The 235,899-nt window shown below is 41.5% G+C and overlaps 1 protein-coding gene across 5 annotated transcripts; it reads right to left on the reverse strand.

Annotated features, from left to right (window-relative positions):
- Positions 1 to 22,117: 22,117 nt before the first annotated feature.
- Positions 22,118 to 212,678, reverse strand: LOC137339956 (metal transporter CNNM2-like). Of its 5 annotated transcripts, XM_068002061.1 has the most exons (9): positions 210,985 to 212,676; positions 94,984 to 95,118; positions 68,312 to 68,455; positions 60,779 to 60,916; positions 57,227 to 57,396; positions 47,190 to 47,283; positions 41,133 to 41,195; positions 29,690 to 29,868; positions 22,118 to 23,713 (listed from the first exon to the last, which is right to left on the reverse strand). In XM_068002061.1, the coding sequence occupies exons 1-9, from the start codon at positions 212,402 to 212,404 to the stop codon at positions 23,507 to 23,509; spliced, it is 2,550 nt and encodes an 849-aa protein (XP_067858162.1). In that variant the 5' UTR covers positions 212,405 to 212,676; the 3' UTR covers positions 22,118 to 23,506. The 5 variants fall into 5 exon arrangements, with proteins under 5 accessions (XP_067858162.1, XP_067858163.1, XP_067858164.1 ...); XM_068002062.1 differs by lacking the exon at positions 41,133 to 41,195; XM_068002063.1 differs by lacking the exon at positions 94,984 to 95,118 and having other exon boundaries at positions 210,985 to 212,675.
- Positions 212,679 to 235,899: the final 23,221 nt, after the last annotated feature.

Consider the following 235,899-nt stretch of genomic DNA (forward strand, 5'->3'; position numbering starts at 1 on the left):
CTGCAGCCACAGTGCGCCGGTGGTGAAGGGAGTGAATGTTTAGGGTGGTGGATGGGGTGCCAATCAAGTGGGCTACTTTATCTTGGATGGTGTCGAGCTTCTTGAGTGTTGTTGGAGCTGCACTCATCCAGGCAAGTGGAGAGTATTCCATCACACTCCTGACTTGTGCCTTGTAGATGGTGGAAAGGCTTTGGGGAGTCAGGAGGTGAGTCACTCGCCGCAGAATACCCAGCCTCTGACCTGCTCTCGTAGCCACAGTATTTATATGGCTGGTCCAGTTAAGTTTCTGGTCAATGGTGACCCCCAGGATGTTGATGGTGGGGGATTCGGCGATGGTAATGCCGTTGAATGTCAAGGGGAGGTGGTTAGACTCTCTCTTGTTGGAGATGGTCATTGCCTGGCACTTGTCTGGCGCGAATGTTACTTGCCACTTATCAGCCCAAGCCTGGATGTTGTCCAGGTCTTGCTGCATGCGGGCTCGGGCTGCTTCATTATCTGAGGGGTTGCGAATGGAACTGAACACTGTGCAGTCATCAGCGAACATCCCCATTTCTGACGTTATGATGGAGGGAAGGTCATTGATGAAGCAGCTGAAGATGGTTGGGCCTAGGACACTGCCCTGAGGAACTCCTGCAGCAATGCCCTGGGGCTGAGATGCTTGGCCTCCAACAACCACTACCATCTTCCTTTGTGCTAGGTATGACTCCAGCCACTGGAGAGTTTTCCCCCTGATTCCCATTGACTTCAATTTTACTAGGGCTCCTTGGTGCCACACTCGGTCAAATGCTGCCTTGATGTCAAGGGCAGTCACTCTCACCTCACCTCTGGAATTCAGCTCTTTTGTCCATGTTTGGACCAAGGCTGTAATGAGGTCTGGAGCCGAGTGGTCCTGGCGGAACCCAAACTGAGCATCGGTGAGCAGGTTATTGGTGAGTAAGTGCCGCTTGATAGCACTGTCGACGACACCTTCCATCACTTTGCTGATGATTGAGAGTAGACTGATGGGGCGGTAATTGGCCGGATTGGATTTGTCCTGCTTTTTGTGGACAGGACATACCTGGGCAATTTTCCACATTGTCGGGTGGATGCCAGTGTTGTAGCTGTACTGGAACAGCTTGGCTAGAGGCGCAGCTAGTTCTGGAGCACAAGTCTTCAGCACTACAGCTGGGATGTTGTCGGGGCCCATAGCCTTTGCTGTATCCAGTGCACTCAGCCATTTCTTGATATCATGTGGAGTGAATCGAATTGGCCGAAGACTGGCTTCCGTGATGGTGGGGATATCGGGAGGAGGCTGAGATGGATTATCCACTCGGCACTTCTGGCTGAAGATGGTTGCAAACGCTTCAGCCTTGTCTTTTGCACTCACGTGCTGGACTCCGCCATCATTGAGAATGGGGATGTTTGCAGAGCCTCCTCCTCCCGTTAGTTGTTTAATTGTCCACCACCATTCACGACTGGATGTGGCAGGACTGCAGAGCTTTGATCTGATCCGTTGGTTGTGGAATCGCTTAGCTCTGTCTATAGCATGTTGCTTCCGCTGTTTAGCATGCACGTAGTCCTGAGTTGTAGCTTCACCAGGTTGGCACCTCATTTTTAGGTATGCCTGGTGCTGCTCCTGGCATGCTCTTCTACACTCCTCATTGAACCAGGGTTGATCCCCTGGCTTGTTGGTAATGGTAGAGTGAGGAATATGCCGGGCCATGAGGTTACAGATTGTGCTGGAATACAGTTCTGCTGCTGCTGATGGCCCACAGCGCCTCATGGATGCCCAGTTTTGAGCTGCTAGATCTGTTCTGAATCTATCCCATTTAGCATGGTGGTAGTGCCACACAACACGTTGGATGGTGTCCTCAGTGCGAAGACGGGATTTCATCTCCACGAGGACTGTGCGGTGGTCACTCCTACCAATACTGTCATGGACAGATGCATTTGCGACAGGTAGATTGGTGAGGACGAGGTCAAGTAAGTTTTTCCCTCGTTTTGGTTCGCTCACCACCTGCCGCAGGCCCAGTCTAGCAGCTATGTCCTTCAGGACTCAGGCCAGCTCGGTCAGTAGTGGTGCTACCGAGCCACTCTTGGTGATGGACATTGAAGTCCCCCACCCAGAGTACATTTTGTGCCCTTGCTACCCTCAGTGCTTCCTCCAAGTGGTGTTCAACATGGAGGAGGACTGATTCATCAGCTGAGGGAGGACGGTAGGTGGTAATCAGCAGGAGGTTTCCTTGCCCATGTTTGACCTGATGCCATGAGATTTCATGGGGTCCAGAGTCAATGTTGAGGACTCCCAGGGCCACTCCCTCCTGACTGTATATCACTGTACCGCCACCTCTGGTGGGTCTGTCCTGCCGGTGGGACAGGACATACCCAGGGATGGTGATGGAAGAGTCTGGGACGTTGGCTGAAAGATATGATTCTGTGAGTATGGCTATGTCAGGCTGTTGCTTGACTAGTCTGTGGGACAGCTCTCCCAATTTTGGCACAAGTCCCCAGATGTTAGTGAGGAGGACCTTGCAGGGTCGACTGGGCTTGGTGTTTTGCCGTTGTCGTGTCCGGTGCCTAGTGGTCCGATGCCGGGTGGTCCGTCCGGTTTTATTCTTATTATGACTTTTCGTAGCAAGATTTTACAACTGAGTGGCTTGCTAGGCCATTTCAGAGGGCAATTAAGAATTGCTGAAGGACATTAGTGAACCAGATGGGTTTTTACGACAATCCGGTAGTTTCATGGCCATCATTACTGATACTAGTATTTTAATTCCAGATTTTTATTTAATTAATTGAATTTAATTAATTGAATTTAAATTCGCCAGCTGCCGTGGCGGGATTTGAACTCATGACTCTGGATTTTAGTCCAGGCCTCTGGATTACTAGCCCAGTAACATAACCACTATGCTACCGTACCCGGTTCAAATCAAAACTGGATAAATATCTAGTTATGAAACAGCTATAGGGCAATTATGCCAGAAATAATCAAATATTCCATGGAACACAATGGCCTGGGACTCTGGAAATGTATCTATGGAAAATATTCAGCCAAGGTTACACTGGCTGGATATTACACTCTCAGCTACGCCATCTATCAATGAAAGCATTGATCACGGAGAAGAGAGAGTCATGTACAAGGCAGATAAACTACAACACATCAGACAAACTTGTCTAAAATGTACATTCTGATTTTCCTATGCTAAGGTTAGGAACCACTACCCCCCCACCCCACTCTCCTCCACTCCACCCCACCTCCCCCCCTACCCCAAGAGGTAGGTTTTAAGGAGCGTCTTAAAGGAGGAGAGAGAGTTAGAGAGATGGAAAGGTTTAGGGAGGGAATTCCAGAACTCAGGGCCTAGGCAGCTTAAGGCATGGCCGCCAATGGTGGAGTGATTAAAATCGGGCTTGCACAAGAGGCAAGAATTGGAGGAGAGCAGAGATCTCGGAGGGTTGTAGAGCTGGATCAGTGTTGATATTTAGAAAGTGACTAGTAGCTTATGAAATAAAGTCATTTTAAGATTAAAAGACAGGCGAAGGGATTAGTTTGCAAACTCAGGATGAGGGATTAATTGTCTTTCACTGCTGTAATTATGCTCTTCCTGCATGTTTTGATATAATAATTGTTGGCAGGCTTGACAGTCTTAAAGAACATAAAATTATAGGTTTTGCATATAAACCAATGGATTAGTGACAGGATTTTTTATATGACAAAAAGCACAGGCACATCAGAATTTAGCATCGTCACCTATATTTCAAAAAATTAGAATAATGATCCACATAGATTAAAAAATCTAAATGTAATAGACTGGTGATCTCCATCAATCAATCTGCAGGCCACATGAAGTTCACAACAGGTTTTTCCTGTGACTTGCCTCAACGTTTTCTGTCTTTGGAGAGAAATAAAGCAAATCCCCTTTGAAGATCTGTAACGCACCCAGTTATCAACAACTAATGAGAACTGCTAAGACTGGGCCAATCAATTATGCAAATAAATCATGTTCTTGATTACCATAACACTACAGGATATTCAACAGGGATGAAAGAAAATGATATAGGTGACATTATATTCAGGTGAAGGATTTCATAGAATCATACAGCACAGAAGGAGGCCATTCAGCCCATCATGCATGTGCCGGTATGTTTAATATGTTTCATTAAATTTTCAAAACTGATTTAATAGAACTTGTATCTCATTTGTTAACCAGATCTTACCCAGGTATAATGTCTTCATCTTATCAATGCAAAAGTGAGTTCCATTTACACCATAAATGTACATTTAGTTTGGGGGGAAAAGGTCAAAGAGGCGTACCCCAAGGGTTGGTGGGATTCGTTTTTGGATTGTTGTAGCTGGCACAGACATAATGGGCCGAATGGCCTCTTCTTGCCCTGTGAGCCTCCATGGCTCCAACCTTTCTTCATGATAGGTGGCGGTACAATGAGCAGCCCCATCAAATCCCAGTTACCACAGGTGCAAGTAACATCACTTCCTCTTTGCAATCGCAGAAAGGTCAAAAATCCCATTTCTTAATAAAATACAGTAACAATTTTAGTTTTAAAACAAGCTCCCCTTATAAATAAACTAGTTGCAAGAAATATCAAACTGGTCTCCTATAAAATGAAAAGTGCAATTGAAGGGGAAAAATTCGCAGGGCTATGGGGAAAGAGCGGGGGAATGAGATTAATTCCTCGAGCTTGTTCCGCCATTCAATTAGATCACGTCTGATCTGTGTCTTAACTCCATCTACCCACCTCGATTCCGTAACCCTTAGTACCCTTTGCCGAACAAAAGTCTACCAATCTCAGTTTTGAAATTTTCAATTGACCCCTAGCCTCAACAGTTCTTTCACCGCGGGCCGAATGGCCTCATTCTGTGCTGTAGCAGCCTAAGGTGCCAGTGTCTTCTATCGGAGACTCTATTTTGTTTTTTACTCCATCTTTACATTACACTTTTCTTTTATTTTTAAAAAAGTACCAACTTCAAAATGTTTATTCTGTGTTCAGAAATGAAAACCATAAAAATTACACAAATTCCTGGTTATCTGTGGATTTAATGTATTGACAATTCATGTTATTCTTACATTGAATTGGAATGAACAATGAACTCAGTCCAATTGCATTTCTAAGGCTAGCATGTACTCGCTGCCCAGTTAACAAGTGAAAGCTTGTACTGCAACAGCATCACTGGTCTTCCAGCAGGAAAATGACTGGCTGGCTCATCGGAAGATGGGAAGGAACATAGGAGAAGGCCATTCAGCCCCATGAGAAGTGCTTTCTGACATCCCCCCTGAATGGCCTAGTTCTAGTTTTAAGGTTATGCAACTTTTAAGGTTATGCCCCCTTGTTCCAGGCTCTCCCACCAGAGGAAATAGTTTCTCTCTACCTACCCCACCCAACTCCTCGAATCATCTTAAGCGCTTCAATTAGCTTCTATACTCAAGGGAATACAAGCCTAGTCCATGCAACCTGTCCTCGTAATTTATGCCTTTTAGCCCCGAGTGTCAGAGTGTCAAGATCTAGTGTCACGCCCTGCCAACATTGATAAATAAAATTAATTTTGTATTAACTATTTCTTTGCACAACCTGATTTTACGAGAGCAGTTGTCTGAATGTGTGCTCCAGACCTAAAGAACAGCTTCCAACCTGAGACTCTGTTGAAGAGTTGACAAAAAGCTGTTGGAAGCAGTCATGTGCCACCTATGCATACTGTTAATCTTATGGAGTTTCTTTAAAATTACCAGGCTACCAAGAAGGATTAGCCCAGTTTGAAGGGGCCATCAAGGCACCTGTAAATCTCTTTCCAAGGGGGCTGCAAAGAAGGCATTTTGTTGCATGCAACAAATCTTTGGTACTGCCTTGAATTGGAACCAGATCTTGCTTTAATTGATCCAGAAGTAGTGTACTCAACAAACTCCACTTTTCAAACAAAAAGCAAAATACTGCAGATGTTGGAAATCTGAAACAAAAGCAAGAAAATACTGGAAACACCCACTATGTCAGTCAGCATCTGTGAAGAGAGAACACAAGTCAACATTTGAGGTATTGAACCCTTCCTGAGAACTGGGAGATATTACAGATACAGAGAGCAATTAAAAAGGAACAGAACAAAGGAAAGGGGGAAGCAAGGGTGGGGGGAAGAAAAACACACAACAAACACGGAAAGAAGTAGAATGATCTATAAAATGCTTAGGTGACAAAGAGGGGATGGTTAAATAGCAGAAGCAACATGCACGAGACGAAGAAGGCAGAATGAAAAAAATCAAAGACACAGAGAGTGTGCGCGAGTAGCTAACGGGGATAGGCAAGCAGAATGGGAAGCATGTAAAACTGACAAAGTGGAGTAATCTCCAGTGGCCCAGGAGTCTGGTGGAAGAAAAGAACATGGCGACACCAAGTGTCCAGACCAACTTGCTTTGGGGGTTGGGGGGTGAACTCTCAACCCAAGCACCAATCTGGTCCCCAATTCCTGGAAACTCTACTTTTCACTAGTCACCTTCTGAATATAGGAACCCAGAAAGCAGTTAGACATGACGTCAATGATTTGTATCCATACTTGGCCAAGATCTTTCACTGCAAGTCACGCTGTTGGATGTCAGCTAGGGGATACGGTTTTCACTGTTGCCGAACATGGATTACAAGGCCTCAAACTACAGGGTTTGAGCAAGATGACGCAGATCATAAACTAAATGAATTCTCTTTTAATTTTTTTTTTATGTGCTTGTCAACGAGAGAAGACATGGGGTGTGATTTGCACCTCCTAGTGCATAACAGACTTCGATTCAGCATCTTCTTTTGTAGAATGTCACTGGACTCCCCATTCATTTAACCTCCCCTGTAAGTAGCAGGAGAAGTTGTAGCCCCAAGTCATAATTTAGTAGGAGGCAACACACATGACATTCGGGCCAGGGAACCGTTTCCTGCTGCTGGACTAGAATTTGAAGTCAGGAGTTGGCGCAGAGAATTAAAAAAACCTCTAAATTAAGAGATAGATTGGATAGCCTTTTTACAAAACAACCATATAGGAAGCAAGTTGGCAAACTGACTTTCTTGGACTGGGATCTGCACTCAGTATGACTCATAGCAACAGCAGGAGAAAATTATGGGCTAATCATGTGGGTTTCAGTAGAAACCTGAAAAAGAAATCAAAAAGGTCCTTCTAAATCTCCCAGTGGCATGATTTACCTTACCTACAGCAAATGTAGCACATTTAGTTTTATTTGGACTAAAGCAGGTGAAATGTATGTTAACATTTTAAGCCCCCTCTCTTGAACGGAAAAGAAAAAATTCCAACAACCGCCTAACAGAGCTCACAGACAAGAGGAAGAAAAAATATATTTTATTCTCATGATGTGGGCGACATGGACGAGACTGCCCTTTGAGGGCACTGAGTCTTGGGACTGGAGTCAGGTATTGGCCAGACTGGGTAAGGGGTAGCAGGTTCCCTTACCCGAAGGCCATTAGCCAACAAGTTCAGGTTTTTAACAACAATTTGCTGTTGTCTGATGCAAATGACCAGATTTATTTTAATTTCACAACTTTGGGATTTGAGGTCGTGGCCTCTGGTTTGCTAGTCCAGTACCATAACCACTATTGTATCCCACCGGAGCAGTTTTCAATTCGGCTTTAAATATCCACAAAGATTCTCACTGTATCAGGCAAACAGTAATACTGCAATAGGCACATGAAGACAAACAAAAGGATTAATTCCTGTCCGATTGATTATGCGTGAACATTGATACAACTCAATGGTACCATCTGATCAAATGTAACTATACAGGCAGGTTTCTCGATTACCATTTTGGTTAATGCTCACCGCCTCAGGCTGCAGCACCTAGTTTCCTTTCCCTTTAACTTTAGGTCTGCTGTTGGTAAGAATGTATATGGGATGTAAGAGAGTAAAATCAGAATCACTGGTATACAAGAAACCACCAGCTTAAAAGAGGTAATCGGAATGGTTGATCCTATCAATTATTTTGTCAAGTGTATGACTCTGTGTCTTATTATTCAAGTTCAGTATTATATCAATGTTCTCAAGTTATCTCGTGCTGTACGAAATTTATGTATTGTACTGCATAGTGCCATCTAGCACAGCAAGACAGTTATTGATTTAATTGGTTAGTAATTAAACATTTGCAATATATCATGAGTTATTGCGCAAGCTCTCCATAATAGCTGAAATAAAAATTTATTATGCAGTTAACTTGGTGATTTAACAACAAAAGGAAATGCAAAGCATTTAGGCAGGAACCCAATAAAAAGAATAAAAATCCCATAAATTAAGTTCACCAGCATTCCAGGAATGAGGTACAAAATCAGGGCCAGAACAGAACAGGTCTAACAAACAAAAACAAGATGAGATTAGAATACGGTCTACAGTTTGGACTAAAATGACCAAGTGCTCACAAACTGCAACCACAAACACTTTACACAAATGAAATCTTCACCCCTTTCTGTGATAAGTGACTTGGTTCTGAGGCAAATTTAAAAGAGACTAATTTAAGAACTTGTCCTCTTTACAAGTCCCACAACCTTAGTTTTAATGAAATACATCAGCTCCCCCTATTTATAAAGACTCCCACGTGGAGGCCCGCTGCCTGCATTTCAGTATAGCAGATGCTCTCTGTTGACGCCAGACATGGGGATCCTTTTATTAAGTACCATACACATGTGGTATTTTTATTATTGAAAAATCCCAGGGAAGGGCCATGGTACATTGTGCAGGACATCACCTAGGTTTGAATTGTGGTAGAATTAAAGAGAATGTAAATCAAGTAGCACTGATTATAAGGGAGTCAGCTAACATTGGGGGCAACGGTTGATTGGGAATGGACTAAAGTGGTTCCCATATTCAAAAAGATTGACAAAGCAGACACAGACCCACTAGTCTTACTTCCATTCCTTGTAAAATAATGGAATTGATTACCAGTAGTGAACTTGAAAATCATCTTATTTGTGCTTGGGCTGTAGGTGAAACTGGCAATGCAGTACTTACTTCACATCCCTAGGTTCCCTAAGGACATTAGGCGTCACCCGTGTAGAATGGAACTGGAGTCGCATGTAGGCCAGACTGGGTAAGGGTGGAAAGTTCCCTTCTCTGAAGAATTGGGTTTTTACAATAATCTACAGCTTTCTAGATGCTAGCCCACAAATTACCAAATTATTTTTGAATTCATATTAAGATTTGAACCCATGACCTCAGGATCGCTATTCCAGTATTATAACCACTAGGGCTAACATACCCTATCTGTACAAGAATAATCTAGCTAATAGCACTCAGCGTGGATTCAGGAGGGGAAGATCCTGCCTGATCAACCGCCTCAATCTTTCTGAGGCAGTGATAAGCCAAGTGAACTGTGGTAAGTCCCATAACTTGGAAGTCAAGTTACACCATGTAGCTTTTGATTTAAGTTCCATGTAAAAGGCAATTAATTAAACTCAAAGCAGTGGGGATTCAGGGTAAACCCTGGGGATGGATAAGAAATTGGTTGAATAACAGGAAACAATGAGTACTCATAAGAGGGGTTATGCCAGAGGTAGGGGGAGTACTCCGTGGGTTGCCTTGAGCTCAGTGATGGGAACACTATTGTTTTGAATTTATATAATATGACCTGAGTTCAGAAACTCAATACAAAGTGGTTATGTTTTCAGATACCAAACTGGACGGGGCAATGAAATCCGAAAAGGCAGCTCAGAAATTACAGAAAGAGTTGGACAAGATATGTCAGTGGGCAGAACAGTGGCAGATGGAAATTAATGCAAACAAATGTAAAGTGCTACACATAGGAAGAAAAGATTGACAACATGCAGATTCCATGGATGGTGCTGAAATAGCCAAGGATGAAGCTGAAAGTGATCTAGGAGTCTTAGTGGACTCAATATTAAACGTGTGCAACTAATATAGCCAAAGCAGTAAAATATAAGTCAGAGGAGGTAATGATCAAATGTTACAGTGCTCTAATCAGACCCCACCTTGAATACTGCAGCCAGTTCTGGTCACCAAGAGAGAGAGATATTCCAGCATTGGAGGCAGTGCAGGAAAGAGCCACGAGGCTGATCCATAGTATCAGGGGTCTGAGTTATGAAGACTGGAGAAACGTGGGCTTTTCAGCCTTGAAAGTGATCTTATAGAGGTGTGTAAGATTGTTAAGGGTATAGAAAAAGTTGACCTGGAATATTTCTTCTAATTAAACTGCAGGAGTAGAACGAGGGCACCCAGGGCTAATATCAGGAAATTCTTCGTCACAAGAAGAGTGATCAATGTGTGGAACAAACCTCCAGATAGGGTAGTGGAGACAAAAAACCCTGGAGTCATTTAAAAAACAACTGTACGCTACGACGGAGATACTTTAGGATCTCTCTGGATGGATGACTAAATTAAGATGGAATGGCCTTCCTCATCTGTTATTATTATTGTGTTGTTAGGTGATGCCAAGTATGGGTTTTAAAAACCCGTAGATTGTATAAGGAAGACAGGTATGTTGTGCGCATGACTTTTGAGAGCAATCTTTAATGAATCTCCCCACCAAGATTTTATGTTATTTAGCTCAGAAACAGCAAATATACATCTATATAGTATTCAATGACGCATCTAGCACAGACACGATGGGTCAAATGGCCTCCTTCTGTGTTGTAAACTTCTATGGACACTACAGTACAAGCATGCTGACAAGTATTCCTACACTGGACGCCAGTGAAGCCTGTTCCCTCTCACTTCCTTCAGTGACATGATTTCCACACAGGGATTCCTTTAAAAGGTTTGTTCTGGTCAGGTGAACATTTTAGTTTTGCTTCTGTCACTGTTACCAACCCTTATTTATTATTATTATTATTATATATCTTTTTTAAAGAGACTGAAAATCTAACCCATCTCATGAAACTATCAAAATGTAGCTCAACAAGAATTTTGATTTTCTTTGTCTTGTGGAAAAATTGTTCATGTCTCACACACTATGCAGAACATTCATTAATAAATGTTGTGATTTAACTAGATTATTTATCATGTTCATTACAAGACCCTAATGTGCTATTACAAAGTCAACTTTCTTATTTTGTCATTGTTAAATAGTGCAGGGGATTATGCATTCAACTGCAAGATTATCACCATGCACCCTCTGCTGTTCAGTCAATGTGGTTACCTTCCTTGTCAGTTACTAGGTTTTAAGGGAAAGCTGCCACTTAATTGATGGGCAGGCTCCCGGTCACATTTAACTCAAGAAAGTGCAGCTTTGTTATGACAGAGGTGCGTGCACTCATTCAGGTACATCTGCGCACTTCAACCACTGACTGTAGGAAGGGGCTTTCAGGGTCGATTGTTATTTCTTAAAAGGGTTATTGCCAGGAAATGAGTATTGATAGCTACTTTGTCACTGAAGACCATTTATGCTCTCCATTGGCAACACAGAGGTCAGGAACATGCCTCTGCAACACAACTCACAAAGCATGTCAACTTCATAAGAAGTTCATAAGAGAGTATGAAAAGAAACTTGCAAGGGATATCAAAACCAATACGAAGAACTTTTATAGTTATAGTAGGAAAAAGAGGGTGGTCAGGAGCAGTGTTGGCCCCTTAAAAACTGAAAGTGGGGATATTGTCATTGACAATGGGGAAATGGCGGACATGTTGAATAATTACTTTGCATCAGTATTTACAGTAGAAAAAGAGGATAGCATGCAGGAAATCCCAAGAAAACTAATATTGAATCGGGGACAGGGACTCGATAAAATTAACATAAGTAAAACAACAGTAATGAAGAAAATAATAGCACTAAAGAGTGACAAATCTCCAGGACCAGATGGTTTCCATCCCAGGGTTTTAAAGGAAGTAGGTGAGCAGATTGTAGATGCCCTAACTATAATCTTTCAAAGTTCTCTAGATTCAGGAACCGTCCCTCTAGATTGGAAAATTGCACGTCACTCCGCTTTTTAAGAAAGGAGAGAGTGGGAAACCGGGGAATTATAGACCAGTTAGCCTAACATCTGTTGTGGGGAAATTGCTGGAGTCTATAATTAAGGATAGGATGACTGAACACCTCGAGAATTTTCAGTTAATCAGAGAGAGCCAGCATGGATTTGCGAAAGGTAGGTCGTGCCTGACAAACCTGATTGAAATCTTTTGAAGAGGTGACTAAAGTAGTGGACAGGGGAATGTCAATGGATGTTATTTATATGGACTTCCAGAAGGCATTTGATAAGGTCCCACATAAGAGACTGTTAGCTAAGATAGAAGCCCATGGAATCGAGGGGAAAGTACGGACTTGATTAGGAAGTTGGCTGAGCGAAAGGTGACAGAGAGTAGGGATAATGGGTAGGTACTCACATTGGCAGGATGTGACTAGTGAAGTCCCGCAGGGATCTGTCTCGGGGCCTCAACTATTCACAATATTTATTAACGACTTAGATGAAGACATAGAAAGTCTCATATATAAGTTTGCCGATGACACAAAGATTGGTGGCATTGTAAGCAGTGTAGATGAAAACATAAAATTACAAAGGGATATTGATAGATTAGGTGAATGGGCAAAACTGTGGCAAATGGAATTCAATGTAGACAAATGTGAGTTCATCCACTTTGGATCAAAAAAGGATAGAACAGGGTACTTTCTAAATGGTAAAAAGTTAAAAACAGTGGATGTCCAAAGGGACTTAGGGGCTCAGGTACATAGATCATTGAAGTGTCATGAACAGGAGCAGAAAATAATCAATAAGGTTAATGGAATGCTGGCCTTTATATCTAGAGGACTGGAGTACAAGGGGGCAGAAGTTATGCTGCAGCTATACAAAACCCTGGTTAGAACACACCTGGAGAACTGTGAACAGTTCTGGGCACCGCACCTTCGGAAGGACATATTGGCCTTGGAGAGAGTACAGCGTAGGTTTACTAGAATGATACCTGGACTTCAAGGGTTAAGTTACGAGGAGAGATTACACAAATTGGGGTTGTATTCTCTGGAGTTTTGAAGGTTAAGGGGTGATCTGATCGAAATTTATAAGATATTAAGGGGAACAGATAGGGTGGATAGAGAGAAACTATTTCCGATAGGTTGGGGATTCTAGGAGTAGGGGGCACAGTCTAAAAATTAGAGCCAGACCTTTCAGGAGCGAGATTAGAAAACATTTCTACACACAAAGGGTGGTAGAAGTTTGGAACTCTCTTCCGCAAACGGCATTTGATACGAGCTCAATTGCTAAATTTAAATGTGAGATAGATAGCTTTTTGGCAACCAAAGGTATTAAGGGATATGGGCCAAAGGCAGGTATATGGAGCTCGATCACAGATCAGCCATGATCTTATCAAATGGCGGAGCAGGCACGAGGGGCTGAATGGCCTACTCCTGTTCCTATGTTCCTAAGTCAGTGAGTAATTTTACAAATAGCTTAGAAATTAGGCTGCAAACACAAAATTGAAAGTGCATCTTAATTGATACACTAAAATTGATATAGGCCAATAAGATAATTATACTGTAACTGGCTTTTATGAGTACTGAACTTGAGAAAAGTAGATTATAGGATCACAACCAATTTTTTTCCTCCAAAAGAAGTTCAGTTATAAGTATTTTATCGGCACTAACTTGTATCTCAAACGTACTTATTCAGACACTTAGAAACATGAATACTGATTTCCTGCCTAAGGGACTTTCAGTAATTCAAGACCATTTATACTAGAAAATAAGAGGTATTAGAGGTCACAATGCTATCTTCAGTTTGCCAAAGTAAATTATTTGTTTTTTTACACATTCAGCTGCCAAAGAGATTCTTACCTTACTATGACCTGCCAAAGGCACTATCACTGCATCTTAGTGGTTTTCAACGTTATCTGTGAGATGTGAAAATATCTACATACTCCCAGGGACCCCTCTCCTAACTTCCAAAAACTGTGCCAGCTACCCAGAAAACAGTGCTATTAATGCAGAAAACATTCCATTATATAGAATTACATTGAATATACAGCACAGAAACAATCCCAACTGGACTATGATTGTGTTTATGCTACACATGAGCCTCCTCCCACCCCTCTTCATCTAACCCTATCAGCAAAACCCTCTATTCCTTTCTCCCTCATGTTTATCTAGTTTCCCCTTAAATGCATCAATGCTAGTCACCTCAACTACTCCATGTGGTAGCGAGTTCCACATTCTTACCACTCTTTGGGTTAAAAAAGTTTTTCCTGAATTCCCTACTGGATATATTAGTGACCACCTTATATTTATGGTCCCTAGTTTTGGTCTCCACCACAAGTGGAAACATTTTCTCTACAAACCCCTTCATAATTTTAAAGATGTTTATCAGGAGAAAAGAGCCCCAGCCTGTTCAGCCTTTCCTGATAGGTGTAGCCTCTTGGTTCTGTTATCATCCTTGTGAATCTTTTTTGGAGCTTCTCCAGTGCCTCTATATCCTTTTTATAATATGGAGACCAGAACTGTTCACAGTACTCCCAAGTGTGGTCTAACCGAGATTCTACACAAGTTTAACTTAACTTCTCCGCTTTTCAATTCTATCCCACTAGAAACAAACCCGAGTACTTGGTTTGCTTTTTTATGACCTTATTATCTGCGTCGCTACTTTTAGTGGTGTATCTGTACCCCGAGATCCCTTTGCTCCTTTACCCCATTTTGACTCTTATTATCCAAGCAGCATGTTGGTCCCTTATTCTTCCTACCAAAATGTAACACCTCACACTTGTCTATATTGAAATTCAGATGTATTCATACTAATACGTGTATTAGTATACAGCAGTAGAAATAGCGCACTTGTAAATCAACAAAAAAATAAATACAGAGCAAAATACAAATTCTTGTATGCTCCCTCCCAGACAGAAACTTGATGACCTTGGAGATTCACCTTGGTTTGAAAATCCGTCTTGTATCGGAATACAAATACAAATATGTGGGCCACATTTATTTACCTTTATCCCCAGTTTCATTTGTTGGTTTACTTTCCACTATGCATTTCTCATTTTTATATAGTTCATTTTATTCTTTTCTGTAATCATACAGGGAGACAGATAGAGGGAGAGACAGATAGAAGCAGAGAGGGAGAAATCTTGTATTCTCCTGGGAGAGTTGAAAACAGGTAAAAACCCTTAGCCAGTTTGGGGGAAAAAATCTGGTAAATTCTTCTCCAATCCCCTTATGGGATCGAAACTAGTCCAGACCATCACTCAGAGGCTGAGAGTGAAGTTAAGAGGAGAATAAACACAACGATTGAGACATGGTCAGGCAGGGGCCGAAGGATGCAGGGGGGTCCGCGGGGTGCAAGAGCCGGGCAGGGGTCGCGGTCCCATGGGGTGCAGGAGCCGGGGTCCCGCGGGGTGCAGGAGCCGGGCAGGGGTCGCGGTCCCGCGGGGTGCAGGAGCCGGGGTCCCGCGGCCGGATCCGGGCAGAGGCCGGGGTCCCCCGGGGTGCAGGAGCCGGAGTCCCGCGGGGTGCAGGGGCCGGATCCGGGCAGAGGCCGGGGTCCCGCGGGGTGCAGGGGCCGGGGCCAGAGCCGGGGCCCCGCGGGGCGCAGGGGCCGGGGCCGGGCAGAGGCCGGAGTCCCGCGGGGTACAGGGGCCGGAGCCGGGCAGAGGCCGGGGTCCTGCGGGGTACCGGGGCCGGGCAGAGGCCGGGGTCCCGCGGGGTGCCGGGGCCGGGCAGAGGCCGGGGTCCCGCGGGGTGCCGGGGCCGGGCAGAGGCCGGGGTCCCGCGGGGTGCCGGGGCCGGGCAGAGGCCGGGGTGCAGGGGCCGGGGCCGGGCACAGGCCGGAGTCCCGCGGGGTGCAGGGGCCGGAGCCGGGGTCCCGCGGGGTGCAGGGGCCGGAGCCGGGGTCCCGCGGGGTGCAGGGGCCGGAGCCGGGGTCCCGCGGGGTGCAGGGGCCGGAGCCGGGGTCCCGCGGGGTGCAGGGGCCGGAGCCGGGGTCCCGCGGGGTGCAGGGGCCGGAGCCGGGGTCCCGCGGGGTGCAGGGGCCGGAGCCGGGGTCCCGCGGGGTGCAGGGGCCGGAGCCGGGGTCCCGCGGGGTGCAGGGGCCGGAGCCGGGGTCCCGCGGGGTGCAGGGGCCGGAGCCGGGGTCCCGCGGGGTGCAGGGGCCGGGGTCCCGCGGGGTGCAGGGGCCGGAGCCGGGGTCCCGCGGGGTGCAGGGGCCGGAGCCGGGGTCCCGCGGGGTGCAGGGGCCGGAGCCGGGGTCCCGCGGGGTGCAGGGGCCGGGGTCCCGCGGGGTGCAGGAGCGATTTGATTCGGATCGCAATGATTGACGGGGCCTCGATCGAAGAGGCGGGCTTTCCATGACGACCGATTGACAGTGCTACTGTCCAATAGGAGGTCGGTTGAGGGGCGCGGCACGGAGCCCGCCCTCCGTTTCTATTCGACAGAACCTCGTTCCTATTGGACCGTGGGCCATAGTCCACCCACCAATAGGGATGTGAAGAAACCCGATTGATAGCTACACGGTCCAATCGGAACGAGGTATTGTCGGAGCCAGCTAGCGCATGCGTGGCAGCGCAGGAGTGATGATTGACAGCTCTGCTCCAGGTGGAGGCTGCCACTGTGTGTTAATGGGCAAGCTGCTTAACATCAAGCATTCTTTTCTAGAATAATCCAATACAAAAGTGATCCCCTTTCAACCTAATAAGGAACTTAACCACAAAACCGAAGGAAACAGATAAACTTACATATATCCACTATGCACTTCAGCCCCGTGGTGCCCAGTGGTCGCAGAAGGCCTCAAGCGTACCGGCGGACACCCTTTGTGGGGCCACCCGGGCACGGATGAGACCGCGCAAGAGAGGCAGGCAGCCAGAGCGACCAGCCCCATGGGCCGGGTCCAACCTGGGGGTCACCTTGGCCAGGCCCAGGAGCAGACCCACAAGGAAGTCCTTCGACTTGCTTGCGCCCCTGCGCACCGTGTGGCCAAGGATCAGGAGCATGGAACTGAAGTGGAGCCAGAGGCTGAGGAACAGCTCCCTCAAATAGTGGAAGAGGAGCTTGAACGAAAACGTGGAACACTGATTCATCCAGGCTGCAAAAGTTATAAGTGGCCTGAGAGTCCGTAAAATAGCTTAATTACTTATTGGACGATACTACTTTGTGCAACACATGACAGCCAGTTGTGGATGAGCAGAAATCTCCTCCAATTAAATATCAGAAAGACCAAAGCCAATGTCTTCAGTCCCTGCCACCAACTCTATCCCTCTCCCCGTCGCAATGGACCGTTCGCAACCATGGCGTCCTATTTGACCCTGAGATGGACTTCCGACCCCATATCCGCTCCATTACCAAGACCGCCTATTTCTACCTCTGTAACATTGCCTGTCTCCACCCCATCTCAGCTCATCTGCTGCTGAAACTCTCATCCATGCCTTTGTTACCTCTAGACTTGACTATTCTAATGCTCTCCTGACTGGCCTCCCATCTCCCACCCTCCATTAACTGGAGCTCATCCAAAACTCTGCTGCATGTATGCTAACGTGCACCAAGTCCCGTTCACCCATTACTGCTGTGCTCGCTGACCTTGTCTCCCAGTCCGGGAACATCTAGATTTTAAAATTTTCATCCTCATGTTCAAATCCCTCCATGACCTCATCCCTCCCTAACTCCGTAACCTCCTCCAGCCCTACAACCCTCCATGATCTCTGCACTCCTCCTCCAATTCTGGCCACCTGCGCTTCCCCAATTTTCATTACTCCACCATTGACGGCTATGCCTTCAGCTGCCTAGGCCCCAAGCTCTGGCATTCCTTCCCTAAACCTCTCTGCCTCTCCTCCTTTAAGACGCTCCTTAAAACCTACTTCTTTGACCAAGCTTTTATTCACATGTCCTATGGGTCCAGAATTTGCTGTAGCCAGTCATGACTGGTACCCATCATTAGTTAATTAGACTTGGCCTTGCCCATTTAAATTTCCATGAGACTTTGCAGTGAAAGTTGCTGGAAGTGGGAGATGGAAACGGCGCAGCGCCCTCTATAGGGCATCTGGGACCAGTGTGAACAGGGCAAGTAACTGGGTATCTCCTTAATCAGATTGAAGGAATGTGAAACAAACAGCGCAGTCTGAACCAGGAAGTGTAAGTTCGAGTGGGTGAATTCAATGTCAAATCAAGTTTGGAAAGCAAAATAAAGAGGGAAAGATTGGATTAAGACAGAGAGATAAAGAAAAAGTAAAAATATGTAATTACATTTTTTTTAAAAATCTCCAACAACAATTAAAACCTGAAGGAATGAGACTCCACACTTGTAATAGTTTATTTTCAGTGCAATAGAGGTTGTTTGGCAGTAATTAACACTTATCACACCATTAAAAAGGTGGAAATGGACAAGCCCTAACTTTCAGTGGCAAGTTTAGTTCGTATCTACCATGCAAGTACAGGAACTTCACACCGTTCAATGCAAGTGATTGGTGAGTCAGTGAGATGCTGTTTTCGCGAAGCTGAGAGCAACTTCCGTATTTTCGTGTTTAACCGCACATCTGCCCTCACTTGAAGTTGCTGTGCCATTTGTGCATAAATAACGGTGAGCGCAGTTAACCTCTCATATTGACAGCAAAACCTAGGTCAAAATCGTGTTAATGAGATAATCAGTGCCGGGCGCGAGTCGGCAGCATGCGGCGGAACCGGGGCCCGAGCCGGCAGCGTGCGGCAGTAGCTGTTAACTCAGCCGCTTCTACTGCTCCAGGGCCATTCAAGCTGGTGACAAAAAGAACGTGAAGTGCTGCACCCACCCGACTCGGACAACTGAGGCATGAGAAGGCCATGGCTGAAGTTGTCAGCCCGTCTGCCGTAGCTGTAGCCTCAAGGATGTGTGAGAAAGCCACTTTTTCCCTAGGACTGAGCGGGCGGTGCTTGTGGCGTCGAACAGGGGCTTGACCATGTTGAGGGGTTGGGGGGGGGGGGGGGAGGACACATTCTCCCCGTCGACCCCCTAGGGTAATCCACTGCCACCCTCTGACCGTGGATGCTGGGGGTGGGATCCAAGTAGAGGTAGGGTCAGCTGGCACGGCCGCTCCGCTCACTGCACTCGATATGGTGGGGAGGTTGGTCATCGACAGCGATGACCTGGAGGAGAATGGTCACTTGGTGACGGGCACCAGGGATAACTGAGTCCATCGCCAGTAAGGCGTGGGTTCCCTGGTGCTCCCTTCCAAGTTGCTCCTGATCCCTGTTGTGGAGCTCTGGGGATTTGCTGCAGGACACTTGCATGCCACAATAAGGTCCAGCTGGCCCTTCACTGTTCGTGATACAAATGAATGGCTTGCTAGGCCACTGGGTTGGGACTCCCACACTGATTTCTCTTGCAGTTAGCAGTCAGAGAAGATTTGCAACCCGTGTGAATCTAACTTAGATCCTAGAGGTGATAACAGATTCCTAACCTAATTACCCTCTTTAAAAATCTAATCATCAGTACTGTTACCTGGTTTGAGAAGTGACTTTTCTTGCAAATCTTAATTTTCATCAGCTTAGTACTCACTACCAAACAATTGATTTCAATGAAGGATTCTGACTACAATTAGATCAAATCACATTTAAACAGCTTCCTCTTCACTTTGCTATTTATCTATCAACCTTTCTTTGCATCACTTTCTCAATTTTTTTTTAACCTCCCAAAGGCATTGGTTTAAAATAGGAACCAGTGCAATCCCTACCGCATTGCAAAACAGGACAACACAGCGAAGTCCATCTACCAATTTCATGTCAATTGACCCAAAGTAATCAATAGGCTCCCTGCAGAGCACTCAGTGAAACTTTTTATGTCACCCATGCTCGCTGTATTGGAAAAAAAGAAAAAGGGAATGAACAGAAAAAGGAAACGACAGAAAGAGAAAACTTCTATTCATAATAGTGCCTCAACAGGTCTGTCAGAAACTTTTCAAACAAAGGATTACTTTGAAGTACAGTGATTGCAGTATAAATATCGGTGGTACTTTGTTTCCATAGTTAAGTACAAGATGTTCCCTATAACCTGAAATGTCTGCATGAATGAAATTGCATGCAGTTTACTGAAATGACTAACGAATACATAGCACATGTTTTGAAGCTCTGAAGTTTTTTCTAGTTTGTTACTAACTGAACTTAACAGTAAATACTATAATTGCCATGTAGGCTAACTTAACAGCTATTTGGCACACAGATGAATAACCAGTTTCATCTGTTTATTTGGCTGTTGGTTGAGAGGGGAACATTGGTCATGACACTGGTAGAACTTGTCTTCAATTAGTGCCACTACAACATGCAAATTAACATATCACCCAAACATCAGCATCTCAGACAATGCACCCTCAGTACTGTACTGAGATGTCAGCCTAGATTATATGCTCAAATCTTGGGGTGCTGGCTGAACCCACAATCTTACAATTCAGAAGTGGAAGTGCTACAAACTAAGCCAAACTGACAATTAAACATTTTAAATAGAGATGGTGACTGTGAAAGGGGCAGCTCATTTTGGAGGGAAGAATGGGAATTTAAAGAGGTTACTTTTGACTTTAAAAGTAAAATCAACAAATATAATTCAATGTAACCTTGTGCTTGGGTTTCTTGCTTAGTTTCATTATTTTTTGGTAACCTGGAGGTTGTGTGTTAAATACTGGTTTTAATACCCAATATGGATTGGAGGAACCAATACTGTGAATTGGATACTGAAAATTAATTGTAAAATAACAGGATTATTGCTAAATCTGAATCTTTTGTGACATAATAATTCATTTTTATGCCAAATTCTAAACTTACTATAATCCAGCTATAAATCACTAAACAGAATAGAATGAAATGGTCAATTTTATTTACAGCTTTGCAGACACACCAACTACACTGGTAAAGTACTATGCTGCTTTGACTCGTGCCAAAACCAAATCTCAAACATGAAGGAAATAATTGTGCAGGGACCTAATTTTCACACCTCATCCTTTCAAATTATTCAGCTATGACTTCAGTAAACTACAGTAAAGCAACACTCAGTTAGTGAAGTACTTAAATATTCATTTCTTTTAATAAAAAGCTACAATTAAGTTGTTTAACTGGAAAGATTTTGCAGTTTGCCTAATAGTTTAAAAAAAATTATCAGCTTAATGAATAAATTTTTATTAGAACTGGCACTTTTGAGTTACATAATATGTCAAACTCTGTGTTAACCTCCCAGAGGTTAACACACCAGCCTCTTAAAGAGCATACACTGTTTCTATGAATTGTCAGTGTTAATTTGCATTTTAGTAGAATATAATACAATTATAATTAAATATTGCTTAAGTGCATTGTACTAGTATACAATACAATTATAATTAAATATAGTTCAAATGCATTGTACTCGCATATAATACAATTATAATTAAATATTGCTCAAGTGCATTGTACTAGCATATAATACAATTATAATTAAATATTGGTCAAGTGCATTGTAATAGTATTTAATACAGTTATAATTAAATATTGCTCAAGTGCATTGTACTAGCATACAATACAACTATAATTAAATATTGCTCAAGTTAGGAAGAACACCATCTCGGAGGGCCCAGGGTTTAAATTCAGTACAGAATGATTAGATGAATCTCCCTTTCTGCAGTACCTAGAATGGTCCCAAGTGAAATGAGTTGGGGCAATTCATGCCCCTAGTGAGCAGGAATGGACAACACAAGGGGCCAATAATTTATATTAGTACTCTGAGGTGCATACAGTGGGCCAGTGTGGGAAATAGATCCCACGCTGGTTCAAAATGGAGCGTACTCTTCTAAAGTTGAAAATAAGGCACGATACCTAATCTATGCTATACTTGACATAGGGTGAAAAAGTGGAAAGAACGTTCCGTTCCCTACCAACAACATCCCTTGCATCGACTGTAAACAGATAAAGTATCTATATGAAACAGTGTTTCATAGAACATGCAGAAAGGTTTCTTTTAGACATATGGAAATTTCCCATTAGAAGATGTTAATGAAAGCCATTGGTACGGAGTTAAATTCCTGGTACAATGTTACTAGACAGGTTAAATCCCTTTCTACAGCATTCCTGTAACCCCACTGTAAGTAACACAGAGAAGATTTAAGGTAAATGTATGTGTGAATCTTTGAAGAGGTCTACTGTTGTTACTGGATTTACGGAGGAAGTGTCAATGTTCCCCTCTGTTTATTTTCTGTTCTAGATGCAAAACTGCTCATTTTCAAGCATGTCCTGATAATAAATCAGTGTCCATTTAATTATGAATCATTTCTTTATTAAAGTTATTCACTTTTGAAGTATAAAATGAAAAGTTCCATTAACCAACTCCAGGCCACAAGTTAGTCTTTTAACATTTCCATAATTAGCCCCATTAATGATTTTACCAGTTTATAACTGCCTAAAGGAAACAAAGATAGGAAGAGTGAAGAGGCACTCAATACCAAGAATATAACCGAAATTCATACCAAGGAAATAATACAATGGAAAAAAATGGAATGAAATGCCATTTAGAATAAAACCATTTTAACCAAAAATGGAATGATAGAATAAGAATAAACAAAACACTCAATTAAATCACAAAATATACAAATAAATCATATACAAAATAAATAGAAGTGTCTGTAAATCTACAAAGTCTTTACCATTGTTAATTATAAATGTCATTTAACTGACAATCTTATGAAACTTACACTTCATCCATAGATTTTTTGTGCTTAATATATACACAGTTATGAATACTGTATTCAGAATACTTCACCTTAGAGTCAGTTTTGTACAATATAATACAAACTGCAATTTACTTGCAAAGTTGGTTGATTAAACAATATGTAGTGATAGTCAGTTCTGCCATAAGAACACTTTTACAATTACAGCTGTGTTTCTCAATTGCGAAAAACCCTTTTTTACATTCTTCCATTTGTGGATTTGGCATACTTAACTGCTATGTAAATGTAACTATTTCTTCCAAAGGAGTTCTATAGTCCCTATATATAGGAGTGTTATTCACAGTTTGCATACAAGTGTTGAAATCAATTATGTCAATGATGTTTTGTGCAAATGTTGAATCGAGTTTCCATATTCAAGTTACAATTTAAATGCCCAGCAACCCCAACTCTTTTGGGATAAAATATGCAACTACATCCCAAATGCAACGGGAGTTTAAAATGTCAAACACCTACTAAGTTAAGCTGGAGAAATGGACGCATTTTCAAAATTTAGAAAATTCACCTTCAATGACCATCTTAAATCACATACCATAATTTAAAAAAAAAGTTTTACAGTCTCACAGTTAATTTCAGTAGGTCTTCATTAAAAAAATACACATTTCTCTTCTCAGCCATAATGTAGCTATATACTTTTTTCCAACATTTTACCATTCTCCTTTTGTGCAAGGAAAACAAAAAAACACACAAAAATAAAGGATAACAAGCCACTAGTGTACAGAGGATCTGTCTGAATCTTGGCAGTTGTTTCATGTTCAACTCACCCACCTCTGTCATTCTTCCTTCATCTTCTTGTGCCAAGGCACATCTCTTTGGTCTCATGACAGTGGACATATGTGCTTGCATGTGTGCATGCGTACAGAATACAGGAGTAGTTCTCTGAAAAATGAGCGAGGGAGTAGTCCTGCAGGTATTCTATATTGTGCCTTCATTGTGCATGCTATGATTCGACTTATGAGTCACGCAGTTCTGTTCATTTAGTAGGTTTGCTGTTTCATCGGGTAGGTGATCATGCAGCTCATTTAAAGTCAATTCAATCTTAGTGTTTTCACTATCTGATGACTGTGGTGTTTTATCCATTATGGATGCCATCAGGGCGTTCTGATAATGCTGTCTTGTAATCTACAAAGTGAAAAAAAACGTCAAATCAGTCTGAATATATTTCTAAATATATACAATTCATTTAGATTTTTAAGGATACACAACTTGCTACTTCGGATATTTCACTAGTTAACAGAGAAAAATATTATTCCTGTCCATCAAGACTAGATTTAAAACAAAATACACGAGATGAAAAGACAAGCGTTCATTGCTGCACTATCTTATCCTTCATTTAAAATAAAAACATTCTATATCTAATGAAAGTTAGATACTGTATGTGGGAGTATTATTTATGTTACTTTTATAAAAATGTAACCAATTTCAACATTCCTAAAGTCATCAAGTGAATCCTTTGAGAAAGTTGCATGTGCGTAAACAGACAGTAACAATTTCATTTATAAACAGTGAATTAGGGAAAAATCACATGCACATTTAAATAACACAGTGAACCATTATAATGTAGCTAGAGTTGAGGCATTTATTCCTTGCATAGGGATATTACCATTTTTTTTCAAACACACAAAGGAATATTAAAAAAGGTGATCGCAAGCTGCATTCTGGTTAGATATTTTAAGCGGAGGTAAAAGTACTGATTTTCAAAACACATTTCTGGTTTTGACCAAAATTACAACCAGTACAAGTGCCATCACTTCATAAATCTATCTTGGCAACTAAAAGTTTAACCATAAAACTGTTCAAATTTAGTTGCAACATTCTTGATTTCCTATTTAAAAGTTGCTTAAGTCATAATTTAGAAAAAAACTACTAATGGGTGTTGAAAAAAAGATATTAATCAAACCAGCCATTTAGTCCTCAAACTGTCTGAAAAGAATTTTAAAAAACCATTTGCCATGGCACTTTATTTTCTGCGAAACCAAATCCCCCAAAATTGTGTTGTCCTGCTCAGAGTTCAGAATAAATCTAAAACGTGTAAGCTGTAATTCGTTAAAAATAAATTACATACATATATGCTGAAGGCACTAACATGGACAATGTGACACTGCTGATGAAGTGCATTTTTGACTGAATAGGTTAGGTTAGGAAAAAGACAGATTTGCAGGCCCATGCCTCCAAGCTACTCAATTTCTTCCCCTTTCTTTTCTGTTCTTTGTAACTCCTCTGGTGTTTCAAAACCATGCTCATGATTTTCCTTATTCTGAATAGAAAAAAAAGGATAGAATGTGGGCATGGTTCAGTTCTTTAAAATGCATGAATAGCATGAAGTTAAGCAGGCTATTTAATCTAAACTCTGATCACAGGACTGGAGGACATGATCAAAAAAAATAATATGCCTCAAACTAGACTAAGGAAATATAAATGTCAAAAATAGTAAGTTTGTGCAAGAGACTTCAGATTCAGTGGCATGTCAATTAATTCCTGTAAAAGATGATATATAAATAGGATTATGAAAGGATTTGAGTGGTACAAGAACTATAGACAAAAATTATCAAATATTCTTGTTCTGATCATAGGACTATCATCTGTGGAATACAACAGGCCATGCTGAATAATATATTCATGTTCTGATTTTTGTTTTCTCGATGGCCTGCACCATCAGGTTGGGCATCAGAGTCTTTTTTACTTGCACGTGTTACCTCCCTGAGAAGATTAAAAGAGGGGTCACTACAATACAAACTGTACATGGTCCAGCTGGAAGCAATGGATTGATTGGCTAAATGATGGTTTCTCAATCATACTTGCTCATATTGGGTTGTTTTGGACTCGGTTCTTCTAGATCTGATTCTCTTAGTTGCGCCATTTCCTATTATTTGATTGTATTTTTTGCTCTTTGATCCTTTCAGACTCTAATCCCCTGCCTCAGTAACTTTTACACTTCCCATTTTGATCTACATCTGTTCTGATTCCTGTAAAGAGATACAGCCTCTTTTCTACCTAATTGGTTGAGAATTTCAACTTCATGCAACTAAATACTGAAGGCACAGAGGCACTCAGAACAAGTTCCGTACATTGGAAAACTGCACGCAAAATGGTATCTACAACTTCATCCTGGAGGAATGGCATCTATCCTTTTAGCTCTGCATGAAATATGTAAATAATAGGCCAGTCAAGACAGTACAGAGGATTATTAACAGACACATGTGTCTGGATAAATAGGCATGAAGCACACCTAGTTGCTAGAAACAATTAATACCCATCACCAGGCTATTAATCAATTACATAATCTAAATCACAATAGCCCTAACATAAACAGCACTTGTTAAAGACTACAAGTGACAATCAGCAAGCTTTTGTGTATGTGTCATGGAGCTTGCTGTCCATTGATTTGACAAGGCTGTCCTCTCTCCTCTGTCTTGTTCGTGTGTTACATTGAACCCTTTGCCGAGTCTCTCAGAAAGGATGCGGGCATAAGAAGGGTGACGATCCCAGGCACAGGAGGCACTCAAGTCAAGGCCTCCCTGTATATGGATGACGTCGCAGTCTTCTGCTCGGATCAGCTGTCAGTCCGCAGGTTGATGAGCATCTGCGATCAGTTTGAACTAGCCTTGGGGGCCAGAGTAAATTGCAGAAAAGCGAGGCCATGTTCTTAGGGAATCGGACTGACTGATCCTATGTCCCCCTTCACCATCAGGTCAAGTTACCTGAAGGTGCCAGGCATCTGGTTCAGAGGGGCTGGGGCCTGCGTCAAGAACTGGGAAGGGCGTATTGCTAAAATGAAGCAGAAACTGGAACTGTGGGATCAACGATCCCTCTCGATCGTGGGTAAGAACCTGGTCATCAGGTGCGAGTGTTGGTGTACGTGGCGCAGGTCTGGCCCATACCTCGCTCCTGTTCTGCAACAGTCACCCGAGCCATTTTCCACTTCGTCTGGAGATCAAAAATGGACATTGTCCACAGGGACACGATGTACAAATCTCCAGAGAAAGGGGGGAAAAAACGTACCAAACATTTCCCTCATTCTGATGGCCACCTTTGTGTGCGGCTGCATCAAGCTGTGCATAGACCCTCGGTACGCAAACACCAAGCGTCACTATGTGCTGAGGTTCTATCCGTCCCTGGTGTTGCGAAGGATGGGTTGGGCCACAATGCCGTGGAACATTCCATCCAGTTGGACTGTTCTGCCCTACCTATCTCTCAAAGAAAAGTTTGTGCGGGAAAACACCTATGACCACAAGTCGATCGGGCAGTGGTCCACACGTAACGTCCTTGAGACCCTGCGGGAAAAGGAGATGGTGGATCCTTTCTGATGGTTCCCCGGGCAGACTGTCAAAGTCATTTGGCAGAATGCCTCATCGCCAGAACTTTCAAACAAGACGTAGTTTGGCTGGTGGTGAGAAGGGCCCTTCCCGTCAGATCCTTCATGCACACTGGACATCTCAGTGCCACCGCACACTATCCCCGAGGAGGCTGCAGTGGGGATGAGATCATCACCCATCTCCTTCTGGAATGTGCCTTTGCAAAGAAGGTCTGGAGAGAGATGCAGTGGTATTTGTCCAGGTTCGTCCCGAGCAGCTCCATAAAACAGGACTCTGTGCTCTACGGACTGTTCCCTGGGACGCACACCGAGACAAACATCAACTGCTGCTGGAAAACCATCAATTCGGTGAAAGATGCCCTTTGGTCTGCACAAAACTTGCTGATCTTCCAGTGCAAGGAGCTGTCCACGACCGAGTGTTGCAGACTGGCACATTCCAAGGTCCAGGGCTATGTGCTGAGGGACACACTGAAGCTTGGTGCAGCTGCCACACAGGCCTAATGGGAAAAGGCCACAGTTTAGGGCCCTCCCACCATTGTACACCGAGGGAGTTGAATCAGAGTAAAACCTCCTCGGGATGAATGTGTAATGACAATAATAAATGTAATGTAACTGTAATCTTTACTGACTGTAAGTGCAATGAGGCCACCTTAGAGTGTCATGAACTGTATTTATCATGTATGATTTGTAATGGTATTGTTTGAATCATGATATTTGAATTGAACTGTATGTACCTTGCACATTGTATGACCTCTACTGTATTGTTTTGAATTGTGATATTTGGATTGTACTGTAAGTACCATTACAAATTTTATGAATAAAGTGTATTTTTGAAATTTTTAAAAAAAGCTCTTCTCAGAGACTGACTTCTCAAAAGGCATGATATATTTCAAAGGATTTTGTGCATACAAGAATGTGGAAACTTTTGATGTAGCAGTTAATTACTTAACCACAAGCATGGAGGCAAGATGCAACTCCACAGGCATGAAAGTCTACCTAATTTAGATAAAGACTGTATTCGGTCGGGATCAGGCAGCTACTCCTCTTCCATTTTTTTTCAGAAAGCTCTGCAAAGAATGACAATCAAAGGAATAATTGACAGGCTCATCTGTTTAACCTTCTCATGAACTGGCTCAAAGCTGCTTTGTTATTTGAACTGACTTCAGCAACTCACTGTTACTGTTTTGTAAATCATTGGGCTGGATTTTGCTGTAAAAATAACGATGAGGCTAACAGCGCTCACCGTTATTTATATCCAAATCGGTCAGCAACTGCCGGCGACTGCAAGTGCGCAGTTAAAACGCGGAAATCTGAGACACCCTGCTCCTCCAAAAGCTGCGTGAAAATGGCATCTCACTGTCTGATTCACCATTCAAATGTATTGAACGGCGTGAAGTTCCTGTACTTACCTCATAGAAACGGACTAAATTCGCCAAAAAAGTGGGATGTCTTCATTACTGCCAAACAACCTCTCAGGCACTGAAAATTAACTTTTACAAGGGTGGAGTCTCATTCCTTCAGCTTTTAATTATTGTCGGACATTTTTTTTAAAATTAAATAATTTTTAAAAAAACTTTTTGTCTCTTTTATCTCTGTCTCTTAATCCACTCTTTCTTTCCCTCTCTTTATTTAGCTTTCTGTTCCTGATTTGACATTGAATTTACTATTCTAACTTACACTTCCTGGTTCAGGCTCGGCACTGCTCATTAATGATTCTTCAATCTGTTTGGTTAAGGAGATACACAGCTGCTTGCCCTGTTCAAACAGGTCCCAGGTTGCCTGTAGAGGGCGCCGCGCCATTTGGCTGTCCCGTTGACTGCAACTTTCCGTGCAAAAACCCATAGAAAGACTATGGGCAAGTGCAAGTCTAACGAACAGCTGGCGCCGTTTGTTCGCTCACCGCTCACAGTAAAATCCAACCCATTACCTGTGAATAAACCTGTAGTTTAATTTGCTTCTGGTGTGACTGCTATCAATCTTCCTCTGAAGTGACGTGGGTGTATAATCCAGATATAATGAATGGGTCTGATTTTCACCCAAATCTATAGGAAATGTGGACTTGACAACGGGAGCAAGTTTTCGTGTTGGGCATGAAAAAAATTATATGGGAAAACCTGAATCCTAACAAATGGTACAAATTAACACCCATTTTTAAGCTTGCCACAAGAACAGCTTTTCAACATTCTGTTCAAACTGCATCATTAAATCTAGGGTAAGACACAAACCACTATTCAGACCCCATTACATTCTTCCAACTTCTACGTAATCTAAAAATAACTGATTTCAATTAAATTAATTTCTCAAGTTTCCAAAATTGCATTTTCATTGGCTAACAATTTTAAAGCTTCTGGGCTATTTCTTCTGCATGTCCTGCAGGCTTATTTAATTAAAAATAAGCCTGCAGGACATCTAATTTAAGATTATAACAAAGATACGGCTTCATAGGTCCAGACACAACATTGGTATCTAAAAAAGGATGTTGGTTCTGATCAACTAAAGGAGACATCAAGCTTGACAGACTGGAATGTGACACTCTCAGAAACAAATCAGCTAAAGCTTCAAATTCAATTTAGTAAGCAACCACTTTATTATCATAACATCATGTTATGATTTTAACTGAAGCTACTTATTTGGGGAAGGTACTATATATTTCTGCAAAAACAGAACGAGAACAGTGGGATCATCTACCTTTAGACTGTTTTCTGTTACTGTGTATCTCACATATATTCATATTCCATAAGAGAAAACAGGATTTTAAAAGGCATAATCGCATATAACCGTACCTTTACAAACTGTAAGTCAGTCAGAGCACGCACTGAATAGTCTGGAACATACACTTGAAGCAAAGAATTTAGCTGACTGTTGTTGCTCCCCATCTGCGATGCTATTGAATCAATCCGATCACCCCGATTCAAAGAATCTGAATGATTTAAGCCACACGTTCGAGGTGGAGATCGATTATCTAAGCAGAGAGAAAAAAAAATGCTGGAAAGTTGAAACAGGCTATCATTTGGACATGTACAATTATTCAATTTCTGTTCTGTATGCACAAGCAATCATTTTCTATCACTATTAATTCATAATAAGAAAGTGTTTGATTAATCTTCCTCCAAAGCGAAGTCCTCTCCACCTCCCTCTCCTCCTTTAAGACACTCCTTAAAACCTCTCTCTTTGACCAAGCTTTTGGTCACCTGTCCTAACATCTCCTCTTTGGCTCCGTCTCAAATTTTGTCTGATTACACTCCTGTGAAGTGCCTTGGAGCGTTTTACTACTTTAAAGGTGTTATATAAATGCAAGTTGTTGTTGTCAAGAAGAAAGTTTTCCAATGAATTAGAAAGTTATGATGGGCCCTTTTGCTCAAGTTTGAGCAGGGTTCACTTTCTGAAAATTGTACATTTGCAGACAACGCAAGTGTTATACGTGCCACTGGAGAAGGTCGGTGTTGTACAATTCAGATCTCAAAACCAGGTCAAAGCCGAATTAACTAAAGATCTCCCCAAGCCGGATTTCAGTCACCAGTAGTGAAAACAGAACATCTTTGACTGCATTTAAGTATTAATCACTGTGCAAGATCTGAACCCCCGCTTTAAAAAGGCAGGTTACACAAATTGCAAAAACTTATACAATGTCTGCAAAATGAAAACCCAGTAAAAATACACTTTTTTTTGCATAAAAACAATTATACAGACAAAACCAATCATAACTACTGTTTATGGCATGAGAAAAATTATGGGATAGCTCAAAAACAGGTCTCATACAAAGATGCAGTAAGGCCACCTGACCAATTCAGCCGCACATGGTTTGATGCTCTGAAAGGCACAGTGCTCCCATACGCTTCTCCCACAATGGAGGATTGTGTATTTATTAGTAAATGCAGGTTGAAAAAACAAGGAAGATTGCTGAATTAACTATTGCCTGCTAAAGAAAGCTCTTTAAAGAGTTTTAAAGGGTTAGGTTTTCAGAGACATCTATCCGCACTATAAGTGCCTCTATTACATCATTAAATAAAAGTCCTGTTCGCAGAGCATTATTTTATGGAAGAACTGATTTACATTTAATTCAGTTTCTGCTTCCTTCCCATTGTATAAGTCTGGTTCACAAAACAGAACTTTCCGGCCATTCACTAATGATGCTTAATGCTACTCCATAGTGGACAAAGGAGCAATTTTCTCCTGCCTATTTTGTCCTCCCCGCCCCCAACATGACCTGCATTATAAATGCAAAGCACTTCTTCTAGGTGTGTTAGGACCAATGAAACTCACCAATTTGGGTAATAGATGAAATATCATAGTATTCAAAGCCAGGCCCCTCAATAGGGACACAGTGGTCTATTGTATTATCTAATGGGCTGCTTTTGTTCACTGAACTTCAAAGACTCATCACCAGCAGAGTGGGGAACGTTTGGGTAGGCTTAGTTCCTGAAGCCTGCTCCCAAAAATTTAGCAAACCTTTTGAACAGCATCTTTTTGAATTTCTTTAAATACCAGAATAAAAATTTCTAGAGGCAGCTGCATGTCACCAAGTCAGTGTATATTCCTGATATAGGCCTAACAATTCCACAAGAACATGACCAGTACTTGTGTAACATTTTCTATTCCAAAATAGAAGTATTAAACAGTTGCATAATCTGGAGGCAAGTAGGCAAAGTGGAAGAGCCCAACAGCACAAACAAGTGAGCATTAGACATATGAAAAGGCTTGACAGTCAGGTCGTTCACACTTACGTGCTTTAGCAAGATAGCTTTTTAAAAAAAAAATCAGAACCCAGCTGCATTAGAAGACAAAGCACTATTGTGGAAAACTGGTGGAAATTAAACTCTTCCTAACTCTCACTCATAAGCTTTGACCAGAGGAAGAATTTATACCTCAATAGCAGTTTATTCCTGCCACTTAGTGGCACTATGCACAAACTACATCATTCTGTAAAATAATTTTACCACATAAATTTGAAAGGGATAAGGTAGCAAAGAAAAAAAACTTTGTAAAGAAATAAAAGGTAATAAAATAAAAGGAGGAACAGAGATGAGACAGGGAATAAAGGTTTTAAGACTACGAGCAAGTCAGAAGGAAAATGAAATCATATAGACCAAGATCGAATGTTGGTCACGCAGCCTCGATTCCTCATATTGCTGATCTCAATCTTAAGACACATAATTGTGGGGGGGAAGAAAACAGAGAAGGTTAGTTATCCCAGGTCGTTACCATGCACTTCTAAGCAACCAGGTCGTAGGAACACTGGCAGAGCCGTGAGTTCCACCCCCTCTCCGCTCCTTTAAAATCCTTGTTACCTACCATCCTCCCAAGCCTCACCCCAAGTTTCTCACCAAAATATCCTCCCTCAGCCTTTGCACTGAGTGATTCCTCACCTTCTGTGATTTCAATCTCCATCTCAACTCACCTTGCCGTCTCACCTCTTGTCCTCCTGTCATCCCTCAACCTTTCCTCCCATAATAACTCCTCCACATACTCATGGCCACCCTGTCGACCTTGCCTCTCTACTCCCATCGTCTCGATCACAGACAAGGCTATCTCTAATCACTTCCTTGTATCCCTCACTACTCGCATCCCCCTACCCCTTTCCAATTCCACTTATCTGCATCTGCTCACTTCCTCACCTCCACCATTGATCCCCTTGTCCCTAGTAAAACCCTTACTCTCTCCAATCCTAATTGTTCCCCCTCGTATGGACGCCATCTTTGCTTCAAGTCCAAGGAGCGCAGATTTTAGCATCTCTAGTGCACAACTGCTTTGCCATTCATCGTCAGATCTGGCTCACCCACATCAAGCATAGTGGGTCTTCCATTCCTCTGCCAAAATCCTCAATACTCCAGGATCATCCGAGAGAGTAAAGATAACCCCCGGCTTCTTTTCTCCATTATTAATAGCACAAAACAGGGAAGGAAGCTGTCATCTTCTATGCTTTTTATGGGTTAGTGCCACATTTTGTGGTACATTCACCACTGAGCCAGAGAAACCCATCCATAATGTTCATAGAAAATCTTCAATAGAATTTATTTAATTTTACACACCAGTTTAAAGATGTCCTTTTCTCCAAATATCCTAGATATCTACAGGCAGTTTCTGGAGAAGGACGTTTTAAAAACATTTTTTAAAAAATCTTCTGGAGATGTTATGAACCAGTTGTATTTTCATTAAATAACTACAGTAGCCAGAACAGACACAATGGGTCAAATGCTTCCTCTGTGCTGTAAAATGTTATTTTAGGGTTTTAGATTGAGATGTCACAATGACAACTAAACATAAAAAGGTTTCCAAATCTGTTGTAAACAAAAGGAAAAGGTGTCCTGTTGTTTCTGAATCAACTGTTAACACTGTTAAGTCACAGCAATTTGCACAACTGGATCATACTATGACAACAGGGAAAGTTTTTTTTATGCTTCGGGTGCTGTATTTAAGCTCTGAATTCTTGCAGGATGAAGTATGAAGTGCTTGCTGACGCCGCATGAGATTTTGTTTAGTGTCACATGACATTTTTCACATGACATTATATGACCTCACACACAAATGACCATAGAATCTTCATTCTTTATCCATTCATCAAGTCCCAGTTTGTCATGATTACATTCACTAAATTACTTGGGGAAGTGGGGTGACCTTTATCCCATTACATTGTTCGCCCATTAGAAAACAATCAGTAATGATTTTCAAATAACTGTTTTCAATCCTTATATGGGCCATTGTGAAATATGTTCAATGCTTAAACCCTAACAGTCACTTCCTTTTCACTGTGTGCTAACTGATCAATTAAAATGATCCCTATAGCCAAATCCACAACAAGGATTGAACCAATGATTTAACTTATTGATTTGATAATATATCACATCTTCTGATGTCACCAAACATTGCACATTATATCTTTTAATGTAACTACACATTTCACATTACATCTGTTTGAGTTAAGAACACACTATGGATTGAGTTGTTAATAGCGTGAGTTGGGAACAAGTGTAAGAATAGTCATTCCAAATCTGAAATTTGGCTAGAGTGGGAATTTAGAGCAGGGCGACAGGAGGAGCAGAGTAGTTTAACTGAAATTCAAGTAGATAAAGAATATAAACTTAAAATTTAATTAACATTCATAGTAAGAACAACAGCATAGGCAAGGACATCTATGTGTGGGTCATGTACGATGTAGAAGTTTCAAGAAGCAGATGCTGACTCGGACAAACACATCTGCAAGAAGTGTCTCCAACTCAAATTACTTTAGCTCAATATTTCAGAACTTGAGGCAGAGTTGGAGACAATCTGAAACATCAGGGAGTGGGGAGGTTTCTGGAGCAAGAGTTTCAGAGGGTAGTTACCCTGTTGAGTTGACAGTTGTAGAGGAAGGAGTGGTGAATATCCACTACAAGATGATAATCTTGGGGACGTTGGTTGGGAAGTAGGAGACAGAGGGTAGAGATAAAGGGAACATACTCTGATTGCCACGACGTGACAAGTGGTGTTTCCCAGGGATCTGTACTGGGATCGCAGCTTTTTACCATATATATTAATGACCTGGATGTAGGAATAGAGTTGTATATCCAAGTTTGCAGATAACACCATGTTAGGAGAAACAGTAAGTTGTGTAGATGCGAGCAGGAAGTTACAAAAAAAAAGACAGACTAGGTGAATGGGCAAAACCAAGGCAGATGGAGTTCAATGTGGGGAAGTATGAGGTCATTCAGTTTGGATCCCAGAAAAACAAATCGAAATATTTTCTTAAAGGTGAGAGACTAGGAGCAGTGGAGGATATAGGTGTCTATGTACACAAATCACTAAAAACTAGTGCATAAATACAAAAAGTGATCAAAAAGATAAAAGGCCTTTATCTCAAGTGGGTTGGAATACAAAAAATGAGGAAATGATGCTTCCGTTAAAGCCTTGGTCAGACCCCATCTGAGTACTGCGTTTAGTTTTGGGCACCGAACTTCAGGAACGATATATTGGAGGGGGCATACTGCAAATTCACCTGAATGATACCAGGGCTTAAAGGGTTAAATTATGAGGACAGGTTGCATAAACTTGATTTGTATTCCCTTGAGTTTAGATAGTCGAGGTCTTTAAAATCATAAAGGTATTCGATAGGGTCGATACAGAAAAACTATTTCCTCAGATGGGGGAATGAAGAACAAGGGAAGGACGTGAATTTATAAAGCACATTTCACGATTCAGTACGCCCAAAGCGCTTTACAACTAATGAAGCTTTAGAAGTGTAATCACTGTTGTAATGTAGGGAAACTCAGCAGCCAATTTGCACACAGCACCCATAAACACCAGATCATGTGTTTTTTAGTGATGTCGGTTGAGAGATGGATATTGGCCAGGACACCGGGAGACAATCCCTGCTCTTCTTTAAATAGTACCATGGGATCTTTTACGCCCACTTGAGAGAGCTAAAGTCTTATATGAAGGGTGGCACCCGCGACAGTGCAGTGCTCCCTTAGTACTGCACTGAGGTGTCAGCCCGGATTATGCACTCGAGTCTCTGGGGGGGATAATCTTAAAATTAAAGCTAGGCCATTTAGGAGTGAAATCAGGAAACACTTTCATATAAAGGGTCGTGGAAATCTGGATCTCTCGCCCCCAAAAGACTCTGGATGCTAAATTAGCTGAAATTGTCAAGACTGAGATCGATAAATTTTTATTAGGTAAAGGTATCATGGGGCATGGAGCAAAGGCATGGAGCTGAGGTGCAGATCAGCCATGATCCGATTGAATGGCAGAATAGGCTCGAGGGGCTGAATGGCCTAGTCCTGTTCCTATATTCCACAGGTCAAAAAACACAGGGAAGGACAGGCTATAGCAGGAATGTCCAGAGCAAATTATGCTCTCTGACAAGACTGAAGCATTGGCTTCCTGAGGGGAGGATAATGATGCTGGGCAGAACAATCAAATGAATTACAATGGCACCAAAAAAGATGAGTTGGCTCAGGGGCAGGGAAGGAGCTTAAAAATGCAGTTAGGAATGCAGTAATAATTAGAAATTGGAAACTTGACAGTTAGAGGGGTGGACATTATCTTTTTTAGTTCAGACCAACAGTCCTGGATGTTAGATGCTTACCAGGGACAAGGTGAAGGACATTTCAGAAAGACTGGAAAAGGTTAATGGAAGGGGAGGACAGCAGGGAGTCATTGTGGTCCACATGGGAGCCAACAATGTAGGAAAGCAAAAGGAGTTTTAGTGAAAGGAGTTTAGGAAGGATGACTTCTAGGGTGGTACTCTTTGGATTACTGCCTGAGCCACGTATCAGAATAGGGAAGGATAGACGTTAGGGAGCTCAATACATGGCTAAAGGGGCAACAATTTATCATTGGTGAGAAGCATTTAACTGTCAGTGTAAATGTGGAGTCAAGACCTGGCCTGGCCTGACCTGACCTGACTCCAGAGCAGGGTGTGACTTCCTGGAAAGGGTAGTCTGACATTGCTTTTGTTTGTCACCACATGGAAGAGGGTTTTTGTTTTATGAGGGTTTTTGTTTTATGAGGAATTGGCATCAGTTCTGGGGAAGATGGGAGCCATTCTATAAGGGACGAGAGAGAGAACGAATGAAAGTGAGAGCGTGCAAGAAATAAAAGGAAAGAGAAGAAAAAAACATAGGAGAGTGTGAGGGAGAGATAGAGATAGAGAAAATAAGCAAGAAAGAGAAACCGAGAGAAGGAAAGCGATTAAGAGAGACAGAAAGAGCACGCATGAGTGCGCAACACACATATACACAGAAAAAGAGAGAATAAGTGTGAAGCAGGGGTGAGAGCAAGGTCGAACGTATACCAGTACAAGGCAGAGACAATGGAGGAATGTTATTTTAATTCTGAAATGTATATTTTATTAATATTGAAATATTACAATATTAAATCTTTTCCACATTATTAGTTTTTAACATTTTTTAAATGAGTCAGCTGAAGTCTTACAGTAGCCAACTGGAGTTACACAGAATTTCCTCAAGCTGCCGGCACTGTAAGAGTTAACACCATGAAAAATGTGAATCTTGTGATGTGAGCACAAATGTTATTATGGGATTGGAAAGCAAATAGTGTTTCCATCCCATATATGGAGCAACCTCTCCACATGTCATCCTGTGTCAAATTCCAGTCACAATCATCTGAAATACCCTAAAAATGCACAAGTTAATTTTCCATGAATAAAATTAGCATGTATACATCATGTATAAATTCTCAGAGCCAGAGGACTTGATCCTAACAATTTCAGGGATTCCCACTATTTGCAATAGAAAGAGACTGGTTGGTTTTATCCTATTTCAGCACTGTAGGAGGGAAGAGAAAAAGGAAGATTAAGGGCAAAGGTTAAGGGCATGGGGAACAAATAACTCGCCAATAGCAGTGTTTGGCCATTGTTCCAGTAAAGATTACTGAGATTAGTTATCTATAAAGTTGATGACTCAATGCAGTTCCCATAACACACTGTATAATTGTGGAAAAGGTGACCATCATTAGACTTTTCCTTTTCAATGTACTCAAGGTTTAAGAGGTCAAGTAATCACCTCCTTCTCCTGGATAGAACAAAATTGTGTGAATAAAGCCTGCCGTAATTTCTCAAGATACCTCATCGATCGAAGAAACTTTATTATAGTAATACTTTGCTCTGGGTTGCTTATTAACACAACCGATAGCAATATTGTTTGGAAATGCAGGCCAAATCCTTTGAAGCAAAAGGTGGATTCCATTGGCATGTTCCATGATCAAGGCATTATTTTGTGACGTCCTGATACAAGAAGAAAATCTGGTGAGCTAGCCCTCGGCTAAACAGACTGATCTAGAGGAATAAATATGGCAGTCTAGCATCCATTGTGCAACTGGGGCAACGGAACTGCTCAGTTCTTCCTTATGGGGTCATGACAACCAGTGGGATGATCAAACCCTAAATGTCAAAGGTAGCTCTCTTCTGAATTGTGTCCTTCTTCAGAAATACTTATTAATTTTGACACATGGATGAATTTGGAGATTATGGCAGAAGTGGGCTTCATGGCCTGCTGGTTTACCGTGAACTCTGTGAAGGACTCTTAAACCCAGTTTCCAAAAAGATAATAGCCATGGTGTATCTTGAGAAATATAGTTGTTTCAACTATGTTGAAAGCACCAGGTTGTACATACCCCAAATGGGAAGATTTGCCAATGCAAACATTTGAACTTCAACGAACAAATGAAAGCATTGCAATTTCTTGCACTGCTGCATTTTTTTTGCACAACGTATTACAAAGTGAAATCAAAATTGATGGGAAAGCACAGAGTGCAAATATAGCCACCAGCCATAGAGAAGAGAATATAAGTCAGAACATATGCCAGGTTTCAAATTCTGTACGGAATGTAGAAAACTAATCTCTGGAAAAACATGTTGCCTTAAACACAGTGTAATACTGATTGAGAAAGTACTTTCACGCAAGACAGCAGATATGGATGCATATGGTAGAAACTCGATGGAGATGATTTATGGTTGCAGTTCAGGGCATCAGCCACACAGAACTGCAGTCTTTACAGCAGTCTAGGCCATGAGGAAGTTGTGCACATGCCTGGATAGAATCATGGGCAGGACTATTGCAAAACAACTAAAAATATGGAAGGAAAATCCCCATTCTCTCAACATTTCCATTAAGGTTAGGTAGGTTTACAAAGTGCCTGGGGTTCCAATGCTAAATTGTCAGTGTAAACACATCCTTATATGAGAAGGGAAAGCTGTGATTCCAATGTAAAGGTATCTAAAACAGTTGGGCAAGAGATCCTTCCCTGTTGTATTGGTTAACTTATTCCAGGTATATGAAGTACAACAAAATGGTTACAGTTAAACACATCTAATCTGTAAAGTATAATGAAACCAACAACTTGCATATATATAGCCCCTTTAAACATAGTAAAACGTTGCAAGGCCCTTCACGTGAGCGTTATCAAACAAAATATGATACCGAGCCACATAAGAAGATTATAGGACAGGTGACCAAAAGCTTGGTTGAAGAAGTAAGTTTTAAGGAGCTTCTTAAAGGAGGAGAGAGAAGTAGAAAGACAGAGAGGTTTAGTGAGGGAATTCCAGAGCTTAGGGTCTTCGCAGCTGAAGGCACATCACAAATGGTGGAGCGCAGAGATCTCAGAAGGTTGTAGAAACTTCTATTATAGCTATATCATGGTTTGGTATATGAAAACAATTTACAGAGCAAATATTCTCAACATAATCTTACTCTATAAGTCATGATGCTGCTGTGTTGACATCATAGGAACAGGAGTAGGCCATTCAGCCCTTCAATGAGATCATGGCTGATCTGTCTCTTAACTCCATTTACCACCGTGGCTCCATATCCCTTAATACACTTGGCTAGCAAAAATCTACCGATTTCAGATTTAAAATTATTAATTGAACTAGGATCGACTGCTTTTTGAGAGAGAGCATTCCATACTTCTATCATCCTTTCTGTGAAGAAGTGTTTCCTAACTTCTCTTCTGAATGGCCAGCCTCTGATTTTAACGTTATGTCCCCCGCCAGTGAAAAAAGTTTCTCTCTATCTACCCTAACAATTCCTTTCAAAATCCTAAAAGCCTCAATCAAATCACCCCTTAACCTTCTATATTTCAGAGAATAAAAACCTAGTTTATGTAATTTCTCCTCATAATTTAGCCCTTGGAGCCCTGTTAACATTCTGGCGAGCTGCAATCCTTCCAAGGCCAATATATCCTTTCTAAGATGTGGTGCCCAGAACTGTACACAGCACTCCAGATATGGTCTAACCTGGGCTTTCTATAGACGTAGAAGAACTTCCACCCCTTTATATTCTAGCCCTCTAGATATAAAGATTAACATTCCATTAACTTTTTTGATTATTTTTTGTACCTGACTACTACATTTTAGTGATCTGTGTACATGGACCCCTAAATCTCTTTGGACCTTCACTGTTACTAGCTTTTCACCATTTAAAAAATACTTGGATCTATCCTTTTTTGGTCCAAAATGGATGACCTCACATTTACCTGCACTGAAACCCATCTGCCACAGTTTTGCCCACTCATTTAATCTATCAATATTTCTTTGTAATTTTATGCTCCCGTCTACATTACTTACTATACCACCTATCTTTGTGTCATCAGCAAACTTGGATATATAGCTCTCTATCATGTTATCTAAGTCGTTAATAAATATAGTGAATAGCTAAGGCTCCAGCACAGATCCTTGTGGGACATCACTTGTCACTTCCTTCCAATTCAAGTACATATCCATTATTCTTACTCTGTCTTCCACCTCCTAGCCAATCTCCTAAACAGGTCAATAATTTGCCTTCAATTCCATGAACTTTAATTTTAACTGACAATCTCTTATGTGGAACCTTATCGAATGCTTTCTGGAGGTGCATATAAACTACATCCATAGCATTTCTGACGAAGGCTCATTGACCTGAAACGTTAACTCTGTTTCTTTGTCCACAGATGCTGCCTGACTTGCTGAGTTTTTATTCCGTAGACATTCCCCTGTCTTTAGTTACTTCCTCAAAAAATTAAATTAGGTTCGTTAGACATGACCTATCCTTTACAAATCCATGTTGGCTCTCTCTAATCAGCTCAAATTTATCTAATTGCTCAGTCACTTTGTCCTTAATTATAGATTATAGATTCCAATAATTTCTCCACAACAGATGTTAGTCTAACAGGTGTATAATTTCCTGGCTTTTCTCTCTCACCTTTCTTAAATAATGGAGTTACATCACAATCATGTACTATACTCAGTCATATTCTGTCTAACTGTTATTAATGTTATCACATTAGTAGTGCAGTTACAACTGTAAATCTGCTTTTAAAATAATACTTTGCTATATATTATGATATAATTCAAATCACTGGGTTTTGCTGGTTTTCCTTAATCCCATGAGCCACATCCACAAACATGGTTTAGCATGCCATTAGTTATCCCTCAGTTTCATTGCAGCTATTTCTCTCCACAGTACCCATTATTCTAAATGTACAGCACATGTTTTGATCAAAGTAAAATACAGACAAATTGTGCACTGGTACAATTATAAAAACTGAAGGATTGACCTATGCCCGAGAACTCTGTACATGATTGAACTGTAGGTTTAGGTGTCTTTATACCACACGTGCTCCAACAGGATTTACCCTCTCAATAATTGTATTTTGCACATATTGAAAAGATTTCATTTTGGTATTGGAATGAATCTTTGTGCAAATTGCAGCTTTAACAAGCAAAGTATTAACATATTTGTGCAAATTTACCTGGTGAACCAGCCAGTGATTCAGTTCTGCTGACAGCAAAAGTACGAGACAGAGACAAAGGAACTACAGAGGAATTAAAGAATAAAAACAGAAACAGGTAAGTAAAAATTAATAGTGGAAAAATATTTGACACCTCACACATTTTATGCATATTAATTAAGGCAAGAGAACAATGGTAAACAGAACTCTGACTTTGTACATAAAGATAGCATCAATAAATCAGAGATTAAATATAACATAGGACATATTGCCTTAACAAACCTCAATCACAAACCCATGTAATATTACCTACCATTCAATCCCACACTTTTCTGGAAAGTTTTAGGATAAGTATTAAATTACCTATCTCAATTTTGCCCAACTACCTAATTCAAGGGTTTAAAAAAGTGATTTTTAAAAAAAAAATTCTAACTTTCTCCACTCCTGTCCTGAAAAACTAAACTCTTTGGTAGGGTACGATTTCACAGGCACCCTCAAGTGCTTTAGCCAACTGGCAATCTTCATGTATGAGCCCGGGCAGTGAGTATCGACAGGCTACTCTACCATGGAGGGCATCACAACCAAAGCCATCCGATGTCCATACATGCAAATTTCAGAACCACAACTACTGCCGATCTGAGTTCAGCTGGGCAAGCGCACACACTAGGAATCAACCCAAGGATCTTTCTGGTCTATACGGCTCAATACTACCCAGGTGGTGCCTCAGGTTGGATCTGTACCTTCCACCTCATCAAGGTTTGGCCCTAATGAATTTCCTCTTAATATCCTTCAGAGACTGGGATAGTTTGGGTTAGTTTCTTTTTAATTATTAAGAAGTCTAGGTAAAGGGCCATGTCCATAGTGCAGGACATTACCAATATTATGAGTAGGAGAGAAGACTAGGTAAATCAATAATATTGAAATAAGAAAATCATAACTTATATCATAGAATTTTATAAATTTTTAATTGTAATGTTGAGTTTCTATAAAACACAGATTGCATACAATGGGGTACAATGAATGCAAGTCCTGTCCCCTGACATCACGGCACATACAGGTACTATTATTTAATCAGATCAGTGTCCCTTTTAATTTCACTGATAGCTGTGTCAGTGTGACAATGAAGTAATTGCAGCAGTAGAGTTACAAATGCAACTGAAAACTTCGGGGACATGAGTTGCATTGAGTATTGATTTGATGACTGTATTTGTGATGCTATTGTTGAATATAGAGCGAGTATAGAACGGTATCGCAAGTATTGTTGTCAAGTATCCTGAGTAAATTTCACTGGGAAGATCCCCATTTGACTCAACATGTTTTCTCAATGTATGGCAAGCCTTGCATTCAGTAAAAATTCCGAGTGAAGTCCACTTCTCTATTGCTGCAATCACACTCTTTTTGTAAGTTAACTACTGTGCTTAACCAAAGTAGGTAATTCGGTATAGCAATTTAGTTAAATAAAAGTACTTAATCTCACCCAACATTCATTAGATGAATGGTAGCGGGCTTTAAACATAAATCCCTTCGAAAAACTCAGATGTTCAAATTTTCTGTGGTTTTCAAACAAATTATACCCTACAGGACATTTCAATTCCATAAGTTTACTCTTCATTATTATAGCCAATAGGATTCAAAGGAAGCGTTTTCAAAAAATCTCAAATTACAATTTTTGGCAAGTGAAAACCCAATATCGTCACTGGGCCTTTTGTTTCTAGACAGTGCTTCATTTTTTCCTTGTTATTTTCTTTGTCCTTAGTCACAAGATGTGGCAAATAGCAAGACCCCAATCAGGTCCACCATTTTTCCCAAGCCTACTGCCATTATTAAATATACGGGTGCTCCTTTGTTAAATGCAGGCAATAATTCATAAGCTGTAAATTGCTTTCAAATATCCTTTGGTCGTGAAAAGTGCCATTAAAATGCAAGTTCTTTTTTAAAAAACATATAGCATAGGAATATTACACCAAAAATGATCAGGAATTGCACTAGAGTATTTTGAGACCTTGAATACCTGTAACATGACTCGACTTCATCATTTACATCTGTCCAATCCTTGAAGTAACAGTGAAGTGCAGCAAAATCCAATCTTTTGTAATCAGTGCTTAAATATTTGAATAAAACTGAAAACTATCTGTCAAATTTCAAAAGGAACCTGAGGCAGAGTTTTATTTTAAATAATTGTACTTTGCAGGCTTTTTGAAATTGCTCTATTTCTAAAAATGACTTCATATTTGTAACCACTTAAAAGCTGTGGCAACTCATGTTCAATAAATATTGCCCGAGCATAGGTCGTCATTTTTAAATTTGGACTTAATTGTTTTCTTAGCATTTCCAAGATGAATTTTTTTTAAAAACGGGAATGAACATGAAGTTTATAAAGTATCAGCATTTTAACATGTCTTTTAATCAATTTCCTTTAATCTAAAGCAGCACAGTAAAGTAGAGCTGAGAACTCCTATTAAAAAGTGGGGTTCAATGTTGAGTCCATTGGTTCTAACTTATATCAATGATTTGGATTCTGAAGCATAATGCAAATTGGTCAAATTTGCAGCTGATACCAAACTAGGAGGGGCAGTGGAATTGGAACAGACATCTCAGAATGAGCTAAACAATATATTTGAGTGGGTCAAACAATGGCAGAGGAAATTTATTACGTGCAAGTATAAGGTATTGCACATAGGAAAGAAAAATCGGCAACATACATACTTCATAAGTAGTGTTGAAATAGCCAAGAATGAAGTTGTAAGGGACCCAAGAGGTTTAGATGATTCAACATACGTGTCCAACTAATGCAGAGCAGCAATCAACAAAGCCAATAAAACGTTGAATTACATAGCCAAAATAATAGAATGCAAGGCACAGGGAGTTGTGATCAAACTGTACAGTCCTCTGGTCAGACCACACCTTGAGTACTGTGTCCAGTTCCTGTTGCCAAGAAACAAGGGAGACATTCAAGCACTGGAGGCAGTGCAAAGAAGAGACAAGAGGCTGATCTCCAGTGTCAGGGATCTGAATTCAGGAAACAATGGAGAGACTTAGGCTTTTCATGCTGGAAAGGAGACATTTGAGAGGTGATCTTATAGACGGATATAAAGAAAGACAGACTTGCATTAATACAGCACCTTTCAAAACCTCAAGATGCCCCAAAATGCTGCACAGCCAATGAAGTACTTTTGAAGTGTAATCACTGTTGTAATGTAGGAAATGCGGCAAGCCAATTTGCGCACAGTAAGCTCCCACAAACAGCAATGAAATAAATGACTAGATCATATGTTTTACGTGTTGGTTGAGGGATAAATATTGGCCAGGACACGGGAGAACTCCCCTGCTCTCCTTCAAATAGTGCCATGGGATGTTTTATGTCCATCATAGAGGGCAGTCAGGGCTTCAGTTTAATGCCTCATCCAAAAGACAGCATCTCCAACAGTGCAGCACTCCCTCAGTATTACACAGAAGTGCCAACCTAGATTATGTGCTCAAGTCTCTGGAGTGGGGCTTGGACCCACAACCTTCTAACTCAGAGGCGACAGTGGTACCACTGAGCCAAGGCTGACACATGTAAAATAGTAAATGGCATGGGAAAGGTTAATCTGGACTACTATTTTAATTTGTGGAAGTAGGAAAAGGGGACACAGGTTCAAACTAGTAAAAGATAACTTTAAAGCTGTTGTCAGGAGGTTATTCTTCACACTGAGAGTGATCAACACTTGGAATGGTCCTTCAGGCAGTGGTGGAGATGAAAACCATGGAATCCTTTAAAGAACAACTAAATGAAGCAAGGGAGGTGGGGAAAAAAAAGCGTAGGATTGTTCTGGATGGGTGAATTAAAATGAGCCAAATTACTTTCCTCATCCATAAGGACCTTGTGATTATATTACTAAAGACTCAAAGGGAGCAAAAGAGCCACTGCATTTCTATCCTCAAAATATCCACTAGAGGGCTGTCAAGTTCAATGTTCAAAAGAGCATAAACTCCTCATTCAGTATCTTGAAACAAATATTAAATGCAATGCATTGTAAAGCTCAGACAGAAAAACACTAAAAATCTCTTAAGAACATCTCAATTTCACATTTTAGATATTAAAACAGGGTTGGATTATCCCCTTGGCTCAGCAGTGCCAATAGTATCAGCACCAATATAGTGCAGTCTTAAGAGTCCAATTTGCTTTCATACGAGGTTTCACTTTCAGCCCCATTTTGTGCCAGCAGTAAACCTTAAATCTTCCTGTGCCATTAAGAGTCAGTTCCCCCCACTCCAATTGAAATGAGAAATTTGATGAGTGAAGACTGGTTTATGGCAATTAATGCTTTAACAAGGTAAGAATAATTAAGACCATCACTGAAAAGGCATGGAATTCTTCATTTCCTAATACTATTACGTCTTTTGTACCAGAAGATGATTGGGAGGAAAATAAATTGGATGGGTATTTTTTTAAAAAAAATTGACATTCATTGCGCCAAATGGGAAATCTAACCATAATTTGTAATATTAAATCTGAGTTCAAATCAATGCAGTACCATAAAAATAAATATATCATGATGGTAGAGCACCAGCTTACCTTCAACCTGAATTAACCATTTCATTTTTCAATTTATCATCACTTTTTTAAAAATTGTAATATTAATTCCTTCTCTGATTTTTAAAATTTTCATTGATCAATTTTTGTTTAATTTCACATAATTTTGCACTTTGAAAAATTAGCTTACAAGCAAGCAGGGGTAGTTGTGTGTTTTTTTCATGAGGACATTGAGGCGATCTGACCACTGAGTTGGATGGTCCACATAACCTAAAACTGCAGCTTTTGTGGAGTTTAGCTTGCTGACCTGTAGTCAGGCAGTATTTAAGTAGAGTTCTCACTCAGATTAAATGGGTGGCATTGAGTCCATAATAGGATAGATTGCACATGGTCTACAGACAGAGAAGGTTAAGATGGGCCAAACAGTTTTAATCGTTCCATGCTTTATTTGATCCATTATATTTCAATTATTTTCCCTTTGACCTGACCCTCCTCAGCCCCTCACGTGATCAAGTTCAGTTCCTATTTCTAGCCTAATCACCACACATGACCCTTCAGTCTGCACTTTTCTCAACAGCTAACTCCATTCATCTCGAGTAAGCTGCAAATGAACCGAGTGCGTCTATACTTGACATTACTGTTGAAGTAAAATTCAATTATTTCAACAGGTTTTATTTTGAAAAGCATTTTTTAAGCTACATTTCATAAATGCAGCTTAACTAAGATTTTTGAACTGAGGAAATTGCTGGTATAGTTGCCATTAGCATGTTCCAGCAATTTTAGAGCCATTTAAAAAAAAAATATATTGTAATACTATTGTAACTGCATGGTGGGATACCCGAGGTGATGAGAGTCTAATTCCAACTTTGGTCTGGGCAAAGAAAGAAAATAGATAACCCAAGTAAAATAGGCTGCTCAGATTCGGAACATCAAATTACCGAGGTTTAGTTATTTTTAATTAAGGTATATATCTTAAGAAATGCAAACTTGGTCACTATCACAGAATTTATATCTGGACACGCACACACACACGTACACACACACAGGTGGATTTCGTGTAGACATTTAGGACAAAGCAAAATTCTCTCAGTGCATTAGTGATGCTGTGTTTATAGGTATGGCAATCTGCAGCTTCTAGAGCTTAAGAAGCTTCAACTATTGGTAGAAGTGTGTAGCTGCAGGAGTGATGCCCAAATCTGGAGTACGCAACATACATTTTAAATTTACTATCTTATAGATTAGCAATGTGGAGTGTGCAATCAATGAGTGTGGCAGTGCTACAGGAACTAATTGTAGCACTTACAGATATACATATACACATATACATCGGTACACAGGATAAAAATGTTTGGTAGCCGAGTTTAGTAGTCTAATCAATAATTTGGTACCCATTAGAGCTACAGGTTGCAAGGGGATTACTTACAGCTTTAAAATCCAAGTCTCAGAGCACTGATTAAATGTTAATAATTTGGATTCAAAAAATTACCAATTTTTTTTTTACTTTCATAAAATACATTGATCTCTACAACTGTTCTAGCTCTTCAACCAATTAAGATTAGTACCTGGAGAAGATGTGAGAGCCATCATGCCATAATAAGAGAAAGCACCTGCTTCAAACTTCATTATTTCTTTTCCAGCTTCCACCTCCACTTTTCCCTAGTTACAAGAAAACAATTGGCATCATTAAACCATCATTCAATAAACACATGTGGCTATTTCTTCATAGCATGAATATTCATTAAACTAAACTAAAGACATGCTACCTGACCAAAATTCAACCAATCTAAGAAGCACTTCACCTCATAAACTGTAGGATTCTGAAACAACATAAAAGCAATTTCTATGAAACATTTCACCCATGAAGTAAAAAGCTTTACTGTAATTTATATGGAGGAAATATAGTAAACATACACAGGCTATTACAAAGTAATAGGAAGGACGGAAGAACATAAGAACATAATAGGCCATATGGCCCCTTGAGCCTGCTCCACCATTCAATAAGATCGTGGCTGATCTTTGACCTCAACTCCACTTTCCCGCTCGATCCCCATATCCCTTGATTCCCCTAGGGTCCAGAAATCTATCCATCTCAGCCTTGAATATACTCAATGACTGAGCATCCACAGCCCTCTGGGGTAGAGAATTCCAAAGATTCACAACCCTCTGAGTGAAGAAATTCCTCCTCATCTCTGTATTAAATGGCCGACCCCTTATCCTGAGACTACGTGCCCTAGTTCTAGACTCTCCAGCCAGGGGAAACAACCTCTCAGCATCTACCCTGTCAAGCCCCCTCAGAATCTTATATGTTTCAATTAGATCACCTCTCATTCTGCTAAACTAGAGACAGCGTATGCCCATTCTACTTAATCTCTCCTCATTGGACAACCCTCTCATCCCAAGATTCAATCTAGTGAACCTTTGTTGCACTGCCTCGAAGGCAAGTATATCCTTCCTTAGATAAGGAGACCAAACTGTACACAGTACTCCAGGTGAGGTCTCACTAAAGCCCTGTACAATTGTAGTAAGACTTCCCTAATCTTGTACTCCAACCCTTTTGCAATAAAGGCCAACATGCCATTTGCCATCCTAATTGCTTGCTGCACCTGCATGCAAACCTTATGTGTTTCTTGTGAGGAGACCCAAATCTCTCTGAGCACCAACATTTAATAGTTTCTCACCATTTAAAAAATATTCTGTTTTTCTATTCTTCCTACCAAGGTGAATAACTTCACATTTCCCCACATTATACTCCATCTGCCACCTTCTTGCCCACTCACTTAACCTGTCTATATCCCTTTGCTGACTCTGTGTCCTCCTCACAGCTTACTTTCCCACCTAACTTTGTACCGTCAGCAAACTTGGACACATTATGCTCAGTCCCTTCATCAAAGTCATTATATAGATTGTAAATAGCTGAGGCCCAAGCACCGATCCTTGCGGCACCCCACTAGTTACAGCCTGCCAACCAGAAAATGACCATTTATCCCTACTCTCTGTTTTCTGTCCTCTACCTATGCTAACAACACCCCCAAACCAATGAGCCCTTATCTTGCATACCAACCTTTTATGTGGCACCTTATTGAATGCCTTTTGAAAATCCAAATATATTACATTTACTGGATCCCCTTTATCTACCCTGCTAGTTACATCCTCAAAAAACTCTAATAAATTTGTCAAACACCATTTCCCTTTCATAAAATCATGGAAAACCATAATACGATTAGGCAACATGTGCCCTGTTACCACTTCCTTAATAATAAATTCCAGAATTTTCCCGACAACTGATTTCAGGCTAACTGGCCTGTAGTTCCCTGTTTTCTCCCTCTCCTCTTTCTTGAATAGAGGGGTTACATTTGCTACCTTCCAATCCGCTGGGACCGTTTTAGAATCTAGGGAATTTTGGAAGATCACAACCAATGCATCCGCTATCTCTGCAGCCACCTCTTTTAGAACTCTAGGATATAAGCCATCAGGTCCAGGGGATTTATCGGCTCGTAGTCCCATTAGTTTCTCCAGTACTTTTTCTCTACTGATATTAATTACTTTAAGTTCCTCACTCATTAGCCCCTTGGTCTCCCACTCTTTCTGGTATGCGTTTTGTGTCTTCTATTGTGAAGACAGATACAAAATATTTGTTTAATTTCTCTGCCATTTCCTTATTCCCCATTATAATTTCTCCTATCTCAGCCTCTACGAGACCAATGTTTACTTTTGCTACTCTCTTCCTTTTAATGTACTTGTAGAAGCTCTTACAATCCGTTTTTATATTTCTTGCCAGTTTACTTTCATATTCTATTTTCTTCCTTTTTATCAATTTTTTGGACATCTTTTGCTGGTTTCTAAAACTCTCCCAACCCTCAGGCTTACTACTCTTCTTGGCAACATTATAGGCCTTTTCTTTTAATCTAATACTATCCTTAACTTCTTCAGTTAGCCACAGATGAATCACTTTTCCCGTGGACTTTTTATTTCTCAATGGAATGTATATTCATTGAGAATATTGAAATATTTCTTCAAATGTTTGCCATTGCTTATCTACAGTCATACCCTTTAATCTAATTTTCCAATCTACCTTAGCCAACTCACTCCTCATACCTATGTAATTGGCTTTATTTAAGTTTAAGACTCTAGTTTGACTTAAGTATGTCACTCTCAAACTCAATGTGAAATTCTATCATATGATCACTCTTCCCCAGAGGATTCTTTACTGAGAGATTACTAATCAATCCTGTCTCATTACACAAGACAAGATATAAAATAGTCTGTTCCCATGACGTATTGTTCTAGGAAACTGTCTCGAATGCATTCCATGAACTCATCCTCCAAACTACCTTTGCCAATTTGATTTGTCCAGTCTATATAAAGATTAAAGTCCCCCACGATTATTGCATTACCCTTGTTATAAGCTCCTATTATTTCTTGATTAATACTCTGTCCAACATTATAGCTACTATTAGGGGGCCTACAGACTACTCCCACTAGTGTTTTCTGCCCCTGGTTATTTCTTATTTCCACCCATATTGATTCTACTGCCTGATCCTCTGAGCCAAGATCCTTTCTCACCACTGTCCTTATGTCATCCTTTATTATCAGGGCTACACCCCCTCCTTTTCCATTCTGCCTGTCTTTTCGAAATGTCAAATACCTTGGAATATTTAGTTTCCAATCTTGGTCACCTTGCAACCATGTCTCTGTAATGGCTATCAGATCAAACTCATTTATCTCTATTTGTGCAACTAATTTATCTATCTTGTTATGAATGCTCTGTGCATTCAGATAAAGAGCCTTTAATTTTAACTTTTTACTATTCTCCCTGTATTGAATGAAATTATGAAAAACTGGCTTCAATCCCTAGACCTAAGCTTATTATTTTCCAAGTTTGAGGAACTGAGGAACACAACAGGTCTATAATGCTGATGCCATTAAAATGCAAAAACTAATGCATTACTTTACACACCAATACAGATCATTAGTATCTCCAGAAACGTGAAGGCATGCAACAGAATGCAGCATTGAGACAAATGTGCACCATAATGTTTGATCCTCATTGAAGGTTATAAATGTAATTGTCATTTATTGGAGAAGGAAGACAATGAAGGAGGAGAATGGCAAACAACTTAAGATTGAGACAAAAGTAAGGAAATTAACAGCGACAGATCTTGGTCACATACAAGTGCTTCTGAAAAGGAGGAAAGAAAATAATTTGGTGGGAGTCTCAACAAATGTCTCTCCTATAGGCTAGGATAGCTTTCCCAGAGTCTTGGGAGCAGATCATCCCCCTGGCTCATCCTCTACACTTGTTACCAAGAAAAGAAGGTGGGGAGGGGATGAGGAGAATCTTGGGTTCACTTGAAAAACTTCTCAGGATGGAGTAACATCTGAAATGAGTGTACTAGAAGTAGAGCCTCTCTGACATGTAAAAAAAAGTGAATGTTAACTATCAAGTTTGCATTTTCAATTGGCTAAATAGCAATCTTAAAAGTCAAAAGGGATAGTGGGTGCCAAGAGAGAAGTAGAAAATGGGTTACAGATTTTAACTGTTAATTATTTGGGTCAAAAAAGTTTTTTAAAAGACTAACAGATTTCCTGTGGTGTTGATGATGGGTAGTTGGGATCTGGGACAAAGTTTTAATGCTTAGCAGATAACCTGGCCTGTCCTTTTAATTTCTCTCTGTGGAGAAGTGTCCAAGTAGACAAATTTTGATAACTGTAGTTACTTGTAAACTTATGAAGCCAATCAATCAATCAGAGGGCAATAGTAACTATGGGGTCGATTTTAGGATGGCCGAGCGGGTGCGTTGGGGACGGGGGTGGGGGGGGGGGGGCTCGTAAAATCAGGGAATCCCGAAGCAGGTCCACAGCCCGGCTCCAACCCGCCCACTTCTGGGTTCCCCAGTGACGTGTTTGGGTGCGCGTGCAGCTCCCGCATGCGGGACTCCCACCGGCAATTAAAGCCGGCGGGATGACAATTTAAATACTTACTTACCTAGTCGAGGTACTTGACAGACCTCATTGACAGGAGATTTTGGCAGGGGTGCAATTTTCATGGATCCTCAGAGTGTTTCCCGGGCTGTGGGAAACACTCCCTGTTGAAGCAGACGTGTTTCAGTCAGCAGCCAGTGGGAGATGCAAAGGATTTTTTGACAGTTGGGGGGATTACCTCATATATTGCAGTAGGGCACTCTGTCACTTCAGACAAAGTTTTGGCTGCAACACCTTTGTCTTTCCACTCAAAATTATTAATTTATCTCCTAAACTCTGCTGTGCAAACACATTTACCTACTTTGCGGACCCCTTCAAACTCACACAGTCAGGTTGGGGGGGTGCCATGGCTGCATTCATCACTTCATCCGAGGACGAGCAAAATCACCAGCCTCGCCAGGCATGCCGTCCATCTCTGCCACGTGGAGCTCCACAACACAGTGCTGCACAAAATAGTCGTGCAACTACACATATACTCACTGTAGGGTGACCCAATGGGTGGCATCAAGTGTGGGTGTTCATGGAGAACCTCATGAAAGGGACTTATTGCACAAGCCAGTCAAGAATGGCCAAGACGTGGCAGTAGTGGTGGCAATATATTTAATGTGAGTTGAACTAAAATCAAATATAAATAAAAAACATGACAAACCGTCAAACGCCCTTGTGCATCCCATTTGTACTCACGAAACCTTTGCCTTACGCTTCCTACTACTCATACGTGATGCATCCCCTGTGGCTGCAGCAGAGGTAGTGGCAGGTTGGGTGAGGGTGACTGTGAAAGAGATGCATCAGAGGGTGAGTATGAGACAGAGCCATGAGATTGTATGAGGATTGGGTTGAGTGGTAGTGGTGGGATGGGTACTGCGGAGGTGAGTAAGTGCAGGTAAGTTGAGGATGAGGTTTGAGTGGGTGTGAGGAGTGATGTGATAGAGTAGTGTTGCAGTGCAGAAGGAGTTGTGGGGTGGGGGCAGTGATGTGGAAGACGGAATGTAGGAAAATGAGTAAGTGTACTCACTTTGGCTGACCTAGTTAGGTCATTGAAGCGCTTCCTGCACTATATCCAGGCGCGGGATATGTTGCTGGTACTGCTGACCTCCTCTGCCACCTCGAGCCAGGCCATCTTGGTGGCAGAGGCAGGCCACTTCCTCCCATCTGCCAGGTAGAAGATCTCCATCCTCCTCCTCACCCCATCCAGTAAGACCTGGAGTGAGGCATCATTAAACCTGGGAGCAGCCTTTCCCCTGGGCTGCTCCATGCTGTCATTTTGGCTGTTTGCTGCAGGAGCAGCATTGGAGGACTGCCCCTTTAAATAGGGCTCTTCCAGCTGACAGCCTGTGATGCGGGTGCACAGTTCACCCACTGCGCAGTTTTCCAACAGGAATCCCAGAAGCCAAGGTAAGTGGCTTCAATTTACTCGCGACCCATGCGCCCAGTCGACCCCCCGCTGCCAACCCGCCTCCCTGGTAATATCGGGGCCTAAGTTTCAGAATCTACTGCTTACATAGAAATTACAAGATAAAAATAGGCCCAACTAGTCCATGTTGACGTTTATCCTCCACACAAGCAATCGTCCTAATTCCACGTGCCCACCCTGTTCCCATATCCGTTCATCCCCCTTTCCTTCGACCATCTATTCTTAAATGTTTTCATGGTCTCTGCTTCAAATTGCTAATTCTAGAGATGTAGTGCATTCTACAGCCTCACAACCCTGTGTAAAAACATTCTCCTGCTCTCTGCCCTAAATCTCTTACATTTAATCTTATAATCTTTATTAAAAAAAAATATTCATTCATGGGATGCGGACATGCTGGCACTTATGGCCTATCCCCAGTTGCCCTGAGAACTGAGTGCCTTGCTAGGCCATTTTAGAGGGCAGTTAAGCATTAACCATATTATATAAGTGTTAACCACATTTGTGCAGGGCTGGAGTCACTTGCAGGGCAGATTGGGTAAGGATGGCAGGTTTCCTTCCCTAAATGACATTGAACCAGTTGGGTTTTTACAACAATCTGATAGCTTCATGGTCACTTTTTTTTAAAAAACTGATACCAGCTTTTAATTTTTTTTATTTTTAAACTGAATTCAAATTCTCAAACTGCCATTGTGGGATTTGATTATTAGTCCATCCCTCTTGGATTACTAGTCCAGTAATATAACCACTATGCTACTGTACCCTAACATCTGCAACAATGTGCGACAGAAGCATGCTATGCACGTATAAGAGTAATGTGTCTGTGTGGTCAACTATCATCTCGAGTCACAGTAGTTCTTTTAATGCTTCGTTTAGTCACTGTCCACACATTAAATCCTGATATGACAGATGCAAAGCATTTAGAAAGTAATCAGCCACAATAATAGACATACTACTTCTGTTCTGAATTGGCCAATAAATATATTTTGAATGGATTGCAACGTAAGCTAACTAATTTTAGCCTGGATGTGCACCATATACTGTGCGGGGTCTGCCACGCACACTTGGCTCTTAAGCAATAAACTGGTCTAGAGTCTTGCAAAGAAGCAGAAGGGGAGCGGCATGGCCGCTACCACGGGCACAAACCTGCAATGTACTATTGTCCTGTACAGAAATTAATTCTGTATATGCTTTTGGAAACATATTGGCAGTATTACTGAAGGGAGGAGGTAAGGATTTTTAGAAATTCAATGAAAGCCATGTCCTACTTTTGTATTCTTTACAACAAACCAGTCCTCCAAACAACACTGTCTTCTCACTCCAAAATGCATTTCTAATCCGTTTGTAAAACTTCCCTTGAAGAATAGGGCATTGATTTATGAGGTAATAGATACTTTCACTCTGATCTAAACCAAATTAGTATTGAGGGCACAATGTTGTGGATACAGGCGAGGAAAGATTAGATTAAGCTTTCTCTTTGTTAGCTTTTATTTCTCGTGTGAATAATTTGCTCCTTTCGGTGAATTTTTAATTGAGGAAATGCCATTCCTACATTGATTTAAAATAATCAAGATTAGCTCCTCATTCAATAAAAGGACTACTTTAACTAAACATAAAATGGTACATTACAGGGATTTTAAAAGAATTATACCCGTGTACAATGCAAATTCCTGCTTTAAATTAAATACATTGTTACAGCACTAGTTCTTTTTGTTGCGTCTCTGTATTACCTATAGTAAACCCACATTATAGTAAACCAAGTTTCTAATGACTGTCATTCACAACTGAGGTATAATATGGAATATTGGTGAACTTTTAAAAGAGAGAAATGGAGAGAAGAGGAATGCATGTTTACGTGTGGGAGAGAGACTGATCGACAGACAGACCAAAACCGAGAGACAGACAGAGAGAATGCCCCGTGTCAAAAGTCATATTGGTGGGCTATGTTTCATAACTCTTTGCATGATATATTGGTACCAGTTGTAGTTACAGTCAGAATATCAATGATCTACATTTAAAACTGTGCACTTCTTGCTAGTGTATAATTTATTTTTCTGGTTCTTAAGTTTGAAATTTTAGACACACCCACTATAATGCAACTAAAATATATTAACTGGCAATTTAATAACTTCTTTGAACAATTAAATTAAAGAACAAGCTGCTCTACATTTAAAAAAAATGTACTATCTAAATCAAAGTGTTGGATGTATGTGAGATTTTAATCAGGATTTTTAATGAAAACTACAGAGGGAAAACCTCTTCGGTGTTTGTTGGTAACAAAATGCAATGGATAAATTTCATTTCCTTCTAAATACAAATACATAAAGTGGCTCCAAACAAGAGTGCTTGCTGGCCCCCAAGTTAAATTCTGTTGTGGTTCTCTGGTTTAGTCCCTTCTGCTGGGCAGAAAAGAGACGGTAATAATGAAATATATTTCAACGTTAATAAACCAAAAAAACCAGCCATGAAGGTGGTTACAAGCTTTGTTTGATAGCTAGACCAAATTAGTCACTTTCAGATCAGGGTTCAGATATTCAACCAGTGACTCTCCAGAAGGATAAAACAGCAGACTTGTTCCGTAGCCCTGCGAACACGCTAGCCTGCATCATACAATGAAACTAACATTATCTTCAATCTAACCAGAACATCCAAAGCTCAATTTGATTTAAGCCTCTAAATCCTAGCATTCTATTTCACAAAATCACAAGATAATTATGGATGAGGAAGGCAATTCTTAGTTCATCCATCCAGAAAGACTCTGCAGTTCCCCCACTGCAGCATCCAATTGTTTCTTGAACAATTCTATTACCTCCATCACTCTATATGGGAGTCCATTCCATGTAATGATCATTCTTTGTGTGAATAACTTCCTGGTAATGGTCCTAAATATGCCTTTTTATAGTTTGAACCTTTGTTCTACTCCTGCAATTTAGTTTAAAGTAATTTTCCAGATTTACCTTCTAAAATAAAGCTTATTTAAAATAAAGTAAAATTTAGGCACTTAACCGCACTAACTTCAAATATTAAACTGAAAAAAGGGACATTATGACTAAATCAGCCCACCTAAAATCTGATACTAAACGTAACATAAGAAAAATCAGGGATGTGCAAGCCATTTATCCCATTGAACCTCATTCCTCTAACATCCCAACTTTCCTATCTTAGCATACAGCAGTATTTTGAATAATCCCATTATTTTTCCTTTGTTATCTTGCTGGCAAATCATTCAGAACATTTATCATTCTTGCCCCCTCGCTTTGTTTTCTCAATACATGCAAAAAAAAATCGTATGAATATTGCCGTTTTGGAACTATTTAGAAATGGATGTATTTTGACCAGCTGTGATCATTTGATGTTGGCATGGCATTTGAAGAAAGAAATGACAACATATGTGGAACAATATATTCTTTGGTGTATATGGCAGTCTGTCTCATAATAATACTGCAAGCTTTAGAGAATATAAATTCAGGTATCTGCAAAGCCAAATACGGAATCTAGTTAGTGTCCTTCTCTGTCAGGGAATGCAGTAACTAACTTGGGAAACTGACATATTCATTGATGAGAGGAATACAATGAAACTTTCACCCTAAAGGCAATTACAGCATTTTTACTGTTGCTTTACAGAAAAATAAACTCCAGTTGACTGTAAAAATATTTTATGTTGAATAAATTAAGAAGATAAAGCATTCATTAGTGAATTAGAAGTTGGTCATTCAAAATAGGGATCAGAACGAACTCAGAAGCTTTGAGCAAATTATGTTCAACATCTGAATCCCAGTAACTCAGAGTGATATCCATTTATACCAATATACAAATCTGTGGATTCTCTTCTTAAACAATTCTTACCAATAGAGTCTCTTGTTCCCATTTGAATATGAAAATAGTGCCCTGTGACTTAGGTTAGAAGGCATTATTAATTTTATGACTTTGAACTGGAGGCAGACTGGATAGCATTACCAAAATTCATCAGTTAGCATATTGATTACAAGCTGCTATATTGTAATTCTGTACATCTCAATGTAACAAAGTCCTACACAATGTCACCCAAACTATGAAAACTCATATTTTAAGAAATCATGGTCCTACAGCTGTAACAAATTATACAAATAAATAAAGCCACATTTAATGCATCATCTGCAATCTGTACGAATGGATTTCTTGAACATACTAAGGTTCTACAGAATTATTAGGGCTAAACACACCAACCTGTAAAACTAGGATAAAATAGTCTACAGGTTTGTTCCGATGGAAGAGGTAATGTTCTGGGGCTTTTTTATTTCTCTCATCAAACTTCATTTCCTGAATAACATTTGGATGTTTGAGCAGCCTCAGTAAGATCTTCTCTGACATCTGTGCTGGTCTGAATGGCTCCACTTCTGAAATCATTAACAAAAATATCAATATATTACATTACAAGTGTAACTTCAAGCAACTCAAGCCTTCTATTACAATCAACAATTACTGTTACACAAGTTAGAAATGGGACAAAATTAGCCATTATGAAATGACTTAAAATTGATCTATTGGGGGGAAAAAATGTAGTTCAGGCACATTATTTAATTCCATAGAACCTGCTACACAAATACTACTTTATGAGAACTCATTTAATTCTTATGGTTTTAAAATAGAGCACTGTCACTGTACTAGGGGTAGAGAATCAGGCAACCCAATCAATAAAAGTTTGCTCTGAAAATAGTGCCTTATTTTCTGCTAGGGAAAGTTTGATTGCAGTTTAAAGGACATTGCTTTTATTCAGAGTCAAATTATAAAAGATTCTGCTGCTATAGGCAACAGGACATGGGATGACATCTAACATCTATTTCTGTATACCACAATAAACCATTAATGGCAGTGCTGGTTAAGTAAAGGGTGATTTTTGATGCATGTACAATACAATGTTTATTCCCCTCCACCAAGAGTTGGCACAAATGTTCTGTTCCTTCCTTTTTTCTGTCAATTTTCTCGTCTCCTGAACATTTCAAATTCTTTGCAGAGTATGGATCCATGGGTATGAATTGGCAGTCAGTACCTCCCCCAAATGCCCATGCATTTCTATACGGAGACAAGGTGTGTTGGTAAGGTATTCAACTGCGGCGGTGTCACAGCCAAGTCCGATGCTGTCCTCACTTGACATCCACACACACGGAGACACACATCAGTTGTTGCTGGATGATGATTAGTGTAGGAACCCTAGCCAATGTTTCTTTCCTTAGCCCAGGGCAAGAAGGTCAATTGCAGCACTCGTATCCTCACTAACTGAGATTAGCTTGGTCAGAACAGGCCAGTGATCAAACTTGGGACTTTCTTGGTTTGTTTAATTCAACTACTCATGGTCTTAAATTAGCTGAGCAGTCAAGGAAAAGCTAAGTTTTAAAGAAAGTGTGAAAATTAAACATGTCAAGGATCTATTTAAATAGTCCAGTTAAAGGAAAATACTTTGTATAAAAGTAGACAATTAATTTATAGCTGCTATTATAAAAATGACCATACAGTCCTACAGGTTTGAACAAAACCAAACCTTTATTTGAAAAATGTCAAACTATATTCTTTCAGTACAATTTCCCAGCATCTGACAGATTGGAGCAGTGTGCATGATAAGACCTTTTCAGATAATTGAAACTGTATGTCACAAACATTAGTATAGTAAAACTCATAATAAATGCATATATACAGCACCTTATGTTGAAACGTGTTAAAGCAATTCACACAATGAATTATTCTCGAGTGCAGTGACTGTTGTTATGCAAGATACTTGCCACAAAAATGCTGTGGAAATTTTTTCCCAGACTTTTTTTTAAATAGATGCAGCCACTTCTGAAGAACACTTGTCAAATACTACCAAGAGCACGCATTATTAATCCAACAGAATTCTTGTCCATTATCAATGAATGTCTGAATATAAGTTGGGTGGCAGAACAGGATACGTCACTGTCAAATCTGTGGGACCTGGGCTCAATCATCCTAGCGGTCTGGGAAGGGAAGTCTCCTCTTGATGCTTGTAAAGGTACCAACAAGAAATAAGTTTGGGTAGTTTCAATCCAGTCAACAGTACTAAACTACCCATAAATTTGCAGCCTCACTCAAGTCACAGTGAAGGTCAGTGCAATACTGCTGCTGTGTGGGAATAATCTGCAGCAGTAAGGAGTTAAACTACATTGTTGGAGCAGAGTGCAGAGTTTTGTGCTCTTGTTGCACTCCACCTACAAAGTGTTGCTCTGACTTCCTATAAAGCAGAGTATCACTGCATACATAAACTTTATTTTGTGTCATGCTATATTATATGTACCTGTGTAAGTGGTGTTCCAAGTTTCAGAAAGTAAATAAGGTGGTTTTAAAAAAAAAATTCTCAGGATGTGGGCCTCGCGGGCAAGGCCGGCATTATTACCCATTTCTAGCTGCCTTGAGGTGGTGGTGGGCTTTCTTCGTGAACCGCTGCAGTCCGTACAGTGAAGGTGTTCCCACAATGCTGTTAGGTAGGGAATTCAGTAGTTTGATACAATTGAATGGCTGGCTAGGTTACTTCAGAGGACAGTTAACAGTCAGCCATGATGCAGGACTGGAGACACACATAGGCCGGACTGGATAAGGACGGCAGGTCTCCTTCCTTAAAGGACATTAGTGAACCAGTTGGGTTTTGCTTCAAGGTCACTTTTACTGATGCCAGCTTTTTATTATATAAAAAAAAAACATTTTTATAACTGAATTCAAATTTTCAAACTGCCATGGTGGTAATTTTTTGAATTTAAGTTCTCTGGATTATCATGCATTGGATTCTTACGCACAACATCAGCTTCAACTGCTTCCCTAGAACTGACATATTATTTTTTGGATGGCTGTCAGAAATACAGCAAACACTGCAATTTGCTTTGTGCTATACCTTGGGTGGGAGCGTTTGCAATGATAGACTATAAATAGTAGTAATCTATTTTCCCAACGAAGATAATCCTCACCTTGATGAGGTACAAAAATTCGCGCCACAAACTGTGCATTTTAAATGGCAGCTGTAATGTACATTACAAGTCAGGGGAAAAGAACAATCCCAACTCCTAGGAACCAAGAACAAAGTCAGTTTTCAAATTAATCCTCAATATCCTAGGTACAGCATTTAATGGACAATCAAAATTTGTGAAAAATTGGCATCAAGCCTTGTTGTAACTGTTATTTACAAGTTCTATCACGTTGTCACTTTTGGATTGCAACAATAACAATTGCATTTGTAAAGTGCCTTTAACGTAAAGAACATCCCAAGGCTTGTCACAAACAGGTGTAAGGAACTTGAACTCTGAGCCAGGAAGGGGATGGTTAGGAGGTGTAGGTTGAAGAGATGGGTTTTAATAGGTTGTTAAAAGGAAAACAGGGAGGTGAATAAGTGGAGGTTTAGGGAGGAAACCGCAAAGTGTATGATCCAGGCAGCCAATGTCAAGAATGGAAGGGGAATGCACGAAAGCCCGGAGTCAGAGGGTGAGGCCAGTTAAAGATGAGGAAGAGAACTGAATGTGTTGGTGGGGGGGGGGGAAGGAGCCATTGCAGATCAACGAGAACAGTGTTGCTGTGCGAGTAGGAACAGAACAGCATCAGTATGGGAGAATTTTGCACACGGTGGAGTTTGCGGAGGGTGTAGGAAGAAGCGCTAGATTATTTGGGGTCAACACAATTGTTATTGAAGCAAGAGAGAGAAAAGAATTCATGATTAGAATGAATACCAGAATTACCAGTGTTCACTCCAATTTTTTTTTGCATTTGATGACATAAACTTGCCTGTTGCTAGGAAACGATGTGTTGCTAATAGTAGCTGCGGCGAAATCTTCACCTTCATCTCACTATCTGTTGGTTTGAAGGCTGAGAAATCCTGCTTCCTTTCACGGTGTGTAATTCTCTTTTTGGTTCGGTTATCAGCTACAGATATGGAAAAGATTTTGAAGAAGGGAAATGGATGGACATTAAAAACACTTCAATTAGAGCGAGATGATCAACAAATGAAGCAGGTTATAAAACACTCAACTAAAAAAGCTATTAGAACATGTGAACTTTTTCTTAAATTAACCTACTGAGCATAGCAGCACTGTGAATTTACACTAGTTATTAGCCAACCTACTTAATCTCTTTATGGCCTACTAACTAGCTGCCCTCAAATTGGATTGGGGCAAAAGTATTATATTGCAGCTTGAAGAAAGAAGCTGCAAAGATTGGGGGGGGCGGAAAAGAGACAGGGAAGAGAGGATCAAGTGGTCAAATGGCCGTTTCCCATTTTAAACCTTCTGTTCTTGGGTGTAAAGATACAACCTGTATCCAGGGATACATTACCCTTTTATACACTAGATGTCTACAGGACAATGTGGAGATAAGCATGCTACTGAAGTCTAATAACAAAATATAAATATTTCAAATGAAAAATAAAAAAGCACATTTGTGCACTTGTAAAATCTGCCAAAAATCTGAAAATTCCATCCCTGATTCCCCACAACAAATCACCATTCACTTTTATTTGCCTCTTAATCTACCATCAGTGTTGTATTGCATTCCCCACATAATTTAAGTTAAAAGTAAACTGGAGGATTAAAAGATTACTCTCCTTGTAGGGTCTGCTTCACTCTTCAAATGGTATGAATCCGCTACACGCCACCATATTCCAGATTTTTTTCCCCCTGATTGGCCTGGGTTTTTGTCTGTTTTTGCACCTCTCCCAGGAGATTTCATGGCTTTTGGGTGAGGTGGGGAGTGTATATATTGTATTGCAGAAGGCATTGCTGTTGTGTAAGACAGGCCGGATGGACCAGAACGTCTTCTCCTGTTCGTACATTCATATAAAAGTAAAGCCTAACTGGACTGGTTTTGGTTAAACACCACAGACATAATGGCCCAGATTTTCTTTGGGACTTGCACCATTGTAATGGTGCACCTACATCACAGGGACGGAAAGCACAAAAAAAAGGAAATTACGAAATTAAGTGACTTACACCATTAATGGCGCCACTCTATTTTCCTGGGGCATTTGAGCCACTCTGTCGTTACCCTCGCTGAAAACATTTAGAATGTAATTATTATAGCTCTGTCTCCATCAATGGCAATCATGATTATCTGCATTTAAGCCAGTTTTCACGTTGCAGGCATTTAAGATTTAAAATTAATGTCGCCAGTGACCTGCCAGTAGCGTGATTTATTGCTCCAAACGGAAAAATCAAACTGTATTCCCTGGAGTTATTGAGCCATTACTCGAAAGTTTGTTGCTATAAATTTTGAGATAACTATCCTGGGAACGTTTCATTTGCCTCAAACCACCAAGGAGCCAAGGCAGTTTTTACTCATTCGTTGATTTAGTCACTTTTTTAGTTTATTTAGCAGAGTCAATTATATTTCTTAATCTTTCTGTCATGGGCTCGTGAGTATTTTTAGCAGGACCGTAGAGTTCAATGCAAAGCTCGATTGTAGATTAAAGTTTATTTAAAATTTTACACTTCCACTTATTCAAACCCTCCCATGGCTCCGTATAGTGAACGTATCATCACTTCAGCTCTTAGATACGCTAAGTGCCTGATTCGCTGCTATGCTCAATGCAGCGTATTCTAATTAGAAAATCAGTAAAATTCAGAGCAAGTTAGCAACAGCGAGATCTGTGCGTTCGACACCATGATTTACGCTGTACGACGCCGATCTTGCCATTGCAGCAAAATCTGGGCCAACGTCATGACATTGCAGAGAGGTAGCACCGCATTAACTTCTCCTACTCCAGCATCCCATAAAATCTCAGAACCTGTACTATTTGGCCTTAAGCCAAACTGAAACTAACTAATTAATAATACCTCCAACACCAAAAAAACGTAGGCCATTGTACAGACTGAGGGGATAATTGGGTGAGCTTGTCATGTGTGAAGAATTCATATCATCTGAAGAATGAAGACCCTATAAAGGTGAGCAATCTAATTTTTCTTCTGTTAATCACCAATACACACCATTATAGTAGTTCCATTCAGGTGGGTGGAGGCTCCTGCAGAGCATCAATAGCACTAGATTACTCTATGTGACAGCCTTGCAGATACCATCAATCAGAACTTGATTAAGGGATACCCTAAAAGAAGCCTTGAAATGGATGATAATCTGCTCCCTGGGCTTCTTTCCTGCAAGATGTTAGCTGTGCACAAGGTGCTGAACCATCCACTTAGCAGGTCTTTGAGCTGCTGGGAAAATATCTACATGGTGCAAAGGGGATGCTCCACTTCTGACTGACAATGGCAGCGAATAAAATGATGCAACAACAATGTCTTAGCTCGAATGAAACAGGGAAGCAAATTTTGGTTGGGAATTTGTATGAGTTTTAAGGATCACCCAGTCAGAATGTCAAATTAAAAATAAAGACATGCAGTTCACTAACAGTGAGCTTGGCTCGTTTAGCTGAAACCTTCCACAAGTCAGAAAGTTGTGGGTTCAAGACCCACAAATTAGGCTAAGACCTATCAGCTCAATACTGAAGTAATGCTGCAATGGCTGTCCTTTGGGTGAGATACTAAACTGAGGTCCCCATCAGTCTGTTTCTGTGATTTAGGTGGATATTAAAAGATCCCGTGGCACTTTTTGATGAAGAACAAAAAGTCCACCCAGTGCTCTGATGAAGGTTCCTCCCTCATCAGTACCACCAAACAGATTAATAGGCAATTTTATCTCTCTGCTATTTGTGGAATCTTCTTGTGTGCAAAATGGTTGCCACATATACCAACATAACTGCAAACCAGTCCAGAGGCAGAAAGACTGTGTTGCCACAAGACCAATTGCTTGGCACTAACTTAGTTGTCTTAAGATCAAGACAACTCAATAACTACCTCAACAGTTTGAAAAAAATAATTTCCCTGAAACATACTAAATTAATTTTATCAGCATCGGGATAATATAGTACATAGATCCTCTGTATCCAGTCATATTTAAAATGTGTATATACTTTCAATGTCCTTTGGGTTTAAATCTTTGGTGTTGAGGAGATCTATGTTCTTCGCGATCTTGTGGTGAGCTTAATTCAGACCTTATGTGAAGTGGAACGTCAGTATTTTTCAGCTAGTGACATCCCAGTTTCTTCAACTAGCTTTGATAGAGCCCCAAACTTTTCTTTAGTTACAGCCTTGTCTATCGAGTTATCAGAGACATTGCTCAGTACAGATAGGCTTTCCTGATGATTCACAAGTGGCCACATAGATGGATAAGAAAATACTTTAGGTGACCGATAAATTTTGCTCCCCTTTTGATCAATACACCTTCTCCAAATTAAGTCACAGTTCTTTCAAATTATGATTTCAGTGGCTTAACAATCGCAACTTATTCCTGTAATCACGAACCAAAACTGGATCTCCAATTTTCAGAGAATGTGTTCTTTTTCCTGCTGATGTGGCCCGTCTGTCTTCAAATATCATCACCAAAGATAGGTCTAATTAACCTAACCAGGTACAACTGTGCTGCTGTCTACCCGATAATTTAGGAATGTGCATTTAGAAGTGCTATGCGGCGTAGTTCAATGTGATTAATAGAAAAGAGGATTTCTTCTGGATCACCGTACCTGACTCGGATTTCATTGACTTCATCACCTATTTGAAAGTTCTAACAAAATGTTCCACTTCTCAATTTGAACTGAGTTGATAAGGTGAAGATAAGATGTGTCGTATTCCACCATATCATAAATCCTGCATATTCTTGGGATGCAAACTGAGGTCATAGTGTAAACTCAGTTTTGTGGTAAACTGCGAGATGAACAACACAATACTCAATGTTTTAATCGTAGCACTGGTGGTTATGGATAAGGCAAGAGCGACATCAGATCACTTAGATCTAGCATCCACCGTAGGAAAAAAATTTTAAACTGATGGCCAAATCAATACTGACCAGATGCCCAGGTTGTGAGGGCTAAATAGAGTGATTAATAGGACTTGTAACAGGCGAGATTGATTGTCCATCTTGTCAAAGCAATCTCATACTGTCTGGTCAACATCAGAATTCAAACTTGGCCTCCGAACACGTATTACGGAAAGGCTTTCATGCAATAATATGAATAATTGGCCCTATTACTGAACTGGAACACTTCACAGAGAAGGCCTTTTCTACAGTTAATTCATCCTTCAACATAGTTTCATTTCCACCATTAGACCATTCTCTTCTGGACAGTCTCTTAGTGGAAAATGTAAAATTTGTATCCAAAATTTGTCTGAATGTAGCTTGAAGAATTTTACTTAATGATACTGGAAGCTGTTGTAACTTAATGGTGTTCAAATGTTCAAAACAGTAACCTCACTTGCCAAAAAGTAGCAACCTCCATGATAGCATTACTACTTCTGAGATTTTATACCCTTTAATGGTAGCCAAGACAAACCATTAGTACTATCACCTGCAGCATCAACAGATCTCACATAGTGAAGAGGTTTGCATGAAGGAACACTTTGATCTCAAGTTTTATGCCATAATCATCTAAAAAAAAACTGAATAATAGTTTCCAAAGTTCTGCTGATTTGTCAATCAAATTATTCAGTTTAAATCCTACATGTATCTTTGAGAATTTTTATCCACAGCGACTTGGAATGTAGCGGGGCTTGACATAACACCAAAAGGTAAATGAATACACTACTATAAAGCTTTGAATATTGATGATGACATAGTGATCCAAAGTTTGTGCAATACTTGCTGATAAGCCCGGGGAAGATCTTAAAAATATTTCTGTCCTCCACTTAACTGAGCAAATAGCTCTTCAGGCTTCAGCACTGGATATTGAGGGACTTTTATATCCTGATTAATGGTTAGTCACAATAAATTTCAAAACTTCTATTAGTTTTATCACTGGAACCATGTGTGTGCCCCACTCTGAGTACTCTATGTTCTCAATAACCCCAAGCCCTTCTAGTCCTTTCGGCTCATCAGAATTATTTTTAAAGCATATATTACAGATCTTGGTTTAAAGAATTTTAGCATTGCATCCTTCTTTATTTTTAACTTTTCAATCCTTGAGTCCTTTTCCAGCTCTTGATCTTTCGGCCAACATAACTTTTTAGAAGATATCCAATTTCATCCAATTAAATTATACAAAAGCCAGGATCTGATCTTCACATCAGATACATGACATTTTCTAACAAAAGGCACCAACTGTCCTTTATAATGACATGAAATTAGTCATATTCTAACGTTTTGGAGCTGGGGCCAGATACATGTGTCAAAACCAGTGAATGGACATTTATGATTATGGAATAAGCAAGCCCCTATTAACAAAAAAGCAAGACCACCCATCCTCCTCACCCCTCCCTCAAAACCTGATTCTACTTGTTCTTTATCTTCCTACTCCTGTTTTTTCTGGTCTGTCTCTCTTCTCTCTCCCACCCCACCCCCGCCGCACCGTGTTCAGGGTGTGCGCATGCCTCTCTCCCTCTTTCTTCTGTTCCCTCCTCCCCTTTTTGGTCGCTGTATATCTTTAGAGGATATTATCTTCAAGATTATAATCCCCACTGCAAAAGACATTTCTCTCTGAACATGGTAGTGTAAGAGACCTGGCTGGAGCTCTAATGAAGCTCAAGGAACAGGAAGAATGTTTCAACTCTTTTAAACTGTCAAGCCTTGAGGAATGGAATAGGCTATGCCGACTGGTAGATTTTAAGCAGCTTGAAGGTGCTGGAGCCAGCTTTATACACAAGTGCAAAGAAGAGGAGAAATGACAACAGCTTCACAGGCTGGATCAAGAAAAGCTAACAGGCCACATTTGGCCTATTGATTGTCTCTTGGGCATCACTGTCCTATAGTGTAACTTTCAATTTCTTACAAAAAGCATCTCTTGTAAAATGGATAATGGAATGCCTGTTTCTCATCCCATTTCCAAATTTTAATTCCCAATTATCAATAGCATAAGAATTTCAGGTTTCGCTTCTGATTTCAGAGTACAAATTGACCACTCCTTTCTCCTAGTAGATGTAGTTTCACAACTGGAGTCAGAAACTTTCCTTTCCTTACTGCTAATCTTGAGCAATGTGTTTTTTTTTACTGCTATTAATTTTCCACTTAAATTACATTTTTTTTTCTATCTGTTTTACACGTGAATCCTCATTCTTTAAGAATTCCTTTATCCAGGTTTCACGTTTCCAGTTAAACCGGAACACTTTCTATGCTCAATCGCATTACACTGATCGCATCCATCATTATTCATTTTCCCATTTTGTGGTTCTGGTCTCATTTTATTCGCTGTTGGAACACATTCACTCATTTATCTACAGTCTCCGTATTCAAGGCAACGTCAAATTCTTTTGATTCAATGTTTAATCAGCTTCTACTGGAAATTTTTTCCCAAACTGCATATGAAGAGCCCAAGTACAAATTTGTCATCCAAAAATGCACCAAATTGTCAGTTTTTGGATAGTATCTTGAATTCATTCAAAAACTGATTAAAAGATTCATCCTCTTCCCAATTCCTCTGGTGGAATTTGAAACATTCAGCACTAACTAGAGGTTTTGGGGTTAAGGTGGTTCCTCATCAAATTTCCCACTTTATCAAGTATTTTTCCCGATTAGTTTAATCTGAATGACTAAGTTTCTCATTAAAATTATAAATTGGACTTTCACAATTTCTAGACTTCCCAATTGGTTAACTCACATCAGCAACACTAAAGAAACAAAACCTGCCTCCATGGGAGACTAAATACAAAGCTTTAATAGCTCCCCAGTGAAATCAGGCCCCAATTAAAGCAAACACCCTTTTAACCCATTATTACACAGGTCAGTACCAGCTGACCTGCCAAACAGCTACACAGTTGAAATCGTCAAAGTTCCAAACATTTTGCCTCAGCTCCCTTGAGCTCCTTTTGTTTTCTTCTGGTTTTATGGCTCTTTTTTACGTGGATGCCTGGAGATCATGTGATTGGTCTAAAGCAGCACAGTTGCACAGGTCCAGGGTTTACAGAACATGAGAGTAGGAGATAGCTTGTTGCACTACCTATGAGTTTTGTGCGCATGTTAATCACACATTGTCCCAAAACCAACCAAGCTAGGCTTTCCTTCTATGGTGTGTATAGGATACTTAAATGGAGAGTGAACCCTTCTTTTCTCCTTTTGCAGCGCTATAATTTTCCATGAAGTACAAGGGCAGAGTCGTGCAACATCTACAGTGGTTTAACTATAAAATTTCAAAATGTTTGTGGCAATGGAACTAGTTGCACACTGTATATTTCATTTACCCTCAAGTCCTTCTCCTTAAAAGGAAACATGGAACTAGATTCAATTATTATTCCACACAAATTTTTGCAAGATCCTGTATAGCACATGTATTATGCTGTGAACACTCACTATATAAATCGGTTTCATCCAAGATTTCTGATTTGATAATTTCTTCAATTACATCCTCTAGTGTGACGATACCTAGCACCTCGTAAAATGGATCCCCCTCTCCTTCATTGTTCACTCTCTGTACTATTGCCAGATGGGATTTACCTACAGAGGGTGGAGGGAAGAGAGAAAAATTAATGTAAACCAAGGTGATTTTTGAAGGCATGATAAAAAGTGAAGCACAGTATATGCATACCTGAAGGACTATGTTTACTCATATGTACATACCGAAACATGTTCTTGTACAAATTCACCAAACTGCAGCCCAATCTATTAACAGAACTCATCTGTAAAACTTATCTGAATATGAACAAGATGGGCATCGGACATGGAGAAATTAGATTTGAAATATAGCAACATTGCATAAAAACTTGATCAAGGAAAATTAAGCAACAGACGTTAAATTCAAACCATTTTCTTTGAATAATTACTGTATTCTTGAAGGCAAGATAAATAGTGAAGCATAGCATATGCATACCTGAAGGACTAATCATCCATATATACAGATACAAACATGCTCTTGTACAAATTCACCAAACTGCAGCCCAATTCATTGACAGGATATTGGGCAGGAGGTAAATCCTGAAGTGGTTAAAAGCAAGATGAAAGATATTATGATAAATGAAAGGAAAATATTTGAGCTTGTTTAGTTTAACTAATTTCTCAAAGGGCCAGGATACATCCAAGAATCCTGAGGGAAATGGGGGAAGAAATAGTGGAGGCCCTAGAAATTACATTTCAGAGTTCTATTGATGGATGTGTGCTGTAGGATTGGAGAGTGGCCAATATAATACCCATTTTCAAAAACAGGTAACTTGGGTAATTAGTTTAACATGTCGTAGGGAACATTTTGGAATATTTAATTGAAGGTGAAATTACTAAATAGTTAGATGAAGAGAAAATTAGAAGTAGCCAATATGGATTAAGAAAGGAATATTATGCTCGACAAACCTGATTGTATTTTCCTCCTTCCACCATAAAACTATGAATGTGGTACACATAGACTTTGAGAAAGCCTTTGATCAGATACCATACATGAGATGGTTGGAGAAGATAAAATGGTGTGGAATTAGAGGAAGGGTAGCAAATTGGATTAAAACTGATTAGAAAGGAGGAAACAGTAGGATATAAGGGCAGTTTCTCAGAGAAGTTGGAAGCAGTATCCCACAGGGTTCTGTTCTGGGACCACTTCTGTTCACTGTGTATATCAATGATTTGGATTTAGGGCTGAGTTGTGTCCAAATCTGCAGATGATACAAAAATAGGAGGCATACCAAATATTCTGAGGACCAAAGGAAGCTGCAAGGGAACGTTGATAAGATGGTGGAATAGACTAAAAAGTGGCAGATGGAATTCAATGTCATTAAATGTGAGGTGGTGCATTTTGGTTAAAAAAAAATATTATATGTTGAACGCAGGGAGGCTGGGTGACGTGGAAGAGCAGAGGGATTTGGGGGTTCAGCTTTACATTAAGAGCAGCACCTCAAATGGAAACGGCTATAAAAAGAATGAGAATACGTCTAAAATGAGGGAACAAAAAAAGATTAAATGCAAGATATTTAGGACAGAGACCAGGAGAATTTTTCTTTTTACATAGAGGGTTGTGAGGCTGTGGAATGCACTTACAGAATTAGTGACTGAAGTAGAAACCACGTCAACTTTTAAGAATAGGTTAGTTAGGTGGTTGAAGGAAGGGAGGATAAAAGAATATGGGAATAGGGTGGGTGCATAGAACATAAGAACTAGGAGCAGGAGTAGGCCAATCGGCCCCTCGAGCCTGCTCCGCCATTCAATAAGATCATGGCTGATCTGATCCTAACCTCAAATCTAAATTCATGTCCGATTTCCTGCCCTGTCCTGCATAGGACTAGGACTACTGCTCATCTGGAGGATAAACACTAACACGCGGACTGTTTGGGCTTGACAGCATGTTTCCGTGTTGTGCTTTTTATATAATTTGATGTAATATTCATTTTGGCTAACTGAACTGAAACCATTTCCCCACCATTAGTGGAATAAATTACCAGGATTAAATATCTCTGTTTATAGGCCAATTCAGACTGCTAACATTTCATGCACATTTGGTGTTCTGTTGATGTGTTTCATGCCTTCTTTTATTTTAACAATCTAACAAATTACAAGTCAGTGTGAATTGCTACAATTCAGTAAATGTTTAATTTCAAGTTTGTTTGAAAAATTGTGCAATTAGAAAAAAAGAGCTCCTGAAAATTCCCGGTAAATTTCACGGCATGGTGATTATTCACTTATGAAAGGATCAGGTACAATACTTTAAAATTCTGGTTTCCATTAATGATGATAATTTTATAACCTATATAGATGAAATACTTTGAGATATACATTGCCTGAGAAAATGAAACATTTGTAATCCAGAGTAAAAAGTACAACATAATGTGCCAATGGCACTATATCTTAACCATTTTCAAAGAGGAAAAATCACCACAAAACAAATGTTTTTGAGGCTTAGTACTGCTAATGGTCACTCTGGAAAGCAGCATCACCACCTGTCAATTGCAAATGCTGCTTCTGCCAACAAACAAGTGATGTTGGCATGCTAACCTCACCACAACTTTCATGACAACTTATCAGAGGGCAACAGCTGTACAGAAATAAAAGTTTGATAGAAAGTACAACAAAATTGCTATTGATCAAGCATTCACAGCCTTTTGGGGGAGCGAGTTCCAGACTGCAACTACTCTCTGAAAAAACTTGAGCACAATCTAAGCTGGCACTCCAGTTCAGTGCTGACGGAATGTTGCAATGTGGGGGGAGCAGTCTTTCAGATGAGATGTTAAACCAAGACCTCACCCGTTTGCTGGCTGTGTCCAAGCCAACATTCTCCCCCTCAACCAACACCATGAAAAACACATTATCTGGTTGTTTATTTATTTGCTGTTTGAGAGACCTTACTGTACATAAATTAAGCAGTCTTTACCTACTTAACAGAGCAGATTTAAAACCATAGCATGAATTCCTTAGATATCATTTCAAAAGATCTAACGGATAAGTGATACATAACAAGATATGAATAATATACATTATTTTGAGGCAGCTGGACAGGTTTCATCTAACAGTCAACAGAAAAATATTTGTGTCTGTACAGAATCAAACTCCCTCAGCAATTGCCCATAAATCAATTATTGAAATAAATGATTTAAGCTTAGCATCAAATGTTACCATCTGCTCCTTTTATTACTACCAATGAAAATTATGTGTCCACCTATTGCTTCCAGATCCCTTTTCATATTTCCCTGTGCTAATTCAATTCCATTCAATCTATACGTATTGTTAAAATTCAAGCACTCTCCAGATTTTTTTTTGTACCAGCACAAAGGATATATTCCCCCACACTGCCTATAAATCGAAACTTGGCCCCAGACATGAAGCAATTTGAAAGGTAGCAACCCCCAAGTGAATAACCCTTTTACCAGTCTATAAACGATAATTTCACAGCTCTCCATCGGACGGAAAATAAATTCTGTCAGATTATATACCCTGGGTTACAACTATTAATCATTTATTAAGAAATTAAGTTAGCAGAAGCAAAAATAAAAACAACAGCAGGTAGATAAATCATGCTTTGTCACTTAGCCTGCAATATGTGCTATTCTGTCCATTTTCTGTAGTGTTTTGGGCCAATATCTATGATGCAATTTATATATAAAATTAGATATTTACAGAGAATTGCACCAGCTCCAGAAAGAACGTGCAGAAATTCAATGACGAATCCTCAATATAGGGCCACAGTAATATCCCTTCTTTGCTTTGAAGATCAAATGGGTATCTTACAATTAAATAAAGCTGTCAATCACACTTAGGTTTCAAAGGCACATGGAAACTACCTTGCAGGTTTTCTTAATATAATACACCTCTCAGAGAAAGTGATGGGCTTTCCGTGCCAGGGCTTCAAGGCACAGCTAAGGACCCCCAGTGGGAAAATTGCAAAAGCCAACAACAACTAATTAATGGCCCTTTGATCAATATTAACCGTTACTAATGCCTGGATAAATTTTGCATCAAACACTCATTATGCAATGCACCCATAAGAGGCAACTCACCTGCCTTTAAAATGACATCTGCACAAGACACCAAATGTGCATTTCATATACATACACACAAAAACAGGAAGGCTGCTTCCAGCAAGTTTAAAATGGTCACAAGCTGGCCAGCTATCAAAATTCCAAAGAAATAATGAAAAATATAGACTCTTTCATGATTTGAAGCAGACAGATCTCTAATTTGCATACTTACAACTCATATTTTCAAACGGTGTACAAAACTTCACAGCATTAAATTTAGTTAATGTAGACACAACATGGGTTCCAAGTGGTCACATAATTCATGAGCGAGGAAAGATGGTCATGTAACTATTTTCTGCAATTCCCCAAATATTCAAAACTCCAGCAGTGACTCATGAATTATTGTTAATAAATCCACTATATATTATTGACAATTAAATAATCTTTGTGGTTAAAGTTAAGTACAGATACACTTTCCATAAGAAACTGAATATAAAAATTGAGTCTGCTGTTCTAAAGAAATATATACAAATGAAAACCTGTTTCCAACATAAGAAATAAAATCTACAAGACACAGCACATTTAAATAAAATGGCATATTTTTGGCTCCCCAATGGCTCAGCTGACTATGGGAGCAAGTAGTCAAGCCATGAAAAGTCATAGGTTTAATTTTGGTCTGGGTCAAGTTGACTGATCTCAATTGAGTTGGCAGGAGGGTGTCCACAATTGGCTTCAGCACCTCAAGAGTGAGGGGCAGCTAAAACTATTATGCATCCTGTCGCGGATTTTTCCAACTACCCCTTCTGAAAGTGTGTGTATATGTGGATAATGTAATGACAGAATCAAGCTGAGCTATGATCACTGCCCCCCCCCCCACCAAAACAGGTTAGTTAGCTGAGCCATTGGGGCGTCAAAATGTGCCATTTTATTTAAATATGCTATGTCTGGTAGGTTTTATTTATGATGTTGTCTGGCCTCACACATGAAGAATGGCTACTTATGCAAAATACTGAAGGGTGCCACCCACTCATGGAACAAAACCCAGGAAGGGGATGATGTCCAGTAAGGAGGGGAGAGAAAAATGGCAGAAGGGCAAATGAAATGGCATGTGTGAGATTAGGACACAGAGTATACTACAGGACTTAAACAACTCATTTGCGACTTCAGTAAATGGGAGTTACATAGTCACTCAGTCATGCATGTTAAAGCTACAGTATGGCTGAATGAGAAGCAGATCACTTAAACTTGTATTTTACGTTTCAGGAACATGCAAAAAGAGTAATGCTTGTAATTTTCATCTCCAAGCATCATTTATCAATTATTTTTTATTCAAAGCATCATCACATAGAATTACATCGAATGTACAGACTAGAAACAGATCATTCAGCCCAACTGGTCTATGCCAGTGTTTTTGCTCCACACGAGCCTCCTCCCACCCCTCTTCATCTAACTATCAGTATAACCCTCTATTCCTTTCTCCCTCGTGTTTATCTAGCTTCCCCTTAAATACATCTATGCTATTCGCTTCAACTACTCCATGTGGTAGTGAGTTCCACATTCTAACCACACTCTGGTAAAGAAGTTTCTCCTGAATTCCCTATTGGATTTATTAGTGACTATCTTACATTTATGACCCGTAGTTTTTGTTTCCCCCTAAAGCGGAAATATCTTCTCTATATCTACCCTATCAAACCCTTTCATAATGTTAAAGACCTCTAGAAGGTCACCCCTCAGCCTTCTCGTCTACAGAAAAGAGCCTCAGCCTGTTCAATCTTTCCCGATGGGTATAACCTCTCAGTTCTGGCATCAGCCTGTTAATCTTTTTTGCACCTTCTCCAGTGCCTCTATATTCTTTTTGTAATATGGAGACCAGAACAGTGCACAGTACTCCAAGTGTGATCTAAACAAGGTTCTATACAAGTTTAACATAATTTTTCTGCTTTTCAATATTTTCCCTCTAGAAATGAACCCCAGGGCTTAGTTTGCTTTTTTAATGGCCTTATTAACTGTCAATTACACACCCATTCTACAAGTTAATTGATGTCTTTTGTACTTTGTCATAGTCCTCTTCAGTATTAAATATAACCCCCAATTTGGTGTCGTCTGCAAATTTGAAATTGTACTTCTGATTCCAGAGTCCAAATCCTATATGCAAATAGTGAACAGTAGTGGGTCCTAACACCGACTCTTGTGGAACAGCACTTCCCACCTTTTGCCAGTCTGAGTAACTACCCTTTATACCTAGTCTCCATTTTCTGTTTTGTAGCCAGCTTGCTATCCATTCTGCTACTTGTCCCCTGACTCCACATGCTCTGACCTTAGTCATGGGTTTACTATGCGGTACCTTATCAAAGGACTTTTGAAAATCCAAATATATTACATATCATATATTATGTATTTCTGTTACTTCTTCAAAGAATTCAATAAAGGTTGTACAAGCATGGCCGCCCCTTTTGAAATTCGTGCTGACTACTCTTACATTTTCGGTTTCTAGATGTTTTTCTTTAACATCTTTGAGTAAAGATTCCATTATCTTTCCTACCACCGATGTTAAGATAACTGGTCTATAGTTCCCTGGACTTATTCTATTTCCCTTTTTAAATATAGGAATCACATTAGCTGTCTGCCAGTCCTCTGGCACTATTCCCTTTTCTAATAATTTTTTATATATATATATATGTAAATAGAGATATGTAATGTCTCTTCCCTAACTTCTTTTAATATGCACAGATGCAATCCATCCAGACCAGGGGTTTTATCTTCTCTAAAGTTTGATTAGTTTATCAATTATCTCCCCCCTTTCTATCTTAAATGTCTTAATATCTTTTTTGATCTCCTCTTCTAATGTCATGTCCACGTTATTTGTCCCTGGTAAGCACTTAGGCAAAGTAATTATGCAATATATCTGCCATTTTGCTGTCATTACCTGTGCAACCCTTAGTGGCCCTATCCCTATCCTGATTTTTCTTGTGTTATTTATGTGTCTCTAGAACACTTTACTATTTCTTTTTATGTTTCTTGATAAGTTAATTTCAAAGTTCCTCTTTGCTTTCCTAATTGTTTCTATGACTTCTTTTCTAACATCTTCATATTCCCTTTTGTCATCCGCTCCTTTATTGTCTATGTATGTAGTGTATGCCTTTTTCTTTAGTTTGAATTTTACTCATCTCTTTATTCATCCATGGTCTTTCATTATTGGCTAGTTTGTTCTTGTTTTTTAGTGGAATATATTTCTCCTGAACTTTATTGATCACCTTTTTAAATATTTCCTACTGGTGTACTATTTCTTTGTCTGTCATTTTTTTTTTCCAGTTTAATTTCCCTAGTTCCATTCGCATTCTCATAAAATTAGCTTTTTTTCCAATCTATTACTTTGGTCTTTGTCTTACTTATGTCTTTCTCAATCTTTATCTTAAATCTGTTGTGGTCGCTATTGCCTAGATTTTCCCCTACACTTACGTCTCTTATCTGTGCTGGTTCATTTCCCATTACTAGATCCAGCAGTGATTCCTCTCTTGATGGGCTTCTTACATACTGGGTAAGAAAGAAGTCCTGAACACACTGTAAAAGTTCCATTCCCTTATCCCCTTTGCCTACCTTTTCTTGCCAGTCTATTTGGGGGTAGTTGAAATCTCCCATGATTATTATCCTATGTCTTTTACTCATTTCATAGATTTGCTTACACATTTCTTCTTCCACTTCCCTTCCACTATTTGGTGGTCTGCAGAATACCCCTATTCTCATCCTTTATCTCAATCCATGTGGATTCTGTTTCTATCTTAATGTTAGTTATGGACCTTTTTTTCTACTGCCATTATGTTATCTCTAATTAGTACAACTCCCACTCCCCTTCTCCCTTCTCTATCCTTTCTAAATAAGTTATATCCTGCAATATTTAATTGCCAGTCCTGTTCTTTATACAGCCATGTTTCAGTTATCCCTACAACATCTGGCTCCTCATTACAAATTACTGCCTTGTTTGGATGCACATTGCTGTACAGGCAATTTAATTTGTTTTTATTAATCATTCCACTCACTTTATTTTTAACAATCATTTTATACTTATGTTCTATAATTGTATCTGATCCCTGACCGTTTATGTTACCCTTATACTGTACCATGGCCTGACCTTTTCTCTCATCTCCTATTTCTTTTATCCTCAGTCTTGTTATTTTCACCAGATCCCTCCCCCCATTTTACTAGTCTGCATATTACAATAACAATGTCCCATTCATGTGCTACTTTTTTGTGACGACTTTTTTTGCCATTGCATTTATTAAGTAATACTGAAGATCTGTTTAGTGGTGAAGTCCCTGGAAAACCCTTTGTTTTCCATCTATTCAGAGGAGGCAGTGAAATAGCAATATGTCTGCAACATCTTAGGAACACAGGCATGCGAAAAGACTACTCAAGCTTATCTTTTGCAGGACCTGATCAATTTTAAATCATTTTCCTAACCTAAAGATCCATCCATTCCTTGTTGATAAGGAACTGATTCAATATTTGAGTGCTTCAATGGATTCATTTTTTACTGCAATAGGTGCCAGTTCATACCATAAATTGATGAATTAACTTTAAGGTCATTATTTGCACTAAGGCTAAAAGCTATGGCCTTTATTTAAAGGGACTGGATTACAAAGGGGAGGAAGTTATGCTTCAGTTGTATAGAGCCTTGGTCAGACCCCATCTGGAGTACTACGTTCAGTTTCGGCACTGCACCTCAGGAAGGATATACTGACCTTCAAAGGGGTGCAGCGCAGATTCACCAAAATGATACTGGAGCTTGGAGGGTTAAATTATGACGGCAGGTTGCATAAACTTGGCTTGTATACCCTCGAATATAGAAGATTGAGGGGTGATCTGATCAAGGTGTTTAAAATGTTAAAAGGGTTCAATAGGGTAGATACAGAAAAACTATTTCTTCTGGTGGGAGAATCAAGAACGAGGAGACACTATCTTTAAATTAGAGACAGGCCATTTAAAAGTGAAATCAGGAAGCACTTTTTCACACAATGGATAGTAGAAGTCTGGAATTCTCTCCTCCAAAAGACTGTGGATGCTGGGACAGTTGGAGTTTTCAAGACTGGGATGGATAGATTTTTGTTAGATAAGGATATCAAGGGATATGGAGCTATGGCGGGTAAATAGTGTTGAGTGACAGATCAGCCATGATCTAAATGAGTGGTGGAGCAGGCTCAAGAGGTTGAATGGCCTACTCCTGTTCCTATGTTCCTACATTTAAATCAAGGCTCTCAGTTTCTAATCATGTCCTATTGTTCTTCCATTTTGGTCTTAGTCAAAACATCTCTACCTACATCTCTTCGATTAACCATAATTTTGAAACTTGAGTGATACTCAATTTCCCTCCTCATACGACAGAGATTACATAGGGTGAATTAGGTGACTGAATTCCTAATTTAAAAAAATTAAGAACTTGTATTTATATAGAGCCTTTCACCTCCCTAGGATGTCCCAAAGTGTTTCACAGCCAATAAATTACTTTTGAAGTGCAATCACTTATGCAGGCAAACATGGCAGTCAATTTGCACACAAGATCCCAATGAGATAAATGACCTGTTAATCTGCTTTGGTGGTGTTGGTTGAGGGGTGAGTGTTGGCCAAGGCCTCCCTGTTCTTCCCTGAATAGTACCATTGGATCTTTTACACCCACCTGAGCAGGCAGACAGGACCTTGGTCAACCTCTCATCTAAAAGACAGCACCTCCGACAATGTAGCACTCCCTCAGTAAATCAATGAAGTATCAGCCTTGATTATGTACTCAAGTCCTGGAGTGAAGGTTACGGTTGAGCCAAGCTTACTAAAATATATTAAACTTGCATTTAAAACTTACAACAGTTCTTTCAAGTTTACTCAATATACAGTGTAAATGTATGCCATCACACTGGGACTTTTCCGGCGCTGTGTTTATATAATGAGAAATTTAGGTGTTTAATGTTTCCTGAAACAAAGAGCTGAAGACATACGAGATGCAGGCTTTAAATTTATGCAAATACATCTCAGACATGGTGATTTGGTTGCTATGCTGGCATTTGGGTACGACTGATGCTGTGAAGACATTGGACAGGTTATGGAAGACATGGGGCATGATTTTATCGGGGGGGGGGGGGGGGGTGCAGGTGGAAGGGTTTCCCGGACGTCCTTATGATTTTGATGCAAGGACAAGGTTTATTTATTTTTGACGGTTTCCTGCCCGACAGGCCAGCCTGATTGACAGACTGACCTCAGTCAGACGGGAGAGGAGGAAGGAGGAGGACATGAAATGGTAAGTGTTAGGTGGGGGGGAGGGGAGGGCGGTGGCGGTCATCGGTGGGGGTGGTGGTTGGAGATCGTGGTGGGGGGGGTTCCACAGGTAGGTTTGTTGAGCCTGGGGGAAGCACTCCTGCTCCTCCGGGCCCACAAGCTGTGCTATAAAAGGCACCTACCTGCAGTTTCAGGCCTTCTCGCCTCGTCTCACCTGGCATGAAGTAGAAGGCCGGCAATCCCGGCCCTTGGGGGTCATATACAAAAAATGGCTTTTACTGACTGACCCCCCCCCCACCTCCTAAGAGCGGATTGGTCGCCCGCCCCATAAAAACAGGAAGTTAGTGGGTTGGAGGCAGGTTTTAGATTTTTAAAACTTTTATAGCCCCCCGCCCCCAGCATTACACTGCTCTTGAAGCCACACAGAGTATTGCAAACATCAGAGCTTAGTTTTTAAAATATGCAGTCAAATTGAATACACATCAACAAATGAATCAATCATACATGCCAGTGAAAAGTTATTACCACTCTGTACCATAGTATTTCTTACCCCTCAAAATAATGCAAACCACATTGGGTTTTATTTGGGTAGTCCAAACCTGTATCATAAATCGACTAAGAGAGTACTGTTCACATCCCAGTCTTAACAAGCATTTACACTTGGGTTCGCCATTGGGATTGATAGGAGTAAAATACGCTGCAAGTAGAGGTGTCCAAGGGCTAAACTATAATGCTTTCTTACCAAGGAGGAAGATTGCAAAAAGCTACTTTTATGCTCCAAAAATAAAATAGCATTAAGTCTAAATATTGAGTAAAAATGTCTTTTTAAGATTATATATTATTTTTCATTGTTCAGGGCACCCCCAAAATTAAATTTTGCAATGTTAGGCTAACCCACAAATAACCACTATACATTGCCATCCATAGCCAAGAGCAGATTATGGACTTGAAATCGGTAACCATACAAAGTAAAAGGTTGCTTCAATCCATTTACTGGCATCAGGATAAATCTTAATAAATACCCGTTTTGATTAAATGATTATTAAACAATACAGTGCCTCTTAATTTCAGAAAGTCAGTCAATAACTATATCAGATATTTGGCAAAACTAAGTCTTCAATTTCAGCACTATAGATTGTAGCAGAAGGAACACCAGATGACTTGTACAGCACTTAAACTACAATACTCACACACTTTTTAAGCATTAATACAGCAGTTGCTGAAATAAGTCAACAGGACTAAAAATATATATTTTTAATCTAGTCTCGTGAACAAAATTTAAAAGAGGAAGGGTATTATATTGAAATGCTCTCAAATGTTAACAAAAACATATCTGTACACTTACCAGTGCAACACAACCACCTTCATTATGGAGTTTTATGCTTTAACAGCGCTATTGAAAGCCAATGCATTGTGCGGAGCTCCCCTTATAGAACATCATATAGTTCTGCTCCAAAGGCATCATGAATAGGAAGAATGGATTTGTGCAACACTATACTTTATCACTGGATTGAAACTTCACAATTTCATGCCAAGTAACTTCTACACATGTTGCAATTATCAGCCTCTCTCTATTCACCGGGATAATACATGACAACAAAGATACCAATAACCTTAGATATCAATCTATTATTTAAGATTGTGGCGAATTAGCAGAACACACAATGCCTTTTACAGCAATATTGTGCCATTTTATTATCATGTGGAGCTTCACAAATTAATGCTTAAAGCACAACATTCTACCCCTTAATTTTTTGGAACATAATTGTATTAGTGCATTTTCTAAAATTTGCTCTTTATCCTGACGTCTTAAGAATCCCAGACTCTGACCGAGAAGGACTGCAAAACCAAATAATTACTACATAGCCACATTCTCACAATAACAGGGTTAATGAAACATTTGTCTGCTTTTAATTTCATGCCTGGCCACCTTTATGTCACACCAAACATTGTAATGGTTTATTTTTCACAAGAGTGGAGATGCACACCCTGCATCAATAATGACATGAAAATTCTTGTGAAACTGCACTTAATGGCAGAAGGTATCTCTGCATAATGGTAGGACAGGTGCTTTCACCTGAGATTTCCCAACTGATGACCAGTTACGTTAGTGGAGATCTTGAGCATGACCAAGAAATTACCCGGGGTGGGAAGACTGAAGAAAAGGGGCAGGTAAGCAAAATCATCGACACATAATTTGCTGGAAAGTCAATCTAATATTCCATAGATAGCAAACATATTTCCTAAATGAGGATATTTTGTTATACTTTAGTATAGGACCTCCTAAACTTCTTAAATGCTGGAGAAAACCATGCTGAGTATCACGTGGAACCATTTTTATGCACTTCCTTAAACCTAACAAGGGAATGGCATCGGCAGAGACTTGGGAGCAGTTTCCCTCCAATTTCTCTCAATCAAGGTACAGTGAGAAAAGATTCCCTGTGTGCAGTGGGTAACAAAATTATTAATTCTTCATAAACAAACAATTTTGTTATACACACCAAAGAAAATCTCCTCCACAGCTGGTGGCATGAGATTGGAGGATACTGGGAAGAATATTTTTTTAATCTTTTACAAAAATCATTATAAAAGATGTGCTCAAATAAAGATGAAGCTTAAAATAGTATTTCTAATGAAGCTCCACTTTTGCAATGTACTGTGCTGCCCTCTTTGGTTTCCCACGAACACAAATGTCAAGATTCTGATGTCAGAAGCCAAACATATTAAATTAGCTCAGCAATACCGAATTTGTGACTAAAACCTATTCAATACACACATAAAAATTAAAGTTATCAAAAAAAAAGTTTAACATCTGGTTTCCCAGGAACATGACTGGCATTTAAAAATTCCTGCAGATACTGTATGGCTGAAGTTAAATAAATCTTTCCCATTCACAGCTTGTGATCATTTAGAAGGAATTTTCCAAAGCAACTTTAAAACCACAGAGGCTAATATTAGAGTTCAAATGAACTTTCCATTCCATTACAGTGATATTCTCACCAAAGTAGCTACTTCTTAATCTGATTGTTTAAGAACAAGTCATTTAAATGCAGATGGGCATATTTCAAATACCAGCCAGTCTGCACTGGTGGATCTAACTGAAGCAGACTAGTTAGACCTACACCAAATTTAGTTATCTATATAAGCAAAGTGCTAGACTTTTCTTTTTAAAAGTGATTTTCCCATAATCTAAATCAGAAGGTATTCAACATACATTTCTCGATGTTTAAGGAATGTCTAATAAAAAGAGTAGAGTAGATAAACTATAAATACAGCCTTAAGTTTCCATTCTTGTCTCAAGGACCCTTCCACATCCCCTACCAAACTGTAGTCTTTTGGAGAAGTAGTTTTATGGTTTTCAGCCAATATTCCCACAGACACTCTATCGAGCATCCTTTCCTGGTTTCCATATAAAGTCCTCTAGCGTCTGCTGTTGATAGCTAGCAACAAACTTACTGACCTTGCAGTGCACTAGAGGGAAAACAGTGTGTGCATTGGTAAATGGCGCTTGGGACTTCTATCCAGAGGCTTAAATCCACTCAACATTAAAGAAAATGTCAAGTTAATCAGCTGCATCTCAAAAGATAATCACAATTCCAACATATTTTAAAAACGTTATATGCACAATACTCCCTCAACCCCATTGTAAGTGAATTTTCATACCAGAGAGATCTCTGGATTTTTTTTGGGGGAGGGGGGGGCGGTGCGGGGAAAGAGTGGAGAAAGAGACGACGGTAGAACCCTCAACATAAAACCAATGAGGACGACTATTCTTTTACGGCATCACAAAATGCAATTGGTGCCAGACGATGGTGTAAACCCTAGGCGATTCCTCAGAGGAGCTCCCGGTCTCTGAGGATGCACTGTCACATCTTAGTGAGCGATGCGCCAGTGCAGATACTCATACCTCAGTGCATCCTAGTAGTCAGTTAGTTGGGTTGGCACGTGGTGAGTCACCACACACAAGTGTGCACGAGCAGACATTGGTGACAGGGGCAGCTGTGGAGAGTCCGCATCGGTGGACGCACTCCTGTCCAGCCTCTACTCAGCTGCACACTGATGCTGAACCCCGGGGGCCATCCTTTAAAAGAAGAATGATCGAGGGATAGCAGCACAGTTGCGAGGTACTGGAAGACGTGCCACGCACACTCTCTACAATAGCGGTGAGGATGGAGGAGTCCACCTCCAGCATTAGTGGACTGGTGACACAGGGAAGCGTGGAAATGTCTGCAATAGTGGCGCAGGTAAGTGCGGGAGTGTCTGCGGTGGAGAGAATGGCAGCCTCCATTGAGCTTCAAGCACGGCTCACAAATGAATCCCTTCAGGCCCTGACAACAGTCGTGCGGACTCAGGGCGAACTACATTCTGTGCCCAAAATAACATAACAGAAAATGTTTTCTCCTAAGATTATTTTAGCTAATGGTCCAATCCTGCGTCTTCAAGGGATCCTTCTTGTCTTCAAAAAGCAGCAGGGTAACTCTACCCAATTGGTATCAATGTTGCTTCTAGCACTAGTAACAAGACAGCATTAAAGCAACATTTGGGGCAGATCACTGCATAAAGTACCAAAGAACATAAAATTAATTTGCTCTCATCTTACTAATACAAGACAAAGAACAGGTACTTTTAAAAAAGATTGAGCATGGTCCATGAGTTTGACATTTGATTTCTGGTCCCAACAAGAAAGTAGTTTCAACATTCAACTGTATAAACTGCATTATAATTTGTGGAGCATCTGTAACAATGTATGTCACTAAAAATGTGCATGAGGCTGTTGTGGCGTTGTGGCTTTGTGGTGCACATCATTCCCCACCCCGCTCATATTCTGCCCTGCCAAGACTATTCCATCACATCATTCTTCACACCCACTTAAGGCTTATTGTCAACTTACACTTCACTTTCTGAGCACTTCCTCACCTCCCCATTTGTGAAGCCACCACTACCACTTACCCCAATCCTGATCCAATGTGATATATCTGTCTGATAGTCACCCTCTGATGCATCTCTTTCACGGTCAGCTCACCCAAAGAAATGCATTCACCGGCTGACCACTTCACCCTCACTCACTCACACGTCTGTACTTTCTCCCCTTGTAGGAGAGAGCAAGGACTGGAAGGGGGTCACAACAAATATTGGTTCTCACAGAGGCAGAAGAGCAGGCCTGGGAGATCAGCCGCACCATCGAGTGCCTGTCCCTCAGGGATGCCGAGACTGGCACCCCACAAACGACTGGTGACAGAACTTTAACATTCATCACACACAACATGAATTGATGATTGGCATGTTGAACACCTCAGTATGCTCATTGCAACATTACATCTGTGATGATTCTTAATATTGCCTTCTGTTCTCTTACAGGCCCTTCAACGACTGAAGTGACAGGAGAGGGCAATTCCTCAGACGAGCTCCCAGCCTCTGAGGGCGCACTGTCACATCTTAGTGAGCCATGCACCAGTGCAGATACTCACACCTCGGTGCGTCCTACTAGTTAGTTAGTTGGGTTGGCACCTGGTGAGTCACCACACACAAGTGAGCATGAGCAGACACTGGTGACAGGGGCAGCTGTGGAGAGTCCGCGTCGGTGGGCACACTCCTGTCCAGCCTCTACTCAGCTGGACGCAGAAGCTGAACCCCGGGGGCCATCCTTTAAAAGGAGAATGAGTGAAGGATAGCAGCACAGTTGCGAGGTACTGGAAGGCGTGCCACGCATGCTGTCCACAATAGCGGTGAGGATGGAGGAATCCACCTCCAGCACTAGTGGACTGATGACACAGGGAAGTGTGGAACTGTCTGCAATAGTGGCGCAGGTAAATGCGGGAGTGTCTGCGGTGGAGAGAATGGCAGCCTCCATTGAGCTTCAAGCACGGCTCACAAATGAATCCCTTCAGACCCCGACAACGGCCGTGCGGACTCAGGGCGAACTACATTCTGTGCCCAAAATAACATAACAGAAAATGTTTTCTCATAAGATTATTTTAACTAATGGTTCAATCCTGTGTCTTCATGGGATCCTTCTTGTCTTCAAAAAGCAGCAGGGTAACTCTACACCAGACCTGATTTTAGACTTCACTTGCCAAACAAATTTATTAAAACTGCAACAGAAGAAGCAAACTGTAGCAGGATAACATATTTTACAGTAGCTAAGCTTAGCCAACTCCTCATTGTTATGGAAATAATAAATGGTACATAACTTTATACACAATTTTATACACTCTTATTCTTTTTCTTTCCTATTTCTAACCAACTACGGAGGTATCTGGTAAGCTGACACTCTTAAGAAGTATGAAACAGATTCAGTTTTAAGACAACTCTTGCTTCACTGAAATTCCCAGGTAGACTCAATGGTTTGAAAAAAGCAATCTGGTAAATCTCTCTGAAACAGTAACTAGGGCCATGCAGAACTTAAGTAACTGTCTTAAGTTCAAACAGCTATATATATATATATATATATATATATATCTCAACAAATCACACAGCATGTTTGTATTTGAACTGAATAGCGTAGCTCCTCCCTCAAGTCACTACCTAACGACAACTGATTAATTGTCTCAACAATGTATCAAGTTAAGATGGGACATGATTTCTGTGAGTGAAGCTGGTTTTTAACCGCTGGTGTATTAATGCAGAATTGAAGAAACAAAGTTAAATCTCAGATGAAAATGCTTCACCTTTGTCACAGTCTCCATGCCAGTAATAAAATTAACTATTTTTGAATAAAAAGTACCTTCCAAGATTTTCTTTCCCTTTTAAATATATTGACCATCTTTTCCACTCCACTCCCAAAAATTCCTTGTTCTTTTGTATGGTTACAAAGGTAGCAATGTTCTACCACAATAAAATCAAGTTACGTTAAACCCAAAAGCAGCAGTGTTGCTCTAGAGCAACTTAAATCAAAGTAGTAAGCCATTTCAGGAGACTTTTGACCTTAGATTTTGGGAAATAGTATAATTCTAAACTTTAGGTGGCAAGTGTACAAATGAAAATATGAAACTGTGGCAGGCAGTACACTTGGTCTGCTGTTCACAGCCAGATCATGGATTATTTTAAAGTATGCGATATAAAGAACGCATTAAATGATCCATAGGTGGCGTAAATAACGAATTACCCACGCGATCAGAATTTAAATGTTTTTATTCCATCATTTTGATTGAGCGGAACCCAAATGAGAGATAAACGGACCCAATTAATCTGAAATCAAAAACTTTTGTCCTGAACATAAAGTACATTTGTAAATTTAAATTTGGTAACTGTAACCTTGCAAAGTATACAAATTATTTTTTAAAAAATCACCATATGAAGCACTGATTAAAAAAAACTACAAAGCAATTTTGTGTTTCACTTAACTGCATCTATCAAGGTCAATTTCACACCGATATCCATTCAATTCAACTTTAATGCCTTCAGAAATAACGCATGCCATTATGAATAGACCCGAATAGTCCACCTAATCACACAATCTGATCAAAATGGTTTTTCTACATTCTGCAACTGAATACTAACTTTTTTTTTGTTGGAAGGGTAAGTTCAGGAAATTCTTCTCTTACCCCCATACAGGTTTTGCCAGCAGCCAAAAGCTGCATCACGACATTGGCTAAATCTAAATTTAACTTTTGGAATATTTCAGAGTAACATTTACACTATTATTCTGCTTTTGATTATTACATCCAAATTACAGTAAATAAAGATGTTAAAAGTAGAATACTACAGACCTGCACCTGCCCCTTGAAAATAGAGGTTACTTAGTGTAAAAATATGCACCAAATTTTGAAAGCAGCGGAGCAGCAATACAATGAAAGAAACCAAAATAAATGCATGCTGAAAATGCACAGCAGCCCTGTCAGCATCTGAAATGATGATTAATTTTTCAAATGGAGACCCTTTGTCAGAACTGAAAGATCACCAACTAAAGTGTAACCTGTTTTTCTCAATTCAGATGCTAGTAGGCACACTAGGCCCAATTTTAACCCTACACGCCTGGCATGAAGACGTTCAGGTCAGATGCCAAATTTACACCCCACCCCATTTTTGGCTCCATTGACGTCAACGGAGCGTAAAACCAGGCAGGGTGTAAATCGGGCATCTGACCCGAACAGGCCCCATTCGTGTCAGGCATGTTCGGTTCAAATCGGGGCTACTGTGTATTTCCAGCATTTTCTGTTTTTGTAGCAGTACAATAGTGTTAGACTAGTAAATATTTAATGCTATTAACAGTACTAACAGTTCAGCAATGGAATAAACAAACACCAGGAAGAGAGAAGAATTGACCTGATAGAGTCCAGTAACTTCTCCTATCACCTGAAATAGAGTAATTGAGCACTTGGACAAGTATGAGCAGATCAAAGAGTCAGCATGCATTTGTGAAGGGTAGGTCATGTCTAACCAAATTAGTTGCATTTTTTTTAAAAGGAGGTCACTACCATGGTGGTTAGGAGAGTGTCTATGGATGTTGTCTATATAGACTTCCAGAAGGTATTTGATAAGGTTCCACACAAGAGATTATTAGCAAAAATGAAAACACACAGAATTGGAGGTAACCTTGTGAATGGATTGTTAATTGGTTGGGAGGTAATTGACAGAGAGTAGGGATGAAGAGAACATTCGCTGATTGGTGGCATGTGACAAGTGGTGTTCCCCAAGGATCTGTGCTGGGGCCTCAGCTTTTCACCATATATTAATGATGTATGAAGGAATAGATAGTTGTATGTCCAAGATTTCAGATGACACTAGGAGGCATGGTAAGTTGTGCAGATAGGAGCAGGAAGTTACAAAGGGACATAGACATAAGTGAGTGGGCAAAACTATGGCAGATGGAGATCAATGTGAGGACATCCATTTTGGATCCGACAAAGACAAATCGCAATATATTCTTAATGGTGAAAGTCTAAGAGTGGTAGAGGAGCAATGGGATTTAGGTGTCCCATGTACATAAATCACTAAAAGCTAGTGCAAAAGTAATCAAAAAGGCTAATGGATTGTTGGCCTTTATCCCAAGATGGTTGGAGTACAAAACTGAGACAGTGATGCTTCAGCTGTAGAGAGCCTTGGATGGACACTATCTGGAGCACTGCACATCAGGAAGGATATACCTTGGAGGGGGTACAGCATAGATTCACCAGAAAAATACAGGGGCTAAAAAGATCTAATTTATGAGGAGAGGTTGCATAAACTTGGTTGGTATTCCCTTGAGTTTAGAAGGTTGAGGGTGATATTATTGAGATGTTTAAAATGATAATGGGATTTGATATGGTAGATACAGAGAAACTATTTCCTTTGGTATGGGAATCGAAAAAAGGGGGCACAATCTTAAAATTAGAACTAGGCCAGTTAGGAGTGAAATCAGGAAGCATTTTTTCACACAAAGGGTAGTGCAAATCTGGAACTCTTTCCCCCAAAAGGCTGTGCATGCTGGGTCAATTGAAATTTTCAAGACTGAGACTGATAGATTTTTGATCCGTAAGGGATATGGAGAAAAGGCAGGTAAATGAAGTACAGATTAGCCATGATTTAATAGAATGGCAGAACAGGCTCAAAGGGCTGAATGGCCTACTCCTGTTCCTATGTCCCTAATAGAAGTTTACAGCACAGAGGAGGTCATTTGACTCAGTGGATCTGCGTTGGCTTTTTTCTAAGCCAATCCAAAACTAAAACAACTGTCCTGCTTTCTCCATAGTCCCGTTATCATTCTTTGCTTCCAATGTTTATCTACTCTTTTGTTAAAAGATGTAATGATCAATACTTTGACTACTCCCTGTAGAAAAACAGTCCATGTTCTAACAATCCTCTACATTAAGGAATTTCTCCTAGACTCTCTCCCCATTCTCTAGTGACAATTTTAAATTGATGACCATTTGTCACCAACTCCTCAACCGGAGAAAATAGTCTTTCCTTATTCACCCTATCAGAACCTTCTCCGCTCCAAAGGAAGTAGTCCGAGTATCTCAAGTCTCAAGTATAGTTTTTCATCCATGATAGTATCCCGATGAATTTACGCTGTATGCTTTCTATGGCTTTTTATTATTCTGTGAACAACGCTAGCAAGGCCACATTTATTACCATCCCAAGAAGAATTTCTAATGAGATGATGTTAGTGAGTCTTCTGCTTTGTAGTGATTGTTTGTACAATGGAGTAGCTTTAGTGATGAGTGTGTCAACCACGTAGTTTAGAGCTGGAGTCATATGTAGTCCATTTATTATGGCAAAACAGTGGAAATTTATTATTATGCAAAACTCGCATGATGTGGGTGTTTCTGGAAACTACAAGTGTCCAGGACAAACACAAGTGTAAGAAGTGCCTCCAGGTGGATTCCCTAGAACTCAAAGTTACTGAGTTTCAGGAAGAACTGGAGACTATATGAAATTGGAGGACATGGTCACCCCACAACGAGAGGGGAAAAGCGAGGCACAGTGAAGGACAATGGGTGACCATCTGCTGGCAGGAAAGGAAGACCTGAGCAGAGGCAGTTGATGATACTCTTGGTGATCTGTAGCTGTCCAATAGGCATACAATGCTGGATAACTATAACACAGATGAGGAGACCAACATGGGAGGGAACTCACAAGCAACAAGTGATTACTCAGATAAGGGAAGGGGGAAGAAGATGCGTTAACTGCAAGAGCACAGTGGGAGCAAGAGAATCAATAGTGTGAGTAAAGAGTCACCTCTGCAACCATATGTTGTGTTGCCTCCAAGATGCTACACAAGCTCAGGATTTATGTCGACATAGTGAAGAATAAGACTCGGATCTTGCAAAGAGGCTTCCAGTAGTTTAGAAGCAGGACATTAAAAGGCAACAATCTCAGGATTACCACCAGTGCCATGCATCAACCAGTACAGGAATACCAAAATTAATAGCAAGAGGTATAGTGTGGGAGGGAAGGGTTCAGATTCATGTGGTACTGGGAAGGAGTGAAAAGTACTGACGTAATTGCATACACCTAAACAGAGATGGGTCTAATATCCTCAAGGGTGAAGGGTGGCTAGAGCTGTGGGAGATGGTTTTAACCAACATACCAGAATAGGAGGAAACCAAGAGAGTAGGAGAAAATAAGCTTTAGATGTATAGATAATAAAGAGGTAAAGGAGTTGAAAGTTATAAAAGGAAGAATTTGCATTTATATAGTGCCTTTCACGTTGGCGGGACGTACTAAAATATTTTTAAATCAATTAATTACTTTTGAAGTGTAGTCACTGTTGTTTAGTAAGCAAATGCAGCAGTCAATTTGCAGACAGTAAGGTCCCAAAAACAACAAGATAAATGACCAGTTAATTTCTTTTGCTGTTGTTGGTTGAAGAATAAATGTTGGCCAGAACACCAGGAGAACCCCACTGCTCTTCTTTGAATAATGCCATGGGTTTTTTTACGTCCATCCAAGTATGCAGACATGGCCTTGGTTTAACATCTCATCTGAAAGACAGCACCTCCAACAGTGCATTATACCCTCTGTACTGCACTGAAATCTCTGCACAGATTATGTACACAAGTCCTGGAGTGGGGCAATAATTGAACCATGGCTATAGTTGGATCAGAACTGGCAATAATTGAGTATAAAAGTTCACGGCTGATAGGGAAGAAAGAAAGGAAGGAGAGGAGGTGCTAATTAGACACATCATAGCACTGGAGCATGAAAATTTAAATAGTTAGCCCAAAAAGAATCCCTTTAGATTGAGCTAAGGAATAACAAGTGATCAGTCACACTACAGGGGAGAGAGAGGAAGCACATGGCATTGATTCATTCAAATGCAAATGATCATAGAATCATACAGCACAGAAGGAGGCCATTTAGCCCATACTGCCTGTGCCAGCTCTTTGAAAGAGCTATCCAACTAGTCCCACTGCCTTGCTCTTTCCCCATAACCCTGAAAATTTTTCCTTTTCAAGTATATACCCAATTCCCTTTTGAAAGTTACTACTTCCACTACCTTTTCAGGCAGTGCATTCCAGAGAATTTTTTGCTGCATTAAAAAAAAATTCTCCTCATCTCCCTTCTAGTTCTTTTGCCAATTATCTTAAATCTGTATCCTCTGGTTACCGAATGGAAACAGTTTCTCCTTATTTATTCTATCAAAACCCTTCATAATCAGATAGTTTTCTTTCAGAAACTAATATTTTGGGAAACAGGGTATGAGTAAATTAAGACTTGACATATGGTAAGTATAGCAAGCTTGGGAGGATCATGTGACTTTGGACCAATGGTTCCAAAAGCTCTCCACCAATGGGGTTTTCCTCACCTCATGTCTGGACCTGTTGTAGACTAATTGATAGAGGTTAATTCCAATATCATTATATCATGCAACTACCAGGATGGTAGAAGACAAACTAAATGGACCTTGGTCTTTTGTCATCTAGCAATTCCAATATTCCTACTGTGAGTACATAATAAGATGCTGAAGAATGGAGGGGAAATTGAGGATAACATTTGTAGACAAATTAGTGGATTATGATAACAGTAGAATTATAATTGCAGGAGATTTTAATTATCCAAAAATAGACTGGGATAGGGAGAATGTTTACATTGAAATAAGAGGAGGATTCTTTATGCAGGGTATTTGGGACTATTTTCTCAGTCAGTATGTTTCTAATTCAACAAAGACCACTTGACCTGGTTCTAAGTAATGAAGCAGAGCAAGTAGGAGACTACAGTATAATTAGATAAGAATAGAAAGGGAAAAGGAAAAACAAAAAAAAAATCAAGGGCAAGGATACTTGATTGAAGAAACAAATTATAGCAAAGATTTAAAAAAAACATTGCCCTCATTAAATGGAAAGAAAAGTTGGCAAACAAAACTGTAAATCAGCAATGGGAATTATCTAAACAGGGAATGGAAACCATGTTTATTCAAGTAATAGAAAGGGAGTATATCAAAAGGTCAGTATCCCATGGATAACTAGGGAAATGAGATCAAATTTGAAACTAAAAAAAGCATTTGCACTTACAGGACAGGATGAATATAAAGAATACATAGGAAAGCTACAAAAAGGGAGATTAGTAAACCTAAGAGGGAGCATGATAGAAAATTAGCATAAAACAAAAAGGTATATTAGCAGCAAGATAGGGATAGAGATACTAAGAAATGAAGGAGGTAAATGCAGAGTGAGGGAGTGACAAATACTAAATATGTACTTTGCCTTAATTTTCACAGAGGAGGTGGATATTGGGATTGTAGAACCACCAGAGGTTGAAGAGCATTTAGTAGCAGTTACTATTTAAAGAGAAATGGTACTAAAGAGGTTATTCAATTTGAGAGGGACAAATCATGGGGATCTGATGGCTTACTTCAGGATCTTCCGATGTAAACCAAGAAAAAAAGTGAGAACTACAATAACATTTCAAAATTATGTGGAAAGGAAAATTGTTTGAGAACAGGAGGATGGCAAATGTGACTTTAAAAAAGGGCAAGTCAGGAAATTATAGGCCAGTTAGTTTTGCTTCAGTTGTTGGCAAACTACTAGAATCTAGAATATAGGATGAAATCACTAAGCACTTGAAGAAACATGAGTTAATTAGGGCCAGTCTGGATTTCTAAAAGACAGGTCATGCTTGGCCAACCTTATAGAAGAAGTAACAGAGGATGGATAAAGGAAATGCAGTGGATGTGCTTCCTATGGATTTTCAAAAAGCATTGGTTAAGAAACAACATGTAGGCCCTATGATAAAGATAATGGAACATGGAACTAAGGTGAGTGTGGTCACCTCAAGATGGTTGGAGGGTCAAAAACAAAGCAAAGGATGTAGGTAAAATGAAGTTTCTTGGACTGGAAAGATGTGGCAAGTGTTCCACAGGGGTCTGTAGTCAACTGCTCTCATTTACTATATAGATAAATGATCCAGATGTAGGAATTGAGAAAGCAATATCAACATTTGCTGTTAACACCAAATTGGAGGTATGGTTAAATTGTGACGATGATAGTTAAAGACGTAGATATAGGTGACAAATGCAGTTCAATGTCAAAAAAATGTGAAGTAATGCATTTTGGAAATAAGAATGGGGAAACAAAATATACCTAAAATGGTAAGAATTTAAGGTAAGGAAATACACCTTAAATGGCGTAGGGGAACAGAGAGACCTTGGTGTGTAGATACACAGATCATAAAGGGTGGAAGCACAAGTAAATAAGGCCAAGAAAAAAACCAAACATAATCTGTTGTTTTGTATCAAGAGGCATAGAATATAAAACCAAAGAGATAATGTTGAACATGTGCAAGACCTTAGTTATGCAGCAGTTGAAGTATTGTGTATAATTTTAGGCATCTGTTAGAGGAAGGATATAGAAGCAATGGAAAAGGTGCAGTGTAGGTTCACCAGGATGCTACCAAAAATGAAGAGTGACTTCAAAACTTAGGGCTTTTTCACTAGACCTGATGAGTCTTCAAAATTACCGAGGGTTGTGAGAAGGTAAATAGTGATAGATTGTTTTCATTAGTTGACAAGTCAGCAACGAGGGGGCACAAATTTAAGATCATCACAACAAAAAAATGAATGCCAGGTTAGAAAAAAAAATGCTTTATAGAGAAGATGGTTAGAATGTGAAACACTGCCACAAACCACTGTTGAAGCAATGTCTGTGAATTCCTTTAAAAGGGAACTTAGATAATTTCTTGAACAAGAGGAATATAAAGAGTACAGGAAACAAGCAGGTGAGAACATGGGACTGTGACAGATGCGATGAAAACCGCTGCAGACTTGACGGCATTAACATTCTATGGTTCTATCGCCTGAAAGTCATTTTTTTTAAAAAAGGGGCAATAAATACATAAGATCCACCACTAGATCAGAAATGTTTTTTTTTTTGGTTTCATTTCCCAGGTTCTTTGGCGGGGGTGGGGGGGGTGGGGTTGGTGAAGAGAGAGTGGTGTTTTTAAAAGGCTTTAATTGAATTCAGTAAAGCTTAGGCACTATCTTTGATAATGATAATGATATTTTTACAGGTTACACTATGTGGCACTTGCAGTTGCAAACAACAGTGCTAAAATGCTCAATTCATTTCACGAGCACCTAGTCTTGACAGCCTGCAGAGATAGGCCTGTAGAAAGGGGGCCCACATCTCCATGTACAGCCCATGCATCACTTGTTCAGTTTGTTCAAATGTCCCATAGTTACTTTGTTCACATTTGTGTAAGGGTCCTTGCACCAGATCTGCATCTTCTGAACACCTGAAACAAGCACAGTGAGACTTTACAGGCTTCAGGGCACCCTTTTACTGTTGACCATGTACACATATGGTAAGATCTAGTGGATGGTTAGGCTAGTCATCGTCTTGGTAGCCTCCCAGATCACCATCCTAAGGGCGAGAGGCAGAACTATGACCAGAATGTGCGCAATGTTATGCCTTTGTGGCTGCAGTGTCACAGCACTCATCCATTAAGACCAGTTAGAATTTGTTGAAGTCTAGTTGTCCGAGGTACATTTGTTGCCCTAGCCCTATTTGATTCTGCTGCAGGTAGAACTTTCAGCAATTATCCTTCTTGCCTTCCATCAGTTCTTTCTTGTTCATGGAAGGCTCAGGTCTTGCTCCCAAAAGATATGCTATTATCTGTTGTCATGGAGGATGTTATGGAATAGGAGATGCGTGCACGGGGAAACTGATGGGGAGAAACCTGTTTAAATGGGTTCCGATTACATTGTATTTTGGGGAGAATAGCGGGGTGCTGGAGCTGGTATTGGTTTTGGAAAAAGTAAAAAGTGCTCCTGTTGTGAGAGCTGAAACTGGCCAACATATCAGCATAGACCAGTTGGGCCGAATAGCCTCTTTCTATGATGTAAATTCTATGTAATGTAATTCTATGTAACAACTTGATAGATAAACATGGTCTAGTCCTTGTGGAGTAGGCTGCCACTTGCAGCGAGTGCCCCTGGGAGAAAGCTACTTATCATCAGAGGAAGAGGCCCACAAGATCAGAGGCATTTTTGATGCACTGTGGTCTTTTCTCTAGGTACACTGAAATATTAGGTCCATATGCTATCTTGTACAAACGGAAAGGTAGTCTTGAAATGCTAGAAGTTGAAGGAGCACATGCACAATGACAAACATATCCACAACTTGCACGCCAATCTTAAATGTTGATAAGTGACAACATATCATGCGTTTCAGTGTTTTACAACAATCTGAGATGTTCTGACCTTGGAAGCTGCAAGTGTAACAAGGCTTTCAATTGTACTTTACATCTTGAAGATGTGCCCTAATGAGGTATGCATATGCATTAAATGCAATAAAATAGCTGCAAGTTTGTGTGAGGGCCCAACAAGGGCAAGCAATAAATATGGAACAGGCAATATTTTGTGCCATGCAATTTTGGGCCATCTACCCGATACATGGTACAGTCGGGTAGTCTTACCTTTGCCAGATTTCTTTAAGTGTGCCATCTTCTTGCGCATCTGTTCCCATGTTTTGCAGACAGTGTATGCAGCGTTGAGCCTGGTCACCAGCTGCTGCCAAAAATGGTACACCACTGTCTTCTGGGGAGGTTGCCCTGAAGTGTCAAAAAGGGGAACCATATCACACATCCATTTTGCCAGCATCAAACAGTGGGTTGGGTGTTGTATCACTCCATTATATGTCCACAGACTCTGTTTTGTGCCATCATACTGGGATTCCTTGCCCTTAATTTTTGATTGGTGTCTCTTTTCTCACCCTCCCCCATCCCCCAGCCTTGACAAACACTGGCAAATATTTCAAAGTTATTCTGAAACTTTGTAAAGCCTGAAATAATATTTGTCCCCATATGCAATATCGCACTTTCAAGCGCCCGCATCTCTTTAAATGTGACTTGCTGGCCAGATTTTTTACATCACCCTTCAGGCTGGCTTCCTGCACAAGGCCAAAGCTGGCCAGTCAGCTATGAATAAACAGTCAATTGAGTTGACCACTGTAAATTGGAGCAGTCAGCTTACTGGCTAACTTTGTGCCAGCAGCTAGCCATAAAAGCCCAACCTTATTCCAGTCGTATAAACTTTTCTTCTTTAAAGATTTCTAATCTTTCAGGCACAGCAGTGGCAATGTTGTGAGCAAGACACTTTTCAAGTTTCGGCAACATTTTTATAGATTTTAAATGTGTATTTTTGCATGTAATATTTAAATAAATTACACGTTTAAACGAGACATTCACCAGTTGCTACTCAGAATCAAGAAATATAGGTCCACAAAACTCCAATGCATTTATCCACTGCTTGATATAAAAATATTGCCCCAACAAAATTTGAACTGAACTTTGCAAACACTTGACAATTACCCATATTTTGTCATTGGCAATGGACATCAATTCACCCAATTAATCTCAAAACTATTTCTATTGGTATCACCAGCTCTACCAATTTAAAATATTCACATTTCAAATCTTGTTTCGAAAATGCTGAAACAGCTGAATACTCACTTACGCTGCAGAAACACTGCAATTGCCTGAGTTCCAATTTTGGCCCATTAGGACTATGTGATATATGGTAATGCTACTTTACCATTCTGAACAGTGATTATAAGGGGCAATCCTATAGGCCACCAATGTGAAAATTGCACTGCTGGAACATTCAGGTGGCTGAACTCCTATTCACCTTGGGCACCACTGACACTTACGACAGCAAGCGGGAGAGTCTGGATCACCCGCTAACTCTGGACGAACTGACAAAGGCCGTCCGATCCTTCGAGAAGAGTAAGACTCCCGGAAGCGACGGCTTACCGATGGAGTTGTACTCGGCTCTGTGGGACTGGATAGGCCCAGACCTGCTGGAAGTGTACGGGGGTATGCTTCTGGCAGGCAGCATGTCAGACTCCATGAGGAAAGGCATCATCACCCTCATCTACAAACGGAAGGGGGAGAGGGAAGAAATCAAAAATTGGCGACCCATCTCACTACTTAACGTGGACTACAAAATTCTGTCCAAGGTCATCGCCAATCGGGTCAAGTCAGCCCTGGAGGTGGTGATCCACCCCGATCAGACCTGCACCGTACCCGGCAGGAAGATCTCTGATAGCCTGGCGCTACTCAGGGATACGATTGCCTACGTACAGGACAGGGGGGTGAACACCTGCCTGATCAGCCTGGACCAGGAGAAGGCCTTTGACAGAATATCCCACACGTACATGATGGACGTGCTCTCCAAAATGGGGTTTGGGGAGGGAATCCGCAATTGGATCCAACTGCTCTACACAAACATCAGTAGCGCAGTTTCAATCAACGGGTGGGAATCAGAAAGCTTTCCGATCAAATCTGGAGTCAGGCAGGGCTGTCCTCTCTCCTCCGTCTTGTTCGTGTGTTGCATCGAACCCTTTGCCGAGTCCATCAGGAGGGATGCGGGCATAAGAGGGGTGACGATCCCAGGCAGCGGAGGCACTCAGGTCAAGGCCTCCCTGTACATGGATGACGTCGCCGTCTTTTGCTCGGATCAGCTGTCGGTCCGCAGATTGATGAGCATCTGCGACCGTTTCGAACTGGCCTCGGGGGCCAGGGTAAATCGTAGCAAGAGCGAGGCCATGTTCTTTGGGAACTGGACCGACCGATCCTTTGTCCCCTTCACCGTCAGGTCGGATTACCTGAAGGTGCTGGGGATCTGGTTCGGGGGGGCCGGGGCGTGCACCAAAAACTGGGAGGAGCGTATCTCCAAGGTTAAGCAGAAACTGGGACTGTGGCATCAACGATCCCTCTCGATCGTGGGCAAGAACCTGGTCATCAGGTGCGAGGTGCTCTCGGTGTTGCTGTACGTGGCGCAGGTCTGGCCCATACCTCGCTCCTGCGCCGCGACAGTCACCCGAGCCATCTTCCACTTTGTCTGGAGATCAAAAATGGACCGTGTCCGCAGGGTCACGATGTACAAATCTCCAGAGAAAAGGGGGAAAGGCGTGCCCAACGTGGCCCTCATCCTGATGGCCACCTTTGTGTGCGGCTGCATCAAGCTGTGCATAGACCCTCAGTACGCAAACACAAAGTGTAACTACGTGCTGAGGTTCTACCTGTCCCCGGTGTTGAGAAGGATGGGCCTGGCCACGCTGCCACGGAACGCTCCGTCCAGTTGGACCGTTCCGCCCCACCTGTCCTTCGTGGAAAGGTTTGTGCAGGAAAACACCTTTGACCACAAGGCGATCAGCAAGTGGTCCGCACGTAACGTCCTCGAGACCCTGCGGGAAAAGGAGATGGTGGATCCTGTCGGTTGGTTCCCCGAGCAGACTGTCAATGTCATTTGGCAGAACGCCTCATCGCCAGAGCTTTCAAACAAGCACCAAGACCTTGCTTGGCTGGTGATGAGAAGGGCCCTTCCCACCACTGACACTTACAGAAAACAGACACATTTCACAAGGTGGTGCTGTCTGGTACTGGAGAAATGTATGTTGCCTTACTTATACTACAGCAATGCCTCCAAATACAACATTGCAAAAAAAAACATCAAATTTGTTTCACAACCTTAATTTTAAAAGCTGTTTATTCAAACTTTCTTCAGCTCACATATAACCTACTTCAGATGCAAATGTGTTTTAGGAAAAAAATTCCAGTCACACAATCAAAATTACTGAAATGATGAGGCAGAGCAATTTGTCATAGGAGGTCAAGTTAGACCCGTATAAATTGTCAGAACAAAATTAAGCTATTAGAAAAGTCAATGTGGAACTACCTTCCAACTCACTCATCTCTAACTCACGGCAGCCTCAATGAACAATTTTAAATCACCTAGCAAGAGAGGGCACCATATCCATGGGTTATTTTTCAGCACATGTTCAGCTTTCCAGTCATGTTTATTTTGACCACTATTGAATTATGGTCTGGAAATAAACAACGGCAACATGTTCCATTCACAGTCATTTAATGTAGCATTACCCAAATTCGTCACTGCTATTTGCTCAGCTCCCTACTGCACATACACTTCATTGGTACTGCACTCAGAGGAAAGTGGTTACACTCCATTGACTGTTCAGCAGTGAGCACCATTGCTAAGAGGAGAAAAGCAAGTGGCATTTAATTCAAAAATTATTAAACAGGTTTCAGATTTAGGGGTACAGGGCAAGTTGCAATTTTATTTTTGGTCAACATTAAATGCTGTAAAAATTCAAATACAATTGTCACAAAGATGAGTCCAAACAAAAAAGTGAAAATGCTGAAATGCACACAGAAGAAAAAAGGTGGCATGAAACAATAAAAAACTCCACCACAGACTTTGCATAAAAGTCAGCTTTATCATATTAAATACATAACTTACTTGGACAGGATGCATCCACTAACCGTATTTTAAACATTGGCCACATATTACACAACCTTTGGATCTACAGGTGTTAGAAAAATTGTTTGTCTCCTTGTCTTCTCCAGCTTTTGCTCCTTTGTTCTGGCAGGCAAACTTACTGACTGAAACGTGAGCCATTCGGCACCAGAAACAAACGATTGATCAGCTTTTACTCGCTGTGTACAAAACTCAATGGATTTATATTATGACAAAAGATGTAAATGTCAACATGGTTCAGTGATGGCACTGTTCAACCCACAACCTTTTGACTTGGAAGAGTGTCCTACTCCTTGGCTTCAGCACATAACTTAAGTTGACACTCAAATGCAGTATTGACTGGTTCGGGTGGATATTGATCCCATGCCATTGTAAAGAGATGTGATATGGCACTATATTATTGCAAGTCTTCCTTTTTATAGGCATTAAAAATTTCAAAAGAACCCACCTAGGACCTTAAAAATGTATTTTGTTGCCTCGCCCCAATATACCATTATCCGTTACAGCAGCAGCAGAATTGTATTCCAGCACAATCTGTAACCTCATGGCCTGACATATTCCTCACTCTACCATTACCAACAAGCCAGGAGATCAACCCTGGTTCAATGAGGAGTGTAAAAGAGCATGCCAGGAGCAGCATCAGGCGTACCTAAAAATGAAGTGCCAACCTGGTGAAGCTACAACACAGGACTACATGCATGCTAAACAGCGGAAGCAACATGCTATAGACAGAGCTAAGCGATTCCACAACCAACGGATCAAATCAAAGCTCTGCAGTCCTGCCATATCGAGTTATGAATGGTGGTGGACAATCAAACAACTAATGGGAGGAGGAGGCTCTGTGGACATCCCCATCCTTAATGATGGCAGAGTCCTGCACGTGAGTGCAAAAGAGAAGGCTGAAGCATTAACAACCATCTTCAGCCAAAAGTGCCGGGTGGATGATCCATCTCTGCCTCCTCCCGATATTCCCACCATCACAGAAGCCAGTCTTCAACCAATTCGATTCACTCCACGTGATATCAAGAAATGGCTGAGTGCACTGGATACAACAAAGGCTATGGGTCCCGACAACATCCCGGCTGTAGTGTTGAAGACTTGTGCTCCAGAACTAGCCGCGCCTCTAGCCAAACTGTTCCAGTACAGCTACAACACTGGCATCTACCAGACAATGTGGAAAATTGCCCAGGTATCTCCTGTCCACAAAAAGCAGGACAAATCCAATCCGGCCAATTACCGCCCCATCAGTCTACTCTCAATCATCAGCAAAGTGGTGGAAGGTGTCGTCAACAGTGCTATCAAGCGGCACTTACTCACCAATAACCTGCTCACCAATGCTCAGTTTGGGTTTCGCCAGGACCACTCAACTCCAGACCTCATTACAGCCTTGGTCCAAACATGGACAAAAGAGCTGAATTCCAGAGGTGAGGGGAGAGTGACTGCCCTTGACATCATGGCAGAATTTGACTGAGTGTGGCACCAAGGAGCCCTAGTAAAATTGAAGTCAATGGGAATCAGGGGGAAAAATTTCCAGTGGCTGGAGTCATACCGAGCACAAAGGAAGATAGTAGTGGTTGTTGGAGGCCAATCATCTCAGCCCCAGGACATTGCTGCAGGAGTTCCTCAGGGCAGTGTCCTTGGCCCAACCATTTTCAGCTGCTTCATTAATGACCTTCTTTCCATCATAATGTCACAAATGGGGATATTCACTGATGATCGCACAGTGTTCAGTTCCATTCGCATCCCCTCAGATAATGAAGCAGCCCGTGCCCGCATGCAGCAAGACCTGGACAACATCCAGGCTTGGGCTGATAAGTGGCAAGTAACATTCACGCCAGACAAGTGCCAGGCAATGACCATCTCCAACAAGAGAGAGTCTAACCATTGCCGAATCCCCCACCATCAACATCCTGGGGGTCACCATTGACCAGAAACTTAACTGGACCAGCCATATAAATACTGTGGCTACAACAGCGGGTCAGTGGCTGGGTATTCTGCGGTGAGTGAATCACCTCCTGACTCCCCAAAGCCTTTCCACCATCTACAAGGCACAAGTCAGGAGTGTGATGGCATACTCTCCACTTGCCTGGATGAGTGCAGCTCCAACAACACTCAAGAAGCTCGACACCATCCAGGACAAAGCAGCCCGCTTGATTGGTACCCCATCCATCACCCTAAACATTCACTCCCTTCACCACCGGCACACTGTGGCCGCAGTGTGTACCATCTACAGGATGCACTGCAGCAACTCGCCAAGGCTTCTTCGACAGCACCTCCCAAATCCGCGACCTCTACCACCTAGAAGTCAAGGGCAGCAGGCACATGGGAACACCACTACCTGCATGTTCCCCTCCAAGTCACACACCATCCCGACTTGGAAATATATCGCCGTTCCTTCATCGTCGCTGGGTCAAAATCCTGGTACTCCCTACCTACAGCTCTGTGGGAGAACCTTCACCACACGGACTGCAGCGGTTCAAGGCGGCGGCTCACCACCATCTTCTCAAGGGCAAATCGGGATGGGCAATAAATGCTGGCCTAGCCAGCGACGCCCACATCCCATGAACAAATAAAAAAAAGCCATCATGTTGCAAATTACAAGAGTTTTTTTTTTAAAAACACACAACATTCTAACATCTGCCTCTATAAGAGTAGAATTGTATGTTGACTGTATTTGTCACTTCTTGAGTTCACACAGGTTGTCGCAGTCTGGTGTTGTAGTTCTCAAATGGTTCAGTTTCGAATCCAACCAGATGATCATAAATTTCAGTGTTATCTGCTACTCAGTGAATCCTAGCACAAGGTGCTCTTAGAAATCTTGGCATTAAATTTGTAACCACCATTTCAATCTTTTTTTGGCTTTGAAGTCATGAGCATTCACCATCTGAACAAAACTAGCTAAACACAAATCACAGAATGATACAGCACAGAAGGAGGCCATTCGACCCATCATGCCTGTACCGGATTAAGATTCCAAAAATATCCCCCCTCCCATTGCTAAAAGCATGGCAAAATAATAACTTTGTTTTAATAGTTTCATTTTTAAAAGGGGTTACAGAAAAAAAAAGGCTTTTTTTGAAATCTGGAACAAATCTCCCTAATCTACGCAAGGCATTTGTAGAGATGAGAAATTCTGCCTTCGTGAAATGGTTTTCTGCAACCTATGAAAGCAAGACAGAGAACAAGCTAGAGTGTGCAAGGATGGAGGCTTCTAAACTCAACAAAGCAAACTTCAAATTATAGCATAGCTACAAATAGCGCTGTAAAAATAAAATCAAGGCTAGATGTTCAGGGTTTTCAATTAGTCAACGTGCGGTACAAGACTGTTGAAATGCTCCCTAAAATGGATATTGAAAACGTTTCAATTATTGGCCAGGGAAACCGCACTGTTCTAATACCTGTGGGTTTTCCCTGGCTAAGCCTGCATTTTTCCATGATGAACATTTTCCACATCCAAAAAGAATCAACACATGCACTAAGTCTCAAACATGTGTTTTCCCATCTTTCTGGGGGGTTTTTTGAGATTAAGATTCCAAAAATATCCCCTCTCCCATTGCTACTCCGTCTCCGACAGCTAGATGTTGCGAAGAATGGCCCTATGTGATCCCGTCCTTCCCCAGGTTTTCCCTCCCTCATTGTGGGAATACTATTCACAAATGTGCTCCCTTTAGAGTATATTTCTATGAAAAGTATTATTAAAAGATATTTCCTCAGAAACAAATGGTAGGAGATGGACAATATATACCGCAATAAGAGTCGCTGCATACATGCACTAACGCTTTGTTCATTAGACTGTTATTTTTAAGGCTGGGGAGCCCTTCCTCCTAGTTTTATCTTAACCACTTTTTTTTGTATTTTTGAAAAAAAGCCACATACATAATTCATAAGATTGGTGCAAAAGTTTATAACCAGGCATTTGCACATCGGAACTGGCTATGCCATTTATTATGAGTTAGAACTCAACTGGAGTTGATCAGTAACATACAATATATCTTGTAAATCAAGTTTTTTGCAATTCACTGTTTAAAATCCTATCAGAACCTTTGCATCAAATGCTACATAAGAGATCTGTTGCAAAGATTAAGGCCCAAGGTGTTAAAGGCAAAGAGGCAGCTTGGATAGAGGGACACCTGGAGGAATAAAAGCAGCGAGTAGGAGCAAATAGATGGCTCTCAGATTGGCAAGATGTGGCTATTAGCATTCCCCAGTGATCGATGTTAGGACCTCCCTTGTCCTTCATATACATGCAATAATTTGAATGTTTGCATGGGGAGATCATAAAAATCTGCTGACTACAACAAATTAGGGGACGTGGCAAATTGTGAGGAACAATGAGAGATATTTCAGGACACAGACAGATTAGGGGATTAAGCAGATATGTTGCAAATGCAATTCACAAGATAATTACGGATTATGAAAGCCATTCAACCCATCTTAATTCATCCATCCAGAAAGATTCTAAAGTCCTTCCATTGTGGCATCCAATTGTTTCTTAAATGATTCCAGGGTTTTTGCCTCCACTAATATATCTGGAAGTCTGTTCCACAAATTGATCACTCTTTGTGCGAAGAATTTCCCGATATCAATCCTAAAATGACTTTTTGCTAGTTTGAACCATTGTCCACTTATTCAATATCCACAATTTAAACTAAAATTCCAGGTTAAATTTTCCGATACCCTAAATGATCTTAGATGCCTCTATAAGGTCAGCTCTCAGGTACCTTCCTTCTAGGCCGAAACTTCATCTGTCTTTCCTCATAACTCAGATCCCTTACTCTAAGAATCAGCCTCATAGTTCTGCAACATGAGAAAAAGAACAGAGAATGGTAATATACTTTAAATGGTAAAATTCTCAATGAAGTGAAGAAACAAGGAGGTTAAAGGATGCAGAGGCACAGATCTTTATTAACAGTATTAAAAGTGGAAAAACACTATTACAGGAGCTAATGGAATTCCTAAGTTTTATCTATAGAAACATTGAATACAAAAGCAAGGAGGTGATGGTGAAGCTGTAGAAGATATTGATTAAGCCACAGCTGGAGTACTGTGTGCAATGCTGGACAGTGCATTATAGAAACGATATTGAAGCCTTGGAAAAGGTACAATGTAGATCCACCACGAATATCAGGGATGAAAGGATATAGTTAGAATGAAAATTTTGAAAAAGTACACAGGAGCACAAACGGTTATGGTGGGATATAATAGAAGTGTTCAAAATTTTGAAAGGGTATGAGAGAGGATGAACCAGCAACAAGGAATACAACATTTTGGATTAGTACTGGAAGCATATAGGAGTAATATAGAAAACTATTTAATGGAAAGGATTATTAGAATATGGTTTTTAAAAAAAAGCAAACAAAATATTTGATTTGAACATTTAATCCCCACAACAATTTTTAGAATTGAAAGTTGATAGTTCAGGGCATGTTCTCATACTTTTGGGTCCAGACTAGTAGGAAATACCGATCTAAGATCCAACAGGCCAATGGAATGTGTGTGTGTGTGTGTGTGTGTGTGTGTGAGGCCACTGCTCTGTTCCAATACCCAAATTCTCCTACATAAGGCTGAAAATGATTATAGTTCACTAAATTACATCTGTAGCAGAAATAGAGTACTTCAACAGTACACAGCTGAGGGCTTCACCCGAGAACCTAAATGTTTTAAGAGTGTCAGGTCAAGGGGAACATACCATAAATTGTAACTACTATTCCTTTATGATGCATGGATGCTCTTAGTAAAAAGTAAGTATAATAAACAGACTGGTCATAAATCAAATCCATAGACAGACTAATATATAATGCTGGTTAATTACATCAGCTCTGGTATAAAGTTCACATGTAGACACAAGGAAGATACAAATACAACATTCTCAATTAGTAAACCAGGGTTTGTCTTTCACCAAATCTAATGAATTTAACCCAGCTGATCACAGAACACCAATGTAACCCATCTTATATTCGTTAACTTCAGTTGCTATTTGTTCAAGATTTTAAAATAAAGTTCAATAAGGAGGTTAATATAAAAACTTCAAATGTATTTAACTATTCCTTTCCATTTCCTCCTACTGGCTCCAGAATCAATTTTTTTTGGTGCATTTTCTAGCATCTTTAAGTGGGATTCTTTTCCTTGCCTGTTTTTTGTGTTCTGCATATATTCAAGATTCAGATTGATAGATTTTTGGACACTAAGGGAATCAAGGGATATGGCGATAGGGCAGGAAAGTGGAGTTGAGAACACAAGAACATAAGAAATAGGAGCAGGAGTAGGCCACACATCGCCTCCAGCCTGCTCCGCCATTCAATAAGATCATGGCTGATCTTCTACCTCAACTCCACTTTCCCACCCTATCCCCATATCCGTTGATTCCCTTAATGTTCAAAAATCTAATTAAAGGTAGAAGATCAGCCATGATCTTATTGAATGGCGGAGCAGGCTCGAGGGGCCGTATGGCCTGCTCCTGCTCCTGTGTTGGCAGCATTTTTGCCTCCTGCTTTAGCCCAGGGGTACTGAGGCCAACGCGCAAAAAGAATTAACTTTATATGGGCGCATTTATATAGCGCCTTTCACAACCTCTAGATGTCCCAAAGTGCTTTTGGTTTTTACTGTACTTCGGAAACTCACTGCACCCAAAGGACCTTATCTGGAGTCTGGCAGTATCTCATCGGACACGTAATCCTCAGTTTCCCTACACAATAAAGGCATTGCATTGCATGAACAGGGAAAACCATAGACCGATCTTTGAATGGACTGATCCGTGCAAATCTAGTAACATACTACTAAAAGGCAATAAACTTTATATGGAACAAAGAATGTAGCAAAATAAAATGATCAACACAGATCACAAATATGTGACATTACAGGAAAATAATGTGTGGTCTTGTAGTTAAGTGAAATTATGAATGGAGTGCTATGGTAAAAATAATTTAACGTACAATATATACCACTCAGAAGTTCTAAAGCTCCATCTCCTAAGTAATTTGTCCATCTTACAATCAAACAATTTTTAAAGCAAACAAAAACTTTTGTTTTGCATTTGAGAAGCTGCTCTCATAGAAGTGTGTTTGCCGTAAATAGCCACGTATAGGTCAAAACAAATCTTTTCACTAATGCTAAAATGAATCTTGTTTCAAATTTAAAAATTTACGCCCATCTACTCTTAGGATGATTTATAATTGGAATGAGGGCAGGGGGAGGATGTAGGGAGAGGAGGGATAGGGGTCAAGAATTAAAAGAAAGAGGGGAAAGGAAAACCTCAACAACAGGAACGAATGGCAAATGTAATTAACAGGTTTACAATTCTGAAAACATACTAGTTTTCCAATGTATAACAATCATAGAATCATAGAATGGTTACAGCACAGAAGGAGGCCATTCGGCCCATCGAGCCCATGCCCGCTCTTTGTTAGTGCAATCCGGTTAGTCCCATTCCCACCCCCCCCCTTTCCACGTAGCCTTGCAAATTTTTTCCCTTCAAGTATTTATCCAATTCCTTTTTGAAAGCCATGATTGAATCTACCCTTTCAAGTAGCGCAATCCAGATCATAACTACTCGCTGCATAAAAAAGTTTTCCTCATGTCGCTTTTGGTTCTTTTGCCAGTCACCTTAGATCTGTGACCTCTGGTTCTCGACCCTTCTGGCAAATGGGAACAGTTTCTCTTTACTTACTTTATCTAAACCCTTCATGGTTTTGAACACTTCTATCAAATCTCCTCTCAACCTTCTCTGCTCCAAGGAGAACAACCCCAGCTTCTCCAGTCTATCCACGTAACTGAAATCCCTCATCCCTGGAATCATTCTAGTAAATCTTTTCTGCACCCTCTCTAAGGCCTTCACATCCCTCCTAAAGTACAGTGCTCAGAACTGGAACACAATACTCCAATTGTGGCCGAACCAGTGTTTTATAAAGGTTCAACATAACTTCCTTGCTTTTGTACTCTATACCTCTATTTATAAAGCCCAGAATCCCGTATGCTTTTTTAACCACTTTTTCAACCTGTCCTGCCACTTTCAAAGGTTTGTGCACATATACCCCCAGGTCTCTGTTCCTGCACCCTCTTTAGAATTGTACCATTTAGTTTATATTGCCTCTCCTCGTTCTTCCTGCCAAAATGTATCACTTCGCACTCCTCTGTGTTAAACTTTATCTGCCATGTGTCCACCCATTCCACCAGCCTATGTCCCCTTGGAGTCTATCACTATCCTCACTGTTTACTACACTGCTAGGCTTTGCGTCATCTACAAATTTTCAAATTGTGCCCTATACACCCAAGTCCAAATCATTAATATATATCAAAAAACAGCAGTGGTCCTAGTACCAACTCCTGGGGAACACTACTGTAACACCTTCCACTAGTCCAAAAACAACCGTTCACCACTACTCTCTGTTTCCTGTCACATAGCCAATTTCGTATCCATGCTGCCACTGCCCCTTTTATTCCATGGGCGTCAATTTTGCTGACAAGCCTATTATGTAGCTCTTTAACAAGGGCCTTTTGAAAGTCCATATATACATCATTCACAAAGCATATGCATTTAAGCATAAAGTAGTACCATTTATACTCCACTGCAGGGATGCCCAAACTGCAGCCATAGTTCATATATATCCCTTGAAAAAGACAACTGAGGTATATTTGTGCTTCTATTTCTTACTGGCTAGATTGTTCTTCCTGAATTTTGTGGGCCTGAAGGTTTGGACAGTGCTTTTCTTAGAGTAGCTGCAACTTTGGTGGATAAATCTTAAATCAGAACATCGAGATCCATTAGTATCAGTAACTCAACATATGTAAATTAATTGGAAATGGTGTGATCCTCAAAGCTCCATGTAGCCTCAAGGACAAAAGAGCTTGGACACCTCTGATGTCTAAAACATCAAACCTTTCTATTTAAATGCCCACATCCTAATTACAATTTTGTCTGTATAAAATCAACATATATTTGGAGTCAAATATGAAAAATGAATGAAAACAAGCTTGAGCACTTTAAATTACAAGACTATTTTACAACAAAACCTGTCTATTTGTGTTTTAGTACTTAAAACCATTGCAATGAGAGCACTTGATTTTAAAAAAATCAAAGCAGAGATTACAAAACTCTGCAGGCAATAAGGCAGATTCAGCATTCCTGTGCATCAGGAGAGAAGTGCACAACCAGTGCAGAGGCTTTCCCCACTGGATTTGGCTGCACAATTTCACCACACTGATGCATTTGCCTAAGTACTGATGATTATAACTGCCCAACCTAAAGCCTGCCTTGAGTGTCAGTAAGTAACTGATTTTCTGCCTCAATGTTCGAATCTGTTAAGCCCATGGAAGACAGAAGTGTGACAAGGCTTTCAACAGGACACTGCATCATGACTGTGTCCTGCTGAGGTATGGATATGCATGAGCTGCAATAACTAAGCTGTGTGTGGGTGAGCAGTAATTGCATAGCAGGCTGGTGAGCAACACTTTGTGGCATGGCATCTTAAGACACTGTTGGTCGGTCTTAACTTCCCACATTCCTTAAAGTGGGTCATCTTCTCCAGAATCTATTCCCATGTCCTGCAGATACTATAGGCAAGATTGAGCCTGACCACCACTTCCTGTCAAGCATGGAGCATTGCCGCTGTGGACTTCCAAATACAGCACCCATCTTGTGCAACAGGATGTCCACTTTGCCGGCCATTAAACAGGGAGGTCAAGACAGCAATGCTCTGCCATGTCAACAAACTATCACAACTGAAAACCTAGGCAAGTGGCAATTTCGGTGACGAAGAAATATACGCTGTGGACTGATGTACACAAAAAAAAGGTTCAGATAGAGTTGGTATAGTTAGAAAAAGCGATTGTTACATTAGTGGGGTTGTACAACAGAGCCCCTAATTGTGGGAGGGAATCGGAAGAGGAAATCTGTCAACAAATCAGGAAGAAGAGCAGGAATTCTCAAAATTATTGTTCTAGGAGATTTTAATTACCCACTTACTGAGAAAGGAATGGAGTGAACAGAGAAAAGGGAATGGAATTCCTAAAATGTGCACAGAACTCCTCCCTCAAGCAAAATGTTTGTATTCCTACAGGGGAAGAGATGTTCCTGGATCTAGTTATGAGTAGTAGTAGTGGTAGAGTAGTAGTGTGCGTCCCACGTACTCAAGGATGACAGTACCAACAATGAAGGGAGCATAAGTTCATGGTAGATGAGTGCATTGATGACTATGCAGGCCAACACGCGACATTGTCTATCACAAGCCTCACATAACCACATTGCTGGGGGTTCTTCCATTGATCCCTCTAATGTTACCCATCCTTCCATGTCTTGCGACTTGCCTCCACACTGCACGACCTTTTGTAGCTCAAAGCCCTTCACTCTTTCTCAAACTTCAGCACGCCATTGCCATCGATTGATGATCAGGATTTCCTAAGAGTCAACGACTATGTTCCACTGCTACAAGTGAATCTTCAGCGCGTCCTTATAGCGCCTTCGTTGTCCGTCCTGCTTTCTTTTGCCATTCGCCAGTTCTCCATCATCATCTGTTTCGGCAATGGTATGTGGCCCATCCCAACATGTCTAGCCCAACGGAGGTGAGTATTGATTATCATACAACAACTTGCATTTATATAGTGCCATTAATGTACAAAAAGGTCCCAAGGTGCTTCTTGTGAACATAATCAGACAAACGTTGACACTGAGCCAAAGAAGGAGATATTAGGATGGATGACCAAAAGCTTGGTTAGAGAGGTCTGTTTAAGGAGGGTCTTAAAGGAGGAGAGAGAGGTGGAAAGGCAGAGAGGTTTAGGGAAGGAATTCCAGAGCTTAGGGCCTATAGGGTTAAAAGCATGGCCGTCAATGGCGGGGTGGAGAGTGGGGGACGAGTCCAGAGTTGAAGAACGCAGAGTTCTTGAAGGGCTGAAGGAAGTTCCAGAGATAGGGAGGAGCAAGGCCATACAGGGATGAGAATTTTAAAATTGAAGTGTTGGTGGACCAGGAGCCAGTGTAGGTTAGTGAGCACATGGTGATGGGTGAGCGAGACTTGGTGCGGATTAAGTTTTGGATCAGCTCAAGTCTGCAGAGGGTGGAAGATGGGAGGCCAGCCAGGGGAGCATTGTAACGGGGGCAGCATGTAGATGAGGAATAGGATGGGGCCAAAGCTACATCCTTGGGGGGACACCAGACGTAATGGTGTGGGGACAGGAAGAGAAGTCATTGCAGGAGATTCCCTGGCTACTACTGGATAGTTAAGAGTGGAACCAGGCAAGGGCAGTCCAACTCAGCTGGACAATAGAGGAACGACATCAGAGGACGATGGTGTTGTCAACCATGTCAACGGTTGACGAGAGTTGAGAAGGATGAGGAGGGATAGTTCACCACAGTCACAGTCACTAAAGATGTCATTAGTGACATTAGGGCCATTTCAGTGCTGTGGCAGGGGCAGAAACCTAATTGAAGAGAAAAAAACACTGATTTGGAAGGTGGAAAATGAGTGCTAAGGGATATAAGGAAGGGATCAGGGATGGCCTTGTCTGTGATTGCGACGATGGGAATAGAGAGGGCAAGTTCAAGGGGTTGGCTGTGAATATGGATAGGAGAGTTTATGTGGAGGAAGAGGTTAAGGGAAGACAAGAGGACAGTGAACTCAGGGGAGTGAGGGCAAAGTGAGTTGAGATAGAGGTTAAAATCACCGAGGACAAGTTATTTAGTGCAGAGGCTGAGGGAGGAAAGGAGTGATGATATCTTGGTGAGAAATTTGGAGTGGGGCTTGGGTGGATGGTAGTAAATAAGGATTTTACAAGGAGAGGTGAGGGGTGGGATAAGGCACGGTGCTGAAAAGGAGAAGGTGCTGAAAAGGAGAAGGCGCCAGAGGAGTAGGAGGACAGGCCAAGTTAAGATTTGGTTGTTAGCATACAGAAGTTCAATTTGTTTGTGGAGATCTTAGTCTATGCAAGCAGTCTTGATGGATCGAAGTTTTCCAGTTGTACAGATACATATCCAAACTCCTACCTGAAGATCCCTAGTTGCATCATCCAGCATAATCGCATAAAATAGTGCGAATAGAACAAGGCTCAGTACACCTCTTTGCTTCACACCATTCGAAACAGGGAACAATTTGTTCAGAGAACCACCCATACACACTATACCACGCATCCCATCATGGAGCTACTTCAGAACCAATAAGAAGTTCTCCGGACAACCAAATTTCCTCATATGTTTCCAAAGTCTGGGCCGACTGATAGCGTTGAAAACTTTGGTCAAGTCAACAAACGTTATATATAGGTCTTGATTTTGCTCCCTGCACTTCTCCTGAATTTGGCTAGCAGCAAAGATCATCTCCGTGACCCCTCAGCTAGCTCTGAAACTGCACTGTGATTCCAGAAGCCTCCAGTACACTATATTCAGGAGCAGGCAATCAAGCTGAATCACACTCAGAACCTTGCCAGCTATAGATAGAAGTGAGATGCTCCAATAGTTACTGCAGTCAAATTTCTCTGCTTTGTTCTTGTACATCTTAATGATGGCTGCGTGCTTTAGGTCCTGGGAGACCTTCACTTCTCTCCAGATTAGGCAGAACAGCTTGTGCAAGCACTCAGTACACTCTACATCTAATCTTGTAAATCTCTCCAGGGATGCTATTGGGTCCTGCTGCCTTGCCACTCTAGATGGACCTTGTGGCAGCTTCTATACCCCCGATGGTGGGTAGAGCAGCCAAGATGTCAACATTAATCTCTTGTGAAGTGCATTCCAATGCTTGTTCAGTAATAGATGACTCAGTGTTGGGCAGCTCCACAATTGCTTTACCTATTGTTGGTGCATTACTTCTCAATCCATTACGTGCGCCACCATCTCTGCTCTTTACTGGTACCATCACATCGTGATGTGGGCCACAGGCAGCCTTCAATTCTGCGTAAAACTGTCTCGTGTTGCCTTTGGCACAATACTGCAGCTCCACTGCCTTAGCTTCCCACTATTAATATTGCATTTAGCAGTTTGGCGTGCACTTTTGGCAAAAGGCTCTGAAAATAACCTTCTTGGTCATTGAACCGGGGTCAGCAAGTAGATTTTGATGCACGCTCCTCTTCCTATTCAGCAGAAGTCAGATGGATTTGTTGTTATTAAACCATCCTTGGTGTCGTCTAGATATGAATCCAATAGTCTGCTTGGATTCCTGATATACCACATTCCAGAGGACCATCCATTTCACATCGACATCAGTGTTATCTGGAGGTGTATTAGAATTCAAGAGGGCTTCCATGATCTTCTCACACAGTTCTGCTCAAACATTGTCATTAGTCAGTCTTTCAACATTCAATTTCCTTGGCAGCTTTGCCACTATCATACAGCATCTTGAATAATGAAACAGATCAGGTAGATTAGGTATATGTGGCTGAGCACCTCAGGAGTAGTCACTATAATGTGGTAAGATTTAAGGTCCAAATATAAAGGGGAAAAAAAGTTTGTACAAAAACAAGAGCACCAGATTGGAATAGGGTAGTGTTGAGACATGGGAAGGAAGGAGTTAAGTTGAAAATGAACAGTAAAGACAGTTGGGACATATGATAATGTGTGCATGATTAAATTATGATGTGGAGATGCCGGTGATGGACTGGGGTGTACAAATGTAAGGAATCTTACAACACCAGGTTACAGTCCAACAGTTTTATTTGAAAATCACAAGCTTTCTCCTTCGTCAGGTGAGTGACTCACCTGACGAAGGAGAAAGCCTCCGAAAGCTTGTGATTTTCAAATAAAACTGTTGGACTGTAACCTGTTGTAAGATTCCTTACATGATTAAATTATGATGTGGAGATGCCGGTGATGGTCTGGGGTGTACAAATGTAAGGAATCTTACAACACCAGGTTATAGTCCAACTGTTTTATTTGAAAATCACAAGCTTTCTCCTTCGTCAGGTGAGTGACTCACCTGACGAAGGAGAAAGCCTCCGAAAGCTTGTGATTTTCAAATAAAACTGTTGGACTGTAACCTGTTGTAAGATTCCTTACATGATTAAATTATGATGTGGAGATGCCGGTGATGGTCTGGGGTTGACAAATGCAAGGAATCTTACAACACCAGGTTATAGTCCAACTGTTTTATTTGAAAATCACAAGCTTTCTCCTTCGTCAGGTGAGTGACTCACCTGACGAAGGAGAAAGCCTCCGAAAGCTTGTGATTTTCAAATAAAACTGTTGGACTGTAACCTGTTGTAAGATTCCTTACATGATTAAATTATGATGTGGAGATGCCGGTGATGGTCTGGGGTTGACAAATGCAAGGAATCTTACAACACCAGGTTATAGTCCAACTGTTTTATTTGAAAATCACAAGCTTTCTCCTTCGTCAGGTGAGTGACTCACCTGACGAAGGAGAAAGCCTCCGAAAGCTTGTGATTTTCAAATAAAACTGTTGGACTGTAACCTGTTGTAAGATTCCTTACATGATTAAATTATGATGTGGAGATGCCGGTGATGGTCTGGGGTTGACAAATGCAAGGAATCTTACAACACCAGGTTATAGTCCAACTGTTTTATTTGAAAATCACAAGCTTTCGGAGGCTTTCTCCTTCGTCAGGTGAGTATGGGATTCGGATTCCATGGAAGGTTACCGCATTTATAGTCAGAGAACAATACCTGGTGATTACAGATAATCTTTCCAACTGCCCGTTGTCAAGGCAATCAAAGTGTTCAGACAGAGATGTTATCTACAGGACCACCGAATACACAAACGGCCAGAACAAAAGACAGAGAGAGAGAGAGAGAGAGAGAGAAACATCCGAAAGGAAGAGAAAGACAGCGAATGACCCGTTGTATTAAAAACAGATAACTTTTTTTTGCTGGTGGGGTTATGTGTAGCGTGACATGAACCCAAGATCCCAGTTGATTAAATTAGCAAAAGTCAAAGGCCCTGATCACCTCAACAACTGATTAAATTAGCAGCTTGAAAACTCTTACCACAGGCAGAAACTGGGAGCGGTTGAGGCTGTTGAGGGTCGCACAAACAGAAAAAGGGTGATGCACCATTTGAGGCAATGCACAAACTTATAACCAATCACGGAGTTAAGGGAGATTTGAATATATAAAAAGGGATGATTCGATTAAAGCTATGGTACAGTCTGAAGAGCTCATGCCTAGGCTTGAATGTATGCTGCTTATCGCATTGTAACATTGAAATAAAGGAAAGACAAGAAACAAGGACCAAGTCTGCCTACCATTTTACCAGACGGATTTAACTTCATTGGCGAGCCAGCCACAGACTGCACTTGAACAGTCGTGACAAAAACACAAAACCAGGGATGGTCGAGACCGGACTGAAGTGAGGCCTGAATCAGCAGACCTGATTGCAGGCAGGGACAGATTCCAGACGTAGACTTCTTCCAACCCAACAACCAACCCACGGACAGACGACTAACAAGACGCAGCAGTAATAATGATAACGAAGCAGTCCATGCCCGCATGCAGCAAGACCTGGACAACATCCAGGCTTGGGCTGACAAGTGACAAGTAACATTCACGCCAGACAAGTGCCAGGCAATGACCATCTTCAACAAGAGAAAGTCTAACCACCGCCCCTTGACATTCAAACGGCATTACCATCGACAAATCCCCCACCATCAACATCCTGGGGGTCACCATTGACCAGAAACTTAACTGGACCAGCCATATAAATACTGTGGCTACAAGAGCAAGTCAGAGGCTGGGTATTCTGTGGCGAGTGACTCACCTCCTGACTCCCCAAAGCCTTTCCACCATCTACAAGGCACAAGTCAGGAGTGTGATGGAATACTCTCCACCTGCCTGGATGAGTGCAGCTCCAACAACACTCAAGAAGCTTGACACCATCCAGGACAAAGCAGCCCGTTTGATTGGCATCCCATCCACCACCCTAAACATTCACTCCCTTCACCGGCGCACTGTGGCTGCAGTGTGTACCATCCACAGAATGCACTGCAGCAACTCACCAAGGCTTCTTCGACAGCACCTCCCAAACCCGCGACCTCTACCACCTAGAAGGACAAGGGCAGCAGGCACATGGGAACACCACTACCTGCACGTTCCCTTCCAAGTCACACACCATCCCGACTTGGAAATATATCGCCGTTCCTTCATCGTCGCTGGGTCAAAATCCTGGAACTCGCTTCCTAACAGCATTGTGGGAGAACCTTCAACAGACGGACTGCAGTGGTTCAAGAAGGCAGCTCATCACCACCTTCTCAAGGGCAATTAGGGATGGGCAATAAATGCTGGCCTTGTCAGCGATGCCCACATCCCATGAACGAATTTTTAAAAAGTTGAAAAATGAGCAGACAGGACAGTTGGGAACATATGATAATGTGTGTGATTAAATTAGCAAAAGACGAAGGTCCTGATCACCTCAGCAATTGATTAAATTAGCAGCTTGAAAACTCTTACCACAGGCCAAAACTGGGAGCAGCTGAGACTGCTGAGGGTAGCACAAACAGAAAAGATGGTGATGCACCATATAAGGCAATGCACAAACTTATAACCAATCACGGAGTTATAGAAAATAGCGGGAGATTTGAATGTATAAAAAGGGTTGATTCGATTAAAGCTATGGTACTGTCTGAAGAGCACGTGCCTAGGCTTGACTGTATCCTGCTTATCGCACTGTAACATTGAAATAAAGGCAAGACAACAAACAAGGACCGAGTCTGCCTATCATTTTATCAGACAGATTTAACTTCATTTAACTTCAGCCAGATTTTAGAAAGATGGGGAGTGTACTAGCTGACGTGAGATGAAAAGCAAAACTGGCACACGGGATTGAGGATCAACAATAGGATAATTTTAAAAACAACATTGCAAAAGTGTAGAATTAAAAAAAGGAGATTACTTCAAGTTTGAGGATGTACTCGATAAATTGAGGTTAGAAACAAATTCAAGTTGAAGAAGGGGGTATATGGGCCCAATAGGTACGATAGAAATTATAAAAATGAGAGAATACAAGAAAATAAGGAAACGGGCCAAGAGAGAGATAAGAAAAGCAAGGAGGGAGCATGACGTTAGAACCTCAATTTTTTTTTAAAATCAGTAAAAAGAGAATTGTTAAATGTGAGGTGGGACACTAAACGGAAATTGCTGGGTGTCAGCCGTGGCTCTGTGGTAGTACTCTTGCCTCTGAGCCAGAAGGGCATGTGTTCAAGCCCCACTCCAGGACTTGTGCACGTCTCGGCTGACACTTCAGTGTAGCACTGAGGGAATGCCGCACTGTCAGAGGCGCCAGCTTTCGGATGAAACATTAAACCGATGTCCTGTCTGCCCTCTCAGGTGGGCATAAAAAAAATCCCTTGGCATTATTCGAAGAGCAGCAGAGGAATTCTTCTGGTGTCCTGGCCAACATTGATCCCTCAACCAACACCACTAAAACCATTTGATTCGTGATTTAACTCATAGCTGTTTGAGGAACCTTGCTGTGTGCAAATTGGCTGCTGCATTTTCCTACATTACAACAGTGACTACTGTTGGCTGTGAAGCGCTTTGGGAAGTCCAAAGGTTGTGAAAGGCACTATATAAATGCAAGTTCTTCCTTTTTTTCCATTTTGTTTAATAAGTACTTCATATCAGTGTTTATAAAAGTGAAGGATATTGTGGCAGAGGTAAATCTTGAATTGCTTAAAAGCAATACAAGAGATATTAAATAAAAAGTAAAGTGTTAGAGAAGTTAGCTAAGTTGAAAAAGGACAAAGAGCCAGAATCCGACAGGATACATCCAAGGATGCACTAGGTGCAGCTTCACTAGGATGCTGTCTGGTACGCAGAAATATAAATATGAATAAAGGCGTGAAAATTTGGGGCTACTTTTGTTAGAAGTGATTTTGTAGGGTGATTTGTTAGAGGCATTTAAAATTATGAAGGAATGGTATAGTATAGATAAAAATAGGCTGTTTGCAGTGGTTGAGAGGTTGAGAACGAGAAGACATGGCTAAAATGATGAAATGTAAAAGATTTAGGACAAAGAGCAGGAGCAACTTTTAGATTTTCATATTGTCTGGCTGTGGAATGTACTACTGGAATTAGTGATTGAAGTAGAAGCAATGACAACTTTTAAAAATCGGTGGAAGGAAAGGGGGATAAAGAAATATGAGTACTGGGTCAGCACATGAGTGCCATTTATATCTTGAGTAAAGAGCTGTCACCATGAGGCACAGAAATTTATGAAAGGAGAATAAATGTATTTAACAACCTGCAGTGGGTGAGGAAAACACTATTTAACCAAGCAAAAACTACTTTACTGTTTGAGACAATCTCTTACAAACTTGTTTCCAAATCCTTTCAATAGAGAAGTACAATCCCCTCACCCTCAAGTGTGAAACCTCGGACTCATCATGAACAGTGCCTTGAGAAATCTACTAGTATTCTAATAAGCATTCCCTCTCCCAGTTATAAGCCCAGTCCTTTTTCTTTGCTTCGCACTGCACATTTGGCACAGCTTATAACAATTTGATCAAGCTGCTTGCTCAAGTCTGGCCACCTTGTGCTTTGCTTAGCTGATACTCTGAATTTTCAGACAACACTTTTGTAGGAATCACCATACAAGTGCCTACTAATGTAGCTCATCTTAAACAATCAGCTGTCTTGCCATGGCTGATTCTGACATTCTCTATCCAGCTTTGATTTTTAAAGCTGTGTGTACATGGTTCAATTATCAGCTTACAGATCTCATCTTCCTGGAACCCATTCCCTACCTTGTATAGCCAAATCTTTTATAACAAAATTCTTTTTGAATTCACGTAGCAATTTGTCTCCGGGAGTTTCAATCTGCTCCTGTCTCTCTTGATACTGGAGCTAATAACTTAGTATCTGCTTATGTCAAGTTTATCCATAATAGCTGAAAAACTGAATCTCGTAATATGTGGGCAAAACCTATGTATTCCAGAAAGAAATTTATTTTTATGCCCTAGTGGAAGTATCAATGACTTCAGATCAGTCTCAGTATGGGCAGATTTTCAAATAAGGTACTGATGAAATCTCTCACGCCCCAATAATAGAAAAAGCTTTTTTCTCTATTTATACTTATCATTATTGATCCCTCAAATGTTTAGATTTCTCTTAACTGTGAACAACATTTACCTAACTGATTTACCATTCTCAGCAAGTGATAATCTCACTCATGTTCATGGTGAGCAGCATCTTGAAGAAAGGCTGGGACTTGTCAAAGTCTACTTCAACTCTTACAGAATCTATTATATGTCCCAGAAATTTGATTCTGACCTTTGAAAATTCATCCTAGTCAATTCCTGTTTCACTCACCCACAGTGGTAAAGGAATTCACCTTGGAGCTGATATGGACAAGGACTTTCTTTGAGGCTTGAATTTAATGTGAATTTACACGTTAATGGGAGCTTACAAAAGCCTTTGGAAAAAATGTAGGAAACTGCGCCTTCAGGCCGTCTTGTATTAGTTATGTTTCTACAGACTACTCGACAATTTATTCATTTTTTTCCACTAAAAACAAATCAATAATTTGGATTAAGCAATACAAATAAGGCAACAAAATGGAATTTGGTACAAAACAAAATTCAGATAATTTGAATTAAGCAACTTTGAATTAAGAGACGTAGACTATGTACATGATTCAATTGTAAACAATTTTACAACACCAAGTTATAGTCCAACGATTTTATTTGAAATTTACAAGCTTTCGGAGGCTTCCTCCTTCCTCAGGTAAATGTCAGGAACTCCTCGAAGCCTTCGCATTTATAAATCACAGAACAATACATGGTGATTACACTACATGATTCAAGGCCAAGGGTTAGTATAGCAGAACATCCTGGTCTAAAGCATGGTCCACTTAGAATTTTATTTGTGTTTTGTGCTTGGTCAATTGATTAATTCCTTTGGAGGTAGGATGTCCTCTTGGTGCCTAGGAAAGTCTTAGATTTTTTTTAAATGGCTTTAGCGACTCCCTGACCTTATTCTCAAACAACTGTCAATTCATGAATTGAAATTAGCAATTTACATTAGGCACCCAGAAATCTACAGCTAGAAGGTCCAGCAATTTCTATCCCCTGGACACCAACTTAATCTGTATACCAAAAGAAGTGAACCATGCAAAGTTAGCAGTTTTATATAATAATACCCATTAGAAAAAGGTGGTAATTAACTGGAACCCAATATTTCTCGCCCCAGTTGGGAAGCCTTAAGGGGAACAGCATTTAACGTTTGACATAAGCGTCCTCAGATTTTGTAGGATGCACTCGCTGTGCAAATGCCTGGACCTATATGGTTGTAGAACAGACTAATTTTTATGGTGTGGGAGAAGAGGATCAAGTATTTGAGAGAAGATTTTATTTGGGCATAATGTTCAACATCGCAGGGGATAACATTCTTATCCTAGGCTCTTATATCTTTGCAACATCAGCAGGAGAAACCGTGGGATGCTCCAGGTCAGGATGCGTGTTTAGATGCTTGACTGCATCCATCATTTGTTCATATTTCTCTGGTAGTGAACCAGATAGTGAACCATACTGGGAGTATCCAGGATGCAAAAGAATCACGAATGATATAATAAGAACATGGCTTGGACAAGAAACAACACTTATAGAGAAGATCCAAGAAAGACTGCAATGGTTTGTATATGTTTCAAGAATGGGAACAGTTAGAATAATACCTTTCATGGCCTGCATACAGATATACATGGAACAAGAAGCTGAGGAAGACCAAGGAAGCGTTGGATAGACAATGTCAAGAGTGACTTGTCGCAGAAAGGAATACAGATGACTGAAGCACCCAAGCTAGTTCAGAACTGACAACAATGGAGTTAATTCATTCGGCCCCATCATTGCTGCTGAGCTGATAGATGGGAATTTAGTGATAGTAGTAGTGAAACATAGCTGTGTTTTAATTTGATTAAAATCTAACCAGGACAGTATTGATTTTATCTCAATCAAAATTACTTGGTCCTGTAGAATTGAAGACATCATCTGAAATTATACATTCTGGTGGGATGGTTACCCCACCAATAATAGCATTTTAAATTATGGAACCCAATATATTAGAAATATTCAGCAGTGCTTGCATCACTCAAAGTCCTGCTACAAAGTGTTTAGGTCACAAAATATGCAGCCATAACATTTATTAGCCAGCACTAGCCTACATTTTATAGAAAAGCAAGGCATTGGTAGTCTAACTAGCAAACCCAGCTGTGAAACTGTGCTGCAACTGAAATGAACAGAACTGAACAGCCCAGGAAGGGGATGCGCATCAGTTTTGAAAGAAGTGTGCATCTATGATTTTCCCCATTAGTAACCATCTATTGCAACTGCATATAGAAGATAACTAATGAGAAATACCAAGTTGCAGACAAATCTAACAGATTTGATTACTCCTTTCAGGCTTTTCATGTAAGAGGGAAGTGTTAAAAATATCTCAATGCCTTTTTCCTGGCCGGGGGGGGGGGGGGGGGGGGGAGGGAATTTAGAAACCAAAGAGAAAGCCAATTAAATAATGAAAAACAGAATGAAGCTCTATTTGTCTCATTGAAAAAATATAAAACAATAGATATTTCAAAATAATGCTTCTACTCAGTGTTCATCATCCTACTGTAAAAACAATGGGTAAGCAGAACTGAGATTAAATAATATAATTAAGGATAGTTTAGACTGCAATCATCTCACTACAAAACCAAAAAAAAACAGACTGAAACATCAAAATTTACCCAATAACGAAAACGCCACAAAATGTTTTTTGTATTTCTGGAGACCATTTTGCAACTGAGCTTGGGGGTAATCTAGGGTCACAATTACCCTAGACAGCATTTATTGATAGGGGAGGGGGGAAAGAAGAGAGAAACCAACTGGGGAATCATCAGAACCAGTGTGCAATCTATTCACCAGTTGAGTTGCTATTTGAAGCTCATATTTAGACTCATCATTTTAACTATGTACCTAAGCAGAATATATTGGAGGCTTGAATCTATAATCCCATTATTCATGAGAACGGCTCATTAATAAGTAGCAATTCTGTTACTCATGAATCATCAGGTTAGCCCATAGATCACATGTGCCCTTTGTAATTGATTTCTGTTGGGCACTGACATCAGTAATGAGTGTAAGGTAATAAGTATGCATAAAGATCAAATACCTTTACTAGTCCAAAAAGTCATATTAAAAGGAAAATAGTGTGGTTGAAGCCACACATATACACACACTTTTTGAAATTCTTTGAATCACTTTATATTTCATGAATATCTTTAATTTAGATTCAATCCAAATCATTTAGATCTGCATATCATCATCTTAACTGATTATTTAAGAGGCAAGTCTATGAGGATAGTTATCAGCCTAGTTTATTCTCTTTTGAAAGAGTAGTTCACTTCATGGAATGCTTTATCGACTCACATACAGGTCACAGTTAATTAAATTCAAAAATCTGTGAGTTTGTGGCCTAAGCATGTTTATTTTCCCTAGAGGGCTCAAGTTTGGATTGCAGCTTATATACAGAATAATACAGTAAATTTGACATATATATATATATATATATAAAGTATCTGAGCTGCTTTCGTAATCATTTTTAATGCAATATCTACATTCTACTTAAGTATTCGTAACTGATAGTGTAAACCAACCATGTAAATATTTAACACCAAGTTCCTCAAATGTCTGGACCAGCATACATTTCAGTAACAGTTCAGTTATTGGCTAGTTGCCAGGAAAGGTAGGAACCTGCAAAAATTGATTTTATTTGCTGCTTTTTGCTACATTTAGACTGTTCATACTTGAAATGAAAATTGACAAGAAGCAACTGATTTTTGATGGGGAGGGGGGAGGGAATGCATTTTAGCTGCATTTTAATTTTAGATTCAAAACTACATTACATTTTGCAAGCTGTCCAACAACTTGCGTTTAAAAAGCGATACTTTACAAGAGGTGAAAGGTGGAAGTTCCTGAGGGCGAGGAAGGATTAAGAAACTAACCCCAGTTGTAAAGATAGGCCACTCAGTTACAGCAGTATTAGACACTGGACCTGGATGCCATTAGAATAGCTTGTGAGGAACTGTTCTATTTTAAACAGACCAATGACAGTTGGTGGAATTCAATCCCACAAGGGATAATCAACAAGTGCCATTACTGAATTTTTTTTTTTTTGGAGGGGGGCATTTTATCCAAACTTATATGCACATCAAAGACCAACAATTATGGCAGATGCAATTAGATATCATTCATCATGCAGTGCCCAATTGTGACAGCGAATGTCTGATGAACCAACAGTCCAAGATCACTGAAGCATTTAAGATTAGGCATTTAAAATAAGCCAGGTGAGGAGGGAAAAAAAACTAGTCAGCCTTAAGCACTTTATCTTGCTGATTCAGGCTACCTGTAGAATATCTACTGAGGAGGTATCAATCTGTATGCCCTTTATTATAACATTTCTCTAAGAACTCCTCCAATGGTTCAGTTGGTAAAGATTGTCTAAACTGAGCCACACAGATCAGGGAGATCCTAGGTTCCATTTCCCAGTCAATTGATTTTAACCAGGGTGACAGTAGGGTACAACAGGTATCCTTCGATTAAGGAAGGAAAAAAATTGTCCACGGTGGTTAGTTCCAATCACTATCCAGTGATCCGCTGCTGGAAAGTGCACGAATGGACATCTGGGGAAAACTGAATCAGGCTTTCCTATAATGCCCTCCCCCCCCCCTACTATTTGGGCTCATAGAAACATAGGAACAGGAGTAGGCCATTCAGCCTCTCGAGACTATTCCGTCATTCGATTAGATCATGGTTGATCTATACCTCAACTCCAATTACCCACCATTACTCCATGAAGTATGGCCACCTGGCCAGCTAACAGAACCATGTTGCAGCATGAATCTACATCTTCAGGAAAGGAGGTGTTGGTGTACTGCAGTATGGTTCCATGACCGCCAGTGTAAAGGGGCAAAGTGAATAAAAGTAACATTTTTGAGGGATTTTCAGCGTGTAAAACAATAATGTTGCCATCTGTTTTGTTGCAATTATTTACTTTTCCACCTTAGAAATTGTTTTTGTGTGAATAACATGTTCTGTGAATTAAAGTGCATTCATATCAGTTTCTGTTCATTGGTTTTGGCACTGGAACAATACAACAGACTGGTTGACTTGCAATTTATAGATGTGCTTTAACAATTTCTTTTTTAGTAAGTTAGGACTGAAAACTTACTTGTTGCAAACGTTTGAGCAAATTTACCCCCCTCGCCACAGGCTCCTGCACATGCCGTCATTTTTTTTTATGTTCACATTTTCTGCATTTTAGTATCTTGCGATCCCCTACTTCCTAGATCAAGCAACTTAGATTGTCCATGTCTCAAACTGCCAGATAACTCATCTGTGCCCTCCTAAAGCATGATACAAATGTTTCCTCTTTTGCAAATTGGGTGTTTTTCCATTTATCTTGTGCAACTTATTTTTCTTTCAAAATGTTTATTTCCAGTGAAAACAAAAGGGTTCTTTCAGTGGCATTTCACATCAAATGCCTAAAAGTTTATTTTTTCTTATATTGCATCAGGTTAATATATTCAGAGTCTTTCATTCTTAATTACAATGCAAGGCACAGTATCTGTCTGAAGGGTTCAGGATTCATTTCAAGCTACCTGAATTCTGTTTTCGCCAGCAGAAACTAGAAATAGTACAGGATTAAATTACCATTGTATGCAGTGTCTTTAACCTTTTAATAATGGTATTTCTGCTCATTATGTTTAGCCATATAATCTATCCAGCAGCAATAAAATCTAGGCAATTTATTTTCAGAAGTGTTTTGAAGATGTTAGATAGCCATGAAGCATCCTCTCCCCACACTGAATGAACTGGGCCAAGCTACATGCCACTCTAAGGAAAGTGGTGAGTAATATCCCCAGTAACATTTTTGATATCAAGCAGTACCTGGCTTCTCCTGTGCCTTATAAAAGCCATGCAGATGCACCACAACAGCTGTTTGATTTGACCATGGAAATGAGGCCTGAGGAATGGGTGGACTAACCCTTCACTAGGCCACTAGACCTCTGACCAAAGAGGTAGTAGCAATGGAGAATAAACTCCATTATTCATTTTACAATCTTTTGCTTGGAAGCTGGCTTCCTGAGTCTAGTCCACATCAGATAAAAGCGATCTGTACATTCTACATAAAAGACCAGAGTTCTACCAGCTGCCACACAGTGAAAGTGACTATCTAATTCCAATTTGTGACAAAGCAGTTAAAACAACGGAACCACAATTGTCTTGACCTAGATGAAAATAGGAAAACTGGTTTTGTCTCAAAATGCACTCAGTGCCAAATTGCCATTCAGTGTATGGATCTCACAAACCCAGCAAGCTGAACGCATCAAATGTGTCGTCTTCCATGATAGAAGCTTAAAGAGGTTCAAAAGGAGGACACATTAAAGTGAAATCTAAAGTTGTTTAAAAAGAAGATACATCATTATATAAGAGCAGATTAAGGTTCCAATTTAGTCCATTTAGGTGGCCTTTGTAAATAGACATGTCAAGGAAGCTTCAAAATATACAAAAACAAACTATCAAAAAAGATCACAAAAAATGCAAGACATGGTCAGAATTTGAACAGAAGAGCAAACTCCTCAACTATTAGCAAATCATGAACCACAGAGAAATGTGATTTGGGGTGGTGAATGTCGGTTCATCGTAGGTAATACAGGAATGCTGTTCTGGCCCTGGCCTTTATAGGGCATGAGATCAGGGGATTCCACATTCCGCATGGGCCAGCAGAGCCCACGTCACTCAACATCAGTACAGGTCAACATTAAAACATCTCTAAGGGTGGCAGTCACCAAGTGATTTCCCCAGAACAATATCTAGTTTTGCCCATCTCCAGAAGACTGGAAATTGCCAAATGAAGAAGAATTAACAATCTCACTCACAGTATAGTCACAAGAAGCACTGGTCCTACTCAGAGTGGAAACCATTCTTGCATCTTACTATTTGATCTCCCGTGGTGTTGCACATGATAAGTCTGAGAATTTGGCCAATCTTTTACCTGTCTCAGATGCCTCTGTTTTGCTGATTCTCTGTCTCTCCTCTTTCTTTTTGGTCTCTCTTTCCTGCCTCTCTCCCATCAACTCTTTTTGTTTCACTGTTTCTTTTCTTCTTTCATTTCAGAATGCAGGCCGTTAGGGTGGAGGTTATAGGGAAACAGCTCCTTTTCCATCCGCCCCCAATTACTCATATTTTCCACCACCTCCTCACTCCCATCTCATCTCCAACCCTTTCGCTTCCCACTACCCATTCCCCTTCTTACTACCCCCTTGCACCTATCACTATCCCCACCTCTTCCTCTTCCCTTTTAAGCTACACATTCAGTCCCTTTATCCTCCCCCCTCTCTACTTCCTGTCACTCACCTCACCCCTAACCCTCCATCCACTCTCACACTCCTATCCCTATTAGGATAGTCAGAAAGGTTTAGGGAGGGAATTCCAGAACTTAGGGCCTACATAAATGAAGGCTTGGGCACCAATGGTGGGACAAAGGAAATCGGGGATGCACAAGAGGCCTGAATTGGAGGAACACAGAAGAACTGTCTCTACTCTTACGACAGTATGGTTGATGTCAAGCAGTTAAACAAGTAGTATAATTCTAGGTAATCATAAATCCCAAAATAGAAGCTATATCTCTTCAGAGTGAAATGTTCCCTTGCAAGAATAGAATAAAACACTGTTCGTCCTGACCAAATGTTAGGCCAAGAGTGAAAGAGTGGCTCTAAATCCCAGTAGAATTAAAAGCAAGTTTCTGTACAGATGTCATGAATGAGCCATCTCCTCAAAATAGGACCCAATGGTGTAGTCTAGGAATGTCCTTGTGGATCACATCTGTGCACACCATGGAGTCTCAGGGCCACATGTAAAATTTAAATCCATGTTCCCATTAATTTACATATATCTCAAGATTATCTGGTCATTATCTGAATGCTGTTTGTGGGCATGCACAAAATGGCTGCCGTGTTTCCCTATATTACAACAATGACTACACTACAAAAGTAATTAATTGGCTGTGAAGTACTTTGGGATGCCCTGAGGATGTGAAAGATGCTATATAGATGCAAGTTCTTTCTGTCTATGGGAATAGAAATTCTGCAAGCCAGATAAAATTATTACATGAGCAAGGCTGTATATCTTGCAGTAATTAATCATAAAATCTTAAATAGGTTTCTTTCTCCTACCAAAAATACTGAATAGCACTTTAAGTTGGCAGTTAGGTGTAACTGGTCATTGATCATGGAGCACAAGTTGACCCTTTCACTCAGACTTCCTGAGCTGCATCAGTTCCTTTACCAATATGTCCTTGCTATGCTATTTTTCAACTGTATGAAAAACCTTCTGAGTAATTCCAGACAGCTGTAGATAAGAGCGTCGCTTGATTCTAGCAGTTTTAAGATGTATTAATTTGACTGCATACATGGAGGAGAACATTAAATGCATCTCACGGTTTTAGGTTGTTTCCTTGTTTAGCAATTTCATAATGTGGTCCCACAGCTGTTATCTGGCTCATCTATGTTTCAAAATTAAAACATTAACAAAACTAGAGACAATTCTGTTTCCAAATTACATTATCCCATAACTTGGAATTGCAATACCACTGTAACTAAACTATCAAGTTTTAGATGAAATATACGATTTTCATCATTTCCACACTGCTGAAAGGTTTGTGATAGACAACCTGTTTAACAACATAGTAAACAAAATGTGGAACTTGTAATTTGGCAGTTAGCAATACACACGTACATTTTTTTCCCTGCAATCGTGGTTAATTATTAGCACTAAGTATGTAATGAACAATAAATATCAAAGAAAAAGCTGGCAGCTGTAAACTAATGAGGAAAATCAGAAGCTTTAAAACCAATCAAGCTTAGATTAAAGTTTATGGGTATCTTTAGGGCATACTGGTTACAATCTTGTAGAATGGTGGCTCAAATGGAAGTTGTCACTTTCAATTCAAGTCAGGTCCAGCAGTTGGTTAGGAAGGATCAGGGGGCACTCTTTCAAGTTATGTAAGGTTAGATGTTAGGAGGTTCTTCCTTTCCCAGAGAATAGCGTATCTGTTGAACAGTTTGACAGCTTGGGCAGTGAATGCTGATTCGCTGAATTCTTTCAAGCGAGAGTTGGATCCGTTTCTGGCTGGGGCAGAGATCACCTCTTACCTTGTAACAAATGGCATATCTATGACTGGGAGAGTAAATTATTACCTTTCAATTTCTATATTCATTCCTCCATCTGCTCTCTTGAGCTCTCCCACTTTCTCCTCTGAAGTGGCAAAATCAGTTATGCATTTAATCTCTTAGCTACTGTTCCCACTACACTGAAACATGCATCCTTACAGCCAATGAAAAAGGTTGGTTGCCAATCGCTACAGCTAGCAATACTAGTCCTTTGCCCCATAATCAACTAGTGATTATCTTTGGACAAAGAAGAAAATATTATGCATGAAGGTCAATATCTGAATACAATTTGAGCAGCAGAATTGTTAAACAAAGGTCATGAAGACCTGTTAGCAAATGCTGCAAAACCCCCCCTTTTCTGTTTGGAAATTTTAAGCAGCCCAATAGCATAACATGTCAAGAGTTCTCACGAATGCAGGTACCTGCACATTTTTTAGATTTTTTTTTAAAAAGTAAACAAGTCCCCAAGGCCTTGCATGTCACATAATCTGTAAACATAATGTTTATGTTTGTGTTTCTCTATCCAGGATGAGAAAAAGCCATCAAGTCCATACATGCGCACTCCCATTCTGTTTTCATGCCTTTGCACCAACCACTCCTGCACCTTACCTCTAGGAAGAAGCAAAAGGCAGACCTGTAGTCAATTCAGGAGTCATCTTAAAAATTCCTCTCTGACTCCACATGCCCCAGGAAGTCCCCGATCCACACATCAATTTCTGAAACTGGTAGGTAGGGGTACATGTGTTTAAATCAATGACACGTGCAGTACTGAAAAATGCTGCAATGTCAGAGGTGCCATCTTCCAAGGAGAAGGAAAATCAAAGCCCTGTCTGCTTAATCAGTTGAAATGATTCCATGGCACTTTTTAAAGAAAAACAGGGAATTTTTCCGATATTACCCCAACATAACTGCTTCCTCAACCAACAGCAGTAAAACCAAATCAACCAATAATTCCCATTTGCAGTTTGTGGGATTGTGGTTTGCATAAATCTGGCTGCCGCATTTGCCTACAAAACAACAATGACTGCATTTCAAAAGTAATTCAATGGAGCTCATGATTAATTTTCTCTATCAAGCAACCATGAACCAAATACATACATAACAGAAAAGGGGTGTTTTGCTCCATTGCTAACAGGTCTTCGTGACCTTTGTTTAACAATTCTGCTGCTCAAATTGTATTCAGATATTGACCTTCATGCATAATATTATCGTCTTTGTCCAAAGATAATCACTAGTTGATTATGGGGCAAAGGACTAGTATTACTATCTGTAGCAATTGGCAAACCAACCTTTTCCACTGGCTGTAAGTCTGCATGTTTCAGTGTAATGGGAACGGTAGCGAAGAGATTAAATGCATAACTGATTTTGCCACTTCAGAGGAGAAAGTGGAAGAGCTCAAGAGAGCAGATGGAGGAATGAATGTAGAAATTGAAAGGTAATAATTTACTCTTGCAGTCATAGATACTAGTATTGGAAACCAGTTTTAAAAAGTCAATTTGTATATATTTAGGATGACCATTGCTATACATCTAAAGTTTTATTCAAAATCCAATTGCAACCTGTTGTATTTTAAGGAAATAAAATATGGAATTCTGGAAAACAGTATTTGCACACATCACGTGATATAAATTCTTACAATTTTTTTGCTAGTAAAATATACGGATATATTTTCAGGAAATGAAGAAATATAGCCCTATAGCTGTGAGCACATAGAATTATTTACTGATTACCAACGTACCAGTCATTTTCCATTTTCTGAACTGGAATAGTTCCAATATATTGCCTCCTCTTCTTCCCAACATCTTACAAACTTGGGTCTATCCCTTCCTCTTCTCTTTCTACTTAACTCTTTCAGTCACACACTTACTAACCTCCTGAACACAAACTGGTGCTGCATTGCACTAGCACTGATCTGCCAGTGCTTGGCCTTGCAACTACATTCTAACCTTTCTCGCACTCCACTTTTTCTAGGTCAATCAGTAGACTCGATCACTAGTGTCAGACAGACTGATGATGAAAACTCTCATGGCAATGCAGTGTCACTTGCTTTTACCCTGCGCCAAGCACGAGCACAGAAATCAGCATCCTGTGTGACTTAGTGAGATAGAGGGGACTGCACTGGGAGATTCACCAAACACTAGTGAGCAGGAACAGCTGGAGGTGGCAAAGGCAGCAGGGGAAAAGCTAACCGGAGGACGAGCCCATGTCCTGGATCCGTGAAGAGGACAGAGATGCAGATTTCAGGGGCACAGCATTTAAAAAGAATGATGATTTCTCTGCACTGGCATTTGCTGAATCCATTGGACTGCCTGCCAGGGAGCTTCTGAGTGAAGCAAATCAGATGTTGGGATGCATTAAAAGGTTAATATTGGGTCAAAATAGTGAGGTAATCCTGCCACTCTATAAATTACTGGTGCAATCGCACTTAGAATATTGTGTACAGTTCTGGACACCGCAGTCCAAAAAGGACATTGCAGCTATTGAAAGGATGCAGAAGAGAGCAGCCAGAATGATCGAGGGGATGGAGGGATTGGATTATGAGGAGCGATTATGTAAATTGGGCACATTCTCACTGGAAAAGCAAAAGGTTGAGAGGTGATGTGACTGCAGTTTTTGCAATTTTGAGAGCAGGCTTGTAAATAAATAGTGATGTTGCTACCTCCAATGGTGCAAAGGCCCACCTAATGAGGTGGTTTTAGCCAGCAACTCCAGCAGCAGTAACTTCAGTGGCAAATATAAATGCTACCACCATAGCATAGGCTCAGTCCACCCATACAGACCACTAATATGGTGCCTCCCTAGTATGTCTATAAATAGCTTTCCAGCAACCAGGGAAATCAGAGCAAGCAGAAAAGTCCTGAAACAGGACCCTTGTCTGCTGCTGGAGTGCTGTGGAATCCACCGCACAATAAAAAGGCCATCCAAGGATATTGTGGAATATACATCAATTTGTTTGGTATATTTTATAAAACTACATAACATTTTCAACTTTTCTCAAAAGACCATAATTTAACTGTAATTAATTCACAGAGGAGAAACAATTCTACGAAACAGAAGTATCTCTATGAACAAGTACGGTCACTGACAAATACTCAACCATGAAGAACCTTCCTGGCCTCAGTTTAAGAACTACAAATTTATTTAATGTTTTTTCCATCTCGAGAAGCACCTGGTGAAGTCAACAAGTTATGAATGATGAGGCCCCCTTGCACTGTGTCTACTCCACATCATAACTATGCCTGGTCTCTTAAGATCCTTGCCTTTTCTCCCCACCCCACACTAAAAACTACCTTAAAAGTAGAACTAGGCCATTTAGGAGTGAAATCAGGAAGAACTTTTTCACATAAAGGGGAGTATAAATCTTGAACACCTTCCCCCAAAAGGCTGTGCATGCTGGGTCAATTTGAAATGTTCAAGACTGAGATCGATAGATTTTTGTTAGGTAAGGGCATCATGAGATAAGGAGCAAAGGCGGGTAAATGGAGTTGACGTACTGATCAGCCATGATCTAATAGCAGAACAGGTTCGAGAGGCTGGCTGACCTACTCCTGTTTTATATACCTTCATTATACCTATTGTTGTCACTAATGTGACACAGTTTATAGTTTATTAAATATCTTTGAAGCCAGGAAAGCTACTACACTTTTAAAAAAAACATGCTAGGTAGGAAATGTTAACATCACTAAACTGTACAAAATTGTGTTGTAATGAATCAGAAGGTCCCAGATTTGATCAGTGTTTTGCACTGAATTATTCAATCTCAGCTAGGGCAGTAGGCAGTAGTTGGAGCTCTATATTTGGTTTCAGTACCTGAGCTTGAAAGGGAGAAACAGGGCAAGGCTCCCACCGCAACATCTATCCAGTGGCCCTCTATGGGCAGTGTGTGAGGTTAGATGAGGACAGAATTGTGCTTCTCTATGATAGGCTAATGATACTTGCTTGTCCAGGCTCACATAATACAAAATGGCCACTTGAACAAAGTATCAGAAAGTGACCAGCACCTGTGGAACAATATCTCAGCACAAGTCATTGCTCTTTAGGATAGCAGGGGGAAAGGGAGAGAAAAAAAGGAGAAAAAAAAAATCAGAGGGAACTTTTCCTCACCTTGTTCATACATGAAGAATGGCAATTCAGTAAGGCACATGAGGACTGCCAGTCCCTGTGGAATCATGAGTCAGCACCTGCAGGAGAGGATGGAAGAAAAGTGGGGAAAATACCAATCTGCACAGTACATATGCACAATCAAGAACGATAGCAATAAAATGCTCAAGCTTAGCTTCAACAATTTAGGAAGTCATCTGAACCAAATGTGATATAAGACAGTAAGTCCTCTGGTAGTAGAATACCAGAGCAATTAAAAGGCTTTCTACAGTTACTTTAAAAGAAAGAGGATAGTTACGGTATGGTGGGGCCGTTAAGAGATGAAGGAAGCAAGCTTATAATGAAGAATGAGGGAATGCAGAAATAGTAAATGAGACCCTTGACTCCGAAATGAATATTGAGATTGTAGAATCTTCAGGGGTGGGTGTAGAACTGTTAGAGTTAATTATTGAAAGAGTGGTGGTAGTAAAGTAGTTACTCAAACTTAGGATAGACCTGGGCCTAACTGTTTACATTCAAGAATCTTAAAATGAAGGTAGGGGACAAAAAGCAGAGGCTCTGATCAGAATATTTCAAATTTTGTGGAAAGGAAAATTGTGCCAGAGCATTGAAGGGTGGCAAATGTGACTCCCCTCTTCAAGAAAGGGAGCAGGAATAAGCCAGGATCTTATAGGCGAGATAGCCTCAGTTTTCCTTCCAGCCCTCATTAGGCAGATCTGGGGTGGGCGGAGGCAGAAAGCTGTTTGGGGGAACGTGGCCTCACTGCTTTGAAGGGCTGGTCCTTTTGGGGCACAATACAATGCGGCAAATGTTAAAAGCATACAAATGAGGGAAATACAACATGGGGACGCAGGAGCCATGTCTTAGGCACGACATCCAGCATTCAGAGGGTGGCGAAGGTAAGAATAAGATGGGACTTTGCAAGGGCTCTCAGCGCACAGCTGTTCAGGAGTCCCATCATGGAAATAAAAGATTCTTCTTCAGATAGCTCTTTCAGAGAGGCAGCACAAGCATTATGGGTAGAATAGCCTTCTTCTGTGCTATAAAACTCTGATTGTACGATTTTTCCTGTGTCAGCTGGAGTGGTAGGTTCACTTTTGCTGCTGTACCATGGGTTGCCTGTGAAGTGGGTTCAGACTATAGGTGGTCAGCAACGTGCTTCAACTCTTCATGTACAGAAATCATCCAAAATTGAATTTTTTTTATTCATTCATGGGATGTGGGCACGTTGGCAAGGCCAGCATTTATTGCCCATCCCTAACTGCCCTTGAGAGGGCGGTGGTAAGCTGCCTTCTTGAACCGCTGCAGTCCATGTGGTGAAGGTACTCCCATAGTGCTGTTAGGTAGGGAGTTCCAGGATTTTGACCCAGCGACGACAAAGGAACGGCGATATATTTCTAAGTCAGGATGGTGATGTGACTTGGAGGGGAACGCGCAGGTGGTGGTGTTCCCATGCGCCTGCTGCCCTTATCGTTCTAGGTGGTAGAGGTCGCAGGTTTGGGAGGAGCTGTCGAAGAAGCCTTGGTGAGTTGCTGCAGTGCATCTTTTAGATGGTACGCACTGCAGCCACGGTGCGCCGGTAGTGGAGGGGGTGTATGTTTAGGGTGGTGGATGGGGTGCCAATCAAGCGGGCTGCTTTGTCCTGGATGGTGTCGAGCTTCTTGAGTGTTGTTGGAGTTGCACTCATCCAGGCAAGTGGAGAGTATTCCATCACACTCCTGACATGTGCCTTGTAGATGATGGAAAGGCTTTAGGGAGTCAGGAGGTGAGGTCACTCACCACAGAATACCCAGCCTCTGACCTGCTCTAGTAGCCACGGTATTTATGTGGCTGGTCCAGTTAGGTTTCTGGTCAATGGTAATCCCCAGGATGCTGATGGTGGGAGATTTGGCAATGGTAATGCCATTGAATGTCATGGGGAGGTGGTTAGACAATTACAAAACATTGTGTTCAAAAATACATTAAGAGTACATTAGAGAACAGTAGGAATACTCAAAATGCTTTTTATAACATTTGCAATAGAACAAAATAGCCTCGTTTGATGCTAATATTCTGGCAGGGGCAAAACTACTGAAGCTCTTTCAAATTTAACCAATTTTTTTTTCAAGTCAATTCTGCTTTAATTTGTTATGAATTGCATTCGGTTTGTCATCTATATTGCTGCTAACAAAAGTTACTGGTACTACAAGCATTTGATACAGCAAAGCAATCGGCACAGTTTATTGTATAAAACACTATAAATGATGGTTTCAACTAGATTAGAAAATAAGCTGGCCAACGCATCAGTAGCACTCCCAATGTCATTTGCACACTACCCAAGAGAGACATGCTTCACCTCACCCAAGCATGGTAATTCACAAAGGTATGGCATACAACCAAAATCCATCAGTTCGGACACTAGTCAGCAGGCAAATACAGCAGTACCATGCCACCAGAGCCACAGATGACCACCTGAATCACCTCAAGATTCAATAACAAGCTACCTTGTAAGAGTTTCTTCCTATCACACTATACCGTGCACATATTGATTATGAATGTAATGGAAGACAATGGAACAATTATAATTAAAAAAGTACAAAAAAAAAACAGTCCAAGCTTCACCTTAATCGTGACCAAAGATCAAATGAAGTGTTCTAATTTCAATCGCATGAACATTGATGAGAATTGCTTTGCTGGAGTTTTGACTTTAACAGTTCCCACAATAATGTACAAAAGTTTTATTTTTGGGAGAATGTAGAGAGAGAACAGGAAACGAAAGGAGGAAAGGAGAAAAACAAAAACAAAAAATTCACAGGGGCATTATTCAGAGAAATCTAAACCTCTAACTGTTCTTTCAAAAAAAAATTGTGACTTTTTTGTAGTCGAGGTAACGAAATGTCATCCAGGTTTATTAAATCAAACATGCTGTATTTTACAGAAAATTCACCTTAAGGCAAATGTCATAAAATACTATACTACAAGTCACATAATGACACTTCCGTCATTCAAAAATAATTTGTAAATAGATTTTGAAAATGCCATATCTTACACAAACGCAGTTAACAATAAAATAATCAGTTACATGCTGACACTTTGGAATGCCAAATGATGCACAATGATACTGCTGTTTGATACTGCTTTCATTCTAAGCTCCCAAGAAATGTCATTTCTGATATATAGTTCACTTCAAGTAGCTAGTGATTGTACATTTTCATGTAAGCTCTCCCCATTAAACTTAGGTGAGCAGGGGAAAGAGAACAGAAAAAATATTTTTTATTGTGCAAGCATTATTTGCAACAATCAAGGAATTAATGAAGCTTCCAAGAGGTTAAAACTGTCACACAGCAGAAACCACTAGCATTTTAGTTGCCAAGCATGTAAACTGAACCTCAGTCAAAAGAATTGTCATTAACTCAGTGGCACAGCTTCAACTTGAAATGTTACCTCAATTCCTTCAAACTAGAAAACTCTCCACTCCTGTTCCCCCTCTGAAGGTGGTGATAGCTGGGCATACTTCCACATCTGCCAGCAGTCTTTCTGGCACCAAATTCTGCCAAACCTGATATCCACTTAAAACATTAACCCTTAGACACAACTGTCTCCTTGGGCTAATGTTGTTTAAGTTTTCAGTTGATACAATCAATTTTCAGGAGTACTGTAATCTTGATTAAAATAAAATGTTTAAACATTAATTCCTCTTGCCCTGTAACCCTAATCCCTCTTTACCTCTCATGTCCTATTTTTAATTTTACTTTTTTCTAGCCAATCTAGCTAAGGCACTGTTTCTTTTAAAAAAAAGAGAAATAATGCACCATACTTGCCTTCTTTCTCTGGCTCCCACTTTGATTTGTTTTCTTTGTTTTGTTTCCAAAATACTAACGATTGGCATGGTTACTTCCTTGATGAGATCTTGCAAAATTCCTAATGAGTTTTTATTAGTTTAAAAAAAGACAAGTAAGCTCATCGGGGATTCACTGAGCAATCGACTGAATATTTTTAGGCCACAGCTTCAGTACTGCGTACAGTTCTGGTCACCACATTACAGGAAAGATGTGAACTAGATAGGGTACAGAGGAGGTTTACAAAGATGTTGCCAGGACTGGAGAATTTTAGCTATGTGGAAAGATTGGATAGGCTGGGGTTGTTTTCTTTGGAACAGAGAAGGCTGAGGGGAGATTTAATTGAGGTGTATAAAATTATGAGGGACCTAGATAGAGTGGATAGGAAGGATCTATTTCCCTTAGCAGAGGTGTCAATAGCCAGGGGGCATAGATTTAAAGTAATTTGTAGAAGGATTAGAGGGGAGTTGAGGAGAATTTTTTTCTCCCTGAGGGCAGTAGGGGTCTGGAACTCACTGCCTGGAAGGGTGGTAGAGACAGAAACCCTCATCGCAGTTAAAAGATGCTTGGATGTGCACTTAAAGTGCCGTAAACTTCAAGGCTATGGGCAAGAGCTGAAAAGTGGAATTTGGCTGGATGGCTCTTTCTCGGCTGGCACAGACACGATGGGCTGAATGGCCTCCTTCTGTGCCGTAAAGTTCTATGATTCTATGATGAATATGCTAAGGGTTAAACACTCTAATCACTAAACTCTGCCAAGACGTCACATATCTTAGGCTGAGTCCCTGATCAATTTGCATTGAGAGTTGTAGCCAGAAATGCAGATTTAGTTTTACGATGTAAATATAGTAGGTGAGGAAGGAACTGGAGCATGGCTCTTTCGCACATGCCTCATATAGTAGTTTACCATGCACACTGATGCATTTCAAATATCACTGGCCTTGAAATGTGATAGGAGCTGGATATTTTTAAATCAAGAGGAATTTGATGAAGAAACACTATGTTCTGGTGTACTTCACAACAGAAAGGCATGAAATGGGAAACAGCCACTTAGCCCTTCAAGTGAGCTCCTTCCTTAAAGAATATACAATCTAGCCTGTTGCCTATTTATCTCTGGACAAAAGATTCCGGATAAGTATGCCCTAATCCCCAAAAGGTCACCAAACTTCCACAATATTTATCTTTATTTCCACTATTAAACCCTGCCCTGCTGCCTTAAGAAAAACTCATCCCTCGTCGCCAAAGGGCAGCAATTGAGTGAATGTTTGATTATATTAGTCCATGCCCATAATCTACTTGGAGGCCATCTCAACCTATACCTATAGCTAAAATCTCTGTGGAACCATTCCCAACCAAATGATATCTATCTAGCACCTTCTGTTCTGGAAGATGTTAACAGACATGTTAGTGGATTTTGCTGAAAGTCTGTTAGACAAATCCTCTACTGGGTGAGGGGGAGGGGGCAAAAGAGTATTTCTTGTAATCTCCAGTATCATTTGACACTCGTAATATTATTTCCAACACACATACATTAGTAGGTTGGTTGTCACCATGCTTATTTGGCAGATTGGTACCATTTTGCAAAAATTACACTGGAGCCAACACATCTAAATGCTGTGCCAATGTGGTTATTAGATGACACGCTTAATTCATCACCTCTATTTAGTCTACCACTACCACATGAGACCTGTAACCATCATAATTTCACTCCAGGGTTTTTTTTGGCTCAATAAATCTGAAAATGCTCGCCAAAGATACGATCCAAATTCTTGAGAGCAAAAATCTATAATTGTACTGTTAAATATTTTACGTGGACACAGTACAAAAGTTTCCTATGCATCATTAAGCTACACAAGCATCTCCAACAATGATTCTATAACCTGCATAAATGCTGAAAAAAGTCATTTTTAAAAATTGTTGGGCAACACCAATTGTTCAATATTAGTGGAGACCGCCTCTTCATGAGCTTACATATATTCTTATACAGTAGGTTACTGGCAGTTTCTTAAATCTTTTTCCCACTGACCGAAAAGTTATAGAATTGTGTCAATGCTTTAATCTTAATGAAATTTTTGGCTGATACACAGATAATTTAAAGCATGGTAAATTCTAATAAACTTAACTTTTACAATTCGGTAATTGCACCACAATGTGTCTTATATGCGAAGAGAACTTCAAGTTTAGTATCACACAATGTGCCCACACTGGAGTGCTCTTTACAATCTTAATGATGCTATCTACTTTATATTTCCAGCATAGATATTCAATAACCTTACACGATGCAAAAAAAGAACATTGTTAACATAAGTGTGAGGTATTACATTTTGATAGGAAGAATAAGGGGCCCACATACTGCTTGGATAATAAGAGTCTAAATGGGATAGAGGAGCTGAGGGATCCGTGGGTACAGGTACACAAATCACAAAGTAGCAGCGCAGGTTAAAAAGACCTTTAAAAAAGCAAACCAAGCACTGCGATTCATTTCTAGAGGGGCAGAGTTGAAAAGCAGAGAAGTTATGTTAAACTTGTATAGCACTTTAGTTAGACCACACTGGATTATTGTGAACAGTTCTGGTCTCCATATTATAAAAAAGGACATAAAGGCACTGGAGAAGGTGCAAAAAAGATTTACCAGGATGATACCAGAACTGAGAGGTTATACCTATCAGGAAAGATTGAGCAGGCTGGGGCCCTTTTCTCTAGAAAAAAGACTGAGTGCAGACCTGATCGAGGTCTTTAAGATAATGAAAGGGTTTGATAAGGTAGATGTAAATAAGATGTTTCCACTTGTGGGGAGACCAGAACTGGAGGCCATAAATATAAGATAGTCACTAATCTCCACATCATGACTAATAAATCCAACTGGGAATTCAGGAAAAACTTCTTTACCCAGTGTCGTTAGAATGTGGAACTCACTGCCACAAGGAGTAGTTGAGGCGACTAGCATAGATGCATTTAAGGGGAAGCTAGATAAACACGAGGGAGAAAGGAATAGAAGGATATGCTGATAGGGTTAGATGAAGTAGGGAGGGAGGAGGCTTGTGTGGAGCATAAACACCAGTATGGACCTGTTGAGCCAAATAGCCTGTTTCTGTGGTGTACAGCCTATGTAATACAAGCTTACAGGACTCCAACATCTGCTTCATAAAGTAAATGATACCAACTTCCGACATCTGATTTGAAATAAAACCAGTTCCACTCTAGGTTAAGATACAAACCAATTCTGAGGCACGAAGACATAAAAAGTAACTCACTGGTACCCAAATGCGACACATTTCAAATAATTAGCAATAGTTCTTTTCCCAAATGCCCCGGCCCTTTCCTGTCATAGTTTCGCCTCAACTACCTTGAACCTCCGTGCAAAAACCAGTCGAAGGAACAAACAGAAAAATTACAGCATGTATGCACAGAATATTAAATTCTCCTATCGTACTCTTACAAATTTCTTCTGGTGATCCTCATGCAGAAAATAAGGTAAATGAGAGAAGAAAATAGAATAGTAGAAGCAGCTGGGGCAGTGATGGCCATTTTTCCTGAAACAGCCCTTAATGTAAACTTCTATGACTCTATAAATGCAGGCAACTGGGACTAGCTAAGTGGTATAAACTGGGCGACATGGACATGTTGGGCCGAAGGGCCTGTTTCCATGTTGTAAACTTCTATGACTCTATATAAACAAGGTGCCTTCACAAGCCAGCAGGGACACAGATGTTACAACTCTTGTAAATTCAGGTGTGTATCTGTTCACGCTTATCTAAGTACAAGTAATAGCCATCAAATAACGAGGAATGAAGTTGAAATGGCTGTTCATTGGCTGCATTTCTACTATTTCACCTAACACAAGAAGTGGATCCAAACTGTAGTAATGCGTACAGAAAATATTTACTTTCTGCAGATTTCAATCACTTATTTATTCATCAATTCTACAATTTCAAAGAAACGAGATTTAAAACAAATTCTATCCATTAATTCACTGAACAGGAAATTACCAACAAGCACAGCAATATTATTGCAATTAGAACTAGAATCTTGGCACAAGGATATCCAAGTGACAGGCTGACACACAACCAGCATTAAACTTCAAATACCAAATTTCTACAATCATGCTTAGTAGAGGAAGAGTAATTGACATAACCACAAAATTTCCTTCAAAACCCTAAGCACAGGTTTTTTTTAAAATAAGAAATAACTTCAATTTTATTCAAGTTAAGGTAATTAAATAAAATAAAATGGGTGCGGGGGGAGGGGGAGAAGCAGGAGGAATCCACAAAGACAAACTTACCTAAACTTCCGATAACCATATAGTCCTCCCTTTACATTTAGATTGTTGAGAAAACTATTTCATCAACTTTACATAGGACAAACTTTCCAGTGTTAAATGCCATTTCCTTCATTTTAAGATGAAATTTGCTAGACATATACTGCAATCTCCACAGTAGCATTGTCACCATTATCATATTGACAAACTAATAAAATATACTATCCTGGCATGAACCGTAACAAGTTTATTACAATTAGTTATCCACCAATACACTTACCTACAATGCAATCACTTTTTACAGCTTGATTGATAATCACCTAACCCTACAAATTACACTTATACTGAAATGAAGATTCGCAGTTTTAACAATTTAACTATAGTGCAGCAACAAAAGTCAACATTCTTTCTCTTCTCTGCCCACCATCAAAAATAAAATATCCAGCATATTCTACAAATCCAGCCATATGTTTAATATATAAATGGTAACCCAAGACACAATAATCAAAGATGAGACAAAAGGTAGAATAAAAGAAAACAAAAGAATGTATGGCGGTGGGGATAATATTTTACTGAGGTACAGTGACCATAGATGGTGTTGCTAAAATAAGAGTGACCAACACAGATAGTCAAAGTGTTAAGTCTCTACTATAAAGGAATGTAAGGAGACGAGGTATAATGAGGGAAATCAAAGTAAGCGAAGCCGGACACTAAAATCTGGCACAACCAGCATCAGTTCCTTACTAGATTAAAATTAAATATTAATATCCAGGACTGGAAGTAGAAATTGAGCTCCAAAACACTAAGCATTAAACAAAGACAATGCTTTTCAGAGGCCATATAAAATCTGCAATGTAATGGATTCCCCCAATTTAAACTCTTTGGGAAACTAAATAAGATGCAAAACCTTTTGAGAAGAGAGATAAAGAGGAAGAAGAAAACACACAGTTTTTTCCTGGCCTCCAAAGGGTAACAGAACAAAATCACCATTCAACTTAAATTATCCAGCTTCAACACTATATTCCATAAAAGGACTAATTATCCCATTCTATATAATATGTGGGCACTATGGGGGGAAAAAAATTCGATAGGGGCTGTTTTTGGGCGTAGGTAGTGTGATGTGCTATTACCTCGCGCCCAATGGCCCCTGCGCAGGCAGGACGCAAGTTTTGGCCCACCCGAGGACTTACCTGCAATCAGCATTCCATTCCAGGCTTTGCGCGTGGAATCAAAGCAATTCACACTTTCCACCACCAAAGGGAGTTCAATCTCTTAATAGGAGGATGTTTCTTAGAAATCTCTTAAAGGTAGCTGGTACCTGTTATTTGCTGAAAATAACAGTCTACTGTCTGCATGGAGATCTGACATCACACATGTAAAACACAGATGCAGGTCCCATCCCTATGTTTACACACTGATGAGTTATGTTAAAACATCGAATAAAGGTTGTGCACTACTAAATCCCACATCCTCCAAATCTGCACGCCAGACCTCACCAATGTGCCGATCTGAGTTGGTACCAGGCCTGAGAGAGTGCGTGCACCAAGGTTCACTGCTGATGCACTAGAGACCTTGGTGCAAAAGGCGGACAGAAGGAGGGACATCCTATATCTGCAGTGGGGGGGGGGGGGGGGGGGGGCGCAAGAGGCCATCCAGACATATATCCAAAAGGCAGTGGGAGACAAAGTCAATGCCAGGTGCACAGCATCATGAACATGGATGCAGTGCAGGAAGAAGTTCAATTCTTTGACATGAGTGGTCAAGGTAAGTGAGGTCAACTGTCAAGTAGCATCTCCTACCAACTGCACCACGCACTACACCCCCCATCCCCCACATACCAACAAACTCTTTCCATCAGTACTCAACTCTTCCAACCAGATGCTTCCTCTCACCCTTACACAATACCACTGTTTCAAGCCACCCACCCACAACTCACAGGCCACACCTACACTGGCAGCTATTCAACCATGACAGGCACATCACCCAGACACATGTCCCGCTTTTTTGCAGAAGGTGGCACATATCAAGAGGCAGCGAGTGGCAGTAGCATTTCGCCTGTCGAGCCTGTTCCGCCATTCAACGTGATCATGGTGGACCTGTGACCTAACTCCATATACCCACCGTAGCCCCATATCCCTTAATACCCTTGGTTCACAGACATCTATCAATCTCAGATTTAACTTTCACAAGTGAGCTAGCATCAACCGCCGTCTGCAGAAAAGTGTTCCAAACGTCTCCCACCCTTTGCGTTTAGAAGCATTTCCTAACTTCATTCCTGCACGTCCTGGCTCTAAATGTTAGGCTATGTCCCCGCGTCCTAGTATTGAAGTGTAGCAGACCTCCAAAAACAGTTACAAATGTCTCGGCAGCCAGAAGCAATAATCCAGCCACTAACCTATAAATCCTGCATGGTCCCTTTAAATAGCGCCGGTGGGGGGTCCTCCAGGAACTCTAAGACATGTTCAGATGGTCGGGGTTAAGACTGTGCGTTGACTTTAATGTTAGACACCATTTTGGGACTTATCACTTTAAATCAGCGTTGCACACTGATTGAAGCCATTTTCTCCCTATTTTACATGATTCCAGCGTTCGTTATCTGCGCCTGTGCTAACTCCTATACCAAGATGGCGTCTAGTATACGTCATGCTGGAAACGTGCATGCGCATCCAAGTCGCCATCTTGGATGTCGGAGAGGCCATGTAGCGCCGAAACAACGGGCACTACACGGCTAATTTAGCGCCCTATGTCTATCCTTAGCCCTGTTCTTAAACATATATTGGTCAAGCTCCTTTTAAAGGCATTAATACTATATTAAGTATTTTAGATGGGAGTCATTTTCTCCACAAAATAGCAAATGTGTGGGCTTTTCTCCCCCAATCTATTGTCTCAATTAAAATGTGTTAATTTTGCAGTTACTTGCTGTAAAATGGATCACAATACCATATGACCTAACTATCCATGCCTGCAGCATTTTAAAGGTTTCATCATGGCCCTTGTTAATATTCCTTTCTCAAATGAAAATATAATGCTGTTAGCCTTTCCCTACATCTCACCTGCTCACAATGTGACAAGCAGTTAACAGAATGCTACCATATATAACCACTGCAACCTTTATTATTATTAAATGTTCCACAGCACACCCAGAGGTGAAAATAACCAGTGGTTGGAAAAGGATTAGGGGTGATGACCAAAGGCAAGATCAAAGAGGTAGAATACAAGTCTACAGAAGTTATGCATGCTTGGATTACCCTGTTCAGTTTTGTTTGCCAAGCAGCCAAAAAGATTTACAGTTCATCTATCAGGGTACAGAAAGGGTGCAGATAAGCTCAACAAGATTGATCTCAAGTTTAAATCAATGACGATTAGAAAGGCTTAAATTTCAAATTACAAAAAAAGTAGTTAAGGAGACTTCAAAGTATATAAAATATACGAAATAAGATAAACTCAGATTATTATTTCTAAGTAAATCAGGAAAGTAGGATCAGGAACATAAACGGAGACGAGTGAAAAGTAAATTAAATAAATTTATTCAAGAATGATTGAATGATCCAAGCAAGATTTGAGAAGTAAAAAAAAATAGGTTTGCTTAGAATACAGTTGGGTGGAACAGTTAGGGTACCACAGATATGAGCCTCAATGGGTAAATTGCCTTTTAAATTCTAGTCTCCTCTGTGCTGTAATTTTTATGATTTCTACGTTCTTTATTGTTGAGTCCTGAAATTAACCTCTCTAGTTTTCTGAACCTTCTTTCACTGGCCAAAATTGTATAAATAAATAAATTGCACATGATTAAATAAACTGCTTATAGTCAAATGCCTTCAAAACCCAGGACAACACTTGATGCAGGTAACAGTCTCACATTGATTGGATACATTAAGTGGTTGATCCCATCACACACATAGTTATTTTCTCTTGTGTGCACCTTTCACGTTTCCTGCATAAATATGAATCACCTTACATTATCTATCTATATTGAATTATCTAGATAAATGCAATACATGAATATAAATTCAATCGGTCTTCCCACACTGGTGTCCTGGGCCTTAGATTAGTGTCAACAAGTAATGCTTTATTACCCAAAGTACCTACTACCATCCAGTTTCTGAATACGGTGAACATTATAGGATCCAGAACAGATCACTGCAGAAATCTACTAGTCACTGCTCCACTGACAAAGCATTCTTCATTTACCAGCACTTCCCTACTACTATTGCCAAGGTCATTTTCAGTCCTGCTAAACCACTCAATTCCACAAGCTTTAACCCATCTGTTGTCAATGCAGTAATAATCCCTAGATCTGGCATCCAGTGTGTTTATTTCTGTGTTTGTTTTTCTCACTCTCTTCCTCCTCTCCCCCATAAAAATCAATGAAATAAATCAATTAATCAGATCATGATGAGGGAAAAAATGTGAACTCATTTTTGACCTCTGGCACAGATCCCCAATCCCCCTTCCATTAATCCTTCAACCTAGGCTTCCACCAACACACCCTGCAAGTCACCCAAAGAACTCCCCCTTTCCCTCTTCTCCCATGGACCAAACAGGCCTTGCTGCTCTGCCATGTCATTTCTGCCGTACCTCTGATTGTCCCTAAAGGGCAAATTCCAGATTCTCAGCAAAATCTTGCTTAACGGAATCTGCAGACATGTGTTCCCAATCCCTCTGGAAAGAATTGACTTCTCAAGCTGCTGTTTCCTTGGGTCTATTAGATAAGCTGGCTCAGAGCTTATCTGGGAGGTGAAAGAGTAAAAATAAAAATGAAAATTGTGCATCGGTTATACACTGAAACATGGAGAGCATTTCTGATCAACAGCTGTAAATTGTCCACGGCTGCATTCCGTGTTTCAGTAGCATTAATTCTCAAATTAGATTGGTACATGCATGTACCAATCAGTAAGCTAGGAGGAACTTCACAATTATATATAGTTCGTGTTACTGATGAAAAAAATTATATATAATCTTGTGGTGTTGCGCAGACTAAATTTAAATTTCTCTCCTTCTCTCACTCTGTGCAACTCAGTTTGGCTCCTATTCATAAAAATGATCTTGTGTCTCATTGGGTAAAATGGCACACCTCTGCTATTGGGCACGAGCCTGATCCTCACTCTCCTGCAAGTGCGGAACTACCAGAAAAACATGTCAGTCAAATTATAGATCAGAAGATCACTACCATCACCTTCCTGAATGGTATCACTCCATTCCATCTCCAATACTATTTGTTTGGTCTGTTTTTATTAAAATTCAATTTTGTACAGTTGGGAGATGGGTTTGTGAGGGGCTGAGAGATGGCCAGTGTGCATCTCATTTCTAGGTATATGAAGGGGTGGGGAAAGCCTTTGTCCATCTCGATTGTGGGTGCTGGGGGAGAACTAATGTCCTTCTCAATTCCAGACTTGTAAGCATTTTTCCCACTAGCAATTTTAAACTAACTGATAGAGCTCTTCTATTTACAGGCCACCCAAAATATCAACTAATGACTTATTTCCTTGAATATGATTGATAGACCCAATCTGTTCCAGGTACTCTGTAGACATTCATAACATGCTTTCTGACCTCTGTACGGAGCATTGCTCCTACTTGTGGGAGAAAAGTGGCAAGAACAGCACTTACCACAATTATAAAAATAGGCACTTTTGTACCTCCTTTTCAGTTGCCAATTTTTTGTCCCTACTTTAAGATATTGAAATTGACCATGATTACAAATTTACAATTGCCTTTGGCATCTTTTACTTAATTAAACTTAGTGCTTAACTGTTCACCTTGACCTCACTAATTAACAATAATTGGTACTGTCATCTCCCCTTCAATGATCACTTCATGCTTTCAACAACTGTTGAGTCATTCTTAACCAAGATAATTGCTATGTCCCAGTTTAAACAGAGCGCGGATCGTGGAGTGGTGGAGCGAGCGAGAGAGAGCGCGGATCGCGGAGGGAGGTGGGGAAAGAGAGAGCCCAGATCGCAGAGGGGGGTGGGGAGAGAGAGAGAGCCCAGATCGTGGTGGGGGGTGGGGTGGAGAGAGAGAGAGAGAGAGAGAGCCCGGATCTCGGTGGGGGAGCAGGGAAAAGGGGAGAGAGGCAGCCCGGATCGCGAAGGGGGGAGAAGATTGAGCACCCAGGTCGCGGGAGGGTGCCTGGATCACAGGGGTGAGGGGGGAGGTGGGAGGCGGAGAGAGGGAGCCCAGATCACCGGGGGCGGGGGGGCCACATCGCCAGAGCACATTACTCGCCCAACCTGCTTCAGTTAAACCAGAAGGCGGCGTATGCACGCCGTCTATCCTATTTTTATCAAATTAATTTCCCCCACCACAGGGATTTAATACTCCCCCACAAGATCTTCTAATTACGTTTTTTTAAGCTGCCTCGTTTTGTGACATGATTCTTTACTCATTACATTTGTCAGTAAGAGTTTCTATCTTCACACTTCAAGATTCTCACAAGACAAAAAGCAATCAATACAAGGCTGACATTGCAAATCACAAAATAATCTACACTTCTATTACTTTAGTTATTGCAGTAAACGCTCTAAAGGACATGCAACTAAGATCATTAATCATTGGGGTTACAAAGTATAATGCAACCATATTAAAAATTACTGCTTGAAAATACACATCTGCATATAATGCATGCTTGACCATTCCCAGCAGCTTTAATGTAAAATTTATTAAGCAAGATTGGTAATCTGCAATTTTCATTAGATATTGGGGCTGTAAACACAAAACTTATTTTTGAACCTTACAAATATCTGGTATTTGAAGCAATGAAATGAAATCAATCCAATTTGATTCAACAGCTTATCATGTACACAGATATCCCCATGCTCATTTTCATGACAATATAGTGCCCAAAACTGACATGCAACATGAAAATGCTCGACAGATGATGACTGACAACAGGTTGTATGAATATACTACCCTCCCAATAGCTGTATATTCAAGGACATTTGGCAAGCATGATGGGCACAAAGCCTTCTATAAAAACTATCCCAAGGACTTAACTGCCCCTTCCCCAAATTCTGACTTGAGGAGGAAGGGGGAATAGATACAAGGGTGGACATGTATAAGTGTGGAGAATCTTCCGTCATATATCCTGGACTAGTGGTAAGCAGTAAGCTTTTATCTTTGAGATTAGTTAAATATTAGGAAGGCTGAATCCTTCAGCTTCAGCCCCACCACAAACTCTGTGTCCTGGCAACGACTCCATTTCCACACCTCCCATCAAGCCACTGTCTCAGCCTGAACCAGACTATTCACAACCTTGGTGCCCCATTGAACCCCAAGCTAAGCTTCTGACCCCATATCCTCCGCCTAATGCCATCTCCCTTCCTAGTTCAGCTGAACTCCCTATTAATATCTTTTGTACTTCCAAATTCTACTATTCCAATACTCTCTTGGCCACCCTCCCATCCATCAACCTCTCAAACCAGCTCATCCAAAACTCTGCTGCTCTTATTCTATCCCGCACCATCATGCTAGCCCATCGCCCCTGTTCTCGTTGACCTACATTGGCTCCCACTCCCGTGATAGTCTTTAGATCCCTTCATGTTTCAACCCTCCCAATCTCTGCAACCTCCTCCACCCCTACAATCCAGCCCCCCCACCCCCCCACCCCCAAAAACTCTCCACTCCTGACTTTGACTTCTTATGCATCCATTGGTGACCTTGCCTTCAGCCACCTAGGCCCCACACTCTGGAATTCTCTCCATAAACCGTTCTGCCTCACCACCTTCCTCTCCTCCTTTAAGACCTTCCTTAAAATATGACCATGCCTTTGGTCATCCCTCTTAAGATCTTCTGTGACTGAGTGTGTTTTTTTTCCCGTGAAGCACCTTGAGATGATTTTCTACGTTAACAATGCTGTACAAATCCATGTTGTTGTTGTTGAAGCATGGTCAACATGTCAACAAAGGAATTTGCCAAACAAGCGTAACAAGTAAATCATGAAAGTCCAATGGAGATATGGTTATCAATCAACAAAACGAATACGAAACTTCCTAATCAAGAACAGTCTGGCCTGGAGGATTTAAGGTATAAGTGTCTAGTAAACATATAAATGAATGACCATGGAGCTGCCCTACAAATCCTTTATGTAGTAAAAACAAGGGTTGAAACAACAAATGAAGCAAACCTTCTGGTAATGAATTTCAACTTGGAGCACAAAAGGTTAATCAAAAAGTAGTAAGTGGTAATGTATTCCACTATCCATAACGAGCATCTTTATTTTGACAAAAAGACATCCTACCTATCTGGGACAGATCCTAGAACTCAGAATTCTAATTTGTAAGAATTTCTATATTTTGCCTTCATGTAGGAATGTATAGTTTGTTCTGGACACTGGATTGTTTAAAAAGGACTCCACAGCTACTTTATTTAGGAATTCTTTAACTCAGCCCGGAGACAAAGCAATGTAAACACCTGTGTCTGGAAGCAATGATAATTAATACATTTGAACTGTTTCTGTAAACAGCATTTTTGAAAAGTAGTAATTGATTTCTGAGTCATAAGGGGACAGTACACAAACTGTTTAAGATCCAAATTTGTTCAAGTCAAATTTTGTTTGGCTAGGTTTTGTTGAAATGATTAATATCTTAAAAGATCTTTTCGTCTGTCATTGCAAGAAATAATTCAATGTGGGACTGTTTTGATTAATTGTGATAGATACCTTCTTATCTTCCAGTGTGCCATAATTGATCATCAAGGAATAGAGACATATAACCAAGCTGCCTCTTCCATTCTTTTATTGATGATCTTAAATCTGTGCCCCATTAACTCTCAACTAAAACCTCTATTCCCTGGCATCATCTTAGTAAATCGCTTCTGCACCCACTTCATTGCCTTGATTTCCTTCCAGAGCAAGGTGCCCAAAACTGGACACAATCTAACTGCAGTAGAACCAATAATCTGTATAGATTTAGCATTATCTTTTTGCTACTGTACTTTCCGTGGGGTCAAAATTTACTCCATACAGGTGGGTGGGAAGGTAAAAATTGTAAAACCCGACCCCAACCCGCCCACTTCCGGTTTTAATGGAGGCGGGACGAGGGGCGGGCGACCAACCCGCTCTCAAGAGGCGGGTCGGTCAGTAAAATCTTTTAAGGAAGCTGCGGGACTCCATTTTAATAGGTTTTTTATTCTTAACTCTTGGGGGCAGGATTCCCGGGCCTTCTGATTCATGCCACGTAAGAGGCGGCGGGAAGGCCCGGATCAATAGGTAAGTGCCTTAATTGCACTGCTTGTGGGCCAGGTGGAGCAGAAATGATTCTTCCAGGCCCAACAAGCTGACCTGCCGCAATCCCACACAGGAAATCAACTGACACCACCCCCCCACCCACGATCTCCAACTGACTCCCCCCCCTCCACCCACACAGGTAAGACTTACCTGCTGGCATCCTCTCCCTGGCTCCTCTCCCGTCCAACTGACAGCCAGCTGTCAATCTTGCTAGCTGACGAGTGGGAAACCTATTGAAAAAAATTGAAGGATGTCCTTACGTCAAAATCGTATGGACGTCCAGGAAACCCATACTTCCAGGTTTCCTGTCCGGAAATCCCCCCCCCCTCACCCGCTAAAATTAACCCCTATGTCTCTATTTATAAAATGCAGGATCCACATGCTTTTTCTCTTAAAAACAGCTTTATCAACTTGTCTCCCCACTTTTGAAGACTTATGTATCTAATTCCCCCCTCATCACCCCCATCTCTCTGCTCCTCTACTTCAATTACCCACACTCTTATTTTTGTATCACCTGCAAATTTCGATATTGTGCCCTTAACACTCATTACTTACACACACACACACACACACACACACACACATATACTAAGAACAACAGTCACACCACTGGCCTTAATCATTCCATGTCTTTCTACGCAAATATTCATTTTATCCCATATTATGGCCGTGACAATCTTACCCACTATCAACATTACACTGCCTGGTCTACAGTTACCTGATTTAACCGCTTCTTATGTGAATACTGGAAACTCTCCAGGCCTCTAGCAAACCTTCCATATCTAAGGATGTTTGAAAGATTGGAGTCTGAGCTCTGCCATTTCCTCAGCATTCATGGTGCATGCCATCAGGGCGCTGTGCCTTTTGAGGTCCTCCAATTTTCTCAGTACCATTTCCTTACCAATAGTTATCCTATCTAACTGCTCCATCTCCTCATATTCCCTTTCATGCCCACCACCACACCCTGAAAATTAACAAAAATAATTAATTTTTCTATCTCTGCCATTCCTTCATCCTCCATAAGATTTTCTTTATCTCTACATCTGCCCTTTCTTTAATAATTATTTTGCTTTTTATGCATTTATAAAATCCTCTGTTATTTGCAAGCCTTTCTTCTTATCTCTCCTCAGCCATTCTAATTTCTTTGAGTTTTACCGTAAGCACTTTTTTTACATATATAGTGACTATATTGAGTAATGACAACTGATGGCCATCAGTTTTAGATATTTACACAACACAAAGAAATAGGATTATACAAGCTTTAATGCTTTTGTGATCAAGTACAAAAGCCATTTTAAAATACAGTGCCGCAGAAATAATATTCTACTCGTGAAATACTGTGCTCCTGTATGTACAAAAATACTCTACTAAACTGCAAGACCACCATTAGGTGCAACATTTTTAAAAGTATGTGTGGATCTCCCATGCACTGCTCATGTTGAGGTCATGAGGGGAGGTTTGCTGGGTACAAATGTAGAGTGGTGGTTAAATTGGTAGTGTGCAGCAGGAAGCTGCTGAAAAATAGCAGAGGGGCTCAGGATGGGAAACGGCTTTTAACGTGGCGTCAGGGCAGGTAGCCAAGTGTATTGCATGGAGCCTGGAAGCAGAGGCAAGGCAGGGAATAGCAAAGCACTGACAGGCCAGGAAGCAGACAGCAAAACGGCTGGAATTGGTCAACGTTGACCAGGTCAACCACAACGCTATGTGGCCGCCTTGAAACCCTCGCCCATCCACTCTACCCTCATTTCCAACAAGAGCAAAGAGCTCATGGACTTCTTTGTCACTAAGATTGAGGCCATCCGTTCAGCTACTTCTGCTGCATCCCCTTGCTCACCAACCTAAACCTCCGATTCCCCACCCATCTCCACCACCCTCCCACCCTAGCCCTGAACCCATATCCTTCTCTAGTTTCTCTCCTATCTCCCATCATACCTTCTCCAAACTCATCTTGTCCATAAGACTCACCTCCTACTCCATTGACCCCATTCGCACTAAACTGTTAACCACCCAATTTCCCATCCTAGCCCCCATGCTAGGTGACATTGCAAATGGTTCCCTCTCCTCAGATACCGTCCCCCCTCCCTTTCAAAACCTCGGTCATCACCCACTCTTCAAAAGAACATTCTCGACTCCTCTGTCCTTGTAAACCACCATTCCATCTTCAACCTTCCTTTCCTCCCCAAAGTCGTTGAACCTCCGAAATCTGTGCCCATCTTTCCGCAAACTCCATATTGAATCTCTCCAATCAGGTTTCTGCCCCTACTACAGCAATGAAATGGCCCCAAAGTCACAAATGATATTTTCCGTGACTGAGACTGTGATGCACTAATCCTCCTCGTCCTTCTTGACACCTCTGCAGCTTTTGACACATCAAGCACATCATCCTCCTCCAACACCTCTCCTCTGTTGTCCAGCTCAATGGGACTGCCATGGCATGGTTCCACTCTAATCTATCCAATTGTAGCCGCAGCATCTCCAGCAATGGCTTCTCTTCCGGCCCCACACTGATACCTCTGCAATCCCGAGATCTATTCTTGGTCCCCTCACCTTACTCATCTACATGCTGCCCCTTGGCGACATCACCTGAAGACATGGGATCAGGTTTCTTATGCATGCTCACGATACCCAGCTCTAACTCTCCACCACCTCTCTTGACCCCTCCATTGCCAGTGTTTTCTCAGAACGTTTGTCCGATATTCAGTCTTGGATAAGCTGTAATTTCCACCAATTACCGATTCCATTTGCCTCCACGGCCACTGTTCACAGCCTCCCCGTCCTATTTGACCTCGCTGAGCTTCTAACCCCATATTCTCTCCATTACTTACATCTCTAACATTGTTGGCTCCATCCCTGCCTCGGCACATCTGTTGCTGAAACTCTCATCCATACCTTTATCACCTCCAAACTTGACTATTCCAATATAAATGCAAGTTGTTGTTTTATGCTTTAGGGCTCCTGATTAGAAAAAGCCTGGGAGCAAACACTTGTGTATGAACAATTACAGGTTAATAACAGAGTTTCCTTTATAACCATCTAATATATTCAGCAGTGTTACTTCCCAATAATTCACTCCAGGTTCAATTCTTGTAATCTTGCCGCAATGTTGTAAATTAACTGATTAGCACTCCCATAAATAATTTCTACTCCTGTGATTTAAGACATAATCTGAACCCCCAAATGAAATTTTTTGTACTTAACCAATTTTCCAGCTCACAAGGTTAAAAAATAACAGAACTTTAAGAAGTAATTTCTTCAAAACAAGGCAGCCTGGAGTTTCCCACATGGGCACAACCCAGAAGTTTGCACCCGAAATTACACCCAAAACTGCACCAATTTTGCCGATGTAGAAAAACACCCATCCTTCCAATCTTATTCGAATACACCCAAACTCAAAATGGATGTAATTTAACATAAATCAACGGAAACAATCGGAGCCCAAGGAAATGCCGACCCCACACTATATATTTCCTTGAGTCTTAAAATTTAACGTTTCAACTCATTTAGCCATCATTCATGCACATCAGGCACAGCACTTTAAGAACCTGTAATCAGGGTAGCTTTTTAATTTTTAAAATGACATACTTTGCCATAAAAATGCATTAAAAGAAACAGATTTTACAGAGCCAGTCTCAGTGAGGCAAATTTTTTTTTTAAATTCAAAAAATTGCCATTAGAGACCATAAAAATTACTGTTTCCTGCTACGCCTAAAAATCTGGACACAATGTTGAGACACCCTCTGAATAAGTGCAATTGGAGGATACTGGCATTTGAGTCAGAGGCATGGCCAGTTTTGTAGGCATAGATTCATTCGGATGGAAGGTTTGATGGACGGACGTGAAAGATCAAGGAGACTTGGGCATATTGCAATTACGCATGTAACTCACTTACGCCCAAAATCTTAATTCACGTAATTTGTTTATGCCCAGATAACGTGTCAGTGCATTCCTAGCTTGCATGCAACTCCACGTGATTCAAAACAGAATACCATAGCCCAGCCTACTCTAATATTTGAAATCTTGATCCAACCCAACTGCATATATCGGTTGCATACTACTTCTAAATTTTCTCTAAATTCAACTACAACTTGAAAATGATTTTGAACTGAATATTAGCAGCATCTTTCAAGCCTGTACCAATTTCTGCAACTAGGTAACTGGGGTGACTGGGCAGATTTTGAAAGTTTCTTGACACAAATTAAAAAACACACACTTGCTATTGCAGTTCTTGTTCTGATAGCACATTGCACCAACTTTGGCAAGACAAATTTTTGAGCTTCATGCGCTTAATGCAAGAGGCAAGGATTGGTGTCAAAAAGGGAGGAGAATTCAGTTCAAACAGTTTTTAGTTTTGAATCCAATTGGACTGATCAAAGCATTAAAACTTTGTCCCAACCTCCTTACTTTGTTACCCACTGCCTACAAATTTCCCTGCAATAATTTATTGCTTTTACCAAAGATCACTTTTGTCTCACTTAATTTCCACTGACAATCTTTTCCTCTAGTTTTAGTACCAAATTCATTTGAAGTTGCACTCCCTGTGAGCAAGCCGAAAAGCACATAATCTGTATTTGATGAAATTTCTATTCACCTAACACAAATATTACTCATTCACTTAAATGGAATTGACTCTGGTCCCAATTGTCTATAATTTAATTGCCAGCAGGCTGTGTAACCTGTACTTCCACACAGCGAACAAGATAAACAAAATAATCTAAGACAGGGGCCCAAATAGAGGGGTCGCAGACATAAACAGCAACAACTTGCATTTATATAGTTCCTTTAACATAGTAAAACGTTGCACGGTGCTTCACAGGAGCGTAGTCAGACAAAATTCGACAATAAGCTACATAAGGAGATATTAGGACAGGAGACTAAAAGCTTGGTCAACGAGGTAGGTTTTAAGGAGGAGAGAGAGGTAGACAGTCAGAGAGGTTTAGAGTGGGAATTCCACAGCTTAGGGCCTAGGCAGCTGAAGGTATGGCCGCTTATGGTGGAGCAATGAAAATTGGGGGAGGCGAAAGAGGCCAGAATTGGAGGAGCGCAGAGATCTCGGAGGGTTGTAGGGCTACAGGAGGTTACAGAGATAGGGACAGGCTTGAAAACAAGGATGAGAATTTTAAAATCGAATTTTAAAACGTCAGACCAGAATTGCACAGGGATGATGGGTGAACAGGACTTGGTGTGAGTTAGGACACAGGCAGCAGAGTTTTGGATACGCTCAAGTTTACGGAGGGTGCAGGGTGGGAGGTTGGGCAGGATAGCTTTGGAATAGTCAAGTCTAGATGTAACAAAGACATGGACGAAGGTTTCAGCAGCAGATGAGCTGAGGCGGGGGTGGGGCGATGTTAGAGGTGGAAGTAGGCAATCTCAGTGGTGGAGAGAATATGGGGTCGGAAGCTCAGCTCAGGATCAAATAGGAAGCCATGGTTGTGAACGGTCTGGTTCAGCCTCAGACAGTGGCCAGGGAAAAGGTTGGAGTCGATGGCTAGGGAACGGAATATGTGGCTTCTGTCTTCCCAATATTTATTTGGAGGAAATTTCTGCTCATCCAATACTGAATGTCAGGCAAGCAGCATGACAAATCAGAGGCAATGGAGTGGTCGAGAGAGGTAGTGGTGAGTTAGACCTGGGAGTCGTCAGCGTACATGTGGAATCTGACATTGTGTTTTCAGATGATGACGCCAAGGGTCAGCATGTAGATAAGAAATAGGGGCCAAGGTTAGATCCTTGGGAGCTCCAGAGGTATCTGTGCGGGAGCGGGAAGAGAAGCCATTGCAGGTGATTCTCTTGCTACGATTGGGTAGATAGGAATGGAACCAGGCGAGGGCAGTCCCACCTAGTTGGACGACAGAGGAGAGGTGGTGGAGGAGGATGGTGTGGTCAACTGTGTCAAGGGCTGCAGACATGTCGAGAAGGATGAGGAGGGATAGTTTACTACAGTTATAATCACAGTCATTTGTGACTTTGATAAGAGCCGTTTCCGCGCTGTGGCAGTGGCGGAAACCTAATTGGAGGGGTTTAAACATGGAGTTGCGAGAAAGATAGGCACAGATTTGGAAGGCAACACGTTCAAGGATTTTGGAGAGGAAAGGGGGGTTGGAGATGAGGCGGTAGTTTGCAAGGTTGGAGGGGTCAAGGGTGTTTCTTTTTTGAGGAAGAGGATGATGACGGCAGATTTGAAGGAGAAGGGGACAGTACCTAAGGAGAGGGCACCGTTAATATCAGCCAACGTGGGGGCCAGGAAGGAAAATTAGGTCGTCAGCAGTTTGGTGAGAATAAGGTCAAGAGAGCAGGAGGATCAATGGATCCCATGGACACGATGAGCTCAGAGAGGGCATATGGGAAGATAGGAGAGAAACTAAAGTACAGTCAGGGTTAGGGCAGGGGAGAGGGAACCTTAGGGGAAGTTTGGCCTTGTGGACTAGGGAAAGGGAAGGACGTAGCAGAGGCAGCTGAACGTTGTATACCCTTACAATCTCGCAATATTGAGAATTATCATCATTACTTTAGTTCATATCTAATTCACCAGCATTGTAGGTTACCTTCTGCCAAGTGCAGGAATAGTAAAAACAAACAAAATTAGCTCTTTGTAACATGAAGGCATAACATACCACAAAACATAGCGACCTTACAATGGCAGTTTCCATTTTCAACGGGACTAGAGTTTTAGTTGGCAAGTCTGAAATAAAGGACAGCATACCAAAGTCCCAAATTTGGTATTCTGCCCAGAAATTTGGTATTCCTGCCAAACGATAAAGAGTTGAACAAAATCTACAAATTAGCTGTTAAAGCAAAGATTAAGAGATTTTTTTGCCTATTGAACACTGAAGCAAAGCCAACTGCAGGCAAATGGTAATATTTGACTTGTATGTTTCAGTGCAAATAGCAGGAATGTTATGTTGAGAGATAAAGTGATCAAATAATTATATTGGATTAGCAGATTACAGCAAAAAAACATTGAAGTCAAAATAGAACGTAATGAAACAATGCGTATTTCAATGCAAGAAAATGCATCAAAAACTTTAACTATTTGAATTTATTCTGAGGACAAATCAAACATGGCCAAGCTGATTTTGAACATATATAATTTACATACAGTACACTACCTCTGGAAGTCACTGATGAAACAAATTTTTGAGAATTAATTGTGATCATAGAATTTACAGCACAAAAGGAGGCCATTCAGCTCATCACACCAGTGCCAGTGGAAGCTCTTCACTGGAACTATCTAATCTAATTTCTCTTTACATACTTCCTTTCAAATACTTATCCAATTCTCTTTTAAATGATGTTATAGCTCTGCCTTTACAGCCGGTGTGCAGTCTATGCTGTAATAACCCTCTGTTCTTCTAGTGATAATCCTGAATCTATGCCTCCTTGTTACAGATTCACCAATCATACATAAATTGATTGCCACATTTGCCTAGTGACTACATTTTAAAAGTACTTAAATGGCTGTGAAGCAGTTTTGGGACACCTACAAATATGAAAGGTGCTATATAAATGCAAGTTTGTTCATTCTTAGAAGCAATCTTTCACTATTTAGACTCTTAAGACCTTCCATAAGTTTAAAAACCTCTGAGCCTTAATCTTCTAAGTTTCAGTGAAAAAGCCCCAATTCTTAAAGATTTCTATACCATTTGCACCAGCTGCAGTACTTGAATATAGAATCCCTAGTTTCTCTGTGATGAAAACTAGACACAGTACTCAAGGTGCAGTCTGACCACTGCAGTGTACAGTTTTAATGTTGCAGTGTACAGTTTTAACGTAGCATTGACTTGAACGCCACTGTTTTGCCTATCTACTTTGTTAAATGCTACTCAGCAATGACGGAACATGATGGCCCAGAAATTCCTGCAACAGCAAGATTGGCGACATACATCGTTCATTTTGCCATCTAAAGCGCCATCTTGCTGTTGCTAACTTACCTTGAATTTTACTGGTTTTTTAATTAGAATTTGCCACAGCAAGCATAGCTGCAAATCAGAAGCAGCGAAGTTGACAGCCACTTACAGATGTGGATTGTTTATCATTTCCTATATATACCCATAATGTGCGTCTGTGCAAGAACCTCTGTACGTGGCTGGCTTTAGCTCCCCTTAAATTTTAATCAGAGAAGGCTGTTGTATCTCATTAATATTTAATCGGCATAAGTTGAAAGGCGTGGCCTGTATCGTTTCATTTGTTTGCTACTACCCTTACTGGACTTGTAGGCTGGTGACTGTAGGGTACAAATGGATTAAATTCAGCGAAGCATGTAGAAAAGGGCAAACGTATAAACTATAAAACTTAAACTTCTAAATCTGCCTTTTATAATCCAAATGATTTACTGTGGTTTAATAAGTATAGCGTTCAGCCGGCTGGCTATACACGCAATGTTATCAGAAGCCTCTGTGTTTCTTCCTCCTTTACAGTAACATTCTTCTCCGGCTCTTTCTTTTGTTACTTTAATTATCTGCTGTTTCTTCTATGCTTTTGTCACTCCCCTCCAGTCTTTATTGTTTCTTCTGAGCCCACACCGCTCTGGACTCGAGATAAGTAATGTGCACTCCAGTGATATGGCTGCTGAAATTCTGAGAAAATACGCAATAATTTATGTACCATTTTCTCTTATTGGCCATCATTACCATGGCGCTGAAAGATTTTCCAAAGTCTCCTGGTCTTGAATTCTTTGCTCAAAAGACCTTTTTTAACCCAAGATCTTGTGATATGGGGGGCAGGGGGTAGAATTCACATAAGTGTTCTAATTTGAAAGCCTTTACATGTCATGCATGCATATAAGCACTCATTCAGAGATCTCACTTCCATGGTGGTTTGCACATCCTTCACTCATATCACTAACCAAATAGTGCCAGTAATATTGGACCATTTGCACAGCAACAGAATCAGTATTGGAATTTCAACTATGCCATTGAGAATAGAAATTGTTTGTTTCATCAAATTCAGGAAGAATAGGGTTAAACTACATTAGGTGTGCTGCTGGCATTGAAGCACAGCGATTACCATTATAACCTAGTAACCTGTAAACACACAATACTGAGTAGTTGACCTCAGACTTTCCATTACTGATCCCACTCCAACAGATTTTAATCTGCCTAGCTCTGCAGTATGCACGTCTACTAATGATGACTAACAATCTTCTTCACATTACAAGAAATCTTACATCAGTTCATAACGTTAAACCTGATAATTAATTTTAAAACTTTTTTTTATATTTTCTACTCAGTTTCCTCAATGGTTTTATAATCTGCAAGGATGGAAAATAACAATAATAAGAAATAATGACTGCAGGACAAGGAGACAGGAGACAGGAGTACAAACTGGTAAAGGCAAGTTCAGGATTGAAGTCAAGAAGTACGTCTTAATGAAAAAATACTTGGAATGGTCACCCAAGTAGGGCAGTGATGGTGAAAATTCTGGAAAGTCACTAAAGAGGCAGTTAGATGCTGTGATGTGGAGGGAAGGGGTAGGGGGAGAAAGAGAGAGAAAAAATATAGGTTTCTATAGAAGGGTGCACTAAATGGCCTCTCTTATCGGCATTTATCGATGTTGTTCGATGTATGGCATCAAAAAAGATAATTCTTGTACTAAGCAAACCTTTTGCTATATTCTACAAGTGCAATAGTATACAGCTGTATGTTATTGGATAGCTCAACTGCTTCCAAATCAAAGGATCTAGACACTGCCTATAACATAGTTTTAAATGAATTATGAATGAACCCACAGATCAGATGAACTACTGAAATACATAAATTACAATGAAGCCTTTTAAAAACTGTGATTATTCATTTTCTACAAGCTGAAAACTTCAGTACCATAGCTCAAATTAAATCTTCAAATCAAATCTTTAAATTATGCTGAGATGCCATTCAACAAGACTGTAATCAAACAAAAATGGTGAATGGAATTGCTCCCCACGTCAAAATTTGTTTTCAGGAATTGCATGACAATTTGGCACAACACGTACTTTAAAACAGCTTAATGTAAAAACCACACCACAAAATAATTTTTATTGATCACTGTTACCAGTAACAGACCCTTTAGAATTGGTTTAAAATTCTAACATACTTTCAATGTTATTGCTGAGCTTATGTTGGGTACTCTGTACTCAAAGGATTGTGACACTGAAGTTATTGCATTATGTATTCAAATCCTACATCTGCATCTAAATGTTGCTAAAATTTCATTGCTTACCCCTTTTCACGTATATTAAACTAAATACAGATATGGCATCATGCCATTACTGAATTTAGTTCAATACACATGAAAAGAGGTAAGCAATGAAGTTTTAGCAACATTTAGATGCTAATGTAGTATTTTCAAATGTAGAACACGAGGATTTTAGAAATGGACCACAAAACCAGTCAGAATTTAAAAATCTCAAAAATGTACAAAAGCAATAATTATACATCACAATACCATCTTACATGATTAGGATAAGGATGAGATGATTTACTTGCACATGTCCAAGAGTGATTGCAAAATGGTAATCCAATTGGAGCAATTCAGACGACTCATAGAAAATAATGGATTTCTATAGGTAACTATGTACATATATTCAAAAAGGAAACATCACATCACATCACAGGATTCCAATGCCCACTGGATTTCAACTCTAGCAACTTTCTGAAGTGCCTGTGTGTAGATGAAAATTCATATTCCTCAAACATAAAAATGTTCTAAAAAAAAATACAACAGCTTTATCAAAATAAAAAGCCTTTTACAGTAATTTTGCTGTTTTTTTTTTTAAATGAACATGGTTTTGTTTCTGGTCACTAATATATAAAGTATTTGCTCTGCAATTTAGTCAGATTCACAGATTGATAGCCAACTATTCAACAGTAAACACCTCTTATGGCACCCATGTGCAACTGCATAGGATACTAGTCATTTCACTTCTGTTCTAATGTGGGAGGAACTCTATGTAATCTTCAAAGAAAAGGCATTTTGGTAAAGAAAACAGATTTTGTTGAAGAAAAGGGAAAATAACCTAGAAATAAATCCAGTGATGCAAATTCCATTCAAAACACTGTAAAGCCAAACAGCTGATCTTTCTAGCAATGAGAAAGTGAGATTACCTCATTTGCAGTCTACTTCAAGTAGAAAACGTCCATATACTACTAGGAATAAATTTAAATCACAAAGAGAGAAATCACGAGGGAAGTACCCCTCTAAGGACCGGTCAACAAAATGTCATCCATATGGTTTCCCCTATTTTATATAAAAAGGACTCCTGCCTGGGAAGGAACAGAAAATTCTTTTCCAAGGAGAAGTGATGACTCAAACATAACGCATGAAATAGTAATAAATAATTGCAATGAACAGACTATAACAGCATTGAAAAAAAACTTGCATTTATATAGCACTTATCTCTCAAAAGATTCCAAAGCATTTCACAGTGCATTATTTTCAAGTGCAGTTGTTATGCAAGTGAATGCAACAGCAACAACTTGAATTTATATAGCGTCTTTAACATAGGACAACATCCCAAAGCGCTTCACAGAATCTTAAAACAGACAAAAGATGATTAGCTAATGGAGATATTAGGAGAGGAGACAAAAAGGTGGGTTTTAGGGAGGATCAAAAGGAGAAGAGGGAGGTGAAGTGGTTTAGAGAGGGAATTCCAGAGAGTAGAACCTAGAGAACTGAAGCACAGCCGCCAATATTGGGTGAAGGGATTTTGGGATGCACAAGCAATCAGAGTTGGAGTAACAGAGAGTTCTGGGGGAGAGGGGGTGGGGGAGGCGGTTGTAGGGCTGGAGGAGATTAGAGCTAGGGAGGGGCAGGGGATTTAAAATGATTAAGGGATTTAAACACAAAAGGATGAGAATTTTAAATTAGAGGTACTGGGGGACCAGAAGCCAATGCAGGTCAGGAGGCACAGGGATGATGGGTAAACAGGAATTGGTGTGCGATAAGATACGTTGAGCTGAAGTTTATGGAGGGTGGAGGATGTGAGGCCAGCGAGAAGAGCATTTGAATAGTTGTGCGAGGTTGACAAAGGCATTTATGAAGGTATTAGCAGCAGATGGGTTTAGGCAGGGGCAGATCCAAGCAATGGTAAGGGAGGTGGAAATAGGCAATATTTGTGACAGAGAGGCTATGGGACTTTTCTGAAAGGCATACAATAGGCAGGTTTATGGTATAAGAAAAGAACCCTGCAAGGTGGGTCGGCTCATTTTCTACTTCACTGCTCATACCACTAGGATACTGAACGTTATCCTCTAGAACAGGAAGGGCACCTCTTTCTCATGAAGTGGGACAACGACACTCAAATCAGATCAAACAAATCAGCTGCTGCTTGGACTTGGCAGCTCAAGATTTCCCAGTGTCAGGGCATAGGAAGGGAATCCCGTGGCTGATCAAACATCAAAATTTCTTGGAAAAGTCAAAGTACTAATGAGTATTAACGATTTGGACTTGAACGTGTGGAGCTTGAACAAGAAGTTTGCAGATGATACAAAAAAATTGGCCGTGTGGTTGATAGTGAGGAGGAAATCTGTAGACTACAGGAAGATATCAATGGACTGGTCAGGTGGGAAGAAAAGTGGCAAATGGAATTCAATCCAGAGAAGTGTGAGGTAATGCATTTGAGGACGGCAAACAAGGCAAGGGAGTACACAATAAATGGGAGGATACTGAGAGGTGTAGAGGAACAAAGGGACTTTGGAGTGCATGTCCACAGATCCCTGAAGGTAGGACAGGTAGATAAAGGTGGTTGAAAAGGCATATGGGATACTTTCCTTTATTAGCTGAGGCATAGAAGAGCAGAGAGGTTATGCTAGAACTGTATAAAACATTAGTTAGGCCACAGCTTGAGTACTGCGTACAGTTCTGGTCACCACATTACAGGAAAGATGTGATTGCACTAGAGAGGGTACAGAGGAGATTTCGAGAATGTTGCCAGGGCTGGAGAATTTTAGCTATGAGAAAAGATTGGATAGGCTGGGGTTGTTTTCTTTGGAATAAAGGAGGCTGAGGGAAGATTTAATTGAGGTATATAAAATTATGACAGGACTAGATAGAGTGGATAGGGAGGACCTATTTCCCTTAGCAGAGGAGTCAGTGACCAGGGGGCATAGATTTAAAGTAATTGGTAGAAGGATTAGACGGGAGCTGAGGAGAAATTTTTTCACCCAGAGGGTGGTGGGGATCTGGAACTCACTGCCTGAAAGGGTGGTAGAGGCAGAAACCCTCAACTCATTTAAAAAGTACTTGGATGTGCACTTGAAGTGCTGTAACCTACAGGGCTACGGACCTAGTGCTGGAAAGTGGGATTAAGCTGGATAGATTTTTATTGGCCGGCACGGACACAATGGGCCGAATGGCCTCCTTCTGTGCCGTAACTTTCTATGATACTTGTGATTTATCCCACTGGTGTTCTGCTTTAACTTTGACCCTGATGATATGTGGGTTATGGGACAAAGAATGGTTACTTTTCATATATTCCTCCCCAAAGTTAAAGATGCATTACTCTTTCAATGTACATGTAAAAATAAACCAGACTTTCAGAAAGAGAATTACTTTGAAGTTTTATATTAGAATGTTGGTGGATTAAGGAAAATAAGCAAGCTAGGCAAAAACTTGTTCACTTTATTTTCATAATCCATTCATCCCTCAGTGCACATTTTCTTTATATACAGCACATTTCAATGCCTTGCTTGAAAAACACTCATTGCTTAGTGACATTTTTTTTTAAAAAGTGGGGATGTGGGGATAGTACTAATTGCAATTAGTACTATCCTCCTCCAGACAGCAGATAGCCGACAACTTTATTTTCCAGTCAAACATGACCGTTCGTATCAGGATGCTTTGGAAAATGAAAAACAGGATAGTTGCTGGTATGAAGAACCAAGCAATATTAACAAAGCTACAAGGTGATGAAATAGTAACGAACCGGGAAACAGTTGTTTGTAAAAATCAGTGGTCATATAGGAGGGAGAAGGTTGGGGTATGCGCATTATTTGCAGCGCAGAGACATGCACAACTGGTAAACCACTTCTGTAAACTCTAAGAGCAACATTGCTAACCAAGCCTGGAGCCATATTGGTATTACTAATCTATAAGGGATGACGGGGCGGGGGAAATCATACTTAAGCTTATATGCTTCTAGTGTAATATGCTTAATTCACCATTTCAAATTGCTTTCATGACCACCATTGGTGCCAGATCTATATAGCTCAAAATGGTCTCTTCAGACACAGCCCAGGATTGGCTGGGTGGGTGGGTGGGAGATGGAACCTAGACTTGTACTACTGAGTGTTTTCAGTTTAGTTTACAACAAACATTTCACACACCAGTCATTATGCTTTATCTAAATCCTTTTGACAACACTGCCTTGAAATGTGGTAGAATATCAATTCGCCATTCATGCTAACAATAAACAGCCATGGATGGTAATTTCAAATCACAGAATCAAAAGGATCATATCAGCGGGAAAATTAAATTTATAAGTAATACTACTCCAATGTGTTAAAGGACTATTTAAAAGCATAGTTACAATTGTACCAGGAACCACACTTCAAATACACAGAACAAAGTTTCTACAAACATTTTTACACTTGTCTAGAAGACCTTCTTTTACATTGTAAAGAACTGCTGCAACTCTCCTTCAACCTCTATTTAATATCTGAATTTCAGGCTGTAGATTTTGTGTCTTTTCCACACAACATGTACAGTCATGACCAAAATAATCAACAAGGTGATTATGTGATTAATATCAAACTGTGCACTGCAATAAATGTTCACTGTACATCTGGCACTCAGGAATATAACATTAATATCTGTGAGTATGTGCATATTTGGCTATGCTTTTAGTCTGCTAATCATAATTCCACTTCATAAACAGAAAACTTTAATGCCACAATGAGCTAATAGAGTGAAAGCTCCTGCCCAGAGAATTTTCTTGTTAAGTGTCCACTCTCGCCATGGCTGCAACTGCCACTCAACAGAACAAAATGTGTGTGCTCGCAAAAGACACCATTGTAAAACGTTAAAACTAAATAACTCTTCCAAATTATCCACTCGTACAAAGTTTTTACAAAATTACTTACACTTTTCCATAAAGCCTAAAGTGCAAAAATAGAGAGCTCTTTTTAAATCAGTTGTTTAAAGCAGCATGCAAAGTATCAAGGCAAAGATCATTTTCCAACTATAGCTTTCTTTTTAAATAGGGGAAAGAGACAACAGGATCAATAGCAAATTTTCTAGGTACTTTCCTACAAAGTAAGTGATTCAAAATACTCACTTTATATAAAAAGAAAACCAGTGGTCAATGTATCCTGTAGATCTGCATTCACAGTAATATGATTGTCATTTCTAGATGCATGGCTGATTATGGAAGAAGTGTTCCAAAATCAAGTTTGCCACAATGCCAATCTAACAGGCTTCCACAAAACCAACCCCACTGATTTATAATGCGCACACAGTTCCATCAAACTCCAAGACAATCAGGTGACGTTTTTCAAATTGATTTCTTCAAAAACAAAATTCATATCTTGTACACATTATGGCCCTGAATTTCCTAGTAGTCAGTTCTGCCTTAGTTACGCATTATTGTGCCAGAAAGTTATACTATTTACCATCAGACGGATTACACACAAATTTCCTAGTTAATTTATCTTGGTGCAACTCTGGTGTAACTTGAGTGTAAAATCTGTTTAAGTTGCACCCCCCACCTCAGCATCAGTTCAAATTGGTACCATCATGCCCACTTAGGTGCCAGCCATGGCCTGTCTGTGATACATGCCCTAACTGCTCCCTGGTTAATGATGCACCCATCCTGTCAGCCTGGAAGGATCCATAGCCGTAAATGTTGAGAGTTGTTGTCACTAATTGCCATGGACAGAGCAGCATGTCTGCCAATCTTTATGATAAAGACATGCCCAATTGCATCCTTGGAGAGGCGCAGCAGTTGGATGCACAGCTCCTCGGAGAGATCCTCGTAGAACCAGTGTGGCCCGTACATGCATCAGAGAGGGTTGTACCTGGTGTGCTGCTCTGGCTTTGGCATGCTGCTGCTGCACCTCCTGCCTCCTCCATTATGATGGCATAGAGTGATATGCCCATGGGCAAAGCCAACCCTTGTCCAAAGCTGATCGGGGTGTGGGGGTGGGGGAAATCAGGGGTTCTAAAAAGAAATTCTGAGGAGAGGAAAACACTAAAATAAAATGAAATGCAAGTGTCAGTAATAAAGAAATCTAAGGAAATGGGTTGAAAAACCTTTTTCAGAAGCTTGTAATCAATAAGTGATGATGTATTATTTAGCTCACCAACTCCTCACCTATACCTGTCTGAGCTGTCAGAACATTTTTGGGGGGTGTGAACTTACACCAATTGAAGGAATGGTGTAAACCCAGGAAACCTTCATGTACTTGAACAATGCAGCTATACAAATGAGCCCAGAGGGGTTTTGACGGGCATAAGATTTGCAGTTTTAAAAAAATTGTGGAAACTTGCACGCAATAATGGTGTAAATGTACCCAAATGAGCTAAGATGCAAATTTTCAGCCCAATAACAGTGCAATAATGGCAGCGTAAATGCTGAAGATTGTGAGGAATTTCAGAGCCCATGTAAAAACTGGGTATCTGAATAGTTCTTCTGAATTATCCTTTCAAGAATAGAATGCACATTAAGTGATGATTTAAGAATGTAAAATCCTTTGAACATTACTCAAGAGTAGTCAGTTCCTCAATAACTTTTATATTTTTACATCCTTACGTCATCATTTCATGTGCATTCTGATTCCCTGCTATTTAACAGAAAAGCTGTGGATTCACAGGTAATGCGATGGCTTCTATGGTTGCTAGGTAACAACATTCAGCAAATTATATTAACTGTTTCTTCCGTCATGTCTAACCTAAAACTCAACGTACATTGGCAATCACTCCCATTTAGTTAAAAGGCGGCATTATGATTTAGCATACACAATGGCTAACTTGTTAAACTATTTTGGGGCTGGGAGTAAGTTAACTATCAATGCCAAGCTAAACCATAATGTTTATGTATAAAACCTGATGTGAAGTAAAACATACTCCATTTCATTGCCCTTTCCTTTCTTTGTCTGCTTGTGCCAGTTTGAGACTGCTGAACCTGGATCAAATTCAAAAACACCAGCTAGCAGCAATAAAAAAATTAAGCTTAGTATTGCTGGCTGCTGAAAGGCTCCAAGCCACTACAGCTTAGGTACAATCCACTTAAGGATCAAAAACCACTGTCCCTCATTACAGCAGGTGCAGCTTCCTTCAAATTTAACTGGTCATTTAAGTATGGAAAATTCCAAACGGATCTTATTCAAAAATATGAAAGTGAATAAAGCTATAGTAAGGTAATAAAAAATGAAGAGGGAGTGTCCAGCTATGCGCATTTACTGAACTTCAAATTCTATGCACTTCATACATTCTGAACGAGGCACCATTTGTTCCAGTGGTGCAGCTTCAAACTTAGACAGAATAAATGAAACTCAGCTTGAATGACATTAAATGTCCCCAAGCTACAGACCATGGAAGAGTTCATTGGTCCTACAATGGGCCATTAATTAGACTATTTAACTTTGCTCGGAGGTGACAAACGAAAGATTGAATTCTATATTTCCCAGCAATGCATTACTTTAATCAGCTTATGGAGTGGTTTTTCTACATTAAAAGCACACATAGAATCATAGAACCTTACAGCATAGAAGTAGGTCATTCAACCCATTGTGCATGTGCCGGCTCTTTGAAAGAGCTGTTCAATTAGTCCCACTCCCCTGCACTTTCCCCATAGCTCTGCAAATTTTTCCTTTTCAATAATTTATCCAATTTCCTTTTAAAGATACTACTGAATCTGTTTCCATCACCCTGTCAGGCAGAGCATTCCAGCTCATAACTCGCTGTGTAAAAAAAAATTCTCCTCATCTCCCATCTGGTTCTTTTACCAATTATCTTAAATCTGTGGTTAGCAACGCACCCGCCAATATGTACCAAACAATCTGAAATAAGACAGCATGGATACAAAAGATGAGACAGTGGGGAAAAAGGTGGAAAAAAATCCAAAATCAGACAGAGTGTAGCAAAGTAAAAGTATCAAAGATGTTTAAAAGTTATACCACAAGTATAAGAATCATGAAATAAAACATGTGAACAGAAAACATTGAGAAAGTATACAAACACCTGCAACTAGCAAAATGAAATGCCATAGGATCCATCTCAACATACTGACATTTTAGTTAAGGTGTGATTTATTAGGAACTTACCTTAACCCTCTTGCCTTAAACATTTATCTTGTGACACAGATTATATTTTAATAAAACTTTTAAATAAAAAGCAAAACCCACCAGTCAGAAATCTCAAACTCCATACTTGATTCTTGTAGTTATCATCCTGCAAATAGTTATTTAACACCTATACATAATCAAATACTCGAACTTGTACAATTTTTAGCATATGCTTTCAACTTTTACAATTTATGGTAACTGGACAGATACATTAATTCCATCATGCAATAAGAAAGCATTTATATTGCATCTCATCGCAACTCTCAGGATGTCCCATTCACATCCAATGAATTACTTTTTGAAGTGCAATCACTGTTGTGGGTAAACATTGTTGCAAGGTCTCACGAATAGTAAATGAGCTAAATGATCAGTTAACCTGTTTCTGGTGATGTTGCTTGAGGGAGGAATATTGGCCAGCAGAATTCCCTGCCCTTCTTTGAGTAGTACTGTAGAATCTTTTACGTCCACTTAAACCAATGGAACAGGCAGACAGGACATCAATTTTAATGTCTCATCCAAAGGATGGCACCTCTAACAATACAGCACTCCCAAAGGTACAGAGTTTAAGTATCAACATAGATTATGTGCTCCAGTCCTAGAGTGGGGCTCGAACGTAAACAACTGAGCCAAGGTGACACTTATTAGCAGCAATATATTCTGAACGTTTAGATGGTAATGCCCCTAGTATGCTAAAGGTCCAATGTCATGTGATTTCCATTGTGCTTAAATTAGTTTACAAAACAGCTAGAACCATTTGTAGTCATGAATCATTTTGTACATTATTGTACTCCCAGCTACAGTAAGAACTAATTAGTACAAAGATGCTTTTAAAAAAGGTCATCATTGAACAGTTCTCCTCCAGCCCCTCTACAATTGCTTCTCGTTTCATCATTTGATCTAAAATGCTCAGCGTTAATAAAGTCAAAATTCAACTTGCATACTCTTAACAAATGTTCAGAAACAACAATATAAATGTTCATTAGACATACGGTTCAATTAGTCTACAAGCATTATCATAGAATATAAATGCTGGCCTTGCCAGCGACGCCCACATCCTATGAACGAATAAAAAAAATCATGGAAAGGTCACAGCGCGGAAGGAGGCCATTCGGCCCGGCGAGTCCGCGCCAGCTCTATGCAAGAGCAATCCAGCTAGTCCCACTGCCCCGCCCTATCCCCATAGCCGTGCACATTTTTTCGTTTCAGGTACATATCCAGTTCCCTTTTGAAGGCCACGATTGAATATGCCTCCACCACCCCCTCGGGCAGTGCATTCCAGATCCCAACCACTCGCTGCGTAAAAAAGCTTTTCCTCATGTCACCTTTGGTTCTTTTGCCAATCACTTTAAATCTATGCCCTCTGGTTCTTGAGCCTTCCACCAATGGGAACAGTTTCTCTCTATCTACCCTGTCTCGACCCTTCATGATTTTGAATACCTCTATCAAATCTCCTCTCAACCTTCTCTGTTCCAAGTAGAACAATTCAAGCTTCTCCAATCTATTCACATAATGTAAGTCCCTCATCCCTGGAATCATTCTAGTAAATCGCTTCCACACCCTCTCCAAGTCCTTCACATCCTTCCCAAAGTGAGGTGCCCAGAACTGGTCACAATACTCCAGTTGTGGACAAACCAGCGTTTTATAAAAGGTTCATCATGACTTCCTTGCTTTTGTACTCTATGCCTCTATTTATAAAGCCCAGGATCCTGTATGCTTTTTTAAACTGCTTTCTCAACCTGCCCTGCCACCTTCAACAATTTGTGCACATATACCCCCAGATCCCTCAGTTCCTCTACCCTTTTTAGAATTGCACCCTCTAGTTTATATTGCCTCGCCTCATTTTTCCTACCAAAATGCATCACCTCGCATTTTTCTATGTTAAACTTCATCTGCCACGTGTCCGCCCATGCCACTAGCATGTCTGTATCCTCTTGAGGTCTATCATATCCTCCTCACTATTCAATACCCTTCCAAGTTTTGTGTCATCTGCAAATTTTGAAATTGTGCCCTATACTCCCAAGTCCAAGTCATTAATATATATCAAGAAAAGCAGTATTCCCAGCACCGACCCCTGGGGATCACCACTGCACACCTCCCTCCAGTCAGAAAAACAACCGTTCACCACTGTTTTGTTTCCTGTCATTTAGCTAATTCTGTATCCACGTTGATATTGCCCCCTTTATTCCATGGGCCACAATCTTAATAGCAAGCCTACCATGTGATACTTTAACAAATGCTTTTTGAAAATCCATATACACCACATGAACTGCATTACCCTCATCAACCCTCTCTGTTACTGCATCAAAAAACTCTTTGGTTAAACACGATTTGCCTTTAACAAATCCGTGCGGCTTTCCCTAATCAATCCACACTCGTCCAAGTGACTGTTAATTCTGTCCTGGATTATAGTTTCCAAAAGTTGCCCCACCACCAAGGTTAAACTGACTATTAGTTTAAAAAAATATTTCCCCCCCCATCCCCTGAAAATTTTCTCCCTTCCTCCTCTCCTGAAAAAAATGGAATCCATGCCACATCCCCTAATTTCACTTCTACTTCTCATTTCTAATCCCCAACTGTAAAGCATCTTGGGGCATTTTGCTACTTTGAAGGCATAATATAGCTGCAAGTAATTGGTCTACATTAGAACCATTGAACAATAAAATATTTTGCAGAAATAAAGCTTAAAGCATTCCCATTGTGTTGAAATTTTTTAAATGCTAATAGTTAACTCTCATGTTCCTTCCTAAAACCCTACAGTATTTGCACCTTGAAAATTGTAACCACAAATTACATTAATAAGGAAAGGAGAACCACAATCTGTCTGGAGTGTCAAAAGAAGTGGGAACACTTTTTTAAAAACAAAAAAAAGATTAAAATTCAGTATACTGCTCACATCTTACAAAAAAAGTTGTTGGTCTGTAAAATGGTAAGAAGGTGTGATTTATGTTGAAGATTGCACAATAATCAAGGTAATCAATTGCTGTTCACACAACATAAGTAGCAAAATATAAGTGGCTCTATTTGTTACTTACTGCACCTCTAACCATTATTTGCTACTTGGATTTTGACCTGTGTAACCCAACAAGTTAACATATGCTTCTCAAAGATAAGGATTAAAAAGTTAAAAATAGATCTTGCACCAAGATTGATCCTCGGTATTCATAGTGCAATGGCTCAATTTCAGTTTTGCTCTATTTTCTGTGCAATATATATGATGTACCATTTAAAAATAGGTCTGTTTCAGGCATCATTACATCTAAGGCTCCAGCATGTATTGATAAAATTGTTCTATCACACTTTAAAACATATCATAAAATTAATCTCCACAAGATAAGTTATCCTATTGTCAACACAAGTCATTTTCATGAAACATCAGGTTACTGTTCTCAGCACATTCAATTCTATAATAATTTTGTCAATTTTCAACCCTGCAAACACCTCTTTCGTCTCTCACCAAAGTAACCTTTTTAAATAAAGTACATTTTAAAGTTAAAAAAATCTCACAAAATGTCCCACTTGCAGGTCTAGCAACAAGATGAACATTACTGACAGTACCCAAGACAAAACACACTATTTTAAAATCCTCTTCTCATGGTCCTAGCTTAAAAATTCATTTTCTAACTTAGGTCAGCTGTACGCTCTTAAAATATTAAATCATCATTGTAGCTTCAGAAGTTTGAAGCACAAAGTTTCATTTAATTATGATTACTAGGACAAATAAAAACATTTATTCATATAGGAAATTTGACACATGGATACAGTACCATACATTTGACGCAGTCTCACATATTTTGCTGTACTGTGGGGGCAGTGGGTCGTAAAGAAGGAATAGAAAAGTCCTGAGACATGGGAGGAGTGGGAGAGCTCCCAGGTTTGGGAGCAGTGGGATTGAATGGCATGATCCCGGGTAACAGGAGCATGACAATAGGAGATTTTCTTCAGCAACAGGTTGGCTATCGTAGGCAGGGGAAGGGGGGGGTGGGGGGAGGCAGAGTTTAGCAGCAGAGAGGGGCTAATGCTGGCGGTCAAGTCAGATTTCTTAAACAGGTTTCACCTTTCCCCACTACTGTGGAAAGCTTTTCAACAAATACTCCCACTCGCCTCATAGTCCTCAAGTGACCACTATCAGGAGCGGGATGGATGGAACTTAGTCAAAGAGAAGAGAGAAGCAGGTAGTAGCAGGACAGAGAGTCAGGGGCTGGAGAAGGGCAGATCAGTCACAGCAGGCTGGGTCTGGAGAAGATGGATTTCTTAAAAGGGTTCCCCAGCTGAGTGAATTATTTGAAATAAATAATGTTTTTTTTAAATGATACAGATTTCCTCAGTGTTGGCAAAGCCCATATAAAAATATCCAACCTCCCCTCCCACCAGGTCTATAGATCTATCTATTTTAACACCAATTACAACTTAACAAAAACATTTTCCAACTTTACATAGAGGAATATACAACTGTAAATCTATTGGGCAATTTTTAAAAATATAAATATTATCTAAAATATCTAGCCTAACTGTGAGAATGTCACTTTTAGACTCAAACTATCAAGATTTCCAGAATTTTATATTAGTCTATTAGGTATGGTAGCACTGGGTGGGTAATGGGGCAGCGTATTCAGTAATCCAATCTAACTAATCTGTGTGAGATAATCAGAATTTCCCACATCTACTGATAGATGATGAGGGTATATGAGAGCATCCTTTGTTATACATATTGCCAAGTATTGTATTTAGCATTTCAGATTTTCTATTGCAACTGGTATTACAGTAACTAATAAAGCACATCCAGATGGAATAACGTGAAACCCATGATTGTTTCAGTAACACAAAAAAAAAACACTGAAATAAAATGAAAAAATATCAGTAAATAATCAAACATGGTCAGCTTTGGGTTGATTTCTGCAACGCCATGGCGGCATAAGCTTTCTTTTGGTCCATCAGTCTGATTTCAAATTTTAAACAAACTCCTATCTCCTGTGGTTGGTTATTTTTTTTTTTAAGTGGTTAGTGTTTTAGTGTTAGCTAAACTGTACTTTGCCTTAAAGCTAAACAAACAGTTTTAAATAACTGTTAGCTAACATGGCAGGACAGCTGGGGCCCGTCGCATGTATATCCTGTGCCATATGGAAACTCCAGAATACTTCGTGTGTCCTGGAAAACCACATGTGCAGGAAATGCCGCCAACTGCTCAAGCTCAGAGTTTCTGAGCTTGAAGGGCAGCTGGCGTCACGACACTGCATACGGGAAGCCGAGAGTTTCATTAATAGCACATTTCAGAAGGTGGTCACCACACAGCTACAGAGAGCTCAGGAGGAGAGGATGTGGGTGGCCACCAGACAGACTAGGAGGAACAGGCAAGGAGTGCAGGAGTCCCTTGGGAGTGTGAAACTCACAAACCAGCACTCAGTGCTGAATACCAGTGAAGGTGTTGTCACCTCGGAGGAGTGCAGTCAGGAGCAAATCCGTGGCACTGTGGGAGATCCAGCTGCACAGGGGGGCAAAAGAAATGCAGTTGTTATAGGGGATTCGATAGTCAGGGGATAGACAGGCGTTTCTGCAACCATCGAATTGAGTCCCCCAAGTTGTGTTGCCTCCCTGGTGCCAGGGTAAAGGACATCACTGAGAGGGTGCAGAACATTTTGAGGAGGGAAGGGAAACAGCCAGAAGTCATGGTCCATGTGGGAACCAATGACATAGGAAGGAAAACGGTTGAGATCCTACAGAGTTTCAGGAACTTGGAGGGGGTGGGGGGTGGGGGTGGAAGAGGGGGAGTTAAAAAGCAGGACTTCAAAAAGGTAGTAATCTCTGGATTACTCCCAGTGCTACGCGCTAGTGAGTATATAAATAGCAGGATAAGATAGGTTATAATGTGTGGCTGGAGAAATGGTGCAGGAGGGAGGGCTTCAAATTCCTGGGCACTGGGACCAGTTCTGGGGCAGAAAGGAGCTGTTCAAGATGGATGGGTTGCACCTCAACAGAGCTGGGACCAACGTCCTCGCGGGGAGGTTAACTACTGTTGTGGGGGAGGGTTTAAACTGGCAGAGGGACGGGCACGAAGATGAAATATGAGAGAGGAGAAACAAGGTGCACAGAGGACTGGGAGGGACAAATAGCATTAGAATAAAGAATAGTTCAGAAATAGGAGGGATCAGATGGGGCAAAGGCGAGGCAATCCAAGATGAGTTTGGAGTGCATGTGCGTAAATACACATAGCGTGGTAAATAAGGTTGGTAAGCTGCAGGCTCAAGTCGTCACATGGGACAACGATATAGTGGCAAAACAGAGACCTGGCTCAAAGGAAGGGAGGATTGGGTACTTAATATTCCTGGCTACAAGGTACTCAGGAAAGATAGGGAAGGAAAGAAAGGAAAGAGTGGCAGTATTGGAAACATAGGAAACATAGGAATATAGGAACAGGAGTAGGCCATTCAGCCCCTTGTGCCTGCTCCGCCATTTGATAAGATCATGGCTGATCTGTGATCTTGCTCCATATACCTTCCTTTGGCCCATATCCCTTAAATACCTTTGGTAGCCAAAAAGCTATCTATTTCACATTTAAATTTAGCAATTGAGCTAGTATCAAATGCCGTTTGCAGAAGAGAGTTCCAAACTTCTACAACCCTATGTGTGTAGAAATGTTTTCTAATCTCGCTCCTGAAAGGTCTGGCTCTAATTTTTAGACTGTGCCCCCTACTCCTAGAATCCCCAACCAGCAGAAATAGTTTCTCTCTATCCACCCTATCCGTTCCCCTTAATATCTTATAAACTTCCATCAGATCACCCCTTAACCTTCGAAACTCTGGAGAATACAACCCCAATTTGTGTAATCTCTCCTCGTAACTTAACCCTTGAAGTCCGGGTATCATTCTAGTAAACCTACGCTGCACTCCCTTCCAGGGCCAATATGTCCTTCCGAAGGTGCGGTGCCCAGAACTGCTCACAGTACTCCAGGTGTGGTCTAACCAGGGTTTTGTGTAGCTGCAGCATAACTTCTGCCCCCTTGTACTCTAGTCCTCTAGATATAAAGGCCAGCATTCCATTAGCCTTCTTGATTATTTTCTGCACCTGTTCATGACACTTCAATGATTTATATACCTGAACCCCTAAGTCCCTTTGGACATCCACAGTTTTTAACATTTTACCATTTAGAAAGTACCCTGTTCTATCCTTTTTTGATCCAAAGTGGATGACTTCACATTTGTCTACACTGAATTCCATTTGCCACAATTTTGCCCATTCACCTAATCTATCAATATCCCTTTGTAATTTTATGTTTTCATCTACACTGCTTACAATGCCATCAATCTTTGTGTCATCAGCAAATTTAGATATGAGACTTACTATGCCTTCATCTAAGTCGTTAATAAATATTGTGAATAATTGAGGCCCCGAGACAGATCCCTGCGGGACTCCACTAGTCACATCCTGCCAATGTGAATACTTACCCATTATCCCTACTCTCTGTCGCCTTTCGCTCAGCCAATTTCCTAACCAAGTCCGTACTTTTCCCTCGATTCCATGGGCTTCTATCTTAGCTAACAGTCTCTTATGTGGGACCTTATCAAATGCCTTCTGGAAGTCCATATAAATAACATCCATTGACATTCCCCTGTCCACTACTTTAGTCACCTCTTCAAAAAATTCTATCAGTTTTGTCAGGCACGACCTACCTTTCACAAGTTGATCAAAGTAACTATTATAGAACTGGAAATGGATGATGTAATTCAGGGTCAAAGACAGAATCTATTTGGTTAAAATTAGGAACAATAGAGGAGCAAATAGACTACTGGGTGTATACTATGGGCCACCAAATAGTGGGAAGGAGTTAGAGGAGCAAATTTGCAGGCAAATTACAGAAAGATGCAAGAACTAGAGAGTAGTGATAATCGGGGACTTCAATTATCCCAATATAGACTGGGACAGTAACAGTCTAAAGGGCAAAGACGGGGAGGAGTTCCTGAAATGTGTACAAGAGAACTTTCTTGAACTATGGGTTTCCAGCCCAACGAGGAAAGAAGCAGTGAACATTTGCAATCCTCCAGTTGGGCAGGTGGAGCATGTTTCAGTGGGGGAGCATTTGGGGGACAGTGATCATAATATCATTAGGATTAGAACAGTTATAGAAAAGTACAAGGAACAGTCAAATGTGAAAATACTTAACTGGAGGAGGGCTAATTTCAGTGGGTTAAAAAGGGATCTTGCCCAGGTGGATTGGAATCAAAAACTGGTAGGCAAAACAGTAATTGAACAATGGGAGGCCTTCAAGGAGGTGTTGGTTCAGGTACAGAGTAGAGACATTCCCACGAGTGGTAGAGAAAGGGCATCCAAAGCTAGAGCTCCCTGGATGACTAAAGATCTAGAGATTAAAATGAAACTGAAAAAGGAGGCTTCGACAAATGTAAGGTTTATAATACAGTAGTGAACCAGGCTGAATACAGAAAGTAGAGGAGATCTTAAAAAGGTAATAAGAGGGGCGAAGAGAGAGTATGAGGATAGATTAGTGACTAACATAAAAGGGAACCAAAAAGTCTTTTATAAACATATAAATAGTAAAAGGGTAGTCAAAGGAAGGGTGGGACCGATTAGGGACAAAAAAGGAGGTCTTCTTGTGGAGGCAGGGAGCATGGCTGAGGTACTAAATGAATACTTTGCATCCGTCTTCACTAGAGACAAGGATGCTGCCACTGTAGCAGTAAAGGAGGAGGTAGTAGCAATATTGGATAGGATAAAAATAGATAAAGAGGAGGTATTTAAAAGATTGGCAGTACTCAAAGTAGAAGTCACCCAGTCCAGATGGAATGCATCATAAGTTGCTACGGGAAGTAAGGGTGGAAATTGCAGTGGCTCTAGCCACAATCTTCCAATCCTGCTCAGGTATGGGGATGGTGCCAGAGGACTGGAGGATTGCAAATGTTACACCCCTGTTCAAAAAAGGGGACAGGGATAAACCTGGCAATTACAGGCCAGTCAGCGATGAGGAAACTTTGAGACACAATAATCCGGGACAAAATTAACTGGCACTTGGAAAAGTATGGGCTAATAAATGAATGTCAGCATGGATTTGTTAAAGGAAAATCACGTTTGACTAACTTGGTTTTGAATTCTTTGATGAAGTAACAGAGAGGGTTGATGAGGGTAGTGCAGTTGATGTGTATATGGACTTTCAAAAGGCATTTGATAATGTACCACATAATAGAATTGTTAGCAAAATTAAAGCCCGTGGGATTAAAGAGACAGTGGCAGCATGGATACAAAACTGGCTAAGGGACAGAAAGCAGAGAGTAGTAGTGAACTGTTGTTTTTCAGACTGGAGGGAAGTATACAGTAGTGTTGTCTAGAGGTCAGTATTAGGACCACTTCTCTTTTTGATGTATATTAATGACCTGGACTTGGATACAGAGGGTATAATTTCAAAGTATGCAGATGACATGAAACTCGGAAATGTAGTAAACAATGTGGAGGATAGTAACAGACTTCAGGAGGACATGGACAGACCGGTGAAATGGGCAGACACATGGCAGTTGAAATTTAATGCTGAGAAGTGTGAAGTGATACATTTTGGTAGGAAGAATGAGGAGAGGCAATATAAACTAAATGGTACAATTTTAATGGGAGTGCAGGAACAGAGAAACCTGGGGGCGTATGTACACGAAACTTTGAAGATGGCAGGACAAGTTGAAAAGGCTGTTAAAAAAGCATATGGGATCCTGGGCTTTATTAATAGAGGCACAGAGTACAAAAGCAAGAATGTTATGCTAAACCTTTATAAAACTCTGGTTAGGCCTCAGCTGGAGTAGTGTGTTCAATTCTGGGCACCACACTTTAAGAAGGATGTCAAGGCCTTAGAGATGGCGCAGAGGAGATTTACTGGAATGGTATTGGGGTGAGAGTCTATAGATATGTGGATAGACTGTAGAAGCTGGGGTTGTTCTCCATAGAACAGGAGTGACTGGAAGGCTGTTTCCAGTAGGGTTCTGCAGGGCTCAGCGCTGGGTCCTTTGTCTTTCATGGTATATATCGATGATTTAGATTTAAATGTAGGCGGCATGATTAAGAAGTTTGCAGATGATACAAAAATTGGCCATGTAGTTGATAGTGAGGAAGAAAGCTGTAGACTGCAGGAAGATATCAATGGACTGGTCAGGTAGGCAGAAAAGTGGCAAATGTAATTGAATCCAGAGAAGTGTGAGATAATGCATTTGGGGAGGGCAAACAAGGCAAGGGAATACACAATAAACAGTAGGATACCGAGAAGTGTAGAGGAACAGAGGGACCTTGGAGCGCTTGTCCACAGATCCCTGAAGGTAGCAGGACAGGTAGATAAGGTGGTTAAAAAGGCATACGGGATACTTTTTTCCTTTATTAGCCGAGACACAGAATATAAGAGCAGGGAGGTTATGCTTGAACTGTAGAAAACACTAATTAGGCCACAGCTAGAGTACTGCGTACAGTTCTGGTCACCACATTACAGGAAAGATGTGATTGCACCAGAGAGGGTACAAAGGAGATTTACGAGGATGTTGCCAGGACTGGAGAACTTTAGCTATGAGGAAAGATTGGATAGGTTGGGGTTGTTTTCTTTGGCACAGAGGAGGCGGAGGGGAGATTTAATTGAGGTGTATAAAATTATGAGGGACCTAGATAGAGTGGATAGAAGGACTTAAGAGGTCAATAACCAGGGGGCATAGATTTAAAGTAGTTAGTAGAAAGATTAGCAGGGAGTCAAGAAGAAAATTTTTCACCCAGAGGGTGGTCGGGGTCTGGAACTCACTGCCTGAAAAGGGTGGTAGAGGCAGAAACCCTCAACTCATTTTAAAAGTACTTGCATATGCACCTGAAGTGCCATAACCTACAGGTTACGGACCAAGAGCTGGGAAGTGGGATTAGGCTCGATAGCTTTTTTTCGGCTGGCACTGGCATGATGGGCCGAATGGCCTCCTTCTGTGCCGTAAATTTCTATGACTCTATGAACAGAGAAGGTTATGGGGAGATTTGATAGAGGTGTTCAAAATCATGAACGGTTTTGATAGAGTAAATAAGGGAAAACTGTATCCAGTGGCAGAAGTGTCGGTAACCAGGGGACACAGATTTAAGGTGATCGGCAAAAGAGCCAGAGGTGACGTGAGGAAACATTTTAATTTTTTTACGCAGCGAGTTGTAATGATCTGGAATGCACTGCCTGAAAGGGTGGTGGAAGCAAATACAATAGTAACTTTCAAAAGGGAATTGAATAAAGGGAAAAAATTATGGGGAAAGAGCAGGGGACTAACTGGATAGCTCTTTCAAAGAGCTGGCACAGGCACAAAATGCCAAATGGCTTCCTCCTGATCTGTACCATACTATGATACTATGAAACTCCTAAGCAAAAGACTTATTTTCAAATTACCCTTTTCCAGGTAAATTGCATGCCTGTCACTTCCTCTCACTGGGCCCCATGAGAGACTTGTTCGAGCTGTACGAAGTTTGAGACCTGTAGATTTTATAGATACGAGAGGTTAGACACTTAGGAGTACAGCTGACCACTTACAGAGAAGCAATTTGTCTGGATAATCAGAAATAAAATAATCCATGCCATACAGTTTGCCTGGATGCATCAACAACATGCATGTTACCTTCTCCACATATTAGCAGATCTCCCATAACATGTATTTTTATAGCATTTTATCCACCCAACTTTGTTGTGATATGCTGACTGCAGCTCACCATAGAAGACAATTTTAGGAATTCTTCAAACAGGCATGCAAACAACGGTCCAGACCAACACAACCTGGCCTTTTTGATCATGGCCTCAATTCCAGTTATATTGCAGCGCTCAAGGATACCAGTGTTCTGCACCCTGCCTTGCCAAAGTTTCCACTTGAGTTTGCCAAGGGTAGAGCTGGACAACTCGGCAGTGTAAAGACTGCAATCTATATACTTAGAAATATGTATGTGCAGACGCATGTCCCATGCTAAGGCAATCAATCACTCAATTCAAAAGGAAACATAAGGATTATGTTTTACATACAGGAGATTTAATTAAAGTTGTTCAGGTAGCCATGATAATTGATAAATCCCTAAAGATGAATGAGGACCTAGCAATTGCTGCGCTTTTCATATTCACAAACAAATTTAATGGAAGACCCACATGTACATTCATGGCTGAGTGAAGTTGGAGTCCTGTCCATTGCTGCTGTGATCTAGAGATTGCTTGATAAATAAAAAGAGCTTTGCTTAATTTATTCTCAAAGAAAATTCTAACATCTACTCCAATTATTGAATGGCTGGCAGATGTTGGGCCGCATCTTGGTGCAAAATTAACAGCATGTTAAATGACTGCGTGCGTCGTTATGTGCAAATCGGTCAGCAGGTTCAGGGGATTAAGAGATACACCGCAAGTTGCGAATCTCCAGCACTTGCTTCGCACAAAAGGCATCTCGCCCTTAGCCTCCCCATTATTTTTTTTAAGAACTTGCTGGATTTGCACATTAATTGCCCATTAAACTCTCCACAGAAAGTTAAGTCTGGTAATTGAGAGCGCAAGTACCTTTTTAACAACGTGATAATTGTTAATGCAATGCCAATCAATCTCCCTGGCCTACAATGGGAACAATTCAAAGTGTTCAATCTCAATCCTACATGTAGTCAATTTTTGTTAGAGATTTTAAAAATGTCAAATTTTTAATCTTTCTTACTTTTCCTTTGACTCTTTTTTCTATTTCTTAAACTAATCTTTCTTTCCCTCTTTCTGTACCGGATTTGACTTTAATTCACTCTATGTCTTTCTCATCGTTCCTCGGTTTCTTTCTCAATCCTTAAATCTCATTGGTTAAGGAGATACACTGTTGGTCCCACCGTTCACTAAGGTTCCAGATGTCCCTTTACCAGCTCGCACTTACAACAAGTTACAGTGCAAAAATATTTGAGCTGAAGTGTGCAGAAAAAAGTCTAACTAACATCGGCCACAAGATGCCCTGCTCCAGCAAGATCCGGACAGTTATCTTTTCATTTGGATATTTGATATTTTAAAAAGCTAGATGTTCACATTGCAAAATTTCAGTCACCCGGGTTTAAGGATTGGAAATAAACTCACAAAATTGATACAAAGAGTGCAGCTCAGTTCTCAAGCTCCTACTCCCTCTGTATTTCACCCTTCAGAATTGCATTGTTAGGCATTTCATATACATTAGGTCACAATCAGATCAGCTATGATCTTATCAAATGGCAGAGTAGGCTCGAGGGGCCAAATGGCCTACTCCTGCTCTTAATTCGTATATTCATATTACAGCATAGCTAGGGGAATCTTAATCATGACAAATCACTTATTTTTGAATACGAGTCCTAGAGTCTCCAAATAATAAACAGATCAGGTTAAATTTTTCTGGCCATTTAGTGCCAATGGTCTATAGTCCATGTTTTTCTATAAATATGCAATATTAGCAAAGTCATTATTAGTGTCAGTTTCATTAAACAGGCTTGAGACAAAAACATAAAAAGGTATCTTTTCTAGGTGCAAAAACTGAATAAAAACTCCCTCAACACCTCCAAATGCACTTATGTACAGTTTTTTTAAAAAATAGGCTTCAAGGCAGCAAGCTACAATTGTCTGCTGAGCTTTAAGATGACAGATAAAACCAAATAGTCAAGCATGAAGTACTGCACGAGAAAGGAAAAAAACGGATGACATAGGTATCCAGTAATGGTGTCAAAATAGATAAGGATGAAGTTTAAAAAAGGTATCATGGCGCTTTAGTAGACTTTATGATCAACCTGTACAAATGCTGTTGCAGCATCAATCAGTAGAACAATTAGAATATTCAACTTTAAAGCCAAAAACAGAACGGTATAAGTCAGAGGAAGTCGTGTTTAAATTACACAGTGCGCTGGTCAGACCAAAAGTTGAGTACTGTGCTCAGTCCTGGTAACAAAGACACAAGACACATCCAAGTCCTCGAGGCCAAGAGAGACAAGTGATCCTAGAAACTGAGTTACAAGAAAAGACTGGAGAAACTTTGGCTTTCCATCCTTGAAAGGTGACCGAACGCTTGGAGGTAATCATTATTAAAAAATTATTAAAAAATCGAGTCTATTTCAAACTAAGTCGCAGTAGTAGGACAAGGGACTACAGGTTCAAGCTAGTAAATGGCAAATTTAGGACTGGTGTCAGAAAGTCCTTCTTCATGTAAAGAGTGATCAGCATGTAGAATGGACTTCTAGGTGGCAATGGAGGCAAAAAACATAATAATTTAAGTTGAATGCTACGACAAGATGGGAGGGCTATAGGGTCTTTAAGGATGGATGACTGGTGATGGACCATATGGTTTTCCTCATCTGTATCTATGTTATGATCAAAACAGTTTAAACTTTATTGTTATAAATTAGGATGGACTGCTATCTTCTTTAAAAAAACTTCCAAGTATTCAAAACTCAATCTTTAAGTGCCAAGCATTTATATTGTAGCTGTACTTTGGAGGTGTGATATGGAATACTAAAAAAAAATCACATCATATACAGTCATGAAAAACATTGGGAGCCAAAAGAAAAAAGTGATCAGATAATTTAGATTCAACAATTTCAGAGAGATGGTGGTAAATGCGTAGAACAGACTGCTTGGGGAGACAGAGAAGGAAAATGTCGGAAAATTCAAGAGGGAGCTGGATAGCTTTTTGGGTAAAAGAAGTGACTGAGGGATTGAAAAGATTTAAGACTTATTTGAGCTTTAAGACGAGATAGTTGTATCGTAATGGTCTTTTCCAGTCATTTATGTTCCTATTTAAGGTGCAGAGTCTCACAATACCACTGCACTATAACTAACATTATTCTAAGGATGAGGATGGGGTGGGACATCACAATAGGATTTACAACTTTGGGGACATAAAACAGCTCCATTAAAAGCTGTCATAAGACTAGATACTGCTTCGTGTTTTTCTCTCAGTGCTGTTCAGCATACCAAAGCTTGGCCCAGAGCCACTGACCTCTACAGCAATAAACAGTACTTTTGGATACAATTTCGCAATTGGCAACATCAATTTGATATATTAAAAGATTACCGAAAGCACCTGATTTTAGAAATGTCAGAAGTTAAAACAACACATTGAATTACTGATCCACAATCATTATATACCAAGAACAAAAAACAGCCTGACATAGCCTCACAGAATCTTATCTTTCAGCCAACATCCCAAACTCTTCCATCACCATCCCTGATATACAGTCAGAAGGGAGTGGCCCTGGGAATCCTCAACATTGATCCCATGAAATCAGGTCAAACATGGGAAAGGAAACCTTCTGCTGATTACCAACTACCACCCTCCCTCAGCTGATGAATCAGTCCTCCTCCATGTTGAGCACCACTTGGAGGAAGCACTGAGGGTAGCAAGGGCACAGAATGTGATCTGGGTGGGGACTTCAATGTCCATCACCAAGACTGGCTCGGTAGCACCACTACTGACCGAGCTGGCCGAGTCCTGAAGGACATTGCTGCCAGACTGGGCCTGCGGCAGGTGGTGAGCGAACCAACACGAGGGAAAAACCTACTTGACCTCATCCACGCCAGTCTACCTGTCGCAGATGCATCTGCACATGACAGTATTAGTAGGAGTGACCACCGCACAGTCCTTGTGGAGATAAAGTCCTGTCTTCACACTGAGGACACCATCCAACATGTTGTGTGACACTACCACCGTACTAAATGGGATAGATTCAGAACAGAGCTAGCAGCTCAAAACTGGGCATCCATGAGGTGCTGTGGGCAATCAGCAGCAGCAGAATTGTATTCCAGCACAATCTGTAACCTCATGGCCCGACATATTCCTCACTCTACCATTACCAATAAGCCGGGGATCAACCCTGGTTCAATGAGGGGTGTAGAAAAGCATGCCAGGGGCAGCATCAGGCGTACCTAAAAATGAGGTGACAACCTGGTGAAGCTACAACTCAGGACTACATGCATGCTAAACAGCGAAAGCAACATGCTATAGACAGAGCTAAGCGATTCCACAACCAACGGATCAGATCAAAGTTCTGCAGTCCTGCCACATCCAGCAGTGAATGGTGGTGGACAATTAAACAACTAAACGGGAGGAGGAGGTTCTGTAAACATTCCCATCCTCAATGATGGCAGATCCAGCACGTAACTGGAAAAGACAAGGCTGAAGGGTTTGCAACCATCTTCAGCCAGAAGTGCCGAGTGGATCATCCATCTCGGCCTCCTCCATCACAGAAGCCAGTCTTCAGCCAATTCGATTCACTCCACGTGATAAAGAAACGGCTGAGTGCACTGGATACAACAAAAGGTTATTGGTCCCGACAACATCCCAGCTGTAGTGCTGAAGACTTGTGCTCCAGAACTAGCCGCGCCTCTAGCCAAGCCGTTCCAGTACAGCTACAACACTGGCATCTACGCAACAATGTGGAAAATTGCCCAGTTAAGTCCTGTCCACAAAAAGCAGGACAAATCCAATCCGGCCAATTACCGCCCCAGCAGTCTACTCTCAATCATCAGCAAAGTGATGGAACATGTCGACAACATTGCTATCAAGTGGCACTTACTCACCATTGACCTGCTCGGATTTCGCCAGGACCACTCGGCTCCAGATCTCATTACAGCCTTGGTCCAAACATGGACAAAAAAGCCGAATTCCAGAGGTGAGGGGAGAGATGCTGCCTTAATGTCAAGGGCAGTCATTGACTGAGTGTGGCACCAAGAAGCCCGAGTAAAATTGAAGTCAATGGGAATCGGGGGGAAAACTCACCAGTGGCTGGAGTTATACCTAGCACAAAGGAAGATGGTAGTGGTTGTTGGTGGCCAATCATCTCAGCCCCAGGACACTGCTGCAGGAGTTCCTCAGGGTAGTGTTCTAAGCCCAACCATCTTCAGCTGCTTCATCAATGACCTTCCATCTATCATAAGGTCAGAAATGGGGATGTTCGCTGATGATTGCAGAGTGTTCAGTTCCATTCGCAACCCCTCAGATAATGAAGCAGTCCGTGCCCGCATGCAGCAAGACCCGGACAACATCCAGGCTTGGGCTCATAAGTGGCAAGTAACATTCACGCCAGATAAGTGACAGGCAATGACCATCTCCAACAAGAGAGAGTCTAACCACCTCCCCTTGACATTCAACGGCATTACCATTGCCAAATCCCCCACCATCAACATCCTGGGGGTCACCATTGACCAGAAACTTAACTGGACCAGCCATATAAATACCGTGGTTACAAGAGCAGGTCAGAGGCCGGGTATTCTGCGGCGAGTGACTCACCTCCTGACTCCCCGAAGCCATCTACAAGGCACAAGTCAGGAGTGTGATGGAATACTCTCCACTTGCCTGGACGAGTGCAGCTCCAACAATACTCAAGAAGCTCGACACCATCCAGGACAAAGCAGCCCGCCTGATTTGCACCCCATCCATCACCCTAAACATTCATTCCCTTCACCACTGGCGCACTGTGGCTGCAGTGTGTACCATCCACAGGATGCACTGCAGCAACTCGCCAAGGCTTCTTCGACAGCACCTCCTAAACCCTCGACCTCTACCAACTAGAAGGACAAGGGCAGCAGGCACATGGGAACACCACCACCTGCACGTTCCCCTCCAAGTAACACACCATCCCGACTTGGAAATATATCGCCGTTCCTTCATCGCCGCTGAGTCAAAATCCTGGAACTCCCTTCCTAACAGCACTGTGGGAGAACCTTCACCACACGGACTGCAGTGGTTCAAGAAGGCGGCTCACCACTACCTTCTCAGGGGCAATTAGGGATGGGCAATGAATGCCTCCCTTGCCAGTGATGCCCACAAACCAAGAAAGAATTTTAAAAACTACGGCTCCAGCCCAACCATATACAGTTCTAAGAAAATAGAGTTTTAATCGAAGCTTTTGAATTGCTTATTGTTCCATAAAACTTTCAAACTGACTATAGAATATTTGAACTCCAATTTTTAAATTTTTTTTAAAAAAATAGATTCCAGTATTCCTTCTAATCCCATCCATAGGATTATATGCAACACTAAATTTTGGTTACTCTACCAACATTTTTATTCCCACTACTTGCATCAGACAGAAAAGAAAACAGTAGGAAATAAAGCATTAGCATTGTAGGTCATAACTCATACCATACTGATTGATGCTAGGCCAAATTACTTCATTAAAAACAGAATTACCAAGAAAAAGTGTAACTTCAGTTTGTATTCCCCTACACGTCTACTCAGAATTTTTCTATTACATTATTGTAGGATTCTTCTGCCCTAGCTGTTTTTTTCTCAAAATAAGAGCAGCATTGCTGGGCAAACACCATATGGTGCTTCAACGGCTAAGTGCCATTCCGCGAAGTAATAAGTTTAGGAGCAAACAATTTCTAATGTAGAAGCAAAGATAGTCATCTTTCCTGGAAGCAGATCTTAAGAAATCAACCTTCTAAGGATTCTGTTCTTTTGAGTATCAATACCTGGGTATTAAATTGTTACATTACTAATGCCTCTAGAATTCATATCCAAGGCAAAAGAGAATGCCAATCTCCTAAGCTATATACGGAGGGACCCGGCACGGATATATCTTATCCCCACTCCACTCCTGCCTCAAGCCTTGGTAAATCTCCAACAGCAAAAAACTCCAACCTATCTGGTTCCACCTCCCCCCAAATCAGTTAGAGTGGTAGATGTAATAGTGATCCCATCACAGCCACTGCATCAAGGACAGCCCATGAAAGGAGTTCGAAAAAAAAATTGCTATAGTTTCCTAATCTCCCACATTTAAAATATTAGCCCTGAAGGGGAGCTAAGGTCCTGTTTCGTTTAAACAACTTAAAATTCAACTTCAAATGGTGACAGTAAAATTGCTAATATTCTAATCCTATTAAAATACATCCCTTACTTCAAAATCAATTCAATTCAACACAATTTCTGAACGCCACTGTGAAAAGAAGCAAGAAATCATCCCATAACAACTAGAGCAGAAGAATTCCACAATAATGTAATAAAAAACACATACTGATTACGTTCCTTCCCACCTCCCCCAACATGAACTACTGCTGTAATTAAAAGGTGACAAAAATATTTATCCCATCACCTTCTTTATTATTTTCACAAATAACCAATGCAGTGCTTTATTTTCTTTTAGCACAACACACTCCCCACCACTAACATTGCAGCCAGATGTTTATACCGGGCAAATAACATTAACCCACGGATGTCAATGACAAAGGCACCTCTTATACCGTATTAAACGCTCCAGCTGTTTCAAGGCAGACTCAGCTGTTCAATCAACTGTTTGCACCTCATTAAGGTGCAATGACTGTGGCTACTTAATCCTTTGTCATGAGTGTGGGTTACAGTTTACACTAACAGCACCGATTGCAGCAACAAACATGGCTGAAAAGAGAAAAGCGATGAGCCTCAACACGACAACTGACCTCCTTAACAAGATAGATGAGCTGACAAAGACGAGCCAGCGCGACCTAGCATAGCACCTCTATCTACCTAAATCTGTCGCCAACTTTGAGGCAATGTGAACAGCTGTCCACTGAATACAATCAAAATTCTGAACCAGACAGAAAGAGGACATGCAAGAGAATTCTACGACCTGAAGCATTAACTCTTTCTTTTTCCACAGATGCTGCCTGACTTGCTGAGCTTCTCCAGCATTTTCTGTTTTTATTTAAGCACAAGAGAAGGATGGGGAAGTCAAGGACGCACTTCTGTGCTGGTTTCAGAATGCGTGTGGGAGCAATGCGCTTATCAGTGGCCGCCTTCTAGCCCAAAAAGCCAAGCAGTTGGAGTACTTGGCAGGCCTCATTTTAATACCTGTGGTGCAAACTGTAAAGCATAGTACCATTATGTGCTCCGTAATGAAGTGAGATGTTACTGGGTTTTTTTTTAAATATAAAAAGTCTGGCTTAAATTAAGTTTGTGACCGCATACACGCTGGTTTACTTTGTTTACTGGTGATTTGGGGGGCATTTTAAATATCAGGTTAATGTTTGAGAAGTGCTCCTTGTTTTACTGCCCACCTCGTATAGCAGACAAACCGCGTTAACACCAATACTCTCCCAATCAATCAGTATGTGGAGATGCCGGTGATGGACTGGGGTTGACAAATGTAGAGAATCTTACAACACCAGGTTATAGTCCAACAATTTTATTTGAAAATCACAAGCTTTCGGAGATTACCTCCTTCGTCAGGTGAGTGTGGGACTCCTCGCATTTATAGTCAGAGAACAATACCTGGTGATTACAGATAATCTTTCCAACTGCCCGTTGTCAAGGCAATCAAAGTGTTCAGACAGAGAGGTGTTACCTACAGGACCACCGAATACACAAACGGCCAGAACACAAGACAGAGAGAGGGAGAAACATCCGAAAGGAAGAGAAAGACAGAGAATGACCCGTTGTATTAAAAACAGATAACTTTTATTCGCTGGTGGGGTTACGTGTAGCGTGACATGAACCCAAGATCCCGGTTGAGGCCGTCCTCATGGGTGCGGAACTTGGCTATCAATTTCTGCTCGACGATTTTGCGTTGTCGTGTGTCTCGAAGGCCGCCTTGGAGAACGCTTACCCGAAGATCGGTGGCTGAATGTCCTTGACTGCTGAAGTGTTCCCCGACTGGGAGGGAACCCTCCTGTCTGGCGATTGTTGCGCGGTGTCCGTTCATCCGTTGTCGCAGTGTCTGCATGGTCTCGCCAATGTACCATGCTCCGGGGCATCCTTTCCTGCAACGTATTGGGTTCCCTGGGTTCCCTCCCAGTCGGGGAACACTTCAGCAGTCAAGGACATTCAGCCACTGATCTTCGGGTGAGCGTTCTCCAAGGCGGCCTTCGAGACACACGACAACGCAAAATCGTCGAGCAGAAATTGATAGCCAAGTTCCGCACCCATGAGGACGGCCTCAACCGGGATCTTGGGTTCATGTCACGCTACACGTAACCCCACCAGCGAATAAAGGTTATCTGTTTTTAATACAACGGGTCATTCTCTGTCTTTCTCTTCCTTTCGGATGTTTCTCCCTCCCTCTCTCTCTCTCTCTCTGTCTGTCTTGTGTTCTGGCCGTTTGTGTATTCGGTGGTCCTGTAGGTAACACCTCTCTGAGCACTTTGATTGCCTTGACAACGGGCAGTTGGAAAGATTATCTGTAATCACCAGGTATTGTTCTCTGACTATAAATGCGAAGCGTTCAAGGAGTCCCACACTCGCTCACCTGACGAAGGAGGTAATCTCCGAAAGCTTGTGATTTTCAAATAAAATTGTTGGACTATAACCTGGTGTTGTAAGATTCTTTACATTAATCAATCAGTAGACAAATGCATGCTGAGTGCTGTATTGTGCTATACAAGCCAGGAAGATCCCAAGTTCAATCTATTATGAGATCTCATCCAAACAACTGGTGTCAACATCCTTGCAGGCTTGCCAGGATTCTCTGCTTTTGATCACTTTCCAGTGGCTCCTGTTTGAAAAATTGTGTAGATGCAGGGTACAATGTGGCTGTGATGTAATCTAACCCCACTCCCCAGTCAAATTGCCTGATTCAGCTTTAAATATCCATGTCCTTTTCATTGTGTACAGATTTATCACATTTTTTCGCATCTTCTCACCCACTCCTATTTCCGACCCTCATTTTTCACTTTCCAAAAGCAAACAGTTGACCTGCTCTCAGGTCTCAGCCAATGTGTCACTATTAACCTGGGACAACTCTCCTTCAGGTTTCCTTTCTCTGTGGGAAATCAGTTTCCATAATAAAGACAAACTTTTCTGTTGCATTTTACCCTTTTCAGAAGCTAAATAACCATACTTCCACCTCAAGCTGTCACTAGTTGATACTTGAAAAGAATTCAACCTAGTCGGTGATATCTCGATACATTGAGAGAACAGGGAGCAAAATCCAAGTGGTATGTTCAAAGTCCCTGAACTGTAATTAGAATTTGAAGTTGTCCACTGATACAAATTTGATCAAGATAGTCCCAAAGTAAAATCTTAGTTTAAAAAGACATAGAAACATAAGCAAAGCATTCTTACAGAAAACAATTTACTTCTAAAAAAAAATGTCCCACTGCTCCCAGTTTTCTCATTACAACAACAGCTTGCATTTATGCAGTACAGCACAATAAGGAGGAAAATGATACTTGACATCAGACATGGGAAAGAGGCAAAGATGGGGAATTGAAGGCACTGCCAAAGAGGTTTTTGGAAGCAAAGCAGAGGGTACTGGGTAGAGAATTGCAGAGTTGCGGTTGAACCAGCAGATGCCGACTGTGAAGCAGAGAGACATGGAAAGTTCAGTCTTAGAGGAGTAGAGGATGCATGCAGCGAAGTAAGGCAGCAGATCACTACAGGAATACGGGGTGAGGCCATGGTAAAGCTCTGAAGGCAAAGAGGAGAATTTTGAAATTGGCATACTGGGGAACAAGGAGCTAGGAAAGGACAGGGGTGATGATGTTGCGAGTCATTATGGAGGAAGGTGCAGGCTGCAGCCTTCAGCCTTCAGCCTTTTCAATGAGTTGAAGCTTTAGAAGGGTTGTGAAGGGAGTGTAGCTGCAATAGCATTGGAGAAGTCAAGTCTTGAGGTGATAAAGACATGACAACAGTTTCCAGAAGCAAAAAAGGAGAAATGGGGGTAAAGATAGGCAACGTTGCAATGTATAAGAGAGCGTTTTTGATACCAGAGCAGAAATGAAGGAGGAAGCTGAGCCTGAGGTCAAGCAGGACCAACATTCCACACTTCCTGACTCAGATCGAAATGGTAGTCAAGGAGGTTGATAGACTCAAGGTGAGAGGTGCTGACAGGAGCACCTTTTCCTAATATTAGGCTGGAAGTGGTTTTGGCTCGACATGCAAGTGCAGAACTTCACTTATCAGCATCCAAATGCTGGTTAAATTTAAATATTAGCAGAAACATAGCACAAAACCATCCAGCCCAAGGAGACCAGAATATTCTTGGGCCTGCCAATAAGTTTTAAACGTTACACCACCCTCCAATGTCAAGTTCCAAAAGGTTAAGCTGTTATAGGGAAATTTAATGTAGACAATTTTACAAGTCAATTCCTTTTAATCAAATGCAATCTTGCACTCCTTTACTAAATGAGCTAACCAGTGGTCTTCAGAAACTTAGTACCCTCAGTCATGTATATCTGATATGCACTGCAATATATCAAATAGTATTTTTTCAGCAACAGGTGTTGGGTAGAATGGAAGTAGCATTATAATACTCAGTTGCCACTTTAAAAGGGTCATATTTCAGATTGTAAACCTTAGCATTTTTTGAGAAAAGACAAATGAACTTTCATTTAAATAGTGCTTTTCATGTGTTTGGGACCTCCTGAGGACGTCACAGCTAATAAATTACTTTTGAAGTTTAGTCACTGTTGTTATGTAGGCAAAAACAGCAACCAACTTGCACACAGCAAGGTCCACAAATTGCAAATGTTGGCCAGGACAATGGGAGAACTCCTCAGCTCTTCTTCAAATAGAGCTATGGGATCTTTTATACCCACTTGAACAGACAAGTTAACATCTCATCTGAAAGACGACACCTCCAACAACACAGCACTCCCTCAGTATTGCACTGAAATGTCAGCTTAGATTAGGTCCAGGAACAGGGCTAGAACCAACCTTTTAAAATAGTATTTGGCAATCTTTCAGTTTTGTTTCCAGTCTCTCAGCAACCATAATCTTTACTAATTGGCTATAAAGCTTTATTTAATTTTGTACCTCCAAAACAAAGAACAGCCGTTGAACATATTATGTTAATTTGCCAACACAGAACGCCATTGCAGTTGCTTTTACACACAGCTCAGTTTACTGAATTGGGTTCAGGTATTTTCAAATATTGATCTTCATTTTAAAAAAAATGTGTTAGGCGTGGGATGTTAGTGCTAAGGAATGGCACATCCTCCATGGCGTAGAGAATTTCACACCACAAAACAGCTGTTCCTAGCCCGTCCTTAACCACCACCTTTGAAGCATAAAACATGAAGTGAGGAGGGATTGAGTCGCACCATCTGCTTTAACTTTTAGGATCGCATGATAACATAATCAGTGTGTATTAACTTAAAACTCAACAATTCAGGAAAAAAAGTTTAAACAGCGCTTTCAATCATACTAATGAATTTATGCTGATGAAGCCTAGAAACCAATTCTTAGCTGCTGTTTGTTATGCTTACAGAAGAAAATACTACTGTAAGTGGATGGCAAGCCACAAGGATCAGTGCTTGGGCCTCAGCTATTTACAACTTATATTAATGACTTCGATAAAGGGACAGAGTGTAATGTATCCAAGTTTGCTGATGATACAAAGCTAGGTGGGAAAGTAAGCTGTGAGGAGAACACAAAGAGTCTGCAAAGGGATATAGACAGGTTAAGTGAGTGGGCAAGAAGGTGGCAGATGGAGTATAATGTGGGGAAATGTGAGGTTATTCACTTTGGTAGGTAAAATAGAAAAACAGAATATTTTTTAAATGGTGATGTTGGTGTTCAGAAAAATTTGGGTGTCCTCTTATAAGAAACACAAAAAGTTAGTATGCAGGTATAGCAGGCAATTAGGAAAGCAAATGGCATGTTGGCCTTTATTGCAATGGGGTTGGAGTATAAGAGTAAGGAACTCTTACTACAGTTTTGCAGGGCTTTAGTGAGACCTCACCTGGAGTACTGCGTACAGTTTTGGTCTCCTTAGCTAAGAAAGGATATACTTGCCTTGGAGGCAGGGCAACAAAGGTTCATTAGATTAATTCCTGGGAAGAGAGCTTGAGTAGAATGGGCCTATACTCTCTGGAGTTTAGAAGAATGAGAGGTGATCTCATTGAAACATATAAGATTCTGAGGGGGCTTGACAGGGTAATGCTGAGAGATTGCTTCCTGTGGCTAGAGTCTAGAACTAGGGGCATTGTCGCAGGATAAGGGGGAATTTCTTCACGCAGAGGGTTGTGATTCTTTAGAATTCTCTACCCCAGAGGGCTGTGGATGCTGAGTCATTGAATATATTCAAGGCTGAGATGGATAGATTTCTGGACTCTAGGGGAATCAAGGGATATGGGGATCGGGCGGAAAAGTGGAGTTGAGGTCGAAGATCAGCCACGATCTGATTGAATGGTGGATCAGGCTTGAGGAGCCAAATGGCCTACTCCTGCTCCTATTTCTTATGTTCTTAATTACTGTCCATTGCAGTAGCTCCATATTTCTATTGCTGTTTTTTTTGGAACATTATAAATAGCACTTAGCAGAACGTTTGATGAACTCATGCATGAGCAAACATGTACAATTATTCTGTACATGGAGATGGTCATGAGACAAACAAGTTGCAGGATTTTAGCGCTCTGTGACAATTTCATAAATCTAACTATGCCTCTGCTAGACATTACCATCGCCTAAACATTACCTAAACTAATGGTGGATTAGTTTAGGTACTTTAAGGAGCTTATCAATTAATAAAGTGCACACCACTTTTGCTGTGTAGTAGAGCAATGTGAAGAGTGGTTAGCGCAGGTTAAATTGTTGCTCATCCAACTTGTAGTCTGATACACAGCAGAAGTGTACAGTGCACCAATACATCCAAATCACCGGGCACAGCAGAAGGGTGGGTGTTTGTGCATGTCCCACGAGAAAGTTTCAGATCTTACCCGTGTCATGAGACGGGGAGAACCAGTCCTTGTCTGCCCTCTCAATATCCATGATGTGGAGATGCCGGTGATGGACTGGGGTGGACAAATGTAAGGAATCTTACAACACCAGGTTATAGTCCAACAAATTTATTTTAAAATCACAAGCTTTCGGAGATTATCTCCTTCGTCAGATGAATGAATGAAAAGGTTCTCAAATCGCATATCTTATACTATGTTGGGACAGCATCACACCAATCAAAAGGTGTCGTTGTTATTCAAACAGGCCAGTCACAGAGAACAGCACGTCCCAGTACACTAGATATACATTGTGTCTATTACACAGGCAGGCAGAAAGAAACTCAAAATGGCAGAGAGAGAGAGAGAGAGAGAGAGAGAATTTTTAAAAACATATAATTTTTTTCCCCCTTTGTCATTGCTGGTGGGGTTACGTGTAGCGTGACATGAACCCAAGATCCCGGTTGAGGCCGTCCTCATGGGTGCGGAACTTGGCTATCAACTTCTGCTCGACGATTTTGCGTTGTCGTGTGTCTCAAAGGCCGCCTTGGAGAACGCTTACCCGAAGATCGGTGGCTGAATGTCCTTGACTGCTAAAGTGTTCCCTGACTGGGAGGGAACCCTCCTGTTTGGCGATTGTTGCGCGGTGTCCGTTCATCCGTTGTCGCAGCGTCTGCATGGTCTCGCCAATGTACCATGCTCCGGGGCATCCTTTCCTGCAACGTATGAGGTAAACAACGTTGGCCGAGTCACAGGAGTATGAACCATGTACCTGGTGGGTGGTGTCCTCTCGTGTGATGGTGGTATCCGTGTCGATGATCTGGCATGTCTTGCAGAGGTTGCCGTGGCAGGGTTGTGTGGTGTCGTGGACGCTGTTCTCCTGAAAACTGTGATGTGGAGATGCCGGTGATGGACTGGGGTGGACAAATGTAAGGAATCTTACAACACCAGGTTATAGTCCAACAAATTTATTTTAAAATCACAAGCTTTCGGAGATTATCATCTGACGAAGGAGATAATCTCCGAAAGCTTGTTGGACTATAACCTGGTGTTGTAAGATTCCTTACTCCTGAAAACTGGGTAACTTGCTGCGAACGATGGTCTGTTTGAGGTTGGTTAAACATAAAGGCGAGCAGTGGAGGCGTGGGGATGGCCTTAGCGAGGTGTTCGTCGTCATCGATGACATGTTGAAGGCTGCGGAGAACATGGTGTAGTTTCTCCGCTCCAGGGAAGTACTGGACGACGAAGGGTACTCTGTTGGTTGCGTCCCGTGTTTGTCTTCGGAGGAGGTCTATGCGATTCTTCGCTGTGGCCTGTCGGAACTGTCGATCGACAAGTCGAGCGTCATATCCCGTTCTCACGAGGGCGTCTTTCAGCGTCTGTAGGTGTCCATCGCGTTCCTCCTCGTCTGAGCAGATCCTGTGTATTTGTAGGGCCTGTCCATAGGGGATGGCCTCTTTGACGTGGTTGGGGTGGAAGCTGGAAAAGTGGAGCATCGTGAGGTTGTCCGTGGGCTTGCGGTAGAGTGAGGTGCTGAGGTGCCCGTCTTTGATGGAGATTTGGGTGTCCAAGAAAGAAACCGATTCTGAGGAGTAGTCCATGGTGAGTTTGATGGTGGGATGGAACTTGTTGATGTTATCTCTTCAGTGATTCAATATCTCTCAATATCCAGCAGCTAATCACAAAGACAGCGACAGAGGCTGATGAGCATGCCATCTATCCAGTCTTTTGCCCAGCAATACTGGGAAAACAAAGTACTAAAACCTATTTCGCACTGTCTGAATAGTGTATATACACCAGAATATTACAATGTAATTCTGTAGATCAAATCATTCTAACTGTACATATCCTGAAAAAGGAATATTGTAGCTTTAAAATAAGCTATGCATTAGTGGCAAGGATGAAAAAAAGTGACCTTGATTCGAGATAAAATAAATTAACCAGTTCCCTTTGGTCAGCAACTTTTTGCCTCAATTCATTAATTTTATGTTCCTGTTAAGAGATGAAAACTGCAATTCTGCACCATGTCAAATTACTCCTGAACAGCAGGTCACCGTTCTTAGACATATCATGGTTCAGTAACCAGTAGTTTCATCTGTCACCATTAAGTTTATGGAAGATCATATAAAAACTGCCTGGAATACACCTGAGGTATAATCATGTAAGAGGAGAGGGAAGAAATACACATTTTGAAAAATGCAATATCCTAGAATCATACAGCACAGAAAGAGGCCATTCAGCCCATCATTCCTGTGCTGGTTCTTTGAAAGAGCTATCTAATTAGTCCCACTTTCCTGCTTTTTCCTCATAGCCCTGCAAATTTTTTGATTTCAAGTATTTATTCAATTCCCTTTTGAAAGATACTATTGAATCTGCTTCCACCACCCTTTCAGGCAGTGCATTCCAGATCATCATAACGTGGTGTGTAAAAAAAAATTCCTCATGTCGCCTCTTGTTCTTTTGCCAGTTACCTTAAATCTGGGTCCTCTGGTCCCCTTTTTTGAACAGGGATGTAACATTTGCAATCCTCCAGTCCTCTGGCAGCACTCCCATATCTAAGGAAGGTTGGAAGATTGTGGCCAGAGCCGCCACAATTCCCACCTTTACTTCCCTTAACAACCTAGGATGCATCCCATCCAGACCGGGTGACTTTTCTACTTTGAGCGCTACCAACTTTTTTAGTACCTCCTCTATCTATTTTTATCCTATCAAATTTTTCTACTACCTCCTACTTTACTGTGCACAGTTCTGGTCTCCATATTATAAAAAGGATAGTGGCATTGGAGAAGATGCAAAAAACATTTATACGGATGACACCAGGACCGAGAGGTTATACCTATCAGGAAAGATTGAACTGGCTGGGGCTCTTTTCTCTATAAAAGAGAAGGCTGATAGGTGACCTGATTGAGGTCTTTAAGATTATGAAAGGGTTTGGATAGGGTAGACGTAGAGGAGACATTCCCACTTGTGGGGAGACCAAAACTAGGTGCTATAAATATAAGATAGTCACTGATAAATCCAATAGGGAATTCAGGAGAAACTTCTTTACCCAGAGAGTGGTTAGAATGTGGAATTCACTACCTCAAGGGTTAGTTGAGGCAAATAGCATAGATTCATTTAGGGGGAAGCTAGATGAACATATGAGGGAGAAAGGAATAGAAGGTTATGCTGATCAGGTTAGATGAAGAGGGGTGGGAGGAGGTTCGTGTGGAGCAAAAACACCTGCATGGACCATGTGGGCCGAATGGCTTGTTTCTGTGGTGTACATTCTATGTAGATTTGTGAGGAGATGAAAAAGTAAAGAAAAATCAAAATAGTAAAAAACCAATGTAACAGAAAACACTTGAATTGATGTCTTTATCTACAGCAAGTTTACTATAAATGTCTGAAGAGTTTAGATTACACTAGTGTTTGTGTGAAATCACAGTATCTATATCCACTAAGATACTAGGCAGAACAAAATTATAAATTGAGATAACATGCCTGGAACCAATTAGAATTCAGTAATCGAATTAATGGGCTCATAGAGTGTTATAAGCCAGAAACATATGCTAAGAACTTCATGGAATGTTTGAAATTAACTATATGTGTTTCTTCTGACTGTGTACCACGGTGCTAATCCCAAGGACCAATGTGCATGTCAATACACAATTACAACCATATAGAAGGACTAACGAAACTTCAAATTTATCAAGACAATCAACAATTTGATTATGCAGAAATATGCTAATACACACACAAGAATTTTCCTATTCCTAAAAATTGTTAAACTGACTAGTTATTTTTACTTCAATCCCCCATGATCTTAATGAGCACCTGTAGATATAAATCTGCGCACCCAAATAGCCATAATTTATTATAAATCCAAACAGAGCATTACCTTCTTTTCTGCAGGAGTGGAGAGATTTTTACTCAGCTGCTCAGATCCCATCACCTAAAATAAGCTTTTAACTATATGGAGAATTATTATGGTATAGTGTTCAGATTAAATGAAAAAAACAAACCATAAATAGATGAAGGTATATACTTATCTTGTGAGTCAGGGTGTGAAACTTAAAATTCCATTTTTTTTTATTCGTTCATGGGATGTTGGCATCGCTGGCGAGGCCGGCATTTATTGCCCATCCCTAATTGCCCTGGAGAAGGTGGTGGTGAGCCGCCTTCTTGAACCGCTGCAGTCCGTGTGGTGAAGGTTCTCCCACAATGCTGCTAGGAAGGGAGTTCCAGGATTTTGACCCAGCGACGATGAAGGAACGGCGATATATTTCCAAGTCAGGATGGTGTGTGACTTGGAGGGGAACGTGCAGGTGGTGGTGTTCCCATGTACCTGCTGCTCTTGTCCTTCTAGGTGGTAGAGGTCGCGGGTTTAGGAGGTGCTGTCGAAGAAGCCTTGGCGAGTTGCTGCAGTGCATCCTGTGGATGGTACACACTGCAGCCACCGTGCGCCGGTGGTGAAGGGAATAAATGTTTAGGGTGGTGGATGGGGTGCCAATCAAGCGGGCTGCTTTGTCCTAAATGGTGTCGAGCTTTTTCAGTGTTGTTGGAGCTGCACTCAGTCAGGCAAGTGGAGAGTATTCCATCACACTCCTGACTTGTGCCTTGTAGATGGTGGAAAGGCTTTGGGGAGTCAGGAGGTAAGTCGCTCGCTGCAGAATACCCAGCCTCTGACCTGCTCTTGTAGCCACAGTATTTATATGGCTGGTCCAGTTATGTTTCTGGTCAATGGTGACCCCCAGGATGTTGATGGTGGGGGATTCGGCGATGGTAATGCCGTTGAATGTCAAGGGGAGGTGGTCAGACTCTTTCTTGTTGAAGATGGTCATTGCCTGGGACGAATGTTACTTGCCACTTATCAGCCCAAGCTTGGATGTTGTTCAGGTCTTGCTGCATGCGGGCTTGGACTGCTTCATTATTTGAGGGGTTGCAAATGGAACTGAACACTGTGCAATCATCAGCGAACGTCCTCTATTTCTGACCTTACGATGGAGGGAAGGTCATTGATGAAGCAGCTGAAGATGGTTGTGCCTAGGACACTGCCCTGAGGAACTCCTGCAGCAATGTCCTGGGGCTGAGATGATTGGCCTCCAACAACCACGACCATCTTCCTTTGTGCTAGGTATGACTCCAGCCACTGGAGAGTTTTCCCCTGATTCCCACTGACTTCAATTTTACTAGGGCTCCTTGGTGCCACTCTCAGTCAAATGCTGCCTTGATGTCAAGGGCAGTCACTCTCACCTCACCTCTGGAAATCAGCTCTTTTGTCCATGTTTGGACCAAGGCTGTAATGAGGTCTGGAGCCGAGTGGTCCTGGCGGAACCCAAACCGAGCATCGGTGAGTAAGTGCCGCTTGATAGCACTGTCAACGACACCTTCCATCACTTTGCTGATGATAGAGAGTAGACTGATGGGGCGGTAATTGGCCGGATTGGATTTGTCCTGCTTTTTGTGGACAGGACATACTTGGGCAATTTTCCACATTGTTGGGTAGATGCCAGTGTTGTAGCTGTACTGGAACAGTTTGGCTAGTGGCGCGGCTAGTTCTGGAGCACAAGTCTTCAACATTACAGCTGGGATGTTGTCGGGACCCATAGCCTTTGTTGTATCCAGCGCACTCAGCCATTTCTTGACATCACGTGGAGTAAATTGAATTGGCTGGAGACTGGCTTCTGTGATAGTGGGGATATCGGGAGGAGGCAGAGATGAATCATCCACTCGGCACTTCTGGCTGCAGACGCTTCAGCCTTGTCTGTTGCACTCACATGCTGGACTCTGCCATCATTAAGGATGGGGATGTTCACAGAGCCACCTCCTCCCGTTAGTTGTTTAATTGTCCACCACCATTCACGACTGGATGCGGCAGGACTGCAGAACTTTGATCTGATCCGTTGGTTGTGGAATCGCTTAGCTCTGTCTATAGCGTGTTGCGTCTGCTGTTTAGCATGCACGTAGTCCTGTGTTGTAGCTTCACCAGGTTGGCATCTCATTTTTGGTACGCCTGGTGCTGCTCCTGGCATGCTCTTCTACACTCCTCATTGAACCAGGGTTGATCCCCTGGCTTATTGGTAATGGGGTTACAGATTGTGCTGGAATACAATTCTGCTGCTTCTGATGGCCCACAGCGCCTCATGGATGCCTAGTTTTGAGCTGCCAGATCTGTTCTCAATCTATCCCATTTAGCACAGTGGCAGTGCCACACAACATGTTGGATGGTGTCCTCAGTGTGAAGATGGGACTTCGTCTCCACAAGGACTGTTGTCACTCCAACCAATACTGTCATGGACAGATGCGTCTGCGACAGGTAGATTGGTGGGCACAAGGTCAAGTAGGTTTTTCCCTCGTGTTGGTTCGCTCACCACCTGCTGCAGGCCCAGTCTGGCAGCTATGTCCTCAGGACTCGGCCAGCTCGGTCAGTAGTGGTGCTACCGAGCCACTCTTGGTGATGGACATTGAAGTCCCCCGCTCAGAGTACATTCTGTGCCCTTGCTACCCTCAGTGCTTCCTCCAAGTAGTGCTCAACATGGAGGAGGACTGATTCATCAGCTGAGGGAGGGCGGTAGGTGGTAATTAGCAGAAGATTTCCTTGCCCATGTTTGACCTGATGCCATGAGATTTCATGGGGTACGGAGTCAATGTTGAGGACTCCCAGGGCCACTCCCTCCTGAATGTATATCACTGTACCGCCACCAGGGATGGTGATGGAAGAGTCTGGGACGTTGGCTGAAAGGTATGATTCTGAGAGTATGGTTATGTCAGGCTGTTGCTTGACTAGTCTGTGGGACACCTCTCCCAATTTTGGCACAAGTCCCCAAATGTTAGTGTGGAAGACTTTACGGGGTCGACTGGGCTTGGTTTGCCTTTGTCGTGTCCGGTGCCTCGTGGTCCGATGCCGGGTGGACTTTTTGCAGCAAGATTGTACAACTGAGTGGCTTACTAGGCCATTTCAGAGGGTGATTAAGAATCAAACACATTGCTGTGGGTCTGGAGTTACATATAGGCCCAGACTGGGTAAGGACAGCAGGTTTCCTTCCCTAAAGGACATTAGTGAACCAGATGGGTTTTTACGACAATCCGGTGGTTTCATGGCCACCATTACTGATACTAGTTTTTTTATTCCAGATTTTATTTAATTAATTGAATTTAAATTCCCCAGCTGACGTGGTGAGATTTGCACTCATGACTCCGGATTACTAGTCCAGTAACATAACCACTACGCTACCGTACCCAATAATAATTCCTTATGTTCTAAATCCAGCTGTTGCCCTCGGTACTGTTCACTGAACTCCTTACACAACCATTAATCTACAAAAACAAGTAACTACCTTATAGATCAGATTAATCCATGTTAGTAGATTAACAAATAGTACTCAAATTTGGCACTGTAGTCAACTTCCCAATTACAAACAAAATGGTACTAGGGATTGTGCCAGTGTTTATTCTGATTGCACAGCATAGAGTGCACATCATACAGTACAGATATTCACAATAGTATATTTGCCTGATTAATTTCTTACATTACAACAGTGACTATACTTCAAAAGTAATTCATTGGCTGTAAAGCACTTTGGGACGTCCTGAGGTCATGAGAGGCGTTATATAAATGCAAGTTCTGTCTTTCTTTACATTCTTTTTGTTCCAATGTTATTGCATTTTGTTCAAATATTGCATCCCTGTATTGGTTTGGTTCTGATCAATATTATTAGTCATTTTTCTTTTGGGCTGACACTTACGCAATAGCAAAATTTTAGTTGTGTAGCACTCTCACCTCGAGTCAGAAGTTCATGAGTTTAAACCCCACGCAAGAGACATAAGCACACGATCGAGGCTGACATTTCAATGCAGTACTGAGGGAGTGTGGTACGGTCAGAAGTGCCGTCTTTCGGATGAGCCATTAGACCAAGGTCCCATTTAACTGTTCAGGTGGGCATGAGCGATCCCATGGCACTATTTGAATAACAGCAGGTGAGTTTTCCCAGTGCCCTAGCCAATATTTATCTTTTATCCAATATCATTAAAACAAATTATCTGGTCATTAATCTCATTGCTGTTTGTGGGATCTTGCAGTGCACAAATTGGTTGCTGTATTTCACTACGTTATAATAGTCACTACACTTTTTTTTTAAAAAAACTTCATTGGCTGTGAAGCACTTTTTCCAGCTTGCCCATCACCCTATCCTCGTTGACTTGCGTTAGATGCCTGTCCCCTAACAGCTCAAAATTCTTACCTTATGTTTAAATCCCATCTTGGCATCACTCCTCCCCATCTCTGTCACCCTTTCTGCCACCCAAACTCTCGGTTCCTCTGATTCTTGACTCTTTTATATCCCCTTCCCTTCACCCCACCATTGGCACCCATGCCTTTAGCTGTAGAGGACCCACAATCTGGAATTGCCTCCATAAACCTCCCTCTCCTCCTTCAAGATCCTCCTTAAAACCCTCTTTGACTAAGCTTTTGATTACCACTCAATATTTTCTTCTTTGGCGTGGCATCCATTTTTTTTCCTTACGCCTCTAAAGTGCCTTAAGTGCTAACAGCACTTGATAAATGTAAGTAATTGTTGTTGTTCTATAAGTAATGATATTAAGACATCCATTTGCCATCTTTTGTGTAAAAAAAAACAGGGCAGCTCAGCCATACTGATCAGCAAGAATTACATCTCCCTTTCCATCCACGTGTGACTTTAAAACTGACAAAATTGGGACACAGCAGCTTAAATACATCTTCATTAGATTCAGAACTTGAATCTAGTCTACATTTATCACAATTTCAGGTGACCCATTTGGCATGGGAATTGTTTCTGTATAGTGTTTTTTGTATCTGACTTTTGTTTGCTATTTTTCTGGCTGTCTACAACAATGTTATAGAGGTTTGAATATTTCTATATTTTGACACCATTTTCTTGCAACACATTCAGCTTTTTTTTTTTAAGACTTGAATTTTTTAAACTCCAATTTCTCCACATCATTCGACTTTTATCTCTACTTGTTGGGCCATAAAGTTACTCAACTCATTTACAATCTGTTCACAATATCTGTTCCCACTTTATATATGTCTATAATGTCTTCTTTTTCTTAATTGTTATCAATAGAATAATAGACAAAGACATTAATTGAATTAGTTCCAAAGCAATTGGAGTCCAATTATAATTACTGAACAACAATCTATTTCTCAATTTTTTTTTTATTATTCGTTCATGGGATGTGGGCTTCACTGGCAAGGCCAGCATTTATTGCCCATCCCTAATTGCCTTTGAGAAGGTGGTGGTGAGCGCCTTCTTGAACCGCTGCAGTCAGTGTGGTGAAGGTTCTCCCATAGTGTTGTTAGGAAGGGAGTTCCAGGATTTTGACCCAGCGACAATGAAGGAACGGCGACATAGTTCCAAGTCGGGATGGTGTGTGACTAGGCTGATTCTATTGATCAGTCTGAACATCTTTCGAAGTAAATATTTAATGTACTGCAGTACTTACCAGGAGACATATAAACCCAGCATCCTTTTTTTGTGGACCTGCTCCATCTTGAAACTTAAATGTCAAATATAATTACTTTCCGTCAGTATTCGAGGGCTTTAAATAAATTATTGGAAGTTTGACAAAAACAAAACACAGCATTTTACAACATTCACAAAACTTGCCATTTCTCAACATTCTCAGTTACATTCTCAAAAATGAGCCACAATTTAACATATCACACTGGCACACCAACTGGAGTATATTTTACTGAAAAATAAATACCTGACAACTACTGTGCTCGCTGCTCAAAATATTGACTATAGAAGCTAGTCAGCAGATTCAGTTTATTTTTTAAGCTAATAATTTGAACTACTGGACAATTCCCCTTTTAAGGAACAAACATAGCCCACTCACACCTCAGCCCTCTCCATTCTTAACTTTTCACTTGTATCTGTAATGTTTAGAAGTTTAGGCCACATGAAATTGTCTCTACTCACTTAATCCTCAATTATCAAGTTTATCACATCCCACCTACCCACAACTTATTACTAACATATGAAGGAACTCCTCGCTTCTACCATTATTTCAGCAATTTTATTTGCGGGATGCTAAATCTTGGAATTGATCCAACAAATTTTAGTGACATTAACAATCCTTACCCTGCATTCCTCTTCTTTACAAAGGAAAGGATGCAGTACTGCCAGCCAACTGCGGCTGATTATTCAGCTTACAAGTTAATATATTTTGTCTTACCAGGGCTGGTTCTCATGTATATTCTACTTAAATTTGTGAAGATGAGGGATACAAGTGCTGGTAAATGGCATTTACATCTGCATCAAGTGCTTTGGTAGTCTGCTGCAGCACAGGCCAGATGCAGAGCAAAACTGCTCCTCTGTGGTCAACAATTTGCCTCATCACCAAAGTGAATTCTTCCATTTCCCACACTAGCCACTACTACTTCTGAGAGAAACTCCAAATTTGCACTGCACACACACACAAACTAGATTGAGTCTGCCCAAACTCAATCCATCTGGGAAGCCATTTTCATCTAAACTAGATTTTAACTTTAATTCCAAAAAGATTATATGGCAGTCTACTGCACCAGTATCCCTACTTAAACATTTCTATTAGATGCTTTCCCAAAGGGTTAATGGGCAAATGCACTAACCAATGTGATGCTGAACTATATAGACCAAGATGGTCCCCAGTCTGACTTGAGCCAGGATGGTACTAGGGACACCGCAATTGTCCTTAGCATCATTTATCTGCAGGGTGCGGGAGGGGCGGGGTGGTGTGGGGAAGCCAGCAAGCTCCTGATCTCTGTCTGCTGACTCCTGCTGGAAATTGCATGTATGAATATCTGGTGAGGACAGAATCAGACTTGGCGTGATTCTCACTCCCTTTAGTCAAATATCCTGGCAACGCTCATTGTCTGAGCCACTTAAATAAGACACCTGTGGAAGAGGGAAGAAAAACAGGGTGGAAAATGTAAAAAAAAAGCAACTGAAAGAGCATACAATTTCTGTACCACAATCATTTGATTGTTTTCCAAAATCAGTACCTAAAAATATTTCCACTGGCTTTATAATGCACTCGTCAGACCATACGTGAAATACCATATTTGATTCGTGTCATGACATTACAAAAAAGACGTACGCACAGAAAAGTGCATGAATGATACCAAGTGCAAAGCGGACAAACAAGAAAAGGGTAGCAAAGCTCAAGTTCAAATCTATTGAGAAAGTTGAGAAGAAACTTCAACCAGGTATATAAAATATTAGCTGGCAAAGATAAGGTTAACCTAGAATAGTATTTCAAAATAGGAGCATAAGGTTAACCTAGAATAGAATTTCAAAATAGGAGCAGAAGATAAATTTGAATTAATGAAAAGTTAATTTAGAATGAATTAAGTTCCTTCCATTAGCCAGAGGGTGATAAATGTCAGGAATATTCTGCCAGGCAAGGTAGTAGAGACAGACATTAGGAACATTCAAAATGCAGTTAGAGGTCAGGTTGCAGCAGTTAAGGTACTAAAGGAATAAGCTTTAAATTCCGCCTTCCACGTTTCGGATCCACCCATGATTACAAATATCTCCATGATATTCAGCATTCCTCGAACCACTGCTCTCGCCGCTTCCTGAGATCCACACTCAACGCCATGTGTCGCCACATGCTCGCTCTCCATCTCCCTCTTCAGCAGCACCGACACACTCGATTTCAGAGTTGTCCTGGTCCCAGTCCCATTTCATCCTTCGCCTTATCCAGCACTTTAACAAAAAACTTTTTTTTCTTCCTTTCAGATGTCAAGGACCACAAGCTTAAATACCAACGCCACTCCTGATCCTTCTCCTTCACTTTCCTCTGACCCCATCCCTCCCTCCAATCTCACCCTTTGTTGTGTTTTCACTATCACCTCTGACCTTTCCCTCTCTGACCCCGATCAGTCCTCAAAGGAGTCAGCTTCATCCCCTTATGTCCCCACCTCAATGAATTTCAAGCTCGACGTGATGCTGAACTCTTCTTCCGTCGCCTTCGCCTCCGCGTCCACTTCTTTGGCCAGGAGTCTCCCCGCCTTTCTCCCGTCTTCAGAATTCTCCTTCCACCTGACCTCTTTCCCTCTCGATCTTTTCATTGGGAACTGCCGGTGTGACATCGGCTGTCTCAATTTCTCTACTCCCCTCACACACTCCAACCTACCTCCCTCTGAACTTTCAGCAATCTGTTCTCTCATGTCCAACCCTGAGATTGTCATTATACCTACTGACTAGGGCGAAGCTGTTGTTGTTTGGCGCACAGACCTCTACCTTATGGAGGGTGAACGCCAACTGACCGACGCCAACTCACCGACGCCTCCTCCTACCTCCCCCTGGACCATAACCCCACCGCCAAACATCAAGCCATAGTTTCCCAGACTGTCACTGATCTCATCTCCTCTGGAGATCTGCCCCCACAGCCTCCAACCTCATGGTCCCCAAACCCCGCACAGCTTTTACCTCCTTCCCAAGATTCACAAACAGGACTGTCCTGGTAAACCCATCGCTTCAGCTTAATGTTGCCCCACTGAACCTATTTTTTCTTATCGCAACTATTTTTTCCTCCCCTGGTCCAGTCTCTTCTGACCTACATCTGCGATTCTTCCGACACTTGAACAGTTTCCAGTTTCAAGGCCCCAATCATCGTTTCACCACGGACGTCCAGTCCCTCTCCACCTCCATCCCCCACCAGGACGGCCTGCGGGCCCTCCGCTTCTTCCTTGAACGTGGGCCCAACCAGTCCCCATCGACCGCCACCCTCCTCCACCTGGTTGAACTTGTTCTCACATTGAACAACTTCTCCTTTGACGCCACTCACTTCCTCTAAATAAAAAATGGTCGCTAGGGGAACCCGTATGGGTCCTAGCTATGCCTGCCTTTTTGGGGGATATGTGGAACATTCTTTGTTCTAGTCCGACTCAGGTCCCCTCCCCCACTTCTTTCTTCGGTACATTGATTACTATATCGGTACCTCTTCCTGTTCGTGCCCCGAACTGGAAAATTTCATCAACTTTGCTTCTAATTTCCACCCTTCCTTCGCCTTCACATGGTCCATCTCCGACTCTTCCCTTCTTCAACTTCTCTACCTCCATTGCTGGGGATAGGCGGTCAACTAATACCTAATAAAAGCCCTCAGCTACCTTGATTACACTTCCTCCCACCCACTTCCTGTAAAGACTATTCCATTCTCCCAGTTTCTCAGTCTTATCTGTTCAGACGACGCCACCTTCCACACCAGAGCTTCCGACATGGCTTCCATTTTACTCAACCGAGGATTCCCCTCTACTGTAGTTGACAGGGCCGTCGGCCGTGTCCATCCCATTTCCCGCACTTCTACCCTCCCCCTTCCCCTCCCTCCCAGGACCACAAAAGGGTTCCCCTTGTCCTCACTGTTCACCCCACCAGCCTCCACATTCAACGGATCCTCCAGCATGCTGCCACCACCACCAAACATCTCTTCCCCTCCCCTCCCAGCATTCCAAAGGGACCGTTCCCTCCACGACACCCTGGTCCACTCTTCCATCAGCCCCAAAACCCGCTCTCCTTCTCACAGCACCTTCCCCTGCAAGCGCAGGAGATGCTACAACTGCCCCTTCACCTCCTCCCTCCCCACCGTCCAGGGCCCCAAACACTCCTTCCAGGTGAAACAGCGATTTACTTGTACTTCTTTCAATTTAGTATACCGTGTTTGCTGCTCACGATAGAGTCTCCTCTACACAGGAGAGACCAAATGCAGATTGGGTGATCGCTTCGCTGGACACCTCCGTTCAGTCCGCATGCGTAACTCTGAGCTTCCGGTCCCTTGCCATTTTAATTCTCTGCCCAACTCGCACTCTGACCTCAGCCTCCTATACTGTTCCAATGAAACTCAACTGAAGCTCGAAGTATAGCACCTCATCTGTCAATTAGGCACTTTACAACCTTCCGGACTCAACACTGATTTCAATAACTTCAGATCATAACCACTGCTCCCATTTTTTCAGACAGTGGGTGCTGGTAATGGTTTTGCTGTTGCCATTTACAACTCCTCTAGACCCATCTTTTGTTTCTTTGCTTGTCCCATTACCATCTCCTTTGAACCATCATCCCTTTTGTCATTTAATCACTCCTGCCCTCCACCCTAGCACAGAACGTCGCTTTTGTTCTTTCCTCCACTCCGCCCCACTATCCTTCCTCAATAGCAGCTACAAAAAACTAACAAAATCTTGAGTTGGAAGCTAGATTCAGTGGTTCTCTTCATACAAGGGACAGATTTCAGAGGTCAATACCAGACAGCAATTTAAAGTGGTGCATTTACATCAAACATATTCAATCAAATACTAAACCCTGGATACAGAAAGAATCTGATGAGGTGGAACTCCTACTTCTCTTGCCCAAACAATTGGACTTTAGGTGTGAGCCTTGGCTCAGTGGTAGCACTCTCGCCTCCAAGTCAGAAGGTTGTGAGGCCCACTCCAGAGATTTGAGTACACTATCTAGGTTGACACTTCAGTGTAGTACTGAGGGTGCGCTGCACTGTAAGGGGTGCCATCTTTAGCATGAGATGTTCAACTGATGGCCCGTCTGCCCACCCAGGTAGATGTAAAAGATTCCAAGGCAGTATTCGAAGAAGAATTCTTCCCAGAGTCCTGGCCAATATTTTACCCTCAACCAACATAGTTAAAAAAGGTTCATCTGGTCATTTATCTCTTCACTGTTTGTGGGACCTTGCTGTGCTCAAATTGGCTGCAACGTTTCCTACATTACAACAGCGACTACACTTCAAAAAGTATATAATTGACAGTAAAGAGCTTTGGGACGTTCTGGGGTCGTGAAAGATGCTACATAAATGCAAGTTCTTTATTTTTTAAGCTTATATCCAAATAATGGATCAAAATTATTTTTTGCCCTTCCTCCTCAGGTGAAAACCAATGGCTATGTCTCCATCACAGTTTCCTTCTAACCAGGCAGACATTCTTGTTCACTCTTTCTCATAGCCTGAATTTTAAACCTCTAGTAGCAATAAACGTGCATATTGAAAGTGCAACCCAGAGGAATACAGCACAAAATATTACTTTATGCAGGTGACATTACATAGTGTGACCAAACTCACGACTTCTCTCCCGAATTATCAAGGAATTTGGCTGGTTCTTGGACAAGCGTTACTACTCCAAAACAAAACACATGGGAGTAGATTCTGACTTTCAGGCAGCCAGCCGGCCTGCCCTCTGTTCTGGCAGTGAAGAGGCGGCGGGGAGGCGAAGGCCCACAATATTTCTGCAGGGCCCAGGAGAAGCCCCCCAGCTCCTTCTGGCCCAACAAAAATAAACAGACTTATCTGTAGGATCTTCTTTGATTGAACCACTGAGGGATACTGGATAGAGCATGCAGGGTACAAGCTCTGCCCAGTACTCTCCTAAAATGGCACTCGGGTCCTAGGTACGTCACAGGAGCCTGATTTGCATTTTAAATGGGACTACCTCCTGACTCTGGCCCATCAGCGGTAGGCCCGCGGCAGAATTGCTGCTGCAACAGTGACAGTAGGAACGAGGCGCTGTCATTGCCCAACATTTTTGTGGTGCTACCATCCAGTGTCCACAAGGTGGGAGGCTTCAAACTCAACCCCATGACATCCTATAACGAACACTTTTGCACTGACAAAGACAGGTTTCAAATAGCTAATTATAAAAGGGTAATGCTCTATACAACTTCTTTTTCCTCCTCTAACATTTAAGCAGAATTGAATCCACCATGTCCATCGCGTTACTGGTAAAAGAAAATACAAACGAGCACCCTTTTCCAAATACTACAACATCCAAGTCCCAGCAGGGCTGTGCCAAGACCCTAAAATAAATAAATCTCCCAATTCCTGTGGGTAGGAAGCCAACAATACAACCAGGTCAAATGAAACTTAAAAGTAGGAAGGTAGGCTGTCACATTTCAACTTCTAAAAAAAAATCTAATAGGTAGGACAAATGCAGGGCATCGCTGCCTGAACAAAGGCTTTACCACAAAACTTATGACTAAGTACAGAGGCAATCATTGCTCTACCAGCCCCCCTGAACACCCTCCAGTTTATAGATTTCACAAAAAAGACCAGTGGGAAGTCATAAACACGTTTAGATCACCAGTTTTCATGATGCCAAAAGACAGACCCTCACTGAAGTTGTCCCTGGAATGTCAGCCCCAAGTGGCACAACTGTGAGCTTCTAGAATCTGACATAAAAAGTGCTGCAAAGAGCTGGGCACGTGCCATCAGTGCCAGTTCATTACTTTTCAGCAGCTGGTCAACAAATCCTGTATCAAATTACAGAATTTTCCTATGATCTCCAGGTCCAGCACTACTTCAAAGACCCTACTATACTTCCAGAGCGCAGGAACAATTTTTAATCTGTGATGCCAGAGAACTAAGCAAAAAACATATACATAGCATACAGCCTATGCAACTTACGGAATCAAGAAGGTGGGCAACCTATTAATGAGCTCAGGTCAAGGGGATGAAAGCATAGATGTTAGTCATGCCAAAGTATCTCCTACCTCAGCTCACAAGTGGTCACTGCTAGCAGCGACAAGATCCACAGCAATGCCACAATCTGTCCCCTCGCACATTCTACGTCCCATAAGTGTGTTATGGCACAGGAGGTCGCCATTCGGTCCTTCATGTCCGTGCCAGCCAAAAAAAGAGCTAAACAGCTTGATCCCACTTTCCAGCACTTGGTCCGTAGTCCTGTAGGTTACGGCACTTCAAGTGCACATCCAAGTACTTTTCAAATGAGTTGAGGGTTTCTGTCTCCACCACCCTTTCAGGCGGTGAGTTCCAGACCCCTATCACCCTCTGGGTGAAAAAATTTCTCCTCAGCTCCCGTCTAATCCTTCTACCAATTACTTTAAATCTATGCCCCCTGGACATATGCCAGTCAAAGCTAGTAAAACATAATCTCCATCTACAGCTAGAGTAGCACTTGGCCACTTTCCGAGGATACACCTCAGCCGCCTCCGCAAAATCTCCCCGCCCCTTATTGGTCTAGAGGCAATAGGCAAGCACGAGGTCCCAACAGCCCAAAGCATTACCAGAAAACACATGCTATTCAAATTCCACCCCTGCCCCATGTTTGATCTAAGCAAGGAAAAATTTTGCCTCTATTAATGCAACGTGTTATTCAGTCCTACACACCTGTTGAAGAACTTCAACGTACACATGCATTTACAAGTATCGTGGGATCAATAATCTATTTCAACTCAAAAGAAGCCTTAAATAAAGAGTCACCTGAATTGTGGGGTAAAGATATTAAAGCCATTTCCAAAGAAATGGGTTAAACTTCACCAATTACACCAGAACATTTATGCAATATCTGTCAAAGAATGTTGTAAAACTACATTTTTTTGGACACATGAATAAAACTGCTAGCTGATTCTTGTAACAAGTCTGATGTTTTGTTCAGAGTACATCTTAGCACAATACTTACAGCAATGTATTTTTAAATAAAGACATGTAAATAAGTCTCACTTACATAAGGACACACACAAGCTGTCGGGAATATATTCCTTTTACATTCCATATGCACACTTCTACACTGCTGTTCATAAGTAAATTTCTCCATTCATTTCAGCAAGGGAGTGAAATTTCAAATGCTGATCTCTTACTACTACACCGACTCAGCCTACTGCTCATGTCACCAAATACTGGCCTGACAGATCTCCAATTCTCATTATCAGAGACATGGTAGACATAAGCCTCAGTGCAATGACATCAGCAACAAAATTACTTTAAAAATTAAATTTTGGAAATTTCAGTCACCCCTCCTCAAAAGCACCAAGTTTTCTGACACATATTCAGTATGCCAGGAACGGAATTTAAATTTAATTTGCCTTGGACACATGCACTTTTTCCACACAGCACATGGATTATGATCAGCAAGAAAAAAAATCCTGCATCCATCATTCATAAATGTTTTTGTTACAGATCACTAAAATTTTGAAAGCAAACAAATGCCATTTTATAACATTTGCTAAACCAAGTCTAGTAAGTTAGGCAACAAGTTGCAGCACTAACATAGCTGATCCAATGAAGTTCAACAAAACTGACACCACATTCTCACTACACTATACTTACATCTACATGTATTGAATTTTAAAGTAGACTTTGTTTCTAAAACGTTGACAAACCAGTGACATGTCAGCTGCCAGACTGCAGTCACCAGTTGAGTCTTATATACAACCTGACAGCCATCGTGTTAACAAATTAAATGCAGTTATACATTTCTATGACAATCATCAGATTTAAAAGGTTTATTCAATTTGATGAACTGTGGTGCTGAGCACCCAGAAAACTCCACGATTTAGCTGTAACAAACAATATGGCTAGTGGGGTTTACAAAAATTCCATAACTTAGTTTATTTTCTAGGAGGAAAGAAAGAAAAATTGAGGAGCGACACCATTGTATAGGAATTCTCCTCAACCCTTTATACATTCGCGCCAACACTGTCGAAACATAACCTTAAGCTCATGGAGAAAAAAAATATACAAAGGCAGGAGTAAGCAACCTTATGAATCAGGTGTCATGGTTTACCTTTGCGTCAGGAGAAAGGGGGAGTGTCCACACAACATTTACAGGTAACATACGTGAAATTGATGAACTATTAATATACTGTAACTGTTTTAAGATGTGGCGCTTGCTTACATGGAGTAACTCTAGTATGGGATGGCAACATAAAGTCACCTGGACGGAAACTGTACAAAAACGACGTTTGCGAGACTATTTGAATGACGAGACAAGCAAAGGGGAAAAATATATATGATCAGCATTATCCCACCTTTTTTAAACTCCTCCAGCATTGCATCCAGCTTCGTATCGTTAAAAACAAAATGCAAGGGATGGTTGTAAAATTTGGTGATGGTTTTCAGAGGAGTGCAATCATCGGGGTCTACAAATGCCAAGTCCTTCACGAACAGCAGGTCAACGATGTTTGACCGCTCGCCTTCATAGACGGGAATCCTCGTGTATCCGCTCTCCATTATTTCAGACATGGTGTTGAAATCCAAGATCGCATCGCAAGTGATCATAAAACAATCTCTCAGAGGGGTCATGACATCTTCCACCGTTTTAGTCCTGAGCTCAAGGGCACCCTGGATGATGTTCAACTCTTCCTTCACCAAATCGTTGTACGGGTCCGTGACCCGCAGCATCTCCAGCAATTTCTCGCGGTTGTAGACGGTGCCAATCTCCTGGCCCAGGATGACATCTAAAAGTCTACTGACTGGGTAAGAAGCTGGAAAAGTCATCAGCATGAAAAATTTGGTCAGTACGATGGTTTTGGCGCCGACGGCGAGCCCGTGCCGGGAGCAGATCGCCTGCGGTACAATCTCCCCGAAAATCACGATGCCAATGGTTGACACCGCCACGGCCACCATTCCAGAGCCGGCGATGTCGTCCAGCAGGGTGGTCAAGGTGGTGTTGACCAGCACGTTGCCCAAGAGCAGGGAGCACAGCAGGTAATTCCCTTGCCGCCGGACCGGCTCGATGCGTTTGGCGTAGTTCTTCTCCTTCTCGGTGCCGCAGTTCTGCACGATGCGCAGCTCCATGGGGTCCAGCGCCATCAGCCCCAGGTTCAAACCGCTGAACATGCCCGAGAGGCAGAGCAGGACCGAGATGAAGATCACCTGCAGCCAGAAAGGCAGCAGGAACTTCTTCTCCTCCACCACCACCACCATGGTGTCCTCGGTGTCGTGGTAGAGCCAGGCGGCTTGGCCACCTGCACCCGACTCCGCCGCTTTGCCGGCCGTGCACAGGTAATAGGCTTTGGTCTTCTCGGTTTTGCGCAGAGGCTTGATCTCCATCTCGATCACGCCGGTGCTCCTGCGGCTCACCGCCACGCCGGGCAGCACGACGATGTCCGAGGTGCGCAGCCCGCACGGATCGAAGCCGGCGTCCGCCCGGCGGTGCTCGGTGAAGCCGATGCGGGTCCAGGTGGCGTTGTCGATGTCGCGACCGTACAGCCGCAGCTTGACTCTCGTCCGCTCGCTGACCCTTAAGACGCCTCCTCCCATGCTCGTCACGTCGTCCGTGTCTTCCAGCCTCAGGCCGATGATGACGGTGTCGCCCTCGCCCTCCTCCGCGGCCGCCGTCGCAGCCGCAGCCGATGCCTCGCAGGGGGAGAAAAGGCTCAAGAAGTAGCAAGCGCTGAAGGCAGATAGGGTGAAAAAGCCGACACGGCCGCTACTGCAGGCCGCCATATTTGTATTGGAAATGGAGGGAGCCCCTCAAAAAAAATATATAATTAAAAAAAATTAAAGGGGGGGGGGGTGGGAAAGGAGGAGGGGGGGGGAAAAAGAGGGTCACATCCAATAATAAGTGTCTGTCATTCCGCTCCCTTCATTTTCTCTCTCTTTTTGCACAGACATAATACAGTCTTTATAATATTTTTCAAAAAAACAGTCACATAACTTCCCCCCCCCTCCTTTCGCTCGCGCTCCCTCTCGCTTTCAATCAGCTCGCGCTCTGACTCAAATCCAGCCAGAACTCCAGCGCGAGCTCCATCCAACGGTCCCGGACCCGCCCCCTTCGCGCCTCCTTTCTCCCAGCCCCGCCCCCTTCGCGCCTCCTTTCTCCCAGCCCCGCCCCCTTCCCTCCTCCTTTCTCCCAGCCCCGCCCCCTTCCCTCCTCCTTTCTCCCAGCCCCGCCCCCTCGCTCCTCTTTTCTCCCAGCCCCGCCCCCTTCCCTCCTCCTTTCTCCCAGCTCCGCCCCCCCCTTCGCTCCCCCCCTTCGCTCCTCCTTTCTCCCATCCCCGCCCCCCCCTTCCCTCCTCCTTTCTCCCAGCCCCGCCCCCCCCCCCTTTGCTCCTCCTTTCTCCCAGCCCCGCCCCCGCTTCCCACCTTGGCTCGCGTTCTTTTGTTGACGGACGGGGCAGAGTGGCCATTCACCAGCGATCTGAAGGTAGGGTGGGTGGGGAAATAAAAACGACTGACCAATTGAAATGGTCGGAGGGCGGGCGATTCCTGGATAAGCAGTTCAATCGGAGCGCTTCCACGCCGGGCGTCGCTCAGCCCACGTGTGGCGTCCCCGCCCACAGCAACCAGCGGGTTTTCTTCCTGACAGCCCGGCGAACCTGAACTCCCGATTGGCTGGTCGACGGCCACGTGACGCCGCTTTGACCGACGTCGGTCTCGGAAACCCGATCTAGCTGCCAATCAGAGATGATGTGTGCGTGTGGGCGGAGCTTATCGACCGCAGCCAATCGGCTGCGGTCGATAAGCTCCGCCCACACGCACAAGCTCGTGCACGTTTTGTGGCGAGGACCTTGTGTTTGGGAACTTGTATCAAAGTGCACGTGTGTGCGTACCTGTCAAGCCAGGGGGAGCAGAGCTCAGCCTTGCACTTTCTCCCCCATCCCCTCCCTCAACCATTGTTTTAAGGCGGCAATGTCAGGCAATAAACCACTAAAGCAAAACTTGGTCGATTTTTAAACGAAACAATCACGAACTTTTATTTTAATTTGTCACTGGATCACGAGAAAGTAAAATGCAATTTAACGTATGGCCTTTGTATAAAGAAATTCTTTTTTATGGGGAAGAAAGAATGCACACAATTAATGGAATAATATTTTTGGAAGCAAACACGTTTTGATGGGAATTTAATGCAACGTTTGGCAAACAAAAAAAAAACATTTTTTTTTCAAGATATATCATTGCCTGGCCTGAAGCTGATACTTTTCAAATTACTGTAAATTTTTAATTTTTAAACACTGCAGTCAGGAACGGCTTGCCTTTCAGAGCAAGGTTGACAGCTGAAGGGTATGCATCCAACAACAACTTGCATTTATACAGCACCTTTAACAGAGGAAAATGTCGTAAGGTGCTTCATAGGAGAATAATCAGACAAAAATTGATACACAGCCAAAGAAGGATATATTAGGAGGGGTGACGAAAAGCTTGGTCAAAGAGGTAGAGTTTTAGTAGGACAGAGGCTGGGTATCCTGCAACGAGTGGCTCAATTCCTGATCCCTCAAAGCCTCTCCACCATCTACAAGGCTCGACTCAGGCGAGGAATATTCACCACTCACCTGGATGGCTGCAGCCGGAACAACATTCAAGAAGCTCAACGCCATCTAGGTCAGAACAGCTCACTTGATTGACGCTCCTGTCACCAGGCTCAATGTCCCTCCATCTATTACTAGTGTTCTGCAGCTGCAGTATGTACGATCTACAGGATGTACTGCAGCAACTCACCAAGGTTACATTGACAGCAGTTTCTTTCCCTGCGACCTCTACTACCAAGAAGGACAAGAGCAGCAATGTTGTGGAAACACCATCCTCTCCAGGTTCCTTTCCAAGTAACACACCGTCCTGACTTGGACATACATCACCGTTACTTCATCGTCATACGGTCAATGTCCTAGAATTCCTCACCTAACACCATTGTGGCAGCACCTTCACCACAAGGACTACAGCGGCTCAAGGAGAAGGCTCACCAACACTTTCTCGGGGAAGCTAGGAATGGACAAAAACAATGTGGCCTTTTCAGCAACATCCACATCTCAAGAAAAAATTTTAAAACGAGGAGTACGTGTTATGTAAAACAGTGGTAGAACATTCTGATGACAACATGCTATAGACAGAGCTAAGCAATTCCACAACCAATGGATCAGATCAAAGCTCTGCAGTCCAGCCACATCCAGTCGTGAGTGGTGGTGGACAATTAAACAACTAACGGGAGGAGGAGGCTCTGTAAACATCCCCATCCTCAATGATGGCGGAGTCCAGCACTTGAGTGCAAAAGACAAGGCTGAAGCGTTTGCAACCATCTTCAGTCAGAAGTGCTGAGTGGATGATCCATCTCGGCCTCCTCCCGGTATCTCCACAATCACAGAAGCCAGTCTTCAGCCAATTTGATTCACTCCACATGATATCAAGAAACGGTTGAGTGCACTGGATACAGCAAAGGCTATGGGCCCCAACAACATCCCGGCTGTAGTGCTGAAGTCTTGTGCTCCAGAACTAGCTGCGCCTCTAGCCAAGCTGTTCCAGTACAGCTACAACACTGGCATCTACCTGACAATGTGGAAAATTGCCCAGGTATGTCCTGTCCACAAAAAGCAGGACAAATCCAATCCGGCCAATTACCGCCCCATCAGTCTACTCTCAATCAGCAGCAAAGTGATAGAAGGTGTCGTCGACAATGCTATCAAGCGGCACTTACTCACCAATAACCTGCTCACCGATGCTCGGTTTGGGTTCCGCCAGGACCACTCGGCTCCAGTCCTCATTACAGCCTTGGTCCAAACATGGACAAAAAAGCTGAATTCCAGAGGTGAGGCGAGAGTGACTGCCCTTGACATCAAGGCAACATTTGACAAAGTGTGGCCCGAGTAAAATTGAAGTCAATGGGAATCAGAGTGAAAACTTTCCAGTGGCTGGAGTCATACCTAGCACAAAGGAAGATGGTACATAAGAACATAAGAACATAAGAACATAAGAAATTGGAGCAGGAGTAGGCCAATCGGCCCCTCGAGCCTGCTCCGCCATTCAATAAGATCATGGCTGATCTGATCCCAACCACAAATCTAAAGAACACAAGAAGTCGGAGCAGGACCCGGCCACATAGCCCCTGGGCCCTCTCCGCCACCCACAGGGCATTGACCGATCCGAACTCAGCTTCATGTCCAATTTCCTGCCCGCTCCCCATAACCCCTAATTCCCTTTACTTCTAGGAAACTGTCTATTTCTGTTTTAAATTTATCTAATGATGTAGCTTCCACAGCTTCCTGGGGCAGCAAATTCCACAGACCTACCACCCTCTGAGTGAAGAAGTTTCTCCTCATCTCAGTTTTGAAAGAGCAGCCCCTTATTCTAAGATTATGCCCCCTAGTTCTAGTTTCACCCATCTTTGGGAACATCCTTACTGCATCCACCCGATCAAGACCCTTCACAATCTTATATGTTTCAATAAGATCGCCTCTCATTCTTCTGAACTCCAATGAGTAGAGTCCCAATCTACTCAACCTCTCCTCATATGTCCGCCCCCTCATCCCCGGGATTAACCGAGTGGTTGTTGGAGGCCAATCATCTCAGCCCCAGGGCATTGCTGCAGGAGTTCCTCAGGGCAGTGTCCTAGGCACAACCATCTTCAGCTGCTTCATCAATGACCTTCCCTCCAACATAAGGTCAGAAATGGGGATGTTCGCTGAAGATTGCACATTGTTCAGTTCCATTCGCAACCCCTCAAATAATGAAGCAGTCCGAGCCCACATGCAGCAAGACCTGGACAACATCCAGGCTTGGGCTGATAAGTGGCAAGTAATGTTCGTGCCAGACAAGTGCCAGGCAATGATCATCTCCAACAAGAGAGAGTCTAACCACCTCCCCTTGACATTCAACGTGATGTGGAGATGCTGGTGATGGACTGGGGTGGACAAATGTAAGGAATCTTACAACACCAGGTTATAGTCCAACAGTTTTATTTGAAAATCACAAGCTTGTGATTTTCAAATAAAATTGTTGGACTATAACCTGGTGTTGTAAGATTCCTTACATTTGACATTTAACGGCATTACCATCGCCGAATCCCCCACCATCAACATCCTGGGGGTCACTATTGACCAGAAACTTAACTGGACCAGCCATATAAATACTGTGGCTACGAGAGCAGGTCAGAGTCTGGGTATTCTGCGGTGACTGACTCACTTCCTGACTCCCCAAAGCCTTTCCACCATCTACAAGGCACAAGTCAGGAGTGTGATGGAATACTCTCCACTTGCCTGGATGAGTGCAGCTCCAACAACACTCAAGAAGCTCATCACCATCCAGGACAAAGCAGCCCGCTTGATTGGCACCCCATCCACCACCCAAGATATTCACTCCCTTCACCACCGGCGCACAGTGGCTGCAGTGTGTACCATCCACAGGATGCACTGCAGCAACTCGCCAAGGCTTCTTCGACAGCACCTCCCAAACCCGCGACCTCTACCACCTAGGAGAACAAGGGCAGCAGGCACATGGGAACACCACCACCTGCACGTTCCCCTCCAAGTCACACACCATCCCGACTTGGAAATATATCGCCGTTCCTTCATCGTCGCTGGGTCAAAATCCTGGAACTCCCTTCCTAACAGCACTGTGGGAGAACCTTCACCACACGGACTGCAGCGGTTCAAGAAGGCAGCTCACCACCACCTTCTCAAGGGCAATTAGGGATGGGCAATAAATGCCGACCTCGCCAGCGACACCCACATCCAATGAACGAATAAAAAAAAAGAGATCTCGGGGTTACAGTGGGTAAATCTATGAAACTGTCAGTGCTTAGCTGCAGCAAAGATAAAGATACTTAGTTGCATTATCAACTTTATGAGCATAAATCAAAAGATTTATTGCTGCTGTATAAACCTTTGTTCATCTGGAACACTGAGATAAAAATTCCACTGTTGGCCCTAAGGGCCATTTTCTTTTCTAAAAAGTCACGTGTTCTTCTGGCTTCTACCCTCTCAGCTGCTGATTCAGGTTACGCACCTTCCAGCTTCATCGCTTGACTCAATGAACTGATTTTTTGGGGGGCTGCAAAAACTCCAAAACTACACACTAAAATTCAGATATTTTTATTTGAAAATATACTTGCAAGTATTATAGACTTTACATGAACATATATCATATTCCAAAGCCGATATGATGAACATCTCAGCTGGTGTGATAAACCCACCATGACTTTACCTCTCACATGAGATATTTATTGCACCATGCAGCCTCCCATGAGCCATGAGGTATCCTCTAGTTATAGCTCTCGTATAACTGTAAATAAAAACCATAGGGCTGATTTTCCAAACGCGAGCTGCGGTGGCGAGTCACGCACATTGGCGATTGTGGGCGCACTGCCCACAGTTATCCAGTGTACACAGCCAGTGGGCAAAGTCACTCACCGTCAGTGCATCCTTGGAAAATCAGCCTTCGTATCTGCCCACTTTTGAGGTCACTTTAAAGCAACAATGGGAATTCACAACCCCATATTCTCCTCAAAGCTGAATTTTTATACTTGGTGTTGATGTGATCTTGTTATGGTTTATTATTGTGTCTAAAGAGAAAAGTCCTATGTAAAAATAGGGGGACGGAGCTGATTCTAATCAGCTCAAGGTCTAGAATAGACCCTGAATACTCAGACTATTCACATCATTACAACAGAAGGTCAGACACATGAATGTTGAGGGTATCATGAATAAGCAGCAGGTCCCTGAGGTGTTCAATTTCATTCATAGTACTCTTAAAATTCCTCTACCTTTGATTCTCAGACAGTTACTGTGTAATAGAACATGACATTTTTCAGGCAAATACATCAATAACACGGCTGTCACATTAAGATATAACGATGGTTTAATAATGCAGACACCACAATACAGGAGATACTATAAGAGGTTCTGACAAAATAAAAACAACATTGTTTTTGCCAAAATACCAAGTGTTTATGCAAATTGTAATTTTTCTTCTTGTTTTGTTTTCCCAATTTTCTCTCTTCCTCTCCTGATTCGTACTGAGCGATGGTCCCATGGGCTCTGGCAGGCCTCTGGTACCTTACTCAAGTGCCTATATTTTAATTCTGAGCTCACTCAGTGAGCATTGGCAGGCCTTTCAACAGTGGGGTAGCATCTGAGTCAAAATATCGAATGTCCACACATGTGCACTTTCCAACATTGATCAGCAACAACAACTTGCATTTATATAGCACCTTTAACGTAGTAAAACGTCCCTAGACGATTCACAGAAGCCTTAACAGACAAACAATGTCACTGAGCCAAAGAAGGAGACATTAGGACAGGAAAGAGGTAGGTTTTAAGGAGCGTCTTAAAGGAGGAGAGGTGGAGAGGCGTAGAGATTTAAGGAGGAGATTCCAGAGCTTAGGGCCTAGACAGCTGAAAGCACGGCCGCCAGCGGTGGGGTGAAGGAAGTGGGAGGTGGACAAGAGGCCAAAGTTGGAGGAATGCAGAGTTGGAGGAGGGTTGTAGGACTGGAGATGGTTACAGAGATAGGGAGGGGCGAGGCTATGGAGGGATTTGAACACGAGGATCAGAAATTTAAACTAGAGGCTGGGGGCCAATGTAGGTCAGTGAGCAGAGGGTTGATGGGTGAATGTGACTCGGTGCAAGTTACGACATGGGCAGCAGAGTTTTGGACGAGCTTAAGTTGATGGTTGATCATCGGGCAGCAATCGGACATAGGAAGCGGGGTTGATTTTTCCCTTCCCTAGCCTTGAGGCACTGAGGCCAATTGTAGTACCCTGAATATCTCTAGGGCTGCGATTGCCTAATTCAGCGCAGATCAAACCAATACTTTCTTTCTGTATAGCTCAGGTCCACTCTGGGTGGTGCATTTACCTTGTGAGGTATTGGGGTGTATAAACTGAAATTACCAAATACAATTTTCTGTATTTGAGGATCTCAGATCAAGAATATCTCTGATAGGTTTCACTGCACAAAAACTATTGCAGTGTATCCTCGAACTGAGGAACCATTTAAGCAATAGCTTTCCAACTTCGTGCCCCCAGTGAGGAAACTTGCCCACTGGGAGGGTGTATCAGAAACTCAGGCGCAAATTCATTAAAGTGACCGGTTAGATGATAATGAGATGCGCGCACCCAAAATTGCGATAGGTGCCTTCAGCGAGCGAGGCTTCTCAGCAGAAGCACGAAATCAGAAAATGATCCCTCCGGTCTTTTACTCAGTATGCCAGGATAAGATAATGGGGGTAATTTTACAAGTCCGCGCTCCTGCTTGGGGTGGTCTTTACTTGCTGGCAGCAGGTATCGTAACTCAGGCAGACAACTGCCCAGGATTTTCCAACAAGTAATACTCCGAATTTCCAGAGTGCCTATCAGATGACAATCTTTTTCATTGTATTTTGTCTGGGAGTGTGAGCGAAGGCCTCCCCAGGCAGGAGAGCAAGGTACAAGTCTTGGATGGACTTGGGCTTCATACAGATTCTAATAAGCTATCTAAGAAGAAGCCTTGGATTGTAATAAATCACCTATTGATAGTACTTTATGCTGCAATATGAGATTGAGAACTAGTTGAAGCATGAGGTATGCTCTGGTTCCCTGCTCATTTTCATTAGGAGGTATGAGTCCTTTTAAAAAAGCAGCCTTTTATCCACATTAATGCTGGGGGTCTCAGACAAATAGGTGTTCTTTATTCTAATCTATCAATTAATAATTAGAAGATAATAAGCAAATTAGAAAGTATTATTCCAGTTGCAGGATTTAGCCAGAACTGTGATATAAAGGGTATGTTTTCTGACCAGTGCTGTTTCCATATGAACAATTAGCACCCCTGTACTAATTCCCTCTGCAGCTTATTGAATGCAGCCAATTAACTCGTTCACAGCTGAGTTACAGCACAGAGAAATTTAGTACAAGCAACAGCAACTACTTGCATTTATACAGCACCTTTAATATCGTAAAACGTCCCAAGGCGCTTCACAGGAGAGTAATCAGACAAAAATTGGGACCAAGCCAAAGAAGGAGATATTAGGACAGGTGACCAAAAGCTTGGTCAAAGAGGTAGGCTTTGAGGAACGGCTTAAAGGAGAGAGAGGTGGAGAGGTTTAGGGAGGGAATTCCAGAGCTTAGGGCCTAGGCAGATGAAGACACGGCCGCCAATGGTGGGGCGAAGGAAATCGGTGATGCGCAAGAGGCCAGAATTGGAGGAATGCAGAGTTCTCAGAGGGTTGTAGGGCTGGAGGAGGTTACAGAGATAGGGAGGGGGCGAGGCCATGGATGGATTTGAACAAGAGGATGAGAATTTTAAATTCAAGGCGTAGGTGGACTGGGACCCAAAGTACGATAGCAAACATAACGAGTGAATGAAAACCCAGATTTCCTGTTCATGATCATGTTCCAGCGCCTCCTGCTGAAAAGTGCGTGTTGGATGAGGACAGGCCTGGGTTCAACTGTGCGATGCCTTCCACAGTTGAGTAAGCTGTCAAACTCACCAGCCAGGCTCACACAGGAAAAATGGACACTTGGGCATGGAAGCAGATGGTGGCTGGTGCCTGTGGAATCATATCCTTACATGGAGGGTGGAAAAGGGGACAATATTGGAAGGGGCAGGGAGAAGATATCACATGATTTCCACAATAAATAGAAACGTCATGAATAATAATATTCTTGACATTTGCATTTGTGATCACAACAAAACTGTTGTGTTGAAATTCAGTGGGGCCAGCGTCGCTACATTGAGGTTTGAGAATTTTGGAAAATCTGCTTAGCCAATGTGGTAAACGAGGAGATAGATTTTCGTCCGTACCACCTGGGCGTAAAAAGGGGCAGACCGGCTGCTACAGAAGGGCCGGTTTCTTCAGGATTCTCCCGCAATAAAACAGCACTGCAGCAACTCGCCAAGGCTTCTTCGACAGCACCTCCCAAACCCGCGACCTCTACCACCTAGAAGGACAAGGGCAGCAGGCGCATGGGAACAACACCACCTGCACGTTCCCCTCCAAGTCACACACCATCCCGACTTGGAAATATATCGCCGTTCCTTCATTGTCGCTGGGTCAAAATCCTGGAACTCCCTTCCTAACAGCACTGTGGGAGAACCGTCACCACACGGACTGCAGCGGTTCAAGAAGGCGGCTCACCACCACCTTCTCAAGGGCAATTAGGGATGGGCAATAAATGCCGGCCTTGCCAGCGACGCCCACATCCCGTGAACGAATAAAAAAAAAAACATTCGCGGACGCACTCCCTGATTTCCCCACATGGCCAGCCCGCCCCAGGTGTAAAGTATCACCTGGGCGGAGCACAGAGAGGAAAATCGGCCAGGGAGGATCGCACGCCCATAACACGGCTCACGGGATTTTCCGTCCGCTAATTTAAATGGACGGGATTCCTGACGCTTGTTCTCTCCGTCCTTCACTCCGGCGATTCTTTACGCCAAGGCTGTACAGATGGGAATCTATCCCAGTGAATGTTACAGATTCCTGCACCTGAGAAATCCAAGAGGTAGCCCTGAGCAGGTTACTGTAGACACAGACTGTTAAATACATTTCTGTAATCTGAGCATATCTGACTGGCTTGCGCAGGTCACTGGAAGATAATTGGTTAAAGATTTTTTTTTAAACTGAGCAACGTGAGGTAAAACTTGCATTTTGAGATAAGATATTGATATATTGAATGTGTTTTCATTTGCTTTATTATATACTTCTTTGTAATTTGTGGCTTGGGCCACGAACTTCGCTGAGGCCTCTGTTAATTAATGGCCAACTCTTTATTAAGTAATATCTTCCAGTTCTGACAAAAGGTCTTTGACCTGAAACATTAACTCTGTTTCTTTCTCCACAGATGTTGCCTGACTTGCTGAGTATTTCCAGCGTTTTCTGTTTTTATTTCAGATTTCCAGCATCCACAACATTTTGCTTTTGATTTTCTTTATCGAGTAAGATGGGCCTTTGGTTTGTAATTTAATTGTCCAACACCCCCCACCCCTACCCAAGAAGAAGCACTGTGTGGTTCAACAGTCACCATCTCACAGCCTAACTGAAAGCCAACAAAATTTGCCCAGAGGGGACTTGATTATGTGTTTGTATTCAGTCTGTTTACATCATGGGTGGAACTCAGCGCACTGCCAGGACCGCTGTGAAAGGACTGTGTATCTGCAATTGTTCAAAAGGCTTAAATGCAACCTGAAACACTCTGATGGTTTGTCAAGTCACGCTCACAACTTTAATGAGTTTCTAGCCACAGGTCTTCTCCTTGTCAGGGGAAGGCTTGTACAATTCAGGAATGCCAAAACCGCATTGCTACTCTGTACAGGTGGGTTAGAAGCTCAATCTACCTATCGGCATCTCATTCACTGGCTTAAACATCCACTCCCTCCACCATCAGTGCACCGTGGCTGCAGTGTGTACTATCTACAGGATGCACTGCAGCAACTCGCCAAGGTTTCTTCAGCAGCACCTCATAAGCTTGTGACCTCCTCCACATAGAAGGACGAGGGCAGCAGGTGCATGGGAACAGCATCACCTCCAAGTCACACACACCGACTTTGACATATATCGACCATTCCTTCATCGGTGCTGAGTCAAAAACCTGGAACTCCCCACCTAGCAGCATTGTGGGAGAACCTTCACCACACGGACTGCAGCGGTTCAAGAACAAGGCCCATCACCACCTTCTCAAGGGGCAACTAGGGACAGGCAATAAATGCCAGCTACATATAGTGACACCACTATTCCCGGCCAGAATAGAGATGATTGGGTAATTCCCCCGTCAATCACGCCTGGAGACTGCACTGCTGTAAGTGACTGGCATTGATTTTACAGAGGATTTCTGTTTGCTGCAAATAAACCTTGTTTGTTGTGCTGTTTGCTGAGTAAATAAACTTTGTTTGCTTTGCTGTTTGCTCTGTTTTGCTGTAAAATTCACTTATGTTTTGCTGGCAGTGTCCTGCCCTGCCTTGCAACTCATTGGCTGACACAGTGGTGTCAATAGTCACAGCGTTTATTCATTCTCGGGATGTGGGCATCGCTGGCAAAGCTGGCCCTTTATCGCTGTGACTATTGATACCGCTGTGTCAGCCAATGAGTTGCAAGGCAAGTTGGGACACTGCCAGCAAAACTTAAGTGAATTTTAAAGCAAAACAGAGCAAACAGCAAAGTTTATTTGCAGCAAACAGAACTCCTTTGTAATCAATGCCAGTCACTTACAGCAGTGCAGTCTCCAGGCGTGGTCGCCGGGAGAATTACCCAATCATCTCAATTCTGGCCAGGAATAGTGGTATCACTATATGCAGCCGTGAATAAACACAAAGGTCAGAACAGTATGATGGCAGGTAGCATAAAAGCTAACAAAAAAAGGGAATCCAAAAGTCTTCAATAGGCATATAAATAGTAAACGGGTAGTAAGAGGAGGGGTGGGGCTGATTAGGGACCAAAAAGGAGACCTACGCATGGAGGCAGAGGTACTAAATAAGTACTTTGCATCTGTCTTTACCAAGCAAGAAGATGCTTCCAAAGTCACAATAAAAGAGGTAGTTGAGATACTAGATGGGCTAAAAACTGATAAAAAGGAGGCATTAGAAGGGCTGGCTGTACTTAAAGTAGATAAGTCACCTGGTCCGGATGGGATGCATCCTAGGTTGCTGAGGGAAGTAAGGGTGGAAATTGCAGAGGTGCTGGCCATAATCTTCCAATCCTCCTTAGATATGGGGGTGGTGCCAGAGGGCTGGAGAATTGCAAATGTTAACCCTTGTTCAAAAAGGGTGTAAGGATAAACCCAGCTACTACAGGCCAGTCAGTTTAACCTCGGGGTGGAGAAGCTTTTAGAAACAATAATCTGGAACAAAATTAATAGTCATTTGGACAAGTGTGGATTAATAAGGGAAAGCCAGCACAGATTTGTTAAAGGCAAATCGTGTTTAACTAACTTGATTGAGTTTTTTGATGAGGTAACAGAGAGAGTTGATGAGGGCAATGCAGTTGATGTTGTGTATATGGACTTTCAAAAGGCGTTTGATAAAGTGCCACATAATAGGCTTGTCAGCAAAATTGAAGCCCATGGAATAAAGGGGGCAGTGGCAGCATGGATATGAAATTGGCTAAGTGACCGGAAACAGGGAGTAGTGGTGAATGATGGGTTTTCGTACTGGAGGAAGGTATACAGAGGTGTTCCCCAGGGTTGGTACTAGGACTACTGCTTTTTTTGATATATATTAATGACTTGGACTTGGGTGTACAGGACACAATTTCAAAATTTACAGATGACACAAAACTTGGAAGTGTAGTAAACAGTGAGGAGGATAGTAGTAGACTTAAAGAGGACATAGGCAGGGCTGGTGGAATGGGCAGACACATGACAGATGAAATTTAATGCAGAGAAGTGCGAAGTGATAAGTGATACATTTTGGCAGGAAGAACGAGGAGAGGCAATATAAACTAAATGTACAATTCTAAAGGGGATGTAGGAACAGCGAGACCTGGGGGTATATGTGCACAAATCCTTAAAGGTGGCAGGACAGATTGAGAAAGCGGTTAAAAAAGTATACGGGATCCTGGGCTTTATAAATAGAGGCATAGTGTACAAAAGCAAGGAAGTTATGTTGAACCTTTATAAAACATCGGTTCAGCCACAACTGGAGTATTGTATCCAATTCTGGGCACCGCACTTTAGGAAGGATGTGAAGATCTTAGAGAGGGTGCAGAAAAGATTTACTAGAATGGTTCCAGGGATGAGGGACTTCAGTTACGTGGATAGACTGGAGAAGGTTGAGAGGAGATTTGACAGAAGTGTTCAAGATAAGATAAAGTAAATAAAGAGAAACTGTTCCCATTGGCAGAGAACCAGAGGACACAGATTTAAAGTGATTGGCAAAAGAGCCAAAGGCAACATGAGGAAAAACTTTTTTACGCAACGAGTAGTTATGATCTGGAATGCGCTGCCTGAAAGGGTGGTGGAAGCAGATTCAATCGTGGCTTTCAAAAAGGATTTGGATAAATACTTGAAGGAAAAAAAATTGCAGGGCTACTGGGAAAAAGCTGAGGAATGAGAATAACTGGATTGCTCTTACAAAGAGCTGGCAGGGGCTTGATGGGCCAAATGGCCCCCTTTTGTGCTGTAACCGTTCTATGATTCCATAGTTCTACTACCAAAAGAGGTCAACGGCAGCTCTTTGCCTCCAGCAGAATGGTCTCCCTGTCACTGGAGGCAGTAGTGGTATCTCATGTATAATCCAGTGCTGTTACTAGAGTCAGGACTGTCTCCAATGGCAGTGCTGTAACATAGATGGTGCATGCATGATAGTCAAGGGGCCAGCCGTTCAAACTTGGTCCCTTTCAATTCAGTGCTGGACTCTCGTGCTACAACCACTGTATGTACCATATAGTTATTCAGTCATGTTACTACGCCCTAATGCGTATGAACTGTCCAGTTACGACAGTACTAAAGGTTGCTCATAAAATAACTTTCAGTTAATTTCATGCAAAAAAACACACATACACACACACACATACAGCAGGGATGGATACAGGTTGGAGTGCTCAGTTCCCAATCCAAGCCACACTGAGCAGGAATTTACTAGGCAGAGGCAGCAGTGTCACACAGCAGAGGGAGGATTCACATCTGGGCAGTTTCTAACACTCCTGTCGATCTGTGTGATCCCTTTCGGCCGTAGGTCTCCAGTCTGGTAGGTTAAAGAAAAAAGTGATTAAACATACAAAATAAAAAGAGAAAAACTTTCCCAAATAAAAATGGAGGGGAAAAGATGAGAAATACTAAAGCAGCTTCTCCCTGGAATACTTTTACGGTGCCTTTCAATGTTTATGAACTCTGTTCATTGCATTAGGGTCAGAGCCAGAGCAAGGCAAAATGCAAATTATTTGATTGTACTTTCCATTGCCTGGTGCTAACCAGTCAGAGGCAGTGCATCTGCTGTGTAAAATCAAAACTTGTTGCTTTGAGCACACTGAACAGGTGTGAATACCAACTTAAAATCAGCTAGCCCATGTTAGTGATCTGACATTCCACCTGCGAGTTGTTGCAACAAGATGGTATTGTAACAGGAGGAAATCCGTGTAGTGGCAGTCATGTCTTACACAACACTTCTTGTAGTAAAACAAAATGGTGCAAAAGCAGAGCTTAGCAGGGTGCAAACAGTGTAACGATATTGGAATAACTGGAGTGGACAGACAGGCTCCTGAGGAACAGTATTAAGGTTTGGATGCATGTTGGGAGAGGATTGGGAATTGGATGCATGTTGGGAGAGGATTGGGGATTGGATGCATGTTGGGAGAGGATTGGAGATTGGATGCATGTTGGGAGAGGATTGGGGATTGGATGCATGTTGGGAGAGGATTGAGGTTTCGATGCATGTTGGCACAAAGCATACCAATTTAGCAGTGGGACTGCCTGTGCCCGGTCTGCGCAGGCATTGGGCCCATTGCTAAATTTGTGGCGGGACCAACATTTAATAACTAATCATCAGGATTCTTCAGCGACCCATCGTGGCCGGCAACAAAAGGTGTGTTAGGTGTATTTTTTTAAAACTACATTGTCTGGGGAGCAGGAGTGTCCCCAACCCCCGGGTCCACAGTCCTGACAATCGGCACACCCTGTTGCCCGATCCAACCTTCTATCCCGGAACTTACCTGAGGGCCGCTGCCAGTGGCCATTTTTCCCATGAGGTGAGCTACGTGCGGAGGCCCGACAGGGGCCGGCAGCTCGCCCCGAATATTTAGATGAGGCCCAATTTCGGGACAGCCTCGGGCTGTTCGGGCACCCGCTACTCGCACAATACCGAGTCTGAGCCCAAAAGCGGACCTGGACTAATTGTTACCCCCATGTCACTGTGGAACGAGGGGTTTCCCTCAAGGAAAAGAATGCCGCTATTCAGGTGCATTGAACCATAGAAACTCATAGCATTTGGCCCATCATGTCTAAAGCCGAAACAAATCCCGCTGCCCTGTTCTTTCCCCATTCCTCGGTATCTTCCTCTGCTTCAAACCTTTCCCTACCATCCCCTTAAAAGATGCCTGGTCTTTGTCTCAGCTGCTCATGGTGGAAAAGCATTCCACGCTCTAACAATTCTCTGCGTGCAGAAATTTCTCCTAACCTCTCTTCACCACTCTCTCAGTGAAAATGTTAAATTGATGACCCGCTTGTCACTGATTCTTCAACCGAGGAAATAGCCTTTCCCTAATCACACAGTCAAATCTCTTCATAATTTTTTAAAACCTCAATTAAATCTCCTCTTAGCCATCTCTGCTCTGGTAGAAATAGTCCCAGTATCGCAAGTCTCTTCTCAAAACTATCGTTTCTTCTCAAAACCATAGATTCTTCTCATGATATCATCCTGGTGAATCTATGCTGTACGCTTTCTATTTTTTTAATTGTAAAAAATGTTTACAACACCAAGTTATAGTCCAACAATTTTATTTGAAATTCACAAGCTTTCGGAGGCTTCCTCCTTCCTCAGGTGAGTGTTGTGGCTTCATCACTGGCATCTCCACATCATTTTTTTAATGTCCTTTCCAAAACAGCATACACTGGCTGTGGTCTAACCATTGTCTTTCACAAACCTATCAGAACCACTTTACTCTTGTACCTTATGCTCCTATTTATATTGGCTTTCTTTCATAGCTTTATCTACCTGCACTTATACATTCAATGAATTATGTATTTGCACTCCTTGGTTTCTCTGTTCTTGCACACTCTCCAGTGTCTTTCTATTAAGTGTGAACTCCCATTCATTTTTTTCTTTCCAAAACATATTACCTCATACTTCTCAGTATTAAATTGAATCTGCCACCTGTCTGTCCATTCTACTAACCCATCTATGTCACCCTGAAGTCTTTTACACTCTTTCTCCTTTAGTGCCAACCCCTTCCTTTTGTGCAAGTTCTATGGTATAAGCGGTTACTCGTGGGAAAAAGAATGACATTACCCATGACAACAGGCACATAAAAGGTAGTGGAAATAAGCAGGATGGACTGTCTGATTTGCATTTGTGCCAAAGGGTCCCAAATGGTTTGTTGCCTCCCAGAAACCATTGTCATAGAGGGGAATTAGACACTTTGTTCCAGAAATTCCTGGGGGCTTCTTTGGCAGCTCAACTGCGGTGGAGTGGGACCCACGCTCTCCCCCAGCTCCCAGCCGGACCCCCCATCCCAAATCTCAGGGATAGACTGATTTGCATGGCCAGTGTGGGACACCAGCACCAAGAATGTCAGAGTGGCACTGTGCCACCAATACTAAAATCACCCCCATCCTGCTCTGAACATAATATTAATACAAATTATAAAACCATCCAGAGAGAATGAACAATCTGGGCTTAAGATTCTCATCGTTGTGTTCCCTCCATGGCCTCATCCCTTCCTATCTCTGTAACCTCCTCCAGCCCTACAACCCTCAGAGATCTCTGCGTTCCTCCAATTTATATAGCGCATCACTAATTTCCTTTGCTCCACTATTGGTGGCCGTGCCTTCAGCGGCCTAGGCCCTAAGCTCTGGAATTCCCTCCACAAACCTCTCCTCCTCTCTGCCTCTCTCTCCTTCTCTCTACTTTAAGACGCTCCTTAAAATTTATCTCTTTGACTAAGCTTTTGCTCATCTGTCCTACGATCTCTTTATGTGGCTTGGTATCAAATTTTGTCTGATTACATTCCTGTGAAGCACCTTGTGACATTTTACTATGTTAAAGGCGCTATATAAATGCAAGTTGTTGTAGCTATTAAAACCAAACAATGATCCATTGGGCAAGAAGGTGTATTTTTATACTAAAAACAAATGAACAACCTAAAACCCAAGCTAAATATTAAACTAAGTGACAACTTTCCATCTTCACTGATAATTCTAAAACAGGGCTTACTAAAGAGCTTCTGTTTATGTACTATGTCGAATTGCAAGTTTTTTATAAATACAGACTGCCCCTCCTTTTTTTCAATGATGGTGTAGTCCATTCAGGATTTCCCTCCTTTAAGTTAACTCTTTCTGTGCCATTCTCGTACTTGTGTTCTCGCTCAGATGCACATCAGTACGCATAAAGTGCAGTCACTGTTACGTAGGCAAACACGGCTGCTAACTGTATACAACAAAATCTCACACAAAGCAAATAGAATGAATGACCCATTAATCTATCGTTAGTGGAGTTGAGGGAGGGAGATTTAAATTAGTGAGATGGGGGAGGGACGAAGGTAGCACCAAAAAGAAAGTGAATGACATCAGTAGCAAAAAGATCAAACAAGAAAAAGAATGCTGCGAAGGATGGGCTTAACTGATTAAGGTGCTAGAAGCATTCACAAGATGACTGAATTCAAGGCTGTCATGACATCTGGGAATGATAATGTAATAGGAATCTCAGAAATGTGACTAACTCTCAATGATGGGGATGAGTACAACACAGAAGGGTTTAGGGTGCTCAGGAATGACACACTTGACACAAAAAGTGGGTGAAGCAGCTCCATATCTAGGTACAGGTAGAAGGTAAGAGCAGTAGACCTGCTGGCATAGGATACACTTCACCTGAGCCTGGCTGGAAGTGTAATGCGAAGTGTAATAAGAATTTAAAAACAGACTAGAGTTGAACAGACTGCTCTCTCTCTCACGCAGACACGTTAATGAATTCTTAATTCCCAAAGAATTCGAACAAATGGTCCAGCGGAATGCTGAAACTGAGCAGGAAATAAGATGGAAGGAGGAGGGGCACAGAGATCAACCTACCCTCTTTTATACAGAAACCTTTGTGGCACAGAGCTGTACTGCCAAAGTATATGACCCAATAAATACTTTACTTGAAACAGTTTACAAGTTAAAAGACCTCAAAGTTCACATTTGAAAATTGTAAAAGTCTCTTGTCACTTCGTTTGCGGTGTCTATTGATGAATGAAGACCAATTCAATTAGGTCCTTGTACTCCAAAAAAAATTGTAGTTGAGCTCTCTGTGAACCCCTACTAAACCCTGTTTACGTAGGCTGCACAAAAGCAAAGTATTAAGTGTTTGTTCTGTGCGACCAGTGACCAAAAGCTTACAGAGTCTCTCACACATTGCAGTTTTTGCTGTTTCTTGAATTTCTGAAGGGTTTGTTGTTGCGGATTTGATCTATGGATTAGTGGGAGGTCACGTGACCGTGCTGTCAGGTGACCTAATTCCCAGCACTGTTGATTTGCTTTGATTTGTAAAAGTGTTCACACAAACATTCCTTTGGATGTTTTTATTCCCCTCACCACAAACACACACACTTCCCAAGCCCTTTTAAATATTGTTTACAGCTTTAATCCTTCAACTGGTGAAGCCACACAGTTACTGTTGCTAACTCCCTCAGGTATCAAACAACAGTTTTTGAAGTTAAGAAGCACAATTTTGGTTTTCTCTAGGTGCCCAACAGCTTTTGGTAAGTGATTTATTGCCAGTGGGAGTGACTGCAGGTGCAGCTGCCATCTGGGACTGAACAGAGCAATGACACTAAAAGTAGGCCTTAAGAAAATGATTGAGAGCAAAGGTCACACACAGCCCGCGGGCAGTTAGCAGAAAAGGTCGGGGAATAAAAAGAGGGAACAAAGTGTGCAGCATGAAGACTGCACGGCAAGTGGGACCAAACACCACTATTGTAATGTGCAATCACCTGGCCCTTGTACCCACAGTAAAGGAAGTACAGACAGACTCATCCATTTAGAACCAAAATGCTTTGTATCGATGATGCTTTGAACAGCTTTTTGGCCATGAGGAAAATAGACAATTTAACTAAGGCTATGGTTTTGAAGCAAACAAACGCATAGGACCAGATATAAATCCTTGGGACTGCATTGCCTCCTTCCCAGGTCTGGTCCAACCCCCCCACCTCCTCGACAACTGTGCTGGTTGTTTTTATTTTCATTACATTGTGGAGTTTTACTTAGAGCTGGTGCACTTGGTCACCGCCTTTGTCCCTTCCCACATGGCATGTGTTTGACCAGTTCCCCGGGGCAGCAGCAGGCGCACGCCGGTCTGGATATCCCAGGAGCTGATGGTGTGGCGCTTATTATAATGGGCCAGGCGGGAAGCCTCACCCGGAATGCGTTCAAAAATATCGTTCACAAAGCAGTTCATGACGCTCATGGCCTTGGAGGACATGCTGGTGTCGAGGTGAACCTGCTTCATCACTTTGTAGATGTAGATGGAGTAACTCTCCTTCCTCGACTTTCTCCGCATCTTGCCACCCTTTGCTGGCGCTTTATCACCGTTTTCTCGGGAGCTGCTTTCTTCTCCTCAGGCATTTTCAAACTCAATTTCAGACACAGAATCATTCTTTGGACAATACTCCTAATTTTCTCTGACCAGCACCTGCTGTGGTTAACAACTAATAAACCACCAAATGGAACCCATGCGCTTACAGGCCAAACCGTTTGTCCTCGTCAGAAATATCAGTTTCACAAAACAAGAAATTCCTGCTTGTAAACAAAATAGCCATTCCGGTCCGTCTAAAACAGCAGGAAAGGAGACCCTTTGTAAAAAAAAATATAAGGGCAGATTTTCACCTGGAGCAGAAATCGGAAACTCACGCAGCAGGTCAGCGATCCCTGTAGGAATTCCCGTCATTCTTTGGGGCCCGACGTGCACCTGGAGCCGTGCCGTGGGAATGTAGATTTAGAAAAATCCACCCGATCATCTTTAAAACACACATGCGGTTAAATCAACATAGGAACTTGTCAATGCGTTCACATGAAAATCTTTAGTCCACAATTTCAATAGAGCTGTTAACCTGTTTGGAATAAATAGAACACAGCAAAATTTCACCCCAATAGTTTTAAAAGGACAACTGTCCCAGTAACAGAGGTAACGAAAGGTTTGGCACTGTGCCACGAGTACTGAGCCATATATATTTCCTTCCGAGGCACCACTGATGGGTCCCTCCTGAGGAGTACTGATGCCCACAGTTCCTCCTGTCCCATCACTGATGGTTACTGACTCATAAAGCTTTTCCCGTCCAATCAACAATAATAACTTGCATTTATATAGCGCCTTTAACGCAGTAAAACGTCCCCAGGTGCTTCACAGGAGTGTTATCAGACAAAATTTGACACAGAGCCAAACAAGGAGATATTAGGACAGGTGACCAAAAGCTTTGTCAAAAAGGTAGGTTTTAAGGAGCATCTTAAAGGAGGAGAGGTAGAGAGGCGGAGCAGTTTAGGGAGGGAATTCCGGAGCTTAGGGCCTAGGCAGCTGAAGGCACGACCATCAACGATGAAGCGATAAAAATCGGGGATGCGCAGGAGGCCAGAATTACGGGCTGGATATTGTCAAATATAGTTCTTCTTCTCCCATTACATTCCCGTCCAATTACTATGGAGTACTAACCCATATAGTTCCTCCTGTCCAATTACTGATGTGTACTGACTGATACAATTCCTCCTGTCCAATCAATGATCTATATTGAAATGTACAGCTTCTTTTGTCCAATCACTGATGGGTACAGGTCTTCCTGTCCCACCACTGATAGTTATTTAGATTTGTTCCCTGCCCCAACTTTGATAGACAATTACTTATAGAGTTGTTCCCTACACCACCATTGGTGGGTATTTCCCCCTGAATTATCCCTGATAAGTACTTACCGAGATTACTCCAAGGCCTTAAATAATCTTAGGAGCCTTAGTATATTTTCACTAATTTTGCATTACAATGTAAATTTCCTGACTCTCCCTCAGTATTGGCTAATGAAGAGAAAGTTGTAGTGAATATGAAGGAGGTGGTGTTCTTACAGGCAAACCCTGTTTTTCCACCATTAAGATCTGAAGATGCAACGTACTCACTCCGGCTGAGGTGCAAGTGAAAGTTGGGATGATCATTGTGCCGACTGCAAAGTCAGTTGCAAGGGCTTCAAAGAGAACTGCGATCTAGGTCAACAAGGTCGGGCATTCGCGTCAATCAGGTTTCTCAAGGAAGGTTGCTTGAATGCCCAAAAATCACGGAGATAGCACTGGTTGGAGTCTAATTCCAATAAAGTGGTGTTCTGGGATGGTTCAATATTGACAGAAAACTCAACGTCTGACAACGGTGTCAATGGGATCTCTCCTTCCTACTTTGTACATGTGTCAGGACAGATAGATATGTATCACTTGAATCCAAATCCATTTCTTTAAACAAAAAAATGCAAATAATATTTCTTTTATATAGAAGTGAATGTTACAAATAGTGCTCATTTTTTCATTAATATTATATTATTTATGGAGCTTTCTTCCTTGAGACAGAGAGTGACTGATTTGTATCATAAACATTGGGCCAAGGCACTCATCCATAAGAAGAATGTTGTTGACCACAAAGCCAATATTATGAAGGTTATGAAGTGAGATCAGTGGGTTGCAGTCATGCTCTAAGAGTGTAAAATTACACAAAACAATTGCTTTTCCATGGACTAAAGCCAGTGTCAAAAGGGTTCCTCTCGCTTAGCGCCAATGACTGATGAGTCTGAAACTCCCCAACCTCATAGAAAGGTTACAGAATCATAGAAAGGTTATAACACGGAAGGAGGCCATTCAGCCCATCGAGTCCGTACCGAGGGAGTGGGAGTCACTGGATAATGATCAGGAACAGGGGCCCCTGGCTGATTTTATTCTCCCTAGCTCAAGGGCACTGTGGCCAATTGTAGTTTCCCTACTGAGATCAGTTGACTCAGCACGGACCAGGAATCAAACCTGGGACCTTGTGGTCTTATGTGCTCCTTTTATCAAGTGAGCCATTGTGACAGCTCTTCACCATATCCATTTTCGCCCACAATAAACAATTCCAACAGATGAAACCACTTCCCATTCAGGGCTATGTTCTGAAATCCTTGATCCGAACATAACATTTGAATGTAAAATCCAGACTGACGTATAAAGTGTTCATCCATTTATTTAAGAACTTGAGACATTAAATACATTTAGTCTGCTGCCAATGTCACCCACAGACTGCAGCTCAGTTGGAAGCCTAATCATTCTGGTGCAGATGGTGTATAATAGCCATTATGTTAAGTGTTTCCTGTTGTTTTGGTAGAGATTGAAATTCTGAATGGGCTGGGAGACAAAGACTTGCAAATGGACTGTTTTTATCTGGAGCGTGTAGAGGTCCTCATTCAGGAATAATGTTGTTTCATCAGGATGTTTCTTGACAAACTAGTTTTGTGCTTATTTAACCATTGTTGTGACCCAGACATTCTGATGTAAGTCAGATAATTGCTTAAGTGCTTCTTGTGGGTAAAGTTTAATCAAAAGAATGAAAGGGTCACGGCGGTCTCATTAATATCACATCAGTAGACGGAATCCTTAATAGACTGTAAATCATCATCATCATATGCCTTTTATTAACTTTTTGTTGTTGTGAATTTTCCACTCATCAAAATAAGGGCTGCTAGTGCTGGCTTTCACCCAGTGTCAGCACCAAGCACACCTGGACCAGGAAGCACTAGGTTCAATGCAGCGTAAAGCTCCATCTAGGTTACCCAATCATGTGTCCAACCTTCAACCACAGAACAGTATCCCTTACCACACCGGTGACATTCCATTGCCTACACCAGCCATCCTTATGGACTCTGCATGCCAATGCTCTAATGGGTTGGGTGGTCCTGGCTGGACAAGCAGAGGGGAGCCTACCAGTGCACTAAGCTGCATGGTTTTAGCTGATTAAACTTCAACACACTTGGGGCTCCTTTAGGCTTGGCTCGTGCCAAGCTGCATCTAGGTTCTCTGGACTTGGGAAAGTGGGGTGTGTCCCAATGGGCAGAGAGTGTGCAGTCCATATAGGGCAAACAAAAACTTTACCTGTGTGGATTTCTCAATAGTTTTGTTTGGAGACTCTTAAGCATGGTGATTATGTCAGATAACCACACTGACCGAATAAAATGGACTCTTTGCATGAGATTGCCTTTTAATGCCAGATTGAAGGAACAATTCATTATCAAAACAGAGGCAAATATGTCCAATGGTCCAACCTGCATTATAAATTACATAATAAGAACATAGTATCTCTCTTTTCAAAGCACGGTGCGAAAAAGACCTGACAATTCTGACGTATTATGAGGTAGATTTTACAAACTAGTGGTCCTGGCACAGAGTTTGTAGAATGGGACCATATATTGGGAATTCATGGGCAGTAGTCAGTGTGTCCAACACAAACTTCTAGCCATTAAAATAAATGCAAATTATTGTTGTTGTTGAATGAACCAAAAGTAATGAACCTGAACAGGTGCTCCTGTCATGTAAAGCTCTGTAATAAGAGCACTAGTCGTAATGTCTACCCCATGTCCGGATGTAA

The sequence above is a fragment of the Heptranchias perlo genome, chromosome 21 (genome assembly GCF_035084215.1).
Source record: "Heptranchias perlo isolate sHepPer1 chromosome 21, sHepPer1.hap1, whole genome shotgun sequence".
Taxonomy (NCBI): Eukaryota; Metazoa; Chordata; class Chondrichthyes; order Hexanchiformes; family Hexanchidae; genus Heptranchias; species Heptranchias perlo.

Bases quoted from the DNA above. Each gene is read 5' to 3' on its own strand.
- LOC137339956 (XM_068002061.1), bottom strand. From the start codon at position 212,404: ATGGCGGCCTGCAGTAGCGGCCGTGTCGGCTTTTTCACCCTATCTGCC. The intron at 95,119-210,984 runs GTGGGATAATGC...TTGACACTTCAG, and splicing joins GCTGGAGGAGTTTAAAAAAG to GGCAACCTCCCCAGAAGACA. The intron at 41,196-47,189 runs GTACTAATCTTA...ATTCCTCTGTAG, and splicing joins GGCTCTCACATCTTCTCCAG to TTCCTTTGTCTCTGTCTCGT.